This window comes from Glycine max, chromosome 8, assembly GCF_000004515.6.
Source record: "Glycine max cultivar Williams 82 chromosome 8, Glycine_max_v4.0, whole genome shotgun sequence".
Taxonomy (NCBI): domain Eukaryota; kingdom Viridiplantae; phylum Streptophyta; class Magnoliopsida; order Fabales; family Fabaceae; genus Glycine; species Glycine max.
Window position 1 is genome coordinate 11,042,734 of NC_038244.2, and position 288,358 is coordinate 11,331,091.

The window sequence follows — 288,358 nt, forward strand, 5'->3', positions numbered from 1 at the left end:
AATAATTATGTATAATTTAAAAAAAATTAAAAATCAACAAACTTTTATTATAATTTATAGTTTGATGTTATTACATATATTAATAGACATTCATATTTTATTATGAAAAATTTATTAAAAAATAATTAAATAAATAGTATTTGATTAAACAAAAACAACAATTTTCTTATTGTTTTACAGTATTTTTTTTGTTTTAATAACATTTATTCAACAGTTAATAATCAAAGGATTAATTTGTTTTGATAGTTGAAAAGTAAGGAAAATTCGCCAAAACAATAAAAGTTCACTTCCATTGATAATATTTTATACATGTATCAACCGTTGATGAAATTTAAAAATTATACAACGAAAACAGACACTTACCGATGTAATATAACTTTTCCAAAATTTTATCGCAATCATTATAAATTTTTCAAAATTATAATAATTAATCACAATCTATTATTAACGTCCAAATATATTTATCATACTTTTTACACTTTTGGGGACTAAATTTTCTATTTTCATATTTCAGGGACGCATTTATCAGCAAAGTGGAAAGACAAAAAGTCAAAAAAATATTATATAACAAATATGCTCATATCCTGACAATTAGAGATGATCACATTGACAATCATTTTAGTGATAAATTTGTTCTTCTATACCACGTAAGCTATTTATTAACCGTGACAGACAAAAGTTAACGATCGAATATATTTGTGGCACTTTTTACACTTTAGGAGACTCAATTTTGTATTTTCATCTTTTAAGGACGCATTTGTTAGTGAATTACATATTCAAGGATAAAAGTGACTATTTATCCTTGAATATTTAAAGTGCAGATGAGCCCAGACATAAGGCTAAACCCTATCCAACTCAATCTTGTGTTTGTCCAACTGATCTTTCAACTCTTTCTTCCACTCCTGAATTAAATTTTCTTGCTTTTTTATCAGCTCATTTTTTTTGTTAAGCTCCTCTTCCATGAGAGCAACCTCCTGCATAAATAAGACATACAGCATTAGTTTAGATGAATAACTGATGGAAAAAACACTTCATAGGGTACTGCCATACCTTTCTAAGCATTTCAAGTTTTGTTGGCTTATCCTCTCGTTGCAGGCTGATAAAATAAAGCTGAAGCTTCTTGGCAGCCTCCATAAAATCTCTTGCATACCTATCCACATCAACTGAAAAAAAAGAAATACCAAAGCGAGGAAAGTTCAGTTGGCATTTATTTACACCTTACTAAGGTTCCTATGGATGAGAAAAATGGACATAGATTAAAGTTGAACTTCATCCAAAGATCAGACAAGAGTTAATGGCATTTTCAGTTTTCACTCATTTCTAGGATTATCGAGCTCATTTCTAAGAAAATACTAAGATTGAATCAGCCAGTGATTATTGATGTAAACATAGTTCTTCACAAATTTACTTATCAACTGCAAAATCATCTATACGAACATTTTACCACCCTTCTTCGCTTCCCTCCCCAGTCCCCACCTTCCTGCCCTAGATAATCAATGTGCACATAGTTTCACATTGAATAATCTATCACAACTGAATTTCACAAGGGGGGAATTATTACAAGGATGTTCAGCCTCAAATGTCTAGTAAATTACTTGGACAGGTTAACCTAATACATGGCATATCATATTCATCCCCTCATCACATAAAAGGTCTCAAGTTAATAACATGTAGAGACTATACAGGAACAGAAATTATGATTCCTGCCAATTTGAGGGTATATGTATCATCATATGTACCAGTACCAATGCATGGAGCTTTAAAGTTCCATATAACCAAAAATCAACAACTACTTAACAATAAAATGACTTGAAAACATTTATGATAAGAGAATAAACATATAACGGACAAGACTATATATGTATGTAGAAAAAACTCTTAACTGTAATTCCTAAAAGCTTTGATTGATACAAGATCAGAATGTCAGATAATTAAATAAAGTTTCAAAGGCCTTCAGTGCTCATGGTTGATTCATAGTTATTGATCTCAAATAGCAGAGCATAGTGGCCAGTTTTGAAAACACAAAAATAAAAAACTTGAAATACTTGCAGTTACTCACTTTGATGTGAAGGGTGGGGGGAACGGTCTATTGCTTGAAGTTCTCTGGCTGGCAAACAGGGAAGCAAAGCAGCCTCCAAAGCCATAACACACGAAACCATATCATCTTTTGAGGGAGGAGAAGATGGAAGTTGTGCATCACCCGTGTGCTGTTGGTCAACTACTAGCCTATCACCCATAATATATTCCTTTTCAGCCTGTCAGGGGAGAATGATAGGATTAACAAAAATTCTCCAGTAGCCTATTATACACTAAATTGCATGAAATAGCATAAAATAAAATGAGCACTTGATAAGGCTTCATTTCCCATGCCAAAAAATTTTTGAAAAAAAAAAAGTTTCATCAAGAAAATCTGTGTTTTTCATCTTAAAAAATTCTTGTGTTTAGTCTGTGGAATTTTTTCATTGGTTATATAAATACATGAGATTAACACATAATTAATAAATAAATAATTTACTGGGTAAAATTCAGTTAGCCCATTGTGGTTCGTGGCATAAAATTTGATACACTTCCCCTCCCTGTGTTTTTCTGAGATTTTTTATTGGCAAATGTCAGTTGTTAATTTGTTAGTGGGAGAGATTCGAATCCACGACCTCTTCCTCCCCCTTCTTCCTTTCAACCACGAAGTGAACCTTATAACTTGTGTTTTCTTTTTTTTGCGTAACACTATTTTCAATTTCCATCCATTTTTTAATAAAGAGATATAAAAACATATTAAAAAACTAAAAGAAAAATCTCCCTGTGGCAGTATGACTCGTGATTCTCTTTTTCTTTCTCTTTCACTCCCACAAGCCAGGTGAGAATAATCATGTTTCTGAAAAAGCTCAACATCGAATGAACATGAAGAATGCTACTCTCAACAAGCATCAATGGTGGAAAAAAAAAGTCCAATTAACTAATTCAGTGACAAAACAAGGAAATGAAAATCGTGGCACTAAATAAACCAAAGTTAGACCCATAGCAACAAAACCTATATTAGTTGAAATTTGAAAACGTAATTTCAGGCGGATCTAAGAGTAACAAAAGCAACATAACAGATTAAACATATTCGAGAGGAATGAGATTGGGAAACTCACCTGGGCGACAGAGAAGATGGCGCGCGTGAGTGAAGAGGAGCGAAGAGACGATAGATTTGGGTTTTCTGATTTGTTTTTGAAAACCTAATTTGACTTTGAAAAAACGTTACAACATTCATCACTTTAAATTAATAAATTGAAATAAAAAGGAATTTTAATACATTTTCGGAAAGTTGGCAATCAGGAAATTAAAATTGAAAAGTTTTTATTGAAAAACATAATGTTTAATGATATTATATTCTTTTTGAAAAAAATTATTGTTTTTTAATCATCATCTTACGAATAATAAATAACAAAATTCATTTTTATGAACGGTTTATTTTTTTATCCGTAACTAACAGTTTATTTTAGATTTGTCTATCAATTTTTAGTTAACTTTTTGTTATAAAAATTAAGCAAAACAAGGGGATTCAAATTTAATTGTTAACCATATTTATTTTAAATTCGCAATCTCAAGATTAAAATATTTATGCTAAAAATAAATTAAAATAGAAATGATTTTCTCCATCCATGAGTAATTGGTAAAATATTAAAATAATTTACCTACACTAAAAATATACTTTGAAATTAGTTAAAATTCACTTCATCTTCTAAATTTAATGGTTAAGCAAACTAATATTTGATTCTCTAACTTTTATTCAGTTGTGATCTTTTTATCCAATATTTCAAAAATTAGATCGACCCGGTCGGTAGGATCACAACTTGGTGGCCGGATCGAGTGGAATCAAGTCATACACGTTTGATCGATTATGCTTTTGACCCGACCCGACCGATTTGCGATCAAACTTGTAACCTATGGACCCTTAATTTTTTATTTTTTTTTCTTGTCCTTGCATCTTGAAACAGCGTCATTTCAAGCCATTTTAGAAACCTCGTGAGTCCCGGCCTCTCCTGAGTCTCCTTCCTCCAACAATCTCGCGGCGCCTCTGTCTCTCTCTCGGTCCCTCCAAGTCCAATGAGTCTGCGCCTCCGCTCGCCACCTCTATGTCGTTGTGCTACGCCATCGAGGTCACCCTCACAACCTCACCTTCTACCTCTGCCTCAGTGAGTCTTCCCCGCCGCTGCGCCATCGTTCCTCAGCAACTTCGGGTCGTCCTTGCACAACGCCGTCGAGGTTGCCCTCACGGCCTCAGCTTCTACTTCTGCTTTAGCGAGTCTTCCCCTCCGCTACCGCTGCGCCGTCGTGCCACACCAACGTCGGGTCATCTTTGCACGACACCGTCGAGGTCGCCCTCACCCTCACCCTCACCCTCTACCTCTCCATTCTCGAACAAGGTATGAATGACCGTGTGATGCTATTTTATTCTTAGTAATTTCTTAATTAGTGATCTATGTAATCATGTATTGATTTGTTTCGAAATTGTATTGATTGGTTAGATTGCATTGTTAATTTGATACTTCTGTATTGATCCTTGTGACTGGTAGACTACATTCAGTGCATTGGTATTTGCCTATTTGGTACTTTGGTATTGATTTGTTTTGATGGATCATGAGGGTCAATTAGTGATCTACTGGTTCGACCACTGATCTAGTGACCCAGTGCCATGATCGGATCAGTCACCGGACCGGTTTTTAAAGCTATGCTTTTATCTCTTTTTCAAATAAAGAAATGAGAACCGGTACTATAATATCATTCTACTCATATTCAGAAAAAAAAAAAAAATCATTCTACTCATTGTCATTCGTATTTGAAAGTGAGTTTATTATATGCACGACTCAGTGTTGGCAAACTTGATTTTTAATGAGGAAATTGGTTTTGATTAAACTAATGTGATTTATATACCTTTTATGCAAATTCTTTGAAGGACTACAAATTAATTTTCATTTTCCATTGCGTAGGACACACAAATTTTCAGTTTTGTAAACCCTGTAAGCAGAGAGAGAGAAGGAGAGGGTGTGTGGAAAAATCCAAATTCTTTTCTTTTTTATCTTTAACGGGAGTTGAAACCATTGGATGTATCCTCCCTCAACTCAGTAACACAAAGCACAGATATATGACCATGTATCTATCAGTAATTGGGAAATTCCTTCTACTTTTTAAGAAAATGAATCAGCTGTCCTAGAGGGCACCTGATTTTCCTGTGCAATTCACCATAGAAGTTTCACCACTTTATTTACATCAACTTCTATATTTCTTGATCCATTTCAGAGGATACTGGTAGTACATTATACTCTTGTGTCTTGGGGGTATGGTTAAGGGGTAAGCTAAGACGTTCCTTCCCTCCTGGCTTAGAAGATGCATTGCCATACCATATCATTCCCGCTATTGCAATGGTCATGCCCAGAATCACTTGTAAATTGACACCTTCTTTTCTGAAGAAAACGAAACCTAAGGCCAGTACCAGAATAGTCTTCATGTGTCCAAGGACTTGGAAAGATACAGCTGTGAACCTGCCAATGCAGATGAACTGGCTGAGGTTTGTCCCTACTGCGATGGTGCAGGAGATAATGATGAACAACTGCAAACAGAATAAGAAGATTAGTTTAATAATACTATTGACAAGTCAACATTAGGCAAATGCCAATGCTTATGGAATTCAAAATAAAAAAAATTCATTAAAAAATGTCATTAATACACTTCTATTATGATTTTCAATGCATTTCCAACATAAATTCCAATAAAAACTTTCAATTTTGAATACTTTAATCAGTGCCCTTAGGACACTAGTTAGCAAGACCCTTAACATAAATGCCTCTCTTTTTTCCCTAGGAAAATATCACTGTCTTTTTTGAGATAGAATGTAGGATTTGGCAAACGTAGTCCTCAACAAATAATTTGTGGGTAAAATATAATTCTAGTCTTTCTAAATATAGTTAAATTTGATTTAAATCCTATAGCAAAAAAGTCAAGCTACCACAAAGTTTATGAATATGAATACAAAGAAGAGCTGAATTTAGGTCCCAAAAATAAAAAGAGTTGTATGCAACTATGCATGCATGTTACCGGTATGCAGATGAAGAGTAGAATTACGTCATGGATAATTATGCATCTGTCAATGTGTCTTTTACAACATTGTGTAGATAGACACATTGACAATTATATTTTGATTATCTAGATTTGTCTCATTAATAAATCAAAGAGACTATCATTTCATGTTCTTAAATTTTTTTGAGGATTAGGGAATGTTTCAAGCAGTGCAAGGTTAGCACAAAATAAGAGAATTATACGTAACTTTTCAGGATCTTGATTTTCTACTCTAAACATTCTGGAAGAATAGGAACAGATATGTGCACAAGATTTATGGAACCAAATGACTGGATCTTTATGTAATCATTGTACCTCTGGTACTTGGTTATATATATATATATATATATATATATATATTTATCTGTGCTGACCAAAAAAAAAATATACTAATAGTACTGGAAAATTATGGTTGAACTAAACATATGCTACAGTGATTAGAAACTCAGAAAGACATGAAGGAATTGTAGTATTTGGCACTGGTGTTTGGCAGAGCAAATGACACCCAGTCATGTAACAACACAGACATAAAATCCACGGTATTTGGCAAAATTAAATAAAGCATGTAATTCCACAAAAGAGAAACTTACAGTGGATGTGAAACCATAGTTGTAGGCGTCAACTCGTTTTTTTGTCAGCCAATAGTCCAAAAAGGGACCTACTAGTAGTAAACTTGCTGCCTGTACTGGTGCAGTGTGGCCCAACAAGTTAAACGATCCAAGAGAATACTTCCTCTGAAGAAAATGCACATACTGCACAAAATAGAAGTATGATATCATCTAAGAAAAATCTAGATCAAGACACCCAAATAAAACAGTAGGAATTACAATTGGAATGATCTGACATAAGTTACAAAATTCCACCCAAAATATGTATCTAAAATCAATGATCAAAACCCAACTTTACCAAGAAAAATTGCTGCAGCCTGCAGGATTCCCATTTTGGCTGTTTTAGATATATAATAAGATGAGATGAATAAATTCTAATCTGCATGAATGTTAACAAGAAGCATTTTTGCATCTGAAAGTGCACATTCATCCATTCTAGAACTACCTTTATGACAATAAATTCAATTTTGATCTACTGCAATCTCCCAATTAAGATTGAGAGTGGATATGGATGGTGTTAGTAGTAAGGTACTTACATACTGCTGTAGTGAGGTGCTCCAAACTGCCACTGCAGCAGCTATAAAACCCTTAGCATTGACACTCACATCAGTGACTGTACATACAGCAACGCCAAGGAGAACTAGAGAAATGCTAAGTTTTGTGTCCCTTGAATATCGCACATTGTCCAAGATAACTTCCAGGAAACAAGATACTGGAATCATACTCAGCTTAGCAATCTGAAGTTTTCATTTCAAAGGAAGGAAACAGTATAAATACCTATCTTTGTCACTGGCAGTGTTAAAACTTGATACTTTCAAAGATAAAAAAAAAAAATATAGTTGTTACCTGATAGAAACCGACAGAGTTCCACATCAAACTCACATTCATGCCGACAATAGAGAAATTTGCAAATAAGACAAATTTGATAAGATCAGGTAAGGGAAGGTGGGAGGTTTGGATATATCCCAGCCACTTAAGAAAGACTGTCAGCAAGGTTGTTGTGGCAAAATGCAGACCAGTTAACGTTGTAGCTGCATAATGGTATATGATTTACGATGTTAGAACTCGGGAGTAGTGCAGAAGCTCAAAACTAATCTATTACCTGGAATCAGAGAAACCATAAAATTACATTCTTCTTTGATTAACTAGTTATACAAGAGACTCAAATCAATTATCGAGAGTTATTCTCAGCACTTGCCGATTGTAACTCCGGGATATATATAACCAACAATACTCATCAATCTGAATACTAAAATCTTGCAAATAAGATGTTTAAAATAGTTTTCCGGGTGAAAACTTTGAATGCCTATCTTAAACACAACAATAAATACTTTTGGCTACAAGTGTCTTCTTCCCGTGCCCTCTGAAGTTTAGAAAACTGGTAGCTTTTTTAATACCGCATCAATTTAAGTGAATATTGTAATTGGTCCAGTTTGGATTAGCTTTTTCAGCTTATAAGTACTTGTTGATAAATTTATCCAAACTAGTTCTAGTTATGCTTTATCTATGAGTCGCAAATACAAAATGTTTGTGAGGACTGTACAGCCTCCGCATCTCATCTTAAATCATAACATAAATCATTACCCTTCCTCATTTTTTTCATTGTATCCCTCTTTCTATCATAGGTAGTATTGTTGTCTATAAACAACATCGCTGATACCATGCTCGACCCCAAGTCAACTACCACCCTTATTCCCTTATATATTAAATAATTGTTTCAAATCCTAGGAACAAGTTTATGCTGCACACGAGCACTAAAAGACGAACTAAACGAATGCATTGCAACTCAAAGCAGTGAACATTGCACATTGAAAATAAAATGAAAGTGGAGTAAATTATCAAGGATGAGAAAGGGTCAAGAAACTCTATACCAAAGCTGAAACCATATGTAGCCATGAGGGCTTTATTCACAAGGATTATTCCGACAGATGTGACTATATTGAACATCCATGATGCCACATCAAGTGCAGTCTTCCTATCGCCCTTGGTTGCTGAAGACATGTTCAATGTATCACTAATTTCGAAATCCAATGGCTTTATCTGCATGCAAAGACATGTCATCAAAAGCAGCAAAGATTCCAATGAAAGAAGTTAAACTCCCATACTGATACTATTTTAAAAAAATAAGAAAAAGAATATATATATATATATATATATATATATATATATATGTGTGTGTGTGTGTGTGTGTGTGTGTGTGTGTGTGTGTGTGTGTGTGTGTGTGTGTGTGTGTGTGTGAGAGAGAGAGAGAGAGAGAGAGAGAGAGAGAGAAAGGAGAAACCCTGTCTAAATTTAGGCTGGCTTTGTTTATTATTTTCAAAAACAGTTATCTATTTTCTAAAATTTTGTTTGTTTCCTTGTCATATTTGAACTTGTTTGTTTCATGAGCACATTTGTGTTTTCTAAAAATTTGTCTCTTGTGCACACTTGAACAGAACACTCAGAGAAGATTATGAGAAAATATTTCCCAGTTGCTTCTGTTTTTTTGGTTCTTAAAACACATATTTCGGAAATAATCTTAAAAAATTCAAAGAATTAGAACGAGAAATTGATTTTTGAGTAGTGTCAGAGCAAGTCTATGAACAAAAACAATTGATATTAGGTATAAAACATACAGGGAGAGAGTGAGAAAGAAAGAGAAATCTTATGTAGATTACAAGGACCGGGAATGAACCTTGAAGCTGAGTTTGCCATAAAATCCAACATTCTCAAACTAAAAACACAGAATAAAAGTAACTTAAAACAAAGAAACCAAATAATGGTAGTAAGAAAATGAAATCAAAGCCGAATAGCAAAATCCTCATTAGATTCATTACTCCTTTCTATTCATAGCAAATCACAATTGTAGTTCAATTCCGAGGAACAGAATCATGAAACTGCAATAATTCCCAACGCAAGATAATATCAACGGCAATTAAGACCAAAACTGAAATAATAATAATAATAACAACAACAACGGTAGTAATAATTAACTTGAAGAAAAAGTCACACTAAACCGAATTCAATGAAGAAACTATAGGAATCACTGAACACAAGAAGGAGAAGCTGGTACTCACCGGAAACGACGTGGTAGGTGGTGAGAGAAGAAGAGGAAGAAAAAGTGAGGAGAGGTTGTGAGAGAAGACAAGTTTATAGAGAGAGAAAAAACAAAGACCAGAGTTCGGTGGTTTTGTTCTTTGCTTCTTCTTTTTCTCTGTTTGTTTGACTCGTTGCGCTTGAATTTAGGGCACTCTGTTTGGCTTTTGTAACGTCCTGCTTCTTCTCTTCAATTAGGGAGAGAAGCAGGAATAGCAGCGTAAACGCAATGTCATGAAGAACAATGGTCAATTTTGTGTATACCACTAACGTTGCATTGCATTTGTACGTGGCAGCAGCAACACAAAGTTTAATATGTTAATCATTCCTGTTCCTGACAATGAAATGAAAAATACTATGTATGTGCATGTTATATGTCCATTGCTGGTGGTGATAGTTTATTGTTACCTTAAATTTAAGGTTAGTTTATGGGGGAATTTTTATGGCATTGTGCTTGTGCTTGCTGGATTGAGCTTTTTATTTTAAGAGTTATTATTATCAGTCTATTTTCATCATTTACTTTTGGCTTAATTGTAAAATTTGTTTTCCTATTTTATCTATTTCATTAAATTGGTCTTTTTTTTTTTTTAATTCACTATGTTAGTCCAAGAGTACTGTTAAATTTGATCAATATTTTCTTAAAAAATAAAAACTTTAAAAATATTTGAGGAAGAACTAAAATCATAGTCTTTGAAGTAAGAAATAAATTCTTTTATCACTATACTTAAGTGTTCATTTAAATGTTTAGTGTAAAATATAATATTAATATAAGTTTTATATAAAAATAGTTCAAAATTCAATTTTTATTCTTTTTTAATTTATTATATTTATATAATTTTATATATTATCTTTTAAAATATAATATAAGATTAATGTCTGCTTTCACATAAATTAGAATATACATATTTATATAAGTTTTATTTTTATTTTATATATTATGTTTATCTTTTAAAATAATGCTTGTGATTTAGTGATAACATTTTTATCTATATTAAAATATTCATGTTATTTGTTGTAATATAGATTAAAAAAATAATGTCAATAAATCACATACATACATAAATATTTTTAAAAATAAAAAATATTATCATTTTATTTAATTATGTATCTTTACTATATAATTTAATTCTTTAAAAAAATTACATACCTAATTGAATGGAGTTAAACATAAATAAAAAGTATTATTATAATAAATACCAATGATATCTTAATGTAGGTAAAAAAAATATAGTTATTAAATTACATAATAAATATTTTAAAAGATAATAAAATACTATTGTTTTATAAAATTATAATTTATATATATATATATATATATATATATATATATATATATTAAAGATAAAATTTATATTATATCTTTACCATATAAAATAAGTTTTAAATAATATGATAAAAACAGATAAGATTATAAAAATATGATATATAAAATAAAAATAAGCCTTATATAATTATACATATTTTAATTTATGTGAAAATAAAATTTAATCTTATATATAATATTTTAAAAAATAATATATAAGATTATAAAAATATAATAAATTAAAAAAGAATAAAATTAAAAGTTTGAATTATTTTTTTATAAAACTTATATTAATATTATATTTTACATCAAATATTCAAATAGTTGCATGAGTGTAATAGTAAAGGAATGTGTCATTCACCCCAAAGATCATAATCCTAATCTTTTCTCAATTAAAATCAGTTCTAAGGACTAAGATAGTAAATATAAGAAGATTCAGATAATAAATTAAAAAATAAGGAGAGAAATTTTGTAATTAATTATTTCTTTTTATGCAAGTTTAGGAGAGACATCACTCGTGGGATAATGCGGGGAGAAAGAAAGATAAAAAAAAATAAAATAATAATGTAGTGTAAAAGAAAAAGGAGGAAGTGTTTTAAAAATTACATTTTTTAAAATTAAATTAGAGATATCATGAGGTTATATTCTTCCTACATAATTGGTGACACACTTGAGCTAAAAACTCAATTTACTTTGATACAAAAGAGTATTTTAATGCAATTTCTCATTGTATTCAAAATTCTTTATTAATGGATAGAATCTGATTTTGTTGTTGTTAAACAAAAAATGGTTCATCATTTTTTTTTCCTTTTTGGGTCTGGCTAATTATCTCTACAATCATATTTCCTCGAGACTCCAAATATAAGCAGCAACAACAAAGATATCCAAATTTAATGGACTGAAAGATAAATATATTTTAACTAATTTAATCTTATTAAATGTCAGTATTCTAAAAATATCATCAAGTTAGTTCAAAATGTAAAAATCATCTCCAAAAATTATGATTTAACTATAATTTAGGAAACATAGATCTTTTAATATGAAATAAAAAGTTTAAATAAATTTAATTAGCATTCTTAATTGGTGTGAAATTAACTATCTTTCTTATATTTTAGTCTGAAAAAAATATATGTGAAATTAAATCAGTGAGTATGTGAATTAATTTATATAAATTGTTCCAACTTCTAACTTAACAAGTAATCAATTATGTCAAATTAAAATTTTAGATTTATAATTGTGTTAGATAATATTTGGAGAGAACTTTATTGTCAACAATAATTCGCCTTCTGACAAAAATATACATGAAATTAATTTTTTTTAGGAGAAAATTAAACTTGGGACTCAAAGAGGGATTAATAAAGTCTTCTTTCGTTACGAACAAACCAAAGAATATTAATCGTATCAGAAACGCAAATAAGTATTTAAATTAACCAGTTTCAATTAAAAACTTCTTTCTGTTATTTTTGGTGTGAGGTTGGGGCCTTGGGAAGTGCACATATAAGGAGTAAGGACAGCTTTTATGTCATTTTCTTTCGATGCCTTTTGAATTTGTCCATGATGTGTTTATTAGCGTCGATGAATTCTTCTGTCATTTTATTTCTTTTTTCTCAAATCAAAGTGGGTTTTCTAATGGTTGTAGAGAATTTTTCAGACAGGTTAAAAAGAAAAGTTACAATGTATCAATCATGCGATCATCTTGATTTTTTATTTATTTTTTATTGCATCAGGCAATGCATGAGTTAAACCCTAGAGAAGATGAAAAATGCCTATTATAAACTATATTTTGATTCAGTTTATTTTATGTGTAAAATTGAAAGAACATCTTCGTATTTTCTCAATTAAATATAGATACGTAAGATAAAATATTAAAGTTTGAAGCATTGAAGTGTTATTTAAAAACTATATTACTCTAGGATAAAATATATCATTTTGAACTGCTGATTTGTTGTCGTTTTGAAGTTTTTTATTTTACATTATATTTTACATTTAACTAAATTTTAACAATTTAATTTTTTAATACCATAACTATAAATTTTAAAATAATAGATTTGATTAAAAAAAATGAGCAAAACCAATCTTATTAAAAATTTAATAGATTTACTAAAACTTGGATATTTATTTAATAAACGAATTCACAACTTCATTTCTACACTTCATCAAACAACAATACAAAAATACAAGATACTTTTTTTTTATCCATACAATTGTAAAAAAAAAATATTTTTTGTCATTTATCGAGACTAATCTCCTTTAAAGATCTAAAACACTCAAATGTGAATTGTCTTCCTCCAATCAAATTTTCTCCACACATATATTATCAAGATTCAAATCTCTCAGTATTGGCTTAAGAGACTCAAATATTTCATGACTGATCAATCACTTGTTGGTACAAAATAGTTATTTAATTCAATGAGGTTAATATTATTTTTAACTTCCTAAACAAAATATAGATTTAAGTATTCTGGATGAAAAAATAACATGATAAGAAAAGAAGATTCAAAGCAAAAATTGGACATTAACAAAGTTAGTGACACTTTATCTCAATGTTATAGTGATTAAAAAAAAATCATTTGTAAGTAATAACAAAATAGGAAAATTAGTGAAACTATTTAGCATCAACCTAAACTAGCTAATTTTGAATTAGCTTTACTCTTGCATCACCGAAGCAAAAACTAACAACAATATATACGATAATGCTTGTCTAGTCGTTGCTACACATGGTAACATGATAATTAATGTTATTAGTGATTTTTACATTTCAAATTGTTACAAAACAACATCAGTCAAATCAAAACCTATAATAGATATTTTGCTCAGTGTCACTAAGACTAACACTAAGTTAGGAATTAATTCAAAAAGGTGAAATAAATTGATGATTAATTAAACATACAAGTAGAGTATACGGGCCACCCACAAATGGTATATGAGCCTTAATATTTTGAGTATGTTTAAATTATGGATTTTTAACCCATCACACTTAACATACGGGTTAACTAAATTTTATTCACGGACTTTATGTGCCCGTGGGCTTTTTATATTCTAATATAAATATATATTATACTAATAAATAAAGCGCATAAATAAAGTAAAAAAAATAAAATCTGAGTATTTTTTATATGATTCAATAGTTGGTAAATGATTATATAATATTTTGATTTAGAATAAAATTATATACCAAGTAAATGTAATGTAAAAAATACTTAGATAGCTTAAGTGCAAATTATGTTACTATTTTGAGCAAATATTTTTTTATTAGACTATTCACAATTAGTTTTTAAAATATTTAAAATTGGTCAAATTTTATATTTTAAAATTTATTTTTCTTTTTCTTTTAATTTTTTTTTTTTTGTCAAATACGGAGTCCACAAACTATGCAGGTAGGTTCAGACTTAAAATAACTGAACCTGACAGGCTTTGCAGAATGGGCTTCACGGATTAGGAGCTTTGTGGGACTGGCTAATTCACCTGCCCAGCTCTACACACAAGGGTCCTACAAAACAGGTGGGTATGAAGGTGATTTGCTGTTGGCGGTGATATTTGGCAATTACTAGTTCGGCATATTGGAGCTTACTGTTCGATATTGATCGTCCAAGACATGATAGCTCAGTGACCAGGAGAGGGATCAAGTACTATGCATAAAGAGTAATCTGTAATAAAGTCTTGATACGCAATTTCTGTTCGAATTTCTTTCTCACATAAACTTCTACAAAAGAATCTAAACATGTCCAACAGGCAAGGAGAATACAGACTATATAAATGGTGATCACCTCCGCACTGGTGGTACACCCCTTCCAGGCGCAGCTCCACGCCCAGCAGCTTGAGCCTACACAAACAATATGTGGAGTTATACATGTCACATGGTAGGTCCTTCACTAGCAGGATATCAAATAAGCAATTTTTAAGGCTAAATCTATATTAATAAACTAATAATTAAGAATAAATAAAAAGAACATAAGTACCTTTGCTCGCATTGCAACTGCTCTGCCCCTACCAACACCAAGTGATGCACCCTTACCCTTCAAGAGATTCAGAAAGCATAAATTACAAAAGCACACATAAGACAAATATGGAGTACTTGATAACCCGAAAATAAGAAGTTACCTTGATTCTTGCATCCAAACGCTTAAACATAGGAGCATTCTTCAGCATGTCAGGGATGACCATAAACCTGTCAAATTCTTATCAAGTCAAAGCACTGTTCTTACAGAAAAATGCAATCTACAAATACAACCTTATTCAGAATATAAAATTTTAAAGTTACTAAACAACACATGATTGAGGTATACAATCTTACAAGATTGTATATGAAATAAAAAAGTCACTTCGAAACATATGATTCGTACCTGACTTTGCTGCCTCGAATAAACACATGCTCAAGTTGCGATGTTTTGCCATCCTGAAAAAGATTTCGCCAGTATCAGCAACTAATATGAATTACACTGTGTCAACAAATATACTTGAAACTGGAGATATTAAACATCTCTACAACATCTAAAAATTAGCAAAAGCACAATTTCATAAGCTTCTCCTGTATCCAGAGTAATTATATCCCACAAAATATGTAGTGCAAAATGTTAGAATTAATGTCTCATGTGAGAGACATGTGACATATGTAGAGACTAATAAATAAATAATTAATAAATAAAAACTAAATTGTAATTGGGTTATATAAGAAAAGTTTCTAGAGATAAACTGTTACTTGATGGGAGTAGTGGTTATAAATGAATTAATACCCGCTAACGTGAAAAAAAGGTTTTCTTCCTGACAGAAAAGTATTTTCTCTAACCCCTAGCCATCACGAACGTAGAGAGATAGAAAGAATAATCAAGAAAGTGAAATTTTGTTTTTCTCCTCTTCTAAAGAATCAAAGTGCACCATAGAGAAGCCTCCCTATGGAGAAAGATATGCATTGTTTATCTATTATTTGTGAGAATCATATATTTCAATATCTCATTGATTTCCTATAATTGTTAATCTATGAAACCTTCAAAATTTACACAAAACGGAACAGTAGAAAGTGTATCACTCCAAGGTTATCACTTGGACATTTCCCAAACTAATAACGCCTGAACCCTAAATCCAAGTAAAGTCCGTAACAGAGACCAAGGAACAGACATAGTACAAGATGTTGCCTCCCAAGGTCCAATGGATCTTGCATACACAAATGGTCTAAGCCCTAAATCCTTATATCTATTGTTATTCATTCCAAACATCCATGCCCCAACCTCCATTTGTGCATAGTCCTCTCTCAACTACAAAGAAATTCAGCAACAAAGGCATACGACTGCCAATACATTTTTTTTCCTGAAAAGTTGGAACTTCTTATTATTTCCCAAAAGCTTTCAAGTTTATAAAAGCTTCTTTTTTGTGTGTGTGTATCCAAGTGAAATTAATTATCTTAAACCTGCTTTTCAGTAAATTTACCCAAACAAAAAACTGATTCTGATTACAATCTATTCGAACAATATATTAATCTAGTTGTTGCAGGTGTCCCAAACACACCCTACCTTATCTCTAATTCCTGGCCTTAAAACCCAATTCAAAGTTGCATTTCCGAACTTCAAGTCCTCAATTAAATCCTGAACTAAATCATATTTGACGTAAAAAAAAAAAAAGTAGGGATAGAAAGAAGAGAAGGGAACCTTGGCAGTGTAGGTGATGCTCTCGAGTTGACAGTTCCAGTTGTCCTCGCACTCGATCATGCTTCCTCTGTAGAGTTCTCCGCTCTTGAGCTCCACCGTCACCACGTGCCCCGAAGCCTCGTGGAGCAGCTTCACCGGAATTCCCAAACTCCTGCTCATGCTTCTTCTCTCTCAAACGCAAAAACCCTACTACTCCACTATACCCAGATTTGTGTTTCTGACTTTGTGTTTGTATTGTACCCTATTTTCCCAAACCCCTCCACACTATTTTATAATTTATTTTACTCAAACGGCACCCATACGAAAATGGGTACCCGAATCCGACCCCGAGTTATCAAATTTTTTTTTTACTTTTCCAATTTTTTTATTTTTACTTTTCCAAGTTGTTAGTTTGGCTCTTTATTGTTGATTTCAAGATTGAAATAATAAGTAAAGATTTGATTAAAACGTGAGTTATTATAAATTTTTTCATATTTTCTTCAATTTTTACTAATAACTTTTTTTTTATAAATTATAAATATTTGTTGCATGTAACTCATAAGTCATAAATATGTTTGGGTCTTCAATAAAAGATTAAAAAATATTATTATATTTTTATTTTATAAATATTTTTTTGGTTTAATCTTTTACTATTAATTATTTAAAATCAACGGTACGTTAAAAATACTTTTTTATATAATTTATGAAATTAATCGTTATTGTGAAATATGGTTTTCACATGAATGCTTTTTAATATTTGTTAATAAACATTTAGTGAAAATTTGATTTCACAATAGCTAATAAGTTCATTGAATCATAAAATTTCATGTGTATAATAAAAATTTGTTAAAATTCATTTATTTTACTCCCGTTGTTAAACAACAAAAATAATTGTAACTCTTTTTACAAATGAACTCAAGAAAGTGAAAATCTTAATCAAACAATTTATTATATATATAGATGTTCATCGATTCAGATCAATCGATTAATCTGAAAATCTAAACTTAATAAAATAAATTGATTCAAAATTTTCAACTCAATTAAATGTAACCTAAACCTAATCAAACAAACCCAATTATAATAACTGATTTAGGTATTAGATTGGTGCTTTGCAAACTCAAACCAAAAACAAACATGTATCCTATTATTGTTATTTTATTATTTTCCTATCTTTTGACTTAGAGTTAATCAATCCATTACTTCATTTGTAACCTCTACTCCCTTCTTTTTTTACCCAAACTTACATTCACGGTCGCCCTCATTCTGTGACATAACCTCAACTTGCAATAGCTTCAATCATTTTAGGAAGCAAAACTTCACAAAGCTTGTCGTCATTCATATCGCGTGAAGAAGCTCATCATCATACACAAACTACATCATGAAAGTACTAATGTTCGCTATCTTTTCTTCAGTTCTTGTTCATCCCAATTGCTTCCTTATTTGATTATTTATTGCTAATCTGATCCTTATTCAAGTTTTTTTGTTTCTTATTTGATCTTCCTATAATTTGGATTAAGTGTAAAAATTCCTTATTTATTTAGTATTCATTTGTTTCCTGATGTTTGTTCTTGGTGTTGGTAATTGTTGCTTTTTTGAGTATGAAGCTTCCTTTAGGTGAGATTCAACACAAAGTTCCTATTCTATGTTGAGGATTAATGGTGCTTAAAATTAATGTATAAGAGCATCTCAAATATTAAATCTTATTTTCAAATCTTAATTATCTTTGTGGTGGATTCGACTAATTCACATCATTCTTAAAATGTCTTTTATTTTTCACTTTAATAATATATTTTATTTTATGATCTTCAATCATTTTTTTTAGAATATGCAAAAGATTCATCTTTTAATATTTTATATTACTAGTCATTGCTTCTTATGGATGTTGTGGTAAATGAGTAAAAAATAAACTTTTTTTATACGATTGTTGATCTTGATAATTCTTACAAAGAAATTGGATCTCAAAGGAAAAATCTAATAACATTCTCCAATCTTAATAAAATTAAAATCTAGTTGCTATAGATACTCTAAGTTTTCAGTTTCAGTTCATTTTTTCATCATGCACACTAATAAACAAGTAGTAAAAAAATCCAGTGGGTAGGGTATCATTTTTCACAAGGATTAAAGCAACACAATTTATTCAAGAAAAAAAAATACTTCAATTTAATTATTCAACTATCATATCGCATAAGACAGTAAGTTCACACAAATAACATTAATGTAGCTGTAAAAAAAACATTAATGTCGTGTTTATTGTTTTTCAAGGGTTTTAAACAAAAATGGTGAAAGTGATTAGCCATTTTAATACTTTTGGGTCCGTCATCTACATATCTCCTCAAATTCAACATAATCCAAACACGGTTTAGAAGTTCAAAGTTCACTAACGTATATTGAACCTAAATTTTTGACATAAAATCACTTTGATTTCAACTCAAAGTTTACTTTCATAACTCCATTGATGCCAAATCAAGCATTAATTAAAATCAAAATATATAATAACACATATTATGGTGTACTATTCCTAAACTAAGTTTAAGATATGTTAACCACACTCAAATAAGAACACATAAATAATTCCTCGTAAGACACACTTTCAAGATCAATCTCTAGAATAAGTAGGTGCAAGAAGCGTTAAAAACACAGTAATAAATTACTTTAAGCACAAGGAACTGTGTTATATAATGGTTTAAAATAGAAAGAAGTCCCACAAAGATCATCTAACCATAACTACAATGGGAGTTTACTAAATCAACTGGAAGAGCAAATGTACAAGAGATGAATGGTATTGAATGATGGATAAGGAGTATTTGTTTTACCAACTATTGTGTTATTTTTGGAAATACCTGGGGTTCGAATACACATCAATTCACCTGTTTCACTATTATTAGCTACATTTAAATGAGTTTGAGGTTGAATTATATCATTTTTTTGTCCAAAAAATAAAAGTAAAAATATTTTGTGTTAAAAAAATAAATAAAGGCAGTGTTTGTTTTCATCCTAAAGACTTCTTCCTTTTGGTTGTAGTTTATTACCCTAAAATAGTGAATTGAGTTTGTCGAGACATCTTGAATTATGCTATTGAAATAGTCTTTCTTGTTATGTTTTTTTTCCGTATCCCACCTATTTCATAAAATATTGACCTAAAAAATTATCTCACATCTGTTACAAGAGTATACAAAATAATACTAGGTATATTTAATTTCCAAAAAATACATAATCTTACATTTTACTAATATTTTAGTCATAGCAAAGGAGGCGAGGAAAAATTATTCTCATGGAATAGGAATACCTATCCACGAGTAAAATTCATATATATATATATATATATATATATATATATATATATATATATATATATATATATATATATATATATATATATATATACCATCCTATTAACCATCATCTCACTATTCTCTCATATTTCCTTCATGATCCATGCTTAAATTTTTCCAATCTTTCAAATTTTGTTCCTATCCAAATAATGTCTACGCAATTTGATTTATTGTCAATTTTATTCCTATATTTTACAATAATTTTTTCTTTCCTCTTATGCTTCTTTTTTACTAAGCAATTATTGTTTCTCTTTCACTCATCCTAATCGTCAAATACATGCGAAGGGAACGAGAGTTGTAACAAGAGTTTTTATAATAAGGATATTGTAGTATTTATAATGTATATTTTTTAAAAAAACTTAACCAAACACATGTTTTAATCATTCATGGGAAAATAAAAATAATTTCAACTAATTTTAATAATTAATCAAACACATTTTTAAATAATAACTAGAAATAACATTCCCATGTTATGTTATTAAAAAAATATTTTCAAAACTAAACAAATTATTTATCAAACAAACGGATCCATAGTGTTTTTTAGTACTATTAATGCAATATTTATACAAGCATATAAATATTTATTTCTTATACAATATTACACAATTTTGTTATTTAAATAAGGGTTAATAAAAATGAGTTTATAAAACATGTTTTTAAATAAGATTTTTTTTCTAATATAATGTGAGACATTTTTATTAATATATCAAGATTTTTGAAAGTTACATCATAATTTTTTTAAACAAGAAAAATCAAATATGCACTAATATAATATATAGGGATGTATATGATGACGACGACGATATATCTTTTAGTTTAAATCCTTGATTATTGTTTTAAACAACTCTTTACACTTTGTTTTTAAATTTTCTATAAATGTTTTAAAAAACCTCATTTTAATTATTACTTTTTAGAAAATATATCTTAAATTAACTAAAATAAATGCTTATTAATATCATTTTAAAATTATTTAAATGCTAAAAAATAATTAAATTTTTTATTTCATGTATATAATAGTATAATATGATGAGTTCATTTTTTTATTACTATAAATTAAACATAATATCAGGAGATTTTAAACACTCACAAATTCTGTTCAATCAATTATGTTTGAGTCAGACCCCTTGGTTAGTAAGTTGGATTTTATTTGTTAGATGAATTAAATTAATAAATATTAGTCATCTACACCAAAAAAAACTTTTGAAAACATAACATAAATGTTATTTCTACTGATATAAAATTCGTTTTTCATTCGAAAGTAAGAATATCGAAAAGAATCTAAAAAGTAATTGTGTGATATATTTTTAATTAATATTTTTAAAATATTCCACAAAACATATTTAAAAATAAAATGTATATTAATAAATAATTTTTTTTAATAGTTTTCTTTAATTATTAGAAAAAAAAGAGTTATGCACTGATGATATAACTTTTTTTACACTATCGTCTAATTATAATTTATCATGAATAATAAATTTTTTAACTTTAAAATAATTATTTAAATTATTTAAACGGCGATTTTTGATTTAACGATAGTATAAAATTATAATGAATTATCTTTATTTTTTATTTATTTAAAAAAAAATGTTTTCATCTATAAATATATTATCGTTTATTTCACTTTACTTTAAAAAATAGTTAATTATTTTAAATAAGTTATTATTTCTTCTAAAACAATATCAAGCAAATATTTCCTTAACCTGACAAATCCGTTTTTTATTTTACATAAGGATACTTATTCCAATTCATTCAAAATAGGAGAGAAGATACAAGTAGGAATATGATGGAAAGTAATAAAAAAAAATATGAAAAGTTTTATGCTTCATATCAAGACAAATCAGTTACTAATTTTAAAAATATACTACGAACGATTTTATACTTGGTATCAAGACAATGATTATCACAAAAGAAGATAATTTTTTTTGTTTATGGTGAAAAGTCAAATTCTTTTAATAATAATAATAGTATTTTAGTAAAAGAAAATTTTAATGTTCATATTTTTATACTCATTTTATCTTAATTATATTCATAAGCTAATATTTTATTCTTATAATTATCCTATAACTACCTTCACAAACCACTTACTATTTTATAAATATTAAATAATAATAATATACTTAATAAAAATTGACTAAATGCATATTTGAATAATTTACCAAATTTATTGTATAAAATTAATTTTAGAATAAAATATATTCATTTTGACTATTTGTATTCTAAAAATAAATTTACCATTTTTTTAATTAATTTTAGTCAAACTGAATTTAAATACAAAATAAATTTTGATTAACAGCAAACAAATATCTTTATCTTTAGTAAAATCAGCTTTCACATTTGAAATTAGGCAAAAATTCCATAGCAAACAGTCCCGTAACGGCGTAACGTTTCAATATTTATTTGCAGCAGGGTGCAATTATAGTTTAGATATTCATTTCAGAGTGAAAAAAGCGGCAAGAGGCGCCACGTGGACGCCACTTGTTGTATGGTATATGTACATACACCGTAAGTGAATTCCTTGATTCGTCGTTTGTTCATTCGTAGCAGTAGATCATCTCAAATCATATTCATATCGCGTTTGGTTTTGTTTTGTTTTTCTATTTTAACACAACACAAGCACCAACTTTCTTTTTCTCTTTCTTTTAGGGTCCTTCCTCACTCTGAATCCGCCATTGGGCTGCGATGGCGAAGAAGCGAAAGTCGGTGGCAACGCGCCTTGACGAAGTGGATCGAACGATGTACTCCACTTTCTGCAGCACCGCCAACTCCCTCTCTCATCTCTACACCCACGCCATGAACCAACAAAAACTCTCATTTCAGGCCGGTGAACGACACGCTCTTGTAAGCTCTTCCCTCGTTTCCTTTTTCCCTTTTTTTTAATCATTAAACTGCAAGTATGCACGCACCCACCTTGAACGAAAGCACGCTCCTTCTTTCTTTTTTTTTTTATTCATGTTTACATTTTTAGGGTTATTGTGAACAATTGAATTTCAGATTTTGTGTTCCGTCAGTCCGTGGTTTTAGTAATTCATATTTCATAATTTGTTTCTCAAGTGACTCGAGCACTGTTTAAATGTCCCAATTTGATGTGTTTCAACTTTGCTCTTTGTTGAGGATTTTTTTTTATGTGAATTTTCATTTCTTCACAGGAGAAATTGTATCAATGGATTCTCAGGCAACAGCAAGAAGGATCTAGGGTGGCCACCATTGATATTGTTACCCATTTGCAGGTTTTATTTTGTTGTCTCTGATATCATTTTTTTTGTATTACTTATTCAATTATTCAGTAGATTTTTTTTTTAAATCGGCAAAAGTATCATCTATCGATCTATATAAATGATAGTCGGTACCAAAGATACCAAATTACGTGATGGACAGCATACCATTTGTATTTTTGAAGCAGCACAGGTTATACCATATTTTACGACAACTGAGTAAATCTAGCATAACCCCGCTGCAACCAAACAACAAAGAACAGGATCCCAATACATGATCCAACACCCTCCCTTCATTTCTGTTAAGGTATTGGCCCCCTACCAAAAGCTATCAACCCCATCTAAGATCATTTTAATTTCGATGGGTTTTAGCATTGCACAAAAGGCACAAGGAATCAGATTTACGCAACACCTCCATACAAAGAAGCTGCAGGGTCGTAATACCACTGCACAAAGGAGGATTTGAACCATTTTGCTGAAGAATGGAGCCATGACCAGACCAGAAATTTAACCTCTTGAATCAGAACTGCATTGTCTGGCCTTGCTTGCTTAAAAATAAAAGCATTTTGAAACTTCCAAATAGAGAAAATGACTGCGTTCCAAATCACCCTCCAAGCTTGGGATTCAGACTTTGATCTTCCTAAGTCCATATGTTGCCAGCAATGTCCCTTTAAGTTGTTTGAATCCACTGTCACAAAGTCAGAGGATAGCCAAGTAGCATGCCGACCTAGCTTTCCGAGCCACCTTGCATGATATGAAAAGATGATCCTGGGTCTCATATTGCTGCCGGCAAAATGGACATAATAAATTATCTTAATTGACAATGATATTTCTCCTTCCAAGGTTGTCTCTTGTTGGCAATCTATATCTCATTGCTCTCCAAATTAAGAATTTGACTTTATTTGGAATATTGATGTTCCTTAGATGCAGAAAAATACTCCCTTCTTCATCCTCCACATGCTCTTGTAATCTCCATTTACAAGCCGAGAATGTTGAGTAAATCCCCGAAGAGCATCCCGACCAAGCCATAAATCCATATCCTCTCTACAGACCTGCACATTAGCCAAAAAACCATTTAACTGTATAATGAGTTGATTTTCCCACTCAAACAACACCCTTTGCCATTTTAAATCCCAATGCCATGTTTCTTCCCTCCATATACCCATATGACCAATTAAATGCTCTTTTTGCTCCGAGAGTATGTATAGCCTTGGAAATAAAACTTCCAAACTTTGCCCCTCCATCCACTCATCCTTCCAAAAGCTTATCTTATCTCCACTCCCAACTTTCCAAGATACACCACTATCAAACCATTTTTCCTCATTCCTTATGCCACAAGTTTTTCTCAAATGTCTCCACCGTAGAGATTCCCATGGAAGATCATCATCTGTCATTAAGCTCCTCCAACCTCCATATTTAGATTGAACTACTTCCCTCCACACCCCACTCTCTTTATGGTACAAGTTCCATCTCTATTTTCCCAACAACACATCATTGAATATGGCTAAATCCTTCACTCCATGTCCCCCATTCTTCTTACTTTTACACGCATCCTCCCAAAGTATCTTATTATTATCATTATCTTTATTAGAGTATGTAATTGTACAATTGTGAAAACAATTTTGTAGAATGATTGTAAGGGCTGTTAGCTTTTGCTAACAGCACCTCTCTAGTGTTAGACAACAGATTATGTGTTTGTAAGGGCTGCTAGCTTTGCTAACTGTACCTCACTGGTATTAAGAAGTCAGTCTGTTAGTGTTAGTTTAGAAGAGTCTGAGGTCTATATATATCTCTGTTGTAACAAACTCTAACTAACTTTTCAGATCTCAATAATATCAGTTACCTTTTTCTCTGGTTTTCTCTTTCTTTCTCTCAGTTTCTTGAATAATCTCCACCCCACAAGAACCTTCTTTGTATCCCCACAATTATAGAGATCACCTCCTTTGTTATTTTAAAAAATGAAAGGTAGAGTATTGGGAGTGATTACAATACCAAATTCATCAAGCATCGAAAGACAATTTGCTTGTGTTTCCAAGTAGCCAACCTCTTTTTGAACTTGTCAATTATAGGATTCCATGTAGCCACCTTCATAGGATTATCCCCCAAGGGTAGGCCAAGGTAAGTGCATGGAAAAGATAAGACCCTACAATTAAGCAAGTTGGCAAATCTCTCCACCTCTTCACTTCCTACACCAATTGCCCTAAAGCTACTCTTGAAGAAGTATACTTTCAAATCGGATGCCAATTTGAACATTCTCAAGATGACTTTAATAGTGAATACATTTCTAGCATTTGCTTCTCCCACAAAGATTGTATCATCAACATATTGTAGTAAGGATATCACACACTTTTCACGCCCCACCTCATATCCCCTCAATGAATTGGTTGCATTAGCCTCCCTCATCAAACTGCTCAACCCTTTTGCCACCACTAAGAAAAGGAAGGGGGCTAAAAGATCCCCTTGACGTAGTCCCGTAGAGCATCTAACTTCTTGAGTTGGATTACCATTGACTAAGACAGAAGACCAAGAAGAATTTAAACATCCTTTTATCCAACTAACCCAAGTGTCATTGAAGTCCAACCTCTTCAACATGCATGTGAGAAACTCCCAAGAGACTGAGTTATATGATTTTCAAAGTCCACTTTGAAGAAAATACAACTTTTTTTCCTTCTCTTGGCTTCATCAATTACCTCATTAGTCACCATCATACTATGAAGCAATTGTCTCCCACAAAGAAAGACGTTTTGCCTATGATCAATAACCTTGTCCAAAACCTTCCTCAATCTATTGGCAAACAACTTGGCCAAGATTTTATGAAGGCAACCCACAAAAGATATAGGTCGAAATTCACCAAGGGATTAAGGATTCACATTTGGCAATCAAGGAAATGAATGATGAATTCGAGCCTCTAGGTAGCACACCATATCTATGGAATTCCTTAAAAAATCTCAACAATATCATCTTTCACCACCTCCCAAAACTCCCTAAAGAAGCAAAAGTTGAAGCCGTTCAGGCCGGTGCATTTTGAGTTATTACAACTCCAAATAGCTAACTTAATCTCTTGGACCTCAAACTCCAAAATAAGCATGTTATTGTCCTCCAAAGATTTTTTTGTTGGAATTGAACCCCATCAAGAATAGGTCTATCTCTTCCTTCTTCTAGAAATCTTTCAAAATACCTCCTCACTTCCTCTTTCACTTTGAGTGGGTCCTCCTCCCACACCCCCTCCTCCTCAAGCCCCTTGATCAAATTCTTCCTTCTTTTCCAATTAATAATTGAAGGGAAAATTTTTATATTACTATCACCTTCCTTTAACCATATAGCTTTAGACTTTTGGCTAAGAAAGGATTCATTATGCAAGGCAACCTTGCAAAATTCTTCTTGAAATTGCAATCTACTATTGAAATCATCCTAGCTAAGACCCCAATTCTTACATCAAGTGCATTAATTTCTTTTTCAATTCTTGCTTGCTTCTCATTCAAGATACCAAACTCCTCCTTGTTCCACTTTTTTAATGCCTCCTTCAATGCTTTAAGTTTCTCTTTGCACACAAAAAGCACCCTAACCCTCCACTTTATGATCACTCCACACCTTCTTCACCAACTCATGGAGCCTTTTGTCTTGAAACCAACAATTGAAGATCTTAAATGATCTAGGACCCCAATCAAAAGAGTTATTTTTAACAAGTATCAGGCAATGATCCCATGCATTCCTATTCAAGACATATTGAGTGCAACCTTGCCAAGAGTCCAGCCACTTCCTTGAGATAAGAACTCTATCAATTCTACTCTTGGCTTTTCCATTTGGCCTAAACCAAGTGAAACTTCTACCAACCAAAGGAATATCAACAAGTTCCATCTCTTATAAATTGATTGAACTTGTCATCCTCCCTCCCTCCATGTTGTTCACCATTGATACCAACCCTTTCACCCAATCTCCTTACACAATTGTAGTCTCCCATCACACACCATGTAGGATTGGTTGAGCTACCTTTTTTATCCTTTAGTTCCCTCCATAATCTTCTCTTCCCTTCCATATCACAAGGCAAGTATATATTGACCAAAGTAACATCTCGATTTTCTACCCTCCCCTCCCTCCATATGCCTTCTAACCCAAGAAAGCCATTTCCTCTAAAAGTATTATTTAGTTTAAATGCCTCCTTGCACCAAAGACACAAAAGACCACCTATTGCATTAATAGACAGAGTCATCTCCCATTGCACATCATTGTTCCCCCATAATGCACAACACAACTCCTTGTTAACCACCTCCTTCTTAGTTTCCTGTCGAAACATCATCTGGACATTCTCCTTTGCAATCAATTGTTTTACACACTTCACTTTAACCTTTCTCTCTAGCCCCCTTGTTATACGTCGTTAACATCATTGCCACTTCCCGTGCCCTCCTTTTTCGAAGCACATGGGCCTGGTTTCTGACTATAGTCTCTTTTTTGCAATAAAACCCGGTTTTGTATCATAGCTTCCTTGTTTCCTTGCAAACGCACACCCAATCCCTGGCCAGTCTCCCACACCTTATTTGCTTCCTCCTCTTCACTATGCACCCATAACGCTTTCTTGTTTTTGCTCCCAAGGCCAATCAAGCTTACACTCTTCTCTACTGACTCCAGGCTACTATGCTCCCTGTTCCTTCATTTTTGGTTAAAAAGAAATAGAGCACCTCTTGGAATCAATTTTGCGTCTTTCTTCCCGGCCCATATCCCTCTCAAAGACACATATATTCTTTTTTGCTGCCTAGCCCTTTCTCATTAGGATTGCAAAACAATTAGCAGTAGTAATTGGGCCTCCATCTAATGGCATTTAAGGTAGGCATTTTAACTTATCCATTTCCCCCTTAGGCCCATAAGAGCAGCCCACTATACAACACCCTCCTCCTTTATCTACACATGCATTGTGCTCTGTGGGCCCCTCATCTTTCATTTCAAAAATCTTCTCTTCAAAATTCAAACCTCTTTCCTCTCTGTCGTCATCCATATTTTCCACTGTACCTTCCTTGAGCCCTAAGCCCACCTCCATCACCTTCTTTCTGGCCTCCAAAAACCCCTTTACCAAACAACTTTCTAGATCCAGGTTTTTCTGATTACCACTTCCATGTATGTCCTGGGAAGCATGTTTTCTCTAAGGAACATCCTCTTTTCATGCAACAATTTCATGAGTGGTCAACTCTGACAGATGTTGACCCGTTAGGTGGATAGTTTGTACTGTCCTTAGTCTTTTTGCTATTGCCCACCGGTTTTTGTACCATCACCTCGTCGGAGCAAGGTCGCTGGCTGGCCCTCCAATCATCTTGTCCCTTTTCGTCCACCACTTCCCGTAGATGTTCCTCCTCTCAGTCATCACAATCGCACTCCGTTATTCGAAGATTTGATATCTAACCCCATCTCACTTCTATCAAAGTATACATCCCTGTCCTTACCACTATCTCGGCTACACCGGCACTGAACCACCTGCACCACATTCTCCTCCATCAAACAGATTCTGCAAATTTTATTCTTAATCCTGACCTGTGTATCTATTCTCATAGCCTGAATTGACAACACCATCACAAGAACCCACGCTGCATCAACCCTTGAAAGGGAGTGCGTTTCCACTTTCTACATGACAAGCCTGTCTCTCCTTTGGTATCTGGGCAGATTAGCAGACAATTTCTGTTTTCAAATAGATACAATCTAAATCTGTTTCCAGTCTTTTTGGATTCTCCACTCTGGCAAACCTCACAGAATTGTACCTCTTCTCTCCTCTATTTCTCCTTGCTGCCACAAATACCTCCTTCACAAGTCCATATCGACGAAAAATCTGGTATAATTCCTTCCAATCATAATCCGGGAAATTGGTAATGAAGAAGGAAACAATGTCCCTGTTTCTCCATTTCCTATTCCGAACAACCTTCCATCCTGCATCTTCTCCATTAGTCCTAGTCTTTTTGATGTCATCCTCCCCCACTTCTCTCTTGCACCATCTATCCCTTGTTTCTCCTTTCTCTTCTCCTTCCCAATTACCTTGTGAAAAACCTCACCTTGTTTCTCCCTCACACTCATCACAACCTTGCATTAATTAGTATTTCTGGACCGCATCTAATGCTGCATTTGCATTCTTCTGCACTCTATACTTCACCATACTTATTATTCAGTGGAAATACTTTCTTGTAATTTTTATTTTTTGCATTCAACATAGTTTAAGGATCTTTCATCAACTATATCGGTGCATACATATAGCTTATGGATCCCTTTGTCAAATGCTTTGAATGTGAAATTGCCATTTAATGGACACAATCCTTAAACCTTTGGTTTTAGAAGTAGGACAAAACCTAGACCTAATTTCTCAGGTGTTTTTTTATGATGCTTTCAATCAATAATCTATGCTAATCTTTAATGCAAATCTTTATTACACAAATTACTGAGATGAAACTCTAATTCTTATCCGAGAATTACACCAATAGCACCTAAGGATACCTTTTAACTTGTCTCTCTGATTTTTCTGGACACCGAATACAATGGCTGTCTGCCCTTTTTTATTTGCGTAAGAGGTCTTGTGCAACCTGCCAACCGGATTTTGCTTGTTGAATTACAGCCAGAGCATGAAGGAATTTTTTTTTCTCTTTTTCAGTTCACTTGGGCTGGAATTTCCTTTATCCATCAAAATGAATGTATCTGATTTCGGATTTATCTTAATAGCTTATTATAGATAAGCATATAACCTTGAGCTATGCGTGTGCATTTAGAATGAGCTTGAATATGGAGGAGAGGAGGCACCAGTGTCCCCAAGGCAGCCAATGCATCAACAGAATTCCCAGACTGCAATGCACAACACTAACTTTGGTGCGTCCATACCCTCTAATGCATTTGGAGCAACTGTGGCAGGACAGGGGATACGTGCTGGACAACCTGATCAACAACCAAAGAACTCAGTGTTCTCAAATGCACTCTCTAGTCCTATTCGACGCAGCCTTCAGCCATATCATTTGGCACAGGGGAGCTTTCCTTCATGTAATATCATGTCTTCAGGAAATGGAACCCGGAATAGTGACATGACTTATCCTAATGGCCAGAACAGGGACACAAATTCTTCCAACTCCAGTGATTGCATGGATATGCATTCAGATAGTCCTGGTCATGATTTTTCATACTGATGCTGTCATAGTTAGAACAAGGAACAAAAAAGAGGTCATTTATGAAATCTGTGGTCATAAATGCGTGGTGAAAAATGTCAAATTTATTGTGGATAAACTTCAATTTATTTGTGTAGCATTGTCGTCCAGTTTGAAAGCTTGAACATCAGCTTACATGTTAAACAGATAGTTCTTGAAAAATGTTGGCCATTTCCCAAGCGATATATAGTCATACTAGTGTGTGATGTTTGCATGAGATTTTGCGAAGTAAACTACTAGATAATTTTTTCTTGTTAATAAATCAATATGTGTTTATGATTGTGAATTTGTGCTGCTTTAAATTATGCATGAAAGGGTTTGAGATTAGCAGTGAAGCTTTGCATTTTGTAAGTTTAGGTGTTTGAATTCACAGGAGGATGCACTTCTGTTTTAATTTTTTAGAAGATGGGATTTAAATTCATTTCAGTATAAATTATATGGAAATGTTTCTGTTATTTACTTAGTTTTAAACTCTTGATTAACACAAATAATTAGATAGACAATAGTCTTCAAACTCACCAAGAAATGATGTTAATTTGGTGGCATAATCAATTGTTTGGACTTGAGCGTGCATATAAAATATGATTATTTTTGTCATATTAATTATTTTCTTGTTTTACTAATATTAATTATTCTGGACCCGCCAATTAGTATAGATTTGGGCCAGTGCTGTTGATTACACGTTGATTGCGACCTTTCTTTTGTTTTCAATTCGTCGTAGTTATGCAATTCATGGGAATCTGTTTTGTCCATTTAATTGTTTTTTATTTGTACAATATTATGAAATTTTGTTACGATAATTTTGGGGCATTGGTTGTTCGCCGGATCAGAAATTGTGACGGTAGTTTTGGGGGGTTTTGACAGAGGAAGAAAGATATATGGAGATGGAGATGGAGATGGAGGGGGAGGGGGAGGGTGATGAATAAGTAATGGATAATGGAAAGAGAGAAAAAGAAGTTTTGAGAGATGAAGTGTGACAGCATCATCACGATGGAGGGAACCGTTCTTGGCGAGAAACCAAAGGAGAAGATGGAGGGTCATTAAGGACAAACTGAAAAAAAAAAAGTTAAAAAAAGGAAAGAAAAAAATGATAAAAATAAAAAATAAATTCGCTGATATTTCAATCCAAAATATTGTGCAACGACATGTGACATGAACATTAACGAAACTGTAAATACTTGATGATTAGATCGATTCATCACAACATTTACACTTTTTTGTGAATTAAATGGATCATTTTAAAGATATAAAGATCAAATTGTCACAAAGTGAAGGGATCATAACAGTTATCTATCCTAAAATAATGCTATACATTGTAAGAGTAAAATGGTATTTTTAATCACAATTTTTTTCTTATTTATTTCGTTTCGAATAATCTCTTTATTTTTTTTCTCTCAATTTTTCTTTCATTTCTATTAAACCAAACAATCAATACTTTTTTTTTTTATCTATTTATGTTCTCCAATTTTATCATCTGGAACAAGAAAATTCATGTGTTGATTGATTGGCTCGATATGGAAATACTCATTGATGTGTTTATTAAAATCAATATACATGTACAATTTTGATACATGTTAGTTGTGTTTTTTAGATGTATCATCTTATTCATTCATGTTTTAATAAATATTTGCTTTAATAAATATTAGCTTGTGGGGGAATCAATCATGTTTGTTTGACATTATCAACAAACATTGAACATGGTGAACAAACAATTTTAAACTTTACAAGACAATCATCAAATTCTAGCTCAGAAGAACAATCCACCAATTCTCTCATGCTTCTATTATATAATCCCATTCATTTTTTCACCATAAGAGTTTTATATTTTGCCTTCACATTCGTATCAATGTGAAACCGATACAACAAGTTAGTTGCCTAGGGAAAACAATTTTAACTGTATTCATCAATGTTGAATTTCTATCAGTAACAATAACTACAGGGATTGTATCACGTCTTAAAAAATTAACTCAAACCGTTCCAGAGCACAAACAAAATTGTTTATACGTTCTTCCTCCAAATAGATAAATAGAGTTGAAAATGTCATCCCAATGCTGTCACATCAAGTAAAAATAACTTGTATCTGTTTGTTTTGTAAGTACTATCTATGAGAAATAACAAATTACAGACATTTAATTTCACTTATCTGGATGAGTCCAAAATATTTCACGTACAACATCTTCATCTCGTGTTCAAGAAGTTTTATTAATTGTTGTATTTCATTATTAATGTCTCTTATATAATAACAATATGCATATTTTGTATTGTATACTTATTTCGTTCTTGTACAGTTATTGGCATTATAGTCCATCAAGGTGAGAGTAATATTTTTTGGTTTGACCATTGACTTTGTCATATCACCCATAATAATCTTCTCATCGTGAGTCAGTCGACTAACATATGAATGTCCAACGAATGACTTAGCCAATGCATGATTAACTTCATCATCCACCATTTACCTTTCAACACTGATTTTGCACACTGCTTAAAAGGGACACCCACATTTTTTACTCTTTGTCATTATTCATATTAAACCTCTCTTGTATGCTTTGCATTTTTTAGTCCTTTCACAGCCAATTAAAACAAATGATGTCCTTCGTCTCTTGCTCGTATTTATATTCTTTTATTATTAATTAGCAGGACTCCGTTCATCTCCAAATTTCTTAAATAATAAAAATGTAGAAGTTAAATAAGTTAATATAAAAAATGATAGAATAAAAAAACCAATAATATAAAAATAGTGAGAAGTTATTAATGAATTTTAATTTTAAAAATATTTTTAAATGTAATGTTAAAGCAAACTGGTCTTATATAAATTGGTTTGCATTGATTGATTATTTGATTTTCTAAGAAATAAATTTTAATTTTTAAAATATTTTTAATTTACAAAGGGAATATAATAGTGATTTGAGTTTTAGTTTTTTGAGATGGTATTACTTAACAAAATTAAGACTACACATAATACTGACATTGATATGTGTCACCAAAATTATTTACAATTGAATTATTGATCCAGATACATTATTCAATTCAATTGTTATAAAAATATTTTATATAGGGAAATAATAAGTAGTAATAAGAAAAATGAATTATTTAGCCTAGAAATAATAATGTAATTTGAAATTATTTATACTAAAAAAATAAAATAAAATAAAAAATTTATTCTATTTAATTAAATAATGAAATATGAATAATATAATAATTTCAGCCTGAATAAAATAAAGAATCTCATCCTTTTACTAAAATAAAAGAAGAAAGAATCTTAGCACGAAACAGCGTCGTACTCTCTCCCACCAACCTTATTCTGTTTTGGGGTCATTCTGGAATCTGACTCATCAGTTTCTTGTCTTCTCTATTACAGTTGTATAAAGGGTTGGCAATTAGTTAAAATAGCCGTTAGATTAGCTGGCACTAAGTTAGGTACTGTTATCAGTTAAGTCTTCTATATAATCTTGTATCTCCTCATTATAATCTTGTATCAGCTTTTTGTTTCTTCTGTCAAACTCTCCCTCCCTCTTGGTCAAGAATCATCATAATGCGTTCCATTTCTTCCACAATTCCAGAGTTCGTTCTTCCGCATTTCTTCTCTGGCCATGTCAGTTTTATTTTCTTGCTTCTTCTAAACCGTTGAATGTATGATCTTTTACTTATTAGCTTCTTTGTGTTGTGTCAGGACCATCGATACTGATTTCTTGACCAAGAAGAAGAAGCAAGTTTCGGTGCAACTTCCGAGTTTGACATCACCTGTCTCCACTGTGAGGTTCTGCGATCTCAATTTTGGCCGCTTGCAACCTTCGGATGACGAATTGGATCCTCACAATAGATTTGAGTTTGGCAATTTCGTTGCACGACAAGCCCTGCTTCACGAAGAGTATTGGGTAAGTTTCGTTTCTTCTTTTCTTCTATGTACTTTTAATCTTCTCTATTCATTATATACATTATGCTATTTTCCCGCTATTTCTACGTTTACGCATTTCTTCTTATTGTGCAGACAGCAGCGTGGCTAAGGGCAGAAGAGTGGGCAAGTCGAACAGATAAACTGTATGACACGGTGCATTAGTTTAGTTCCTTTTTCTTTAATAGAGATCATTAATTAAAATAATTTGTTTCATTATAGTGATGAAGATTCAAGAAAATGAGAGTGAAACTATTTAGAAATATGGTTTAATTGGATCAACCGATTGTGTCATATATACTCCATCACTCGCCACCATCACATTCGTGCTTCCGTTTCTCACCACTCATCAAGTATGCAATTCTTTTTCTTTCTTTTATCTACATACTATTGACAAACTAATTCAACTAACATGTGATTCTTGTTATTCAAGATTGTACACTATGAGTCTTGATCACTGAATAAACGTGAGTCTTGTAGCCGAGGCTGAGAGTGCTTTGATATTGGTTCGTCATGGGGAGTCTTTGTGGAATGAGAAGAACTTGTTCTCGGGATGTTGCAGTGTACCTTTGACCAACAGAGGTGTAGAGGAAGCTATTGAAGCTGGTCAGAGGATTAGCTATATACCCATTGATATGATCTTTACGTCCGCACTCATTCGTGCACAGATGACCGCTCTGCTTGCAATGACTCGGCACTCCCAGAAGAAGGTAGTCCTGCCACTTATAATTGTGTTTGCTAGTTACTTGACTGAAAACGATTATGTTTGTACAAGTAGTGGCGGCTTTAGTCATTTGGTGCTTCCATTTGTATTTTGTTCATCTTCCCTCTGTTTTGGGTAATGGGGGGGGGGGGGGGGGGGGGGGGAAACAAACTTGTTTTCTTTGACCTGAATAGTTGGTATAGGTTTAATCAATTTATTCAATCTTTAAAAATACTTCTTTTCCCGAACTATTCAGAATGTATGCTATCCATGAAAGAAAAAAAAACAATATAAACTGGTGTTTTGTATGTCTGTCAATTGTTTTTAGAACCTGGAGTTTTTAACAAAATCTTTACTCTATAGGTTCCTATTATCATCCATGATGAGAGTGAACAGGCAACAACTTGGACTCAAGTTTACAGTGAAAAAACCACCAAGCAATCTATTCCAGTTATTACAGCTTGGCAGTTGAATGAAAGAATGTATGCAACTGTTAATTTGTCTGTTTCCTGTTTATAGGATATGTTCAATGAATTTTAGAACCATAGAGTTGTCCTTGTTTATTCTATTTCTTCAGGTATGGGGAGTTACAGGGTCTTAATAAGCAGGAGACTGCAGAAAGATACGGAAAGGAGAAGGTGCATGAATGGTGTCGGAGTTTTGACATTCCTCTTCCCAAGGGTGAGAGCCTGGAAGTGTGTTTTCAGAGAGCTGTTCCGTATTTTAAAGATTTTGTAAGGGTGTTAATTTTCTTATTCCTTAATGTCAGCTTTATATTGGATTTTCTATGACACTGATATCTTGCTGGGGATTGAAACATATGAAATTTCTACGGGAGTTGATACTGAAAAGCATGTGTTGTAGATTGAGCCCCAACTAAAATCAGGAAAGCACGTGATGGTTGCTTCTCATGGAAACTCATTGAGGTCTATTATAATGTATCGGGACTGATTAACTTCTCAAGAGGTAGCATTCTGTCGGTGTTATTATTGGTGAGCTGAAATAAACGCTTCTCAAATTAATGAAGGAGCAATGCTATGTGAGGGTTGGGGATATTTAGGAAACATGAAATGACTACCTGCCTCTATGCTTGCGATTGGGTCACGTGGCTTAGTTTTTTGCAGTTTTTGGTCTTTTTTCTTTTTCCTGTTGTTGGCTAATCATCACCTGTATTTATGATCTTCAAAATGGCTCAGATTTTGTAGTTTATTATCATTTTACTTGTTTTGTAGTTATGTGCTAAAGCAAACATCTGCCAATGAGCTTATAGCTTAGTTGCCATTGGCCAACCTAGCTCAACCTAGAGTAGTCTAGTGCTTAGTATGACGTCTTGATACCAGTGATCCTAAATTAGTTAGATGCCAACTGTAGGCAATGTAATGTACTACAGTTCCTCTTAAATTTTTCTGCTGTAAGTTCTATTTGTGCTAAATTTATTTAGGTTATTTCCAATTGCATGTCAGATTTACCCCGGATGCCTCTTGAGATGAGATATATAGCCATGGACTTAGTTGTTGAGTCTAACAGAGATTATAGCCTAATAGAAAACCATATAATCCATTTCCTTCGGGGTTCTGTGAGAATTTTTTTTGGTTTGGGTTCTTGTCCAAGTAAAAGCGTATAATTATAGTTTGCTTTGGAGTTCAGAGGATATAAGGAAGATAGTATTATCTTTTTTCTGAATTTGCTATCTCTTCTTATTCGATAGTATTTGTTGAACCTACCTCATAATATCCATGTTGTATGCTGCCGTTTGTGTCTACAGAGTTTAGCTGTTTACAGACAACAGTTGGATGACATGTCTAGTTGTTATTGATCCTGCATTTCAAAATCAAAATGGTATGCTCCGTGATGATTTATATTTTATGTTGGCATTAGTCAATATATGGAATCCTTCTATAAGATTGATTGGTAAATATTTATCTGCAGGTATAAATATGGATATTCATTTTTGGTGGGTGATTCTCTGAATGTTCATATGCTAAACATCAATTTAAAAATTACTGGAAGGAATTGACCAATCCGTGACACTTTTAAATCTGCAACCTGCATAGTGAGACGTAGATGCCCTGGAAAATTTCTGTACTGTAGCAAACAGAGTAGCACCAAAACAATTTTGGTTAAAGAGAGTGAAAAACGGGGTTAGTAAATTGCAATGTAAGTCTAGAACTTGTTTGTGCTTGAATGGAAGTGAACTTGTAGGTATAGCTTCCATGTTTAGAACTTATAGGGAATTGAATTTACGGTAAATGAATGAAAACACTATAAATGAATTGAAGTATTTTGCGGACCCTTGTGTTTTCTATCATCTATTTTTTTGTGAAAAGATAAATTGTGCTCACTTAATTGTTTTCTCAATGTTGTTGGATTTGTGGATGTGATGAACTAAAGATCATATTAAGGGCATGTTGCAAATACGAGTGAATGAATGTCTTCGTTTACGGGTGCACGTTCCAAAGCAAATGCTAAGTCTGAAATGATCAAAGCTAACGAGATTAACCTCTGCCCCATCAACACAAGTACCATTACATCAACCTCGCCAGATACAAGTGCCAAGAATGAGAAGAAAAAGAAGGTATTTATTTATTTATTGTTATTATTAATTGTTAATTTCTTTCATGCGTTGCATTTTTCTCGTGTTGTTTTTTACTCGTTTTTTTTTTGTCTGTGATCAAGTCTATCCTTCCAAAGATTTTCGGATCAAAGCGAAATGGGAGAGGTTCAGACGAAGAGACACTCAAATCATCAAGTGCAGAAGAAGGAGATGGAGTTACTCTTGGTATTGAATTCGTGACATTTTTTTTTGTCTACATAGAGAATCTAAATTTCCATGTTGTGAGGGTTTCCCTTTTCAATTTTATTTTAAAAATGTTTTGTGTGGAAAGATTTGGAGAATAAGATTGAGACGAGAAGAAAAGCATTTTTGGAAGCGGCCCCCATCATGAGAAAAAGTTTCTCAGGTACACAGATGCATACACTAAGTTGTGACACAAACACAATTTTCACATTCTCTGAAATTGAATCAACACACTTAATTGCTTTAATTACAAATTTTTTACAATATAATATTATTAATATCAATTCATATATCCAAAATTGCGGCTTTAGTTTACATTGAAAATATGGTGGGTCAACTCTAGATTTTGGATCCAACTTGTACAGTTACACATGCCTATCAAACAAGACGAAATCTTCTTCATGTTATCATGTATTATTTTGGTAGCTTACCTAACAACAATGAAATTTTGGTAATTGGTAAGATGTTTTCTAATCAGGGGAAGAGCGTAACGAAGAAAATCAAATTTTGTTGTTTGATGTGGACCTTAAACTCAAACTCTTTGTCTCATCTAACATATTGTACACCCATTGCAATCATAGTTTTGTCAGGACGTGATAAGATGATAAAGTAAACCATAATTTTAATTTTTTATCTTACTCACAGAAAGGGAGACTAGTCCTGGGATCGAAGGCCTAAATTTGTCCAATTTTGAACGGCCTATGATGACTATGGAAACTGAACTTCTCAGGTATGTGGGATTTCATTTTCAGTTCAAGGCTTCATGCACATTATTGTTGTTGCTCACATGCAATCTTCTTTTTCATGGCATGCCATTTGGTAACGTGGATTGCAGGATCTTTGTTGCAGCGTGGAATGTGGGAGTCACCAAGTTATGACCTCAACCTCCAAGATTTCTTGCTAGTGGAAGGCTCCGCAGATATATATGTTTTGGGGTACGAACATCCATGCAACAAAGTGAAGAAGAAAAAAATAACGAACGAAAGAAGAAGAAGAAGAAGTATCCCTCCCCTTCACCTTAAAATTTAGTTTTCCCTTCTCACAAGTTTGGCATGTTCGATGATTGTGTGAATTTAGGGCGGAAAGTGAAATACGGGAAAAATGGTTGCTTATGGTAAATTTTGTTTGGAATTGAGATTTTATACATGGACGTCTCGAATGCTCACTTATGTTGTATATTTTGTTAGTTGGTTGTTTTGTGTTTGTATCTCTTGATGGCTACAACATCTCACCCTTTGTGACTCCTCTTTTATAAAAATATCATCCCAATTTTTTCTATGAATTTGAATAAAATTCATACAATAATAGCATCAAATCCCTTAATAATTCCATCCAAATTTTATAGAGTAAAAATTGTCAATTCTCAAAGTATATCATCTCAATTTTATAGTATGAATCAAATTCATACAAGAATTGTGTCAAAATCGTGGAGGGTTCCACAGATATATATGTGTTGGGGTACAAACATCCATGCAACAAAGTGAAGGAAAAAAAAACAACGAACTGAAAGAAGAAGAAGTAAACAGGGGTAAGGTTGGAATTTTAATAATTATATTGGGTGTAGAAAAAGATGTGTTGGTGTAGGAAGAAAAATCCAACGGAACGTGACTGTGGGCCCGCCTTGGCATTGAAAATTTTTGGTGGTTCTTTTCTTCTTTAGTTCCCTCCGTTTACAAACTTTTCAACATTATTTCATTCCCGCGCACACTGTTTCTGTTTCTGTTCCTTCCTTCTCTCTCTCTGCGATTCCGTTCAGTTATTCCTGCCTCCGTCGGAGCTTCTCGAAGGTTCTTAACTCAACCCTTCCTAACCTATTGAATTTAACTTCGCTATACTCAATTCACCATTTCCCGCCGTAAACACATACTTTCAATGTTCACGGAAATTCGTCTCTGTATCCCTCCCTCCCCTTCGCCTTATTTTTTTTTCCGCTCAATTACTTTTTGTGACACTTTTTTCTGTAGCACAATCCTCTAATTTGATTTTTTTTAATCCGAGTCGCGTAATAATCGAATTAGGGTTTTCAGTGCGCGTGGATGTATGATGCTAGTGTTAGGGCTGTTTGATTGACTCTTGGATCTTCCTTGAAATTTAGTTTTCCCTTCTCACAAGTTTGGCATGTTCGATGATTGTGTGAATTTAGGACGGAAAGTGAAATACGGGAAAAATAGTTGCTTATGGTAAATTTCGTTTGGAATTGAGATTTTAGAGTTTGTGCAAATTTTGGATTTGTTTTGCCTAATTGAATCTGATAGTGCCTGCATAGTTATTCTTATTAGCTTTTACGGACTCAGGACCCGTTTACCAGTATCTAATTTTATCTGTTTGGTTTGTGATGTCAGAACAGTAGGTACTGAAAGCAAGTTTGGATGATTTTTGTTTCATGAATTTTCTAACTTAAATTGCTCCTTAGTTATTGAATCTGTTTCTCTAAATAGTTGTTTTGGCACCTTCTATTTTTTTTTTTGTCATTCTTTAGTGCTTTCTCAAGAAGGATAACAACAAGGATTATTTTATGATCATTTTCAGGAAGGGTGAACTATCATGACAACAGGTAGATCACTAGACAGGAAAGTTGTGAAGGCTTCTGGAAAGTGCAATCCAAAGACAGGATTCATTGGAGTGAGAAATTCGCCCAAAAGAACAAATAAATTGGATCAAAAAGCAAGAGGTGATGCATTTTTGTCAAACTACCATTTATATTGATTTAATAGTATTTTGGTTTCAAATTGTCCTCCCCCTTGATGCACTGAATTTGCCATGTCTTAGAAAAAAAAAATGAATCTTTTATTTTCTTGAATGAGGCAGCACTAGTTTTGAAATTCGCACAAATTTTCAGTTGCCACTATCTTGTACATTTTGCTTAATACAGTTAAATCTTTTTCTGTAGGATGCGGTCAGGAGTTGACTGATAAAGAGAATCAGTATTTTCCATTTAAGGAACATATGAGAAAGTGCCCAGAACTTCCCAACAAGTGTACTTTTCTTACAGAAAAGAGAGAGGCTATTGAACTTCATCCTGGACAAATGCTCACTTCCGCAAAAATCAAGTTACAACTTTTTCCAATTAATGAAGGAACTCGGATAGGACTTGAAAAGGTCAGATGGTGATTTGTGTTGCATTTGGCAAATTTGGTGTGCTAGTCTGCATGCAGTAGGTCTTGATGCTTAGACTATTTTCATTTTCAGGATGGGCATAATCCTTATTTAGAACTCACACTTAGAGGTCGAAAGAAAATATGTTCAATACTAAAACACCTTGGAAAGAAGTGGGGAAGTTCAAGTATAGCCAAAGGGGAGCTTATGCTTTTTCCATATAATATAATGGAAAATCTATCTGGCTGCAGAAGGTGGACAATTAATGATAGTGACACAACAGCCTCTGCTGTTTATACTGCTGTTGGAAGCCCTGCACTCTTCCGGTTGAAGTATTATAGCTGATCATCTATTTTATTTATCCTTTTCTATGTGGAACTTAGGTAGTTTATATTTATATAGTGTTGTAACTTGTTTTCCCTTTTAAGGTATGGCTGGTTCTACATGCTTGAACCCGGGTCTTTTGGTATACCTTCCACACCAACTCCCGATAAGCCTGATGTAGCTGGAAGCGGCAATGCTAATTTAGAGGAGACTTTATGTGGTGAGCGGGACAAGGTTAGGATAAGCAAAGAATACAAAGCAACTGAAGTGGGCAATGCAGCAAGTGAAACTGTGTCTCAGAAAGTAGAAAACGCAACTGTTGATCCTATGGTAAACTTATAGTTAGATATTTTGTTGTGCATTATAATAATTAGCCAATAGTTGCATAAATTGCGTATCAATGCGTGAATCAAAGATCAAAATGATTTGTATGATGGTTTGCTTTAGTGACTGAAATAGTGATATAATTATGGGAAAAGTTTTTGGAACGTCGTATAAAAATTTGTATGGAAAGTTAAAATATCATTAATTAATCTTATTTGTGATACCATGAGCATAAACACTTGGGCATTTTTCGTGCATATATAATTCTTACTTTTGGATCTTATTGGATGTTTGAGAAATCTATTGTTGGTTGGTCATGAATTCTTAATTGAATTTTGAATGCCAATCCTCTTACAGTTTATATATGTTCCTTATGTTCTAATAAAAGACTTTTTTCCAATACATTCCATCATAGATATGTGTTTTCTAAGATATGCATGCTTGTTCTAACTAGGATAATGAGCCAAGAATAAGTAGTAGCCTTCAACAGCCATCATCTCCATGGATTGATAGTCTAAGCAATATAAGCATTGGGGGCCTCCTGTCTGAAGCGTCATTATTTGGCGGGCTTGATCCAAAATCATTTGCTGGCATACAGCCATGTGATATAACTTCTGATTCATTGGATGCTTTTATTGCTGCTGCTCAAATTAATAATCGCCCAGTTCCAAGACTGCCTGCTGATGACTTGCGCACATCTATTTTAGATGCTGAAGAAACATGCCATGCATTTCCTCTTCGAAAGTTATCTTCCCCAACAGATGTGCAGGCAGCTTGTGGCAAGGATTATTCTGCAGTGCGCAGTCAGGATGTTTCTTCAAACTTATTAAAGTTTTCAAATGCAGACAAGGTTAGTTGCTCAGTCTTATATGAGAATCCATTATTGAAATGTGAAATAGTTTAATGTAGCTGGTGTGTGTCTGATGGAAAATCTGTCTAGTTCTTTTTGTATGATATCTCTCAAAACAAGTTATTTAATGCATTTTTTAATCTCTATCATGAGATAGCTCACAAGTTACACTTTTTTTTAGTCTTTTGTCCAATTTGAATAATTGACTTTGAAATAAAGGGACCTGGACCCCTGGTTTTGATTTGTGTAACTTTTTGGAAAAAAGATAGATGCTTATAAGAAGGCAATGTATAATTGGATATTATTGTCATCATCAGCTTTATAAATACATTGTATTAACAGGGATTCTATGAATTGAACGTAGTATTTGTAGTTTCAAATGAACCTAAGGCTTCACAAAAATGTCTTTCTAATAAAATAACTTCAAGTGTTGCACTGGGACAGAAAGTGAGCTTCAAATTGATGTGGCAATGAATGAGATTATTCTTCTATTAGTAGACTATGGAGTTGTTTGTAAGCTTCGTTATCCATCATTACTTGCCCTTTATTGACTCTTGTGGCGTTTTAAAGGTCAATGATCAAGATGGAGCTTCACAAAATCCTCCATCCGGGAAGACTCAGACAGACTTGTTACTTTCTTCACGCCCATATGATGATGATAGAAGTCTTGGGTTAACAGGCATCAATTGGGTATTTAATTTTCTCATCGAAGCATTTGTGTTTCTTATGTTTAATATCTTGATTTCTGATTTAATTAATTTACTATCTGAATGCAGAATGATTCTATGGGACCTTTTGATCTTGGCATGCCGGCTCAGAAGCTTAATGGTGGAGACAGTCTTAGTATTGGTGGATTTGTTAAATAACAGCTCTTAGATGCATAATTTGTTGACCGAATGACTCCATTTCGAAGATTCGTTCTTAGGAAAAAGAAGAAAAAGAAAATTGTACATAATAGAAATACTTGCCGAAGATACGAGCCTGACAGAATACTGATTACTTAGCTGTGTCCGGTTTAAACTTTAAACCATAGCCTGTGAGGGGACTAATATTTAGCTGTTTTGCATTGTTTTCGCTTTGGTCCTATAATAGTTTGTCAACAATGTACCTATTTGGTTCGGCTTAAATGTAATTATAATGATCATGCTATACTTTTGAACCTTTCATCTTACTCTGGAATAGACTATCTTATTTGGTGCGAATGGGAAGACATATAAGTGAAAGAAAATGATTGCTATTCAATTGGTTTCTTGCATTTGTAAGTTTAGGCACAACAATTTGATGCCTGATATTTTCGATTAGCTTGTATCAAGTTTTAGGTAATACATGCAGGATATCAAGTATGGTTTATTTTATTGTTTTATGTATTTTTATTTTTTGAAATTGAATTTGTCTTATATAGTTAATATTGTTTTTTTTTAATATAATTGATATAGGAGGTTGAGAATTAGAATAAAACAGTGAAGTGATTTACAGTAGCAGTGAAAAGATAAGGTGATATTTGATTTGAGTGTTTATTTTTTGTTTTTATTTTTTATTTGTATTTTCTGAAAATAATTTTATTTTCAATTTTTCAAGATTCATAAAACATGTATCTAAAAGAAAGTATTTTAAGTGAAATGAGATAAAATTTCTTGATGGAATTTATTTTATTTTACACTTTTAGGATTTAAGTGAAATGAGATAAAATTTCTTCTTTAATGATAGAATTACTTTTATATCTTTAACCTAAAATACATTTCTTATTCTTTATATTTGAAAGAAGGGTCATCTTAGAAAATAAAGTCATAACTCATATGATTAAGTCTACTTTAGAAAGAATAAAATGAAAATTGTATTCATTCCATTATATTGTTACCAAAAGTTGCATAAGTGGTGAGGTTAATCTCCAGCTTGGGCATGAAGTAGTAATTAGCGATATTATTGTATTTTAAAATGGATTGACTCAGTAGAAAAAAATTAATTATATGTCAAATAAGAAGGCTCAAATATTTCTGATTAGACAAAAAAAATTATTATTATAGTGTTGGTTAAATTTATAGTTATATACATATAGTATAGTATAGTATATGCCGTGGTTGTGACCGAAACAGAGATATTTGCAGTTTCGAGTCGCCACATGGGATGCGTTAACACCAAATACACTCCTCCTCGGAACCGCAAGTCTTGAGAGGTTGAAACGAAACAAGGAGCAGCATGCACCCAAACCAATCACTACACATTCATCTAACAAGCACGTTTATGACGTGTTGGAAGAGAAAGAAGAAATTGGAGATAATATCAGTAGCAAGGACAAGGTAGATCTAGAGGATGTTGCTGCTATAAACGATGACAAGAGTCATGAGAAGAAGAAGAACATTGCACGCTGAGTTCGTGGAAGACTGGCCAAAAGGGCTCGTTGATAATATCTCTCCAAACGTTTTGGCTACTTTGGTTCCTAAGAGTGCTGATTCCTATGACAAACTTGGGAAGATAAAGAATAACTAAACACTCTTTAATTATTCAATCTTATCTTAAATTTCTCTCTTCTCTTTCAATTTTTTTGTTGCATAAAACCATGTTGTACAAAAACAATCATTGCATAAAAAGTTAGATATTTTAGAAACAAAAATTCAGTAATAAATATAAAGTTTGTCATTAATTATTCATTAACTTATGACTAACTTTTTTTTTATCAATAACAATATTCATAATAGTTACCCGATTAAAATCACCACTATAACTTCATTAATAGTGATGAAAAAATGTAACAATATAATTTATCACTTATATAAAATATAACATTTTAATTTCTAATAAAATATAAAATCAATTAAACATCAAAAAGGTTGTCACCCTTGCATATTCACATTTAGACACCCTTTCTTAAACACAGTTTACATACAAGGACAGAGTTCTTTGTGATTGACGTTCACAGAAATCAGCACCATTCTCGACATCATCTTTTCTAATGCATCCGCTTTGCACCATTGTAATTCTATATACTCTCTTTGAACAAACCTCACCTAGCCTTCTGTCACCACCAAGCAAAACTTCTGTCATCAAGTAAAAATTCCTTCTCATGCTCCTGTGGCAATAAAAGCAGAGTCTTATTTTTTATATTGCACCTTCCATCATTAAGAAAGATAATACAAACTTCTGGCCATCCTTTCTTTTATCACCAATTATTTGTAACTAAAGAAACTAAAAGATGTCAAACAGATTACATTTCTTAGTGTTCAAATTTACTGCAATATGCAGTCAATCAGGAAGGTCAAAGCAAAAAGAGTAAATCTTAACAACACATACCGATTTACTTGGATCCATATAAACACTTAACAGGGACTTCATGGTTGGGTATTTCTTCCCAATAGCAATAGCAAATCGTGGTTGTACCTTGGGCATAGCAACCAAAGCTTTTAACCTAGTCATGGAAGTCAAGGTGAGGAACACAAGTTGAAAAGAAAAAAAAGAGTGAAGTACACGAGTAGATAAATACAAAATAAATCAAAAAACAAGGTAAACAACAACTGGTAATGGGTAATAAAAATAGAGGCCAGGTGTTTGTTTCAAAGAGTTTATGCAATAGAAAAATTACTAATCCATCAAACGATTCAGCTTATCAATTCTCCTAATTACCAAAAGAAAAAAGTATTCAATGCCTTTTGTGTTGGCAAGAACTTAAATGCTTAAGCATTTTCGTCTTTTTGTTTTAAGTAATTAAGAGGATGCATTTCTCTATGCAATATAATAATGTCAAAATCACTCACCACAAAGATTTCTTCATCAAATTCCGGCCAACATAGTCCTTTGGAATAAGGGCTCCATCTGCATTTACAGATAATCGGGATAACTTCTTTCTGCAGTTTAAATTTTTTTTTTTTTTTTCTTTCTGCAGTTTAAATAAAAAAAAAATTAGTGTAATATTCAAAGAAAAAAAGATAAACTACACGAGTATGGAACATATTTAATGTTAAAAAGCAGGTATTGTGTGTTCCAAATAAGTGAAAGAACGCCAATTCTAGGACCAAAGTTGTTCTTGCAAACTGAGAATTAATGCTTCAGTTCTACATGTAAAATAATTTTTTTTTTCATAACACGGATATAGCAAAGAATCAGTAGACATGTCAAATTCGGTCTTCATCAATGTACCCTTTAATGGATTTTGCACAACTGGTTTTACATGTAAAATTTTTGCATATAAAACCTTTTTCCTTCCAAGATTGACTGGACTCTAATTAAAAATACAAGCATCAAGTACCTAAACTGACAAGATGCTAGGCTACATGTCAAACTGACAACATGTTCAGCCAGCTCAGCCTCGTCTAAACACTGCCTGGAGTGTACTTTGTTGAAATTAGTTGTTAGTTTTGCCAGAACCTACAAGGCAATTTAAAACAAAAATGATAGACATGTTTGAACAAGTTAAAAATTTAAAACATGACCTATTCCTTGTAATTTGAAAACGAAAAGGCCAGTTATTCAACCTCCTCTACAGGTGGACGTCTCCAACAACTACTGTTCTCGGGGTTCTTATATTTTTCCTGTTCCCTAACAGATCATAAAAAACAAAGATTCAACAAAATAATGTCATGAAATCAAAAAAGAAATTGTAGGTTATCAATAAACTGGCCAAAACAAAAGTATCAGAAATCACTGACAGCTATTAAAATAAAGTTATATACAGGAGGGAAATACTAGTATGTGTGAATTGTGTGTAAAGAAGGTTGTATGCAGTATGCAGCATCCTTTTGGCAATTTTTCATTGCATTTGGAAACCAGGTGCAGAATGCATTTGTACCTTGCACAGCATGAAACTTACAGTCTGTCTGGACTAAGTTTTCTTACTTTTGGCTGAAAGGAATTGCATTTTGGCAAATGTTGCATATGATTTTCTAAAATTCGTCATTTATTTCAATAATATTTAAAAGGAATTTCTATTCAAAAGTAATTTTATAAAAATATCCAGATAACCTTTACTTCTTAAAAAATAAAGAATATAAGTTTTACCGCATGCAACTCAAGTAAATCTTGTATTTATAAAAGTATATTTAAAATAAATGTTTAGAATAGAAAAGGTGCATGTTTGAGCTTCATAATTCTCATACGAGAAAGGTCCAGCAAAACAATATTCCAAATTCCAACCACACAATATTTTACATTCATACAATTTTCAACAATAGATATGGAATGGTTTATATGGTTGTAATTTATTTATAAAAAAAGTTCACGGGGGTGTAAATGAATACAGATGGGTACCTTATCATTACTTAATTAGGGTCCTATCAAATGGGTGATGATTGATGAATCCGACTTTTTTTAAAGAGATTTAGGGGTAATAAATATGAGCATGAGTAAGGAAAATTAAAGTCAACTCAAATGCATGTATACTGTAAAAAAGTTAGAGTAGTTCTAACTTTTTTATTATATTATATTTAATTTGTTTTGGGAGTTTGATTGAAACCCAATATTAAGTCATCTGGTGCTGTGGATGAATTAGCAAATATATGCACACACCATATCAACATAGCACAATACGCTAAAACATAAATGCGACTAATTGCTGGTAGGATTGAAGTATTGAGAAAATTGTAATATATCACTCACTTTTTATTAATATAAGCCAATAACCTATTGGTGAGGTAACAAACTGTATATGCTGGATAAAGACTTTGAATGCTAGAGAGTTGATCAAAAAGAGAATCATTCATGACAAGGTTACAAAATTTGCCAGCCTCATAAATGAGCAAGACATATGGAATCTCAATTCTTTCAGTAGAAAGCTGCATATATAAATGAAATTGATATCAGTGGAAAAGAAGAATCTGCACAATTATTCATCTAATTTGGAATGTAAAGAAAAAAGTTTTCATTAGATATATAAATATAATTGTACACTGGGCAGGCCTAAAAGTTTATCGCAATTCAGGTGTATGATTGATTACTTGTCATTACTAAAACATGATATTTATGTTTAGGCGTCCCTCTCTAAATACATCCATAAATACACGTTTGTGTGATTGAAACTTAAAACTTCCATTTCAACTCTTTGAATGAAGAATGCAGATGAGGAAACATACAAGACTACTCCTGAGTCATGAGGCCAAAAAACAGTTATGCACAGACAACCAGTCATCAGATTATAACCAGCTTAGAATTCATGTAACTAATTGCTCTCCTCCCTGAATTTAGCTACAGGAAGTGCTTAATGATTTGATGCTTAAAGATGAACTGCAGGCATTTCTTACCTGTGAAATATGTTCTGGAACTTTCATAGACCACAAAATTGACCCTGCGACTAGATTTGATGTAATATGGTATGTAAGCCCTTTTTCAGCAAACCTAGTAAGCAGATGCCCTGCAACAAGGGAATAGTAGTTTTGTATGAAAACAATCACAATTAAGAAATTGCATTAAAAATTATTTTGTAGTTATGAGCAAGAGAAAACAATCATAATAAAAAAAACAATGTAGAAATTTATCATGTACTTATGGATTCAGATATCCATAACCTACCTCCAATTGAACCTGATTCAACCGCCTTTGCATCAATTTCTGCCACAATAGATTTCATTGCAAACTTCCCTTGTGAAGAGGTTGGATTTGAAAGGTCATCCCCAGGCATTTCAGTTTGAGTAGCATTTCCCCCTGAAATATGCCTCTCTGAAATTTTCAATTACATAAACAAAGCATTTCAGGTGGTGAAGAACAAATGTAACTTGTCAACAAGCATATACCAGTAGAACTTCCAAACCCCATTGAGTTTGAAGTCCATCTTGAATCTCTTGGTGCATTCTCATCCCGCTCACCCATTCCACAATTTTCTAACTCGTTATCTGATTCCAAACAAATACGAGGAGAACTTCCAGACCCCATCAAATTTGAAGTCCATCTTGCATCTCTTGGTTCATTCTCAACCGGTTTGTCCATTCCACAATTTTCTAACTCGTTATCTGATTCCAAGCATATACCAGGAGACCTTCCAGACCCCCCTGAATTCGAAATCCATCTAGAATCTCTTGCTTCATTTTCGTTCCGTGTGCTTATTCCACAATTTTCCGACTCGTTATCCGATTCCAAACATATCATTTGACTAATCCCTGAAGGGGCTGAACAACAAACAATATACATGCTGTTCAGATAAAGTTCACTTCTCATAGAATATTGACATTTCAAAAGGAGGAATCACTTTTAAACGAAAACAATCAATAAAAAAATAAATTACACAGAGAACAAACAACAATCATAAAGCATGACAGATTCAATTCCACTAGAAAACCCAAAGCTGCATATTAGCACGGAAACAAACAAATACCTAATAATGCAATGCCATTTTTTTTCTAGATAGCAAATTAATTTGGCATAATAAAACAAGTAACTGCAGAATGCAGCAGACTTATGTTTACTTATAATCACTGAAAATGAGTAATGGCGGAAAAAAAATAAGAAAGGAGAGATAGAGCTAAAGTGAAGTGATAGCAGTGAGGGAAAAAGAATTTGACCGGAGAATTTTTTAGGGGAAACCATAACGGCGGGATCGGAAAGCATTGTGCATTTAACGATTGCAATCTCGGAATCGAAAAGCGCGGACATTGGAGTCTCGGGAACGATAGAAGGTGTGGCGGATTTGTGAGGGGTTGGGTCATCGTCGATGACGAAGACGGTGCGGTTTGGGTTTGGGTTTGGGTCCGGTTCGGTTCGGCGTTTCTTGGGACGGAGCGGGAACGGCGTTGAGGGGTCTTCTTCGTCGGAGAGGACGATGGGGTCCATCGTCACCGTGCTCTACTGTGGTGTTTGCTTGGTTCCGTCTTCGAATAAGCGTGGGATCACTCTCGGCGGGTGTGTTTGGTCACTTGGATATCATATTCTCATTAATTAGGATGTGTTTGTTTAGTGGTTTCAACATGCAGTTTTTCATATTCTAAGAAACTTACAAAGTGTTTGATATAATGGAATGAAATTAAAAGGGTAAATCTCATCTTATTTTACTATTTATTTTTAATTCTATTTCACTACAGATAAAAAGAAAATTAATGTGTTTGAATTTCAATAAAAAACACACAAAAAATTGACAAATTAACGTCTAACATCCAAACATTGAAAAGGGAGGAAAGTGACCTTCAGCACAAAAGAAAATAAACATAAATAAAAAACAACTCTCCATAAGCTTTTAATCAGAATTGGTTCACCACAACTTAAAAATTTAAATTAATCAACTTAACCTAGCTTACCTACCTAATGTTGAGCTAAAAAATTCCAACCTAGCTAAAGTCACCACATGTTGGTGGGTTAGCTCAGTAATCCTAAATTATCATTGTGAGAAGTGAGATTTATAAATATAAATCATTAAGTCCTATACTCATATTTACAACAACAACAACAACAACAACAACGCCTTATCCCACTAGGTGGGGTCGGCTACATGGATCAACTTCCGCCATAATGTTTTATCAAGTACCATACTTCTATCCAAACCATTAATTTCGAGATCCTTTTTTATAACCTCTCTTATAGTCTTTTTGGGTCTTCCTCTGCCTCGAATTGTTTGTCTTCTCTCCATCTGGTCTACTCTCCTCACTACAGAGTCTACCGGTCTTCTCTCTACATGTCCAAACCACCTAAGTCTATTTTCCACCATCTTCTCTACAATAGGCGCTACTCCAACCCTCTCTCTAATAGCTTCGTTTCTAATTTTATCCTGTCGAGTCTTACCACACATCCACCGCAACATCCTCATCTCCGCTACACCGACTTTATTCTCATGTTGGCTCTTGACCGCCCAACATTCTGTTCCGTACAAAATCGCCGGTCTTACCGCAGTCCGATAAAACTTTCCCTTTAGCTTGATCGGTACCTTTGCATCACATAACACCCCCGATGCTTTTCTCCATTTCATCCATCCTGCTTGAATGCGATGATTCACATCCCCTTCAATTCCCCCATCATCCTGTATTACAGACCCAAGATATTTAAACCGTGTGACTTGAGGGATAATATGGTCTCCTATTTTCACCTCTGAGTTAGAAACCCTCCTTCTTTTGTTGAACTTACATTCCATATACTCCGATTTGCTTCTGCTTAGGCGAAAGCCATGTGTTTCTAGAGCTCGTCTCCAAGTTTCCAACCTCTCATTCAATTCCTCCCTCGACTCTCCAAGGAGGACTATGTCATCTGCAAAAAGCATGCATCTCGGCGCTATCTCTTGGATTTGTTCCGTGAGGACATCCAAAATTAAGGTAAAAAGGTAGGGGCTAAGGGTTGACCCTTGATGTAAACCAATTGTGATGGGAAAATCGTCTGACTCTCCACCCTGTGTCCTAACACTAGTCGATACCCTATCATACATATCTTGGATAGCTCGAATATATGCAACCCTAACCCCTTTCTTCTCTAGAGCTTTCCACAAAATCTCTCTAGGCACTCTATCATACGCTTTCTCCAAGTCAATAAAAATCAAGTGCAAGTCTTGTTGGGCCATGCGATATTGCTCCATCACCCGCCGTAATAAATAAATCGCTTCCATGGTCGACCTTCCCGGCATGAAACCAAATTGATTCTCAGTAACTTGAGTCTCCTTTCTTAATCTCCGTTCGATCACTCTTTCCCATAATTTCATGGTATGACTCATGAGCTTGATTCCCCTATAATTTGCACAATTTTGTATATCCCCCTTGGTCTTATAGATTGGCACTAACGTGCTTCTCCTCCATTCCTCCGGCATGCGTTTTGACCTCATAATTTCGTTAAAGAGTTCGGTGAGCCACTCAAGACCTCTATCTCCAAGAGTTTTCCACACTTCAATAGGTATGTTGTCTGGCCCCACCGCCTTACCATTACTCATTCTTTTCAACGCTTCCTTTACTTCCTGTTTCTGAATCCGACGATAGTACTTATAGTTCCGGTCCTCTTCTCTTGTGTCTAGACTGCTAGAGTCATATCCATATCCATCATTAAATAAGTTGTGGAAATACGCCTTCCACCTTTCCTTGATATCTTTTTCATGCACTAAGACTTTGCCTTCTTCATCCTTAACACACTTTACTTGATCCAAATCTCTAGTCTTCCTCTCTCTACCCTTAGCAAGCCTATATATAGATCTTTCTCCGTCCCTGGTTCCTAGAGCTTGGTATAGTCCGTCAAAAGCTTGGGCTCTTGCCTCACTCACCGCCTTCTTGGTTTCATTTCTAGCTATCTTATACTTATCCCAAGTTTCAGAATTTCTACACCTAGACCACTCCTTGAAACACTCCTTTTTTACTCTAACTTTGCTCTGAACATTTTCATTCCACCACCACGATTCTTTACCCCTAGGTCCAAAACCTCTAGATTCACCCAACGTCTCTTTAGCCACTTTAATAATCTCTTGGGACATCTTGTTCCACATATCATTTGCACTTCCTTGTGATTGTCCACACCAACCCTCCCATATCTTTTGTTGGAAGATTCCTTGTTTCTCACCCTTCAAGTGCCACCATTTGATTCTTGGTGCTACCAGAGGACTTCTTCTCTTTGCCCTATCTCTAATTCTTACATCCATAACCAAAACTCTATGTTGGGTAGTCAAGCTCTCTCCCGGGATAACTTTACAGTTCAAGCAATACTTCCTATCAGACTTCCTGATAAGGAAGAAATCTATCTGAGAACATGTCCCTCCACTTTTGTAAGTGATAAGATGTTCCTCTCTTTTCTTAAACCATGTATTGGCTATAGAAAGATCCAAAGCCTCCGAAAACTCCAAGATGGATTTACCCTCCCCATTCATCTCCCCTAGGCCAAAACCCCCATGCACCCCCTCAAAACCTCTAGCCACGCTACCTACATGTCCATTGAGATCCCCTCCTAGGAAAACTTTCTCTCCTTGGGGTATATCCTGAAGTACCCCTTCTAGATCCTCCCAAAATTTTACCTTAAAGTGTTCTGCTAACCCAACCTGAGGTGCGTACCCACTAATAACATTAAAGGTGTCCTGTCCCACTACCAATTTTAAGACTATGATACGATCTCCTACTCTTCTTACATCCACGACATCCTTCTTCCACTCCTTGTCCACAATAATCCCTACCCCATTTCTTGATCTGATTTTTCCCGTATACCACAGCTTAAATCCCGAGTTGTCTAATTCTTTCGCTTTTTCACCTGTCCACTTAGTTTCTTGTAGGCACATAAAATTGATCTTCCTCCTTACCATAACATCCACTATTTCCATAGATTTTCCAGTAAGTGTGCCTATATTCCATGTACCAAAGCGAATCCTCCTGTCATGAACTAGCTTCTTTACCCACACCCGTTCACGAAAATGTGGGAACCCTTGCTTACTTTTCACTACATCCGGGCGGCGATGCAGCGACTCTTGCTCTTTTGACACTGTACTCGAGCCATACAGCGCGTTGTTTCCGGGCAACGACCTAGCATTCACATTATTACGTAATTGATCCATGTCATAGAGATTCGACAAAGTTTAACGTTGGCTGTCGAAAGCCTAACACAACCCTCTCCTTTTATCCGGGCTTGGGACCGGCTAAGAATAGCAAAGCTACCCTAGGCAGGATTTCCTATACTCATATTTAAATGATAAAAAAATGCATATGAATATTTTAATGATCAAGATTAAAAGAATTTATTCATAAACGATCAATATTAAGATATAAGTGGATACCAATTTTTTAAGTAGTCATACAATCAATGATTGATTGTTAATCTCGATTTTTTTTTTTACAATTATTCATACATTATTTTATAATTCATTGTTGATAATAAGCAAAAATTCTTGCTTGATACGTCTTCATTAAAACACAAAATTGTGTGTGTAAATCATGGATATTTAAGAATTAAGATTAAAATTATTTAATAATTGCATGTTACTTTAAAAAGTTATATGAATTTTTGATTTAATTTAACCTTTTGCGAGTTTATTTTATCACTAAGATTTTTATTTAAGATGAAATTATAATCAAGAAAAAGAGTTATGCATTGATTAGGTAAAAAATTTACAATTATAATTTATCATGTATGATAAAATTATTGATTTTTAAAATAATTATCTTAAAATAATTTAAATAATGATTTATGATTGAACTACGATGTAAAATTATTTTATATTATTAGTGATAAACATTAAACTTATTATGATTTAGTTAAAAAAAATAACAAAATATTTAAGATATTATAACTAAATTATACGTGACTAAATTGTGTGAAAGCAAATATGCACTCTCATTGATTCATCATTGAAGAGGCAAAATCAAAATAATCAATCCAAAACAAGACGTGATTAACTTTTCCTAATCGTGTAAACCACACACTAATCAATGATATTAAGCATGGCAAAGCAATATCACGCGAAAGCCGCTGCGGAAGCACGTGACGGCCCAGAGGGTCCAAAACCAAAACTAGGGTTCATGCCGGGCCACAGCAAGGTTCATTTGGGACCACTCACTTTTTCCAATAATGGGGCCTTTTGTTTTGTTTTTGTATGCATCCACGCGTTTCGATTAGAAGAAGGAAATGTGACCCACTGGCCCCTACCCTAAAACCCGGGTCTGGAACATGGTCACACTCGTTCTAGTGATTCTAATTTCTAACCTCAACAATTTTGTTACTCATTTGGTTCATTTTCACTTTTCAGGGGTAACAAGAGTTCATTTCCTTTGCTTGGATTTTTTTGGCTTCGAGATTGTCATTTTGTGCCTGACAGCAACTGAAGTATATTGTTACTAGCTACAAACTATATTATAGTAAAGCTTACATTGAACGGTACGTTTCCGTCGTAGAACGAACTATACGGTAAAACGCATGGAGTTATGATGAAAGTTTTAAATTCTAGTCACGATTACGCTTGTGATTTCATTGTTATATTTGATATTGCAGAAAATTGTGAGGAAATGTAGATAATGCAACCACTATTATGGATGTGATGTGTAAAAAAAAAACAATACTTAATATTGCAGTTAAAATTGTTGTCGCGCAACATTTTTGAAAAGCTTAGGCCTGTTTATTTTGAAAAGCTATTTTCATTTTAATTACTGAGAGTGAAGATGTTTATTAATACTTTAATTATAAATTTTGAATTTACTAAAATATAAATAAAAATTCATAAATGTAGGCAATTCCGAGTAAATATTTCTAAATCATTTTCCCGTCCAGGTAGAGGTGGGTATGCACTATGAAGTGGTGTTTTATGAGGATAGGATTACTAGAGGTGCAAGTTTAAAAGTATTATTGCATGCACGATACGTTTCTTTTTGTTTTCGATCTTCTTTTTTGAATTTGGTTCTCATTGAAGTGATTGTATGATATATAGTTTCATTGTTATATTTGATATTGCAGAAAATTGTGAGAAAATTGCTTGCGTACGTATATTTCTTAATTTATTTATTAATATATTCCTAATCTTTCTTTTCCACCGGTGATATCTCTAATCTTAATCATCAGCGGGAAAATTAGATCAGTATTTAATTTTATGTATGAGCAATAAAGGGACAGTGCAGCCCCACAATTAGATATTGATCACAGACAACAGTGTTCAACGGATGATTGAGGCCCCATCAATGTCGGTCATCTATTTTCATTCACTAATGCATGATTAAGAAGAATAATACATATGAAGATAGAATAGTTAAATATGAGGTGCACAAACTGAATGTAACGTACGTACTCTTCCTAAGGTATTGCTAGCTGCTACTCACGGACGCATGTCGACCACTCTATATAGTAGTAGCCTTCTTGGGGAAGACCCATGTGCATGAAAGGTAGAGCGTTATTTAGGGCAAAACGTTGTTTGCAGTTGATTATGTTCTAAATTGTAACGCACATGTCTTTTAATAGAAATTCTAACAGATAAAAATAAAATAAATATAAAAATAAGGATCTTGATTCATTGATAAAATTACATTTACTTCAAACATATATATGTTTTTTTCAACTACAAATCAAACATGTTTTAAATAATATCAGGTTTTATTGTTTGAGTCATGAGAATTGTGTAGAGACAATGTTGGAGAGATAATATAATGACATCTATATCTTCGTAAAGTGTGAATATATGATCTAAATGTTTGTTAAGAAAAATATTAAGGCCGGCAAAATGACTTTAATTATTTCTACATCGATCTAGCTAGGTCGAACAAAAGGTCCAATTGAAGACTAATTAAAGACAAGGGAGGAGATCGATTATAAATAATCATAAACTTAATTAATTAGTATCCTCAGAGTATGACTCTGTCTCTTACCTCTTTACTAATTTGACTCACATTGACTTTAACAAATCATTATAATTAAGTGAAACCTCTACTATTGCGGGAGCTTGGATGAGGCAACCATTGGAATTTGGAAAACCAGCATACATGTTGATGGATTGGAATTCCTCTCAAAGTAGTAAAATTAAAATGGAAGTTTAAGTGTTAAATTTATAAGAGATTTATTTGTACTTAGGTAGATGAATATTTGATTAATAAAAAAAGTTAAAAAAATTATTTGCAAAGGTTATAAGAAAAATAATAATTTAAATTGACAGAAAATTAAATCAAACAAGAGAAAAATTAATAAACAAGAATTTAAATTAAAAGTCAGAAAAGATGAGAAAATCCAATATTATTGTACGTAGAAGGAAATTCAAAAAATGAGAATGTTAAAAACTTAGCTTACCATAGTTACTTTGATGTAATGTTAATTATTTTTCTATTTATAATTAGTCCAATTTACACATACATATACTAGTATACTCTAAATAACTTTGGTCTCACACATGAAAGAAACTAATTTATTTATTTTCTATCCCAAATCCTAAAATAACAAATTGCATTAAGAATAGAGATGTATAACAGACTAAACAAATATCAACCTATCTCTAGTAATGACAGTTAAATATCATTTTTCAGTTATATTAGAAAATAATATTTTCCAATACTACCCTTAAAACTTACAATGCAAATGAGTGATCAGGCCACAAGCAATAATATTAAGCATAGGAAAAAATAATGCAAATGTAATATTCATAAATAGATAGAAAGAGAAATTACATCAAGAGTAGTTGGCTGTAAGTTTACAACAAAGGGGATTTAGCCTCTTATGGTCATGGAGGTTTTACAATCGCAAAAATATTTACTAAAGGAAAAAAAAAATAAGAAAGGAAATGGAGGGAAGGAATGACTCTCAAAGTTTGTTTCTCCTTCTTTTAGCCTTTACTTTCTATAAGGAATTGTATTCTCTTAGAATTTCTATTTGTTTTTTTTTTCTTCTCTCTTCTTCTTCTAGCCTTAGTGGGACCCTTGATTAGTTCTCATTTCCATAATTAGTCTATTTTCTTTAATTAGTTCCACTTTTCTTAATTAATCTCATTTCCTTAATTAGTCATGTTTTCCTTAATTATCCTTACTTTCTTGGACTTTATTTTACTCACTAAATCTCATAAGTTCATCACTTTTAATATTCTTTACACAAAAACTTAAATGATGTTAATTTAACAATTACTTGTTCAAAAAGAAAGAATTATGAGAGAAAAATTATAAATTTTTATATAATTTGATCCCAAAATATATTCATAATTAACGGTTATCAATACATTAAGGTTAAGGTTGTGAGATATGTGAGATAAGTTTCTCAAAAATTTTAAATGTAAATAACTAGTCTAATGTTAACCTATGAATAAAATATATATGCTAAGATACTACTTTGCAGCTAGTTTTGTACACTAGTACACAAAATAATAGAAATATATCATATATGTAGCATGTCATTGTATATATATTAAATGAAAGAATGAGATGTTTCATGAATTGCATGTGTTAGCATTCATGTCTGTCAGTTTATGTGTAAGGAATATTGAAATTCACCCTATCCCTTGAGATAGGGGCCAAATGCTCGATTTTCAGTCCTTGTTTCATAACCATACAATACCCTCAAAAGTCTCGTGCACGTAGTGTATTCCACAAAAAGAAGAATGGGGTCCCTCCTAAAAAGAAGGAAAGGGGTTATTTTTCTTTGTGAATCATCTTTGGTTAATTCACACACATTCACAATGCCAAGAGTTAAGGGACACAATGCCAACTTAGTGGCATTGAAGGAATGGAACCATTTTTGCTCTTAACTTAGATCCTGTTTTCGAAGCAAAAGTCTTGTCACTTTCAAGGAAGACAAAGCAGGAGACATCGATTAGAACCTAAATCGCAACAATATTTTTCCTTGTCGTGAATTTCTGTACCCTCTTATTGGCAAGTACTTAATTTCCATGACTACAAAAAGAGGGCAACTAGGCCATATCTTGTGCAAGTGCATAGTTATACACACAACACATTCATACCAGACACTCTCCTAGAGTTAAGTAAAAATAAAGGCTATGTCACCAAACAAGCGCTTACTTCTTGTTGCTTTTCTGTTGCTTTGCTTCATCACCATGACAGCTAGTGGTAAGTTTAGGTTTATATATATATATGTGTGTGTGTGTGTTTAATTTTACATTGTTGAAAATGTTACCAAATTAAGATTAATATAGTGTATATATATGATATTTAAAGTCCATCATCATTTATGTGATGCTTCTTTTGGTTAATATCTTACAGCCAGAAGTTTGAGAGATATTAAGGATGATGCAGTCAAGAAGAGTACTCAAACTAGTTTCTTTAAGCCAAACCATGAAGGGGTACAAGACAGCAATGATGAGTTGGATACAATGGATTACACACCTGCAAAAAGGAATCCTCCAATCCATAATTGAAGTTCCATTATTTTTTTCTTTTGTTAAAAAGGCACCAATATTATTTCACAGTGCTTAACCACTCTGCAGTTGATCTATCAAGGACGTTCATGTATAGATATTGTTTGAAGCTAGGAAATCCACACTCAAATTATCGACTTGTGTTGAGAAAACACCAATCTATCTGTTGCCAAATCATATATTCAGAACTCACGTGTAAATGATTTTTGAAGCTAAAAGAATATGAGGGGAGCATACTGAGAAGAGTTTTCAAAATTTGAAGTTTTAAGCAGGCACCAGAATACTTAATGTTGTTTTTGATATGCTAATAATAATAATAGTAAAAAAAAAAAGCATAAGCTTAACTTTCATACCCTTACCTCTATGCTAACCTTATACATTTTTGCTAGAATAATTTATGCAATCACTTTATTGGTGGGGTACATCTTAAGAGACTGGAGTTTATTTAATGTAAAGAAGGTAAAAAGTTTGTGACATCTCAGTTGCTATTGTGAAACTATTCAGCATTCACATATCCATATAATCAATCATGTTTTCTTGTAGCATCTGGCAATATTTGAAGCCAATTTACATATTATAAGCCGTGAAAATGCACGATATGGTATATGAAATAATGATACATATATTAATATACATAGATACAACTGAGTGGCCCTTCAATCTTCAGCCACATCATAAAGAACAAATTGGGCTACTCAGTAGGACATGTGAAGACAAGAAATTAAACGTCAAAAAGTTCAATAATGTATCTGAAGAAGAAGATTTTTTTATTCCATATGGCATTGACACATGTTAATAAGTTATCACATATAGGCTACACCATGTTTTCCTGCTACTGTACCGAGTGTTCTTCTTCTTCCCGAATAAATTAAAAAAAGGTCTTCAATCAGTCGCTTAATCAAAGATAACTTGATTTTGCAGAGGAGCAAAAGAACAACCCATTCATTAAGAAATTACCTGCAGGGCAACTAATGATAATAAATGGTACGATTGGTAATTAAGAGTAAAAATTAGACTATGAAGTCTAATTTTTTTTCTCCAATAAGTATAATAATAATAAAAATCACATGCAGTTAGAGCTGTAAAATGAGTTTTTCCTTCCTGCACTCTTTCTGAAATGTTTTTTTACCTTTCGGATTAATCATTTTAGAAGCTAAAAAAAAAAGTATACTTCGAAATGTAATTGACCATTCCGGAAGAAAAAAAGAAAGTGCAGGAAGCAACTGAAAAGTGAGGAAACAATAGCCTGTCAAATGATCGGGCATGAATATCTCATAGGGCAAGTTTTTCATGGTCTGGTTCGGCCATTCTTTTTATTCATTCTTTCACTTTTCCAAACAAACTAAACATAATATTTTTTCCTTTTTGTTTCTGTTATACAATTCAAATAATACATTTTTTTCATCTTCTCTTCTTTCGAGTTTTTCTTTTCTTATTTCTTTTATATCTAGTTTTTTCATCAGCATAAGATATGAAATTCTTCTTTATTGGATTAGGACGTCAGCTACGTAGTTAACAAGACCAATATAATAGGTGGTTATAGTCTATCTTTCAAGAGATTGAATCCCCATATGTGATCCTAAAAGCCACAAAAAAAGATGTTGGCCTTGTGTATAAATTTTATTACGAGTTAATTATTGGAAGAAATAATGTAATCGTCTTGAATTGATTGAGTAATGATTATGTCAAGTCTATGTGTAAAAAAAAGTTAAGTCGTTCATCAGAGGTTTACAATTTAACTTCACGTCAAGTCCAAGCTAAACGTATCTTCAGAATGAATTAAGTCAGAGTTTCCTTTTAAATGTCATTTTAATGAAAAAAATTGAGCTTTGAATCCTAATAAAACCTTTCAAGGCTTTGTTTATTAATAATAATAATAATAAAAAAAAGAATACTCCATTTTGGTATATCCACAAATTTTAACAATTTTATCTTTTATTAATTTTTAAACTTATAATACTCTTTTCAATAACTACTCACTACTCTCATATTGTTAATTACTTTTTTTAACTTTTTTTTATTTAGAATATGTAAGGAGGCGGCGCCTCTTTCTCCCTAGTAATAATAATTTATGACAATTATAAAAGAAATAATCTCATTTGCATTTGATGTCTACTTTTCTAATGAACTTTTTTTACTCCAAAAATTATAAATTTTCAATTTTATTTTAATTTTTAATTTTAATTACATCTTTTCCAACAAGTAACAAGATCTACATATACATTTGGCATTTTCAAATCATTACATTTGCATGATCACACTAGTTAAATTTGAAATTAAAGAATGACACTAATTCCAAATATTAGAAATTCTAAGATTGAAAATCTCTTCAAATTTGCAAAAGTTGTTTAATTTCTGACTTTCTAATAATAGTTTTGGTCCCACCATATAATGCTACCTATATAGACATATAAATATGCTATGTAGCTTTGCCTTAGCCAACTTGGTTGCTTATAATTCTATTCTCCCTATCAAGACTGTGTCCATCATAGCCTTTAATAGCCCTCCAAATCAGATTTTGGTTCATGTTCAATATGCAAGGGACAAAGTTGGCCTACCTAGTAGATAGCCAATGGACTCTTCCCATGTGATCCAAGCAAACACTTGTCCATTGTCTTAATCCTCTCTCCAAACATGAAAAACATTGTCCATTGTCTTATCTGAAAATGATCGTAGTCTCACCAGTGTCGGGTATTCTCCCTCCATTCATTAAATCCTGCCATCCTCCATGATTAATTAATCAAATCTCCTATTATATGCAATCTAACTAGCTAGGAGAATAATATAATCGGAACAAACAAAAAACTGTTATGTGTGACAAAGTATAGTACAGTGCTACACAGTAAATCGGGCTTGGCATCATCTTGAACACCAAGGTAATTGAATGATTGCTACTAGCTAGCTATCAAATAATGCAGATTGAAGGTTTTGTTTGTTAATTAAGAAGCCCTACAATGAAAATTACATATGTAAAATATGTAGTGCGCGTTTTCTCATTTTAAAGTCATAATCAAGGGTCAGTGTGAGCATGATAAGTGAAAATAACTAATTAGTGTTTATACTCATGTAATGGATAGAATCATTAAAGAATATTATATTATTAAAATTATCTTAAATATTATTATTTCTTAAAATACCAAACTAAATTCTCTTGGATGAAAATTTATGATAATTTTTAAATAGAATAATGATATAATATTATATTTTTATTTTGAAAACAACAGAAAAAATATAGATGATACCAAAAGCAGCATAGTTGATTGTAACCGTAAAATTTGAAGTTAATTTGGTTATAAAATAGAGTTTAATAGTGATTTTTAATATATTGTTTTCAATAAAACCCCAAGCACTACTGACCTCAGGAAAATAGATTAATCACTCAAATAATCTGGATAGACCAACTCTAACCCTGGACGGGGAAGCGTCTACTAGAACAATATTATATCGATCATGATTTATATTTTGTTCAATAACTAATTAGATCACTTCATAAAAAGATGAAATAAAAATTAATATCCAAAACAAAGTAAGAACGGATCCCCACAATTTCGGTTATGTTATATATCATGCAAGTTATACGGTTTTAAAGTTAAGAAATAAATTCTTAAAAAAACATAAAGAGTAAAGAGTTAACAGTATAAACCAAAAAAAAAAGTAAAGAGTTTTTTTTAGTAAAAAAAAAGAACTAAAGAGTTAATAAAAATACCTATTTAAATTTTTTAAGAGAATTTAGGAGGGTTGATATATAATATTAAATTATTAATGTCAGCAAAAAGAATATAAATTTTCTCTTTTATGCAATTATGAAGCCTAATCAATATTTTTAAGGAGCACTATCAATATCCAAAATCTAAGTATTACTGAAGTTATCTTTTCGATTAATCTCTTTAAGAATTCAATTCTAAAGCATTATATGTCAAAAATATTTTGTAAAAATTAAATATGAACTAATAATTTAATGTTTTTTTTTTTTGCGCAAAGTGTATATTCTCGATAAACCAAAACATTTGTTAAGTTAATCATAAAGAAAAATTAAGAGATCATTACGTAATATAAAATAGTAAAATAGTTAGTGTAGTATGAACCATGGCATCATTATAATTTGTTTTTATTGTCAGTTGTCATTATTTAAAACTCAGTGAATAGAAAAGATAGAACAAAAATATTTGCTTCGTTGTACACAGTATAATTCTACAGAGCTTCAAAGTTTTTCATATTTAATTAATATTAGAGCTTAATTTCTATAAATTGACAATGGATTTTTACATTGTCAATCAATAAAATAATATGATGTATAAGTTTATTTTTAATTTTTTTATGAAAGCTAATAAGTCTATAATAATAATAATTAGAGAAAATATAATTTTTAATATTAATAATGTCTAGACTATTTTTCCATATTTTTATAGGTTAAAGAATGATCTTAATTATTTCCACTAGGTTTCCTGATAAGCAGGAGGTTGATGGGTATTAGAGAAAAAATGTAAATAAAGAAAATGTTTGAGGGCAAATTTTTTTATATTAATTTGAAGTCCAAAAACAATGTATGTGGTTGGTGGGAGTTTATATGTGAAGGGACGGACAAGGTGATGTAGGGAAATGTTTTATTAATTTCAAAATTAAATTATAAAACATTGTCTTTTTTAGTTTTAGACTGTCAAGATTAAGTGTGTCAAGATTAGAGACCTTGTATTCTATATTTTTTAATATTTATTTATTTTGCAACAAAAATATTAACAATTGGGTGGGATAATTTGCTTAGCTTCTACTTTTTTGTAAGAAAAAAAAAATGTGAAATATATATATATATATATATATATATATACGAAATCAACAGTTCATAAAGATCAGCTCCATATTTGGTATAGCACTAGCATAAAACATACGATTAAAAAAATGGAAAAAGAGATCAACAATCGTGAAGTAGGGATATGAAGACATGAAATATGCATGAATGATTCAACTCAGTTCTCAATTACAATATAGAGAACAAAATTGCCGACTATTCGTGTTGCATTGTGGCTAGCTAGAGATAGGGTACCCATTAGGAGCAGGTTGGAAAGCCTATTTCCTATTCGCATCATATCATCATGAAGATGTGGATTACAAGAATTCGTGAATTGTTGCATCCATCGTGACCTAAGTCCTAAGATAGAGGGTGCCCAGCAGGTCCAAGGTTGTGGAACGACTTGTCTCCTTCTCGCATATAATATAGTATAGATGGTTGATGTTCGATCACTATATGGCTGCAAATTTCAAACCTCAGATCAACAACAAAATACAAGCCAAATCCTCTCTAATTCTCCCTAAATAATAAATAAATAAATAAAAATCAAAATATATTTTCCCAAAAAATTCTCTCAAATTTCAAAATACTCTCCCACACCATGCAGTCATGCTTGACAAAATCTATATATGTATGTCTTACTCTTTTTCCTTGGTCCCCTCCTTTTTTTTCAGTGCTATGTTCGGTTTACCCTTTATAAATCAATTCAAGGGTGTTGACATTGAGATACAGAAGTTTTTTGCGCGTTACAATGCTTGAGTCAGCCTTGGACTTTCCATTTTTGTTCTTCACTTCAACTCTTTCTTCAATCTCAGCTAAATCTTGTTCAATTTTAATTTGGTTCTGCCTTTGACCCTTGCGTGCATCCTGCAGCGGCTGTAGCTCCGTGCTCCATCGGGGACATGGAAATTTGTGGGTCATAATACATCACAAAGGAGATATATTTTGTAATACGTATTTCAAAATAAATAAAATATAAATATAATATCATAAAAACATTTTGCATAACATGATTGTTTTTAGCAATCAGGGGCATGTGTATTTCTTTTCCATGAGGCAATGCGCATTTAATGTGTTTTAGGTACGTGTCAAAGAGAGATGTAGTGGAGGGTAGGGTTTCTTTTGTCATAAAAAGAAAAGGTAATAATATTTAGACACCCACAAATACCTTATCAACGCATGCATCCCATGATATGAATCATGGATTAATTAGTTTAATAATTTGGATAAGAAAATGAATTATATATATGTTATTAGGATGCAGTTAAATTGGATCGATCGACCTCAAGTGAAAAAGAAAAAAAACTCTTGAATGCTAAAAAGATATCCATTTTTTTCTCATCTCTTTTTATTCTACTTTTCTGATTATTCTATTTTTCATTTATTATTGCAAGGATAATGAAATTACAAATATTGGAATAAATTTGAGTATTCAGAATTATTTTGTCCGTTTACCCAAACACAATTTAATGGGTAAGATCAACATGACAGACAGTATTTCCTCAATCAAATTTCTGTTAGATATTGATTATTTGACACGAATCACTGAGGCCGTATTATGGATCTGGTACTTAAGAGGTGGGTGGCTTTCTCAACTTGCAACTAGATATTCAGTTCGTTAGCGTAACTCAAAATCTTAAGGACTCGTTCACATACGGAAAGTAGATGAGCTTGAGAAATCAAAGACTCGCACTCGATCTGTAGCTGGAGTTTGATCTTCTAAAAATACTACTACTATTTAATAATTAAGCTATATGCATACATGGAAATGTTTTGTATGCGGCTTCTTAGAGATAAAGGATTATAAGTGTATGTTGGATACCGTAAAGAATCGATTCTAGCAGCGAAAATCACGGTCCATAATTGAAAAATCAGAAGTAACAAAGAGTAGTTTCACTACAATCTTGAAAAAAAAATCGGCCGGTTATAAACCACCGCATCCAAACATACACTAAAATCTGTTCATTAGATATATTTGCTTATTGATATGATGCCAAAGACGAGACACACACGTAACTTGAAAAAATGAATCCCTTGTTCTAATTAAATCCTCGGGGAAAAATTACCACTAAGTAACTGACATATGGAAGTGGATCAGTTGGGAAGCAATATTAATATAGTGTACAGGAAGCAGTTGACAATTTATTATTATAAAGAAAACTGATATGGCCCAAATACACGTACGGTATATATGGTAGAGGTTGACATTTATGGATGTCATCTTTTTTACTTTTATGACTTTCCCCAAAAACACTTACCCATCTTATCAATCCAGACAGCAGCAGACAATGATGTGACCCTCGTAGACCATTTCTATAATCTACAAACTACCACCATGATGCATACTAAATTATAATCTTCTTGGCAACTTCCTACAACTTCAAGCAAGCTAAATCTATATGTCTATATAAGTAAGGCTCACAAATGAAGTTGTGTATTGTGTATATATTCAGATCATCGAAATCTTGTCATAGATATCGAGCACAATTAATCTAATTAATTATTTAAGATGATTGTGGTAAACAAACGCATTCTAGCTACTTGTGTCTTTCTTCCTTCTCTGCTTCATCTCTATCCATGCTAGAGGTATATATTAATTATTGTATTTTGTCATATAGTGATATAGATCATACATCATCATATATATATTGGATTTGAGATCTGTCTTGTTATTCCATTTTCTAATTTTTGTTATATAAAATTAATTTGTTTTATGTTATTATTTGTACGTGCAGCACAAATACTGAAAGAAAAAAGCAATATGGATAGCACTAGTGATGCTAGGACATATTATCAAAGTGAAACGCATGATGATCACGTATTTAAGCCAAAAGAAGATAAAGATAATGCAAACGAAGTGTTCTCAATGGATTACACTCCAGCCAGAAGGAAGCCACCGATCCACAATTTGAATTGATCGATCGATGGATAAATTTAGTGCCACAACTTATTTTATATACTAGGAAATATTTTACCATGTATTATCCAATGTCTTGCAATTTTATAGCGTTGTAATTATCTAGAATACACGGTAAGAAAATATGCATGTGTACAGTACTCTGCGAGATCTCTATTGAAATTTCAGAATAGTGATACACTGATACTTATATATAAACTTATATATTTACACAGGTATACTCCATTACAACCTATTGCAAAACATCCTAGTTATAAAGGAAATTTTAAATTATTCATATATATATATATATATATATATATATCACCAAATTAACCAAATATATTCTCTTAACATTTTGTTTATTATGAATTTTTATCTCAAAAGAATGTAATATAATCCTTTTATAACAATTTAAAATCTATTTAATTCATTTTTCTTATAATTATTTTGTATATTAATTTATTATTTAATATATTATATATAGAATTAAAATTATATTTAACTTTTACTAATTTTATCTCAGTTCTACTATGAGTAAACTAATGAAATATGAATCAATATTATCCATTAAGAAGTAATTCAAATTATAATGTTTTTTAAATTAACAAAAAATGTGGTTACAGAGCAAATTTAATGAAACATATATATATATATTGAATTGTTTTGAAATTAAATATAAGAATATTATCAATTACAACACAAAATTAGTAAAAAAAATTATAATTATTGACTACTTTAGAATTATCTTTCATACCATGTTTTCACATGAAGCTTGTAGTATAATATTTATTCTCCTTAAATAAAATTCAAAAGGCATAAGTAAGAAAGAAAATGGAATCTTGTTTTAAATATGAATCGCAAGTAAATGTATTTATTAAAGTACTATCCATCATAATATTATGTGAACTCTCTATTTAATAATAAATTAGAATGAATACATTTCAATATCTTTTATATTAATATTTTCTTTGGATCATTTGTTATTTTCATATATTTAAGTTGATTTGATATGACATAACAAAAATTTTAAACATGACAAAAAAATAAAAGACTTAAATATGTTTTTCATATATATAATATTTTTTTTTTCATATTGTTATCTATTTTTGTTTTCCACCTAATCTTTACAGAATTTTGTCTTTGATACATGCTGTTAATATTTATCTATTAAGTAATAACGTGATATCACATTATTACTGTTACATCATTGTAATATTAGCCTCAAATAAACTTTATTTAATTTTTTTATTGTTGTTGTTAGAGTTGGATAACCCAATGCTAACCTTAAATTTGATATTGACATTGTTAGGGAGGGTAACAATATGTAGAAAAAAAATATTACGTATATCAAAAATATATTTGAGTCAAAATAAAATTTAATTGGATTGTTTGAAAATGAAAGCAGAACAAATTATTAAACTCGGTATATTAACTGATAAAAGGATTTGTAAAGAAAAAACAATCTTAGGAAATCTCCTAATATATTATATATTATTTAAAAAATCATAAAATTATAGACATCTGAACATTTTAATTTAAGTTGTAAGTATTTAAATAATATGATGTTATATTTGTACATTGATTTTATGTAATATCAAGTTTCACATCATAACATTATAAGTGTTACTATGATATATAATATTTAAACATGAGATTTTTATGTTTGAAAATCTAAAGTTTTTGTTAAAAATTTAAAGTATTGAAATATAATAAACTTACATTATCACTATTAATATTGTCATGTTAAAATGAATAGAAAAATAATATACTAAGATTAAAATATTTAAAAAAAAACCAGTAACTACAATTAATGTGGAATGATTGTCTTTAATTAGTGGTAAAATGATTTCTTAACAACCTCTGACCAGTAACTTCGTCATTTGAAATTTACAGTTAGTGCCTCACAACAGGTTGGCGGTTATTACTTTAGTGTCTGATATGATACTAGGTACACTACATAGTTTTATTGCACTTGATACTCAATGCCTTTATCATTCATAAGTAACTTTTAATAATTTCAGTGAAAGCTGAGATATGTTTGGATAGCAGTTAAGAAAATACTTTTATGAATTCCAATACATAAAATAAAGAAAGAAAATGATTGCTTTTGAGAATAAAAATAAAAATAAAATAAAATTAGCTCTCCCAGCTGAAATCCAAACATGTACTTAATGGCTATGCAGTTATGTAGTAATTGGTCAGAGGTTGTTTATCATTGAAATTTCCTTTGAAGTATGATCAACGTATTCTCAGTAACTCCCATACTGAAAACTATTAACATAAGTTAGTGTTTTTTGCTGCAACTGTAGCTGTTGAAAACTTGAGATAATCGGTTTTTTGGATACCTAAACAGCATTCGACGGGCGTAACCACAAAAAGGGAACAAAATTGATTAGCTGAGTATACAAAAACAACCGAATATCCATTCCAGCTAGTTAATTATTCCTTCATTATAATTAGCCTCCGCAAAAGCTTGTTTAGCAATCTGGAACAACCTTAGCATGTCCTTATACCACTCGTGGTGAGTTAAAACGCCACACCATAGACTCCTGTGATTCAGAACATTGATGCCAATGCATCTTGTGTGAACCCAGAACTTCCCAAAACAAAATAAAGGAATTTTTTCAGTTCCTTGGAATTCTCTCATAGAAAAGCAAGCTGGCCTCACTGGAAAGAACATCTTCCACTGAAACAGCATGCACTTGAGAATCTGAAATACAAAACCAACGCATTGGAGTTTGATTGAGGTAATCATCAGAGACGTCTTCTGAAAACTCCACTCTTACAGATCTGTAAACAGTGTAATGCCCACTTCCAGCTTTTCCAAAGTGTTCCACAACAGAAACAAGTTGATACGAACATGTTTCTTGAGGTACTAAATTACAAGAAACATCTACCTGCATAAAGCACAACATAGTGAGAATATAAAAAGAACCTCCACCACTAAGTCAATATCATATTGATCATCTATTCCACCAGAAAATATCATTTAATTCATTTCAGGTCCACAAGCATCACAACAAGTATTGGGCATAGCCACAGAGAAGTAGAAGGGATATATCAAGGGTCCAATCTATAAAAAAATGCATCAATATTAGTAGTATTATCCTCATAAATCATAATTAATTAGTAGAATGCTTTTGAGTTTGATTTTAGCACAATGTAAAAAAATGGTTTGTGGTGAAAAATCTGGTTTTGGATCCATGACATGAAAGAAATTACCTACAACCTAGAGGAAAGAAAATTCTAGTTTATACTTGACAAACAATATTTATGGATGGACAGATACATGACGCTGCTTTAAAGAGGGCATATTATGGACAGAGACACAAGATGCAAGGATGGGATTTCAAAGTTCAGTGTAAACTAAATGCACCAATATGAAGAAGAAGAAAAAATTAAACCAACCTGGTCAATCGATTGCATATGTGTATCTGAGTGAATGCTTTCTGAAGAGCCAGAGCAGGGAAATACAGTGTCATTATGAAGTGCCTGTCCATTTGTAGAGGAGACAAGTCCATCATCAATAACACCATCTGACTTGATCTGCTCTTTTTTTGCTCCATGAAGGCCACTAAATTTCAATGTACTTATCTCAGATTGCAGGTCAGAATGATTTGGAAAAAAAATTCTTTTGTTATACTTCAAATTTAATGGCACACTTTGTACATCTATGTCGTGTTTCTTCACTCCCAGTCTAGTTGTCATGAATGACAACACATCCAAAATCAATGGAAAAGAAATATGGCCCTGCATTACCATCATCACAACAAAATTCCACCATGAAATTCAATGAATATTCATATGCTACTGAATCATAATAATAGTCAAGTTTACATCCAAATTAAAAGCACAATCAATTTAGCATTAGGTATGGGGAACTTTTCTTTTTCATTTGGGAGGGGGTGGGACAAAAATTGAGACAGATAAAATACGTCAGAGATTCAAGTACCTGCAGTTTGACTAGCTCTCCAAAGACATTCATATAAACTCTTTTCAACTGGATGCATAAAATCTGCAACCAGACAATCATGTTTCAGTTGTTCAGACATTGAACTACAAAAGAAAAGCTAGTTGAGGAAATGATAAATGTCAGATCAGTAAACACAGTATGCATACCCTTGGACACCTAGCCATACTTAGCTGCTTCAAAGTGTGTGAAAACCTGTTTGACCAGGGTAGTTTATCAAGATTATACATTTTTCGGCAATCGCAGATTTCTGGGTCAGAGCATCTCCTTAGCTTTTCTAGTTCTACCTGAGTAAAACACAGAAATCATATTGGACAACATAAAGAATAATTGCTAGATTTGGCAACCACCAACTATGTATCTCTGAGCTGCCTTTATCTATCTCTAAATGAATGAAATATTCACACAGGGATGACCTCATTTCCTTCCATTATAGAAAGATACTTGATTGCGGCATTATGCCAACATTGGCTGCAGTGATAATTTTCAACATGTTCAGCAACAATGAACTGCTTCAGGCAATCCACCAGGGTACAACCAACTCTCTGAAACATGCCCGTGTCACATTTAGTAATCAGGGAGCTACAGGAGGAGTGCAGCACTTCTATAATAAAAGAAATAACACTGAAGCTACAGTATGAGTGACATTAATTTTAAAACTTACTATTGTGGAAGTATCACTAAGCACAGGTGAAAGAGGCAAACAATCAAAATGTTCAAAGTTAATCGAGATCTGCACTAAATAAATATAAAGTTAAAAAATATAATAAAGACTGTTACAGAGGGATATTATCACAGTTACATTGAGAATAATGATAGAAGAAAGTTATTATAAAAAACAAAACAAAAAATATCTATGTTAAGCTAAATTGTAATTAACAGCTAAATCTGCAGCCAAAAAGTACACTATCAGATCATCAGTAACTTGGATTGCAAGTTTGGAGTAATTCAATTGGCTTAAGTAATTTCAGTAACCTGCTAATAAGTCTTGTCAAAGTAGCTTAAGAATGTGAACTACTGAGCTGAGTCAGGCAACATGACCTCAAAATTTATCCTTTATATTATTAGCATCATTAAATTTATCAACATGTGAACACTAAAATGTATGAAAATCAAAAGTCACATAGAACAGAACTAAAATTTACTTTTTTCTCTTAGCTTCTAAATCCCAAACCACACCATCCTATAACCTCAATTCCTATATTTTCCTTCATTGCTGACCATTTTGAAATTACTAAATTATTTCTTCCTAGAAGTTTTACCAAGTGACCGTATGCTACCCTACACTCTTTTTCCCTCCAGATGCAACAGCTTCAAATCAAAACTGCAAATCAACAAAAACATGTCTCTGAACCATAGCCTGGCTCCTAGTAGCCACTAGCCAGCTATAGAATGATTTCAAACATAATGCACCACAGACAGAGATGCATAACTGATAAGTCATAGTTTTTAACAAAGCCAGTCTAAAATTACAAATACAAACAATGACAATGGAGTGTATGTGCAATTAATGGGGAAAAGTGTATCATAAGGCATTGAGAAAAGACCCATGTACCTGAGATGAACAACTTTGACATGTCAAGCTGCTGCCAAGAATCCCATCAAAAGGTCCAAGGAAGAGTTGCTGCCATCTCTCCTGCTCACTTTGGCAGTCACTCTGTATTGGAGTAAGAATTCTATTATTAGAAGCAAAAATTTCTGCTAAAGAACTCATCTTTGGAGCATAACAACCTCCAAATTCTTCTCTCAGTAAGCATAACAGATGGAGAAATGCTTCAGCTGCATCCTACAAAAACAAAAACCAAGCATGAACAAGACACACAACTAAAACATAAGTCAGCCACTAAATCAATCCTTAAGCACACACACAACTCTACCTGCTGGCTAGTTAGATTAAAATTTGGAATGTAGTTGGACATGGCAAGCATCATCTTTCGAGGACTCAGTGTAACCCTTTCTGAACTAAATGAACTCAGCTCTGCGCATGCATACAGAACATTCCATTAATGGTTTGAAACATAAAACACGAATTGATTCGCAATCACAGAAACATACTCAGGCCCTGTTTGGATAACTTTCAAAAAGCACTTTTAGGAGAGAAAAAAACAAGAAACTGAACTGAATTAAACGTCTCCCTTGAGCAAACATTGGCTAATGCATAAAAGTTAAAAGCAGCTTTTGGAGAGGCTAAATGAGAGCATCTAAAATTAGCTCATGTATAAGCTAATTTTGACTTAAGCTTATTTCCTTTTACTTTATGTTAACTTAATTTATTCCCTCAATAAGGTTTTACTTCAGCTACCTTCTAGCAAAGTAGCCAAAGCAAGCGCAAGAGGCATGTTTTCATCCAGGTCCTTACTCCCGCACTCTCCAATCACACTGTGAAGAAAACTCTGAAAGCAAAAACAGCTGGCTAGAGCCTGCAACAAAGAAATACACATAAATATTCATTTGGCAATTGAAGAAAGAGGAGAAGCAACAGTGAAGCTTTATTATTACCTGCAAAACAACGTTGAGGAAGCAATTGTTTTGGAGGTTTTGCAAGCCGGGAACAAAGAGCGATTTCTCGAAGCTACTATTGTCTGTGGCGAAGGACCAGGGCAAGGTAAATGGAATCGCCACTTTGGCATCTTTTAGTGCCAATATTGCACCCACTATGCCCACGAGGCCACCAACCGTGACGCCAATCCAATTCATGGAGTTCTCTTTAAACCCCATTTCTTTATTTGAAATTCGAGGTTTCGTTGGCCTCGCCAGCGTAGCGTTGGGGAAACGGAAAGTGACTAGTGAGGGCAGAGAGGGAGACAGACGGAAACTAGTACTACAAAGTATGACAACCTTCTTTTATTTTTATTTTTTTTTCTACAAGAAACATCTATTTATAATTTATGAATATTCACTAATCTTTTGGATTCATAAATATCCACTAATCTATTATTGAATATCTATTATTTGTCTGTCATGTCTATCTATAATTATATATAAAAGTTATAAAAATTATCTATTTATATTTATTTTTAAAAATGCTACATCATATGCAACATTTTTTTTTTGTTGAATTATGCAACATAGCATCATCATATTAATTTTTTTTTTTCTAAATTGTAAATATTTTTTTATTCGTAGAAACACATTAAAATTTAGTTTGTAAAAGCTCAATAAAGATTCCAAACTTAATTATAAATATTTCTTATTTTTGGTTGATGTTGAACATTTATCGTTGCCTACAAGAATATTTTGTTAATGAATGATTTACTTTCATGATCAAGACCACAAGCTACTAGTTCACATATGATCAACTTTGTTCAAATAATTTCTTTTGCTTTTATACCAGATAAATATTCGGATAGGGTATCAAATACCTACTTGGCTCCACAAAGAAAGCAAATGACATATCATGTAGGTAGTCATCAAGGATAATCAAATACTCACTCAACTTTACAAAAAGCCAATAATTACAATTAATAATAATCATTGAACTGAACCACCTAAACCTAGTGTAGGAGGCATATTACTTAAATGATAATCAACACCTTCAAGCCTAAGGTCCAAGACTCAACAAGGTTAGTATAAAGAGGAAAGAACTCACATGTAAAGACCATTATTCATTTAATATGCATTTATTACCATGTTTATGACTTTGAGTCAAATCCTTACTTAAGCTTAAAGTATCTTTTGTAATAGGAACATCTTGTGAGCCTAGTTCAACACTAAGGGATGACATAGCAGAATATCCTTTGACATAAGGGATGACATTCAATATCTTGTGATAGGAACATCTTTAAAGAGCAATCATGATCACTTGTCCACCAATTTTAGAACATGGATCATGAGCCTAGTTCAACACTAAAAATCATAAGAGATCCAGGATCTCCAACACATCCCTCACACATGAGAGCTAAACATCTTTAGCGTGAAGTTTGCAAAATTGAACATTTGTGGTTGGTTCGATAATGGATAACATAATAAACACAACAAGTTGTCATGATAGATTCTAATATCATATTAGAATGTGGGCTACAGATTTAATCCAATCCTACAAATCCAACTTGAAAGGTGAGATTTTTTCACACTTATATATACTATTTTGGTCTCATCACTAGACAACTTAGGATCTCCAACATAAGATGAGCTTGATTCAAAGAAGTTGACATGTTAGAGTTTCTTAAGTTCACAAAGAGGTGAAGCAGGCAACAAATTAGTTTGCAAATTGGTCACATTTTGTATCGAGAATTACATTTTGCTTTTCTAATATGCTTGCGGTGTCGGTGAACTTACTTTGACAAGATTTATAGGATTTTATTTTCTCATTTTATTTTTGTGTAATGAATTGTTGTCACTTTTAATATAAAAAATTGAAGAAGTATTAGTCCATCCATACCAACAAGAGGCATTGGCTTTAAACCTACCAACTTTCTCAACTAAAAAGTGCTTTTATTCCCAACTTAGCCACTTTGTTTTCTAAAAATGCATTTGAATCTATATTCTTCTTTTTGTCAAGTACACATTTTATTTCTTCTGAAAAAATATTCAAGTATGTTTGAGAGTCCAGACTCCGGAGCTTTGTTAAGAGGCGGATCGGGCCAGGCTATTAAGAACGTTGTTGGGCCTAAGTGGGTCTGAGGAGTATAAAAAGAGTGTCTATGAAAAACTCTCCGTCCTTCTCTTCTCACCTCTTTTACCTTTCCTTCCTTCCACTTCCAATTTTCAATAATTCACGACTCCTTCCGAGATCTCTCTCTCTCGCCCACAATCCAACCATGGTACTCTCTCTTCTCTTTTTGCTCCTTCCCCTTTCACTTTCACTCAATTCATCCATGGATCGAATCCATTCCAGATCCCTCTTTTTACTTTATTGCCGCTTGCGTCTTCTACTTTTATTTCCTCACTTCCACCGTTAATTTTCCCTACTACTAGTTGCTTTATTTTTTTTTTGGCTTCAACGACTCTGGGGTTGTTTATTTTTTTGTTCTGAACTGAAATTCGACGATTGTGGTAACTGAAATTGACGTTTCCTGTGAATTTTTTGTAGGCGAATACGGGGAATTTAGACGCGGCGATAGAGCAATTGCTGAACGTGGAGAAGCAGATGAGGCTCGCCGGTGACGTGGCGGGTACCAGAAAAGCAGCCACCGATATTTTGCAGCTCTGCTTCGATGCACGAGCCTGGAAAACACTCAATGACCAGATTGTCGTTTTGTCAAAACGACGTGGCCAGCTCAAGCAGGTGCTCGCAGCGTTCCGATTATTATTATTATTATTTTATTTTATTTCATGTGTGGAAAAACCTCTTAGGTTACGTGAATTGCTCTGTGGTGTTTTGTGTGAGGAGGTTTAGGGTTTTAGTTCTCTTTGAAAAAATTGGTAGTTGTACTTATTTGTTCATTTAGAATGGAAAAAATAGTTTATTAATTGACTCAAATTTTGCTTAGACAACAAAATTAGCATGTTAGGGCCGTGAGAATGTTGATTCCCTACCATGTAGAGTTACATGCGAGTAGGCTATCTAAGTTAGTGTCGCTAAATAGCCGCTAAAGCGGCAATAGTGCCTCTGCATTGCCGAGATCCTCAGATCTGCTATCGCGACTCTGTCTGCTAATGCGGCCGTTATGGTTGTGGGCATGTGTCCTGCATCCTCTTGTCATCTCCGGCGAGTCTCCAGTCAATTGAACTGAGTTAGTATTATGCCGACTTTTATGCATTTTATTTTTATTTGCATACAACTTAACTGTATACACACACAAACACACACACTAAAAGACACTTGTATATCTCCTTTATTGATAGGAGTTTAGTTCAGATGTTATGTAATTGTATCTGTAAAAGGTGCACCAAAGGTGGTGTTGTCTGTTATTAATAATGAGCTGATTATATGTTTGCAGGCTGTAACAGCTATGGTGCAACAGGCTATGCAATATATTGACGAGACACCAGATATCGAAACTCGCATAGAACTCATCAAAACGTTGAACAGTGTGTCTGCAGGGAAGGTCGGTGTGCTATGTTTGAACTTTTGTTTGTTTTTTAATTTTTCATTATTGGATTATGTATGATTTATATGTTTTTATCATTTATTAGATATACGTGGAAATTGAGAGAGCTCGATTGATCAAAAAACTTGCAAAGATTAAGGAAGAACAAGGGCTTATAGCTGAAGCTGCTGATTTGATGCAAGAAATTGCGGTCAGTGTGAATGTGTCACATGTTTTGTTGGCTTGTATACTTTGTTTTTTGGATGTAACTAATTAGTATTCAGTTTACTTATGGAATGGGTAATCTGAACAGGTGGAAACATTCGGTGCCATGGCCAAGACTGAGAAAATTGCGTTCATTCTTGAACAAGTATGAGATATTTTTGTGTTACTGTGATGACAGCAATAGCAGGTCACTAATTTCTTGTGTTGCAATTCAGTTGCTGATATCAGAATCTTCCATGTCAAATTGTATAGGTTCGTTTGTGTCTAGACCGCCAGGATTATGTTCGTGCACAAATACTCTCAAGAAAGATTAGCCCAAGAGTATTTGATGCTGATTTATCTAAGGAAAAGAAAAAGCCTAAAGAAGGTGATAATGTTGTAGAAGAGGCCCCTGCAGATATACCATCTTTGCTGGAGTTGAAGCAAATCTATTACGAACTAATGATTCGGTAATTGAATATGTACTTCATGTTGCTTTTTTTCTTTTTCTTGTTCCATCATGATGTAGTTGCAAATATTGTGCCTTAACCTTGTATATTTGGTATCTCTTTTCATTTTATTTGAGATAAGTCAACGTCAAGTAAATGGTGAAAATTATTGTGGCTTTTTGGGCTTCTAAACGTAGCTATTTGTTCCAATTTGTGCATTTGAAATGCCCAAGAATAAGGCACATTGCCAATGACTGTCTTCCTGCAATGTGTTCACTCTCTTCACTCTCTGTTAATCTCTCTTGCTTGCATTTGTTCTGGTTTTAAAAGATAGGCAAATGGTAACTAGTCAGTGCCCTTAGTGCCCTTAGGGCACTGGTTAAGGGAGGGGCACTGGTTAAGGGAGTAAAATGGGAAATGTTTGTACTGAGATGCGGAAAAATGCACTCCCCTGTGAGTTTTAAATGTGCTCCCATATGATTTCCAATAAAACATTTCCTCCTTTAATTCCTTAACTAGTGCCCAGCAAGACCCTAAAAGATATAATGCAGTTTGAAGTACATGGTGTTCTCTACTATTGCCAAGTATTCATTTTTTATTCTCTGTTTGATGGTTTGGAAAGAAAAATAATTTGTTAGAAGGGTTAAATCAGCCTGTTACTAAATATCTAAGTATAAATAGAAGAGACTTCATGCAAAGCACATCTGCACATGACTTTCCATGGGTATATTAATTTGCAATGAATTTATAATTCGATAGACTTGTAGATTACCTAAATTCCAATTGCTACTTTTGTTTACCCATATTATTTGATTATTTCAAATACAAAATATCCAAACATTAAACTTGTTTTTGTAAAGGATTATTAGAATAATCTATTGTAGTTAAAACATGCATGGGGAAAGCACTAAAACAATCTTTTGGAGAGATTACATAATTATTATATATTTTTTGAATCATCCTTCAATTAAAAAACATCTTCAAATAAAGCTGAAATAAATGATTCCTAAATATAGGAATTAGACGTTTTAGACTGGACAGTTCTTTTAAAAACTTGATGAATAGAATTGTGACTATTCTTAACTGTTATTAAATATTGTGCAAACATAACTTGCCTATTTTTAGTAGAACATCTTGTACTGAATTAATTGATTTTAAATGATAATGATAGGCCATTTTCAGTTACTAACCAATACGTTCAATTCTCTGATAATTAATCTATTTTTATCTCATTTTCTTTTCAACGTAACCAAAATTACTGTTTTTATGTGTCTGTTTTCTTTTATAACTACTACATATCATTCCTTTACCATCTTGAATCAATCATGTTGTCATGCATATTTGTTAGTTCAAATATTCTGACTTGATGCAAACTGTGAATGCTACTTAGGATTGTATGAAAGGGGACTGTTAAAATCATGTAAAATAGCTGGCATTAGGAATATAAGATGAGTTTGAAGTAACAAACGTCCTGGTTATATATTTTGAAAGTGGCAAATATGTCACTACTTGAAAATATCTTATACGGCAAGGTGAAGACCTTATTTTGTTAACTTTGTAATTCCCACGTAGGTTCATATCTATTGTGTGTTTGTCATGCTGTGAGTGTCCATGTTTGGTATATCATTGAGTTTTATGTTTGACTGTCACCGGCTTAACTCAACCTTCCTCATTTACCTGGGCTTGGGACCGGCTATGATACCACAGGCAGAGTTATTGTGTGTGATATGTTCAGTGCTTTATTTATCAATTGTCATTTGTGCTGTTTATTTTATTTTTGTTTAATCCTAGTTCATTTTGAAATATTTTATTTGAATGTGTTTGAGGAATGACTTATAAAATTTGACAGTAATAAAGTGTATGGAAATTGTCATAGCTTATTAGATTGTACCAGCAAATTGCCCACAGCTTTCCAAATTTGGTGCAAAGATTCTATATCACTTTCAGACTTCAGTGATGTGAAGTGATGTAGATGAGTGTTTGTGTTTTGTACTTTCATGCTACATATTTTTTAACTACTTATTTTATGCTGCTGCTTGCTGCTGATTTTAAAATCTTTGTTGTCTTATGCTGGTTTCTGTTTATGTTTCAAGATATTATTCCCATAACAACGATTATCTTGAAATTTGCCGTTGCTACAAGGCAATATATGAGATTCCATCTGTCAAAGAAGACCCTGCCAAGTGGATTCCAGTAAGCCTTTTTTTTTTCCTTTTTCTTTTTTGCCTTTTCTGTTATTGTGAGATTCTGTTATATGATATTGTGTTTTTCTGCATATTGTCTTTTACATGTAGATCCTAAGGAAAATATGTTGGTACTTGGTTCTAGCGCCCTATGATCCAATGCAATCAAGCTTTCTCAATTCCACCTTGGCGGATAAGAATCTATCTGAGATTCCAAACTTCAAGTATGTTCTCCTAACTTTTATCCCATGTTTTCCAAGTCACGTTCATTTGTTTAGGATTTCCTTGTCATTTGGTGTACCTGTTATATGTGTGCCTAGGCTACTCTTGAAACAGCTGGTTACCATGGAGGTTATCCAATGGACAACTCTATGGGATACATATAAGAGTGATTTTGAGAATGAGAAGGCCTCTGGGAAATCTTTGGGAGAAAAAGCAGCAGAAGATCTAAGGCAAAGAATAATTGAACATGTAAATAACTGATGACATTATATTTCTTCTCACCCCATCAATTTTGTTGGTTGATATTGTATGATATGCTTTATGCTTTATGTTTTATACTTCTTTTTGTGAACATTAATATCGAGCATTTTTTCCTACCTTTTTCAGAATATTCTTGTTGTATCAAAATACTATGCAAGAATTACATTGAAGAGACTTGCAGAGCTTTTGTGCCTCAGTGTACAGGTTTGTGATTGATTCTGGTTGTGGTTGTCTGCTTTTAAGTCTCTATAAGTGTTACAGAGGTAACATTTTTAAATGGTGCATGGGCACACCTAGTCTGCCAGTGGATACTAGTATTACAAAGAAAATTTATGATCTTGGGGGTTGGCAGGGTCTTTTTATGCTGGTGTGCTGCTGGAGTTCACTTACCACTTCAAGTGGTTTATTTTGTTTATTGTTGAGCTGCATGTGGATATGGATATTGCAACAGAATTTATTTCATTTTCTTAAAATGTTATTTCTTTGTGTGATCATCCTAATTAATACTTGTATAAAATTCAGGATGCTGAGAAGCATCTCTCAGATATGGTTGTGTCTAAGGCGCTGGTGGCAAAGATTGATAGACCATTGGGAATAGTCTGTTTCCAAACAGCAAAGGATAGCAATGACATTCTTAACTCATGGGCAGCAAACTTGGAGAAATTACTTGATCTTGTGGAGAAAAGTTGTCATCAGATACACAAGGAAACCATGGTCCACAAAGCTGCTTTGAAGGTTTAAGAAGGTTCGAATCAGCAGTTACTGTCACAGGTAAAGTATTTGTCCCTTTTCCCTCTGTTGCTCCTCTCACATTTTCTTATTGCCGCCATTTTAAGAGGGAGTTGGGGACACGGAAGGGAAGTCTGGTTTATGAAAAATGGTAGAATTGTGACTCTTCACATCTCAAGTAATGCTTGTTTCTGGTAAATGCAGGGGCATCTCAATGATGTGATTTTGTACTGAAGTTGCCTTTTCAGGAAAATGTTCTTTTGAACTGTCACCGACTGAGTTGGTGAGGAATTTCGTTAAACGATTATGCCTTTTTCACTTTTATATTCTGTCACTCATGCTTTCAGGGTAGAGCTGGATATATGCATCATAGTACTGAAAGTAGCATTGTTGTATACTACCGGTACATACCTTACCACTGACTTATGACAGGATCGTAAAAGATCTTGATTGAAGCAGTGGCTGGAAATTGAGTGTTTGCTCATTTATATTCTTTTGCCTGGTTGATTTTTTTCCCCTCTTGTACCTCTTCTTTCTTCTCTATATTACATTTTCTTGTGAAATTTGGACGTTTCGTGCTATTTTCCCTGATGACAAGCAAAACACCTATTTATTTGAGTGCAATGATTTGGGGTTCACCTGAAGTGAACATTCGCCTTATTTGAGAATTTCTTAAATTGTGATATTATCCAAGTTTCTAACCTCCTCTTAATTCTTGTAGACATCTTATTATTTTCCCTACTGAACTGAGATTCTTTTTTCCAAAATATTGGAGGCGTAACCTTAATCTTTTCAGCTATGTCTGTGTCTCGCTAAACGATTGGTGTTGTGACCTTCGTGTTTACCATCATGCATCCATTTAGTCGTTGAGTACCACTGGGGTTAAAGATGGTTTATTGAAATAAAATATAACGTAAATATTTTATGAAAAAGGATCTCTCTAAAATTTATTATCGAAGATCAAAATGAGATCTTCCTTAAGGTAAAAGTAATTATCAAATTATCATGGAAACATATTCTAGTCTCGTTTTTTTATAGACCACATTCTAGCCTTTTGATTGTCGGTCCTAAGTAGCAAATTTATAGCATAACTACCATAAGTTGCGTACAAAATTATATTTCTATGGTGTTTTGCACGTCACTGATATAAATTTTTGTGAACGCGTGGTGAGTTTGCCTCAATGCCTAGCTTGAAGGATACTTCAAAGTCAAACATTGAAATTGCTTTGCTCAGACGCAAGTCACAATTAAATAGAAAGGCATTTATAGAACTGAACTTCAGACTTCAGAGTATATCATTTGCTTCTTTTCTAGAAACATGCGGATCTAAGGGGCGTTTACTTGTGATCTTTCTTTTTTTAAAAAAAAAAAAATTATAAGACTGTTAATTGTTTTGAATGTTTCATGTTTTTAATTTGAATATAAAGATTTTTTTTTTTGTTTCTTGTACAAATCATTAAAAATAAAAAACAAATTAAAAATATTACTGTTTTGGTTTAAAGTGTAAATAAGAAATAAAAAAGGAAATAAAAATACTGACTGATTAGATTAAAGTTTGTAAATATATGTTTGAATTATAAATATGTTGGTTCTCCAGTTTGATTAAAATTACTTTAACTAAATGTTACTGTTGGATAAAATACTTTCAACGAAAAATGAATTTTTAGAAGCAATTCATATGTTGCTTCCAAGTAAAACTCAGTTTAGTGTCAAACATAGGTAGATATAATGACAAACTAAGTTGTGTGAGATAAAAGTATAGCCTATGTCGACTCGAAATAAAAAGCAATTTACATCAGGCAGAAGAAGAGGAGCTATTATAAGCATAACCAGAAGACCATGCCGGTAGTAGATGCGTAGGATAAATCGAAGGTGGTGCCTGGGGAGAAGTCATAGATATAGTTGATGAAGAAGCCATGGTAGTCTGATCGTAGAGGCTCACGGGTAAATCATGAACATGCGAATAAGAGTTGTCATAAAAATTGCTTGAAGCACGTGAACCCTGAAGAGTCTCAGTGTGTCTGAGCCTAACGTTTTCAGGGAAGTTGAGTTTGGCTTTGTTGCCTCTGAAACGCAAGGAAGCTTGATCGTACGCTCTGGCTGCGTCCTCAGCGGTTTCAAATGTTCCTAACCACACCCTTCTGGCTTTCAAAGGGTCTCTTATTTCCGCAGCCCATTTCCCCCACGGCCTCTGTCTCACTCCTCTGTATTTCCTCCTCGCTTCTTCTTCCTCCTCCACTTTCACCTTCTCTCTTCTGTATTCGTAATCGTATACCGTATTCGCTCTTCTTCTTCTTATCGTGCTTGAACCTTCCGCAGCTAATCATATCCAACATTAAGAAAGAAAAACAAATAAGTGTTCTAAAAAGGTTTTTTTTTCCACTTTTATATGATGTAACATGTTATGTTATGTGTCTCCCCTGCCGGAATCTTCAATCATTATAAACATGTTTAATATAAATATTCTATTAAGATGTGGGTATTTTGTGGGATCCTATTCCAACCTAACCTTCAGTTCTTGTGTTATTTTTATTATTGTTATTATTATTATGAGTTCGTTGTTCTAGTTATTATTATGTCAAGCATTAGTAGAAAAGCATGTTAAAATAATAAATTATTTGTATACTCTTTGTGAACATGCCCGGACCCATCAACATATATCCTAGACCAGAAAATAAAAAGAAAAAATATTTTATCATTTTAGAATTTAGAGTATGATTATCAATTATGGTGCTTACTTGTTAAAATAGCAGGGAATGAACCTCCACGTAAGAAATCACTTGTATTATCATCTTCCCTTCTTCTCTTGAGAACAGAGTTGCCACCATGAGATAAAGAAGTAGACGAAGGTGGCATAGAACCAGAAGCCATATTTGAAACATCATCACCACCACCACCACCAACAATTGCACTATTAGTATTATCAATATTGTGATGAACAAGAGAATAATCTCCACAAACCACACGTGTCAAAGCAGTGATCATGGCTGACATCTCCTTCTCTCTGTTAAAACCCGAAAACATCATTGGCATTGACAACGAGTGGTGCTGCTGTATGTAACTCTGGTCAACCTCGTTACCCTTTTCTCTATCGTTCTTCATCATTCATATACACAAATAACTTCACCATGCACGCCCTTCAAAAAGCCAACTCCAACACAAAACCTTTTCACACAAAGGGAAGAAAATTAAAGTTCAAATTGGGTATAGCCGCCACGGAGAGACGTCGGTGTTTAAACTAAAGAACAAACTTGTACCCAAATACTAAATATCTGAAATAAATGCAACAGTGATAATAAAAAGTTTAAGGAGTTTGAAATATTTGGTTTGTTCCCTCTGCATGCCCTGCTTTAACTTGTTTCCAAAAGCTTTGATGATACCAACAAGTTGACCAAACAATTGCATACAAAACATGGAGCTAGCTTATGGATTAATAGTGATGATGGGTCAAAGGGTTTTAGGTGTGAACCAACTTGGCAGTTCTCAGTAGGTCGGTGCTGAGAAAAAGGTTACAACAGTGAAGCCGACATAAAAATACAACATTTTTTTAAGATCTATCTTAATTTGTATCTTTAGTTACAAGCATTAGAAGTTGAGTATTGGTTGCATTAAATATTTTGAATTTTTTTCATCATAATAATCCAACCTGAGTAAACCCAGATTTATTCAGTTTAGTATGTGTTTTGTTTAATGTTAAATAGTTGATTCGGATTCAAACTCATAAAAGAAAAAACATTTTAGATCTATAATTAATTTTTGATCAATTTTAACTTTAATTTTACTTTAGAGAAGAGTTCAGAATTATTTTTTTTCTAAAATTGATTATAACTTAAAACAATTTCAAGTAATTTTTAAGTTAGACCTAAAAAATTTTATATTAAATTTTGTTCTAACTTAATTTAATAATAAAAATATACAAACATATTGCACCACTTTAAAATTAATCCTGACCAAAATCAATTTTAATGATTGAAAAATGTAATTGCCTTGAATGATTGAAAAATGAGTTTTAACTTTTGTCATCATAATAATTCTTTCTTATTCAAATAAGATGAACTCCAATTAAATATACTCGTGTCTCTACAATAAAGTATTATAAGCTTAATTAAATTAATTAACCGACTTGAAACGCAAATGGCAGATGGATAATTACGTCTAGTGGTGTTATTCTCTGTAGTATCTAAATATATTGGTGTCATTAAGCTGGATTGCATTTATCACCCAATTTGGTTCAGTAAGGATTGGATGAATCTGCAAATTGCTTACGCTAAAGTTAGTACTTGTCTACTTGATATATCAAATTGGTTCAATTTTTTTAAAATTTATTCATTATCTCTTATTAATAAACATGTTTCTATAGCCATCACACATCCATTAATTTTAAAAAAATGTTTTGGTTAAGTAAATCTAGAAGATGAAAAAGAAAAGGAGGTGCATTTGAACTTTCATTTTTATGTCAAGTGTTCAAATCAAACTCGTCTATTAATATATAGTTATACATCCTCCAATTTACGTATTTGTAAAATAGTGGTTTTTGCTTTTAGTTATACATGACCGTTATATTGTTTGTAGAGATTAAAAGAATCACTATGTTTATAACATGGATTAAAAAACCCGTTACATTTTTGCAGGGATATACAAAAAAAAAAAAAAAAAAAAACTAGCAACAGATAATAAGGATGGTCCAGGCTGTAAATCAAACAAAGTTTTTAAAATCTGCTATATTTGCAGAGCCTTCGAAGTTTCCTTTTTCTCTTTTTTCCAAGTAGCTTTTTTTTTTGTCAGTCAGAATTTTAAATTCAAATTCTTAAGAATGCAATTCCATTAATAATTTGGAGAAAATATGGTTGCCCGTTATAACTTTACCCTAAATTAGTAGAATATGATCGGACATAATGTTAGGATACAAGTGATAATTGAGCAAGGAAAAATCTTTATAATTTTATTATTAATCAAAATTCATATAAAGTCAATTAAATGAAGAGCAAGGATCACAGGATAAGAAATAATATTTATCTTATTAAATAAATTTTTGTCACAAATATTTCAATCTATTCGATCAGAGATTAATGTTGTTTAAAATATTATGATCGTCGCGAAAAGGAATTTTCATATAACCAAAATTCAACATGAGATTTTCAGCTAAATAAATTGTCCCAATAAAATAACAGCATGCAATGTTTAACCATTGCGTCAACATGATGATTCTTATTTAATGATTTTCAAATAATTTTTAATCCAGAATGAAAATATTTTATTAAAGTAAAAATGTTACTGTTCCTAAAAAGTATAATGAAAGGGGATAAGGATTAAGAATTAATCAAATAAATAAATTTGCCGACTTAGTGTGGAATTTTAATAGTGCTATCAAGTAACACTTTACACTTATATTAGTAGTATTTTAATAACTTGGAGTCTTATACCATCGTTTTCTATAATTGTATTTATTGTTAGCGGACTCTTCCAAGCTAGGAGAAGCTAGAGTAGAGGCAACAAAAGGCTTGCTTTGGGTCAAACGGCCCACGTAACATAACGCGGTTTGAGGTGTACAATCAATTGTCGTGTTGTGAAATGTGAATGGATAAAAAACTGAGAGCAGTATTAATTATCAATTTTTTTTTATCCGTAAACTCACAGATCTTAATTAATTATCAATTTGTGAAAGAAATAAGAAGTCAAGAAGACACTGGAATAAAAGTAAAAGATGTTACAGGTGACAAAGATATTTGAGGATATTTTTCGGTTAACTGCTAGTTCATTTTTTTATTAGTTTTTTTTAAACGGTTCAGTTTATTATTTAAAAAGTTTAAGTGAAATAAATATTTAAAAAAGTAATTTATTTTATTAATTTGCAGTGTTTATATAATTATTGTTTTAAGTAGTGTTCTAGTTTTTTAACTCAGTGCTAAAAGTATTTCTTAATATTAGTGATTATAAATATACATTCAATTAGTTAACAATTCAATCAGAGCAAAAAATTGAGCAGAAAATTCCCCAATAAGAGACCTAGTTTCTAATAATATAAAGTCCACCAAGTAGTGTATCCAGAATTAAAAGGCAATGCGAGCTAGTGTATAGATATCTTATTTCAAATGTTCCTCTCTGAAATTCATTATCACTAAAAGATCCAACCGTGAAAGCAAACTTACATCCCACAAAACACACAAAATCCTTTATTAGAGACAACATGAACACATCCAATGAAAAATGACATTAACTAGACCCAAGGAAAAAGGTTGATGCCTTTGACCATGCATAGAAATGCAAAGAAGTCAACTTTCCAAAGTTGGGTTGATCCATGTGAATATTCAAGCTCTGACTCTGGTCTATGTAGCATCCTCTATCAACAGCCATATCAACCAATGTCTTTTGCTTAATCTCCCAAACAGTCCTGACAATTTCAAACTGAGTTTAGCATAAAACATCTTAGAGCCAAGTTTGGGTAAGTAAAAAAATCACAAATCTCATACTTGTATATGATTTTCAGGTCATCAGGTATTTCTGGGATTTTCTGAACTGAACCATCCTCAGAGATAATATTATTCTTGATTGTGTCAAGTCATGAAGTAAATGCTTGTTCACCACAACAAATTCACCACTGAAAGACAAACAGTTAACAATCAAAATAGATCAATAAGATATCAAAAAATAATAAGATGGTACGGCAATGAGCCTTAAAACTCTACGACTGTAGATATTAGAAGTATATGGCTCAAAACACTCATTATTGCCAAGAATCTGGCTAGTTGATGCAGTTGGCATAGGGGCAACAAGAAGTGAGTTTCTCACACCCGTCTTTGATATCATCTTCCAAAGTGCACCCCTATCCCAACGACTCGAGGCCATCACACCCATCATGTCTGGCTGAAGAATTCCCTGCACAAGACGAATATCACCTAAGCCACTACATACAAACATCGTGGATGTTTACATTTCTAGTCGTAAGCCTAAAAAATTAAGTTGAATATACATGTGCACGTGTAACATGGGCGAGCCCTGGTGCAGCGGTAAAGTTGTGTCTTGATGACTTGTTGGTCATGGGTTCGAATCCGGAAACGGCCTCTTTGCATATGCAAGGGTAAGGCTGCGTACAACATCCCTCCCCCATACCTTCGCATAGCGAAGAGCCTCTGGGCAATGGGGTACGAAGTTTTTTTTTTTTATACATGTGCACGTGTGTTCCACTGCGTTATGAATATAGCTCAAGACACTGAATAAGGCACATGTAGATAAGTCTTTCACGAGAATATACCTTGCTTATAGGACTACCACTAAATGTTTCATAGGGACCTTCTTTTGCAGCCAATTCAGATGAAGTTTTTAGTGCATGATAGTATATAGTCTGAAATATATCCTTGTTCAACTGCTGAGCCTGCACCTCATGTCAATGTAAAGTATCAAATTGATGAACATCTAGCTTAAATTGTAGATCAAAAAGCAGTTCCACAAATGCAGTATCAACTGGGTAGTAATTAACATCAATTATTTTATTGAGGTTTGTTGTCACCATTGCAGTAACCTACAATTATCAGTCATATAATGATAATGTCAATACATATTGAAACACGTAAAGAACATCTAGTATAGTGTGTAGTTCAATAATAACTAGAAATCGTACCTCTTCCAGTTTATCAAAGTCAAAATATCGATTTTTTGAGCCTCTGCTCCCAACAAGCTTAGTTGGATGAAATTCCATGATCACACCTTATAGTAAGTAGATAAACATCCTAAATCAGGAAGAACAAGTTGATCTAGCTACCTAGAAATCAAATGTGTAATCCTAACCTATGAAGTATGCCAGGGATGTCCTACCTTCTCTCTTACATATTGCGGCAGAGCAATTGATGCCAAGTTGCACACAGCCGTTTCTGTTGGACTTGTATACTCAATTATCTCAGTGCACAAGTTTCATGACTTGATTGTGCCCAAATTCTGTTGGTTGCTTTTCCTATTGCAAGTGTCCTAGGATATAGAAAAATGAAGAGGTTTCAATGAAAATAAATACAAAATGCACTGACAGAAACTTAGCAAAAGTCAAACAAGCATTTGTAAACCACCTTAAAAAATATGTAAGGAGTTCCAGTTTCTATCTGGGACTTCAAAATTTCAAACCAGAGAGATTCTGTGCCTGAACAACCTTCTTTGCTTTTCCCCATGTGCACATTAATTTTTTTAGAAAAACAAGGCAATAATAAGCAAAAGGCATATTCAAAACATGCAAAACAAGCCAACATATATAGACCAAACTTACTTCTCTTTCATACTGAGTGTAGAGTTTCTCAAATTCTTCACCCCACCCTAGCAATCAGCCAAACCTGGCACTTCATTGGGGCAAAACAAAGACCATTGCCCATTGCTCTGAACTCTTTCCATAAAGATATCAGACACCCAAAGAGCATAGAAAAAAATCTCGAGCACGTTGCTCTTCCTGCACAAATAACATTAACATTTGGCTATATCAATAAAATAGAACTATTCTTCAACTAGCATGAACTAATTTTTTTAAAGGCCCGGCGTCAATCATACCTTTCTATGGTTTTTCATTAAATCCAAGAATTCAAATATATCAGCATGTCATGGCTCCAGGTACACAACAAATGCACCTACAAGATGCACAAAATAAGAGTAAGTAAAAACAATTTGTAAGCATTCATTAGAATTACACTGTAGGAATTATCAATACAGTATAAAGGATTATTTACCTTTCCTCTTACCTCCCCCCTGATCAACATAGCGAGCAGTATCATTGAACACACGCAGCATTGGAACAATACCATTTGATGTCCCAGGTGTGGCACAAATGTAACTGCCTGTGGCATGAATGTTGTGAATACTAACACCAATTCCTCCTGCTGATTTGCTAATGACAACACACTCCTTCAAAGTGTCATATATTCCCTCTATACTATAATCTTTCATGCACACAAGGAAGCAACTACTCAACTGCCAATGCACATAAACAGATCCAACTACATAAGGTCGCCATATTAATCTTACACAATAAGGACAAAAAGCATACCAAATGTTCACAAAAAAGGGAGAGATGGAGGGAAAGAGCATTAACAGAAACTATACCTGAGGCCTAGGTGTTCTGTATTGAAAAGTGTTGGAGATGCATGAGTAAACCATCTCTGAGACATCATGTGGTAAGTTCTGACAGCAGAATCAATGTCATCCTTATGAATTCCAACAACAACCCTCATCAACATGTGCTGAGGCCTTTCCACAACCTTTCCTTGAACCTTCAGGATGTATGACCTCTCAAGGGTTTTGAAACCAAAGTAATCATAGTCAAAGTCTCTATCATAGATTATCTCACTGTCCAATCGAGCAACATTCTAAAACAAAACAGAAAACAAAACAAACGTGAATTTCAAATCATACCAAAACAACAGTCAAACAAAATCACACAACCAACAAATACACCACACACACACACACATAGTATAACGGTCAATAATCAGTCACTATACTAAAATCACTCAAAGGCATGTATCTTCCTATTTCGAAACATAAACCAACTACAATCAGATACTCAAACCTATACAATACCAGATCCATCACACATAAGAAACATTCACAAATGAAATCCATGCTTAACTGGGTAATCCAATAGAACATAAACAACACATTCCGAATTTCAAAGAGCAACAAATAGAATTACCTTGATGATAATTTCATAGATGTCATCAACAATCAGAGGAGCCTTCATCGCATACCTCTCATTAAAATGGTAATACATAACCTTAATCACGAAACAGTCACAATTTAACCATTGTAAACGACAATTCAACCACATCAAAATGCAGGAGAAGAGAAGAATCTCACAGAAGCATAGTCAGGGTGGTTGGCGGTCAGAGCGGGCTAGTGGTGACGCCTTTGTAGACGCCAGAACGGGGTCATAGTGTTGGGCGCTTAAACCGTAACTAAGTTTCTTGAGACGCGCGGTGATTTTATCAAAATGCACCGTCTCTTGTCTCCTATCTCTCTTCACCACATACATCTTGGCGCAAGCAATGAAGTGTTTGGGTACTGAGGGTATGTGCCCACTGAATAGTGGGACTTCCCTCGCAAAATATGTGCAATTTCGAGAGTGTTGGATTGGAATTCAGAACTATCTTTCTTGGCGCGACTTCGATATGCTTCTTGATTTCGATTCTTTTATGTGAATAGAACAATATGGAATAACTACCCTGTTACAAGATAATATTTTTGTCCTCTCCAAAAAGTCGTTGACTAATCCAGATTAACTCAGATTTATTTAAGAGATTCACTCTTACTAACGTCAGCATATAATTTTTCACACCCATTTTGTTTGATAATATGTACTGTAAATTAAGTTTTTAGTTTCTTATTTTTTTCCGATTCAAATTTTTAATCATTCAACATATCTTTTTAATAAATTTTAGTTTTTCATTAATTTTTTATTAATATTTTTAGTCCCTCAATTACTTTTTCCTCATTAGTCTCTTATTTATTTTTATTGCTTAAGATTAATTTTTATTTTGTCTAATTTTAGAATCTTGTTTTTTTATATATTTTGAATTAATTTTGCGTAATAAAAAATAAAAAACTAAAAATAGCCAAAAAAAAAATTAAGAAGCTAAAAATGCTCACAAAAAATTAATAGAGAACTAAAAATTATCAAATTTTTGAGGAATTAAAAATTGGCATTTGAAGCAGTTGAAAAACTAAAAATTTAATTAATTCTATTATATACTTTTAATTAACTCCCGTATTAGATAAAAACTTATTTTATTGTTTAATAAATTAGTTTTTTTTAATAGTGTGTAGTATTTTTGAGGTGTTATTTGAAGTTATATTTTTAAAACGTATTTTTAATAAATAAATATTTATAATTTAATAGCTTCAGTTATGGTTTCAAGTTTCGAGCTCCCTTTAAAGTTAGTTTTGTCAAAATATTTTTATAAGAGGAACATTATAATTTTTAATCATAATATAATTGAAAATATTTATTTTATATAGGGATATGAATTAAAGCTTCTATAATACTGTTACGAATACGGGAAGAAGCAACAACTATACTCTCATTGAAAGACTGAGAGAGTAAAGAAAACCCTAAAACCCTAGAAATTCAGAATTCAGCTGAAGAAGAAGGAGGAACCAATGGACTTCGACGAGTACGAATACCTGGAGAAGACAGTGGAGGAAGACATAGATTCCTCCAAGAAGAAGAAGGACGTCACCGACAAGAGCGAGAGGAGTTACCGAAAGCCCCGCGACGTCGACGACGATCTCGACGCCGATGACAGAAAGAGCAAGAGGTCTAGGGTCGACGACGAGAACGGCGGTTCCAAGAGAGATCGCGACAGAGACAGAGAGAGAGACCGTGACCGCGAACGTTCCTCTGGTCGTCACAGGAGCGAGAGGGAGAGAGACGGAGAGAGGAAAGACAGGGATAAGGATAGAGAGAGGAGGGATAAGGATAAGGATAAGGATAGGAGAGACCGTGATAGGGACAGGGATAGGGATAGGGATAGGGAAAAGGAGCGCGAGAGAAGAGAGAAGGATAGGGAGCGAGAGAGGGAAAGAGCGGAGAGGGAGAGATCCACAAGGAGCAGGAGTCGCTCCGAGAGGGACAGAGATAGGGAGCGAGATTTTGATATGCGCGATGGCCGGTAATTGGTCTTTTCTTTGTGTTTTGTGCAATTTGTTTGTGAACTAGGGTTAATTTTTTAGTTTAGCGTTGGTTCAATTCATCAATTGTCCTTGCAAATGGTTTGAATGGATGGTCATGAGTATGGTGAAATAAAAACAAAAAAGAAAACAGAAATAAGTGTGCATTGGCGATGAGATCTGCATTTATTCATTTGTGCTGCGTTGGTGTTTTTCTTATTATGTGCTATGTAGTTGTTACTTGTCAGTACTCACTAGTCAGCTACTAGTTTACTTGAAATCCGTTTCCAGATCCAGAATTCTTTTTAAAGAGTTGTCTATGGCGGTAAGGCTAATGGTGTGGCTATAATTCTATGCAAGGACTGAACTTATATACAGTGTTGTAGGCACTTTCGATTCTGTAATCAGAATTGAAGTTTTATGTTGGTAATCTTTGTCAACCTTTAATGGAAACCTTTACGATGTGGATTAATGCAGTGAAAGTGTGAAACACCAATTTTGATTGGAGAACAATCCCAAAAGCACCTGAAGAACTTTAACTAATCACAATTGGAGTTTTGTCCTTTTTTTCTGGTGAAAGGGGGGACTGAGTTGGGAATATAGCTTTATTTGGTTTAATAAAATGTGACTGGATTTGTATTATTTGAGGGTAGATTTTATGCATTTTAGCTTCTTCGTGTTATATATTTCTTATATGATTTTGTTTTGCAATTTGCATACCATTAGTGACCTTGAGGTGGCCTGAGAATGTATATCAATCATATCATTGCTATGTTGCCACAAGGCATTAACATAACTCTGTTTTCTTTACTAAGGTGTATACTTTTATGTTTTAAGCGCCTATCGCCTCAAGGCATTGAAATCCCTTTGTGTCTTAAGGGAACTTTTCACTTTTGACTACTTTGCTTGAGATATGTTACATTAATTCTAAAAATAAAAGATTATGATGTGTGCAACTCACTGTATGCTAAGTTCCTTGCTGCTAAGAGTCCCAAAAAATAGTTATTCTTTTAATATGATAACTATTATACACCCTTTAGTATCTCAGTGTAAAGTTAGTTGGCTAGGCTTTTTCTAATGTTATGATTTATGAATAAGATATAAAGGTATTTCTATTTCTCTTTTGAACCAGAAAGATACTCCTATGGTCCCAATAGGCGGTGACACCTCTTCAGACACCTTACCTTGGGGCCTTAGGCATTCATTTGGCTACTCTGACTCTTAGATTTAGCCGGATTCATGATGTAGGTATTATGTTATTATATATTTCCAGGTATTAGTATTTTATATCATTGATTTATTTAATGGATCCTGCTAGGTTGGTTTATGATAGGTTCCTGGTGCAATTTTGGCTTTATTAATTCAAAGAATAATAAAGTAAGGAAATCCTGACCATAGGTCCTGAAGTATATGCATAATATTGTAAGGATTATTAAGTGATGATTTGGTGGATGATATGCTAACAAAATATACTTTGGATTATACTGATAGAATGAGACATCACTCCCTCTCAAATTAGGTGCAATTTTGGACTGTAATGTTAATGGTGTATATTTGGAATTATGCTATAAATTATACCTTCTGATCATCAAAATTAATTAGTATGAACTTCTTTTATTATTTTTTTAATAACTTCATTTTAATTTGAGTTGCAGGAGATTTAGGGATAAAAAAGAGGCTGCAGAACCTGAGGCAGACCCAGAAAGGGATCAGAGAACTGTTTTTGCCTACCAGGTTTATTGGAAGTTCCTATTTTTGTTTGTTTTAAATTATATGAATTCATAAGTTCTACATATTTGGATATTTGGTGTCTTGTTCTGATGATTGGCTATTTGTCCGGTGATGATCTCAGATGCCGCTAAAAGCAACAGAGAGAGATGTGTATGAGTTCTTTTCAAAAGCTGGCAAGGTCAGTTGCTTTTAAATTTGATATACTTTTGGCATTGGAACTGGGATGACTTGCCTATTGAACTATTTTTTCTCCATTGGAACTTTATTGACTTATGTTGTCATTTAAACTATTATTTTATGTTTTGTATTTAGTATATTGTTGCTTCTCGTTCTCGATGGTAAGTTGGTAACAGTTATGTACAATGTACAAGTTCTTACAAGCATACTGAATGTTTTTTATTCCGAGACATTTGGTTGCTGTTGAGGTATATTGTCCTCTGCCTTCAGTTTTAAGTAGGACATGGACTTTATTATTTCTCAACATTTGTTTTTGCGATGAATGAATATGAGGTTACATTACATGATGTTTGGTTTTTGGTTCAACACCACAAATTTGGTGTTTGGTTTGCATGCTTAGGGTGAATGTCATATATTTGCTTCTGTATGGGATACTTCAAAGTTTAATGTTCTTTCCTTCCATTTCAGGTGAGAGATGTCCGTCTGATCATGGATAGGAACTCAAGACGATCTAAAGGAGTTGGGTATGTGTTTTATTGTCAAATAATCTCTTGTTCTTATGTATGTGCTATTGTGGTATTAGGATATCAACATCCAAGAATCATGTTTAACTGTATCTTTAAATGGACTAGCAATGCGATAATGATGAGGGATGGTGGGAATACCTTGCACTCATGTTTAATCAATTCATGCTGCACACTCAAGGTAGATGACATAATCCTAGTTTTCTGTTTGGTCCTATTCCCAATTTTCTTCCTCTGCATGTCATACAATGAGGATTTCATTTGTATGCTGATACCCTTGTTAGTTTATTTTCCTCCATTTATTAATTGGAAGCCCCTTGTATTGGTTGTGGGGCTTGGTAAGGTTGATATGGAGGAAATTTTACTCTCCTTTTCTATATCTCTACCCTTTTTTTTAGAATAATGGCTATAAGTAGCTACTAGATGAGATGCTCATGGATTTGGTTCTTTTTGACTTTACTATTATCTGACAAGTGAGTTATTGAGCAAGGCCAGCTGCCAGTTTTTGGTTTGGTTTCTTTTCCTAGGGTTGGATTTTCCCATGTATACATATATCTCCAAAGTACGTGTTACCGTCTCTAATCCTGTCTCTTCCAGTCTCAATCACTGTTCTGAAAACTGGGCAGACCAGAAAAATGGTTTACAATGGGTCAATGAAAAATGCTTAATATAATGTTAATTTTGATTTGTTTCCCTTAAAAACATGGAAAAATGAACCTAAACTTGTTATGGTTAATGAACCTTGTTGTGTATTGTTGAAACTTAGACTTTGGTTTGAACTTTGAATCCATATCATTATGTTTCATTTTTAGTTTTATAAAATTATATTATGTTTTCATATTATTTTATGTATTATCAAATTTTATTATTTTATTAATACCAGTTCGATCACAGTTTAACCATGGTTGAACATTGAACCTTGAATTAGTGCCTTAGTTCAGTGACTGGTCCAGTTTTAAAAACATTGGTCTCAGATGGTTTCCTTCCTATCATTTTCTCTTATTCTCTCTTGATTGAATTGTCAATTTAATGATTAATACATGCTTTAGCTTTTAATGTTTATTATGACAGGCTAACATTTACTTTACAAGTCAGATACATCAAATGAAACTCAGCCTGATCTGTCTGCACTATAGTTTTTGTTTCCTTACATCTCTTTGCTGTATGCTTCGTAAGTTTTGATTGCATCTTTGTTTATTAGTTCTGAAAACTTGATGCAAGTTCTTGATGAGGATGCAGGTATATTGAATTTTATGATGCGATGTCAGTGCCAATGGCTATTGCTCTCTCTGGCCAACTTCTTCTTGGACAACCTGTAATGGTGAAACCTTCTGAAGCTGAAAAGAACCTTGTTCAATCTAATGCTTCTGGTGGAGCAGCCGGTGTAACTGGCCCCTATGGAGCTGTGGACCGAAAATTGTATGTGGGGAATCTTCACTTCAACATGACTGAGAGTCAGCTTCGGGAGGTATTTTACTTTTGTTGCTGTCCTATTGGCTGCTGTGGTGAGGATGCAGAGTTTTGGCATGTTTCTTGGTCTTTGCTACATTTATTAGGAATATGAATGCACATGATTATATTGAATACCAATAACTTGACAAATCATATCTCCTTAGAAATATTCAATTAAGTTTCTCTTATCCGGATCTAGTATAGTGGTAGGTTGTCACCAATTTGAATCTTATTGCGACAGTTTTATCATCATTTGATATACTTTGTTTTGGGTGTTTTAGATTTTTGAGCCATTTGGTCCGGTTGAGATTGTGCAACTGCCTCTTGACTTGGAAACAGGACACTGCAAGGGTTTTGGGTTTGTTCAAGTTCGTTTCTAACACTTAACTTTGAGAAATTTGGATTCAGGTAGCATTGCTATTTATCTCTTTAATTTGCATTCATTGGACAGTTTACTCATCTAGAACATGCCAAGGCTGCTCAGAGTTTAAATGGAAAATTAGAGATTGCTGGCAGAACTATCAAGGTAGAAATGTGTTGTTCATTTTGTTTTTCACTTGTTTGTTTTCAGTTTTGTTGATGATAATTCTGTCAGTTCTTTTGTTTGTGACTGATATTGTGCATCAAATTCAGGTTTCATGTGTCACAGATCATGTTGCAAGCCAAGATACAACCGCAAAATCTGCAGACTTGGATGACGATGAAGGTGGATTGGTAAGTTTGCTCTCGTTATATAAAATATTCAAAGACTAGTGATGTGTCATTTAAAATTTTAAATCTATACCTCATCATGCAACATTACAAATTTACTAAAGTTGTTTGTGCTTTAAAGAAAAAGGCCCTTTTTCAGTTAAAAAAATATGTTTACAAAATTATAATTATCAATGCAAACTCTTCAAAAAAGTTTTTTGTGTTTACGGATTGGTTGTCACCTGCATTGAAGTTTAGTGCTGAGAGGATTTGCACATAATAACTCATAAGTTAATTCTGAACATAGGTTAGAAGCAGGTGCTTTCAGGTTTCCCTCTTCTCAAATAAGATTAAGATTTTTTTTCTTTTCTGCATCTTTCACTCTCATTTTGCACTCAGAAACATTTATTTCTAGGCTGGGATTGGCCTTAGGGTGTTTAGGAAGCTTCTCTGTTCCTACATCTTTGTTTTGTTGATTTTTCTCCCTGGTAAACTAACAATGTTATTTATTCAAAATGAAGACCTTGCTTATGTACTGTGCTTTGCTATGCAGACTTTAAATGCTCACTCAAGAGCATTGCTTATGCAGAGGCTGGCTGGTGCTGACCCTGCAAGGTATGTCAATAATAATATTTCTCAATTTTTTGTAAATCGGTTCATTTTCTTCACAGTTTTCAACTTTGCAGCCTAGGTTTGCCTGTTGTGAATGGCTCAGTTCCTGCTCAGCAGACTATTAGCTTGCCTATTGGCGCACCAGTTCTACCAACGCAAGTTATGCCTAATCCAGCAGTAGAACCTGTAGGAAACCCCAGCGACTGTTTACTTTTAAAGAATATGTTCGACCCGAGCACTGAGGTCCGTGGTTAACTGATTATATACTTCCATCATATGATTTTTAATTTAACAAATTAGTGATAGCAAACATTGCAATGCAGACGGAACCTGATTTTGATATAGACATTAAAGAGGATGTAGAGGAAGAGTGTTCTAAATATGGCCGGGTGAAGCATATTTTTGTTGACAAGTAAGCTTACAAATGTGCAGCACACTTCAATAATCAAGAATAATTTTACTGCATGCTTTTACTTTATTTTTAAAATTAGTTTCCACATTTCATGTGAGTAACAATTAATTGGTTTGGCACATATACAGAAAAAGTTCAGGTTTTGTGTATTTGCGGTTTGATACAGTGGAAGCGGCAAGTGGTGCTCAACGTGCAATGCACATGAGATGGTTTGCACGCAGGTTAATTTCAGCTGTCTTCATGGTAATCTTTTGATTCATGAGTTCCACCTTTCCTGCTTTTGGACTTGAAAATGTGATTTATAATAAAATTAGGTGTTCGGTCTATTTTCTGTTTTTATTTTTTGTTAATACGTTTTTAATAATATTTGCAAAAATCTTGAGAACAAGATGGCATTTCTGTACTGAAGGGTTGATAAATGCTTCATAGCAGAAATAAAAACTAACTTACCCAAGTACTCGGAGTTTCCTCACTAAGCAGAGGTATTGGGGGGAGGGTGTCATTGTATGCAGTCTTACCCTCGCATACATAGTCTTACCCATGACCAACCAGTCATCAGCGACATAAAGGGATCTATAAATAGGAATTTTCATATACTTTTTCATCAGATTTGTGAAATAGTCGGAGTTGAACTTATTTATCTTACTTGAGGTATTTCTTTTCTAGGATTATATTATCTTTTTCAAATGTCTAAGTAGGTGTCCTATTATTTCAATATCACCCTACCCGTTATCCTTGTGCATTAATATGTTACAGTTCAGACCCCTGGGCTACGTGAGGCTTAGTATCAGCAGGTTTTTTAGTCGTCTCTCCTGCAATGTTTTCATGTCTATAGTTGTGTGTATGTTTTTGAATAATTTTCTTCATTTAATGTATTTTTATTTATAAAAGATTGAGGTTCAGCAGGTTAGAATATGAGAATTCCTGTAGTCTTTGGTTAGAGTGTTTATATCATGTCCGATAATCACATTACCATGATATCGTGCGGCCTGAATGTCTCTGTTCTCTCTTTCCTTTTTCTTTCTCCCCCGCTTAAAATTTAAAATTCCTAATGTTATACAGTGAAACTTTTCTTCTATATTATTTCAAGAGATTGTTTGTTTTGCAGCAACCAGAGTTGTATGAAGCCAAGTTTAAAGGGGAAGTTTGAGGAAGTTCATACATGGCTCGAGGCTCCTGAAGATACAATATGCATAATTTTTTGTGGTCTTAGTTTTCATACATTAAGTTCTAGTTTATAGATTGATTCATGAATTGTATTAGATGTATGATTACAAAAATGATAATGTCCTGATATTGGCGATTTTTATGATCAGGTTACCGTTGCGCATCCCAATGCACATTTTAACAATCTTGCCATGTCGTTTCATCATGTGTAATGTAGAATATTTTCTATTTTTGCCTTTATGTAACTTTCAAAGTTTTTGGGTTTATGGAACTTCAATTTTTTTTCCTACGAGGATAAAATGTGAGTTTTTTTTTAGTTAACTTAAATTGTGAAAAAGTGTTTTTCTTTTACATCAAAAGTGCTGTTTTAAGCAGATAATTTTTTTTTCTAATCAGTTTTATTTTTAGAAAATAAAAAATAGTTTAAACAAAAACACTAAAAAATAAATAAAAAATTATTTATTTTATTTTAAAGTATTTCTTTTAACAAATAAGTTTAAACAAATTGGTCCTAAATGAGGGAATGCTTTCCTTTCCAGGTTTACATACAATTTTGTGTGAAAAATGAGGCGCATATATATATATATATATATATATTGAATTGCTCTCCTTTTTCCCCGTTTGCAATTTACAAGATATAAATATTTACTAATATGATCATTTGTAACCACCTTGTTGGCATTAGTGGAAGATGAGCTACTTTTACCTTTGAAGAGTCAGAGATTAGTTAGTTAGACATTTTGTTATATGGTTTTCAACAGTGATGACTTATGACCAGAATTTTGCATGAAATCGAGGTAAGCGACAACCGCGTGAAGGTTGGAGGGGGAAGAATCTCCCAGCGGGGGGTCACTGGGCAGCATTTTATTCTCTTCCTATTAATGATTCGTGTAACTGTGTAACATTTTACTTTTAAAAAAGAATATCGGTAATTTTTATATAATTATCATTCGCACTGCAGATTCATAAGTTAGCTCAAAGATGATATGGTGTTGAAGCAATTTTTTGTAAGAATTATAATCAGCACAACTTTATTAGAGGACGAAAAAGAGTGGTATATAAAATGAATTTGAAAAAAAAATCCCATACCCTTAAATTTAGATTAAAAAAAATTAACATGTTGGATGAAATGGAATATATAACATCATCAAATACTTTTATGCATCTTATGTTTTAAATAATCAGATCTAGTAATATTTCATCCCTTTCCATTTTTTTTTATCAATCCATGAATAGTTCATTAAAGTCATGATGACTCCCTATTTATAATCGATAAAGTTTTTTAGTTTTATGGTGCTGGTACCATAATTATGTAATAGTGCGGGGAGGGGGAGTTGGCAGTGGCTTGCGAGAGCCAGAGAGGGAGAGAGAAAAGGCTATAATGGGAGATTTAGTACTCCTTTATGTTTTTTTTAACAGAGTAGTCCTTTATGTTAAACATTTAGTTATTGACTTAATTTGTTGTTATTAAATAAAAAAAATCAGTGACTAATTTTTAAAAGAGATCATAAGTATTTTTTATAAGTCAATTTGGATAATTTTGTGGCAGTTAATATAGCGTTCAATAGTAATTACTGACCAATGTAAATTGATAAAAGAAAAGTCAATATCTGACTGTTAAAATCATTTAATTCGATAATTTAAATTTATCAATCTACCGAAAATGAATTAAATTACTGACATTTTGTGTCCGTACAGTAATTGTTGTGAGAGGTTAGTTGAAATAAAATTAAGGTTTAAATATATTTTTTATCTTTATAATTTTTTAATTTTTGTTATCATTGTAATTTTTTTTTGTTTTAGTCTTATAAAATGTGATTGTTTTGTTTTTGTGTTTTAGATAATATTTTTTATTTTTTAAAACGTTATTTAAAACATCTTAAGAACAGAAAATAAAATAAACATATTTTATAATAATTAAAATGAGAAAAAATTAAAGGAATGAAAATAAATAAATAAAAAAACACTAAATTACGGAGAACAAAATTGTATATATGCCTAAAATTAAACTATTTTGACAATTGTATATACGTTTGTGACCAATTTAACGAATGAATGTAATGTTTTCTTTTTGCCATTGACATTTCGTTCAGTAATTTAGTCACTAAATTGATCCATAGACTATAACTTAGTTTTCTCTGTTGATCACAAAAGATTGCTAATATAGACAATTTACTTTCGTTTAATAAAGGCAATCAATAATCCATTTTTTAGAAACGTGAGTCATGTCAAACATATATAATTTTCCTTCTAAAATTTATGGAGTACACCTAGCCCTAAAGGGTATATTAGATTAAGTAGTTTTTTTCCCTATAATCGTAGAACATATCTTATAGCTGTTTTCTTTTTTCTTTTTTGACAGCATCTTATAACTTTTTTTTATGTATTCGAAAAACATATTTTTATAACTTTTTCTCTCTCTCTTTGTTATATTTCTCTCTCCACTTGTTATCAGTTATATCTCCTAGTTATAGAGAAAATTGTTGAAAACATGAACAATAGAATTTCTCGATCAATTTTTGGCCAATGTTGAAGATAGATGTGTTGAAAATTCTAGAAGTTAAATAGACGTTGAATCCCCTCTACAAAAAAAATAGATGTTGAATCCTTATAATATTGTCTAATTCATGTTCATTTAATTAAGGCGATATTGTTATTATTTGTAGAAATTAAATTCATATATAAAAAGATTTAAACAATTTATGCGCATGCATTATTCAAACAACCAATCTAGACCCCTTATTACAACATATTTAACAAATGATAAAGATATATAGAAAGAACATAGACAGAAATATGAATTGCATTGTCCTTATATAAATATAGTGTGTATCAAAGAAAAACAATTCTTATTTTAAAGATGTGAGAAATTAACTCTAAATTATATATTCATACATAAATTATTATAGATGATTTAATATATAATCAGATAATTATGGAACATAATATTTTGGTGCTCTCGGTTAGCTTTCTATGTTTAGCTAGCACTGGCTGATTAATATAGTATACTAATTAGGTATATTTTGAAAATGAAGGTCTTTAGAATTTGGAGGACGAAGAGTGTGAAAGCTTAAATATAAATGAGCAATGAAAATAACAAAATAAGAGTTCTTAGCATGACCAAGTGTCGATGGATCTCCGTCAACTTTCATTACTATATATCCAACACAAGTACTCTTGATTAATTGATTTCTGAATTAAGGCCAGACAGAAAAGACTGAGTGGAAAATTCAAAATTGTGTGCAGCAAAACCCAAACTTCTGAACCTTTTCATTTTGCAATAAAGTCAACAAACTAAGTATTAGCATGTGTTGCACATTCAATCCTTTATAGCTAGCTAGCTTCTCCATATATCAAACACCACATTGTATGCATTTGTATATGTGGATCACTGTACGTACACCTGAGAAATTTATCTCATAGGTAATAGGTAGCTCTTACACAAGTATACACACGTACACACAAAAAAAAAATTAAAAACAGTTAATTACTCAGAAGAATTGAAGCTACACAATTACATTAAACATTCATTCGTTGATGACAACCCAAAGCAATTCCCCTCACCATAGAATGATAAGAGAAAATGAAAAGCGTTAATTGGAAAACTATAGGTCGATGAATTAAAACAAACTGCAAAATAAGCAATTAAGATACATACTTTGCATCATCCTTCATCAACGCATCCATAATTAAATCAACATGCACCATCTAAGAGATTAATAACGACAAAAGGCAACACTACTACTGAGACATTTCTCTATAGAAAGAGTACAAGTAAAGTTGCGATCCAGAAAAACATTTTCTGCACACAAAAACCTGGACTGACCCAGTTAACAATTATTAAAGCTAAAGCTACCTACTTTCAAGTTTAAGGTTTAATATATATTAATTACCCTTACTTTTTATCACTTGTCATGCCTTCAGCCTTAATCTATCGTTTCCAGCATTAACCGGGCTTGTGACCAGGTAAATACTCACAAGAGATCGATATCTCCTTTGCTTCTTCGTTGGAAAAACCTCAATGACGTCATTCCCAAAAATCTCTTGTATTTTCGCCATTATAATACCACTTAGCCTCTGATCAACCTCGCTTCTGCTCCTCTTGTTGCTCTCGTCTTCACCACTAAGCTGCATAAGGTTCTCCGCCGCGTCCACCTCAGATTCAGTTATCATCAAGCAATGATCCTTCACGACCTTACTCTTACCCTTACGCAAAGAAGAACGTGGAGAAGGTGCTTCTGCCATTAGAGATTTTTGTTAACACACTTCGAACCCACTCTTAATGATAATAATATGCGTGTGTTTTTCTGCAGCTCAACAAATCATCATCATATTATTATTATGTACCTAGCGTTTAGCGTGTTTTCTGGGTACGTGTTGTGTGAGTTTTAATTTAGAAAAAAAAAAAAAAAAAACCAGACCAGCTAGATAGAAACTACTAGGTTGGTTCTATGAAGCTGACAATGTTTTTTATTTAAATGCATGAATCAGAATCATCCAATTAATGCTAATTTCCGTACTTTTCAAAAACGACTCGTGACCGTTGGATTGATCTTTATGATCTCATCTTTGACTTCTTGGTCGGCAATCCAACGGGTACTATAATTAGAAAAACCTTCTTTTTAAAGGGTCTCGTATGAATAATGCACCAAAAGTCCTAAACGGCTTGGATCAGCTATATATGGTTAATTCGTTGCCCGTGTAGAAATTGGAACACACCTTGATAGAGATATGTGGAATTTACCATTCAAATGAAGATTTTCTTTTTCTAAACAAGATTGTTTTTGTTTTTCTCAGGATAGAGTCCACTTCAAATTTGTAGTTCAAGTTGTTTTGACCAATAATAAGAGCCTGAATATGTTTGGCTGCTTTCTCTTTATCCAAACTCCTAATTAAATACTTCAATGATTTTTCCCCTTATATATAATTTAGACTCTTTCATTTTATATTAGTTAATAAAATAAATATTTAGTAATATAACATAAACTATTCTAATAAACGAACTTTATAAGAATGATTACCAAGAATTCTTCTATCCGCGTCATTCATTTCATTTTTCTATCTTTTCTTAAGTTTCTGAAAGAGTACGTTACTTGCCGAAAAAACTTTTTCCAGAGTATTTTTTGTTTTTGGAGAAGGAGAGAAAAAGGGGAAAAAAGTGGAAGAGTAGATTCAAGGACTCAATTTGCAAGGTTTTGGTTGTCTCAACCTTTGTTGGACTAAGTAAACTTGTTTTCTTAATATAAAATTAATCAAACATTAATTATCAACCAGACTCTCTCATTTTTTTTATTTATATCACTTTTTAAGTCGAATATACTTAGGACGAGACTTCTGATTAAACTAAAATAATTCTGCATTCGATTCACATTATCTCTCTCAATTTTTGTGTTTTTTCTTTCTTTCTCTCACGCGCTTTCCTTGAAATTAAAGCATATAGTTAACTTATGCAAGTCAGGAAGCTTGGAACGTGGAAGCAAAGCAATTTGTGCAAATTATCACGTCATGATTTCTCAACTCTTTCAATTACCATTTAAGAAGTGCTATGCAACACCAAAAAAAATAAAATAATAACAGATTGTGTACGCGTCATAGAACAGAACATACAACACACACACATAGCTCACACGTAAATTAAATATTGTTTGCAAGGGAACGATATCATCATGAGCATTCAACAAAGGCCATTATTTTTGTTCGCGAACAATTTTTGCCAAAAAAAAACATAACACTCATCATTTCCCATTGCAATTCGTTCCAGAGCTAACTAAAAGTGAGCATGTTTGGTTAAATTGACAGAGAAAAAATAATTGAATAAATTTTTTAAATGATCGATCTTATAACTATATTAGTTTTTAGCAGATACCAAAACTGCTTACCATAGTACCATCCCAATTAGATTTAGTGAAACAACCGATAACTATCCGATGCTCATACTCTGCCCTGGCTCTCACACACACCTCCTTTTTTTTTTTCTTTTCAGAGAAAGACTCACCTTCTCCTTGGCCATTGAGACAGCTAACAAAAAATCAATCAGGAAATGTTAGTCTCATACTCTCAAATCACTATTTTGAACATACTATCTTGATTGAAATTGATTAAAAATTATAGATCTCGCGTCTTATTAAATTATCCTCTCTCATGATTTTATAATTTTCAATAAATTTTAACAAATAATAAGCTAGCACTCCTCAATCAATAATTGATGTAAAATTAGTGATTGGATCAAAATTAATTAACTAGTAAGTAGCTTGATATCATCTCCACAAGAAGAATTTGAAATTTATTTTGCATTTAATGTAAATTATGGTGTATTATATGAAGAATAGTTTCAACAAAGAAAAAATGTGAATATTCTAAAAAGTGAAAGTCTCACATTACTTGATTTCACTTGTAAATGCTTTCAAGTCTTTATATATATACATATGTCATTCTTTGTTTTATACTTATAAAGAAGGTAATAGTGGCATGGACTTATGCAAATGAGATTGGATCACGTGGGCTTGGTATAGGGAAAATGAGACTTGATCAAGTGACTTATTAAAATATTAAAATAATTCATATATATTTTAATATTATAAAAAATATGAAATAAAATTTTAACCATAATAGCAGAGCAGGTTTAATGACGGAGGGCTACATCCTCTAATTCAACTTCGATCCTGCTTTTACGTGTCAAAGAAGACTCAAACTTGAATTTGGTTGAAGCAATTTTTTCCTGTCATACTCATTACTCGGGTCGAGATCAAACATTTACTCACATATTTGAATTTAATTATCATGTCTACCAATAACAGCAACATCCACATATGATAAAAAGAAGAAAAAAAACATAATACAGACAACTTTTTCAGTAACTAGTCATTCTTATTTTCTGACTTCACATTTTGGACATTAAATCAACACTTTAAGCTTAAATAGTTAGAGCAAAATAAAAATGGGCCTAAGGGTTGACCTGGCCTATTACAGACCAAACTATAAGTTGGGAAAATATTTCAAAAACCAACCTATATTTTGCCTATTGTGCTTTCCCATTTTGACAACTCTTGCGGTTGTGTTTTTGTTGAAGGGGTCGATTAAACAGTACGAATGCTCCCTGATTTAAATCAGAATCCTGCTTTAGCCATTTTAGCTCTTTTTGTTTTTTTATTCATAATAATTGAATATGATATTAGGAATTTACAACACTCATACACCATATTCAACTAATTAAACACTTTCTTTACTCTTCCTTTATTTTTTTATCCGGCACAAGTTATCCGATAAATGAGTATTCGACGAAACAGTATTCAGAGTTGAGTTCAGGTACATTTCTCTCCTATAAAAAAAAATAAGAGGAAAACAATCACTGAAACTTGGCACTAAATGGATGGTGACATCTGAATTCCAATGCTAATATAAGAGAAAATAGGGTAAGGTTCTTTTTTTTTTTGGTGAATAGAAAATAGGGTAAGGTTCTTTTTTTTTTGGTGAATAGAAAATAGGGTATGTCATGTCACTGTAAAACAACCTTACAGTTGCTCTAATCATCAAGCATCACATGTATAATAAAATTGCTAATTTTTTCAATAATTACCTTTAAAATACAGTTATTTTTTATTAATTAATGATATAAAACTATTTTAAACTATTAATATAAATATATTAAAAGTGAGCAGCCAGTACATTTAATCACTAATAGAATAGCTTTCTCGCAGTGAAGAATATTGCTAACCTTTTCGTGACTTTCATGGAGTTTCAGTAAATCCTTAATTTTTTGTTTACATGTTTAGTGTTATACAAGGACCTTGATCTTCCTTAGAGTTAGAAGTTATTAGCAAACCTAATAACTGTGCCAGTGGGGATGACCAGATCTTGAATGTGAAATAGGGCAATATAACGTTACTATTTTTAGTGGTGGGGTTGAGCAGGAAAATTACAAATCACGAAAGTCCAAAATAAATTTGAAAAAGCAAGTTGCAGGAACAAACTCGTCAACACGTTACTTTCTAGTGCCATCCAAACATTGAATAATTGAATCAAACCAAAAGGTTCCTGAGTGTTAAATAATAAAACACAAAAACACATCTGAGGAACAAGAATATCCATAGTTTTGACGGTATTACAAATGGTTTTAAACAGAACAAGACCCATACCTAAAAATATGACCAAGTAATTTCTTGAGACTGAGGATCCCCCATTTTGAAGAGGGAATAATTTATCATTCAATGCCTCTTTCTTATAATACATGAAACTGGAAAGAGAATAACACTAAAACCCACAGAAAATATAATCAAAGAATAAATGAAAAAACCCTATTACAAGGTAACAATGTGTCAGCCCCCTCCCCTTCCTCTCTTTAATCTCTACACACCCGAAAAATAAAACTTCCATCCGAAAATTCGTGCAACTTTGTGAAGCATGTGCTGGCTGCATTCTTCAACATGACTGCAGTGTAGCTGAAAAATAACTAACCCTTCTTCTTCAGCTTTTCTTTATTCACGACTCGTCGCAATTCAATCCACAAATTTCTAACACGGGGCCGTCTCTTGACACAAACGGGTTAATTCTGACCCACATGAGAGTCAAGATGGAGGCCAGAAGGATTGACCAAACCAATATAATGGTTGGCATTCTATCTTGTTTTCCAAGCAACCCCTTCAAGAAGGGGTAGAGATGGAGGATCACCCACAATGCAAAGAACAATCTACCAAAGAGAGGTCCCCATGAGTCATAACCATTGTTGATGGCATCTGAGATCCCGACAACCACCCCGACAATATTCATGATAAGTAAAGTCATTGGAGGGATCAAGAGTGATGTCCACTTGAATATGTAGAGTTCTGAGAATTCTCCATCATCTGCTGCTTTTGAGGTCACAGTGAAGTTTGTGTTCACACCAGCCAAGACCTTCAGTAAACCCTGAAATAGGGCAAATAGATGGGAAGAAACACCTCCGATCACCCAAAACTGTTCGTTCCTCCACCAGTCGTCTATGCTAACACCGCCCCATTGCATCTCAAGGATGCCAGTTGCTGCAATGGATATGAAGAGGGCCATGAACACAAGACTGGCATAGTTGCTAATCTGCATTTTGAGTTGAGACACAAATTTGGATATTAGTAACCCAACAAGTCTATACTTTTCGCTTCAAGTAAAATCCAACTGTTTAAAAATAAAGGGACACAAATGACGTGGTAACATGCAATGCCAATAACCTCCAAAATAGTTTCAAGATGGCAAAGCCACAGATATGAGTATTTAGATGCTCCAAAATCATTTTCATTCTAGTTTTCCCACATATAGCATTATGAATTTAGCTCCTGTATGATGAGTGCACTTCAACAGGGAAAATCCAGTTTTATAACCATTGGTTATAAAATCAAAGGCTTAAATTTTGATCAAATATATGCATATTCATAACAATTTATGAAGTTAAAATCTACTCTAGATTTTCCAACAAACAGTTATAACCCCTCACTATTCCCTCTAAAGTTCACATACACTTCAGAGGAGCCAGATCCTAGCCTTAATCTCAACAGCCCAAATATTAAATTTTTTTAAATCCTTAGTTGAGGAAGGGAAAATATGAAAGGGATTCCTTCACTGACAGACAAATAGATACAAGCATACCTCGGGTACGATAAATTTTCCAGTCAGAAGGCATATGGCTGGTAGAGTACAGTAGACAAGCAATGGGAGGGAAGTCCAGGGATATACGACCGAGTTAATGTAGGAAAATCGTTCCAACAATTTCAATCCACCACCATAGCCATACCAGATTGGACAATGTCTGCTGAAAAAAATCTCAACAGACCCAAGAGCCCACCGAAGAACTTGGTGCAGACGATCTGAAAGGTTGATAGGCGCAGACCCCTTAAATGCAGGCCGCTTAGGAATGCAATACACAGACCGCCAACCATGGCAATGCATTTTAAATCCAGTCAAGATATCCTCTGTCACAGAACCATATATCCACCCAACCTGGTAAAACGCCAACGGTTTATGAGCAAGAGAATAAATATAAGAATGAGAAGACTAATTTTTCAAAAAGAATTAACAAAACAATTTTTTTCTATGATACTTACTTCTTTTCCCCATTCTGTTTTGTCTTCATAACCACAACTGATGACCTGGATGGCTTCTTTTAAAAGTGATGCAGGACTCACGCCATGTGGAACTCCACCATCATCCAAAAGTGTGGAGGCTACAAATACTGGAGACTGTCCAAACCTCTTCTCCAACTTTGTTTGAGTCAGATTGGATGTCTTCTCATTGTTGGTTCCTGGAAAAGAATTTATTTAGTATTATTGAGGAAATTTCTCAAAGTATGTATTTTGACTAGTAAGAACAGCCACATGGTCCAAAATTCTAACCTTCATTCCCCGCCTCAATATTTTCAAGTGCATGTATCTGCTTTGATGCTTCACTGTGCTTCACCTTCCTCTTTTTCTCCTTCTTACTATTGGCATTCTTTTTCTTTCTAGAGCCACAACATAGGCAGCACCACTTTGGCCAACAGTTACAAGTTTTGCTCGGTGGTTTCTTCTTGGCAGGTGCATCATATCCATAAAGTGCGTACCTTCTGAAAACACATCCAGTTCCGACATATATTGGACCTTGTATCCCATCCAATCCTTTCATGTTAATCTGTTTTCAATTGGGGAGTTAGTAGTTGCCATATTAAAGGACTGAAAGAAAAGCAGTCAAACAAGCAAAAAAAGAGGAAGAGAAAACTTACATCGAAAAATACAACATTTCTGTTTGAATATCTATCATGTCTATCAATTCCATCAAATCGCTGAGGAAATTGCACATAGCAAACCTTTTTCCCTAGTTGAGGATCCATCATAAAACACATAGCTTCTCTAAGTGCCTTGCTATTGTTAATGTAGTGATCACAATCAACATTCAGAAGATAGGGTGCATTAGTGATAATTGCTGAAGCCCGTACCTTCACATATTTAATATCATTACAAAAACAAGTTATTTAAGGTCAATGGAAAATCAGCTGAACCTGAACCAAAATAATAAAGTGAATTGATGCTTACCAGAGCATTCATTGCACCAGCCTTTTTGTGGTGATCAAACCCTGGCCTCTTTTCTCTAGAAACGTAGACCAAGCGGGGTAGCTCATTTCCTTCAACATCACGAACACCATCCTGCCCAAGGAAGACCTATAAAATACAAAAAGAATTTTAGCATTTGTAACTCAGAAGTCAGTGAAATGGACTAGGATCCAAATCCTCTAGCCAAAGCAGAAAGGTGGCATAAGCAAGTCTACTTGCAATGCATGGTTGCTTACATTCTATGATGCAAATTAGTTTGAACGTCAGGCAGAGGAATGTATTTATACAGGGGGAACACATCAACCAGAGTTTTCAAAAGTTTAAAAAAAAATCTTGTTGATTTAACAGAAAAAAATTAAAGGGGGAAAAATGTTTTCAAAATCATCTCATGAGAAGCCTGACAACATCATATGCAAACACTATTTTTGGTGTCTGTTAAACTGATATGCCTTCTTACCTGAATCATGCCAGGATGATCCCTCACATTATTTCCAGGCCAAGGAGTCCCATCTTGCATGGTCCATCCATCCTCAGGAACCTTTTGTGCTGTTGCCACCAAACTGTTAATCCTCACCTTAAATTCTTCATAATCCCTCTGTAACAGCCAAAATCAAAAAGACCATTAGCAGAGTCAAATGGTGGCATCTTTTGGCGCAAGAAGCAAATTACATAAAAAGAAAAAGTTGACACCTTCATTGCTCTCCTTTCCCTGACAAATGCTGGGTGTACTTTATTTTTCAGATAGTCCATCTTCTGACCAAAGTACCATTCTGGTGCCCGGGGCTCAATATTGTATTTCTTACAAAATGGAACCCATCTCCTAGCAAATTCAGATGTCTCAGACAGTGCTTCAAAAGTAAGCATAGCAGCACCATCATCTGAGACATAGCATGCAACTTTATCAACTGGATAATCAACAGCAAGGATAGATAGAACAGTGTTTGCTGTAATCAGTGGAGGTTCCTTCATGGGATCAACAGTACTGACAAAGACGTCTACACTGGACAACTCAGATGGCTTCCCTTCTTTTTCATACCTGCCGCAATGTAAAAAGCCAATCTTGAGCAAGAAAGTAGGACTTTTAAGCGTGAAAATTAGAATGAGATATACTTGGGTACAGAATAAATGCAAATCAAGAAATAAAAATCACCAGATATGGTAGGTAGGCTCAATTACCTGAGTGACAGACGATCAAGGTATGTTTCTCGCTGTATTGGGTACCATTTTGGAAACTGATCCATTATCCATGATACAGCAAACCATATTTCACAGATGACTGATGTCAACCACAAGCCATATGCATCATTAACTGGGTGGAGAATTCTATAATGGAAAAAGAGCCCAAGCACAACAAGGCGGAGTATTATAATCATTCTGTAAGGATTTATCTTGCTTGAAGGGATAGGTAGCTTCCGAGAAAGTGGCTGCCTGCCTTCATCCATCCTGTTATAATATATTGATAAAAATGTCAATACTCAAAGAAACAGTATAGGGTAGAAAATTAGAGAAATGTAATTGTTCCATTCTAGTTAAACTTGCATCCTCCAGCCCCAAGTGCACATGCATACACTGCAACACCTAACTAACAAAACAATAACAGATTAAAGACTAAGATGTATGCATGTATCCAACAACCACCTATTGCAATTACATTGATTTGGAGTCTTAAATGTCTTCCTAATGCAAAATGATATGGCTTTGATGTTGTAAAGAGGTGCACTAGTACCCACTCTAATTATGGAGCATAACTAGGAACTTAAATGAAGCAATATAGAATGTTGAATTGGAGACTTACATAGGTAAATCGGGGTCCTCAAAATCATCACCAAAATTTCCATCATTGCTCCCTTCATGCTTCACCACCTGAAGTTTGTCACTCTGTCTTTTTTTCCAATCTTCCATGCGGTCTTTCCAAGCCACACTTCCATACCCATACACAGCAATGTCTTTCTTGGGGACCATGGGTCTGGGTTGCACTATAACAAAAGAAGGAACATGATGAGAATATATACAGACAACATAAAATTTAACAATGCAGAACTAGACAATTGTACAGCACTTACATGGAATAGACGGATCGGTATAAGGCATTGGATGGACTCTGCTCCCATGATTCACATAAGGCGGAACAATTAGCGCGTGTCTATCAGAAGATATCTCAGGATCCTAAAAATAGCAAAAATGGTAGTTTGTTAGAATCAGTTGCCAGTGTGAAGTGATCCCCACACAGAACGACAATCAGACACGCCAAAAGAGAAATTCAACAATATAGTACCTCCTCCCCATAAGTCAGGAGCGGTATGTCAGAATTGAGAGCAGACGAGCCATGTTCCAAGTTTGTCGCCAAGCCAGATCCATTATTAGCACCTCGCCCAGTGTTAGGGCGTCCAGAATACAAGGATTCCGACATTGGTTGTGGGCCCAAAGCATCAATATCCCCATAATCAAACTCATTGTCCAAGTCATCAGTATCATCTTCCTCTTCATCGCCTTCAACCCTGGGACTACCTGCAATTCATTCATCATTAACGCTGTAAGAAATTTTTCCACAACAGTAACAAGATACCAGAGTCAAAGAAAGGAAATACAAAGCCAATCTCACCTTTGATACGTTTGTATCTGGTCTTGCACTGAGGACAAGCCTGGTTCCCCTCGCGCCTTTCATACTCATAGCAAGGCCGGCAAACCGGGAAAGCACACTCATTGCAGGCAACAAATGGCTCCCCATCCACAGTAATCTCTATCTCATCCCCACAAATCTGACATATCTGTCCACTCAGCTCTCGGACAGACTTAATCTGAGCAGAACCAAACCAACAAAACAAGAGAACAACAGTGTCATTAGCACCTGATTTACAATCCTTGGAGAAACTAAACAATCCAACCACCCAATAACATTCCTCGCTAGCAAAATCCTACCCAACTTAAAGGTTGTACAAATCCAAGTCACATAGGCAGGGAAGATAGACAAATTTATTCACACACTCCTCTCAAAGCTAATTAGGTCACATATCAACATCAAATCTTCCAATATCTGATAAAACAATTGGCAATTGTTCCACCCTCACCAGTCTAACTAATTCCTCAGCTAATCTCACGAGCGAAATCTGATACAATGTTCACACATTGTAGACACACTCCAGAAGGGTCAAACCCTCAAACCGAACCACGATCAATTAAATCTGAAGCTTATCTCCCGAAAACGAAAAATCCAATTTTTAACTCACAACCCATATTGTTCACAACAAAACGCCCCCCACCCCACAAGCTAATAACTCAAAATAAGAACAGGATAACCACAGAAGCCGCGTCAGACCGCTTCAAGAGACCACCGACAGTGCAAAAAACAATAAAGATGGACACTTTTTGGCGTAGAAAAAGAGATCGGAAGAGAAATAAAACACAAATTTACTAGGACATAAAAGTCCCAAAAACCCTATAAAGTTCAGAAGAGAGAGAGAGGTTACCCTTCCATTCTCATCGGCATTGATGAGCACAAACTCGTTCCTGTTGTGGGAACCAGCAACGAGTCTTCCACCGGTGTGCATCACTGTCTCTTGAACTGACAAAGTCTTCTTCTTCTTCTACTACAAATCGAGAACCCCTCTTTGTTTCAGAAGAAAAAGATTCACGCTTGCATTGCTCAACATCACCACATCACACCCACTTCCCCAACACAAAACCAAAAGATCCAAAATCACTCTTTTTTTTTCTTCCCCACCCCCACAAACGCAATTCCCAATTGCGGGCAAAAACAATAAAAACACCAAATTTCCCTTCTTTAAAGAGAGAGAAAGTGAAAGAGGAGAAGACAGTGTTGGGGGGTTGTGCGTGCAGTGTGTGTGCACTTTGATTCCTTCAGAAGGCAGCCACCGTCGGCTGGTCCTAATCTTTTAGAGAGAGAAAGTGCTGAGAACGCCAACAATATAGATAGAGAGAGTGTATTTGTGTTTTTGTGTGTGTGAGTGGAAATGAAGACGCGTAAGAGAGAAGGAGATACAACACAAGAGCAAGAAGAGAGAGGGGGGGACAAAGAGATCGAGAGAAAAAGTAATCAAAGCTAAGATTATTAAAAAGGAAGAAAACACACACCGAACTTATAATAAAAACGAAAATAAATAAATTATATATATAAATGAGAAATGAGGGAGTTAGGACTATGACTGCGAGTTAGTAAGGTGTGAGGTGGTAGGTGGGGCCCAGCTGGAGTTTGGTGATGAAAAACACTAAAGCAAAATTGATTTATTTCTTTTTTGGGTTTATTACATTAATGACTAATTCGGAGAAAGAAAGAAAAAAGGGTTAAAATTTCGTCGGTGAAGGAAGCAGGTTATGCTTTTGTTTTAGGAATGTGCTGTTGTATTAAAGTAAAATTGGAAAACCATGCATCCCTTTCTTTTTAGTTTTCCGAATTATTATATTCTATATAAATTGATTTGGAGTGATTGGGGGTCAGATCAGGATTCACTGGCACTTGTTAGATTGGGAAGAGAAAGAAAGTGTGAGGAAAGAGAAAGAAAAGGGTTGACAAGTAGGATCAACTCACGCGGCGTGCGTAGATTATGTCTTTCCCTATACTCATCAATTTCACCATAACATAACTGCATAGTTTTTCACCATAAGTATCACACGGAGTATATCTCTTTTTCTATTTACTAACAATTAAGAGTATCTTTAGATGAAAATTAATTCATTAAATGCGTATTAAATGCTTTTTTTGTTAAATAGAAAATATTCATAAATTCAATCGTACAATTTATTTGTATCTAATTTTTTTTCATTAACTTATTAAAATAATTATGAAGTTACTTTTATAAATTTAAACAATATCTTCCAAATGTCCGTAAGTTTTTTCTGTTATCTTTGTCCTAGACTCTCTAGTGTTTTTGTCTATGTTGTAAATGTAACGACCTCTTCTGAGTCCTTTCATTTCTGCTCTTGCTTGGATCCTCTTTTCGGTTTTTTATGCTTGGTTTATGAGAACCTTTTTCGTAGTCATAACACATTCGTATATATGTGCACATTATTGTTAAGATGGAAATATAAAATATTGTAGCTTCTTGGGATTTATGATACATTTTATTATTGGCATTTTCTGCTAATTAATAATTTTAATTTGCTTTACTTTGATCATCTAATCTAATAATTAAAAAAGACAAAATAAGAAAATACAGGAACCAATTACATGGCTTAAATTCAAGTATTGAACTATTTCGGTGCAACATTCAGTGTACTTTGAAAAATCTGAGGACGATGAAGAACAACAATTCAACTGCGTTACAAGTTCAAGCCTGCATTGGATGTACTTCTAAATTACAGCATCGAACTAAATCTACGAGAACCACAACCGTCCAAATAAATAATATTGGTCATATGTTTTCTTTTTCCACTATGAATAAAATAGCATCAGGTCATCAACTATGCATCTACAAAAAAAAAATGTAGAAAATATTTTTCATAGCAAACACCGTGAATAAAAATATGTTTTAAATATATGGCCAGAACTTCTTACACGTCATTTTTTTACTTCAATTATTGACTAATTCTTTCTGAGTACTACTATTTATTTATTTTTCTTTCATAAACGATGAATCATGCTTCATCTACTTCTTATTTATTTTATCAAATCGGCAAACATACATTTACTACTAATATGTTTGGGATGATAGCATGAGATGCACACATAAAGTATAAATCATTGACTCAGAATAAATAAAATATATTACATTACATCAAATCATAGAATGCCGGAAATTAATAAAATGTAGCATGTCAATAGTTTATTGACCCTAACATACCATCAAGACAAGAAGAACATGTTTACCTTTTAATTTACTGCAACTTGACACACTAACACCCAAGAACAAAAAGGCCGTTACGTGCGATTAACACAAACTAATTTGAGAATGTAACCGTTTAAAGTTGACATTCACATTTTACTGAAATCAAATGCCCACTTAAATTATATTAAATTAAGATACTGATTTTTTTTTCACATAACACATTGTTGTTTCTCAACCCAAAATTAATTTTATTAATTTTATTTGTAGTATGTGTCAGTTAAATATATCGTTCTTATTTGTATGAGTATTGCACGACATTACACTACTACCTTAACCCTTTTAATTAGATTAAGATATTGAATTTGAAACAATATTAAGAAACCTATTTAAAAAATAAAAAACATATACAAATGTGCTTTAATTTAATTGGTTAGTTTTTCTTAAAATATAATTCCTTCACATGTAGTCAAAGCTAACCCATGAAGCAAGTAAACACTTACTTTAGCTTTCCAAAAAAAATAAGGTTAAGATGTATTTGTAATTAACATTATTTAATTTTCTCACAAAATAATAATAAAAATATGAATTAGTTAATTGACAATTTTAAAATAAATATTTTTCCTTAAAAATAAGTTTTTCATGTTATCTTTTTCTTTCTTAATTAACAAGTATTTTATTGATTTCTTTGGTTAAATTTTCAATACATATTAATCTTAATTAAAATGTACAATTTCTATTATTTAATATTTTAAGAATTTAAGTATAATACATTGATAGTATAAATGTTTTTTATTCGATCAATCATTTATAAATTGACATGTATAATATAATTATTATTGTTTATAATAATTATTTGAAAGTTATACCTAATATATTTTCTATTAACATTATAAATGCTCCAAAATTATTATTAAAATAATAACGGAACGGTTTCCCCTAATCCCTTTTTTTTCTCTTGACATTCTATTACATGTGGAAATAAGTGGGGAGCATAAATTTATTTTCAAAATTAAATTTAAAAAAATTCTAAGGATCTAAAGGATAAATGTCAAGTAAAATTATACTAATCTAATAAATTGTTTTATGAAAAACCAAATCTTAACTTTTTTTTCAGCCTGCGAAAATGTTAGGTCGACTCTGCATTTTGTCTACAATATTTCATCGTACAAATTTATTTAAAACAAGCAAAACAAAACAAATGGAAAAACTCCAATGACCAACTTGAGTATTCCACTAGGTAATTAAACAATAGGTTCTTATTTAGAGTTTGTGAAACATATAATAATGTATACATTATATAGTTTTCATATATATTCTATGTGCAAAAAGGGTTCGGGTGGTTAGATCTATATTTGATTGACTTTGGGTCCACTGGCTTAATTCTTAACCTTTTAGTTAGTAGTTGTTTTAAGTTTTAACCTGTAACGTGGGTTAGCCAACCCATCCATAATTGTCCCTCGCATTCTCTATATTCAACTATTCTCATCTCTTTTTTTTATGCATTCAACTATTCTCATCTGACTTCAAGTCAATAAGAATTTATACGTAATTTCCAGCTGTGCTTGCTGACCAAATTAACACACCATTTATCATTATAAAATGTGCCTTAGGAAATATAAGTTGAGGAATTAAAATAAAAACATAATATATATATATATAGAGAGAGAGAGAGAGAGAGAACTATATGTATTTAGTATTTTTAAATTTAAAAGAATAATACTGTTTTAAATAATTATGCGAGATAATATACATTGTTAAAGTCTTTAATTATATTATAAATAAATTTAATCACTTCGAAAGTAAATGAAAATAAGTATCAGAGTAAAACATTGATTGAATTTTAGTATAAAACATGTCCTGCTAGTTAGCCTAAAAGAATAAGATAATGCGATGCTTCATTACTTATTTTTTTCATTTTTGGCATTTTTATTGGAATAATTATTACGACTTTTATGCCACATGGGCAGCGTCCGCTGTCGGTGGTGATATTTCGATAGAATAATAAATAAATAAAATGTCGTTTTCGACGATTTATGAAAGCTAGTCCACGTCACGTTAAAACAACTGTGATCGTGATTTGCGTATGATTACCTTCGTAGTAGTGCCATGCATTAGTATTATCTATGCTTTTATTTTATTAATTAGGCCCTTTATGCTTATTTCCCAAGAAATAAAAAATGTTAATTAATACCTGAATTTAATTTTATTTCTACTAATCCCGTAACGTAAAGGCGTAAAGTCTTACCCGCTTTAAACTGAATGTCACGGTTATGCATTTAACTTAAGTCTTTTTAGTTTTGAGTAAACCATCAAAATTATCTTTAAAAGTGTGAGATGTTGGTAAGTTGATTGTTGAAAGATAAAAAAGTGTATGACTATTTAAGTGTTTAGTCTTTTAGTATTTTTAGATTTTAATTTTTAGTGCTTTAAAGATTTTTTTATTACAATACTGCATTATATAAAAGAAAATTACTTTTGTTAGTAGTCATTAATAACTCTAAGTGAATAAAAAATACTACTATAAGCTAACCGGGGTTGCAATCTGGAATTGATTATCCAGTATAGGTGTATTTTGATTTTGGGTACTTCTAGTACCATTTAATATATTTAGCTTTTGTCGATTAAAAAAAAAAACTCTAGAAATTGTCAAATGTCATATTTTTGTTAGTAATTTATTTAGTCATCCTCTTAGGTGGTCTTTCACGTGGCATCTAATATTTATATTAGCAACAACTAAATTCAAAGTTCCAGAGTAAGTCGAATGAAGAAATCTTGCACAGTATTTCATAGATGAGAATCAGTGCTTATTGGTGAATAAGGGCTGGAGAAGTATTGTATCACTCTTAAACAAGCACGCAGTCCCTAAATAAGAATCAATATCTATATTTGAAATAGTGGGCCATTTTCTTACTTTTTCATTAAAATGTAAAAAAAAAAAAAATCAGTGTAGAGCTATTGGTGGGATCCATGTAGTTACTTTTGTAGCTGTGTTGAATAGGAGATTTTTTTTTTTTCTGTGGATAGAAGATGTTTAAATTGAAAAGAAAAACATGATTGATATTTACAAACAAGACTCGGATAATAACTCAAAGAAAGGTCTTGCATTGGAGATAGCCTCATAGACCAAAATGATAGTAAAAAAGAAAAATCTTTTTGCATGGACGTCAGCAAAAACTAAAATGATACATTAACGAACCAAATAGAAAAATTTAGGGACTTTGTTGAAAAAAAGAAGAAGAAACGTTTAGGGACTAATATAGAATACTTAGAGAGCAAAATGAATTTTTTTTTTCTTGCGCCCAAATCAATACTCAATAGGGATCAAAATGAAAATTAAATTATTTTTCTAAAAGTTTCTTCAAGACTCTGTAATATCTCAAATTCGAACAATTTCCTTTTTGAATTGTTTGGAATTTAATTTAAAAATATAAATGGAGTCAAGGAACTCTAACACACACCATTGTCTTCAAATTATTGAGTAATATCGGAATGTGATTCTTATTTTTTTTTAGACTGGAGTCTACAAAATTACTAAAATATCCCTAATGTCATCAAATTAACTGGGATTTAATTTTTAGCCAAAATATATTGTAAAAAATATAGAAACTTCGTTTTACACTTGGAATATTAACTACAATATCAAAAAAATCATAAAATTTCTACGAATGTCTAGATTTTTTTTAAAATTACCAAAATACCCATGACCATTGGGGCTCATTTTCAGTGAGAAAATTGTTTTAAATTGTTAAGAATATTAATTTGATGCTTAAACATTAAATATATTCCATAAATAATATTTCAATAAATTTGGAAAATATTTTAAGTACCAATTACATTAAAATCAAAATAATTATAGACTGACAACATATGTGCAGTTAGTATGTCCTAATTCCGAAATTATCAAATTCCCCTTTAGAATTTTAAAGATGATCAATGAGAAGTATTCTTAACCATTAAAGATAACTTTTTATCAACTTAGGGAAAACTTACAAACGAAAAAAGTATTCGAGTACCTTATATTTGAGCTATAAAATACATGTATGAGGAGGTAATTACTAGTATCAGAACACCAAAAAGCAACATTGAGGATTTTTCTATAGAAATATGATAATATCAAGGCTCAACTTAAATTTTTACCTATGTTAAACAAAATTTATCCCTTATTAAATAATTAATTATTTTAAAATTTTACTCCATATTTTGAGAGAGTAATATTTTAACATAAAAGAAATTCTCAAAATTAATTAATGGTTTACTTTTTGAAAAAAAAACTATAAAAATAATCATTAAGTAACAATGAAGTCATCATGTGAAAAAAAAAATAAGAAGGCTCAATGAGAGACATTTCCACGTTTAAAAAATAAATACTTTCACAAAAAATAATAATTTGGGAGTGCTTCTTCATTCTTCCGCCTTATTTTAAAAAAAAAAAGTTAAATTTATAGTATAAGATTTTTTTTCATCTCTAATATAAGTTTCTCATACTTTCAAATCAATTCTTTTAGTGTTTTAAAATTTAATCTTTTTCAGCATTATTTATATTATTTATTTAAATTAATTACATATATATATTTTTTATGTATTTCCAAACCTTTTTTATGCTTTATATTATTTTAAATTTAAGTAAATTGAAAGATAAATTTGCATTACACTACATATTTGCTACTACACTCTTAATTTAAAGTTGAAGTGAATGCTATTATAATCCTCCAAACATATACTATAAAATAATGCTAAATTGATCCATAAAGTAGAACACGTGACATTGGTTATTTTATTTTCATACAAATAAACGATTAATGTAACTTCATCACATGTTACATGTTTGAATGACTAAAATAAGACACTTGTTCTATATTAAGTTTCATCAAAGTATTGTACAAAATCATAAAATAAAGACAAGGGAGCCAACCTTGTGGATTTTTTTTATAAGTTATACATATATTTCATTCCTACTCGAGTCATATATGACTATTACGACGTTAAAATAATTTTTAATGTAATTATATATTTAAGACTTTAATTTAAAATTATTAATTTAACTAGAATAACATTGTGATAATTGATTTATACACTTGATGATAACCCCACTGATTTATATTAGCTTATCACAAATTATTTAACTCAACTTAAATTTTTTTATTTATTTTGAAGTAACAAAACATTTAACTTAGTTTAACCCACCATGAGTTGATAGGTTAAGAGAGTTGATTTACATACCGACTCATCTAATTAAAAAAAGAATTGTAAAAAATAAGAAAAATAGAAAAAACCAAATACAAAAAGTCTAATCAAGTACTATCTCTTAATAAAAAAAATCAGAAATGTGCAAATAAAGTACAAAATTCTGAAGGAAATTTATAATAGAAAAGGAAAATAAACAAGACAATGGCTCGGTTAAATAATTTAATAGTTATTAATAGAGGCAAAGGAAATATCTAAATTATTAACAGATACACACAGATATATAATGTATTTTTCAAAATAAATAAATGAAAAAAAATCAATTGAAATACACTAATGCTATAAATATTATTTTTAGAAGGTCTTTCAATCATAAATAGTTATATAATTACAGATCATTAACTTTTATAATAATTAATTTAGAGTCACATCTATATTATTTTTAATTAATGAAGAATATAAAGGTCTTTAAGCAAAGGGATGGCACCAGGAAGAACAGAGATTTAGGTTCATAAAATGGACTCGATCGAGACCTTCATCCCACCTTAATTAATGTGTTATATTGGTTTGTCGATGCAAAATTTCAATTAATGAAATGCTAATTTTAACGTTTGCCTATCTCCAACGTGAATGGTCATGGTAACGCAAAAGGATCTACAACGGAAGGTAATGGTCACGAGGTCATTTTCCTACGGAAAGAAAAGAGAAGAAAAGAAAATCTTAAAGCTAGTACGGCCTTCCCTTTTCAGTAAAACAACCAAAAGAAAGAATTAATGAAAAAGAAGACGAAGAAGCATTGTTTAATAATTATTGAATTTTAATTTGATTTGTGGTTTGAGGCATCATATATGATGATATATATTTATTTTTTTACTTCAATCAAACTTTTAATCATTTGGCATAACATACGGATAATATTAAAACAAGTCAATCCTCAATGTAAAATAACAAAAAGTTAAGACTAAGCAATTTCTTTTTTCCTATAGCACAATTATTAATCTTCCATCCTCCATATTTGACATCACCTGAAAAATAAAGTGTGCATTATGGAAAAAAGGCAAGTTCTGCTAATTACAAAACTCATTTATAATAATTATTGGGTTAGTCGATGATCTTGTATTTGTAATAACAACAAGCCACGTTAAAAAAGCATGTGAAGGAGGTGGGGCCAGGGACAACCGAGCAAGTCATATCATAATTTAGTGTGGGCCCCATGAAGAACAAGAGGTAACAGCTGGCAATGTGTTCGCTTGTGTTGGGTGGAAAGTGAACTGTGAACCACGCGATGCCCTAAACACAAATTTCACTATACACATAACACATAACACATTACACACCAAATCTAAAAGAGTTTTATAGAGAGAAAAAAATGGGTTGGGACACATTGTCGGGCAAAGATATTTGACTTGTAGAATCGATGGCTCCAGCCTAGCAATTTCATTACAACCTCTCTTTTGTACGAACTTAGCATCAATGCCATGGGTTCAATGCTTTCTTTCCTGCAACTGCAACCTGCTACTACTAGCTACTACTCAATTAAGAGTTAAGGCACAACAAAACTGAAAAATGGGGCTTCTTTATTTATAAAGAAAAAATAAATATAATAAAATTGAGTCATTACATTCCATAATCATAATGGACCAGTCATTTCAGATATATAGATCATTTGTTGGACGTTGGCTACCTAGCAAAAGTGTCGGTGCTCCTCCCCCTGTCCTTTGTTATTTTATAAATAAATAAAAATATCTCTTTCTTTCTTTCTTTCTTTAAATAAAAATACAAAGGTTCTACACCACAACAAGTAAAGGGCCTTCATTATTATAATTGGACAACGCCATATACAACTCTTTCTTTCTACCTTGTTCATTGAAATGTAAAATTAGACAGACCACCTACTTTTTAGAGTATATCAATATCAATACTCTATTCAATATGCATAAGCTAGATTCGTATAACATGTCCATCGAACAATATTTTATCTGTGTTGACCACGAGGAATATAACATGCATCGAAATCAAGATCCTAAAGCCTTTGCATTTCACTTACGTCATTACTAATTAATTTCTAAAATTTATGAGAAACTTCTAACTTTTTTTCTTAACTCTTCAGTTTATTAAAAAAATAAATTTTAATTAATTTAAAGATCGATCAAAAAATAAATAAAATAAATAAAAAAATATTTTTGTCAATAATCAGACTTAAATAATATCAATGATTCTAAGGCATCAAACAGCTATCAAACATATCATCGCGAGATACGGAAATTATACGCATTACATAATTCTATCAAACTGTACGGTGTCTCTCAAGCATCAGAATATAACTAGCCAAATTTAGTTAAAGTTGCCAATATGTACCAGAGCGACAAGTTGTGACTAACTCTTTTTTCTTAACTAATTACGTTCCTGAGAAAGAAAAACTTTACCCGGATAAATTGATGTTTAAACCGTGTTCGTTTGACATGTTTATTCTGAAATAGTAGTTTTCTATTCAATATAAAAATCGGTAAATATTTATTTACAAGATGCAATCATGACTATGATAAAGACAATAACTGTCACTATTATAATTATTGTTATAATTGCAAGCCACATGTACAAGAGAATCCTTCTTGCCAGGAAAGTGCGACAGCTAGACTAAAAAAATAATAAAAAACAAGAGCAATATATGTTTATAACTTGTTTGGCTACTGAAATTTGGCTCACGTTTAGCCAGATGCAAGATCAACTATGAGTTGTTGAGTTACTTTGCTTCCAAACAGAAACACAAAGCACACGTGGTGGCTCATCGCCGACGTGTCGGTTGATTTATACATAAATTATTAACAGACGAAGTTTGATCAAAATTTTCGTGCTAGGGTCTATAGTAAAGTGGTTCTAGAAGTTTACACATCTATTGTGACTATGATTATAAAGTGGGTAACGTTTTATATTGTCAAAAGTGTTAATATAACAAAAAAGTCTATATACTTGTCTAAGTAAATTGACAAGCGGAAAAGACAACTAGGTTGAACATGTCCTATTTCAATCGTCTGTTACTAATCGTTCACTCCGATAACATTTATTTAACAACAAAAAAAATCTGAGCATTAAAAAAAAATAAAACCTATACAATTAACTAAAACGAAAAATGTCAATAAACCGTAAAAAAATTATTAAGTCTACATCAATAACAAAAGAGTCTTTTTTCCCAAATGATTTTGCCCACAAATTAGAAAAACTGGCTGCAAGAGTTTCACCGTTTGAGCTGTGGATTAGATCACTGGAAAAACACCAGCCATGGATTGAATCACAGCATAGATTTGTAACTACATAAGAGCATCGCAGCCACTAGTTTTCCAACTATACCAGTAAAAAAAACCCAAGATCAAAAACTCCAAAACGGATACAATACAACCTCATTTTCACAAAATAACGGATAGTATACAAATCATTTTCCTTTTATGGACACAAGTGAATAATACAATACCCTATCCCTTTTGGAGACAAAAAGTCAAAAAATGTGTGAGATTTGACCGTATAGATGCTGCAACCAACTAACTCACCTTGCGTTTACCATCTTCCACATGAAAAGCACATATTATAGGTCAAAATCTGCCGAAGAATTATAAATAACTTGGAAGTAACATCGTGTCCGTGAACTCCAAACGCAATCGGACATGTAATCATCATTATCCTAATTGGTATTGCTATGGACCGCGTGGACACACCATAGAAGCTTAGTGTTTGCATTTCGTTCTTATGTCTTCCATACTCTAATGGTGCCATCCACAGAAGAAGTTACCATGCAGTTTTCCTTTGGATGATAACTAACACTTGTTACCTGACAAAAAACCCACATGCATTATATTCATTCTCACATCCTTCAAAAGGCTGTTAAATAAAAGAAACCTATGCACAAGCCTTAGCATCTCTACAGGTAAAACGACAATCATATTATAAAACCCAAAATGCCATCAGTCCCAGCTGCAACATGCAGGCATTTCCGGAACAAAATAAAGCATCTCACCCCATAGTGTAAGGTAGTGTAAGGTAATGATGATGAAATTATCATCAGACTTGAAACTGACAATAATAAAATATAGCATAAGGAACATAACTTAAAGAAATAACAAAGTTCCTCTAAACATAATCAGCAACAGACCAAAGTACCATCAAGAATAACTGCTCCGGAAGTTGAGAGAGAATCTTTGATTTGGAAGAAAGTTACCATATTATTTCAACTATCAAGTGTTTGTGATAACAATTTTCATGCGGGGTTTTCAAAACAATGCCAAAAAAATTGTGAGAAATCAATTAAATCATAATGAACGAGTGTGATAAATCATATATGGTTTAAATGAAAATTCATAATTATTAAACAGCAATTTTTATAAAAGGGCATCAAGCCATCAGTTTTCCTTTGTTGAGGCTTAAGGAGGAATTGAAAATTTGAAGCAGCCATATTCATGATTCAAGACAAATTATTAATGAAGAAAAGGTCTATAATGTCCTTTTAGTATCACCCTTGCAAAGCTTCATTCCAGAAAGAATAAACTAGTGAAAATAAATTACCACTGAGGTATGAGCCTTGAATCTTGAAACAACAGATGCATCTACAAGATCCCAGAAATAAATGAAGCCATCCTCAGAGACACCAGTTACATGAGCATCCGTATTGGTAAGGCAGCAATCCAATTTGTAAGACTGAGGGTAGTTAAATAGAAAGGGTCAAATATTCAAAAAAAAAAGATGAATAATTAAAAAGTTTGTAACATGTAAAGTTACTTAAAAGTTAAATCACACAAGAAAATGCTTTAAGAATGAACAATTGCATGAACCAATAAATAATAGTCCAGAAATGCAGGTATATAAATGATAGTGAATCTCAACTTGTATCCCAAGCTCTTTGGGAGCTTGCACCTGGTCCTGTATCTTTAAACAAAGCTACATGCAGAACATTAAAAAATAGGAAGTGCTAAAATGAGTTTTAGGCATCTGCAGGACTAACCTTATTAGTGTGTCCTTTATATTCTTGTAACAGTTCACCTGTCGACCTGTACAAGAAAGGACTATGAAAATTGCAGGGATACAGACACATAGTAATTTTTCCAAAAATGCAATAAAAATACCTGTCCAAAAGACGCAATGTAGAGTCTAAGCAACCGGCTAGAATGCAGTTACCATCATTTGACATTGATACACAGTTGACAGGTTGCCCTAAATTATCAGATGTTTCTCTGATGAATAGAAAATAGAACATCAGTAAAAATTTCACAATGCAAACAAATTTTATGGCTACAACAAAAGTGTCCAACAGCACTGTACTGCGTTACTTGATAGACTGTTTTAAACATGAATTACAAAAGAAGAGCAAATGATGGTCTCAAAGTTATGTTTGCAAGAAACCTGCCAATACGAATGTCAAATGTTCGAACAGTTCCATCAACACTTCCTCCAATAATTTCAGTTTTTGTTAAACAAACAGACATCACACTATCCGCAAATGTGTCAATAATCTGCATGTCAATTGAAACTCTTGATTAGTACTATTTCATGTAATTGATAACTGTTAGAAGAAAAAAATACATAAGAGAGTAATTTGATGAAACCATCCCACCTGAATTGGCTCTGTGCTGTGGGATCTGCAGTCCCAAGCACGCAATGATTGATCATAGCCAGCAGAGACTACAACAGATGAATACTCATTGAATTTGACACCATTTACCTGCAGAAGAAGAAATTATTTATCAATCAGAAACTATAAATCTATACCCTACTTTGGATTCAAGGTTGGGTCTACATATATCACAATAACAATCATCAACAGCTCCAAACCACTTTAACTCACAATGATCTCAAGTCTATATTTTTAATTTTATCATTGTATAATGGATGGTGTTTTTTGAGAAAATAAAAAAAAATTAGTGGTGATTTTGTCGAAGGTGTTAGCATTAGGTCAGGAACCAGTACGTATGAGGCCATGTTTGGATAAAACACTTATATGAGAAGAAAAAATGAAATAAGTTTTTTCCATAAGCTAAAAGTAGCTAATTTTATTCTGGCTATTTTCTTCTCCTCTAACTACTAATGAAGTTGTTGTTTTTTTTTTAATCTGAACAGAGGCTAGCTAGCGCTATATGTCAGAAGAGTAAAATGGCATTCAGGCAGCAGGAGCAAATAAATGACTGAAGTTAGTAATAGCTCACCTCACCATCATGGCCACGAAATTTCCTAATTACACGTCCAGTTGCAACGTCCCAATAAAATATTTGTCGATCTCCACCACAGGAACATAGCTTGGAGTTGTCCCTAATAATAACATGCAAATAATGTATTATGAGTTCAACTAGTCTAGTGTTGACCCTAAAGAAACCAATGCAGTTACATTCCATGACAGTTCAAAGTACAAAACCCTAAGAATTGAAGCATTCCGAATATGCATGCATGATTCTGAGAGAGAGAGAGTACTGTGTGACGTGGACATCGCGGACTTCGCGAGCGTGGGATTTATAGGTCTTGATATGGATGCCACGGTGAGGATTCCAAAGGCGTATGGTACGGTCTTTGCCGCAACTCAGAACATAATTGCCATCGCCGTTGAACCTCGCGGCTAACACGCCACCCTCGTGACCCTTCAGCACGTTTACCTCTTTCCCAGGAAGATCTTCCACGCTCATCTCTTCTTCTTCTTCTTCTTCTTCTTCTTCTTCTTCTTCACTGCGCTCGGGGAAATGAAACCCCATGTTCTCTGCAAGCCCTTTTACTGGGCCAGTTTTTTAATGGATTGGGCCAAATATCCAAGTCACTACTAAGGGAATTACTTCCTGCACTTCCAAAATAATAGGTGAAGGACAAAATTACCCTTCTTTCTGTAATGGTCAGCACCCCCTTCCCTCACTGCACAACCCTATCCGTCAAGCTTCCAAAATTATGAAATGAAGAAGGCATCAGACCTGAAAGCTGCCAAAGCTAATTAGTTGACGGCAACCAATCCAAAAAGACCAGACTTACTGCTGGAAAGCAATGTGTAAATCTGTTACTAACAAAATTGGGTTATTATCATGTTGTTATTGATAATTCATGTACAATTATCATTCTGATGTGATTTGAATTCAAGACTAAAAGCTTGATTTGTCATGTTATTGAAAGTACCAGAAAGAATTCTCAATCGATTGTATGACTTGCTGGAGCGGAGCTTTTTAAGCTTATATAATAACCATAGCCTCCCAAACTGTTTGCCAATGATTATATATATATATATATATATATATGGGTGGCCTCGACCATTAAGGTAGAACCGTAGAAGCACGAAAGGAGATTGCATGGTTTTTAGTTTTATGAAAAGGAAAAGAAAGCGATTTCATTGTGATTTTTCTTCAGACACACAAAGCGATTCCATTGTGTCATTTAAAAATAAATAAAAAATACACAACAAAAAATGTGATCCAGTTGTAGACTTAAATCACAATTCCGTTGAACACAAAATAAATAAAAAAAAGAAAATTACCAATGCATTGGGGCACTAAAGGGGGGAAACAAAAGGGAAAGGAGATGGAAGGATTGGGAAGGGGGAAGGGCACAGAGAAGGGGGTGCCAGGAAAGATTGAAGACATAGTAGAGGGAAGAAAGGAAGAAGAGGGAGGGGTCAAGAATTTTGAATTGAAAGTCAAAAGTGTCTTCTTACCTTCAAGTAGGGGCCAATAGCAACACCCTACTAATAACTCCACTTGAAACCATCCATACAAAATCTAGCCTTCTTTCTTGTTGTATTACTATCCAAGTTAATTTTATTTGTATTAATTATTAATTATATGGAAATAAAATCAAGAAGAGAGGAAGTCCCGAAATAAAGCTGGAATTAATTAAGTTTTCTAACTTAGGATGATAACGGACGAGTCAACGATTTCGTCTTCCCTGTTCCCATCCTCACAAAGGACGAGATAAGAACAAGTGTAAGTATAAAAGATGTAGATTTATAATTTAAATACTCATCCTCATACCCATCAAATTTTATTGGATTTGGATATATTCGCAAGTAACTCATTACACTCTTTTTTATAATTTTAATTTACTTATATATTTTTAAATAATATAAGTTTCTAATCATATTTTAATTCAAACGATATGCAAATATAATGAATAACAAATAAATTAAAGTTAAAAAAATAAGAATTTAATTATATTTTTAGTTAAATGATTATTTTGATTTATATTTTTAAAAATTATAACAATAAAATCATATATATATATATATATATATATATATATATGTTGTGATAAAAAAATTAAAAAAAATATAATATGACGGGTATATGGATATAATTTGATACTCATCTTTATTCTCACTTAAATGGTGTGAATAATACATATATTCGTATTCATATTTGATCAAAACAGATATTTCTCATTTGAAATGATACCGATAAGTATAGATTTATTTGTCATGACTACCCTAACTATTGGTGGAAGTAAGTGAAATGGTAAGGTCGTGCAAAATGAAGGCAGATTGCAATTATGCTCTTTTCATATCCCCCACAGTTACAGTTCTATAATCCCCCTTTGATCAAATAAATTAATGATGTATTAATAGAGAAATGAAATACTAATAGTATAAGTAGTTGGAGAAACAAGAGTTTTTTTTCTGTCATCTTGAAAAGTCGCCACAAAAGTATCAATTTCCAGTTTATGGCTCTGAAACATAGAGTATTCTTGTTGGCCCTTGCATGCTTTCTTGCATATGGAACAGCAACAAGGGACTTGGCTATGAAGAGCCCAAAAGAGAACCACGTGGAGTGCTGGAGCAACCTCATTGTTCTAAAATCATGTTCCAATGAGATTATGCATTTCTTCATCAACGGTCAAGCTGATATTGGCCCCAACTGTTGCTGTGCCATTAGGGTCATAACCCATGATTGCTGGCCGGAAATGCTAACTTCCTTGGGTTACAGTTACCATGAAGCTCTCTCTATACGTGGCTATTGTGATGCTGCTGCTTCAAGCCCAGCTTTGGCCCCTACTACTGATGGACCCGCCAATCCAATCTATTAAATAATTATTTAGTGTCTTATTGGAGAAGCCCTTTTTGCTTTGATAATTAGACTGAATCATGGCTTTCCCATGTAGGATGAATGGTTTTATCTTATGTATCTATGGAATAAATTCAGTTTCTTCCAATTTGAATCTTAAAAGCATGTTAGCTTAAATTCGACCGGAGAATAAGTATGATGATTTCTCAACAATACATATGCAGGTTACATTTTGTGATCGTTAGTTTAAAAATAATTAGGTTCATCAATTTCCAATGGCGATAGAAATGGTTTCATTGCTGCTAAGTTTAGACAATAATTTCCCCTTTCTTTCGTAATAGCTAGTTACACCTTTTTTACTCACCAAAATTCGTTAGGTAAATACACAAGAAATCATAAGGGCTGTTTAATGATAAAAAAAATGATGTTATCCAGATCAGATTCCGATTTTCGTTGGAAATAGGCACTTAGAACACTACTTATGTTTGATCCATATAACAAAATTCTTCTGTTGATCAGGGAAATTTTTTATTGTAATTATGTGAATCATGGATAGTGCGTGCTTCGCCTACCAACCTACGGGAATGAAATGTGTTGTTTGATTCTTATCATTTTGTGTAACTAAAGATAGAATAGAATTCATTTATTATGTCATTTTCCTATATATAGTGTTTTAAGACCTCATCTGGAAATGTGCATTGCCCATTTTTCATTAAGCTATGAAATATGAAATGATCTAGCTTAGAATTAAAGTCGTTTTTCTCCTAGGGTGTGTGAAATTTATATAATTACATATATTTGCCAAGCAAGCATAACTAAAATGAGCCATGTTTGTAGTTAGAGGTCAAAACTTTTATTTCAATAATCGAATATATTAAAAACCCGCGATCAAATTCGTGGATACAAGGAAATTAATATAGATCCAAAGCGCACAAGCACAATCATGAAGACTTGCTTAGAACTCTAATTCCTTTCCACCTAGCTCCATATCACTAGAAGGATTATCTTGTGTGTAGACGCCAAATTTGAAAAAATGGGAACTTCCCCCTGACCCAGGGCTTCATAAACCTGAACCCCATCAACATAAATCTTCACAGTGGAGGCCTCCACATCATGGATCACCATTTAACTGGAACCATCTGTCCCTTATGTTTGGAACCAGAGCAGAATTATTATAATACACAAGTGAATTGTTATAAACATAAGTATAACAGTGGTGTGGTGGCACGTTTAGAGTGTGCCCCGAACACTTTGCATAATGCACACCCCGGAAGTAACATTAGGCACAAAACCTGCCACAACCCACATGAATAATCATAGCCCTGCAAGGTATATAAATAATGAATATATTAGGAGCCACATAATTTATTAGTATAGTGTGTAAATTTAATTTAAGCAAATGAATTAACGAGATTTTTCAGTTTAATTACCTCAATGCGGATTTCTGCTCAAGATAAAGTTGTTAGAATTTGGTGATTCAGTTATACGCAGAGAGGGGAATATATATATATATATATATATATATATATATAGTACTAGGTATAGCCTGCAGAATCATTATAAGTTGAAGAATATTCTAATGACCACATCTAACGAAGTTTTACGTGCTCGGAGCCAAATTCCATTGTCATCATTTTGAGACCGTGACTTCCTGAGAGTTTAATTTGTATCAAACGAGGTGGCATGTTTCTCTTGGGACAAACCATGGTTCACAAAATATAATTTATTATGTTTACTTTGTAATTCATCGGGGTTACTCTTCAGTGGATTAAGATCACCTTTGGATGTTCATATCTCTCGATAATCAGCTGTTTACTTTTTTTTTTTTTATGGACGCATTAAGGTTAGAAGTATGCCTTATTATCTCTTCATCAAGGATGATAAACAATTTACTTTGATTATGAGCAGTTCTTTCCTACAATTATTATTATTTCTGATTTTTTTAAATGTCATTTTTTAATAAAAAAAAAGTATTTGTTGTTTTAAAAACTATCAACCAATTAAAAATCATGATAAGTATGACTTACAATTTATAATTAGACAATAATCTAAAATTATTAACTTTCATATTATCTGTGCATAGATTTATTTCTTTAATATAAATTTATTTTATGATAATTACTTCAAAAATTATATTTAAAATTATTTCTATTTGGTTAAGAGTGTAAAAATCTGCATTTTCATAATATATCTAAATTAAACTAATTAATTAATATTTTGATAGTCAAAATACTCTTACCATCATATTTTTTTTTACATATTTACTAAGAAATAAAGCGAGAAAATAAAGAATATTATATGGCATAATTTTATTTTTTTTGCTCATTTACTATTCAGTTCTAATTGACTAATTCTAATTGCTGTTTTGGAGATTGTTGATGGATTTCCATTTTCCACTAACTTCAATTGACTACGATGTGAACCAAAATGGGAATATCGCAAGCAATATGCGTGCCGGCTAGTGGTACCGTTTTATTTTAACCTAAAAAAACATATTTCAATCATAATTTCAATTAACTTTGGACAATTGAGCATCACTGTTCCATCATCTAGTTAAGTTCTTTCATGCAAAAAAAGTTTTAGTTCTCTTAACCGGTTGATTTTCGAAGTATCCGTTATCCCGTTTGGTTAAGTTCTTGTTGCAAAGGCAGATATCATGATGTTAGTTGTTTCTTTAAACAAAACATCATTTTCACTTATTTTTATTTGCCTAAGAATGTACAAACAAAAAAAAATAAAAATCTAAAAGAATGTACAAATCAAAGTTCTTTATAAAATATCATGTAAGAAACAATATACTTTAACCTTACACGCATTTCATAGAATAATTCTAAATCTTTCTATAATATTCTTCATTTACAATCATTCTAATTTTTCTATAATATTTCTTTAATTTTTTTCTTTTATACTATAAACATTGAATATTTTTTTTATTTTTTTTTATCAAATAATAAGAATACTGATCTGAGATATTCTTCATTCAGAAACACAAAATCCAGTGTCGTATAAAATCCGACCATAACCGGTTGGATTGAGATGGATACCACCACTATTCCGCGTGGCGTGAAACAAAAAGAAAGAATAATAGCAAAATAGTGGACAAAATGAATTAATTCTTAAATAAACTTATAACTATTAAAATGCTAACCTGAATAAAATTTTCAAAAAGAAAAATCACCAAATTAGTCTCTCATAAATACAAAGTAATAATTAAATATATTCTTTTATGTTACTACCATAATCCTCTAGAAGACCAAATATAACGACATTTTAAATATTTTAGAAAATAAATTGGTGGCAAAACAAGATTAGAGGCTAATGTGATACTCCCTCTCGACTTAAATACAACGAAAAGAACCTAATTTCATCCTAATTAAAAATGTTAGTTGAATTTATTTAATTTTTTAAAAGAATATCATTAACATTCCTCATATTGTAAACTTCAAATGACCAATTTAGATTTATTCCCAAAAAATGAAACGCTTAATCTACGACTTCATGAAGATGAAGGAACATAATGTAAATTCAAAACCCAAAGTATTATTAATTGAAGAGCGGATGCTCTCATCTTTAAAGTTCAACATCTTATAGACTAGTTAATACCACCAATCTTAACTACTTCAAAAATACTGACACATGATGCAAAGAGTTGGAGAATCACAGTGGATTCTAAAAACTTGAGAAAGAGCTCGCCACATCAATCACAAAGCGATATTTCACATCAGCTCTGCTAAGCCTTTCCATGGCTGTGTTGATCTGATCCATCTTAATCAGCTCAATATCTGCAGTTATGTTGTGCTTTCCGCAGAAATCAAGCATTTCCTGAGTTTCTTTCAGCCCTCCAAAGTTGCTCCCCCCTATAAGCTTTCGTCCTGTGTATGTCACATAACAAAACATTTCATTTGCCAAAAATCCATGCACCATTATTTTTTACTGTGAAAATAGGTAGTCCTGCTCCAAGTTTTAAGTATAGAACATAAGCTACAACAATAAATCTTTCATTCCAGATGTGCAGGCTGGAGACTCATTCTTGGTTTGAATTACAATGTATGATGACATTTTTTTTAAAGAGGTGCAAGATGAGGCTTTCCCAGGAGATCATCCATCCTAGTACTACTTTCGTCCAAGCACACTTAACTGTAGAGTTTTGTTGGGATCTGATGCATTAATACTGGTATGATTGCACTTACATTGTATGACATTCAATACTAAATAAACTGAGGAAAGACACGAGCAACTATTAATTAAATTTGAATACATGTCATCTACACAAGCAACTATTGTGAGGAACAACTTGTGCTAAAATCAGGTTCTATTCACCTTCTGTTAGTACTTCAAATAACATATGAAACTACATTGTACCATATTGCAGATGAATATGATTGATGGCTTACCTGCAACTAAAGGAAAGATAGGAAGCTCAAGGGGTTTGTTAGGCAACCCTACAGTAACTAGCTTCCCATTCAGCTTCAGCAGACCAAGCAGTGGAATCAAGGAATGAACAGCAGAAATTGTGTCTATGATATAGTCCATGGTTCCCAAAGCAGCCTGCATAGAATACAAACAAAATTTACAAAGACATCGTCATCAGCAATTACAATCAATAGTAAAATAATCAATTATTTTACTATTGGTTATCATGGAGATGCAAACCAAGGTTCGTTTTTTATATTCTAATAAAGTGCTCGAATAGTGTATATCCCATCCCATTGATCAGCTGGGGTGAGGTTTTCTCGTGTTGAGACACACTTCATGGCTAACATTAACTACAGCTGCAAAGTCACTCAGAACATTTTGTATACTATTTTTTCTATTCAACAGGGTAATGGTAGGTAGTCTCAAATAACTCTATTCTACTACCTTTTTTCACTTCTCTACGGTAGTTAGCCTTAGCTCTTGCTAGTAACTCTACTATTTGATGATAGCTTTTGAAATATGGCAATAAGTAAAAGACTACCATTGCAAAATAGTAAATCATAACAAGCAAAGCACAAAATAGTAACATACGAATACCATTATCCTTACAAAACTCATATAGAACTGCATTATGAAGCAAATGAAACAAGTTCTTTCAAACTCTTTATATCTTGTATCTCACTTACCTTCATTTTTGCAGGGTCTGATGAAACAAGGAAAAAATCAGCCCCGAGTCGGTCAATGGCCTCAGCTTGCTTGTTTGGAGAACTACTAATGACAGTAACTTTGAGCCCAAAAGCCTTAGCAAGTTTGATTGCAACATGGCCTAACCCACCAAGCCCTGCCACTCCCAAATGTTTGCCTGGCTCTGTCATCCCATAATATTTCATTGGGCTATACACAGTTATCCCAGCACACAGCAGAGGAGCACCAGCATCAAGGGGCAAGTTCTCAGGAAACCGGAGCACATAACGCTGGTGCACGACCACAATGTTAGAATAACCACCTTGGGTTCGTGTCCCATCATAATAAGGAGAGTTATAGGTAAACACAGGGCGGGGACAGTAATTCTCCAGATCCTGTTGGCAATTTTCACATTCCTTGCAAGACTCCACTATCACACCAACTCCAACTTTATCACCCACTTTGAAGTTTTTCACATTGTTTCCAACTTCTGTCACAACACCAACAATTTCATGCCTGGAAAAACACAAAAACAAAAGTAAATATGCATGGTAAACTCAAAGACATCCTGATTTTTACCTTCAAAAACAAGTATTACTATCTCCAGGGTTCACAATTGCACAAACACGTGCAAGCCCTTCAACTATTACCTATAAATCACGGATGACAAACTCAAAAAAGAATAAAGTCAATTAATTTACTTGAATTAGTTTAACAAACGAATATTGCATCATTACCAGCGTAAACTGGATTCGTGTTGAAACATCCAAAATCACATTGAAATATCAACGGACCTAATCATAGGTTTAGTTTCATGTTAAAGAATTGATTTTGAGTTGAGGTTATATATAAATAGCTTTTGTATCAGTTCAAAAAATTGTATATGAATAACTTGTTTTTAGAATTAAAACATCAAAATATAAATTACATAATTTCAAAATAAATTCTGCAAATGTTTTGCTTTGCATAGTTACCACACAAGAAATATAAATAAAATTTGTATATAAATTACCTTTTACTCCGACCACACCTAAGTTGTGTAACAGTAACACATGCCTAATGTAATGTGAGATCAATATAAAATATAAAATATAGACACACACCGTCCATGTGAGGTGATGTGTAAAACACAATGTGCGCTTAGAATTAGGTGTTTATTTTATGAAGGGTTCGGCGATCCCTATAATTTTTTTCCCCGTTACCGTTAAAACACCCAAATCCAAAGATAAAAGATGATAATTAACAATTAAGATAGAAATTACAAATCACAACTGTTGTGGGATCAAGGATGAAGAAGAGCGTGGTGTTTGTTGGATGTGTCCCACCACATTCAAACTCAATGATGTAAGATAGCATATAATAATTTATATTACTACCCCCAAATCTATGATTGAGGGAAGAAGAAAAAAGTCAAAAAATGAAAAGGAACAGGTCGTAACCTTTAAAACGATATTCTTGTAATAAAAGACAAAAGAGAGAAGGATACCCAGGAACGACAGGGTAGGTGGTGAAACCCCAGTCGTTTTTGAGAGTGTGGAGATCAGAGTGGCAAACCCCGCAGAAGAGAATCTTGAGAGTGACGTCATCGACGCCATTTTCCCTGCACGTGAGATGAGATCAATAATAAAATGGACAAAGAATGAGATCAAAATGATAAATAAAAACCTTCTGGAGAAATGAAAAGGGGCAAGGGTGCCAGAAGTGTCTGAAGCAGCCCAACCAAAAGCTTTGACGGGTAGTTCATTTGCCATCTCTTCTTCTTCTTCTTCCTTCTTTTCTCACTCTCTTTGCTCTTCTATTTGCTAATGATGTCCCAGTATGCAATGGCACAGTCTCTATATACACACACTCCGAGAATTTTCACTTTCAGGAAACTCATTTTCTTATTGTTTTTTTATTCATTTCATTAATAGTTTTAATTAATGTGTATTTTTTTATATAAAAAAAACGGTTTCTCATTAATAACTTACAGCATTATTATTTAATACTCCATATACATTTTAATCTCTTACTTATTCTGCCTCCATCTCATAATAATAATTGTAAGAAGAAAAAAATATTACAAAATAATCATTATTTTAATTTTTTAATATATATTAATAAAAAAATTACTCATATGTCATAATATTAATGATATAAGTTAAAAAAATATCTTTCTTTTATTTTCTATTGACCGCTTTACTACTACCTATCTGTTCATTAATATCTTGTTATTTATTTAATTATTGAATATAAGAAATAGTTTTATCAGTGTCTTATTATTTACTACTGGTTCATAAGATATATCTTTATTGTTGTCATATATATTTTTTCTTCTATTTATTATTTTACTTTTATTTTCTATTGACTGTTTTAATAACGGAATGCTAATAAAAATATACGCGTTATAATTTTATTTTTCTTTCTAAAAAACAAGGTATTCCCATAATATAAAAAAAATACTATAAGACTAACTCTATACAGTATTTTTTTTAGTGGGCTAATTCTCTACAGTACAGAGCTAACGTTTTATCTTTTTTAACATTTTTATTTTTATACACGTTATTTTTTTTTTTTTGTTGGAAATTTTCATACACTTTATAATTTAAAGTAACGGAATCCTAATAAATAACAGTACTAATATCTCATATCTGTCTCTAGTGCCCTTTAGGTTCACCGTCCAAATTCAATAAAATATGGATTCTACGTTCTTAATCACAAATGAATATTACTGTTTTTGGATTATTTAGTGATCTCCGACAAAAATTTAACGAATATCAAATATTCAAATGTAGCATCACATCAAATCGAATATTTTCAAAGTTTCTAACTATTAATGTTTTAACGTAACTTAGCAAAAATACGACAGAATAAACTTTTGTATAACACTTATTAATATAAAACTGATAGTGACCCTTGCAAAAACTAATAATATAAAACTGTTTTTTTTATTACATTTTGTTTAAATATTTCTTATTTTATTTAAAATTGTATTAAAAATATGTTTAAATTTTTTAATAGATTTAAATTATGTGAAATTTAAATATATTTTCAATTTTAAAATATAAAATGATAAAATAATTCAATTATTTTACAATTATATTATAAATAAAATTAGATTTTTTCAATTTTATAATGTTTAGAGTTTATAAACAACATTTGAATAATTTAAAATAATAATTAAATAAACTATTTCCAAACTATTAGAATCAAATAATACATACCATAAATTATTATTTTAATATCTAGTAGATCATTTATATTTCATTAATACTTATACAAAATGAGTTATATAAAAGATGAGTGGTATTTTTGTTAAATATTTCAATCAATTTTCCATTAAGAAAAATAATAATATTATTTGATATTATACGTCGTACATTTATTAAAATTAACTTAATATAAATTGAATTAAATGTAAAAATAGAATGTTATAATTTTATAAATTATATATTTTAAAAGGCATAATAAAATATAAATATAATATGTGTAGTTGTAGTGGTACAAGATTTAATTATACAGATTTTAGTTTCTAAAAAATAATATAAAATAAATATTTTTTTTATTTTTGTCGTGATATTTAATTTAATTGATTGAGTAATATATATATGAATTATTATAAATTTTTTGAATTTATTTTTATAGATAAAAAGTTGATCCAGGCATTTGGAAAGTATCCGCAATCACAAGCAACGTACTCCTAAATATTTCAATTGTTGGACGAATTGACGTGGAGACTGGAAAGAGTGTCAAATGCATTTTAATAAATCTATGTTATACATTCCACTTAATTATAGAAAAGTATAGGTTTGACTGCACAATCTGCTCCTTCATTTTTTTTCACACAATAAATATAGGGCCCATTGTATTGTAATAAAATATTATTCACAATAAATTACTATTCTAATATTTAATATTTAATATTTAATAAATAATTTATATTTTATTAGCACTCATGTAAGATGAATTATTATAAATGTTTAGTATTATATTCCGTCTGTGAGGAAACCTGTACTGTGTACAAATTATTATTTATCTAATGCGGAAATTTTCTCTTCCTAAGATAATAGTGCAATTCTGTAAAAAAAAAAATAATACCACAATGTGCAGTAAAAAAATAATAGTCCAATATTAGCAAATCATAGAAAAGTATATTAGTCAATAAATAATTAAAAGATTGGTATTTTTATCTTTAAATTCCAATTACTTTTTCATTAATAGTTTATAATTATATTATTTGATGTTATATGTCATAAGTATATTAAATTTAATATAATATAAATTAAAGTTAAATGGATTTTTTAATTTACGGTAAAATTATACAATTAACTCCAGAACATAATTGTGAATATAATTTTTTTCATATAACAATTTAAGTTTCAAGCTTAATAAAACTTTAAATTTAAATATCTTCAAATAATATAAACTTTAAATAGTAATTTTCCGTTTACTGTTAAATGTTAAAAATTTATTAAATATATTATATTACATTTTATTTTACACTTGAGTTTAAAGTTTATTGTAAAAATAAATGCGGGTAAAGTTAGTTTTATTTATGGAATAATTTAATTAGAAGTCTAAAAGTATAAAATACTGTTATGCTTTTACGATTGTTATTGATGATTGATGTTTGCAATAAATATTTTAAAAAATTGTTTTTAATTTTTATTTCATACTTGAAACAAGTAAAGCTCATTTTAAAAAGTCCAAATCACACGTAATATTTTTTTCGTGTTTAATTATAAGATCTTTTTAATTCATTCATATCGTTTAAGAAAAATAAAGTTTAACTAATCACATTAAATAGGTTTATTATTTGTAATATAATTTTAAAATTATAATTATTTATATTTTTCTGTCTATTTAATTATTTTTAGCGAATATTTGAGAAAAAAACAATCAAATAAGAGTTTGTAGGAGAAAAAAAATTATTAATGTATTTAAAAAATAAAAAATCTTATAAAAATAAACAAATAAATATCTAAAAATGATCTTATAATGGAGGAAATAGATAATTTCTTATCGGAAAAGAAAAATATCTACTGATGAAAGCATTGAAATATCCGACAAATCTTGAAAAATAGAAACTGGTGGAGTGGTGGCAGTTGAGATTATAAATGTTGCTTTGAATAACTGACCACCGAATGGCGAATCCCATCTATTCACCGCTGCTCGAGTGTTTGCAAAGTCTGGTGAGTCATTAAATTCAATCCCATCTATTTCTTCCTCCATATTGAATGATTAAACTGTTTTAAAAACCTGCTTTTTTTTTTTTACATGATGGCATTGGTATGAAATAATTTTGCTGTTTTGGTTAATTTTTTTCATAGATTTAAAAATAAGTCATGTAAAAAAAATATCATTTTTTAACTAATTCATATCTTTTCAAAAAAATATCAATATTATTAATAATTTTAAATTTGTCGAAATTCATCATATCACTTTTTTTTACTTATTTATTTTTTACCTAATTATAATTAATGTGTTAGTCATCTTCTTAAGAAATAAAATAAAATTATCTTCGTATGGGAGTAATTAAGAATATTTTTTCTTAAAAAAATTATATGGTTAAAAATGAAGGTAGCATTTTTTTACCTTAACATCAGTTATAAGGAGGGGTGTTGATAAAATTGTAAAGTTGGAGGAATATATGATATAAATTGTTATTTCCAAAGCATTAACTAATAAATTAAATTGTAATATTTATTTATAATGTGTATTATATCGAGAGTATCAACTTATTTAATATTTATATTTCAGATAACTAAAAAATCTTTTATAGTATATTGAATACTTTTTAATCAACATTTTAAATTAATAATATCCTACAATTTAAACCTTTTACAATACTCATTCCGTGCTTTAATATTTATCCTTTTGGCAGATTTTTTTATTCTTATTTATTTGTTATTTAAAAGTTTAAGACTTTATTAATTATTGTTTTACTAGATATACTTTTTTTAAGGAAATTCTTTAACAGGCATATATCTTTGTACTTAATAATAAACAGACAAAAAAAGGCCTAGAGAATGTTAGATCAATTAAGCATGATAATAATAATATATTAATTATTTCTATTTATTGAATAAACAGTTAAGCTTAAACTTGCCTTTAGATTAAATTATTTGAACAATGCAAGAATAAGTTCTATAGCCTAAAGCTTGTGTGTTAGGATAAATAATACAAAAACATAATTTTATATAAAAAAATAATAAATCATAATTTTTTTTAAAAAACATCTTTAAATAATTTTTTTGTTTAAATAATAGTTTATTCTTCTCACTTTTATCGTAAAAAACATATTAAATACTAAATTTATAAAACATAAAAAATACTTTGAAAATACTTTTTTATGGGTGAAAGGAACATAATTAATAAGTAAACTAAAAATGGAAATTTAAATTTCATATTCTTTTCAACAAGAAAAATCGAAAATTTTAATTTGATCATCGTAACAAAATATTTTGACTAACTCTAAATTATTTCAATTGATTGTTATTAATTTGATCACTGCAACAAAATATCTCATTAATAATTTTTGTTTGAAGCATGATCAGACATTAAATATAAGTATTTTTTCAAAAAAAAAATATAAATTATAATTTGTCACGTTGTAGAAAATTAATTTTTTTCCACTAAAAGAATCGATCTTGTTAAGAGTACCTTAGAATGTGTTTGGTTTGCATTTTCATTTTCTGTTTTCATTTCCTATTTTCATTTTGAAAACTGTTTTTATTTTCAAAAGATTAGAATTCTGAAAATATGTTTTGTTTGACTTCTTGTTTTCTGTTTTCATGAAATAAAAATAATGAAAATGTATGATATATTGACTTCTTGTCTTTTGGTATTTTTAAATTTGCTTAAAACTATATTCGCAATTTCATTTTAACCGAAATGAGGTTTCTGTTTTCAACTGAAAACGAGAATTTATTGTTTTCATTTTCTAAATGTTTTCAGAAATCCAATCAAACACATTTTCATCACCATTTTATGTTTCCAGTGAAAATGAAAACAGAAAACAATTGCAAATGATTACCTTGTTCATTATAGATATTTGTTGCATATAGCTCATAAGTATGCTTGGGTTGCTCCCATGTTTGGGTTGCTGTTTAAAAAGCTTTTGAACATAAGTTTGCACATTCCAGAACAGTTATGTGATTAAATGGGTTTAGGGTGGGAAAGCTTCTCATGTTTTTCACCGTGGGAAAAAATATATATTTGTCGGACGTGCTGGTTTTATATATCGAAAATAATATGTAAGTTGAAATCATAATATTTTATCTGAGTTTCAATGATCTTTTACTTATTTTTCTTATAATAAAAGATATTTTCTGGTATTAAGATTATATTTTATCTCATGAGTAAGAAATAAAATTTTTCTCTTATCTTATTTAAATAGTCTAGATATTGAGAATCTGAATAGCCCATTCGACCGATCAACCAGATATGATTGTTATGGAGTCCAAGTCAATAATTAAATTTATTAATTAGTGTTTTTTTTATTAGTATTATAAGTAGTTTATATTATTGTTATTATATATATATATATATATATATATATATATATATATATATATATATATATATATATATATATATATATATATATATATATATAGCTAAAACTTTTTTTGGGGGGACGGGGCTAAAGCCCGTGCTAGCCCCCCTTAAATTGGTCGCTGCCCACATTTATGCCCTCTTTTGACATCGGTGGCAACCTAGGTATGCATATACAAGCACATGCATTATAACTACTAATTATACCACTATTGAAGATCATAAAAAGGTTTGCTTTACTAATCTTCACTTGGCCACACAATGATCCGTGGGAAGCTTAAACACCACGACGAGGGAATTTAAGTCATGAAATCCTAACTATGATGCTCAAACAATGACGTTTTTATATTTTGAGCTTTGTTTCTTCTATGTAACTTCCACAGGCACAATTGTCTCCTCTTCCAACATTGTCGCTCCTTTAGATCTTTGTTTTCTCACGATCAAAAACATGTTAACTTTTCCCACCCCAAAACTCGTCCTAAATAATGTTAATGTGAGTTACATTCAACGTAATTGTTTTTCAATCACACTCTAATTTTCGGCCTTTTTGAAGAAAAATCACAAAGGAAGACAGGGTTATTCTTCTACACCATTCAAAATTCTTCTACACCTAGTATATTTAAAAAAATTTAAACTTTATCTTTTTTTATTTCGCTCATGCAGGTTTCAAATCTGTGACTTTATTAGTGGAACACTTTAACCAATTAAGTTAATATGTCAATTATGTTAAATAACTAACGATATATATAATATTAAAATTTCTAATGTGTATTTAATACATATATAAATTTACATAATAAATTTTATAACAGTTAATTTTGATCTAATAATGTATTTTTTACATATATAATTGAGCTTACGGATCCATATGAAACTTATGGATTAACATATGGATTACCAATATGTATGAGATTATATGTAAGAATGTTTTTGGTTTTTCCCTTTTACTATTGGATGTATTGGAAAAATAATGGGTGCAGAAAGAAAATCTCAAGAACGCGGGGGCAGCAATGGCCCAAGTTGAGGGTTAACGCGAGAAGCATGGACCATAAGAAAGACTCAGAGGCATTGTGTTTTTAGCTCTCCGCAGGTGCAATACAAACTGTCATTATTTTGATATTTTCCTTTTATCCTTTTTTATAATTTTTTATGTATATTGCCGGTTACTTAAATGTCATTCTCCATTACTCATTGGACAAAACAAATTCACTTGAATTGAATATGCCTGAAAACAACACTCTTATTATTAAATCCAACATCTTACATTATATTTTTAAAAAAATTATTCTGAAATATAACTTTATATTTTGAAATGAATTTTTCAAAATATAATAAAAGATGCATGATATGTGAGTGTATAAAATAAATGTCCAACACTACACTTAGGTTGGGTAAACAAGCTCAGGTTCATGGATTGTCTGCGCGGGTTACGGATAAATTTTTTTAAACGGTCTATGATTATGTTATATTTTTGGGCCCACCCTGCTTAATTCGCGGACTATGCGGATTTGGCTCATGGGGTCCGCGAGTTATCCGCAACCCGCATTAGATTTGATTTGTGTGACCAAGACCCAATTATATTAGGTTTGATTTTCTCTTTTTCACTTTAAACTTTTCTTTTAAAATAACATATAAAAAAATATATTAGATAAGATAAATATTTAAATTAAAACATGATAAAGATAAAGAAGGATAGGATAAAAAAATAAAAGATAACAGAAATAAAAGAAGATTAAGATAAAAAAAGATAAGTGATAACATGCTAAAAATCTTTATTTTTAATATTTTCTCGATCTTTTTTTTTCTTTTAATCTATCTTTTTCATATGTGTAAGCCATAAATAATAAAAATATCAATTCTTATCATTTAAGCTAAAAATAATTATTAAATAAATATTTATAAAGATATTTTAATTATAAAAAATAGGCTAATAACACTTTTTCTCTACCACGCAGTCACGCACACGCGCAAGACTGTTTCCCTTACAAGGAAAATAAAACTTGACTCACACTCACACAGTCACGTCACGCGACATACAATAGCGGCACAGCCTTGGCCCACCACCGCGCCACCACGCAAAGTACATCTCTTCTCTCCCTAGAATTTGTTTTTATCCTGTTTTTTTGGCCTCATTCATTTTTGTTGTATTCTTAAATGTGGAGATGGAAAAGACTGAAGCTACTTCAAATATGAAATCATTTGTTGTTTGAGATGTTCAAATTTCATATTTTAGATTTATTGCTTAAATTTTCTTTTGTTAAGACATTATTTATTTTATTGATGTAATTGATTAATTATTGAAATTTTATTTACATCTGTATTGAACTTAATTTGATTGTATTGTATTTTTATTAAAATTGAAATTCTTTTAAAACTAGACCCGCAGACTGGCCTGTTTGACCCGCGGGGTCCACGGGACGGGAGCGGACCAATTTAGTTAGTTCGTGTAAGAAACGGGACAGACTAGACCAATTTGCTGGCAATGCGGGCAGGCCTTACACGGAACGGACCGACCCGCTTACCCACCCCTAACTACAATACACATATCTCAATATTGCTTGCTATCATGTAGACCTGCCCAACCTAAACGGATTTATAAGAAAAAAAAGTTTAATTATTTTAGAATTTTAATTAGATCTCTGATTTATTATTACATCCTTAAATTTGTATTTATTTTTTTAATTAGATCCCTAATGTAGAGATTTAATTAAAAATAAATAAAAATTTACAATCTTGATTAAAAATATTGATAGATATAATTAAAAATTTAGTAAATATTCAGCCCGCAGAATAATTAAAAGTAAAAAGAAATAGTTATGACTTGAGGCGATTTTATTCTCATCTCACTTGTGAAATTCTCTTCACCTTTTGTCCGTTCATCTCCTTCCTTTTCTCCTACAGCAAACAAAACAAACAACACACGCATGAAAATAATAATTAATACTACTACTAATTAATATCCTCAACATAAAAAAAAAAAAGTTTCGCGGAATATACTTTTGCTTTCCTTCTGTTATGTGCTGGTGAGTTTCCCTCATTCAAAAGTTTTCCCAAAAAAAAAAAAAGACCGAAAAAGAGAATAGATATTTGGTTTTGTTTGTTTCTGTGGTGGATCCGCGTTCTCACACCAGTTCGGCATTGGTTAGGTCGATTTCGTTTTTCCGGTTTGGATATGGATTCGGAGGATTTCCGATCCATTCTGGAGAGCGCGGGCGTGGACGTTTGGGCCCTCATGGACGCGGCCATCGCGGTGGCCTCCGCCGACCACGCTCACGAGTTGAAGCGCCGGAGAGATGGAATCGTTGAGCGCCTTTACGCGGCCAGTTCACCGCCGCCGCTGTGTCGGAACTGCGACGCCGGCGACGGGGGAGAAATCAGGACGCAGAGCAGTCCCTCCGCGGAGGAGGAAAAGGATCCCTACGGAGGCTTGTTCGACGACGAGCAACGGAAGATTCTCGACATTAAAGAGCAACTCGAAGACCCTCACCAGGTCTTATTTCTCTTAATTTCACAATTTACGAGTTTTTTCTTAGCTTAATCGTGTTTCTGATTTTGTGTTTTTTTTCTTTTTAATTATCATTTATCAGTCCGAAGATTCGTTGGTGGAGTTGTTGCAGAATCTAGCAGACATGGATATTACATTTCAAGCGTTAGAAGTATAACTTCTTTTATTTCATTCAATTTGCTAATTGTTTTTTGTTTTCGGTTTACTGTTTTTAATTTCGTGTTAATTTAATTCCCTAGGAGACTGACATTGGGAGGCATGTGAATCGGTTGCGGAAGCATTCGTCTAATGATGTTAAGAGATTGGTCAAGTTACTCGTCAGGTTTTGGAACGAGCTACTGTTTTTTTTTTTTTTTTAAATACGAAGAATGAATGTTGATTGATACTGTATTTGTGTGCATTGCATTGCAACAGTTCAGTGGATGAATTTTGCTGGAGATGTTGCGTTTTTTATCGTTGACTCTTAGGTTTTGTGTGTGTGTGTGTGCAGGAAGTGGAAGGAAATTGTAGATGAATGGGTGAAGTTGAAGGCCCCGGGAGAACCGGGTACTGCTGTCATGGGTAATCTTAATCTTCGTTTGGGAAAAATTATTAGGTTTTAAAGTGGAAATTTGAATGTAGGGTTTTGGTTTTTGCTGAATTGAAAATGTTGATGATTCATTTGTTGTTGACATGGCAGCTGATGAGGACTCGCCTCAGCAGAGAATCCTACAAAATGGGCATCGTCAGGTTAAAGAAATCTTATTGACCATATGGAAAGAAGAGGTTTTGCTTGGCAATTTGGGTTTCTAATATTCTATTCCTTTTGCAGATTCCTGATTTTGCATACTCACCAAATCCACACTGTGAGTATAGTATCTCATTCCAAGCTTCTTTTGGTTTTTATTTTGTTGATGTAATAACATGTTTGCTGCTCACACAGATGGGAGTTTTGGGTCAGAGCGCAACAATATTGAAGCAGAACGAAAACCAAAAGCAATTCCTCGCAAAGAAGCTCCTTCAAAACCATCGCCATCAGTCACTACTCCTGCTCCTCCTACTCAAAACGTATGGATATGAATTTATAACCTTTCTGGAGTCTCTGACTTCTAAATGTGGCTCTACTAAAATTTGGAGGTTGTTGCTTCATAATCACCAATAAGTTTGAAACCAATGTACAATAAATGTGGAGCTTAGCTCCATTTTGTAGTGCTTATGCAGGATCATCAGTGTGTGTGAGTGAGTAGTCCTGACTCGTTTTTGAATGATTGCAGAGACAGAGAGAAAGCAATTTTGACCCGGATAGATTTGCTTCAGCCAGAAAACGGCTTCAAGAGAACTACAAAGATGCTGCAAATGGTAAAGTTTTTACTAAATTTAATTTTCATTCTCGTACATAGTATTAGTAGTACTTTGTTCCATGTACTGACTGCTATTTTGTCTGTGCTGTGGTGGGGGGTGTCTAGCCAAAAAGCAAAGAACGATTCAAGTGATGGATCTCCATGAGTTACCAAAACCCAAGAATGCCTTCCTTGGAAAAAACAAAGGCGGCACTGGTCAGGGAAGGCACTGGTGAGTGGTGACCCGTAATGTTCGTGCCAAAGTTCCTTGTAAAAAGGCTTTTTTGTGGGAGAGTGATGCCGCATAGTCCTAAAAACCCGGTTGATTCCTTTACAATTTTACTCCCCAACATAAAAATCCGTATGGTTTTATGTTTACTTATTTAATACTATCAACAACCCCCTCCCCCCCCCCCCACACACACACACACACAAAAAAGCATAATATTTTATGTGCCAAACTATGATTTTTATGAAATGTGGGTTAGTTGCGGAGCACGCGTGATGATTTCAGCATCTGAATGAGGATGGAAGGGAGGGGAGATGATTTTTTGGAGATTTAAACCATTGATTTTTTGGGTTGGAACCTGAGGGCATGCTAATGTTTGATTTGGTGCTCCAATAAGGATTGTTTAGCTTGATGTTTGTCTTTGTTCTTATCTTAATGCCACATCCAACAATTCTAGCCAGCCAAGTCAAGAGTTGACTACTTTCTAGCACTATTAATTTGCACGGGTCAGGGTCGTGGGGTAGTTTAATTGGTGCTATAATCAATAATTATTGTTCGGCCTGGGACCCTAGTACTGTAGAAAGTAAACTGATCTCAACAAATGAGTAGAAGAGGAGCGTATTTCAATTAATAATTCATGTGAACATCATGTTCCCTTGCGTCAAAGTGTACGTTTTGGAGGTTTTATTGTTTCGGTTGCTAACGTCACCTGAGTGTGCAACTATTTCTTTTCCTTTAGGAGGAGCATTAGGTTAGGTTGGCATAAATTGGGTAGTTGAGGCCCTATTTTTACTTTTGTGTGATCTCAGAATTTTTTTAAATTTCATTTTCTAAAAAATTAGTAATTTAAAGTCGATACTAAATTAAGAATACTTTTATAAAAATGTATTATTAATTTTCAAATAATATATATTTTAGAAATTAACTGTAATTTACAGCATTAATGATTAATTATTTTATTTAATGAGTATTTTTTAAACAATTTGATTTTATAAATTTAATAGTTGATTTTGCATTATAAAGTACAAGATTACCAATTTTTTTAATTCAAAAACATATTTTATATATTGCAAAGCTTTTAATATAATTTTTGTTCAAGACTTTAGACTTAAAATAATTCTTAAGCATGTCTTGATCGTGTGGAACTGGGAAAGGAAGTTGTAATTAACATGTATAACCTCTAAAGGGGAAAGTTGTGAAGATGACATTTATGTTCAGTGATAGAAAATGAAGTTGTATGGTTTTGTAAGGTCATTTTATCTTATGATACCCCCAATTATAAACAATTTAGGACGAATCAATTGAACCCGTTAGCTGCAGATTAAAAGTTTCTGCTTGATAAAAATGATGTCACTAATAATTTTCAAATTATTTTATTTTATGTTTTGATTCAAACATTCTTTTTCAGACAGTTCACTCTTGCTATCAAATACACTGAAGAGCTTGATTAAAACATTCCAAATTATTATTATCTGTATGGATTATTGTTACCCACAAAATGAAGAGTTGTGGTAAAAGAAAAAACAAGGTTGCTGCTTGCTGTACTTTCAAGTTGCTTCCTCCATTCATTTCGAAATACTTTTTATCTTTTAGATTGCTTATTCCGAAAATCAAAAAAAGGAGGTGCGGGAAACAACTTGAATGTACAGTAACAACCAAAAAACAATTGGGTCCATATGCTAGAAATTTAAAGCAATTTGCATTTGTAAATATTATAACTCAAAGTCAAAATATGTGTAAATTCCTAGGATGTTACCTCGGAATTTTGCCACTTTATATAGGCATTCGTATTGACGAAAATATAAGCAATATATATACGGCTGCTTTATAGTTGCTTATCAATTTCAGTTTAATAATAAATTTATATATTTTAAAATATTTATTACTATGAATTTTAATTATAATATAATTTATAAATTTAAAAATAATTATCTATTAAAGCATATAATTATATACAGAAAATATTTATTCAGCGTATTACACAACTAAAATACTAGTTTTTAAATATATCATCATACATTGGACTTTTTTTGTTGTTGTAATTTGGTTGGTTATCGCCATTTTTATCAAAAGAATGATGGAAGAAATAGGCCACCACAATAATAAATTCTATAACAGAGTAATAAGTATCGAAAATAAATTCCTCCAAATTTGCAAGAATCGGTGAGGAACACCAATGAAATATAGAGTGTAAAATAGAAATTAAGGAAAAAATAGAGACACAATTTGTTTAAAGTGAAAACCCCCTCAATGCAAGGGTAAAAATCACGGGTTGTCCATACCAAAGAAATTACTCCACTGTAATCAATGAAGATATAACAGAACTCTCAACAAGTGCACTAAAACGTGTTACAAACAGTCAAATCAAAACAAACACCCAATTGGTACAATAGAGACTAGAAGATAAAACCCAAAAATATAGAGCAAATAATGCGAAACACTTATCTCTCCCTATAGATATATTTTTCCCGATCCAATCGAAAAATTTAAAGTATCACGTGTATAGAACCTGTAGTCCAAAAATTAGTCTGATCCAACGGTGAACGAATCCGTAGTTGCAATCTAAAAAATATTCTTTAGTGGGTATGCGAAAATCAGAATGATTTTCCTTCTCCTTCGATTTGTAATTGTTTTTCCTCTCAAATAAGTCTCTCTCACTGTATCTCACTCTCTAATTTGACCCCTCTCCACTTACATAAGTGAGGCATACAAGTCTTCTCACCCAACAAATCTCGCTCCCCCCCCTCCCCCCAAACCATGTGGAGGTGACCGCCAAACCGACGATATGAGAGTAAGCTTCAAACTTTCCTCTTAGTAATGCTTCAGTCATCATATCAGCACCACTAAAGGATTTCACCTTCAAAGGGCCACAAAAATCTGAATGCACCAATTCAAGCAACTCAGATTTTCTGGAGGGAGGATGCTTCTTGAAGGATACTCTGGTTTGCTTACCAACCATGCAATGAGAACATTTCTCCAAATCTGCATTCTTCAATCCTAGAAGCATATCCTTCTTGGCTAAACAATTCAGCCCCTTCTCACTGATATGACTAAGCCTTCGGTGCCACAAAGATACCTCCATATCCATAGCATTCACACGATCTCTAGCAACCAAAGCTTTTGTCCAATACAACTTTAAAATTTTCTCCCCCTTGGCCACAACCAGGTTACCCTTGGTAAGTTTCCGCTTTTTAGAACCAAAGTGGTTATCATAACCGACATCATCAAGTACATACACAGAAATCAAATTGAAGCTAACATCTGGAGCATGTTTCACTCCTCTAAGTAGCAACTGTATTCCCATGTTGGTTTGCAAGCAAACATCACCAACACCAGTCACCTTGGACACGCCATCATTACCCATCTTCAAGACTCCAAAATCACCTGGAGTGTAAGAAGTGAAGAACTCCTTCCTGACTGTAACATGCAGTGTAACACCACTATCAATTATCCACATGCTCTCATCAGATACAAGATTAAGCGAATCAAGGTCATGGAGAATGACAAGATCATCACTGGTAGCAGTAGTCACACGGTCATCATCATGATCCTTCTCTTTTTGCTTACCCTTCTTGTCTTTATTCTCCTTCTTCCATAGAAAACAATACCTCTGAATATGCCATGTTCTGTTACAATAATGGCACTCAACATTCTTGTACCGAGACCTGGACTTGCTTTTTGCTTTTGTCTCTATCATCCTTCATATGTGCCTCCATCGTTTAAGCAAGTAGAAAAACAACCCCTTAATCAGGCTCTCATACCACTTTGATGGGGAAAATAGACCAACACAATAAAAAACTCTATAACAGAGTAAGAAGTAGCGGAAATAAATTCTTCCAAACTTGCAAGAACATGTGAGGAGGACTAATGAAATATAGAGCGTAAAATAGAAATTAAGGAAAAAACAGAGACACAATTTGTTTAATGTGGAAAATCCATCAATGCAAGGGTAAAAATCACGAATTGTCCAGACCAAAAAAGTAACTTCACTATAATCAATGAAAATACAAGAAAACCTTCAACAAGTACACTAAAATGTGATACAAACAGTCAAATCAAAACAAATCCTCAATTAATACAATAGAGACAAAAATATAAAATCCCAAAATATAGAGCAGATATTGTGAAACATTTATCTCTCTCTACAAATATATTTTTCCCAATCCAACCAGACAATTTGAAGTATCACACGCGTAAAACTTGATGTCCAAAAAACAATCTAATCCAACAATGAACGAATCTGTGGTTACACGTTCTCTAATGGGTATGCGAAAATGAGTCACTCTCTCTCACTGATATTTTACTCTCTAAACCTCTCTCCACTTAAACAAATAAGTGAGATATACAGACTTTGGGTCTTTACTCCACATAGGAAGAGAGTTCAAAAAGACAACAACTAATACATGTACATGTATAATAAAGTTAAAAAAAGTCTTAAAAAAAAAAATTTGTATTCTATTACATTCCTCCAAAATTGGATAAAAATAAAAATGATTGTAGATAATGAAAAAAAATGAATTCAATTACATCCTTTTCCGATGAACTTCATGTTAAATTGTAAAATTCAAATAATACTATCACTTATCATTTCCTTTCATTCTCCCCTATTTTATCTTCTTATCACCTATACAAATATTTCCGTAAAAAAAAAGTCACCTATACAAACATAACCTAAGGTAAGTGAAATGAGAAGTGATTTAAAGCTAGATTCTAAATTTGAGCTATGGTCTTCATTAAAAATAGCATTTATTAGTGTATTAAATTTTACACGGAATAAACACGAAAGCGTTACGTCATTGATGCAGTTAAGATTATTCTATTTGTTAATAATGGGCTAAATTAATGTTTATATACTTTTGAAGAATTAAATTGATGTCAACCTTTTTCAGGACCAAATCAATATCACACAAAGGTTATTCGAGGCTGAAATTAATGTTTATTTTTCTTACTATGTTTATTGTGAATTAGTGGAACATCACATGATAACAACGTTTCGATTTCACAAATTCACAAAAAATCAAATAAATTTGTACGTTACTTATTTATTGTAAAGTTTTAGATTCGTATAGTACAATATTTTCCTTATCAAAATATTTTTTTTTTAAAAATACTAGTTTTATTTTAGTTTTTTTTAAATAATTAGTTTTATTTTAGACGTGGATTATAAATTTATTCCAATTCGGGACATAAGCAAATTAAGATTTAATACACAAATAAATATTATGAAATTAATTAATAAATGTCTCAAGGATGTTAAATTAAGGAATATTGTAATACAACAATTTTATAGTTTGGTTATTTTTAACTCAACATGTTTTTAATTGTTAAATTTGGGTTAAAATAAAAAATGTTAAATTTATTATCTTAATTTAATTTAGTTATGATTTTACTTGCACTTACTAAATACAATTTTAAATTTTTTTATAATATTTTTAATTTTAATCTAAATTTTAGAAGCATTTAATGAAAAGAAATTAAAAGTATATAGAATAATTTAGGAAAATATAAAATAACTTGTATTTTAGCCTATGCATTGCATAAGATAAGTGTTTTCTACTTTTCTTTATATGCTAAGATTTATAATTTAAAATAAGTAAATATTTCTAAATATATAAATTATATTATATTATAATTAAAATCTACAATAGATAATTTTTAACATATAAATAATATTTTAGATTTATGATACATAATTTATGTTGTTATTTTTAATTATTGATAATTTTGTTTAAAAAATATTTAAATTCATGCTATAACTAAAGATGTTAAAAATGATAGTTTAAAAGATAACATATAAGATATATGTTATGAGTATATTTGAATTTTAAAGATAAATAAATATTGAAAATCATATTTTTTTAAAACCGTTTAATTGATATTAAAATTTATAAATATAAGAAAATATATCATATATATGTTAGAAAAGTGAGATTCATGACTTTTTTTTTATAGGTAAATATTCATTTTTTTTTAGTAGAGATGATTAATTTCACATTTTTTTTCTTTAACTATCCAACCAAGAGGATATTTAAATAAAAGGGAACGAGGGAAAGTAAAGAGAGAGTGAAAGCCTATACAGAGATACTAAAATATAGTTTAGCATGTGAATGAAGAGACTGAGTTTCCATGTTGGAAGTATTAGTCTTAGACTCTTAATTAGTATATTCCGGGCGTTGGTCGGCAGAGATTATGTTTGTAGTCTTTTGGACCACAAATTGTCAATTGCTTATAGGAGAGTGTCCATTAGTACCATACCATCTCTGGTCAAATTCAAAAACAAAAGAAAGGATGTTATGTTCAAAAAGTTTTGAAAGCTTGGCCAAGAAGAGACTACCATATATCCATCCATGCATGGTCATGGGTGGTATTGACAGTTGAATTGCCCAATTCATAAATTATACACACCCTACTTTAATTTCTATGTAACGGCTGTAATTGCAAATTCAATACATGTGTCTTTTTACTTTCCAAGACTGAGCTTTTCATGGTATCTTTCTGCATTGAAAATTATTATTTTTATTTTTTTTTACAGTTTTATAATTCATAAACTAATTCGGTGTACTTAACACCGGAATTCAGTATAATTATTTTAACGAATTGAAATGATTATGGCTAAATTAAGAAAAAACAGAAATGAAGATAAAAAAATAACGTGAGGATGGAGATGGTCATGAATAAAAATTAAAATGAGTCATCATTCATATTAATTTGTTTTTAAAATATCAGTTAAAATATCTCCATTCAAATTAATCGATCAATTTCATTGTGAGACTGAGAGTATAAGATTCACTCTCGACTCTCAAACCATTATGTGGTAAACTAACAAAATGCCTAACTTAGTCACATAAAATGACACTTTTTTAAGAAATCAAAATAAAGTTTTTTAAACTTAGAGATCCAATCGAAATTAAAAATAAATAACATCAAAGAACAAAAATATAATTTATCGAACAGAACATTGTGAGAAGATGTAACTAGCTACAAAAAATCAAATACAACTGGATACTTGTTTTTTGCCCTTGCGTTATTTTTGCCCTTGCATTATTGACGGTTGCCTTCAATCAATGACAATATCAATTTGTCTTGTTTCACCAATTGGGTATGCTTCACAATCTTAATTTGGAATATGGGTTTATTTTCATATCCTACATATATCAATAATTAAATGCATGAAAGAGACCCTCTTATGTCGATGGACTATCTACTATGTAGAGAATGGAGGAAAAGCATATACCATATCCTATAGTTAGGGAGCAAGGATAAAGGACAATGGAGCAATCTAACCTAGAAACCTACTATGTCAAGCACATTGATAATTAATTAATTTGAAAAGGACGAATAGTGTCGGAAGTGCGCAAACTTTGCCTTAAACAATTGGTTAGTGGCCATAATTTGTCGAGTGAAATTATGCATGTTCGTTGAAGCTAGTTGCTATCATCGAGAAACTTTTATATTTTGATGTTAACACCCTACTTAATAATTGAACTCCTCTTTGTTGCATGTGGCTTTGCTTCCATTTTTTTAAATGTGTGTTGAGATGGATTTATAGTTGGACCAAGAAAAATAAACAGGCTACATAAGCAGTTTAGAGATGCCACTTGCGTAGAAGAGAAGAAATGGTGCATGTGGTATAATTCATATATATGGACTATGGACTATGAATATCTTTCGTAGAAAAGGGGTTCTCGATCAACTATGTTCCTATGTAACTACACCATCATTGGTCATGTGCTCAATGTGCTATTTATATATATATGTCACTTTATTCTTTTTTAACAACTCGAATAAATGGCTTGTAATTAACAACGGGTCTTGATGGCTCTTGACTAATTGGCTTTAACCGCGCAGTTTTTAAGTTTGTTTCACACTGGAAAAGCTTTTCAATAAAGCCTTTTATATATATAAAAGATTTTTCATATGTATCATAACTCATAATTCGCTTAAAGCGGGCGTGATACGAGTGAAGGGACGTATCAGGAATCCTAAGTTTCTTTTTCTGGTTATAACTTCTAATCAATTCTCATCAAAGAGACATAATTAAAGGGGAATGAAACAAGGTTCTTTGATTTAGTTTTTTGAGGGAGAGGGAACTCCATCTACTTTATGTTCAACTAAAAGAATATTATCTTCGTCATAAAACTGATTAGAATTTAAGGGTATAGTAGTCGATATCTCAGCCATTTTTTATGTTGTTTTCTAATTAAAACTAGAGATTTATCTTGTTAAACATTTTTAATTTATTTTTTTATTGCATATATATAGTTGATTTTTAATTTATAAAAAAACATTTTAAAGGCAGTTGCAACCGAAAATATATTTGATTTTTTTTTTTAGTTTCTTATACAGATAACCTTTATAGGAACTAATTTCATTCCATACATGAATATGGATGCTAAATATGGGTGGTGAATATTGAATATATCAAATTTGAGTATATAAAACTACAAAATACACGCACAAAATATATCTGCTAGCTTCAGTGCTTAATTCATTATTGATTTAATTTGGTTGGTAGTACTTAATTAAGAGTATATGACATTAGATGTAACCATATTTTTAAAATGCGACATGGTAGCTAGGTATGATTGATAAATGTAGCCTCCAAATTAAGTATTGCCAAAATATGGATTTAGCCATTTTGGGAATATCCGGTGCTCTATGAAGCGCGTTGCAGCTTTTTCTCCGTTTAATTTTTTCATCAAATCCCATCTGTATCTGCATGGAAAGCAACTAGGCACTTATGACGTATCAGCGTCTCTATGCTTTTTTTCATCTACGTCCAAAAGCTACTTCACAAACGCGTGAAAAAGACTCAAGCACTATAATTTAGACCTCGTTGCCGAATTTGCAAGAAAGTAGCTTCCGTCTTTTTTCCTTTCCTTTTTTTCTCGTGTTAGCAAATGTTACACGAGGAAGTAAGGGCCAGTGCCTTTGTGGGGGCTATTAATAAACTACGAGTTAGTTTTTTTTTTTACCCTGATGATTGAAGACAAACATAAAAAAATTTATAATTATTTATACATTACATATGATATTTAATTAATTAAGTTAGACTCTCTTTGTTTTGAATTAAACTGAATTAAGATTATCTCACAAATTTTTCATTGAACACTTGAAGGAAAAGAAAATAAAACAAAATAAGTTTTTATTATAAACTAAAAGTAACTTATGCATAATAAGTTAATTTATATAATATTTTCCAATTATTTTTTTTTCAAAATTTGTTTTAATTTATACATTAACTAATTTATAAAAATTAATTAATTTTTATTATTTCCTTTTTCAATAAGTACATACTAAAACATTTATCTAAAATAGCGGGATTCAAATTTAACGTCATGTTATCAAATCGAGAAATGATATTAGTTACTGCAATAACTTCATCTTTTCTTATGTCATGCTTCTAGAAGCAGATTAAAAAGAAGCAGTTTACTTACCCTAATTAGGAGGCAAGGGCTTAACAAGACAAACTTTGCATGTTAGTGCAAGACCTTGGTCAATATATAGTCATACTTAGAGCCATGCCAAACTTTCGTACTTTAAGATTGAGTATTGTTTGTCTGTTAGGTAGGGAATGTGATTTAAATTGTGTAGGCAAAAAATAAAGTAGGTAATGACTAATTTTACATACAAGAATATGAAAAATATACGAATTTTAGTTAATTATCACTTTGACCGATGTGGAGTTATAAACAGCAGATCGAACCTTCAGTTGTATATCATTGTATTATTTTATTTTGACAGACATTATGCTAGCTATATATATATATATATATATACATATATTACGACTCAGTGAGAATATTATATTACATTGAAAAGAACTAATAATAATCATTGAATCTAAATTAAAAATAATAATCATTTAAGATTAAAATATTTAAAATTTTAAACTAAAATATAATACATCATCAAATTTTTAAAAAATTAATCAAACAACAAATAAAATTATAAAAATATTAATTATTAATTTCTAAAATATCTTAATTAATCTATCATTATCATGATTATCACATATATCATCCCATAATCACTATTACAATCATTATTATAATCGTCATCACTATTATCAATTGTCATTACCATCATTATCACTATTATAATTTTATATTATAAAAAAAATTATTAAAAACTTATTAAGTTGTATAAGTACAAAGATATACTTGAAACCAAATGTCAATTGATCCTATTTTTTTTAATCAGCAAAAGTATTATGTACTGGCACCAGTAGTGCCTCAATCAAATCCAATATGTTGAATTCAAAGTTAACAATTATTTAGACTCAAAAGGGGAGACTAAATAAACACTAACTCGAAATCACAATAAAGTACTTCCTACAAAATGAAACCACCCCCTAATAAAGTCCCTGCAATAAAGATACATGCTGGTTTCTCTATCCTATAAGATAAAAATAAGGCGCAAGGTATCAACTGATCCTATTTTTATGAGAATATTACACAATTAACAATTTTTATATAACTTATGAATTTTATTGATTCAACTATTTGATTACATTTTATAATTATACAGTATTATTTTGATTATTTGTGTTGAAATTTATTAAAATTGAATAATAATAAAAAAGTAATTATTTTTTTTGTGTTTTTATATATTTAAAAAACACATATTATGTTAATTATGATATATATGAATGTGATATTAAATAATTTTAAATTAATATAAACTAATAATATATTTAAAAATTAATATAAAATGTGGGTGATTAATTAAACTAAAATATAAAAAATATATACAGAAAGAGAAAAAAGGTATTTTAAATTGTAAAAATCTTAAACTTAATTAATTCAAACAAATTTAAATTTTAAAAAATAAGTTAAAAATGTCACCTGTCTTATTTTAATAAATGTAATTTGGTATTAAACCTAAGACTTTTTTAGACAAATTAAACCTAATACTTTTTTTAGAGGAATTAAACCTAAGACGTTATTTATATAGAGGATTTGACTGTCTGAATTAAGTCCCAACCAGACTAACGACATGTTAGATATGTATTAATTAAGCACTCAAAAGTTATTATAAGAAAAGGTGTTGAAAAAAGACATAATTGTATCTATTTTTGTCATTCCACTTTTTTTTTTTGTCATTCGACTAAAGCTAATAACTTGATTAAGAAATACGACCAAAGTTTAAATGTAAACACTAACATTAAAATAAATCAATACTTACCCGTAAAAGATAAATTTTAAGTTGTGACTGATCACTATTAGCAATTACTATCATTTCTTCAAAAACAATTGCTATCATTCTAGGCGACGTACATGTTTATAATTAAAGTGAAAGCCTATCTGTTTTAAAGTTAAAGTTGCATCTAGTTCAATGATTGAACTCATTATGAGTAAAAGTAACAAGATATACTACACTTAATTTCATTCAGAAGAAATCACAAACTCAACATAATTCGTGATAATCTCACTGATCAGTAATATCTAATTTAATATATAAGAAATTAAAGGCCCGTCTTTTGATATATTTCATAATGAAAAACATTTTTTAGTTAATACACAATATTAATTTAATTATGATTTTGGCATATTTTAACTAATTCTTCATTAGCATTTGTCTTTATTTAACTATTATATTTATTTATAATTTTTAGATCTTAATTTTTATAATTCTGTATTATTTTCTTACTTAAAGTATTGGACCTTTTATAAGCAAAAACTGGAAAGGCACACGTGACTATAAAACAAGCAGTTAACGTGACAGTGCGACGCCAATTTTTTATATCAAAATATACTTAATTAACTAAAATTGTTTAATTAAAAGAGTTTATTCAAAGATAATTTATGAAAATATAATTAAAACTTGTTAAATAATTAAAGAGTATAGATGAATCGAAACGTTAATATATTTAATTAAATTTTAGTAAACCAATTTATAAATAATAATAATAACAAATGTAACTATTAGAAAGGAATGTGAATAGGAAAATGTGAGTACAAATATCTCCCCACCCCCACTTTTAATTAGGGTATTAAGCAAGAGCGAATTAGGAAAAATGATGTATGTATACTCCAACATACACCAACGTACATGCACCTTCATAGAAAGATGAATTAAAGAGTGAGTTGGTGTTATGAATGATGTGGAAGGAAAAAAATGAGTTAGAGAAAGTGGAGATAATTTTGAAGTACATAAATACTATAGTTCAAAACAAACATAGTAGTGAACTTTAGACAAACATAATAACCAATACACTATTATAGGCTTATTAGTTATATGGATAATATATTAGATGACAGGTTAATAAAATTAAAATAAAATTTAATATTGTTTTAAAAGTTGGATTTAAGTTAGGTAAATGAAATTGTACAAAATTGGTTGATATATACATTATTTTTAACTTATTTTTTGTTGGATGTTATATTGACCAAATTCGAACTCAGTCCTTTATAAAATTGTTTTAAGACAATACTAATACGGACCAAGAATAATGTCGTTACAATATTTTAAACTTATTACTAATTGACATGAGTTTTTTTTTCCAATAATATTTATATTTTTTTCTGTCTCTTATTAAAGTGTTGAATAGTAGTATTTGAGGTGTAGATAAATCATTTTGGAAAGAAAAATGGCACGTGAGTGAAAAACAAAACAAAGCGACAATAACTTTGTTGATACAAGGTCTATAAGAGTACGCAGTGCACTATACGAAATTAAATGCATGAAAGCTTGGCATCGTCTAAGACGTAGTAGTAGTAGTAGTAGAGATCATAGGAGTGGTCCCCGAACATGTAAAAGCAGCTTATCATCCTCACCACACACGTCCCCATAATACAAAGACAAGAGCCAATGACAATGTGCTCCTCAGTCCTCACACTACTTTCACCAATATCTCCATTGCCCATAAAAAGGTGGAACTTAATTGTGTGTCATCAACTACTGTGAACCATCTTTCACAATTCATTAACTTTGGAGCCTAAATTAGGTCATTAATCAAAGCCATGAAAGGAAGCAAGAAGCCTTATCTAGTTGTGATCCTCATAGAAGCCATCTATGCTGCCATGTTTCTGCTCTCAAAAGCTGCATTTGACCATGGCATGAACAATTTCATCTTTGTCTTCTATAGACAGACAACAGCCACCATATTCCTTATCCCTTTTGCTTTCTTCTTTGAATGGTATGCACATCTACAACACAACTTATAGCATCGATCAACATGTATATGCAATATATATATGTACCTAACTAGCAAGCTAACGATATGAATTTTGATTATTAAAAGCAGGAAAACTGCACCTCCTTTGACCTTGGTGACCTTCTGCAAGATCTTTTTCCTTTCTTTCCTGGGGTATGTCCACACGCACACACATATATATTCAATTGCTGCTATTATGAAATTAGATCCTAATATATATACCAAAGTTGGAGAGTACTGCTATAAATATAAAGCTAGGTTTAAACTTTACGTTATATGTTCAATTAAAATGTGATTCACATGATGCTATTGTTTATTTATTTTTTTTTTAAATTCATAAAAACTGTCGGTGGTTGTTATTATAAATTTAATTCAGGATCAGTGCGAGCTTGGACATATATGGTATTGGACTTATTTACACTTCTGCTACTTTAGCTGCTGCTACCACAAACTGCCTTCCAGTCATCACCTTCTTCTTGGCGCTCATACTCAGGTAGAATATTTGCTCATAAATAATTTATTGCTTCTATTTTATTCAATTCAATTATAGTTAATTAGTTTTCCCTCCCTAGCTCAACCTTAAATTGGACTTTAATTATCCATCTGAAAGCCGCAATTTATCAAAAAGGGTTCGTTTAATTTCTTTTATTGTCATATACTAAAATAAAATATTGCTCGATCACAGTGGAGATTAATGGCTGGTGATTAAGATTCACGGATTCTTAATGAACAATACACTTGAAGCACCTAAAAGCGATTCATAAATCATTACTTTAGTGTAAGCGTCCTCTTATTTTTTCTTTTCGTTTGGATATTAATTAAAGCATAAGATTTAACGGTTGTAGTTGTACTAGACAGGTATATATATATATATAGAGAGAGAGAGCAAAGTATCTTGTGTTACCAAAAATTAAAATGGACGAAAATGTAACCCTTACCTAAAAGGAAGAGATAATTGAAAGATTAATAATATATCAACATCTTTTTATATCAAATACTCTATTAAGACCTATCACTACTCACTTATTATATATTATTACATTTTTTTCCACTTCTCTCTTTCATTCTTTAAATGTTGAATAGAGTTTGATGTCTATCAAATTTTCCCCTGATTGGAATAGAGTTTCCATTCAATTATCTCTCTTAAAGTTTACATGTGATTAAAAACAGACGTGAGATATAGGTGTAGCAAGCGATTAAAATATTCTGGGTGAGAAGGATAATTTTAAAAAATATATGTCAGGAAGAACACTTGTACTTGTACTCTATTAAATTAAAACATCTTCTTTGTCTACTAAAAAAGAAAGTCGCCCATGTTTTACAGAGGAGATTTTTCCTAGCAAAACTCATTATTATGTGGTCACTTCTGTTCTCAGTACTACAAAGCAAAGACTTGAATCCATTAGCCAAAAAAGAAGAAGCAAAGACTTAAATTAATTCAGGTAAATACTAAAGGGAAGACAGGTAGGGGTTAGGAGTTAGACACAGATATAAATTAGACTTTTTGATGGTATCTTCATGTCGGGTGACGAAACTTTCAACTTTCAAGGACAAACGACCCTCGAAATTGAACTACATTTTTCATTGAATGGGTAGGACTTTCTTTGTTTCTTAATTAATATAAAGTTTGGACTTTGGAGTCACGAGGCTAAAATTCAATTTCATGCTAATTTTGTGACAACATTTATTAGTTTAGTACAATATAATTGTGGGCTGCTCTGACTAGGTCTTGGCGTTTCTAACTCTGAAAGTGAATACACTAATTTTCATTGTTCAGCTTTCGGAATGTATTGTGCATGTAGCGGGTAACTTTCAGATTGGACCAGTTAGTAGCAGCTAACAAGCTAGGTCCATGTTTGTGCTCAGGTTTTGCAGCCACAGTATCCTACGATGCATAGTTCTCCAATTATCTGCCTTGTTTTTGTTATCAAGGGAAACGATAAAAAGGTCCATGTTGTGCGTCGACACGTGCGGTTAATTTACATATCTATGTCCATGCAGTACCGAATATATGATAAATAGCCTATTTGGTTTCACATTTTAGATGTAATTTATAGAAGTTAATAATTGTAATTTCTACATCCTAAACATGATTCTTCTATTCTTAAAGCGTTTCCAAACATGCTAAAAGTGGTTAAGTGTCAACCACGTACAGCAAATATGGATCAATTTAAACCGAGGCATTTTATGATTAGGTGTTTCAACCTTCACTAAATCCGTTATTAATTATACCTCACTTAAGAATTTGGTTTATTTCAGGATAGAAAATTTGAAAGTAACGAGTACCTCGGGGGTTGCTAAGTTGGTTGGTGTAGTGGCATGCTTGACGGGATCAGCAATTCTTGCTTTCTATAAAGGTCCTCATTTAGAAGTTTTAAGCCATTATCACGTTTTAGGGTACCATAAAAACCAACAACATCTGGGTCGTGTTGCATCTGGGACATGGATTAAGGGTTGCTTCCTCTTGCTACTCTCCAACACCTTTTGGGGAATGTGGCTTGTGCTACAGGTAATTATTTTTATTTTCTTCTTGCACCTTGTGACTAAATTCATGATTCATATCCTAATTAATATGATTCATATCATTAATTAATATTCTTCTTGTTAATTAATTGACCAGACTTATGTCATAAAAGGATACCCTTCAAAGCTGCTCCTCACAACTCTTCAGTGTTTCTTAAGCTCGATTCAGTCTTTGGGCATTGCCTTGGCCGTAGAAAGAGATATTGAGCAATGGAAGTTGGGATGGAATGTCAGACTCCTTGCCGTAGTATATTGTGTAATCCTCTAATTCTCCATAATTAAATTGATGCTGATATTTTATTTCTAAGTAAATATTTTTTTTATCAAAACAAAAATCTATATATAAATTTAATTACTTAATGGTTAGGCACTTAGGCCAGCTTAATTAGTTTGTAATTTCTGAACTCATGGCTAATGGGAACTAATAATTTATTGTGCTAGGGAATCATGGTGACCGGTGTAACATATTACTTACAAACATGGGTTATAGAGAAGAAAGGACCGGTGTTTCTAGCCATGGCAACACCACTTGCTTTGATCATGACCATCTTCTCCTCCGCAGTTCTCTTGGGCGAGATCATAACTTTGGGAAGGTTATTCATCAATTACAACGCTGATCCCAATGCTCACTAACTAGCTCCCTTTTTATTTTTTATTTTCCTTTCCCATGCATGTCACCAATCGCATTTAGTAAAAAGATAGTTTAACACTCCTTTTGAGTGCATATACTCCATTAACGAAGAAAAAGACAGGAATGAAAGATAAAGAAACGAGAAATGTGAATAAAAAAAAGGACTGAAGAGTGTTGGGGGTGTAAGGACAACTTCCTCCAAGGTATTTTCAATAATTGCAAAAAATCATTTTACCCTTTCCAGTGATACTTTTTTCACTTTATTATACTTTAAACAACTTTATCCATCAATTTTTCACCTCAACACAACAACTTAAATAAGTTTTTAAAGGAATATGTCTACCTAAGATTTGGTGAGACAACATCACAAAACACATAGGTTAAATGTGTGACTCACAAAAAGTTGTAAAAGTTAAAGTCATCATAGGTAAAAGCCCTCCAATGGTAACTAATTGCTTCTAAAGTTATCTGTACATGTTGTTCACTAATTAAGAGCACATGTATTAATAGTCGGTAGTATTATCCTTTAATTAGTTATGAATAGGAACTTAAAATTTGTTTATTCTATAATTGCATATTGTAAAGTACTACTAGTAATTATGCATGTGGTTGCTTTTGATGTTTGACCAGCCTTTTAGGTGGCATCGCTTTGGTCATTGGACTGTACTGCGTGCTGTGGGGAAAGAGCAGAGAGCAAATGCCAAAAGCCTCGTTAGACTTGGAGGAGGCATCATCGGGTTAGAGTGGAGCTAGTGATTCACAAATCACAATTGTCATGACACGACACCTGATATATAAAGGAACATTAACTGTATGTAGTTTGGAATAGTGCCAAAATTATGTTAATAATATATATAATATATAAGCCTGTGGAGATGTTCGAAAACCCAAAGGCAGAATCTCTGAAGTCCACCTCTTCTCAAATTATGTCCTTCCGATAATGTTAGGCTTCATATTGTAGGAACTAACTAGGGAGGCTTTTAAATTTTCTCTCTTTTGTACTGGGTTGGTTTCGAAAACAACTTGATATTATAGGGACTAAAGTATATTTAAGATCAACTTATAAAAAATATAGGCTTGTTTACTTTTATTTTTGTTTTTTGTTTTTACTTAAACTATCACCTTTATTTTTTTTATGTTTTTAAAATTATGTACAGAAAAGAGTGGAAATAACTTTTCGTTTGTTTTCACTGTTTCCTGTACAAATTTTTGAAAGCAAAAAATAGATTGAATATAAGGTGATAATTTTGTAATTAAAAATAAAAATAAATTAAGATAAATGGGCTTTAAAATTTCAAATGCTGCAAATGTATCGATGCGGAGTTAAAAAAATAAATCTACAGCGAATGTGGGTGTGCGTGTGTGTCTTGAGCCAGTTCTTTGGTCCATTTTTTTTGTAATTTATAACATCATAAATGATAAATTAAATATTGCACATGTTGTTAATGCCTAGTTTAAAGTTAATATTTTGTATACATTGAGTTTTGTTTTTAATTTTAACAGTTGTTTATTGTTATTAAAATATAAGTGCTAGTAATATACTTTTCTCATATTAATTAAAATTGATTGAAAACTATAAAATCATGAGTGAGATTTAATAAATAAAAAATGAGACTCATACAATTTTATAATTTTCAACTGATTTTAATTAATAATGAAGAGTATGTTAAAAATATTTTACTAGCATTTCATAATTCACTCCTTCTATTTCATTTTTATTATTATGTGCTGCATCATGTTTTTATATTTTATAATATAAACAACAACCTATATTTTTTTATTTAATTTACATTGATTAAAATATATTTTATTAACTTGTTATATAAAAATTATCTTACATGGTTAATATTTTATATTTTTTATATATAAAAAATCTGACCCAATTAGCTAGATGTAATAATTAGATTGGACAAATAATATTTCAGCCTACTGTTAAATCAGTCCAGCCGAAAACAAAAATGTGTTAGTGTGTGATAACTGATAAGCTAATCCCACTTAGCCTAACTAACTAGCTGAGCTGACAGCACTAATTCCATGGTGCCAATTGGTTAACACCTGTCTCCGAAATGGTGCACTAATGGCCGGAAGACTTAGGCTTTTCTTTTTCCAATGATATGACATGAATCCTAATTCTTAGGAGTAATGAGTATAACAACTAGGAGTAGAAAGATAATTGAACCACCACCCAAGGAAAAGAGGGACACGATGGAATTGGAAGTTAAAAAGTTGTTTGTTGCTCCAAAGAAGGCGAAACTACTCTTATATGTCATTAAGTTATCATTCTTCAGAATGAAGAAGTAGCAAAATGGTAAGCATATTGGGAAATGTTTAAGAAGTTGCAGATAAATACCCTTTTTTCAAGACAGTTGAACAAATACTTGTGTGTACCAAATTCATGGAAGAGCTTCTGGTCAACAGGAGGAGGCTTAATAGTGCACAATTATCATAAAGGATTTTGTCTCCAAAATTGAAGGACCTTTGAACGAAGTTTATACTTCCCTGTATGCTAATGAACAATGGTAACAGATAATATTTCCAAAATTTTTAAAATTTATAAGGATCAAAACCAACAATTTTAGGACAGGAATCTATATTACTATATTACATATGTTTCTCTATCTTATTCTCATCTAAAAGAGATTAATCTTTTGTTTTAAATTTAAAAAAATTAAAATATTCAAAATAAATATTTACTAAACATCTTATTTCCCAGTAAGAACATTCCTACAAATATTATTCTAGGAAATACAATAAGTCCGTCAAACAAACCTCCTGTAAAGATTGAGATAGGAATTCCTTGTATTTGTAAACCAAAAATAACTAGTTTGATTCATGTACACCATTCGTACACTACTTGTTTTGCACAAAAGATTGAGGTCCTTGGAATTTCCCACTCGCAGACCAGAGATCACAACAAAATTACAATTTACATTGGTGAATTAGACCTACCAATACAGATAACTAGCAATGATAGGATAGAAAAATAAGTGACTTGACAAGAACAAAAATTCGGTTCTTCAAACTAAATATACATATATATATAAAAAAATAACACGACGAAAATGTAGTTGGGAAATATCACACAATGATTCGGATGGGATGAACCGAAGAACAATCTGAAACTCTGCAATGTTTCAAATTGTTGATGGTTCTCATTCAGATTTGAGGTCTTAGTGAATCTCAGTTCCAGCATCAACAACCTTAGGTGCATTCTCCACCCCATTATGGCTTGTCTCTTCTGTGCTTGATGCAGCTTCCTTTGTTACCTTCTCTACAGACTTTGCATCAGTTGGAATTTCTTCAATTACTCTCTCCTCAGGCATAGGAACCACCTCAGTCACAATGGAAGTTTCAGGTTTTTCAGTTTCTGAAGCATTCCTCTCTGATTCCCCACTTGGCTTACCTTCTTCTGATGGTTCAATAGGCACTTCTTTGAGTTTGATGAGTCCATTGCTTTGTGTTTCCTCTGAAAGTATCTCCATGGCCTGTACAAATTCTTCGTTCAGTGGCTTGCTGCTTTCATTGTTTACCTCTGAAGGTTTCTCAGCTTCTGAATCTGGTTTCACTGTTTTCTTAGCTGGTTCATTGATATGAGTTTCCTCTAAAGGTTTCTGAGCTTCTGACTCTACTATCACTGTTTCCTTAGCTGGTTCATTGATAAGAGTTTCCTCTGAAGGTTTCCTAGCTTCTGACTCTACTATCACTGTTTCCTTGGCTGGTTCATTGATAAGAGTTTCCTCTGAAGGTTTCCTAGCTTCTGACTCTACTATCACCGTTTCCTTAGCTGGTTCAACGATAAGAGTTTCCTCTGAAGGTTTCTTAGTTTCTGACTCTATTATCAATGTTTCCTTAGCTGGTTCAATGGCAAGAGTTTCCTCTGAAGGTTTCTGAGCCTCTGGCTCTAGTTTCACTGTTTCCTTAGCTGGTTCATTGACATGAGTTTCCTCAGCATGTGATGTTTCTGTCTTCAAAGTCTCGTTTTCTTGCTTTGATGATTCATTGTTTCTACTCTCCTCAGACAGCTTCTCATCTGGCCTTGGAGATTCTTGCTTAACTATTGGCTCATTGCTTTTAGCATCTTCCGCAGGTTTCTTGACCTCTAACACTTCTTCTTTCACAGATTCCTCAACTGTATTTTTCTCATTTTCTGTGGAACCCTTTTTATCTTCATTCTGCAACACACACACACCAAGTGATAAACCAGAAAAGATCAGAAAGTGCTAAGAAAGGCTTTAATGGATAAGCTTCGAGCTAGAAGAGTTGTTGCCACTAAATAGTCTCTTTAGTTTGGTTGATACAATCAAGTAGGAAAAGATGCAGAAATATTTGATATTCCTTCTTTGCTTCCGCGGCAAGCAGTAATCACATTCTGTTTACTTCCCCTTTTTTTATCTTTTACAAATCAAAATAGATTCTGGGTGTATATGAATAAGTTAAGCACTTAATTCATAAAAAGGTTATGAAATAAAATTTGTGTATGATCTTAAATGTGAAATTTACTGAATTAAATTCAAAAGTTCTGATGTTCTGTATTTATTTTGTTTTCAATGGTTATTATATTACTATGCAGTTTTAGAGCATCTCTGGCTGCAGTGTTTACATGAGTTGTTTAATTTTAAGTATTTATATAAAATTAATAGTATCTTTTCTATTTTTGGAATTATTATTTCTTATATAAACATTTAAATATAGAAAAAGTAAAAACCATACCATTTTTTATGATTAAAAAACAAAATATTTTCTCAAAACTATTTCTTTTAATTTCTCTTGCAATCAAATACCCTCGTAATCAACGTGTAGTACAAAACTCTATCATAAACTTTTGTTTGAAATCATTGATGTTTCTGCTGAATGGACACACTGATTAATTATAATGAAAGCATGAGAACGATGATAGCGGTAAACGTGATCAATTGGATCCAAATGCAATATTTATATGATAATCTAATCGGTGTACACAGACAGAAGTGAAAAAGAAAAAGTACCAAAACAGAAAGGAGAGAAAAAGTCTATTTGGGATTTGAAGTAAATCCGTTGAATAGAGTGAAAAAAAATGATACGAAAGTTTTAAATTAAAATAAAATTTAAAAGTGTGAGTATCACCTCAATTTATTCTTCATTTCTTCAAATAAATGAGGATCAGAAAAAAAAAATCTGTTAAAAGCATTACATAAAAAATTAATAATACAGTTTTTATTAAAAGTCATATTGTAAAAAGATTAAAAATCAAAGAAGTGCACTGATAACATTTTTTAAGTAATAATTACTTTTAAAATAAATAATATATGTACAGACGTCTAATATGTATACTACATATTGTCATACGATAAATTTGTTGTTATTTTCACAAGTACCTTGAAAATTATATTTATCATGACTTTTTATTTCTGGTTCATTATTTAATTATTTTTTACGCAAACAGTGCATAAATATTAAAGTTTTAAACTCTTGCTTCTAATTCCTCACTTCTGTTATAGGAAAAAAAAAAACACCATTGGAGCCAAGTGATGAAAAATATAGAAATGTTATTTCCAAATTAAATAGTTTGGAATATATTGTTGTATCCTTTTGCATGCGCATGATTGGGGATACCTACCAGTTTTACCCCTAAAAATTTGGCCATTAAACCGGGACGACGGTGATTTTGTTGGGTAAAGTCGTGAAGTGGACCAAGAATCAGTACCATAAAGTAGTCAATTCAATAAGTTAAAATGTAAGGATTTCCTTTTCTTTTTTGGATGTAACGGAATGGCACAAGAAAATCTGTTCATCCATCCAGCAAGCCAGAAAAGAAAAGTAGCAAATAACAAAATCCAATAATTGTAGCACTATTCTCCATTTTATCAATTTTTTTTTAAAAAAAAGAGAGAGAAAGAAAAGTTTAGAACAGGGAGTATTGGAAATGTCTCCATGGAAGGACTCAGAATCATTTTGGGGAAATTTGACTAGCACTTTCTTTTATGCATAAGATGAAGATGATGAGATATACTTTGAAAAATGTTACAACTAAAAGAAAAAGTTAACTTTCTATGGCAGCAGAAAATATTACTTCCAACACAAAAACACTAAAGGTAAAGAGAGAAAGAATGTGTTTTAGTCCTATATTTCTGGTTAAACATGATTAATATTCTTTTTCCAAGTTGAAGAATTTAAAATTCAAATTTAAAAAAAAATGTGAAAAATCAATCATGTTTATTAACGGTAGAGACCTTAACAACGTTGACCAAATTATAAAAACTAAAAACGCATTTCTTCAATAAATAAACAAAACAAAAGATTGAAAAAGAAAAGGAAAAGTGTTGAGATTGTGGAATTTGAGAGCGTACCTCCTTGAACAAGAAGCTGAGAGAGCGTCGTTTGTTGGCTTGGTCGTCGTCAACAATTTCGTTGACATTAAGGTTGTTGTTGTGAGCAGCAGCAGCTTGTTCCACTTGGGCGGCGGGTGCTTTGGTTTTAAGGGTGTCCTTGTTGGGTTGGAGTTCAGGTTGGGGTTCTGGTTGGGGTGCCTTGGGCATTCCATCGGGATCGTCCTTGGAGACCTTCGGCTTCGTTGCACATCCTCCCATTGGTTTCGTTTTGTTCCTAAAACAAAATTTCTCTCCGTACGCTTCTTTCTAGTTTTCACCCCAAAAGAACAAGAGTAGCAAAAAAGGAGAGGAACGTGCGGGGAAATCAATGGTAGTGAGAGAGAGAGAGAGAGAGAGAGAGAGAGAGAGAGAGAGGAGCATGCGGTGTCTGTCTGGGCCTTGGCTTAAAAAGGTAAATCAATTTAAAACGACAATTTGTATGTTGTAGTTCCCTTTCTCTCTTCTGCCCCAAGAAACCAACCACATAACCAAACCCTCAATTATATATTTTCATGCTCTTTTTTAGACCATAGGTTGAAAAAAAAACTATAATAAATGAAACTAATTTTTTAGAGCAATGATATTTTTTGCTATATTCACATGTCACACATGTCTTTCAAATCGTTGAATCAGAAATTAATTTTATTTGTAATGCATATTTATTGTTATACTAAGAAAATTTTACATATAAAAAAAATCATTTGAGTTGATAATCTTCAAGCCGGATAAAACTATAATTGACAATATTGTTACCAGAAAAATTATGAAGGATAATATTCAGGTTAAAATATTATTCACTAAAAACTCAATATTAAAGTCTTAATATTAATAGTATTTTAACTTTTATTTTATTTACAAGTATGGTAAAATAGCTCATTAGTGCATAAAAAAATATAAAAAATAGTAATAATACTAAGAGTTTAGCTGAATGCATTGTTAACATAATAATTTATAATGATTACTTTACATTAATTGAATAATTATTGAAAAATATAGTTATTTTTCCTTGTGTGGTACTAATTCAAGATTATGGAATAATTATTTAGAAAATTCATTATATTATAATATTGACATTCCCATAAAACACGTATTGGTGAGTAGAAAGTGAGGATGCCATTGGCCGTAGAACAAATTTTGTAAGTTTTCTACACATAGAAGTGGGCATTCCAGCTGGATGGGAGTTGTAAGCATGGATGGACAGTATGTAGGACAGCCATGTAGCGGGCCCTTCGGTAGATGTTTGGTATTTTCGATAGACAATAAAATAGTAGTCATTAGTTGGTCTCACGTATTGGTTGCTACTCGACAACCTCAAATGCGGACATTCTTATGAATATATACTTACCCTAGCATTGTAACAAAATCAATATAGCATCTCTCTCTCTCATACACACAAACAAAGCAGGTCTTTGCAATGTGTTGATGAAAAGATTTAATCATTGACTATATTATAACTATGTATCCGAAATGCATGTGGATGGTGTGTTTGAAGTGAATTATATTGTTGTGTGTTTGACATAGATTGTAGGCTTAGGGTTGATCTCTTCAGGAATATTGACTATTGTGCTTCAATGCACCAAGATTCAATTTCTCTTAAGGTCAATTGTTGCTCCAATAATTGATCAGCAACAAGGGGACAATGAGAGAGAGAGTGAGAGGCTTCAGGGTAGACCAAGAAGGGGAAGGATGGAAACCACTCGACGATAAGAGAAGTACGACTAGGTTGGAAGGGGACAACTAAGGTTACCTCATTCTACTTTTCGCATTTTCCTGAAGAATACAAAGAAAGATCTTCAGAAAGAGGGGGAAGGTATGTGACATTTTCATATGAACACGCTAAGCAATTAATTAAAGAGGATGAAGAATGGCCTTTGTCCATGTTTGAAGCTGTTTAGCAGTGGCATCCCTCTATTACAACTAAAAAAGACTGGCTTGGATCCATTGTTGTGGGCTTCCTCTAAATTACTGGGGATATCACTCATTCAAACAGTTGGCGAGCACCTTGGGCACACTGATTTCAGAACTAACTTGATCTTCATCAACTTTTTGCTTCTTGTTCCATAATTTAGTGTTTTTCTCTTTTACTGAAAAAGCAATTTACTCCTCCTCCAATGGATTTAAAGCAAAGCTTTTTTCTTTCATTTTTACTTTGAGAATGTATTTGTCATCGACATCTTTAATCAAACATTTTTTGTTCTCAAACAATACTTTGTAACCTTTCTTAATTAGTTGTCCAACACTCCACAAATTCTAATCAAATTCAAGAAAATACAACACATCAGAAATAAGCTTTGTACCTTTGTTGGTTGAGATTGTTATAGTTCTTTTTTCACTCACAGTAATGCACTTGTCATCTCCAACTCCAACCTTCAATGTGCATGATATATTTGGGTCCTTGAATAGATCTTTGTTGTTTGTCATGTGGTTAGTACAACCATTGTCGATAAGTCAATTTTGACTTTATTCAATGCTAGAAAAACATATAACAACAAACTAGTACTCTTCCTCTTCTTGATCAATAGCCCTTGTAGCTTCACCATGTGGTTGATTCTTATTTTTGCAAATAACAGCTTCATGCACCATTTGATTACACTCATTGCACTTAGCATCAGGTCTTCTCCAACATTTAAATGGAGGATGACCTTTCTTTGTGCAGTGCTTGCTAGTGGATAAGATTTCTTCCAATTTCCTTTTGCATTGGTTGATTTTGAATTTGATCATGATCCATCAAAGTTCTTGTATTTGGTCACATTTTGTTGCTTGGCTGCTAAAGCTCATCTGACTATTGATTCTTCTCTCATCAATCTCCTTTGTTCTTGGCTTGCAAGGCTTGTATCACTTCTGCCAAAGAGATCTTGGATAGATCCTTTGTATTCTCGAAAGTGGTTATTGGTGCTACATATCTCTTAGGCATTGTAACAAAAAAAATTTCAATAATTTTGGAATCTGCAAATGTAGTACCCAACAATTTAACCTTGTTAGTGATGTCAAACAATATGTTCGAGTAACCTTTAATTATCTCTGACTCTTTCATTCTTTGCAATTCAAATTCCCTCATCAAGTTTAACACTTTGTCTCAAATTCTCTCATCCCCTTCATATTCTTCCTTCAAATAGTCCCAAATTTCTTTGGATGTCTTGAGAGTCATGATTTTGGTGAGAATCATTTGTGAAACACCAATAAACAAATATGACCTCGTCTTTGCCTTCTTCATTTTTCTTTTCCTTTGATATCTTCCATAACTTCCCATAAATTCAGCCCCTCTAGATAAAGTTGCATTCGTATTGTCCATAGATCATAACCTTCACCGAAGAAAAACATGTGAAAAAATTGTTTCACTTTCCATTCTCCCGATCCCATAAGAAAAGGGCTTTGATACCAATTGTAGATTTTTGTTTTAAGAGAAAGAAAACATAAAAAAGTAATAGATAAAGAAACCATAAGAGTGTATTTTAGAATTGTAAGAGTATTTTTATTGAATGAAACTCATATTTAACTAATTGAGATAACCAAATAAAAGATAATGCCACTTAATTTTAAGAGATGCTACTGATAAAATTTGAATATAAAATCAGATACTAACTTATCCCTAACAACAAACTAACAATTGTGACTTATTCAAGCTAAAATTACTTTGGCAGCATCTCAAGCCCAGGATCGGAACAACAATATACAGATTTAATACAAAGAAAACAACTAGCAAAATCTAAGACACAACCGCACTATTATTTCCCTGCTAAATATTCTATCCCCTTCAAGAAAATACAGAAAAAGACAGAGGGAATAAAAAAAATGTTCCATCTGACATAACCGCACTACGACCCCCAATCTTCATAAGCTCTACAATACCGTAATAGCATAAAAACCATTGCAGCATATACTTCCTCTTTCATCCTAGAGATGTTAACAAAGCCTTCATGTTGCGTGCTAGCTGGAGTCTTTGTGAACAAAATCCTCCTATTTGGGCTTCTATTATTCATAACAAATATGATTGTGGAAATGAGACTTCTATTATTACTACACTGGTGCTCCGTAGAACATTTATTGGGGGAGCCATCATCCACCGTTGAAGACTGATGTATAACACCATGGTTGCCTTGCTATGCTATATGGTTTGGAATAAGGTTAGACTGACAGTGATGCAGAAATTAATTAATGATTTTAATTTGTTACATATGTAATTGTTTTATATTTAGTAAACCTAACTACATATAGGTACAAGGTTAGATAAAACCTATTACAAAAGGGGGAGATTGAAACAAGTTTAAATTGAAAGACCTTTTATACGGTAAAAATTGAACAAGGACAAATTAAGTTCACTACCGGCCATTTGACAGGAAAGAAGACCTTATTATAAAGTAGATAATCTCGTTTTTTTATAGAAATATAATCTCGATCGATTATTAATAACAAAATCAGTGATCAACATTATATGTATATATACAAAATAAATCATATGTTTGTTTAAATATCAATCATTAATCTTCCCATGTATCAGTGGATCACTGAAATATGTTATATAAAAAAAAGTGGATCGCTGAAATAACTAATCGCAGTTATATTTTTAAAATATTCTGCTATCTCTTTTTTCAAATTTTACTAATTTCTATTCCTATTTCAAAATTATAATTTCTGTTATTTTACTTTTTAAAAAAATCGAATTTTATCTTTAAAAGATTATGATATGATAAACTTAGAGAGAGAGAGAGCATCTGTGGCAGGAGCACCCCTATCCTATTTAGGCTACTAAGAAGCAACATTGATCATAATGAAGATGATGACTTCCCAGTGAAGATAAAGTACGACGTTACTGGGGTATCCAATGGTTTGATCTGTTTGAGTTTGAGAACTGAGACTGTTAAAGATGGATTTGAATTAACCTGGGTCCGGTTTTGCAACCCTCCTAGCTACAAGGTAAATATCCCAAAAAATCAGCATGCATACAGATTACAGTCGCAACGTGTTAATACCATCATTTTTCAATTGTATAAAAAATTGGTTTTTAGATGATTATCGAAAAAATAATATCAGACATTAAAGGTAAAAATTTGAAGACAAAGTTATCAGGAATGGATATAAAAACCAAAAGCCACCGATGATGGAGATTGAAGACTAAAATAATTAATGGTGAAAATTTACTGAGAATTTGTAACAATTACATGTAGTTAGGATTTCTACTCTACTCTATAAATATCAAACTAGTATTCTATAATAAGGATTAAAATTTAGAGTAAACTCTTTTAATGGCATTTTCTCCTTTCCATATCTCATTCTTCTTCCTAATTTTTTATTTAATTCATATTATTATTTTGTTTGATTATACTTACAATCATATATATTTTTATCAAACTAAATATTAAAAATTTAACATATTGATCATGATAAATGAATTATCAAGAATAGAGGACCTCTAAAGAAAACATTATCTTCTACCTCAAATTTCTAATAGATTATGTTTACAAAATTTAGGGTCAACACAATGGTGTGGTGAGAAGATGGTGGGCTATGGTTATGACGATTCAAGAGACACTTAGAAGGCGTTGATGCATCTGAGGGTGAGCGAATGACACCTAGAAGATGAGGTAGGAGAGGGAGAGGAGGGTAATGGGGATCCAGCAATGGCAGCATTGAAGATGGTGAGAGAGGGACATGAACACAAGGGAGAGGAATATGAAGAAAAACACAGAGAGAGCTTGTGGAGCTCCTTCTTTTGGAGGTCTATGGCACGCTTCTTCTCAAGGGTCTTCTCGAAATGGAGATGGATCAACGCTTCCAAACCTTCTATCTTTTGGTTCTGCTTCCATGGTTTCATTTTCATAGTCAGCCATTGATGAATACACAGAATGAGTGTGTAGTGTTTGCTTCTCTTTTTGCAAAAGATGAATAACGTTGGGCCAGGTTATTAATTGTTGCCAACAATAATGTTATTGCCATACTTGTTTGTTTTTTGTTCAACGAGCGCTACCTCATCCCAAGGAGACGAGTGGGAGCTCAAACCTCTGACCTGTGAGACCTGTCTTGCTACACTCGACCAACTCAGTGGGGTTTAAAACCAAAATTCTTTTCTCCTGTCTTTTTACTGTAAAAAATATCAGTTACAATTTAAAAAACAAACAAACAAGCACTTGCTGCAGTTGTCGTTAAATCTGAAGTCCGGATCAATATTTTTTTGTGAATAATGGGATAACAAATTTAATGTTGGAATTGTTTGGACCATTATAGAAAAATTATAATGAGATAAATGTATTATCTAATAACTTACTAAGTCATGCCCAGTATAGAATCATGGTCACAGAAGTATGTTAAGTGTTAACTAACTACTACTACTGTACTAAATTTTCACTATGATGCCGTGGGAGAATGTTTCGGCACTAAATGAGGAAATTCTAAGCCCTAGTCCGAAGTAAGAGGGAACATGTTGGAATTAATGGCAGTGAACGGAGACACTCGAATATCGACACATTTAATAATCCAATTAAAAAACCCAACTGTTTCCGCGGAGAAAACAGTACTATGGGGACACATTTTCGAGGGTGGAAGTTCTAACATTCATTTTTTTATTTTTTTTTATCAAACATTGAATGTGATTTCATTTATGAGGTAATGAAACTTTGTTTTGTTGGTTGTCCCTACTGAAAATGTTCTGTTTCTCTGATTTCTTTGTGAGAGTTCTTCTAGGCATTAGCTTGCTTCACACCATGAAAAATAGGCATTTGTTTCAAGCAAGATTTAGATATTAACCCTGTATCTCGTTTGTGATTTCGGTTTGCAGTACATGTCAGTCTCAATACTAATCATATTAGTTTATTTATTTTTTAAAATTACAAATTTCTTTATTAAGACATTAGTCTCTGTCTTTGAAAAACTAAAACTTATGAATAAAAATAAATAAATATTAACATTTAAATAAATACAAAAAAACTCCAATAAGTAAAAATAGAAGAACCAAAACCTTATCTTAACCTAAGAATTTCAAGATACAATACTCTAGGGTACAAACTACTAGTGGCCACTTATGAGAGTAGGAATACAACAGTGATCAGTAATTAATAGCTTCTCATAAGCAACATAGCTTGCTTATTTCTGCCAATAGTAATTTGTATAATAAGAAATTTCTGACATATTTACTAAATGAATCTTGGCCAACAAAATTTTCAAAACAAAAGCATCTGTAAGGATAAAAAATGTCTCGCGTACTAATTAATTTTGAAGATTAAAGTGGAAGGAAAGTGGCTACATGTTATTATTATCATCAAATCTTTCCAGTACAAAGATATTGCTTTTGTCGTCCCTTCCTATTCTCATAGTTTCATCAACATATCTATGGCATAATGGAGTTTAGGAACAACAACAAATTTCATCAATATTAATAGCATGAAAATACAAAGAAAGATATGATTTGGGCTGGTCAAAAAGGGTAGATATGGGTTGGACCTTAAAACTAAACCAATAAAAGAAAAGGAAAAAAAATCTTCAAAGAATTAGGATACGTGATTTCCAGCCATCCCTCTGGATTGAAGACGCCCAACAAAAGATCATAATTTTTCCGAAATACATTCATCAACTGTGCATGCAAGGAGGAAAAACAAATTAACTCTAGGTAAAAAATCTGATTGGCATAGAAAAATAGTCTTAATTACATTTTTAGTTCTTATAATTTAGCCAATGTGATTTTGTTTCTCTTAATTCCAATTGTTCGTTTCTAATCTTAATAACTTTTTAATTATTAAAATCAAGTCTCACACCCCAAATATCGATCAGTAATTAAGATAAATATAACGAATGTGTGACGTGATATTGATTTATAGAAATTGGCAATGGAAATATATATATATATATATATATATATATATATATATATATATATATATATATATATATATATATATATATAATATTTGCATAAAAATAAAATGTATAAAATATAATGAAATCCCTTTTTATTCAAAATACATTATTTTCATTGCCAAATCAATGTCATGTCACGCCTTCATTGTATTCCCATTGTATATTAGAATTTGGAGCATGAAATTTAATTTTAACAATTGGAACACTATGAGTAAATGCGAATAATTAGAAAAAGGAAGATAAGAAAAACACTCATAAGTTAATATATAAGAATTAAAATCAAAATTAAGCCAAAAATGTAATACAGTATATGGCTAACATACCCGGTCAGGAGTGATCGTTGAGTTTTCGAAATTAATGTCAACCCTCTGTCAATTTCAAGCAGTAACCAATTAGGTAGTTATTGGGCAGCCATATTAATGCTTTACAGAGAAATAAGTGACCAAACAAGAAGTGGAGTTTTAACTGTTGAGGAAGAAATCCTGAAAGAGGCCTCAATACTAAGTTGTCCAGACAACAAACTCAATCCCCTTGCACTGAACTTTATCACATTAACTGCTTTGCTCTCCATTTTCAAATCACATTACCAAAAGTTAAAAGTCAGTAGATAAAGAAAAAAAAAACTTGAAATAGTGGAAACGGTGCATAGCTGTGCATCTTCTGAGGTCCAATGCTACTCAAATAAAGTCTCAATTCAAAGAAAAATAGTCTATATCATACAAAATTGAGAACTACATTGTTTTTGTACCTTGGATATATCAATCGACTGAAAAAAATCATCCAATGAGATAAAATCTCTGAGGCCTAACTTGGTCCTCTTTGATCCCAAAATGGAGATTGTACTGTAAACAAGCCTCCAGCACCCAGCCACCTACCATAATAACAACATATTATAACAAGAGTTTAATGATTATGTACTGAGTTTAACACTGTCATCTAATCAGTAATCACAAATCATCATTGGTATCATTTACAAGGTAGTTATTGTAAAAATCAATAAACTTACTACACATGTGATTTCCCTGGTTTGTGATGGGATGAATGTGTAAAACTAATTCAGTGCATAACCTTTTTTTTCCTCTTATAACAAAAGCTCCTAAATGCCAATGAGGAAGGCTTGATGTTACCTTCTCCAGTTCTAGAGTTGGGAATGGAGTAGGATTCAGAGATTCTAGCTGCTTCACCAAACTTTCAATTTCAGATTTCTTGGTAGATGGGATTCCGAAAATTCCCCTATTGATTCCTTCAAAACATGTTTTTTTGCAACCCTTTTTCAATCATATTACTCTTTTCAATCATAATAATAAAAGGGAGATGAAAATAACTGGAGAGTGTGTACCTTCCACCGCCTGGTAAAGCTCTCTTTTCTTCTGAGCAAGTGCTTCAAGCTCAACTAAGCCTGAGCCAGAATTGTGTTCTGCAACTTTAATGATTGTAATGGGTCTAAACCATAATGGTCTCTCACCAAATCTTGAGGTGTTTATTCTTGGATGATTTCTAGCTGGGACAAAATTTTGGAGCTTCATGACATTCATGGTTCTATAAATGAGAGGACTCACATGGGAATCTGTCATTGGTGGCTGAACTAGCTTAGTGACCATTGAACCTTCACATGGGATGAGAGACAGAAGGATGAAGCATAGGAGAGGGTCGCTGCAATGCTCTATCTATTTTGCTGATTAGGCTGAAATTTTCGGGCAAAGGGAAACCGTGACACGTTTTGGTTTTTATAACAAAGGTTGTGTGGATAGGTCTATCGAGACATGTGGTTTAGAAGTTCCCATTTGAAGGACACGGGATCCAGTTGATAGATACCTTATGCGTTGCTCTTCTACGTGCCAACCTCAGAAGGCCCATGTTCCAATAGGGAAAGAGAAGACCATTATTTTTTGAAGTTTTGATATAAAAAATGAGAAAAAGAGTTATACACTTCACACAAGTATGATACTGTCATTTAATTTATAATTGAATGAAAATATTTTAGACCGTCAGGTACATAGATATTAAATTCAAAAAAATTACCGTGCAGCTGAGTCTTCATTTCAATAGGGAGGGCGCTCAACACTAGGGTCATGTTCAGAACATTTATGAATTGATCAAGTTCGCATGTGAATCGGATAAGATTAGATAGGATACAAAGAAAAAATGTTCTCAAATATGAAACATGGATAATTGCAACGCAAAAGACGTCCAATTAAATTCCCAAGTGTCTCTAATGAAGTTTAAGATCTGGCAACAATCTCTAAAAACTTAAATAAAACTAATCTGGTAACTGTTAAGTCCTTCAATTGAACTAGATTTTTCAAGTAAACCATTTTCATAGAAAGAGTGCAGTTGGTAAGAAATTAAATCATATAAGAGAGAAAAAAATGAATGTATCTAGACTCGGAAAAAGAAATCCTAGATTCATATTTTACTTCTTTAAAAAAAAGAAGTTAAAGTCGCTATATCTAGTGGCACGAGACGTGGGTGATTTATATTATAAGACCATAAGTTCAAACTCGTGGTGACGTAAAGAAAAGAAAAAGAGAAAAAAGGTCCTACAAGGTATACATGACAAATTATTTGGAAGTTCCTACCTAAAGAGGGTCACATCTTAAACCAGAAATTTTGTAAACAAAATTTAGTAGTACAATTATAAATTGAGTATGATAAAACTACATAGAACTAGAATCCACAAAGAATATCAACAGTCAGCAATACACTGCATGGATTTCTTATTTTATAACCGAAACATATGCTTTAGGCAGCAGGATTTGATTGGTTGGATTCTTGCTGTTGTTTCCACTGGTCTGGGGTAACAGCTTTCTTAATAGAGAGAGCATGGATTTGTTTCATTTCCTCCTCTAAGGCAGCATTCACCATTCGATGCCTCTCAAGTAGCCTTTTGCCTTCAAATTGTTCTGATACAATCTCCACCACAAAACTTGCACCGCACCTAATAGCCACATCATAAGATTGTAAGATAAAAATAAAAAAAAGAGGAAGTAAACAGTGCTACAAAGTAGAGAACACAAGGTCTGTTAGTGGGGAAAAAAAACACTTACCCTCCAGATGTATCAACCACTTCCTGAAACACAAATACAATCAAATCAGAACACGGAATTTGAAGAACGGGAGGGGAGTGTCAAATACAGGGTAAACCCATTTCATGTTTGGTGCATAAAATTTGTTTTGTTATGTGTAACTCCCATAACAGAGGGTTATAATTAACAGACAATGTCTAAACCATTATAAAAAAAAATCCCCTTTAAGTTTTAACAAATTTTCATATTTAATACACATAACACTCCATATTTAACATATTACACACCCCATGTGACATGCAAGTGGAAAGCTCTCCATTAACAATACTGAAATTTTTGTGATGAAGCAAACCACAACTTTGGCAAAAATAAAAAATTTGTAAATGTTTGCAACATTGGACACGTGTGAAAAAATTCAAGAGCCAACACTTAATTCAACGTCACTGCATAATTCACTCAGACTGCCCAGTGTCAAAGGAAATTCCAAAATTGTTATATGGATTTCTGATAGTCATAGATAATAACAGGTACCATATAGCACATGAGAATTTTAGATTGAGTAAAATTCCAATGTATTAACTAAACAACCAAGATCCAATGGATAACTAGAAGCACCATAACCCATGTATTCTCACACAATTAAACAAATAAGAAAGTCAATAATCCATGAAGGAGAAGACAGTTTATGCCAGCAACTCTTTGATATCTACAAATGGTTGCAGTCAGATATGGAAATAACCAACCCACTAAGGTCGGCCAAGTGGTGAGGGCTTGAATATTTTGCACAAGGTATCAAAACTTGTTGCCGCAGATACACCAAAGAAAGAAGATAAGGAAATAACTTGAAACAAAAAAAACTTCAAGCTCATTAAGAGGAGCAAAGCAGTATAACCCAGTCAAACGAAACCAGACAGCCAAAGAGATCAATTCTGGGGGCTTAAGAATTCGCAATACTATCCAGTACATGTTACAGATATGGATATGCCCTGTGCCATCTTTCCAAGTATACAGTACAATGGGATAAGTCAGTATGCAGTGGGTTTGTGGTATGCTTTTGTACTTGCCTTGGGATGCAAGGGTTTCTTTCTCATAGATTCCCACACCCATAAAAAAGAAATACACAAAGCTACTAAGAAATTGAAGATCTATTAGATACACAGACATCACCATCCACAATCATCATCATTTTCAGAGTGCAAATGGGGTTCTTGAGCATTCCCATGCTCACTCTCTTCCTCACAAAAGTGCTGCTACATCTCCACTTCTTATTCCGTTGTCTATCTCATCTTGATGCTACCTTCATAGCCCTGCCTGTCTATCTCGCCTCCTACTGTCATTTTCATGAATTGAAACAAGAATAGGAGTTACCTAACTCACAACTCAACCATGAATTGCTACCCACAAACCAATTCATGGTTCTCTAGATAAACCAACGAATTATGCTTCACTCCTTGTGGAAGCTTAATTTCAACCAAAAGCTATTTCTCATTTAGAAGCTGAAACTTTAGGTTCTATACATGCACTTGCCCAAAAGCTAAAACTAACTTATGATAAAGCTAATACGTAGAAATTCTCTAATTAACTTGTTCAAAAGCTGGTTTTAATTTATGAATAAGCTAATTTTAACTTAGGGAGAAACTTCATTTTTCCTTCCTTCTTGTTTTCTTTTCTTATAAGTGGTTACTGAGAAAAGCAGTTTTAATATACGGAAATCACTTTTGGTAAGTAAGAAGGAGAACTCAATCGAATTTGGACAACTCCGAACACGGAATTAATTAGAAGTAATGGACACACTGGAGGTAAAATTGAAAAATAAATACCTAATAGTTATCACAAAGCACACTAAAACTTTAGGAAAGAAAGTAGAAAACGAAACACATAGCAAAGTGAAAGAGAGAGAAAAAAAAAAAGCTTACAAGATGAGAAGGGTTCAGTTTGGCCTTCAAGGATGATTCAACTTCTTCCTTCGTCACGCCCATCTCTCTTCTCTCAGTCTTCTTTTTCGCCCTTCAATCTCCTGCTCTAGCGGCTACCGCTTTTTCATTAACGGAATATATTCGCGTTGTCGAGACGCTGATAAAAAGAAATAATTCTTGAGTGCAAAAAAGAAATGGATACTCATGAAAAAGTTATTTACCCAAATACTTATCCTCCAAAATATTTATCCGAATGCTTATATTTTTTTTAGAAAAAGGAAAATCGGCATTTGGAAAATTGAATTCCCCACGCCATTTCTTTTTTTATTTTTATTTTTAAATTTAAACAGTTGATTTAGTATGTGGCTTATTTAAATAAATACATTCCATTAATATAAAAATAGGGTTAAGATATATAAAATCTTATAAGAATCATGCCGCCATTGTGGCACCGGACCAAATACTGTAAGCCCTGAGATCTACTACAATAATTAGCAGGTTAACGATCAAGTAATCAGATTAAAATCCATAACGCTATAACAGAATTATTAGCAACATGCTGTACTTGCAAGCACAACTATATAAATTGTGTGGTTAATTTGGTTAAGTCACTGGTTTTCTATAAGGTAAAGCGACTTGTGGATTTAAGTTATATAATTGACATGACATCAAGAAGGTAGAATTCACAATCAGTAGATATGTAATCAAGAGAGTTTTACACTCATTTTCAGGTTTTCTCATAACTGATTGAAAAAGGTTTATTGTTTTAAGATAAAATTAACGCATTTGCTCTGGAGAAAGTGCAAAGAGCTATTAATCGACTAGTCTGTGAAACAGTAATTTATTGGCTGCGTTTATATCGTGTAACTATGATTATGCATTTGAGTTTTTTTTTTTTTTAATTTATTTACGTCTTTGTTCGAACTCACATGAACTTGTGGTAAATTTTAAAGCTTAAAATATTGTTATTTTTATTTTATTATTAATAATAAATCTACCCCCAAAGAAAAGGAGAGTATTTTTCTAAAATAACTAAGAATTATTCACTAATAGTTTTTATTTGAATAATTATTATTTATTCGTAAAATATTTAACGGGAAAAAAACTTGCTACTTTTATCCTATTGTAATAGAATAAAATAAATAATAATACTAACAAAATGATATAACATGGATATATATTATGGATGTTTAATTTGCTTATTTATTAATATCTGTTAACTGTAGGTATCAAGAAATTCTATCTGTGGTGCCATCTACGTGGCCGGCATCAGAAACCTTGAAGATGGAGGAAATCATCCTGTTCGTAACCTTCGAACTGGCCAGGTTTAAATTAGTGCCCAGGTATGTGATTAAATGGACTTTTCTTCTTCTACACTAATTCTTTGATCCAATTGCAATTTAGAACATTGTTTCTGTTTATGGGATTCACATTTTATTTCTTAAATAAATTTTCTAGTGTTCCTTCTCCAGCATATCTTGTGTAATATCCATGAATCTTATAGGTATGCTAGAGAGGAGAAATAAACATTGGTTTTAGATGAATCTTACCCAGAGGCATCCCCAGGACCCCATGATCCTGATTACGATAGATGGCTAAAAGGTCAAACATATAAATAAATAAATAAAATATATTAGTTTGGGAAGATTGAAAGAAAAAAAAATAGTCAGTTACAAATAGTATGTGAAATAGTAATACACATTCAAGAGAGAAAAGAGAGTTAGCATTAAAAGTATATAAGTAGAAGAAATGACGTCCCTTTCAATTAAAAAAAATAAAATCGATTGAATGTTTAGAAATGAACAATCAAGTAATGAAGTTCCTTCAAAAGGTGATTTGGGAGCGGGAGCCAGTGTCACTGTCCAAGCAAAAGAAGACAATCAAGTGCAGATGGTACATGCAAAGAAAAGATAGATTTTTAAGAAGAATGATGTTCAATTTAAGGCAAGATTAGTAGATTTTTTCAATTGCTCTTATCCATTCATTAAAACTTCGTCGTCCCTGGTAGCACAATTGGACGTAGAGTTTGTTCAACTTGTTGCAAAAATGGCATTTATACATGAGAATTTGTAAGAGGAAAACTATATACCCAACCACAAGGATTCAAGATTATTGGACAACAGAAGATTGAGTTTGCAAACTGAAGAGATCACTTTATGGAATTAAGCAATATACAAGTGATTTGATCAATCAATGAGAAGTAAGAATTACACACAATAAGTATGGTGATTGTGTTTATGTTTGTAAGCTGAGATGGTACTTAAATTCATTTTGTACGTGGATGATATGTTGAATATTGATTGTATCCAAGAGTCAAAGAAATTTATAAATTTAAGGCTCAAATTGTTAAAAAATATCCAAATTTTACATGGATTGTCTCAGTCTTCCGAGGATAATTTATATATCTGTTGAAGAACTTTATTTAATGTCAATTAATTTTAAGATAGGAAGCTTTTGATAAGAAAAGAAGCTCCCTGCTCTTCTGCTACTTTATGAGATGTCACGCGGATTCTTCCTTTTCATTTTAGTTTTGCTTTGGCGCCATCCTAAATTCTAAAGCTTTTCGGTTTCCCGGCTTGTGTCGTTGTTTGAAAATATTATATGTAAGAAGGATTTTACTAGTTTCTGAAATTATTTAAGGTGGTGGATTCAAAGGACTCCAAATTAATTTTGTACTTAAATTGATATTTAAATCAACCGACTGCAGGACTTTTTTTTATGCTACAGAATGTAGGATTTCTTTATTGTTTGAGTTTTTCAAATAAATAAATAAAAAGATGTTTAAAAGATTTATGCTGTAAGAAAATTAAAAACTGTGTTCTTTCTCTAATCAGTCGTAACTACTGGAGTATTACTATTCTATTGTAAATATTGCTTTAATTAGTTATAAGTATGTCAAACTGTTCTATAGATAGTTAGTTATTCTTTTTTTATTTTTATTGAATCCTTTGCGTATAAATCATTTCTTGTAACACGTTCATCAATTAGTTTAATATGTTTTCATTCTTTATTTTGATATTTGATATGGTATCAGAAATTACTCCTCCCGTGTTTATTGTTTTCTCTTAAAGTTTCTCTCTTTGTATTATCTTTTTCTTTATGATTGTTTTCTTCTAAATTGTTTCTTTCTTTTTCTCCTTGATCATGGTTGTCATTGATAATTCTAACCTCTTAATTATTTATTCATCCAATAATTCTGACATTGCTCTAGTTTGGCATCGCAATGATAGTATTATCTTATCTTGACTCTTAATTCGTCTGATGCGGAGAGAAAAAAAACTGTAATTAAAAGAAATAGTTCATTTTTCAAAAGCTTCCCAAAGTTGTTTTAAAAATATTTGTTTAAAATTAAGTTAAAAAAATATGTACCACAAAAATAAAAAAAAAGTAAAAGTAAACTAAATCTAATTTAGTATGAAATTACTTTATTGTTTGATTTCCGTGCACTTCATAAATATTTTTAAATGATCAATGAATTAAAAATAAATTAAAATATTATAATTTCAAGACATTAAGGGCATCCCAATCGGGACTTAAGCCATTCATGTTGAATTTCTTAAGCACATAAAAAGTTATATGACTTGTACCCATATTTATACTGATTATTATCCTAACAGTATTTTTTTTTTCTCTTTCTCATGAAGGCATTAAGACATGACAATTGATAGATAGAAGTTGTACATTTTTATCAGATTTCAAACAGTAACATTTTCATTTGATAGGAAACGGTAAAAAATAATTTTGTCAACAAAATTCAACTTAAGATACGGTTTCTTCAACTTAAGCAATCCGAATACACCATCATGGGAGATAACCAATATTTTGGTATTTAGTTTCAACACAAACCAATCCAATAATATGTTTTAGAATAATTGTACAGTGATCTATGCATTCTTCAAATGGACTTAATGCCGCCTCCCAGCATAAGCGCACCCTCAATTTCTCCGAAGCCAGCAATTCAACATACATAAAAACTGCATAATGAATTTACGAGCAAGAACGGGTAATAACAATAATATAAGATTTCTTGATACATATGACTATTAACATCAATGATTCAATGTTCCAAGGGGAAAAAATCCTTCAAATATAAACTTTAAAAATACAAAAAGAAAATGGAGGAAAAAGAGATCATCACAATCACTCCCTTGCTACAAACAACCTACTAAGAAGATATAGATGAACCACGGATAGCCAAACGCAAGAAATGCCTTTCTAACTGTCTGGCCCCCACACAAAATATGATGCATCAAGCTAAGAATAGACCCTCTCCTTTAATGATGCTTCCTCACCTCTTTATCCATGGCAATATTGTTAACATGACACGACACAGACCCATAAAAACACCCGGAGCGAAAATAATTCACCATTGAAGCATATTTTGTACTTAGAAGTTAGAAGCACTTCCTGTGGACAATGGATGGGCCAGACTCATCATATTCACCTTTAGAAATCCACATCTGCAAAACCACAACATTTTTTTTAGCATTCAATGAAAATGGCACACACGAAAGAGCTAATTCATGATAAAATAATCACCTGCTGGAAGGTGCTGAGGGATGCAAGGATTGATCCTCCAATCCAGACACTATATTTTCTTTCTGGTGGAGCTACAACCTTAATCTTCATGCTGCTAGGAGCAAGAGCAGTGATCTCCTTGCTCATACGGTCTGCAATACCAGGAAACATAGTTGAGCCACCACTAAGAACAATGTTGCCATATAGATCCTTTCTGATATCCACATCACACTTCATGATAGAATTGTAGGTGGTCTCATGAATTCCAGCAGCTTCCATTCCAATCATAGATGGCTGGAAAAGAACTTCTGGGCAACGGAATCTCTCTGCCCCAATTGTGATAACTTGTCCATCAGGAAGCTCATAGCTTTTCTCAACTGATGAACTGCTTTTTGCAGTCTCGAGTTCTTGCTCATAATCTAGGGCAACATATGCAAGTTTTTCCTTCATGTCACGGACAATTTCTCGCTCAGCAGAGGTGGTGAACATGTATCCTCTCTCAGTGAGGATCTTCATCAAATGATCAGTTAGATCACGACCAGCGAGATCCAAACGAAGGATGGCATGGGGGAGTGCATACCCCTCATAGATTGGTACAGTGTGACTCACACCATCACCAGAGTCCAATACAATACCTGTTTTAAAAGGAATTGATTCAGGGAAAGAACAATGTGATTATAAAAGAATGAATCAAGACAGATGGTGATATACAAACCAGTTGTGCGACCACTTGCATACAAGGAGAGAACAGCCTGGATGGCCACATACATGGCAGGCACATTGAAGGTCTCAAACATGATTTGGGTCATCTTTTCTCTGTTGGCCTTTGGGTTGAGGGGGGCCTCAGTGAGAAGCACTGGGTGCTCCTCGGGAGCAACACGAAGTTCATTATAAAATGTGTGATGCCAGATCTTTTCCATGTCATCCCAGTTGCTGACTATACCATGCTCAATGGGATACTTGAGAGTAAGAATACCTCTTTTGGATTGGGCTTCATCACCAACATAGGCATCCTTTTGACCCATCCCAACCATAACACCAGTATGTCGAGGTCGGCCAACAATACTGGGAAAGACAGCCCTAGGAGCATCGTCACCAGCAAATCCTGCCTGTTCCATATTAAAATAAATTATTCACTTATGAACTCAAGACTTGCATATGCACATGCAACAAAACAAAAATCCACGAAGTACTAACCTTGACCATTCCAGTTCCATTGTCGCAAACAAGGGGTTGAATATCCTCGGCATCTGCCATCTTTTACAAACCTACAGAAAGCATAGGGTGCCATGAAGTAAAGTGTCAGTAAGTAACAAAATTGTATTGTATGGACAACCCGTGAAACCAGGACATTTACAGCCAACGAAGACTAGGATTCACTTAAAAGACTATATCAGTTTTGAACCAGAAATAGCAAAAGTACATGGCACAAAACACACACACACACACAAGATCAAAGAGGGGAAATCAAACAATTTAGTGCTTGCAAGTTGAAAAATATTTAATTAATAACTAGAAAAGGTGGTGTTGTTTTAAATGGAAAAAGAGAACGGCAGGGTGTACATAAAATTAATAAACAAAAGAGACCATCCTTAACATTATTTATGTTGAACTGCCAACATTTATAAATTAACAGACATTATTCACAATATCATAGAATAAAGGTTCCACACTGCATACACATGATTAGAGCACACGAGACTTATAATCTAAGCTTCACAATAAGGAATAAGCAACAATCACATGTTACCAACTGACTCAGAAATATCACTATCAATTGTCAACACCTTAATTACCTAACGATTTTCCATAATAATAAATAAATAAAATCAGAGATTCTCCCATAAAATCCAGATCAGACCATAAAGTCAGTTAATAAACCAGAAGAATTAAGCAATTGCGGCCATACATACACAACAGATACATAAAAAAAACAAATGGTCTAGCTGTCGCAAGATCCAAGATCTCGCTTCTAGCAGATCAGAACCAGATAGAGTGAGTAGAATGCAAAATAAATCACCAAACCACAGATCAACTACATATAACCATTAATCTAACTTTCATTTCAGCAATAAAGACATTTCCAAGCAATAAAATAAAATGAAGACAAGGTTCTGCTATCGGAGGCAATCTCACGCAGAAAGAAACACTAATAAACAAATCCGAGCTCTAGTGGCTACATTTTCCCAATCGGAGAACCTCGTTCAGAGAATCGGTAAAAGGAAACATAAGTAGCACCGTTTTATGACTTGGAACCAAAATGCGAGAAAAATATTTGACTAAAAATTGAAAATAAAGTGCGATCTAAGGCGGTTTAGACAGAGAAATACCTTGGAATTAGAGAAACGAGAGGAGAGAGAATCGATAAGCAAAGCCAAGCTCCGAGAAGAGAAGACGATTGCTTAGCACTCTCCGTCTCACTCACACCGCGAAGTTGAAAAAGGAAATGGATTAATGGAAGGTGCTAGAACAGAAGTGAGGGGTATATATACAGAGTGAGAGAGAGAGAGTAGAGGGTATATGCGTGTGTTCGTGAGAGCTTAACAACAACGGTTTTCTCTCGCTGTGTACAAAGGCTCATCAAACTTTGTAAACTGAGGGGTCAATGGTAATTAGCAAGGGTCAGTTTGTATTATCCTTTTATTTTTTTGTCTAGCTGGGCACAAGGCTCTTCAAACTTGGTAAAACTGAGCGGTAAATGGTAATTATAAAGGTCAATTTTTCTTCCTTTTAACTCTCAAGAAATGGTAAGAAGTTAAGAAGCTTTATTTCTCGAGTCTTCTTTATGTAAATGAAAAAATAAGTGTTATAAAAATTTTATTTCTTTAAATAAATTCACATCACTTGATTAAGATTTATAGACGTCTAACATGACTTTAGTTAATCACTTTAATGTTTTAAAAAATAAAAGAGAAATTGGATTAGTTGGTACAAATTGACTGAATCTTTATCATATAATTTCACATTTTAAGATATATTTTTTGTTTTCACGTATATCCTTCTTCAAAATTCAGATCTAATTTTATGCGAGACACAGTGAAATACTAAACAAATATTTTTCTTAGTGTAGAAATTTAAATTTTGATTCATAACATTATGGAGGCCAAGTTTTTTCCGTTAAGTCCAAACCAACAATTTTAAGGCATATTAACTAGTCATTAGTTTTTACCAAAAAGATTGATTGTGACAAATAACTATTTTTTTATCATTAGATATATTGACGCATGCTCAGAGATCACAAGATATATACATATTAAGATATTGCGGGGCATTCTCATGTCTTCATCGATGTATTACAGTTATTCTTTTGCATGTCCCCATCATTGTAAGATACTACAGTCGTTCCTTTATTCTCTGAATATTTTTGGCCAAACTGTGACAGCAAAATGAATTGTACGTTAATAAATTATAATTAATGTCCGGGAATTAATCACTTATATCCGTGTTATGTATGCTTGTGCAAATGAATAATATGAATAAAACGGTTTTTTTTAGCTTCTTAAAAGGAATCTCAACTATAATTTGCAGTATTCAAGTTTCAGAAATATAACTTTTCAGCTCAAAATATTGATCCTCTTATTCACGTGGTACCTTTTCCCCATCTTTTTAAAAGCTTGCATGTGCTTACACGTGCTAGGTACAGCCAATCGGTTGATGCTCCAACTATGTGCACATTCAAAAGGTAGCTCGTTTTGTTGACACATTAATATTTGGGAATGAAGGCGCACATATAAAACTACAAAAAATAATCCAAGTTCAGACAGCATGCTTGTATAAAGTTGCATTTTTTATTTATGCAACTCTTTTAAAGAACACGGTGTAATCTTTTCAATTTAAGAAAAATTATTGAAATATATAAAGGATGTTGGTTTAATATTTCTTAAATAATTAGGAGTGTCTATATATAATGCATGATTACAGATGATTTATTTTGCATTTGTAAAGCCTGTAATTAATGCATATAAATTTACAATTGATAGAATTAATGAGTGCTTAACACATGAGTAACATTAAATTTTGTGGAAAAAAATATTTTTTTTATTAGAATGAATTAATTAAGAACCAAATATCTTATTTAAACAACTCACTTAAGCAATTTACAAGAATATATGTGGATTCGTCCCCATGGGTTAGGACTTGGGCGATGAGGTGGTGGTTAGAACCAGTGGGGTGTCGGTAGTTGAATTAGGAGAGAGCCTAGCGATGAAAATAAGGGAAGAAAAGGTTAAATGAATTTTTTTTTCTTTCCCTCTATTTCTTTTTTCGCATTATTGAGGAGATTTTTCCGTGTTTTCTTCTATGTCTATGTCCATGCTGTAAAGAAATATATATTTTCTTTCTTTTTTGTTTCTTTCATTGTATTTTTCGTATGACCAACCCAAACTAAATGCTAATAATGTATGCATGGATATCGAGACAAGTTATTTTTGGCCATGAGTAGAATTTTATTCACTCATGTAGTACTAATTAATGCTAATTAACTTTTTGCATGCATATACTGATTGAAGAATTTGTTTGTTTTTTTTTTTTTTTGCGTTACGTTTGATTTGATTAAAATTTGAGGCTTTACAATGGAAGAAGACAAGGGGCTCTGTTCTGTTTGAATCAATCTATCAATATGTATTTATAGGAAAAAATAAAAAAATAAAATAAATTAAACATTTTCCATAAGTTTAAATTTATCTACGTACTTTAACTTTTATTTAGGTTCTTTCATCTAATTTCTTTAAAAGTTAAGGTGTCTAATTGATTTTAGATAATGAAATGAATTTGATTTATAAGTGTTTATTGAGATTTATCTAAACATGACCAAATTCATTTTATTTTATATTAATGATATTTAATATCATTTTTATATATCTCACTCACTATAATTAATTAACTGTATTTTATATTTTGTTAAGAATTTATTTCTGTATGATTATATCTTTTTCAAAAATATATTTACAAATATTTGTAAACAATCACTAGATTTTTAGCACGTTGTTTTAATACTATATAAACGAGTTGAAAATTATTCATTATTTAATTAGAAGCTTTATTCTTTTATAATCCGTGAACCGTATAATTTTTTTAACCGTGAATCGTATTATTTTTTTAACCTTTCCTTTTGACGGTATTTATTAATAATTAGTGATAACCTGGAATTTTACATTAAGACCCTTCCTAAACTAGCACCTCAAGTACCGTTCGGCTTAACACATCATTTAATCATTTTCAAAGAATAGAATTATGGTAGAGTTGAAAATGCAAATTACATTTTTTACATTGATGCATTTTAATTCGAAGACGATCAAGAACCGTACGTTTGAGGGGAAAACAAGTGAATTACACGCAAAGATTTAATTATTACTACTCCTCGCTTGAATATAACTCATCGCATACATACACAGTATATCCTACATGTTAGGTGAAGTTTTAATTGGAGTATGATATTGGGTTTGGGTGGTAACTAGTGTGGTACCTGTTGGGTATATCTGGTCGTTTTATCAATCATTAATTCAACATTAGTAGCTTTTAAAAGCACTTATTAACAGCTAGATAAGTAGCTAGGATATGGTGCACACCAAACTTTTGCATCTGTATTTTATCTCAAATCCATGGTCAAAATAGAAACATTCTCAGTAGTCTTACGTTGTTTGATGGGGAAATCACGATCAACACCAAATGAACAAATACGCAGTTGCTGCATGAAGTGGTGGTTGGTGATTCTCTTCACCTATATAACTTAGCGTCTAAGCGCCAATTAATGAGTGGGATACTGATCCATCTCCTCAATTCATCATGAATATCTTTCTATATTGGATTTATATATGTAATATGTAGTGCTACTTATGATAACAAAAAGGTTAAGATCAAGGTGCTTAACTATTATCATATTGTCATCACTTAAAAAAAAAAAAAAACTCTTATACCAATAGTTAAGTCTAGAAATTAATTAACATCACTGCAACACAAGTTTCCATATAGCTTGGTAGTAATTAACAAGAACACATGAGAATCCAACAACCTGTGGATCCAATCACTCTGTAATGTAAATGAACAGGACGATGGATGAGTGAAGGGCAGAGTGAGGAATTTTAGGCATGGATGGGACCATTAGCCAGGGGAATCCCCATTCCCCCCACTACATTTCAAAACGCCATTAATATTGTTGTATTCCATGTCAGGATTCTGCAGGTGCACAGAGCTTATTATAGATTCTCGCTGCATTCCATGTTAGGGTACCTCGTCTCACTATCAAACAAGCATTTTAATTTAGAGGTTTACATTTAAAATTACCTAATGTTCTTACACTATCCAGAACAAATTAGCTAAATAACTAAAATGCTTTATATCGTTAAATTGGTCGTTATTCAATTCACTGTAATTTAAAATACTTTTTTTTTTCTAACTAGACAAACATGTGTGTTTAGTATAGGTTTTGTTTAATGAAAATTAAACAAATAGTAATATACACGTTCTGAGTCTACATGAATAAATAATATACTCGTATTAACATTTATGCTTTGATAATCTATTCTTATATCGTAAATTAAAATATACAATTTAGAGAATGAAACTCTCATTTTCTCCATTATCTTAATTAGATATTTTAATATATTTTCTCTTGTCTCATTTAAACAAGCATTTCAAATGTTATTCCTCATAATTAGTAAAACCATTCTCAAATAATTTTCTGTTTTTAATTAAATTTTAATATTTAGTCTTACTAATTTGCGTGCATTTTATTATTTGCATATTTATGCATGTCACTTAAATCTCAAATGTATAATAAGAGACTAAAATGGTCAAAAGGTCCAAAACATGTGGTCAACCCAACTTACGGGGGATTTGGGTTGCCCTAGGTTAAAAAAAAATTAAGTCATTAAAATTATTCAAAAAATTTAACTCGATTTATTGGATTAAACTGATGGTAGCCAAGTTGACCCATAAATTGTCCACCTATTATACTATCTTTCTTTTTGTATTTTTCATTCTAATCAATTGAGATGTCATCTTTCATGATTAGTATTTACATTTTGGTTTTGTTCACACTATTCGAATGGAATTAATTATAACTTGTATTGTAGTTCTAATCCTATTGCTTTATCCCAATGTTTAGTTTGAAATGAAGATTAGCATGAATATAAGTAGAATTATTTTAATTAATTTTTTATTCTTGACAATTGTATGTGACGTTGAGTTATTACTTGCAAGTTATGATATAAAAGCCAATAATCATGATTACTAGAACAATATTTTTTTTCAAAAAAATGATTTTATTTATTTATTTTAAGCGGATCAACCCACCAATCCTATGAGTCGAACCAAGACAATAATTTTAAGACTAACCAAGAGGAGAATCCGATTGAATTGATCCACTTATTAAATGAGCCAAAGTATAAAACTGACATGTTTTGACAGCTATAGGAGACTATCACAAAGGCAAGAACTATTAAATGCAAGTGAGTCCAATTACTCTAAAGAATAAAGATGGATCCAACATAAGCGATTTCTGAATCTAGTTTTGGGCTTTTAGTCCTGCTGTACATTTTTTATTTTTCAGCTGATCTATCAGGGACTTTGCTAGTCTCAACCCTTCTTGTTTTTTTCACCCCCATATTTTGTTTGTTAAATTCTTTCCCAACAATATCCTTAACGGAAACACATTTCCGTTGATGCCATTACAAAAAGGAAAAGGTTTCCGAATCCACAACTATAAATTTCAAAAAACAGAACAACAACACAGACAAGAATTGGAACTGCTGGAACAGATGTAATTGGGGTAGGGTTGTATGTTTTGCTGCAACAGATGTTATCAGATTTTATAAAAGCTGTGATGCAGGAGTTTGCCAAGTTTTCAAGGCCAATAAATAGATTACTCGTTGTGCTGAAACTTTCATTTATAAATTATTATTGTTAGCCTTGAAAAAAATTAGGCTATAAATACATATAAAACACTAGGCTATAAATAAAATATTTTCACCCCTAATGTCTAGGATTTCTCGTATAACGTGAAATAAAACAACCTAAAAACGGAAACATAATCCTAAACTATATTTATTTCAAAAGGCAAAAAGTTAAAGCATGTTCACATCCTTTTATTTAATTTAAATTAAATGCACTGTGATCTTAACTAATTAATTTGATCTATCCCTGATTACTTTACCGTTTACACAATCTCACTTAGAACCAAGTTGGATACATAAAAAAAGTTATTTAAAAAATCATGTGGAGGTTTGGACGAGTAATTATTATCAAATATAGATGCTTCAGTTTTTTTAGGGGCTGTCTTTAGGTTAAGAAATTATGAATTTATTTGGATAAATTTTTATATAAACACTAATAGAATAAGAAAATAAGTAAAAAAATCAAATAAATTTCTTCATAAACTAACTATTGGAAGTTCCTATATATTATTCCCTTTGAACCCAAACTAAAAGAAAAAATGTTCAAGTTTGATGAACTGAAATACAAAGTATTTTTAACTAATTCAACCCCAATTAAGGCCATTATTTTAAAAAATCTCTTAAGTTAATTTAATTGTAAGCATCATCTCTAATTAATAGTATGATTAAGGGTAGTTTAGAAAATATATTTATTTAATATGAAATCAAGAAATTAAATGAACTTAACTAACATCCTTTAGGGTAAAATTAAGAATCCTTACTTATGTTTGGATTCAGATAATTTTTTTAACTTACACATAAATCAATTTTATTTTATAGAAAAAATCATTTCATCTTTTCTTCTTAATTTATTTTCTTAAAAGAGTTCATGTGTTATCCAAACATGCCCAAATTAACCTTTAACCCAGAACTCAATTAATTGCATACGGATCTATTGTTTGTAACGGGAGAAAATCATTTCAGGTGTGAATTATTGGCATATTTAATCTTGGAATTGCTTTTTCCCCGTCTCTCTCTTCTATTATGCGTGAATTTAGGTAGTGTATCATCAATGGCTTACCCTGTTTTCTGTTTTTGTTTTAGTCTCTTATTTGTTCTTAAAATGTGTTTGGATAGAAAATTTTAATTGAAAAAAGTAATTTATCAGAGAATTTGAATTTCTGTAATTTAGAATTCATTGTTTGGATATTATTTATGAAAAATTTAAAATTTTGGAATTTTAAAACAGAATTTTAAACAACTACAAATCTGGAATTTCAATTTCTTTGTAAGAGGTGAGGAATTGAAATTTTCGTCTTACAGTCTTCTTCAAGAAACACCGTCTGAGCTCTTAAAATATCGATCGGGTGTGAACAAGAACACATATAACTAGCTCACCAACCATATCTTTTCTTTTTTTTTCATTCATTTTTTTCATCCTCATAATTTTAATTTTTTTTTATCCAAACACAAAATTTTGAAAATAAAAGAATTTCAATTGAAGTATGTGAAATTCTTACAATTTAAAATTTCTCAGAATTTTAAATTTCTCCGTCCAAACACACATTTAGTATAATTCCTAACATAACATCCAATAATACTATCCAGTTGCTTTAATTCATTAACGCCAAGATAAACTGCTTGGCCTAGCTTTCTGTGTCCCACGCATACATTTACCATATTATGCCGCAATCAAAGCTTATATAATGCGTTGAACTCTAGCAAAACAAAGTTCAGCCGCCTGGGATGTATGTGGTTGGTTAGTGTGGGGAATTATACACTATGTGTGAGTTCTATGTTACAACCTATAACATTTCCCTTTTAGTACATTTATTTGATTGGAAGTTGATTAGTGATTTCTGCCTCAGCTTCCATTTATTATATATATGCTCCATTGGCTGGATAAAGTACGCGACTTTGTAGTTTTTCTTTTCCTTTCTTTTTAAACTTGGAGTCTAGTTACTACAGCAAAACTAGGGGACGTTCATGACTAAATTATTATTCACTTGTGGCGTTTTTTTGCGATAAAATGTTTAATAATCTGAATCAAAGTGATTAATTGTGTATCTTATCGGATTGCTCTTTATCATATTAACTTCGTTGAAATATTCAATCACCAATTCCGCTAATTGAGAAGAATCGAACTTTTAAAGCATGATGTTAGCAGCAATGCCACAAGCCATAACTATTTTATAATGTTTGTGTGCACGAAGTTAATCTTAATTTGAATTCATTTTCCTACAACTTCTGTGAGCATACATATCCCGAAAAATTAAATGTGTTAATGTTCAAACATAAACTTCAAACCCTTTGATACACATGCACTAGAATTTCATTTTAATTTGTTTATTTTGGTTGGGGGGAGTAGGGTGTATTAATTTCATCTCTTACGCACAAGATAGATAAAACAGTATCCATATTGACGACTTTGTTTTCTCTCTTGAAAGACTGTAGGAGTACGTTATTATCAAACACAACTGACATTTACACATTAAAATACTATATTACTCTTTTCTAGTTTAAAAGAGAGAGTATAAGTGATGAAATGTTTATTTTTGTTATTTTATTAATATATATATATATATATATATAAATGAAGTAGTTAGTGGAGGAGTAATGCAAGTTTTTAAAATGTGCAAAATATTATTAAATTACTCTAATCAGGTAGGCGGCGTATCTTAACTTGGATTAAGCAAATTCTTAGTGAACTTTGGAGTAAGAAAGAGTGCTTAGTTTGTTTTATTCAAAGTGGTCACCTTAGTTATAACATTAAAAATATTAGTTAAGTGGAAATAATAATGATATACACAAGTTGGTGACCACCAAAAAATACACTGATAGTTTGCTTGCTTTGCCCTTATCTTGTTCCGAAATAATTCACTCGCATCTCCATCCATAGATATCTTTATATTAAATTTGACGAATACACAACAAATTAAAAGCCCTGGTAATTCAATCAATAACTTTAGACTATTATTGAAAAGAATAATATTGCAGTTACAAAAATTGAACTAGTTTATCTTACATCTGAGGTCAAAACAAAAAGCAAGTGAAAATCCCCCAATAACCACCGCATTGTTGATGGTTGATTGGTTTGTCTTACATTCTAGTACTAATTAAAGTAATTAATTAGCTAACATACTTCTCTATAGTTACGCTCCAGACCTTCAGGTTCTAGTGGTTGGATCCTTATAATGGTACTTTCTGGCACAGGTGGCACTGGTTGTATTTGGGATCCAACAATTTTCTTACATGTCTCAATGAGGCACTGTCTGCACTTGGGGCATGATGAGTGTGAACTTAGCCACTTGTCAATGCAGCGAACGTGGAAACCATGGTTGCACTTTGGCAAAATGCGCACTTTATCACCATTGGCAAACTCCGAGAGGCAAATCACACACTCTGTGTCCAAACCGGGAAGTTTCATCTCTGTTGAGTAGCTCACAGTAGGAAAAGTCTTGAGGGCTTTCTTCTTGATTCCTGTGTTGGCCAATCTCGGTGAAGGGTTGTTGTAGCTCACACTTGAAGAAGAAGGGTCATTGTTATTGATGACTATGTTTGAACATCTTAGGACACACTTTATGATGGAGTTCAACCCGAGTGAGCAAATAACAGCACATAACAGGACCGAGAGTATCATGACAACATTTGCATCGAAGTCGCGACCTTTGAAGTATGAGTCTGTTGTGTTGTAACTCATGGCATCTGGGGAGTTGGCTGAGTTCATTGATTGGTGAAGAAGTGGATCTTGAAGGAGTAACTTTCTTGAGTTTGTGTCCATGAGAAGGTCATGGACCATTTGTGAAGTAAAGGAAGTTGAAGCATACATGTTTGATGATGATGGGGGTCTTGAAGAAGAGTTAGTTATAGAACTTGAGGTTGGTTATCTTAGGCCTTAGGCCAATATATGTATATATATAGGGGAAGTTATTAACATATTAGGGTATGATATGATATCTAGCCAGCTAGCTTTGATTAGAATATGAAACTATTATTGTTGTTTGGTGATTGGTTGGTTTGTTAGAATATTCCCAAGGGAGTTTTGGCAAGGATTGAAAATTTAACTTTTTATCTGGTTGTTAGAGATAAATTAGAAAGAAAGCATATGATATGATATGGAACATCCACTGACAAAGCCTTTTGTATATTAATTCGGCTATCTATGATGGGTCCATTTTATTTCCACTTTACACGAAGCAGGACTCACCATGTGTCAACGTGGCAGCTGTTACTCCTTGGGCCTGTGAAGGAATTGTGCAGCTTCCTGAAGGATATGTATAGTATATATGAGTTGAAATATATATGGTTTCAAGGTTGATTCGATTAATGTCCCTTCTTTTGGGTCCCTATGATAAAAAGTTGAACTAAGTGGCCTAATCCGTATTGGCTCACATGAAAATTAAAAGTTCAGGAAATGCTTTTTGTTTTTATTGCCGCCAAATTCCTTTTGGTGAACAAGACGCAACATGCTTCCAATGCGACACGTTGTTTTGAGGTTCAGAATTTGATACAAAAAATTAGAGTTTAATTTCATATATTATTATTATTGTTATGTTATTAACTAATTACAAAGTTTTATATATATATATATATATATATATATATATATATATATATGATTTTCAATAATTAAAATAAGATTAAGATAACCAATAAATTAAAAGTACAAAATTAAAATATGATTCTTTTTAGATATGATTGGGATACACAACGTTTATATATACATCCCTCCACTGTTTAGGACAAAAGTTAATGTCGGGTTATTGTGTAGTGTCGATACTATACTCACACAATGAGATGAAGCCATCAATGCGTGAAGGGGATTGAAAGAGGAAATTTAACCCAACTCCTTCACCAATGTTTGAGGAACCAACAAATTAATTGATTGATTTTTATTTGTCACATGAAAAGCATGTTTAGGTGACTATAAACTCTTATAACTTTTGAATGAGAATCAATTTTACATTCAAAAAGTGGATAAACACTCAGTAATATAATTGTGAAAGAATTTATAACTTATCATATAGAACATAAGGAGGTATTTTAATATTTTTGAATTAGTTAAACAATATAAAGAAATACATTTTAAAGTGTAACTATATAGAGATATTTAAAAAATAATAATCATGAATTATAGTACTGAGAGGCAAGAATATTTTTTTAAAGAAAAAAATCGCATGGCCCACTTGAAATTTTTTTTATCTAAAAAACTTAAACTAAACAAAATAAAATTATAATTGAATTATTATAACCTTTTTCCTTCAAAAGGAATTCTATTTGGTACAGAATTTAAACGGTTTATGAAAGTTGATGCTGTTATATATTGTTTTCTAACACCTCTTTACACTCTGTAAAAAAACACACACACCTCTTTACACGACAGATAGTGATGTTACAAGTGGCATTTAAATTTTATCAAAGAATAATGTTACTTTCCCCCAACATTTTGAATCATAATATTAGCCGGTTAGATAGCTTATATATATGCTTGTGTTTGAATGCGACCGGTTTCAAATAAAACATCTTTACTGTATTTAGCCATTAAATAATCCATCTGTGATTGAAAATTGTTACATTTAATTCTACTTCTGAATATACATTCACTATTTTGGTTTCAATTAAATAAATAGGTAAATATCAAGCCCATATGTTTGATGAGTCAAGTAAAATTCACTTAGCAAAAGCTGGCTTTTCTTTTTTGACATGAGAAGTGGTAAGTGACTTTTCACCAAAGACGCAAAAAATCGGGATTTAACTGTCTAAAGACCCAAAAAGAAGGATAATCATTCATCTAGGTTTTAAAAATGTTATAGCAAGACAAACATTACAGGACAAGGGAGATGAACCGGCAACTGGCTTGCTGAAAGTTTATTTTGTTGGTTATTAAAAATCCAAAAATTATTCCACCTGTAGGGCACAATGAACTTTTTTGTATAGCTCTTATCTCATATGTATGATGTGTCATACCTTGTACACAATTATACGATGTTTGCAATATGTTAATTATTCGCCTGTCGAATCATAATATATGTTTGGATAGAACATGGTCCCAAATCTTTTCCGCCATATGTGAATTTGTTTTCCAATCTTCACGCGATGCAAGTAGATAGATCGCAATCTCATGGATTTAACGAGTTGTGGCTCCTAATTAAAGCAGCGTTGTTAATGATAAAAAAATGATCAAATTGGCAAAATGTTTAAGCTAAATTTGATCTCCAATCCGATTTTATGTACTTTTTACGCGGAAAGTGCTTGATTAAGGGGTGGGGTATGAAGTAATGTACGAGGAGACAAGTGGAGAGGGCTTCTTTTTCACTTTATAATTAACTTAGCTTTGTATAATAATAATTGAAGTGATTAACAAATTAGAGTCGTGTAGAGTAATTAGCGACGGAAGAGAAGCTATTTTAAAGGCAATGGCAGTACTAGAAGTACCACTACTTGGATCCGTATCTTGGTGGGTTGGATCTCACTACTCTCAGATAAGAGAATTACCGACAGAGACACTGCTCTTTCCAGCACATAACAACTACGCTAATTCAAGAGCTGTGGGTTATAATGTTAAAATTAATTCATTATATATATACATATGTTGTTTTTTTGTAACCATTTTTAAGAGTATATTCATCTAACTAAATATATTGAGACACTTAATACAAATAATAATATAGGAAGAGTCTTATTTATTATTTTTTTAATTGAAATAGTATTTAACCCAATTCTTTTGGATTTCCATTCTATTTAGAAGAAGAAGTCAAGCCAAGAACATTTCAAAATACATAAAAAATTAAAAGTAATTGTTTTTATGAACAAAAATTGAAAAGATGGACGATCTTTCATGATTTTTTTTTATTTTAAAGTGAAAAAACTTTAAAATATCAAGTAAATATTGCCTAATCATATGAACACGTGGAATAAATAGAAAATAAGACATTACTATCAAAAGATAAAGGCTAAAATGTATCTTTTTTCCTATTTTTTTAAATTTATGGTTTTAGTCTTTTATTTTTTTAATCGAAATATTTCATTCTCACTTTTAAAAAAATTTTAATTTTAATTTGTGTGATCAATTCAAACATTGATTTATATATTCTATAAGATTGATTGACATGTGTTTATTTATTATTCTCACAAAAAATGTTTTTTAAAAAATTAATTGTTAACAAGCTTAATTTATTAAAATAGTATTGTCAAGTTTGAAATTAAAAATGAGGACTAAAATCACAATTTTTTTAACAAGTGAGAGATAAAACATCTCAATTAAAAAATATGAGAATTAAAATTATAAATTTTAAAAAAGTGAAGGATAAAATATATCAATTAAAAAATAAGAAAGCTAAAATTACGAATTTAGAAAAATAGGGAGATGAAAATTACATTCTAGTCAAAGAGAAAAGATAAATAATTAAAAATTGAATTATGAAATGATTTTTTTTGTGTTATCCCCTATCATCAAGGGAAATAGACTCTTACTAATTTGAAATTCAGTCAAAAAAATAAATAAAATCTGACTAATAATTATTTTTATAAAAATCAAATTTAAATAATATACAAATGATTTAATTCTAATTTTAATATATTAATTACTTATATCAAATCACTTAATTATAAAATGACATGAATTGATGAGATGTAAAATTTTTGTTAAATATATATATAAAAAGAATAAATTGGTTGTTAGATCACGGTGAATTGATGCAAAAAAGAAATTCATACATGATGAAACGAAGTAATATATATATATAATTAATTAATTGTATTCAAATATTCATGTCTAGGCCGTGGTAACATTAAAATTGCAAAGTATGTGCGATGTTAACCGGACATGCCAAGGACAATATATAATATTCCTGCCAGTAGTAGTTAATGCAACCCGGATTAAATTATCTCGTCCCAAGATCGTATGTTTGATTTTTCCAGAGCTCTTTTTGAGTATTGAATTAGTATTTCAATTAGCTTTTTGGCTTTTGCTTGGTTGCTTTTCTTCTTTTTGTTTCTGTGGTTTGGTCATTGATGTTCGCCTTTATTAGGTCACCCCACTTGATGTATATATGTATATATATTTACTTTACCATGCGTAGATTAAGACCTACAAGGATAAAACTTTCACTTGTTTAATAATTTTTCTCATGAACAATAGTGAATTTGAAGATACATAGACGTACATGTCGATGCCGCATTCGCTATATCCATAAGGAACTTATCATTTTGCATTCTTATCTTAAAACTTAAAAGATACTCAGTTTATGTGAATCTACAATGTGTTCTCAAACCCTAATAGATGACATGAGCTACACATAATCATCGAGTTGTTAATTAAAGTATTATACAGTTAATACATTGCCGTACAATAGACACTAATATTATAAATGCAACTGATGGAAGTAGTAGGATATTTTTTTTTCCAGACAAAACTTGTAATCTCGTACACGGATTCCAATGCAAATCAATCTTCTCCGTAAGAATATCTCCATCAAATATTCTTATCAAGCACCACGTCTTAATAAGAATTTATGGTTGGAGGGGGTCTTGGAAAACACTTAAGTTTTAGTTATTTTTTTTTATCAAACACCATGTGAATTTATAATTGGAGAAGGTTATTGGAAAACACTAATTAAATTTTGTTCTTCTTCTTAGGAGACATTATGTCTCAAATAAGAATTTATAATTGGAAGAAGTTCTTGAAAAACACTAAATTTTGATCATTTACATATTATAAATTTAAAGTTTAGCGAGAAAAAATAACATATGTCCTAAAATAATGGAGCGATTTGAATACCCCTCCTTCACCCTAGATTTTGCATGTACACTCCTAACATACTTGATATGTATAATCAGTGGATTGTTTATTTGAATTATTATTATTTTGTTGTAATTTTTTTTTTGTTAACAAAGAGATTCAAACTTATGATTTCTCTTTCCTTCTCTTCTTCTTTTATCATCATATGTCAATCTTATATATCTTATGATTTGAATTATTGATGAGTATGTGTGATTTAGTAGAAGTTGATTTATTAATCATTCATATTCTTACTAAAATTAGAATATGTTCATGATCGTTGTATCATAATTACTAGGATTTTATTGAAATAAAATTCCTTAGGGGCATTAATGATGTTGTGAATGGGTTTGTAAATAGTTGCAGGAGAATGTGACATCTGGCAATCTGAAATAATTTCTTTACATAGTTGAGGCCTTGGTTGATTCTAGATCTGCAAAGTAAAGTGTTACTACACGGTTGTTTATGCAGAAAAAGAGAGCGGTGAGGTGGTCGGTCTTATTTTTTACTTTGGAATTCCTCTAAGCCAACAGCTTGTCCTCTAACATTGATTAAATACTTGGGGGTATACTAACATACAGAGATCAAAGGTTTAACTTTAGGATCCGGAAATTCATTTTCGGAAGTGTTAAACACATTCCAGAAAAGAGCATTTTTGAGGAAAAAATGCCAAAAATATGTAATGGAGTGTACTTAGCAATAAGAAAATGCACTTAGCAAAAGATTAACAAGAAAAGAGGAGGGGATCAAGCCCTTCACATTAAAAAAAAAAAACAGAGAGAGAAACACGGAAGGAAAAAGACAAATCAGCCAGGCCCAACGAGAAAAAAGAAAAAAAAACATTCAGAAAAAATAAAATGGACCAAACCTATCTAAAAGGAAATTAGCACCAGATTAAGAGCTAGGGGCTCAAAAGTAAGGCCTTACTATCTCATATATCAGATGGTACGCACACCTGGGGACAAGATGGTGTTAAGGAAAGGATCAAGGTTTTGTTTTGGCAAGCCACATCAATTATTAAGAGTAAAATGGAACTAAACTTAAAGACCGGATGTTATTAAGGTTTTCAGCTTACAACAAACAAAATTGTAATCAACAAAACTCACTCCAAACATCAGAGAACAAGACCTGCAATAGAGAATAACTAAACAACTGAAGTAGCAACTCCCAAAATAGTAACTTCCAAACAACATACATATATAATTGCAGATAAAATTCTCATGTGACATCTTTTGTCCATATATATATTATGTGGAATAATTTTAACCATTAAATTCAATGAAATTAAGGATGACATTTGGTATAAGTCTAGTGTCAACCCATTCTATCCCTACAAGCTACATACACGTAGATGTAAGAATAAAACGTGATTAAAGAAGTTTTTTTTTTTTTTTATCACAAAACTGCAAACTCTGCAGCTTGAAAATTTTGTAGATGTCTAGTTTGGGCCCAAATTACCGTCTCAGGCGCGGAGGTATTTTTTGCTTTTGCATAGTATCCAAATCCGATGTTTGTTTCATAATTCATAGTCTTTGGTCATATTAATTCTTTTTATTGAATTAGCGATTTGTTTTAATCAATTTGTGCTATCTGACTATACAGAATGATTTGATGTGAAAGGTCAAACAACAACTGTATGGAGTATGCAATTGGGTTGATAAATTGTAGTGTTTGTGAATTGTGACGTACTCCAATACTGTGTTCTGAAATACTATTTGTCTTGCACATAGAGATATGGCTGCACTGCACAAAGAACAAATGGGATACTGCATGGCAGGGAAATGTGAAGATTCTGAGACCGTTGATCCGCTGAGACGGTATTTCTATTATGCATTGGGTTTGGGGGAATGGAATCAGAGTACAAACCATTCACATTCGCACAAATTCATTTATTTATTTTTTTATAAGAAAAAGTGTACTGTTTATAATCATACAAAAAATACGTACGTTATTTATTATTTTTTTCCTGATTTTAAAAATAGAAACATAAAAAAATGATTTGGTAGGAGTAATATTTTTAAACTGTTTTCAAAAGTAATATACTTTTCAATTTTAATACTAAAAAATCAAAACATCTCTAAATGATATTCATTTTCTTTTCATGAAAACTATTTTACTTTTTTAGAAAGAAAAAAAAAATAAAGGCTCTAAAGATGTGGGGTCCATTCCCCTGGCTTATTGGAATCCTGTAGGACGGATAAACCTTTTTTGGCTGGCTTTAACGTTTTATGAACCCTAGACAAAATTATATAGATAAGATTCTCTTATATATATATATATATATATATATATATATTAAATATAAACACATATTTAGGAGTGTTTATAAATTGTTTTAATTCAAAAAATTGAAAAAATTAATCCAAAAAATCTATTTCTTCGAAGAATATTCAGAGATGAAACAAAATATATTTCTACTCAAAATTATTTATCATTTGCAAAAAAAAATAAAAAATATCATAAAATTTGATTTCTTTAAAGGTTCATTGATGAAAAATCATTAATGATAACATTATACTAGAAGATAGAAGGATACACCTTTTTGTAGTTGTTAATAAATGAATTTAGAACTAAAACAAGTGATTTCAATTTTTGGAATGATGATAATTAAACAAAAATATTTTACATGACCAAAACTAAAATTTACTTATTTTAAAGAAAATAATAATAATAATTTCAAATTTACATGGACTAAATCAAAAGTTACTCATTTAATGAAGACTAAAATCATATTTAAGTTTATATCTTTTTTAATAAATAATAATTTTATGTTAACAAAAATAATAGATTAAATTTACATTTTTTAATTGGTATAAAAATATTGTTTTGTTATCAAATTTATATTCAGTCTCTTTTTGCCCATCCAAACAAAAGGGGAGATATTTTTCCACTCCTTCTCTTATATATTTCTTTTCATTCAAGTAATATATTTTCCCTTTATTTCTAACCTTATTTTCTTTTTCTTAATTTCTCTCTTAATCCAAACAAAGAATTAAAAAACATTTTTAAAAAAAAATGGAGAGTAAATGGGGATAAAGATAATAGTATCAAACAGAACAGAAAAAAGTGAAGAAAAAAACCAGAGAGAATAGAAGCGAAAATGGGTTCCACATAAAAAATAGAAGATCATATCATAGGATTTTGATCTTTAAAATGATGTGGTGTTTCAATCGTGCTATGCATCCGGGTTTAGCCAACAACGGCCTCTGCCAAAGGGTCCCACTCTTCCACTCCTCAACCAGTCCTACTTTCTTTCTTTTGCTTTGCTTCTCTCAACACAACACTTCATTCATTCATTATATTTCGTGTAAACTCACAGAACAGAACATCAAGGTTCTTAGATAGATAAGACCCCCACATCAACCCTTTCAACCACTCCCCATCATCCAACCCTTTCTCACATGCACAGGTAATCTCTCTCTCTCTCTCCCCCACACAATTTCCCCACTTATGATGGTATCGGAGTCTTCAAATATAGAATTCCGTTCCTTTCACCAAAGACGCGCGTTTCTTCTTCAATTGTATAACGGTGCTGTGTTGTTTTTCAAGACAGATTTTTTAGTGAAGAATCGAACACCCTTTTACGTTGTTGTTGTTGTTGTTGTTGTTGTCGTGTTCTTTTTAAACAACCTAGTACTATTAGTAATATAGTTGATGGATCATTTGGTTGCATTTGAATCCTGAAGTTGTTGTGTGTGATGTTGATTTAGTGAAACGCACTGCAATAATTGGGGGTTGTGTTGTGTTGACACCTGAAAGTAATGGCATCGTCTCATGGTAATGCCCACTCGGATGCTGCAAAGATGGAACAAATAATCACCGAGTTCTTCGCCAAGAGCCTGCACATAATACTCGAATCAAGGGCACTCTATGTGTCCTCACGCAATTCCTATGGTGATCAAGCTGTTTCGTCTCCGTGTTCGTCGTCTTCATCTTCGTCGAGTGTGCGGCCGAGGGATAAGTGGTTCAATTTGGCTCTCCGGGAGTGCCCGGCGGCGCTGGAGAACATTGACCTCTGGCGCCAGAACAATCTTGAGTGCATAGTGATAGATGTGATTTTGGTGCAGAGGCCTCTGGATTGGGATCCTGTGACTGTGAGTTTTTCTCCAAAGAGGGTTCTTCCTAGGAGTTCTTCACTGAAGGAAAGATGCCCTTTTGGCTGGAACACTGATCAGGAAGAATTGGGGGTTGTGGGAAGGAGTGAAAAGATTGTGGAGAGGTGGCTTGTGCAGTATGAGAGTAGGAAGACAAGGGATTCTAATTCTGGCAGTAGGAGATCAAGCAATGTTTCTTTACATAACTTGTATAAGAAATCAACTTTGCTTCTGAGGTCTTTGTATGCCACTGTTAGACTTTTACCTGCCTATAAACTTTTCCGAGAGCTTAATTCGTCTGGACAGATTAGGGACTTTACCCTTGGTCACCGTGTGTCTTCTTTTGTTGAGCCCTTCACCCGGAAACAAGAGGCTGAAATGATGAAATTCGGGTTCACCCCTGTGGATACTTCTTCTGGTAGGCTGTGTCTCAGTGTGATGTATTGCCCCTCAGCATCAGATGTGAGTTCTGAACCTTCCACTCCGATGTCCCCACAAGTTATAACTGATTATGTTGGGAGTCCATTGGCTGATCCATTAAGGAGGTTTCCTTCTCTTCCTGTGGCAGGTTTGCCATCTTCAAGGCAGCGTAGTTGGAGTTTCGATCATTATAGAGCCTCACCTCCTTCTTATTTACCTTCGCCTACTCATTCAGAATCACTCTCGTCAGGGTATAATGCATGTTTGCGGCGTTTCCCCCCTGCAAGTTTGCCTCCTCATCCATCTGAGATGTCTTTGATTCAGAAGAAGAATACAAATTTTGATGATTATTATCCCTCTGCATCACCTTCAACCTCTAATTCTGGGCCGTTACCATGCAAACCCCTTTTACGATCTGAAAGTGCTCCAGTCAGCATACCTACTGCTGAAGTTGATAATTCCCCTGGATACTCCAATAGGCATAATTTGCCTCCATCTCCTCCCCTAAGAATTTCGAGGGGCATTGGTAAGATTGATAAAAACCCAATGCAAACAGGAGCAACAGCTGAGAAGGTATGCTGTGTTTGTGCTAACTTCAATGTACTTTTTTCCATAGTTTAAAGTGTATTTGATTTGTTAAGGGTGTCTTCTGCTTTCTGCAGTTGTTTTCTCTTGGAAAAGACGAGTCTCGAAAATATTCTGGAGTGAAGATATCAGCTAACAGCTCGCCCCAGATTTCAATTTCCAGAAGCTCAAGTAGGTCTTATCAGGATGATTTTGATGATACTGATTTTACTTGTCCATTTGATGTGGATGATGATGATATGACAGATCCAGGAAGCAGGTACTTCATAACTGAAATTCACTCGCGTTATTGTTTGCTTATATGCTAATCTTTTACATAAGAATACTATATAAGCTAGATATGCTAATAACAGAATATGGTCTTGTTGGAGAGAGAATAGCAATCTTTATGAATATGACTTGTTGATCCTACAATATATCATGGTGGGTCCTTGCATTAAAATGTGCCTTTCTCTTTGGCCATATTTTTTAATTCAGAAATAAGAGACAATCTAAATCCATAGTGGGGGTAAGCAGGTTGAACAGGTACAGGAACAAGAGTACTTCCATCCCACTGGGATTTCCTGTTTCTGGTCTGGGAAAGTCCAGGTTAATAATACACTTAGGGGTTCTGGGAGGATTGTGCTTCAAATCATGTGTAACAATTTATCTAGGAATGGAACAAAAAATTGACTAACAGGTTAAAAAATAGAAGCAAAATAAGAAATAAGCTCTAGTGTTTTAATTTCATTATTTCTGTCTTCAGCACAGTTTTTTACATGTAGTATCAAAACACACTGTTTATAAATTTTCCACTTTAGAGATTAGCATCTAGACATTAATTGGTAAACACACTTTTGATATGCATAAATATTTGGCTTCACCTATATCTTGGTGAAAGTTTTGTATATTTTTCTTTTCTTCAAAGTATTTTGGGCCTGTTAAATTGCTCCTCAAAATTGTATAAATGTTTATTAAGTGTATGTCAATGACTATACTATTGAAATGTTTTAGACTCACTATTATTTTCTAATTTTATTTTACCCCATCTTTGAAAGTGTATCTTATTGGTATTTAATGCTATACTTTCCAAAAATAAGTGATTGATGTGGCATATTTGGAGTGAATGAATCTGCTGGCCCTGCCTTTTTCTTCTTTAACCATATCTTATAGTATGGCACCTAAAACAATCAACATTAATCTATTTACTGTTGCACCCTCTCATCATGTTTCCCTTCTACAGTCCTATTGATTTTCTGGCTGGCAAAAGTTTGATCTAGTTCAGCTAGTTATGTCTAAAAACCCAGTCGGATGATAGAAGGCTAAATAGACAAAAAACCAGGATCACCAGGATCATATGTATCCTTACTGTTATTTGATTGTAATAAGGGATCCACAGTTCTTTGTCAATGGAGAGGGGGCGTGTGTTTTCTTTCAAGAACATCAGTGCTGTCATACCATTGATTCAAATATAAGATCAATCTATTATGTAAAATGACTAGAGATTTTCTATTGTATGGAGAGGGGGCATATTGGCTTCTAATCCAAGGATAATTCGACTGCCAGTTTGATAGTAGGGAGTCAGTCATTTTGGGAAGGGGCCAGGGGTGTGTGTATAGTTTGTGATTAGATTTCGTTACCAAATTAATAATATTTAGAAAGAAGAGGAATTTTTTTATTTGCATTTCCTATTTTCACTAATATTTTTGAAAGTGCCATCTTATTTTCATTTTAATTTCTGTTTTCAAAGACTTGTACTGGATATAGTGAAAACAATATTTGTTGTTTTCACTTTTCCTATATAAGTCTGTCTGAAAACAAGGTGACATTTTGGTAACTACTTGTGAAATTATGAAGTGAAAATAGAAAATGTTTTCTAAAACCAAACAAGCTATAAGAAATCCTCCAAGAAAGAAAAAGAAAATACACCAGAGTGAATATGAGAAATCCAAGAGTTCTGCTGTGGTCCCCAATCTCTTTGCATATTTGAAACTTCAAATAGAAATTCCTTTGAAACAGCCAGAAGGAGAATACCAAAGAGAGGTCAGTAGGTCACCAACACAACATGGTCCCTGACCTGTTAAGAGGTGGAGAGAAATCCTTGAAGATAGGAGCATTCTGCACTGGATTGGAGGCCATGCTTTTGAGGATCATCCTCATGTCATCCATGGAAGTAGAATGTTAGAACTGAGTTTATCAGTTCAATAGGAGAGTAGAGACAAAAGAAAGTGAAAGAATTAAAAAAGGCTTCTGTTATTATTGAATGCAGATTCAAGGAGTTAACCTCCTCCAAAGGGTCTCCCCTTTACATGAGCAGTTGCTCGGTATTCTAATCCTCCCAAAAAGTCCCCTTCCCTGTATACAATTTACTGTTATCCCTTTAACTGTCTAACTAGCATCTAATTATTCATGTTGTTCCTTTTAGTATACACTTTCCATATTCTCTCTTTTGGCTCATTATTTCCTTTCCTAACAATACCTCCGCATAAAATGTCAACCTTGTCCTCAAGGTTGAGGGTTGGAAAGTGCCGTTTGATTGCCTCCACATGTATGATGGTTTTATACCTGCTGGAGATATGCTTGGGTCCACTTCCAATTGTGTAGGTAGATTAACTTCGATCGAGTGTTTCCCAACTGTTTTTTTTAAGCTGGGAAACACAAAGCACTGGATGGATTTGGGCATGCTCTGGAAGTTGCAACTGAAAAGCAAAAGCCCCAATTTGCTTTAACACCAAATAGGGGTCATAGTATCTTGCAGCCGTGAGTGCATGGAAATCTTACGTTGCAATCTGATTTTGAGTGTGGTTTGAGAGATGACTGAAGGCAAAGACATCTTTGATTGCAGATTATATTGGTTTCATTTATTATTTATAAGAATTAGTTTGTATTTATGGCATCTAGTGTTGCATGCTTGAAAAAGAATTTGTTAGATAAATTAGGATGTTTGCATTTTTTGTGGAACATCCTTCCTGATTTGATGTAATTTAGTCCTGTAAATCTATCAATTGTTTCCTCTTGTGCTATATTTTATTTAATTGATTTGAATGGAAGAGACATATTTCTTCATCCTAATTTTAATTTTAAATAGCTGTTAACTTGTTATCCATCAAGATAGGGGCCTACTTTCAGGTTTGTGACTCAGTTCACAACTTCACCTAGATCCTGTTGCTAATTAATAATTCATGTATAGTTTCTCTATATTGAGTCAAACTTAAAAGAAAATATATAGTCTAGTTACTTTTCCTTTTCTTTAGATGACATAAAATTTGCTAGGCTGTTTTAATTTAGCAATTTTAACATGATTCCTTGTGCATATCCAGAGCTGAATCTCTGGATCACGGTCATATAGCTGAGACGCTTGAAGCTGGAGGATTCTTTCCCATTAGAAAGTCTCAAGATGCTGCTGTTGGTGCGCTTGTACATATGCTGAAGAAAGCGCCACCTCTGCATCAAGATTTCTCCACCTCACAACACCTCTCACAAGGTGCATACCCTGAAACCTGGAAAAATAACACTCAAGGGACCAATCAGATCCTAGAGGCATCATCAAGGCCAGTGAGCATAATGTCTTCTGGGATCATAGCTACTAGGAAAACAACAGCTGATGCATTGGAAGAGTTCCATGGTTACAAAGAGATGAAAAACTTGTTGCTTAGGCGAGGTAGTAGTAAGCACCAGAAATAATAGTACATAACATATAGTATAGTACACTTATGCTTCTGCCAAATGGCGTTTATACTGATGTTAAATCAGTAAAACACATGTACAGCTTTAAGTCTTTTTTTTTTCCTTGATAAATTGGTCCGTCCAGTTGAAGAATATGTTCTTAGTTTTAAAAAATACGTGTAAATATGATGATTAAGTCTTTATGACTGTTAAGTTTTGATCTATTATCAGGTTTGAGCTGGTTGCCATGGTAGAGCCTTATATTGTGAATAAATAAATACTTGAAACTGCTAATAGTCGCATATTGTATATAACAAGGCAGAAAGCTTCGTCTTCAGGCTGTAGATTCACTACCTTTTATTGTAGTTGTTATGTATATTGTAAAAGATCATCGTTTAGGTAACCATGTATACAACAGCGTTTGGGGGTTGTGGGTATTCTCATTGTATTCCTACAACTTGCAGTCTTTGGACACGCAACTATAGTCCAAGACTTGAACCTTTGTTTTGAAAATGCGCACAAAACATGCATTGAAAAAAAAATTAAGACAGTTAATTTTCTTCTCACCTTTTGGTTTTAAATTCTGCATCATAGTATCATGCTACTCAGTAATTAATTTATTATTTAAAATATATTACATTTTGAAATTTTATTTACAAAACAAGTGTTAAAACTAAAAAAAAACATTAAGAGATGTATTTTCATCCTCTTGTTTTGTGTTTCTATCTCAAGGGTGTAAATTTTCTGGAGCGGTGTTACATGTGGTGAAGCATGGAATCGGAGTATATATTTTCTTTTTCTTTTTTTTGAAAAAAAATAAAAATAGTTGTTAAAATAGATATTATAAAAGGGAATCTCACACACCTAGCATGCATATAGTATACCCTCTTGTGTTTATAAATTTTAATATCATTTGAATGAATTTTGTCATTAAATATCAAAAACCTATTTCAATTCTATATCTTATCTTCAAAAATCAAATATAGTCTTAACATATAGTATGATTTTTAGCATTGAGTGCTAGGCGAAATATTCGTAGGAACCAGTGCTTACGTCAAGTTCTTCCTTTACCCCCGTCAGCACTTAAAGGATAATAATATATCTTCTTGCAATAAATAAGTGGTTATAGCAATAATAATCATATTCGCAATCGCATAATCATCATAACAGGTCAAAAGCACTTTCATACACCAGCACGATGTGTCAAAATCCTTCTTGATAAAACTCACAAAATAAACTAAATATAATTACCAAGCATTTCTGTAATACAAACCACAAGAATGTTTGCTTGCAGTCAAGTGATGTGTTATACGGTACCAACAAGCATTGTATCACACACTCTGGCGTATTTATTCAAATTTCTTAATCAAAGACAAGTCATTTAACATTTTCTCGATTGCTTCATCATCTTGAGCCCGTCCTCTTGACTGCAGGTAAAAGAAATTATGCAATTAACGTAAAAGATTTAATAGCTGTTACGTTTATCATTCAGATATATCATGCAAAATATAAGTTGCTTAGCAGCTTCCCAGAACCCAATGGCCAATAGGGAATGAATAATATTTCAAAGTAGCTGGTTACCTCTCCAGCAAAACCAACGCGTGGCCAGAAGTCAATGAGCATAGTAATTTTAGTCAGAGAAAATTTTTAACCATGTTCAGTGTGTTAAACATAAGCTTGTGAGGGTACAGTAAATAACGAGAACTATATGCTACCAAAGTTTCATGCATTGGGGGAGGATACATAAGGGAATTGTTTCTGAGATGATTTTAAGGAGTGATACAAATAAGAGATCTCTCTAGTTAACAAAATCCTTCAATTATCTCCACTTCGAGGTGTTTTGCAAACTAAATTACTTTATACACTTTCTGGTGCTTGTCAAAATTGAATTTTAACAGTTATTTGATTAGAAGAGCAGAAATTTATAAAAAAAACATGTCATATTTGCTTTTGTTAAATCCTCTACTTCCTTCCTAGTTCATTTTAACAAGCATCAAAGAGAGAATGGAAATCATCCCCCAAAAAAACCAAACATACCTAATACAAAAAGAGGGAGAAGCAAATTATTTTTACCTCGATAGATGGAACCATAGCAATAGCTTCCTCCACAGTTTCTAGGCAAAGGTTGCCAAGGACACACAACTGCAACATATTCATTTAAACAAAGAATCATATATAGTAATGTGTGAACTGACCTCACTAAACTTTTTTTCAAAACAAAATGCGAACACTTGCTTCCTTAACTCAATTCATGAAGGAAATAGGTGTATTACCTCAAACTCAGCCAATTGATATCTTGCGAGAATTCTGTATGTCAGTTAAGATCACACAATTCTGAAGTATGGCAATAAAATTTCAAGTTTCTTAGCATTTCCTTCCAGGAAAAGAGGAATTAACATAGACAAATTTTTCTCAGAAGACCAAATGAGATACGACAGTCCTTTAATTGATCAAAAGACAGATATTACTTGAACTGAAGGAAAATCCAAAATTAATGTAGACAATAAAAAGCCAATAACAATATGAAAGGAACTTGGGTCAATTTTTCTAAAAGAACAGGACATTGACATTGACATTCAACATAATTAAACTGAAAGTAAAATGTATGGACAAAGAGAAATGACAAATGGGTTATTCAATTCAGTTTAGGATACTCTCAAACTTGTCTCTAACAGCATCGGGATTTTTATAGCGGCTGAAACGCTTTACATACTGCTGTGACTTTTCAAATACCCTGAGAGAGAAAAACAATCAGTGCTATAAGGTGGGAATCATACCCAACAACTTTGCTCCTCTTCCATCTCATTATCAATATCAAATATAATTCAGGCAAAAATGTCAATTGGGATCAGGAAGTTTGCACTTTGCAGACATGTGTTATAATATTAATATTATTACATTTAAAGGACACCAAACTGGAACACATTTTCAGCTGTGTAATAAAAGACAAGATCTTGGAGGAATTAAGTGCACGCCAATTGTAACAAAAACTAATTATTCCAACGGCATCAGAAAACATTATACCAGGATCTTTGCGTTAAATAACCATGAACTTGATAAGGCATCTAACTCACTGAGAAACTTGATTCATGGGATCATCAGATATCTGTTGAAGCTGTCATACTTGTGCTCAGGAATCAATGCAACTTCACAGTTCATTAAGCACTTTGCCTTCAAAAACTCTGGAAAAAAAAACTACTTCATTAGTGTGAAATCAAAAGGTGAAATATCAAACGTAAAAACATGTTCAAGCAATCAAACATGATGCAATACAATAAAACCATACATTGTAGAATCAAACAGATTTCTGATTATGTAAGACAGCTTTGTGCAAGGAGCATGATGCATCTTGCAGATATGGATTTATAAATAAAACACACAAATCATTTGGTTATTAAATTTAATAAATAGCACAGCTCAAACTTCAGAACCATATGAATTAAAGTACAAATTACTAAATTTTTCAGATAATCATATTTTACTTCCAGCATTATCTAAGATTCAAATCTCTACCCATAAATTCTTCCATAATTTTATTAGTGTCTTAAAACATTAATTTTATTTTGTCATATTCAATTCTTTTCTAGGTTGGTTTTTTCTTAATTTGGGATCCATGTCTGTGAAAATGGCACAGTCGAAGGGGAACACTGGCTTGCTACTATAATGGTTACTCCCTCTTTAGTTTTCTCGCCACTTCCAAACAACTAGACAAATTGTTAATAGTCACATTTCCATGATGTGAAAACCGAATCACCAACAAGATCTTGTATTTTGAAATTATTTTGGCATTAGCAAAGAAATATATAGCTCAAATCAGGGGAGACTCAGACTCTGAGACAAAACTTGTGCCAAATCGTACATATGGAACTGATCTTAAAACGACCGAAAAAATGCTCACCAATGACTTGGTTTTTAGCATATATACCTGCAGGTTTGTTCACTTTAGTTACAAAATGCCACTAATTCTATCATGATTTCTCCACATCGTTCTACACTATTGTGAATGCCGTATAGTAAAATTACCGACTAAAATGAGAATTTCATAAAGTTGTACAGTAAACATTAAATGACCGACGCTTACGATTTAGGGTTAGGGTTTCCTGAATTCAGATACATGATGTCAGTCCTCATGAAACAAAAACATTCCCTAATTCATGTTTAGAAATTACAATATGGGGCTTCAAAAGTTGCGTAATGGCATATGGTAAATTAATGTTGCGTATTTGAATTTCCTAGAAATTGGAGACGGTAATCAAATTTTGTTTGGATGGGGTGTCACAGATTCGACCAAAAGATTGGAGCAACTAGCCCTATTACCGTCTCCAATTTTGAGCTCTGCGGCGTTTTCTTCCTTTTCCACGTACATGTTTCAGAAGATCGCGATCTTCTACGAACTGCGTTGCGTATGCGTATATGCTCTCCAAATTTACACGTCAGTTCTTTCAAAGGACCATGAAGAATTGGGCCAACGGGCCCAAATCTTTTTGTTTGGACAAATAGATTATTTGATCTTTTATTTTATTTTTTCATTTTGGTTCTTTATTTTTTTAAAAGTTCATTTTGATCTTTTATGTTTTAAAAAATGATTCTTTTGTCGATGCAAATTTAACATCATTAATGAAACTAAGATAATGGCGATTAAAAACTGTCACAAAATATAATTTTTTTTCTCCTTCATCTTCCCTGCATCTTCATCTTCTCTCATCTTCATGTCCAACTCAACAACATACAACAAAAATCTTCAACTCCAAAATATCAATCACACCCACAATCCAAAAAATAAGAATGAATGGTCTCAAAATGGTGGGAAACTAACTCAAAACAAACCCCCTGATTTCCTTAATTAGGGTTAAATCTAATTTTCGACCTCCTCCTTCACCATGATCACCACATCGTCAATGAGATCCAGTTCCTGTTGCACCACTACATCCTTGCGCTCCCTGATGTCTACAAGGAGTTCCTCAAGTGTGTGATCTCGCATCCGAGTTTGTTGTCATGACAACCTTCGCAACACGACAACAATTGCAAGCACACGTGTGGCGAAGCTCTACAGTTTTGCTGTTATAGATCTACCTTGCCTCCCCAACCAAAGTCACTCATCAACATGACCATTGGTACAATTCTGTGTCATCACTCCATATTTGAACTTGTTGCGATGAGTGCATTTCAATTGCGTCAATGAACCACTACCAAGTCAAGTTACACAGTTTGTGAGATCTAGTTGTGTTGTTTAGAGACATGGATGGGAGGAGGGCAATTGTGAATGTGGGGAGTATAATTTTCTTTTTCTTTCAAATTTGTAAATGTTTGATAATGGCAGTTAAAAATCGTCACTATCTTAGCTTCCCAAACGGTATTAAGTGTGCATCGACGGAATGCTTATTTTGATCCTTTTTTAAAACATAAAAGACTAAAATAAATTTTTTTAAATACAAAGGATCAAAATGAATAAAAAATTAAGATAAATGACCAAATAGATGTGACATCTATCTACAAAATGGACATTTCTAGATGTCGCATTAAAAGATAAAAATACATGATTTTTTATTGTAAGAAATTAAAATTGTAAACATTAAACATTATATCATTTGTATGGTTATTATTAAAAGATAAATATACATGATTTTTTAGTGGTCATGTAACCTCTTATTAACATTTAATCTTGATTGTACTGATTGACCTAACTCAGTTAGTTGAACATAATGTGTGAATTGTTATAAATCATACTTAGTCAACCTTCAACTAAATTTTAGTCAAGTTAAACTCATTTAAAATTGAGTGAATTAATTTTGATTATTTTTTAAATTACATCAACCCACATATATGCCCTTTATAATAATAAAAAAAATGAAACTATAGTGATCATATAAAGAAAACCTTTAAGCAAAAAATATATATATATAAAAACCATATTTTTTTAGAGAAAAAAGGTTAACTTATAGGAACCACACTGACCATATTTTTTTTTCCAAGTTTCACAATATTCCTATTGTGCCTGCAAAAGGGTAATAAGGTAATTTCTATCCTCAGTAACTTCTTTTCCAGATTCTTTTGCTTCTGGTGACCAGTGCTCGTCGATAAAAGAAAGGGAGGGATACCCGTCAAAGGCATTCCAACGCTTAAGTTAGATTTCGAACAAGAGCAATAAACAAATATTTAATATAATGTGAACGGTCCTCTACCTCAATATTCCTGTAGCTATTTGTGTGTATATTTTAATGGGCCCTTGAACTTATGGGCATTGGTATGTTATTACCATTTTAGGTAATTTTGTGGTAAAAGTCATTAAGTTTTACATTTATAGCCTTAATGATAATTACTTAAATATCCCTAATGACTTTTACTTATGGTAATCATGCTTTATGGGTATTTGCATTCTTGACTAGGCTAAACACCAATCACTCTATCAAGCACCTAGTCGAGGGCCAAAGTGGTTTTCAGGGGATGTTCGGGTATTCAACCTTGACGACTATCATGGTGCCTTAAGCGAGGTTTTAATGAATAAGTTGGCATGTGCCTATGTACATGGTTACACAATTGATCACTAGTGAACGGTTGTGTTGAATACCAAAGTACTTGTATGGTTTGTGAATATTTCTTTGATGCGTATTTGAGTACTCAGCCTACCGAGTACTTGAATATTTTGAAGGGTGTCTCGTGCTGATGAATATATGAACACTTATGTGTTATAAAGATATTTCTTTGATGCATATTTGAATACTCAGCCTAATCGAATACCTAAATACTTTGAGGGGTGACTTGTGCTTCATTGTGTTAAAGGCCAAAGGATATATATAGGCATTTCGTTAATCCGAATACCCATACTATGTACACCTATAACTTTTAAAATTATAAGACATGCAAATTTGATTCATTAAGTGTGTGTTTGAGTGTGAAGAAATAAAAAAGAAAATGAAAGAAAATTTCAAAATTATTTATAAGTCTCACACATCTTTCTCTCTACTTTAATTCAAATATATATTCTCCATTCTCTTTCATTATTTTTCTTGGACACAACCAAACCCACCTTAATTTAAGAGTTCAAGATTATTTTAGAAAATAAAATAAAAATTACAACTATTAATTTTAAAAAAACTATTCCCTCATTACAAATGGAATAAATTTAAAAGCAGCACATATTATTATAAGACAAAAACTAATATTGACTGTTTAGTTTATAATCGTAGAACAAAGTGATCTAATTATCTTTATGTTATCTTCTATTCTTTAAAATAAAATAAAAAAACTTATAATTGTGGACCTATACAACAAAGATAAGATCCTCCTTTTCATATGTAGATTTCTTGCATGAATTTACTCTCAACTGTCATCCTTGATTTGGTTGTCAAGAAAAAAAATATCATTTAAGAAAAAAATTCAAAAAATAATGTAAATCCTATACTTTTAACATTATTTTAATTAAGATATTTGTTCTTAGTTTTTTTTTTAATTTCTTTTTATTCTAAACAACCAAGCTCCTTTTTGAAGGTTTCACCGGAAATAAAAGCCTTGAGCCTTCAGCAATTAAAAACAAGAATCTACTTTGCCCAAATATTAGGCAGGTGCACGATGTGACAATTGAGAACCCATTACTTTGGCTGGTATTATGATTTTTCATTTTCTATGTCAAGAAAGAACATTAGTGGAGGGTTGGGACCAATGGAGTGACCAACAACCAAAACGTCTCTGCTAATTTGTTCTTATTAGGCTACTAGTGCGTTAGTGATGTGACATGTTTACATCTTATTTCAGAAATGGCGCCATCATTGATGTATTATTGACCATAAAATAGAGTCCGTTTGTTTAATAGTGTGGAAAAAAATACGGTGAATGAAAATAACAAAAAATAAAAAAATAATAAAAAAATAAATAAGTAAAAATATGTGAAAATTATACCATTTTAAAAAACATTTTTACTCTTTTTCTCATACATTAAACAACATAATTAATTTCATCCCATCTCTCCCTTTCAATTTCCTCCTACCAGGGTTAAGAAGGCCTGAGAAATAAGAAAAGGTGACCCTGAAATTATAGTTCAACTTGCAAAATGTCACTTTTCATGCATATAATACTGAAAAATATAGCTGAATCACACACATTTTGTGTAGCTTAACGGCGCATATCTAGTCTCGTTTTGAGGGAGTCAAGGAATCGTATTTTAAATTAAATCTGTTAAATAATTTCGCAATTGAATATTATGCATAAAAGCTGTAATTATCATTGTGGATTTATTCCATATGTTTTGATGTTTCTTTTTTAGTAAGAGGGGAGCTTATTATTAAGCTTACCTTGAAAGTGTATACACTATACAATCTACACTTGTACAGGTTCCTCATCACATTCGCTTTTATGATTTTACATATAAATACAGTCTACAGGTTCTTCATACAATCATAATACATATAACACAATATTATATATATATATAACACATCCTTTTTAACACAATTTTACGTATCATCTAATGACTTCTACCCGAGTACAAAATACTTCCTCTATATGTTTAACATTAAATCTTATGCCACTTAGTCTAAAAGATGGTAGGATAAAGTATGACAATAGATAATTAAGCAAATAGCTAGGCAGATCGAATTGGACAAAATTAGACGTACTCACTTCGGAGTGTATTGGACTCAATTATTTTTGTGGGCACTATTTGGACACATTACTAACGCCAACTTAAGAGATTAACAAATACCTGAGCAGCTAATGTGCTAGTGATCAAATCAGTAATTGATGATAGAATGCTAGCTCATGCATGATTTATTAAATAGTTAAAACCTAGTGTATGTGGCAAGAAGCAAATAATAAATGTTATTGGTACAATCTATAGCTGAATCGCTGATTTATATATTAAATTATCACTTGATCAATTAGAATTTAAAGATCCATCACCCATTAAAGGAGGAGAATATTCGCACATGGGTCTGATTCCCCACCCAAGTAAACAAACACATATCATGGCAAATTGGCTTATATGGCTCAGGATGTTGTCTTGTCCTGTTACCAAAAGTTTGGGATGCATGGCCAATGTTGCATGAGAGGAAACGAACCGTAAGCAAGTTATTTCTCATCAAAGTTAGGCAGCAGTATGCTGCTGGCAAACTTTTATTTTTTAACTTTTATATAAGGTTTAATCTACTTTGAGTTCTTTTATCATGATTAATAACGTGTGATTTTATCCTTTTAATGACTATTTAAATTTAATTTATTATTCTTTATTGTTATGATGAAGTTTTTTGTTATCTATTTCTTTCTTTTATATAAAACACTAGTTTACTAATGCTGATTTTGAATTTTGTATAAGACACTAGTTCCTAAAAATGTGATGAATCAATGTTTAAATTTTTTATGAAGAGAATATGTCTTTTATAATTTATTTTCTTCTCATATATCTCTCAATTCACTTTGGATCATAAACTAATCTCATTCATCAGATAAAAATGTCACTCATGACTCAAATTTCTTTTGATATAATAAAAAATTAAACATAATTTTTTCGTTAAATAAATTATTCTTATTCATGTTAATATAACAAAACCTTATACAGTTTGAGTTACATGTCTTTTATATAAATATTTGTTTGAAATATTAAAAAAATGATTTATAAAAATCATTGAAGAGCCAAAATTACATATTGACCATAATAAACAAGCTAAAATTATAATAACACCCCATGATATGCAAACAAAGGTAGCCAACTACACTAACGACACTATTATGCTCACTTGTTTGCGTAAGTAACTATGTTTAATTAATAGGATCCACCAATCCAATTGTCTGAACTCTTGGCTGTAACTTTCACGTCCTGATCAACTTCAGTCTCAGTGGTTGTGGGTTTGTAATCATGGATTTGTAACTACGTACTTTTTGGTTTTGCGTAAGCTCAGTCAGAATCTAGTTTTGGACTCAGCAAACAAATTGGAGGAGACAACATCACACCAATAAACTAATCGTTAAAGTAATATGGTGCAAAGAATATACTGAAAATCTTCATTTGATATTTTGCAACTTTCCATTCAAAATTTCCGAAAACTCCAAAGAGTGAATTATTAAAAGCTTCGAAACCCTAATGATAAATTCATCATCTTTTTTTTTTTTTACTGAATAAATTCATCATCTTTTTTTATTTACTGAATAAATTCATCATCTTTTGTTGCCTTTCGATACGCCTAAAATTATTTGGTTTGTTTTGCGTTGTTTTGATTAGACTCACTCTGACCAACGTTCCTCATCCACGTGTCCTATTGTTATTTATCATATATTATTATTATTATTATTTCCAGACACTTATGATATACACAGAATAGTTGCATGTTTTTATACTTTTTTTTTTGGCTTAACATGTTTTTATACTTGATTATTGATTATATTGGTCCCACTTCCACTAACAATAAATTTAGTAAGTGTATCGTTTTTTATATATACTAACTAGCTGGTTGTGGATTCCTTGCAATTGTAAAAATACTGCAGGGGTGTGAGGGGTACAGTTTCGCATCTTAACATTCGAAATGATTTAGTCATATTTTTTTATTGCTGTTTTACTAAATTTAAAATAAATTTTAAGGGACGAGATCCTGCAGTAAACAAACTGCAGTTTGATCACTAATTTAGCTACACTTTGACAGTTGTCATCATACCTAAGAAAACTTATATATATATATATATATTGGTGGGGGTTATGTAATAGGATTCTTCAAATTACATGCATGTATAGCTAATTTTTTAAAATTTTAAAATAAATCTCAATTTTGTGAATGAGAGCTTTGTTTTTTTTTTTTTTTTTATCGGCAAAGTGAATGAGAACTTTGTTGCTCAAAGATAAACAATAATACAAATTTTATTTTTATTTAAGTAGGTTTTATTTACAATTTTATGATTTCTAATAAATATAAGTTAAAAATAAAATGTATGTAAAAAAGTGTGTTTAAGAATATATGATTAACATTCATTCTTTAATATCTGTAATTATTTTCAAAAAAATAAAAGTACATGATTCACTCAACAGAATCATTTTATTATTGAATTTCATGAATTAAATTTGAATTTATATTTTTAGGATTTAAATATCTTTTTAGCTCCTACAAATTACTCTTTATATTTTTTTTTAAAAGGACCAATCTTCATCTATTATACAAGTGTGACATGGTTACAATATGATTGTTATGTGCTCAAGTGTTTTTCACGTCAATTTAAAAATGTTTTTCATCCCAAGAAAATTCTCAAATTTTGATTTTAGTTCTAACAAAGTTCAAAATTTTGATTTTCAGTCTTTAATTATTTTTTTAACTCCCAGTTTCGTTTTCATCCCCTCTCACTTTTATCTTATTACCCTGATCATTCAATCCCATGTAAATTGATTCCCGCTCTCGTTAGTGATTGGACACAGAGACTTTAAAAGTACACTCCTAAACATCCTTCAATAGATAGCAATTTCCATTACTTACAAAGTATAATTCAAAAACATATGCAAGTATACTAATTTGACAAAACTAATATTAGGATAAGCCTGGAGTTTCTTTGCTATTGATACTCTCATATAAAGTAGTTTTTTCACCAGATAAATTTTCATACATACATACATTTTTCTCATATATTCCCGTATACATTATCCACACAAATATTTTGGGCTTTCAACTTTCTGATACTAACCTTACTCCATTCCTATCATTTAAGCTACTTCTCGAGGGCAGTTTTGTCAACCTCCAATACGAATCATAATTAAAGATTAGGTTGTCTATTTATAAGAGTGCTCGAATTAAGTTTCTACCCATGTGTGCCTTGTTTAAGCCACTTTATATTTTTATTTTTTTCACCATCTGCGATGAAAACGATGGATTTTGAGCAATTTTATTACTCATTTGGCCCTCCTTACATGAATCAACTCCATGAGTGTATCTCAGAAAATGCATTTCCATTTCAAACAGAAAATCTCTTATCTCCAAATACTTTCCTAGATGAAATGTTTGATCAAGAGTACTCCATGGAAGGATTGCTGCAGCAACATGCAAACAACCAGGAGGACTTTGGTTTCTTGAAGCATGATGATCCACTAGAGACTGAATTTTGTCATGGATTTAGCCCTAGTGCTGAGGAAAATATGCATGTTTCAATGGAAGAAGGGGATTCTTGTTTGAAGGGAATCCAAGCAGAGCTAATGGAAGAGACTAGTTTAGCTGATCTGTTGCTAACAGGAGCTGAAGCTGTTGAAGCACAAAACTGGCCCCTTGCTTCAGATATAATTGAGAAACTTAACAATGCCTCATCTTTAGAAAATGGTGATGGTTTATTGAACAGGTTGGCTCTTTTCTTTACTCAGAGTCTCTATTATAAAAGCACAAATGCCCCTGAATTGCTACAGTGTGGTGCTGTTTCTACGCACACAAATGCTTTCTGTGTGTTTCAGGTTCTCCAAGAACTCTCTCCCTATGTAAAATTTGCTCATTTCACTGCAAACCAAGCAATCTTAGAGGCCACAGAAGGTGCTGAAGATCTTCACATCATTGATTTTGATATCATGGAGGGGATTCAGTGGCCACCCTTGATGGTTGACCTTGCAATGAAGAAAAGTGTTAATTCCCTTAGAGTAACAGCCATCACAGTGAACCAAAGAGGTGCAGATTCTGTTCAACAAACAGGAAGAAGGCTCAAAGAGTTTGCAGCTTCTATCAACTTTCCATTCATGTTTGACCAGTTAATGATGGAAAGGGAAGAAGATTTTCAAGGAATTGAACTTGGTCAAACACTCATAGTCAACTGCATGATACACCAGTGGATGCCTAATAGGAGCTTCTCATTGGTCAAAACATTCTTGGATGGTGTGACCAAATTGTCCCCAAGGCTTGTTGTTTTAGTGGAAGAAGAACTATTTAATTTTCCTAGGCTCAAGTCCATGTCCTTTGTGGAGTTCTTCTGTGAGGCTTTGCATCACTACACTGCACTTTGTGATTCACTTGCTAGTAATCTATGGGGTAGCCACAAGATGGAGTTGAGCCTGATAGAAAAAGAGGTTATTGGGCTCAGAATATTGGACAGTGTGAGGCAGTTTCCTTGTGAGAGAAAGGAGAGAATGGTGTGGGAGGAAGGGTTTTATTCCTTGAAAGGGTTTAAACGTGTACCTATGAGTACATGTAACATTTCACAAGCCAAATTCTTGGTAAGCCTCTTTGGTGGAGGGTATTGGGTCCAATACGAGAAGGGTAGGTTGGCCTTGTGTTGGAAGTCAAGGCCTTTGACTGTGGCTTCAATCTGGGAACCAATGGCTTATCTGGATGACAAGGTCAAATAGCTAGATAGATTGGTTCTTTGTTTTTGTTTTTTTTTAATTGTCAATCTTATTTTTCATTTTTCTTTACTATTGAGCTGTTAATATAGGTTAAGTGGCTTTTGTGTTGTTTCTTCATTCATTATGGTGAATGGGATATCGATATGATATGACTATAGGAATTTCAATGTATTTTGTACAAATTTATTTGTTAAGGCTCTGTAAATTATTTTAATATGTTTATAATTCAATTATATATATGTATTTTGAAAAAAAATATAATTAAATTTAATCATTTATTAGTTGAGCTAAATAACCTTTTTCTTCCTTTCATCAGTGAGGCTGTTGATCCATTGTGTGTAAACTCTGTCAACATTACAAGAAGACGAGAGAATGCATTCCCATGTTGGGAATCCCAGCGGTCAAAATAAGACACATTTAAGTCAATCACGTAGCGTATTCTATATTACACTTTCAAAGTTTTACATGATAATGAGATGATGCTTGATAGTAGTATTGTATTGGTTTTACACCCAGAAACGGAATAATACGATTAAAACTTTTTTCGGCATTATTCATAGGATAGTAGAAAAAGATTAGGAACTTGGTTAACCTACATATACTTTTCCACCAGAGACTGTTCTCCGTTGCTGCAAAAAATTATGTACTCATGTAAAACGCAGTGCATGTGAAAGTTTCCATTCTTCATTAATTTTGCAATGTAAGATATCCTAATAAGGGAGTGCTAACGGTTGATAGCATAAGAGAACGAAAGAGTACCTTCTAACAAAACTTGCAAAGAAAGCTGAACATTATTAAATAGTCTTAACTATATTTTTTATTTCTAATAAATATTTGATTTTATATTTATTTTTTAATAATTTTTTTTTGGTGATGAGTTTTCAATAGAATAATGATTTTATTTTTGGTCCTTAACACCTATTTTTAGCTCTTAACAAATTAATAAATAAATTTTATATTTGTTCCATGGTAAATATTTTTCATTTGTTATTAATACATATACTAAAACAAAATTTATTAATTTATTAGGAAACAAATAAATTTTTTTAATTTATTCGAGACAAACAAAAATTTCAAAGATAAAAAATAAAAATATTAGTTTATTAGGGACACAAAATAAAAATTTATTAAGGAATAAAGTCAAATGAGATTAAATATATATTTAAGCCTATTAAATATGATTATAAACAACTGTTAAATATTGTTCGTATTATACACTAGGTAATTAATGAATATATTAAAACTCAATTTAATAAAATTTCTCCACACATACTTGTAAGAAAAGAAATATAAAGATAAAGACAAATCAAATTTCTTCCAAAAGTTAAAATTAAGTTATACATTTAAACCTAGATAAGAAAATTTTTAAAATGTTAAGATGTGTAAATTGATTTTAACTTAAGAAAGAAAATCCTGAACATAAACAAAAACTTAAGAAAGAAATTTAATTCATTTCACTTTCTTAATTTTATTTTATTACAAATGCTTGCTGAGAAGCTAACTAATAACAATAATTACAGTGTTTAACTTTTGGGACTGGCGTAATAACTAATAACTATAGAACCTTATTTCATATAACTAGTTTCTTAGTGCCTCAAATCTAGAAACAGTAACCATCTAATATAAGTTCTAACATTTAGGGCCTAAAAACAAAATTGGGATTCCAACATTCCTAACCCCAGTTATATGAGAAAAAGGGTTTAGTGTAACGAATGTCAATTCAAGATCTGAATTTGGATCGGCGAGAACAGGTCACAAAGAAATCATGCACCAAGGTTTGGTGTGATGAATGCCAATTCAAAGAAAGAATTTAGGTGCATAAAAACTAAAAATTACTGTCTTTAGAGTGAAAACTGTGAGTATTTGTCCTGCAATGCACTGTGCTTCTTTCCAATTCCCTTGTCTCCTAGTCCCCATCCTCTTTGTAAGATGTATTATGAGACTTCCCTTAGACCCAAAATTAAAAAAAGAATTCCGGATAAAACAAACTAATCGTTTTCTTAGCTTAAAAAAAAAGGTGTTTTTTCAATATGAAAAACCAAAGTTAAGTCAAACATTACAAGCTGTCAGTCAGAAGCACCATGCAAACTAAAGATGAGATGATGTTTATCTCCCTTTGCCCTAAGTGCCATTCAGTGTCCATGACAAGTAAAGTTCCAGGAGCCTAACGTAACCAACCTATCTAAGCAATCATGGACTACAACACTGTAAAGTAAAAGGATGCAACTTTTCAATAGCCAAATACACTGACCAAGTTTCAGAACTGTGGTTGACATATTACTATTAATTATATTATAGTAGTATATACTAAAATCAAAATTTTAAACCCAGTTGTACCAACACGCAACTGGTTCCAAGATAAGATCATCTGACATAAAGGATTAATAACATATACCTCCCTTAAGGTTAGCACTAAATACACTTGCACCTTGCTTGTTTGAACTTACCTCCCTTGTTTTATATATGATCCTTACACATCAACACTCATTATTTTTAAAAAATTACACACATCTACCTCACTTTTATTTACAGAGTATGGACTATGCACACAATCCCCTTAAAATAACAAAGCATGGGAGGTTAGTGCAATTTTCTAAATAAGCAGAGTGCAAGTGGAATAATCCCTAAATCCATAATGCAAGAACGAAAACAATGGACCCCTTCTTGTTGAAGACCAGGCAATTAGATGTGGAACACTTAACTGAAATTTAGCGACAGAAAAGAAGGCAATCCCCACATCCCACTTAAAGATTAGTAATGTTAGAAGGGTTAGTAATGCTAGCAACCAGCTGATAAAACACAACATGGCCAAACTTTTGTCTAACCCTAGCAAATCAACACAAATTACTCAGGAATTGGCCATGTTTGAAATAGTAGGCTCCTTGCACAAAACAAAAGTAATTGAAAGTCCAATTGCCCAATCTATCACTAGCCAATAGAGATGCATTTCATAAATCAGAACTTAACAGTTAATACAATAGGATGCTAAAATGAAAGGCTCTATGTAACGAACATGCTCAAAATCCAAAACCCCAAGACAGTAGGAAGAGTAAAATCAAAGTTCCACAAACTAAACTAGGGAAACGGTTGGCAGCAAGGTGAGCCTAAATAACAAAAACCTGGCACCTAGAATCTAAACCCATTCGGCATAAAAAGTACAAAAGTAAAGACTTGAGAGAATAGGCACAGCTTCACCAAGCTGAAAGCCTGAAAATGAAATCAACAAGCAAACCAGAAAAGTTTCAAGATTGAAGCCGAAATATTAAATATTTATGCTCACTGTAAGAGATTACGAATACACAATCTCGATCAGTTCAATGCATTATATAAAGTTACAGAACCAGAACTTCAACATAAATAATAACTGAAATAGCTAGAAACAAAAAAATGTGTTCAAAGTTACAAGTCGAAGAATCCATTTAGCTCAACAATTAAACAAAAAAAATGATCCTACTCGGCTGCAGCTTTTGCAGTCAGAAAGCCTTTCTTCAATTCGGCGAATCTCTTCATGCAAGCAGGCTTGGATCTCCCGGGAAAAGCAGCAGCAACCTTCTCCCACCTCATGGAAACTTCCTTAGGAAACGCTTTCAAAGCATTCAGCAATGCAATATCCTCAGCAGAACTCCAACCATTATCAACTGCTTTCCCCTCACTTTCACCCTCATTCTCCTCCACAACCCTCTTATCCAACGCCTTCCTCTTCTTCAAAAACTGCGCATACGATTCCGAATCATCCACTCTCTTCTCCCCCAATTCCTTCGCTTTTTTTATCACACTCTCCACCCTGTGCCTCCCCCCGAACGCCGCCGCTATCGCCTCCCACCTCCCCGGCTTCCCGACCGAACTCCATTCTCTCGCAAACACTTGAAAGGGAATCGCCAAGAAACTTAAAACGTCATCGTTTGTGTGTGAAATGTGAATGACTGAGAGATAAGAAAATGAGAAAATAAACAATGATTGAGATTCGTGAGAGTGGTGAATTCTGATTTTACTCTTTTAGAGAGTGTGGATAGAATCATTGTGACGTGGTTCATTCATTCCTGACATTCTGCATCTCTAATTTCAATTAGAGTTCTGTAACTTGACTAACTTCTTATTCCTTCTCACAAACCAAGTTCTCAAGGGCCTACTCATTAGATAAAAAGTGAAATTGAGCAGAATTCCTTTTTCTTCTTCTTGAAGTTTTAGGTAATTTTATGACTGGAACTAGATGCATTGTTGAAATTCATCTTTCTTCCTGGTGCTTTTGGATTTGACTTTCTTATATTTATTAATTAACATGTTTAATTATGCATGCCATTATTTGTTGAAATTTTGTTACCTAACGAACTGTCATTTATTATTGATTTTTTTATTCTAAAGGTAATTTCAAATTGAATGTTGATTTGGATTATGGTGCACTTTAGATGAGTTTGACGGCTAAAGAAAGCTCTAAAGAGGGTTCAAGATATTTGGAGCCCCCTGACCCTGATGTCCTTGAAAATGATCCAACTTATCGCTACATCAAAATAATATGATTGTTTCTTCTCTCTTTATTTTTTTCACTTTGGGACAAAATTCTCAATGCAGTAAACTAATTATGCTTTTTGCATTCGTGACAATACAAAAAAGTGATCGGCAAACGAGCCTTCAAAACTGTGTATCCATTGTTTTTGCTTTCTTAACATACATGTTTCTTTATTAATTTTGATTATTTGCCAGCATCATTGTTTACAAGATGATACTTTTACTTGATCATGAATTGTTTTTGCGATGCTGAAATTAAAACATTTTTTTTTACTGTCAAGCACCTATAGGATATAATGCAATGTGTTTTGTGGTTACATCGAAAAATAATTTTATGATTGGAGTTAACCTTGTTTGCTTCTAGCTATATATGTTTTTTCCATAATTCTTGATTAATCAGTTACAAAACATTTGATGAAGTCAATGGAATTGAAGTTGCCTGGAGCCAGGTTCAGATTGACGAGGTGTAACAATCAGCAGCTGACTTAGAGAGACGGTACTCAGAAGTGCATCTCCTGAGATCACTAAAGCACAATAACATAGTCAGGTTCTACAATTTCTGGATTGATGATAAGCACAATAACAGTTAATATGATTACAGAGTTGTTTACTTCGGGTAGCCTCAAACAGTATGTTGACCATCCCTTTTATACATATTGTTAATTTCTCTGTGTCATTTATTGTGAAAAACACAAGAATGCTAACTTGAAGACCATTAAAGGATGGGCAAGACACATTTTAATGGGTTTAAACTATCTCCACAGTCACAACCCACCCGTTATGCATAGGGACCTGAAATGTGATAATATATTTATTAATGGTCAACAAGGAGAAGTTAGAATTGGGGATTTGTGCCTGGTAACTTTCTTGGAGCGAAGTAATAATGCCAAGAGTGTAATTGGTATACCCTTTTGTTTCCCTGCACTTTTTATTTTTTATTTTTTATATATTCTGTGTTGAGAGGGCGAGCCCTGGTGCAGCAGTGAAGTTGTGCCTTGGTGACTTGTTGGTCATGGGTTCGAATCCGGAAATAGCCTCTTTGCATATGCAAGGGTAAAGCTGCGTACAATATCCCTCCCCCATACCTTCGCATAGCGAAGAGCCTCGGGATACGAAGTTTTTTTATATATTCTGTGTTGATCCTTTGAATGGTTAAAATGTTAACCAAATTTTTTTATCATTTTCTCATCTAATAGCTATAGGAATAGTAGAAGACCTTTATTCCCAATTATGTTTGATGTCCCTACTTGTTCTATTTACGCATTTATCCTGGTAGGAACCCGGAGTTTATGGCACCTGAGCTGTGTGATGAAAATTACAATGAATTAGTTGACATATATTCATTTGGTATGTGCTGGCTGGAGTTGGTGACTTCTGAATATCCTTATAGTGAATGCAGAAACTCAGCCCAAATATCCAAGAAAGTTTCATCTGTAAGTATTACATAATTAATAACTTCCTTTTTTCTGTAAGAGATTATTGGGTCCAACAATATTTGACTTTGCAGGGTATAAAACCTGTTGCTCGCTCTTTCTAAAGTAATAGATCCAGAAATCAAATTGAGAAATGTCTAGTCCCAGCATCCAAAAGATTGCCAGCCAAGGAGCTTCTGATGGACCCCTTTCTTCAAATGAATGGTTCTTTTCCCTTGTTAGATATTGTTCTAACCAAATTGGGAGTCTTTGAAAGTAATTGTATGCTTCCTGCAAGTGCATTTCAGTGGATCTTGGTGACACCAGTGAGCTTCCTGTGATCACTGTATTTGATAAATCTGCTGTTGATGCATCATGTTCTACATGTGTTGAGATACATGTGCAAAAGAGAGGTGATATATTCTTTCTAAAAGGGGAAGGACATGATGAGAATTATGTATCGTTAGTTCTGTGGATAGCTAATCACTGCGGTCAGTACAACTCATAGCTCATTTACACTATTGTTACAACCGTGTCTTAAATTTATTGATGGAAAGTTACATGTCTTGGCATTTATGTGCAGGACGAGCTAGAAATATCCATTTCATATTCTACCTTGAGAGTGATACTGCTGTCTTGGTATCAAGTGAAATGGTTGAGCAACTTGAACTTGCGTACATAATGTTAAATTCATAACTGAGTTAATAGATTTGTTATTCATGAATTTGGTTCCTGATTGGAAACCTTATGTTGCAATTGATCATTTGGTTTCTCCAAACAAAAAACGAACTCAGGTTAGAGCCAACAGAGAAAGTTGGAGTTGGCAAAAGTCTTGTTAAATCTTCTTATTTGTTTGTATAGTTTTCTTTTTCATTGTCTCACCTATTTAAATGATTTCCTTGTTTATTTACATAATTTTTCCTTTCTTTTTTGCTTATTTTTTGTTAATTTTTCTAGTCATGTGATTTTTTTATTAATTTTTCCATGGTCTGTTTTTTTATTGTTTCTTCTTGTGAATAAATATTTTTGCTAATAGTGTCAAAACAAATAATTTTTGCTAATTTTTATTATTTCACTAAAAAATTACATAAACAGTCAATGTATAAAACAAAGTTTATCCACAACAATAATAGTAAATTAGTAACAATAACGAACTACTATTAAACTAGTTTAAAAAAAATAACGAAAAAAAGGTACTAAAAAAGAAGAAGGAAAAAACAGAGAGAGAAAAACAAAAAGAAAGTGTTTTTGGCGGGATACAGCAAATTCATTCGAACCTTGAATAGACGTCGCGCGGGCATAGTTAACATCTGCCTTTGTCTTTGCAAATCGCACCCTACAAAGAAGAGAAGAGAAAAGAGTTTCAGAATTCAGATAGAACCCACGACGACATCTTTCGCCGTCGTTTCGAGATGGACGCGGATCTGAAGTCGGCGAAGGCGGCGTACCGGAACGCCAAGGCGGAGGGAAACCACCGAGAGGAGGCGCGGTGGGCCAACGTCATCGGCGACATACTCAAAAACCGAGGAGAGTACGTCCAAGCCCTCAAATGGCTCCGAATCGATTACGAAATTTCGCTCAAACACTTACCGGAAAAGCATTTGCTCCCAACTTGTCAATCCCTTGGCGAAATGTATCTCCGCCTCGAACACTTCTCCGATGCCCTAATTTATCAGGTCAGCGCTTCACTTCTTCCTCCCAAAACCCTAATTGACACTTTCCTTTTCAACACTGAGAGTTTTTTCGGTTACAGAAAAAGCATTTAGATCTTGCGAGGGACGCTGGCGACGTCGTTGAGCAACAGCGGGCGAGCACGCAACTCGGTCGCACTTACCACGAGCTCTTCTCGCGATCGGAGCACGACCACAACTCAATTCGCAACGCGAAGAAGTACTTCAAGTCCGCGATGGATCTCGCGGTGAAGCTCCAGGAGAATCCTCCAAACAGCAAGTCCTCTTTTCTCAAGGAGTACATCGACGCGCACAACAACATAGGCATGCTGGAGATGGATCTCGACAACTTGCATGAGGCGCGGAAGATTTTAACTAGAGGATTGGAGATTTGTAATGACGAGGAGGTCGCTGAATTCGATGATGGCCGCAGTAGACTCCACCACAACCTTGGGAATGTGTATATGGAACTTAGGGATTGGGATAAAGCTAGGAAACACATTAGAACGGATATTGTGATTTGTAACAGAATTGGACATGTTCAAGGGGAAGCCAAGGGGTATATTAATCTTGGTGAAGTGAATTACAGGACTCAGAAGTATGAAGATGCAAGTGCTTATTACGAGAAGGCGCTTGGTTTGGCAAAGAGCTTGGAGGATGAGGATGCTTTGGTAAGGCAAATCGAGCAGAATATTGAAACTGTGAGAGAAGCTGTTAAGGTAATGGCTGATATAAAGAAAGAGGAGCAGAGCCTTAAGAAGCTCAAAAGAGATATAGCCACTGCCAGAGGGACACCAAATGAGCGCAAATTCTTGCTGCAGCAGAATGCAGTTCTTGAGCGTTTGGTTGAGAAAGCAAGGATGATCTCTGCGTGGGAGAAGGTATTGGTTCTATCTTTGGGTTCGCTTATCATGATTCTGTTAACCAAATGATGTCTGTCTTGGAATGGCTATTTTGTCTGGAATTTTTTCAGATTTGATGAGGCAATTCATAATTTTTCCGATACACCGAGCGTGTTTCATTTCTTTAGTATGATCAATTTTTATTTACCATGTTTAGGACACAAATGCTTAACCTGCATGGCTTATGTTCTATCGTATTAATTTCTCCATTTGACCTTCTACTACTCCCTTTTGTTTCACTTGAAGAAGTCTTCTAGGTTTTGTCTATTAATGTTGCTTTAAGGAACAGATGTACACATGCTCACGGTTTGTTAGTTATGGATTAAGCATAGATTCATTGAAGTTGTTTCAAGCATGGTTTATTTCATTGCGCATTTTATTCAATTGAAAAGCCTTTCGTGATTTACTTTAAGGAAAATGTAAGACTTTGTTCAGTAATATATTGAAGTTTGAGATTCATGCACATGCACGTATTTCTCTCAAATCAGTAGGTATAATTATATGATGTTTTCCTCCCCATTTGATAATTTAATGACCTATATTATGTGGTGAATGCAGAGACTTTTTCAAGCTATGGTATGTTTAGTAATTCCTTAAGTGTGACCTTTCTTACTAAACAATGTTTTGTTTAGCATTGTGAATTTGCAAAGGAGAAGAAGAAAATAGCAAGTGAACTCTGTGATAGGCAGAGACTGGCTGATTCATATCTGGATGTTGCAGAATCATACCATAAACTCAGAAAATTCAACAAAGCAATCAAGTGGTACAAAAAGAGTTGGGAAATGTACAAAAATATTGGTAACTTAGAGGTAACCTTTTCATCATTCTATGACATTTTTAACACTTTCTTTTTTCCTCCTTTTCAACCTAACCTTATTCAATATATCACAAATCTGAATTTAGAAACATCCAAGATTATTTCAAATAATTGGTAATATGAATTCATGTTTGATTAATTGATTCTACTTATTTTTGGAGAAACAATCACTTGTTTCTTTTAGCTTCTTGAAAGAGCTTTTGAAAAATAAGCAATTATTTTTCTAGAATTAAGCTGAGCAAAATATGCTTTGAGTATATTGCAAAATGAGGGTTTAAAGACTCCAAGCCACTAATCATACATTCAATCTTCAAAATCTATATGATTCAGCCTATAATTTATATACAAAATCAAGAGAAAGTAACTTTGAATACATCCATTATCCATACACACAAAACATGAAAATTCTGAGATTTAGTTGCCTGCTATCAATGAAACATGGACACTTCAAAAGAGGAGCATTGTACATGTCAGGAGAAATTAAGTAATAGAGCAATCAAACTAAAACATAGCTTGTGACACTGAAATTAAGTCTATGCAGTAAGATTTATTTTGGAAATGCTTAATAATAAAATCGTGGTAAATGAATGTATTATACTCACTGTACATAAGAATTTCTTCCTTGTTATGTTAGTCTGACATGACATTTCAAATCCTGATAGAACACTTAAATTTTTGTATGCATGTCAATATCCTAGGTTACTTAGTATCCAAAGATAAATGTAGGTGAAATAGTTTGTTTCATTGTTTTGTGTGTGTGTTGTCACTTGGTTAATTCTTATGCTTTGCTAATAATGATTATAGGGGCAAGCAATGGTGAAAATTAATATTGGTAATGTTTATGATTCTACTGAAAGTTGGAGAAAAGCATTGGATGCATTTCAAGAGAGCTACAGGTAATAATAACCATATAACTTTACTGGATGATTTTATTTCTTGAAATTAGTGAACTTATGGAAGACGAAATAGTTTGTAATTATAACGGAATCTCCAAGTAGCTGAATTTATGTTGAACACAATAGTTTCCTCATGCTTGATGCAACCTGGTTGGGGGTACCGCTATTGTTTTGTGAATCATGAAAGAAAATTATTAGAACAAGATTTTTCTCATCATGTAATTTCCATTCATTCCTGTGTTGATGACCTAGTCATACTGGTTTCTTTACAATTTTCAGAAGTCATGTCTTTGATAAAATATGTTGGCTGTTATAATGTTATTATCAAAAGTCAATGCTGCTTGCAGTTGCAGTCAATACTAGAATGAAACTTGGCAACCTACTTGTCTAATACTTATATGACTTAACCTTGATGGGACTTTCTTAAAAAATACATCCATGTTGGCATCCTTTTGATGGCCTTATATGAACTGCATCATTGATTTGATTCCATCATATTGCAGTATCGCTGTTGAAGCAGACCTCCCTGATGTGCAACTCGCTGCCTTGGAAAATATGCATTATAGCAACATGATAAGATTTGATGATGAGGATGAGACAAGGTAACTGATCCATGGAAGTCTGTTTCCTTATATATACATTACTTGCAGTTTCATTGAATTATTCACGGATATCCATCTTGTATTCAAACCTCTGGTGGCCAAAATCTCATATCCTGCAAACTGAATCCATTATATTGTTTACATTATTCTTAGAATGTGGGCTTGACCCTAACTCCCTAAAAGCTAGCTCATAGGATAAGGGTTGTCCTCCACTTATATACTCTATCTTGACACTATTTCTAGCCGATGTAAGACTTGATTTTTTTCCAATACACCCCCTCACACCCAACACTTTTGGGCTTGATGCGTGGATAATATGGTGGGTGATCCTTTTAATGGATCTAGGATAGGCTCTGATACTATCTTAGAATGTGAATTTGTGTCTAACTCAAACTCAAAACTAGCTCATAGGGTGAAGTCGGTGAGGGTGGTCCTCTACTTATATACACTATCTTGACACTATTTATTGTCGATGTGAGACTTGGATTTTTTTTCAATAATTATCACGGGTTCTTTTGATGGACATGTAATATTAATGCTGATCAATTGTGATCTTTTATAGGAGGTTGAATCTTCTAATTGATAAGCTGAAGAAATTAGAAGAAAAAGAGGCAGAAGCTAAAAGTATGCCAGAGGATTTTTGCTCTGAAACTGATACTGAAGCAGATGAGTGTCTGTCAAACAGTGGGTCTGATGATTTTTGCTTTCCAAAGACAATTTCTCGATCAAAAACTCTGACTACTGGAGAAGAATTGAAAGAGGACGCACCTCTTATGTCACTCTATCAGTCCTTAAAAGGCTCATCCAAAAAGAAAGCAGGCCACAAAGAAAGTCTTGCCAACTCTACCAAGCAAGATGAGCATTCACCCAGTAGTCTGAAAAATCAAACCAGTGATCATCAGACAGTTGTTGGTCGTAAACGTGTCCGTGTAATTCTTTCTGATGATGATGATGATGAAGTCGAGTGTTCAAGCAGAAAGGATCATAATTGCCCGGTAGAGGACTTGCCCACTTATGATGCCAGTATGTTTTCTTTGTTATTTGCTTTGCTCTGTCCCAAAGATTCCCTTATAGTTATTATATATTGATTGATGCTTGCCTGATTGCAGTTAAGAGTAAAGCCAGTCCTTGTAAATTTCAGGTAAAGAAATCTCCACTTAGTTGTGTGTGTGTGAGCTCTGCTCAAATATCACCGTGTGAATGGCTAGCCTTTTTGGTTTTTGCGATGGCAGGTTATCTCAGAAAATGGATCCAAGACTGCAATTAATGTTGAAGAAAGTAGTAGTTCTTTCAAATGTTGGAGTCCACATAGAGCCACAAAATCTGGCAGACATTCCAGGTCTTTTAGCAATGATATAGTTGCTGAACCTGATTTTCCTGGTGGTTCTAAATGTGACACTGATGTCTCTGGCAAACAAAATGATATTACCCAGCCTATGTTGCATCATTCCCAAAATGACGTGAGTTCTACTGTTATGACGTGAACATGAATATATTTGGGGTTTGTGCTTTTGCCAAATTGTCATGATCATCTAATGGATATCATCCTAACTTGCTGCCTGTAAATTTTCTAGCTCCAGCAATATGTTACATGCCGGATTGGGAATGACCTAATACGTGTAGAAGCATCCTTGTGTACCACTGGTGACCAGTTGAACATTGACTCTTTGAAGGCTGTAGTTGCTTGCTTATATTATCTACAATTTCCAACTGAAAAGAGATCAGAGGGTATGCAGTTCCTACTTTTAAGTTTTTCGGTCAGTTAATAATATTAGCATAGGTCTCCAGTTGACTTGAAAATTAATTTGGTATGAATTGTATAAAAAATAAGAAGGAAGTTGGTTTGGGTTATTCTGGCTTTGCATATAAATGGTGACAGATGCTCCGTGTTGTAATAAATAAAAGAGCAGTGCTCCTCTGTTCAAAAATCTCAATTAGGGAAAAAAATAATCAAAGCCAGGATTTACGGTTAATTTCTTGTATGTTTTTCATTACGTATTCTTCAGGCATGGATTAAACTTTACTTTCAACATGGATTGGTTAATTCTTTCCTTAAGTGATAATTCTTGTTTTCTTTGATTGCATGTCTGAATTTTTTCTTAATTCGTATCTAGATGAAAAATTTAAATGTTTTTTTTTTAAATACAAATGCTTCTACCAGGATTTTGGATTAAATAGTTTTGGTAAAGCAATTGGTTGGCCAAACTCAGATATTGAGGTATAGTAGATAAGTACACAAGTGACAGCATAAGTTTGCCTATGTATTGACTGTAGTTGTTAGGGACCAAACAAACAGTAGACAACTTACACAGAACAAGAGAAGAAAATGTAACGAGTGAGAATTATTCTTGCTCAAAAGAAAAATGAGCACAGGAGGAATCATAATTCCCCTGCCCAGAGCTCAGCTCCTACAAAGAGGGAAATCCTCTCTGCCCCTAACAGAATGATGATTTCTCCCCATACCCTCTCTCTCCTCTCACCTCCCTCTAAATACTCAAAGTCCACTAACTATCACTCGAGCATTCTGTTACACCCAAAGCCACCTCAGCAGCACTCTTCACACCCCTATTCACACCTCGAGCCCTATCGGTTGTGTACTTATCTCTTTCATGATTTTAAGTTTCCTATGGATCAAATTTTGTGCTCTAGCAATTAGGCTTGGATGGAGGCACCAAACATGAGACACTGCTTGAGACTTGCATTGTCACACTGCAAGATCCAACATATAGATGTTTGAAAAATGTTGCTATATATAAACTGGTTGTGTCTTGTACTGCATAGGAGTTAACTTTTTCCAACACTAGCAGCGGGCACAGGAAGCATTTATATTGCATAGATTAGATACTGGTGTCCAACATGTGAAACAATATCAAACTATCAAGCAACTGATTCCATTCTTCAGTATTTGATTATTAAGTTGCAGTTTTATCAACTCCCTTGTTATATCAACTTTTTATTTATTTATTACAGTTTTCCTTCAGTTGATTTTTTTTCGTGCCAACTGTACTTACTGTAGAAGTGTCTACTGGAATTGTGTGTCATTCAGCACACACACACAACTCTTATTTATAATCAGAAATATTTACAAATAAGGGAAACTTATCTAATCTCTAATATTAAGGAAACTAATCTGATCTTGTAATCCCTAATGATTAGCTAAGATATGATTTGATTTAATCAACCTTAATAGATCTCCACAATATCTTTAACACTTACAAATTGATACATAGGTTTGTTGCCCATTATTGAGCATATAAAATGTGCTGGAAGAGATCTAGAATCCCTGGAAACTGTTGAACATCTTAAGGAAGTTTTGGGAAATGACATGGTTGAAGCTTCCGTTGATGGTATGTGATACTCATGCTTTATGTTAATTCAGTGGTATCGCCATTTAATTTTTTTATGCCATGTCCTTGATCTTTTTTTCTTATTGGCTTCTTTTCAAGGACTTTTATCTTCAATATAAAACTACTTGCACATATGTTGACATAAATATTTGAATCTCTAGACTAGTTGCAGCATGGTTGATGGTTGTTATCTATAGAGAAAAATTAAAATTAATTTGACTCATCACTTGATATTCATTGATCTTGCAAATTGCAATTTATGTAAGCAATAGGCATAGGAAGTTGACAGCTGAAGATGCATGAATCATTTGGAAAGGCAGTTATAGGCTTCTGCTGTATTGAAGCTGTATTCAACATCAATTTTTAGCTTTCCACTATCTATGTCCAAGTGAGACGCAAATGATTTTTATCCTTTACAGGATGGATTCACAAGGGCCTGATAAAAATGTATGTAGACCACTGCAAGGAGTTGTCAGAGGTACCGAACATCAAGGTATTGAAGAAGCTTTACAATTTAGAGGTAAGGGGGATCTTAGCTGTATCAATTCTTTCATAGCCACTGCACAGTCAGTGACAAATAAGCCTTCTCATTTTCAGATGTTGGACTGAATTTGTTTCTTAATTTTTTAATATACAACTGCTTTTGGCTTTTATTATTGTCAACAGGTTTCAGATGACGAAATTGTTGTGTCTGACTGCGACCTTCAAGACTTGTCTATTACACCATTGATAAATGCACTGCATTCTCAAAAGTCATTTGCAATGCTTGACCTCTCTCACAATTTGTTAGGTACATACATTTTTTTTATTCTTTTTTCTGGTTTGTGGTCTTTTTTGCTATAGATTCTGCTGTATTTGTCTTGTCAGAAAATCATCTAGTAGTTGCCTTTTCTTTTCTTATGCTTCCTCTAGAGGAACCGTTTTTTATGGTTCTCAAATTTCATCGACTACGTCTGTTAATCAGTACTTTTGTTGGTGATTAATGAAAGGTTTGAAAACTAAAACCATGAAAAGAATTAAAATAGATAAAAATATAATGTGGGAATCTATTGAATAGTTTTAGCCTTTTATTGAGTTGATAATATTTTAGGAAATGGAACAATCGAGAAACTGCAAAAGGTGTTCACAGCATCAGGACAATCTTATGGTGGCTTAACTCTGGATTTGCATTGCAATCGATTTGGCCCAACATCATTGTTTCAGGTATGATACTACTTGCAACCATTTTGATGTTTACTTGTTTCTCTTCCCCTTGTTTTATGTTTCTAACTTTGAGGTTTAAAATGATGGTTGCTCTATACCTTCTATTACCAAAAAATATCTCAAATATAAATTCATAAATATAATGGATGCATACATTTGATGTTAATTGTGATATTTTCTGAAAAAGAAAATGAATTATCAGGTCTTAAATCACCAAAATATCAGCTAAGTTCACCTGCCTTGTCCCAACCAAAGCATTTTTTCAATAACTTTCAAACTATAAACTATCTAGTATGTACACAAGGGTAATCTATTTATACAATTCTTGATTAATAGAATAAAAGAATGCTTATCTATTTTTGCACGATGAATCTCAAATTTGCTAATATATTAACTTGTTCCTGTCAGATTTGTGAATGTTCACTGCTATTTGATCGACTAGAAGTGCTTAACATTTCTGGAAACCGTCTTACTGATGCATGTGGATCTTATCTTTCAACAATATTAAAAAACTGTACAGGTAAGCTGCATGACATGAAGCTCTGCCAATTTGAATATTGTTTTTCTTATTTTCTGAAGAATGCTGATTTCCATGTCCTTCCCTTCTCTTCTTTCTATTACAATGTTGTTAAATGGTGATGCCATGGAGGAATGGTGTGGCGAAATTTTTGCCTACTGCCATAGGAAATTTGTGAAGGGTGACCTGCCATGGCGGTGCCATAGGCCACAATGGCTTGTTTATATGGCGGAATTTATGCTTTCTGCCATCCACCATTGACAACACTGTTCTAGTATAAATGGTCTCACTCTGAGCTATGAAAATGTTTATATGAAATTTATGCTATGATGCACTTATGGTCTCTCAAATGTGCTTGTATGTGGATTCCTGCTGTAGATATCTCCCTACTATTTACTTACTTTCTGTTGTGTAGCTCTTTGTAGCTTGAATATAGAGAACTGTTGTGTCACATCCAGAACTATTCAAAAAGTTGCGGATGCATTGGACTCTACATCTGTTCTTGCCCATCTATGTATAGGTATGATGAATCTATCATTCTCTTCAAATCCCTGATACAAGTAATCTTACAATTTATGGGTAATCTAATTTTGACAGGATACAACAGCCCTGTATCTGGAAATGCTATAGTTAATCTTGTGTCCAAGCTTTCTACTCTGAAAAGGTAAAATCAATTGTACCAACGTCACCATCCATCTCCATGTATCATCTTTACATAAATTGTATTTTCTTAGAGCATACATAAATTTAAATTGAATTTGCCCATTATAGGTTTTCTGAGTTGAATATGAGTGGTCTAAAACTAGGCAAACCAGTTGTCGATACCCTTTGCAAGCTTGCAGGGACCTTAAATTTGTCAGGACTAATACTTGGAGGCACGGGTGTTGGAACTGTGAGTAAAACCTATCTCCAACTGTGTTCACGTATTATGGTTTATTCTAGCATGCTTTGACTTCCTGGTCTTCTGATGAGAGGTAATATTCTGCAGGAAGGGGCAATTAAATTAGCAGAATCATTGCTCCAAGGGACTGAAGAGCTTGTGAAACTTGACCTATCATATTGTGGTCTAACATTTAACTTTGTTTTAAACACCAGTGTTAATTTTTTTTGTTCCATCCTAGAGCTGAACCTGGAAGGAAATCCTATCATGCCTGAGGTTTGTTGCCTCTAACTGGATTTCTATTGCTAATATTATTGTAATGCATGTTTCCTTGGCTGGTTTTATTTGAGTGTCACTATGTATTGCCGTAACACTCAGAATAGAATCTGGCTTCTCATACCATTTCTTTACCCTTAAAAACACTAGTTTGCAGTTTATAGATTTAGGTATAGCTGTGGTGTTTTAGTGAAAATTTTGAGCTTAACCAGTTTCTTATCCATGGTTTGTTTAAATTCTGTAATGAATGCAGGGCAGCAATACTTTATTTTCTCTTCTTGTAAACCCACAGTGCTGTCTCAAAGTTTTGGTCCTTAAAAAGTGTCAACTTGGGCTTGCAGGAATTCTTCACATAATCGAGGCTCTGGCAGGTAGGCATTAAATTATATTTGGTTGTTAGTTCATTTTTTACGACTACTATTGTTTGATGATGTTGTTTCTTTTATCAGAGAACAGCTGCCTTGAGGAACTTAATGTTGCTAATAATTCTATTCCGAAGGAAGTTTCTGCTCTACAATATGATTTATCGGTAAAAAGCTGCTCACAAAACCAGGAGCAGAAACTTGATACTATGAAAGTTGATGATAATCAAGAGGTCCTTGGCTCTCTAAACAGTGCCGACCATCTACTGGAAGTTGCTGATAGTGAAGATGTTCCAGTAGAAACAGCTGCTTCTGGATTTGACGACAGCTGTGCCAGTTCATGTCAAAGAAATTCATCTCCCGAGTGCCATTTCACGCAACAGTTTTCAATTGCTATTGGTAAGGCAAAGAACTTGCAATTACTAGACCTTAGCAATAACGGTTTTTCTGCACAAGCTGCGGAAGCATTCTATGGTTCGTGGGCGACTTTACGGCCCCTTTCAAGTCAAAACCACATTACTGAGCAGATAATTCACTTCTCAACGAGGGAAAATAAGTGCTGTAGAGTGAAACCTTGCTGCAAGAAAGTTTGATGTTCCCGATCAAAAAAATAAGAGGCAGTTCATCAATCAATGTTCGAGAGCATTTTTATGAATAATAAAAAGGCGATTGCTGCTTTATCTATAACTGTGATATCAACAGCTGAATTTATGCATGTCACACTTTGTAGTGATATAGCACAGGTCCTCCAGTGTCATTTATCATGTAAAGGCTAAAACAATATTCGTGTATATATTATCATGCAGATTGGACTGGCTGACTGTCTTCCCATTTTGATCTGTCATGTTTAATCCATCAAGAAAACAGGTTGTGATGGATAAATTTATCTATAAAATTAAATTTACTAAATTTTATTAGTAAGATTTGAAACTCTGGCCGCGTAGTTCATTTTAAAAGTATAGGATAGCCGAATTAACTATACCCTTAAAGGTAAAAATGATTCTCTCACCTCCGAACGGAAGGATTTGAGATAAATACCAAAGGAAGAGAGAAAACAAATCAGAAAGTTGATAAAAACAAAAGGAGATAAAAAAAAAATAGCGTTAAAAGAATATAAGAGAAATAAAATGTGAAAAAACTAAAACCTTTTTAAAAGTACAGAAAGATGAGTAAAAAAGTTTAGCTAAAATTAAAATTAAATTAATTATAATGTGCATGCTTGGTACCTTATGATAACTTATTCAGTGATCCGCGCGATGGTGGCACTGCAACCACAGTGATTATCCCAATGATATACAAGACCACACATAATGAACAATGATATTTGTTGTCCAAAAAATTAAGCAACGGTGGAAAATAAAATTAAAACATCTCAAATTAATGAAGTAGAGGAAGTAACAAAGGAGAAAATACATTCCCCTAATTACTGAATAGCTCCCCGTGTGGGCAGCAAAAAGAATTACTGAAGAATTAACGCATCTTGATGATGAAACTCATAAATACCAATCAATTATACTCTCTGATCATTCCATACGCTGAAATAATGCTGCACATTAAGCGTGGGTGGGTATCATTCAAAAGTTCCTTTCTAGTATTTACTTCTACCGAATAAGAATCACGAATATTTTGAGTATGAGAAATGATAAATCTCAAAATTAAAAATTAATGATTGGGAATATTCTAAAAATTAAATCTATGTGGAATTATACACATGAAATAATAACATAACAGTTTTTTTTTTTTACTGAATAGTAACAGTTATAACTCTCTTTTTTACATAACAGTTATAACATTCATTGTTATATAATAAATTAAAGAATTAATTGTGAATTTGGTTCCTATAATTTATCAAATGAGTAATTTTAGTTTTTTATTTCAATTGCTCAAATTAAGTTCTTATACTTTTAAAATTAAAGAAAGTTAGTGCATTACCGCATGCTTTGACATTAAACATAGGACTATGACTATATTTGATAAAATGTTTTTAATCAAGGTTAAAATAATATAAGAAAATACACTTAAGAAGATATTATACTTTTATTATGTTAATTAGTGTAATAGTTAAAATAAGTTATCTAATATAAAATTATTCAAAAAATAATAGACAAAATATATGTTGAAATAATAAAATAAATATTATAAATGGTACAATGGTTAAAATAAATATTGTAACATAAAAAATATAAAATATAATAACAAAAAATAAATAAACCTATCATTTATCATTATCAATGTCTTGATTTATAATGCTAAATTAATAAAATAAATAATATAATCATTAAATTAAGAAATATTCAAAATATAATATAAAAAATAAAATAAACTAAAGTAAACTTATCAAAGCATAGCCATAATTAAGCCAGTTTTTTTTTGTTTTTCTTTTTTAACTCATTCATATTGAGGAATTTCACAATCAAAATATTGTAAAGAGAACCTATCAAAAACATTATATGGAGAGTGAAAAAAAATTTAAAAATAACATTATCTGAAGAAAAAGGAAAAAGGTTAGTGTGCAGGTTGTGAAACAAAATAAGGGAGTTACTTAGGAGGAAAAAAGGAGGCATAAACATATGAATGAGTAAAAAAAAAACAATAAAATCCTCATTTATTTAAAAAAGGATACACAAAATTTAATAAATACATTAAAGATAAAAAGAAGAAAATATAAAAACTAGAAACTAGAAGTTCGTGTTTTAAAGAACACTATTTAAGTAACATTTTAAAAAATACTACTTTAAGTAGGGCTTAAAAAAATACTAGAAACTAATGAAAAATTACAAAAAAAATTTACTTATTAAACAATCAAATGAGTTTTAAGTTATAAATTAGCTAAAATACGTTATCCAACATAGTCATATATCACAATAAAATAGGACTATTACGACAGTAATTAGTTTGGTATATTTAGAAAATATATATTATATATAAGTTTAATGTGCAGGAAACTCAAAATGTTAATATATTTACTATTATGATTGATTAATATTATTTAATAAATATTAACCTGTACTTTTTAATATATTTTTATATTAATTATAGGTGAATTACTGCATATTAAATAATTTTATTTTATAAATTTTCAGTTTTATACTTTAGTGATTAAAATAAGATAGTATTCATGCAATAGTATTTTTTTTACATGTCACAAAAAATTAAAATATCCTTATTTTAACAATATCTTGAAAATTATGTTGCATTTCAATATTTTAATTAGATTAAAATAACCTTTTTAATATCTTGAAAATTAATAATGATCATTTTTTTTATATCACTAAAAAAAATTTACATGAATAATAGTACTTTATTTCAAATTTTAGTATAATATAGATTTTATACTATTAAATTAAAAAGATGGTTGCGGCTAATTGTTTATAGAAGTATAATTATATTTAGCATATTTTTTTATTGACATACAAATAAAAAAATATTTTTATTAACAATAATATCTTGTTTCAGTCACTAAAGTATCAAAATAAAAAAAATAGCACAACACAAGTTTATAAAAAAACAAAATTATTTAATATGCAGTGATAAATTATAATCAACAAATATTATGAAAAAGTATAAATTATTGTTTATTTGGTTTTATTATTTATTTAATAATATTAAATATATATGAATTTTTTAATTTTCAATACATTTAACTTATATAAGTATTATTTTCAATATATTTTCATCCAGTCAACAATTATTATATAACAATTGTTGACTGGATGACAATATAAAAAAAAATTACACTGTGAATTTATGTGTTGTTTACTAAAGTTCTACAATAATGTTTATTTACTACTACGTATCTTAAATCAAATTCTATAATATTATTTCTTTATTTCTTTGTATCTTAAATTCTGACTGCTTTAAGGATATATATTATAAGAGTGAGATAAATAAATATGAATTATATAACTATATATATGTAAAGAGTGAGATGATCGACTTTAAGGTTTATAATTAATAATATTTTAGGAAAGAAAATCTAATAAACGAATATAATTATGACCCATGACCCAAATAACAACATAGCTGATAGAAGTCATTGTATTCCTAAAGCAAATGTGTGTGAGTGTGTGTTTTTAAGTCTTGTTACCACAAGTATTAGTGATGTTTCAAACTTTGTTTCCAGTGGTTTTTTGTTTACATAACCTACGACAATCCACCTTTAGTTTTGTTACAACAAATTGAAAGTATTATTAAAATCTATTAGCTAGATGGAACAACACAATTGTTTAGCACCAATCCACCCAGAATGTTCATAGTTGAAAGTGTGAATTTCAGATGAAATTAAATCTATGAGAAACTTCTTGAGATGAACCACTTGGAAGAATTTTAACGTTAAAGTTAGTGATCGTAAAAATTGAAAATTAAATAACATAAAATATGTATTTTATATCTATATCTTTCATGTCTGTCTTTTATTGTTCACCCCTGATCATCTGGTTAGTGTTATTCTTCTGCGTGCAGGTATGTGCGATATGTTTACACAGATTCTCACAATTCTTATATATAATTTCAGCCTCAATTTTAAAACGAGTCATTCATGACTTTTTTAAAATATTTTTATTTAACTAAAAAAATGTTTGAATTCGAGCTCTGAAAACTCTATACATGTAATATTCCACTGCTAACATAAAATATTTAAAAATTAGAAGCCCTGCCTATCCTGATCTACGATATTCTTATTCGAACAACTTATCTTTTCCATTACTTACCAAAAAAATAAAACAAAAACGTAGTCATTACTTATAACTTGTTAGATCTACATAATTATGAGGATAAATTTTTTATCATCACTTCATATCCGGTGGAAAAGTATATTACACCATAATTTGGATGAATACTGTAGTCAAGATGCATAACAACCGGGTTGTCCATCAAATCAATAACTAAGACAATCATTTTTACTTATTAACTTCTATACGCATTTATGATACTCAGGTGTTTTAAGTTTATTAAGTAATAAAAATGTACGCAGACGCTCATGAATGAATAGTACAAAGTATATAATCCACCGAGTTACTGGAATTATTGGATTAATATCAGATACGCATTATATACTATGATTATCTGCTATTGCTTTAACCGTGGGGTCATGAATTCACTTACCATGAAGGTAATCATTTGCAATTATTTAATCCGTTTGATTAATATAGAAATATGGCTTGACAATAAATGTCCCTTCTCTCCATCATTCATGGGCCTACAATTACAGGGCACATGAATGAAGCCACAGAAACCTGATTAGAGATCCTAGCAAATGAGAGTTGAGTCAGAATGTTGCATTATGTCAAAAAAAAAAAAAAAAGATATTGCATCATCCTAATCCTAATCCTTAAATAAACAAAACTTTTTTGAAAACGATTAAAGCGACAATATTTTAGAAGTTGAATGTTCATTATTCTCTTCCTTTAAACGACAAACGTGGGAAAAGCATGCGGTCTTAGGTTTTTAAAACTATGATTAACAATATTTTTAAACCACAGTTAGAATCCAAAAATGAACCCCCGTTGAACTGTATTCTTAATTCCCTGATAAAGTGCCTGCGAAGCTTTTTTATTCTTATATTCTGTGTTTATTTATGGTATAATGGTACTTGTTGCCTTGAAATAGGGATCTTGGTACTCTTCAGCTGGTAGTCTAATTAACGATCAAGAAAATTAAATATCAAAGGGGCAAATTGAAGGGTCTATTCCTTAATAAATACCAATGTTAAGTGAAGTTTGACCGGGACAACATAACACTCGAAATTAGTATAGATATGAACAGCACACCGACACGGTACAAAAAATTAATGGTGCTAAGGTGAAGGGACCCCTAGACTAGTTGGATATTGGAAAGATGAAATCAGAACAAGTTTCAGACAAATCTTTTTCCAGAATTAGAATTCATATAATCCATTGACATTTCTATATCACATAGGATATTCGGGATAAGGGTTTGCCTGATCAGTCTTACAAATGGAAATGTACCCTCCAGCCTCATTGGTGATATTATTCTTAATTTCATTACCAATTTCTACGTGGGGACACAGAGTAATGACCTTGAAATAGGGATGCTGTTTACTATAATTAATAATATCTTCTTCTTTCCCCTAGTTTTAGCTACGGAACCAGGTTTTTTGTGGCATGTCATTAAAATGTGAGTCACAAAGACACAGTGTTTTGTTGAAATTAATGAAAATTGAATTATAGGTTGTTTTTTCAATCAATCAATAAATAAAGACTTTTAGCAAAAGGTCATTTAATTCTAAGATCATTGCGTCATAGTTAGGTAGTATGAGGTATGGGATGCGTATGGGATGAGATTCATGAGCTGTGTTTTTCTAATTTAGAAAAAATATTGTGAAAATGAACCTTTGAAGGATTCAATAATCTCGTATTTAGGACTTGGGCTATGCATTAATTTAAAACTTCAAAGGGGGCACAGAAGGAAGTACTTTATACTTTCCATTGATTTCTAATTATTTCAACTAAACCAAAGAGACAATGACAGACTCCCACATCACAACATAGTTCTTTATAATTGGTAATTTGTATCGTAAAGAAATGAAAAACCAGCAAGCAGATTGAAATGAGGAATCTAAACGATGATAATACTCCAGCATATTTATAACAGAGATAAAAGAAGAAAAAACTAATTTATCTCTCGTTTCCTCATGAATCATGATGTCTTTCCCTGTGGAAACCAATGGAACTTCATTTTTTGTAGACATTATCCAAAGTAAGGCATGCTGATAATACTTTTTTTTTTTTTTTTACTTAGGAGAGAAAGGGTACAACATTAAGATCTCTGAAAAAACAAATTAGAAAAAGAAAAATATAACTTTAAGAATTAAGATGGAATGCTAGCTCGCAACTATATATAAACTATTCAATATATTGATTGGATTCAGCTCATAAATTTTTGAACTCACCTTTAATTAAATGAAAAAATTCGAACGAAATTCAAAGTATTTTTAGTTCAACATAAGCAAATTTAATATTCAACGAATTTATCGAGCAAATTAAATTAGCGGTAAACATTTTGCTAGACCACAATCTGAACTTTGATTCGAGTTTGACTTTCGTATCTGTTCCATATATGAAAAAGAAAAGCTGCAAAATTAGAAGATTGGAATTCTATAATCCTTGAGCGAGAAAGTATTATAATTTTATAATTATCACTAAAATGATATTATTCCTCAAATAACATGCTTTAGGTCGAACTTCTTTTCTCCTTTTTTTCCAAAGATCGTAAGAAGTTATGATGACATGAAATAATAACCTATACCAAAGTTTTGGCGTTAATTGGGCATATTCACAAGTAACACCGCATAAAGCATTTTGCTTTTTATCATTACAGATATACCCGAAGATTCGGTGGTTTTATTTTTATTTTTATTTTCCTTTTATTTATATATTGAACTCGTGTATACTATATACACTGCCATTGTAGCACTCGTGTGTGATATACAGAGATAATAATAATCCTCGAAAATCTTGAATCAATTATTCAACAGTATAATGTATAGGTACAAACACATATGTTTATTTATGCATATCAAATCAAGAAAGCAACACACGCAACCGCACGCATCGCATGACACTGATATCACCTTACCCGAGTTCAATGCTGCTCGCACACGGGTAATTTCAACAGGGTAGGTTTCATGCCAGCCACAACTTGTTTGTACTACCAATGAAAAAGAAAGTGTTTATTCAATATTAAATATTAATCACTAAACTTATTCATAAACTTTAAAAAGAAATATCTTCATTATAATGTAAGGTTCAATTTAATTTGTAAAACACCTCGTGAATACTGGTTCTGTATGTTAATCACCGATTTCATTTGCTCCAAAAGAAAAATATTGCCGAATTTCCACTGTAATTTACCCCCTTTCTTCTTGAATAATAACTAGAAGAAACACAACACATGCATGTCTAATACTATAGCACTGTTTGAACATTGTCTAATGGAGACACTTGATGTCGTGTATACAGCAGCACAACATTTAAACTACGTATCTGAAAATTCTATGAAGCTGTTGATCATTTCATTGTTTATATTAATTGATTCTCACTCCAAAAAAAAACAAAAAAAAAAATTAGAAACTAAATTAAACAACCATGACTTCCTCCTTTTCAAGTAACAAGGAGAGAAATCCATATCCATCTAACAGATCATACCCATTACATCCCTTGAAACAAAATAACATCATCATCAAACGTAAAGACAATGAATATCTCACTAAGAAGCCCTGCCATGTACATTAGTTAATCACTTTTCCTTGTTCTTAATAAAGAAAGGTGGAGAAGAAGGAGGAGAAAATAAAATTAATATAAAAATAAGAACCCAGAGGATCACCTTAACCCAAAACAAAACTACTATATATTCTGCGTATGATCCTCAGGGTGATCTCCAACTTCTTAAGCCAATGTCATTGTGTTTCCTTGAAGGAGTTGAATACGGTATAGGCATCCTTTTAGGCAAGAACCCAGAGAAGTGGCCATGATGTTGTGATTTGGGCTTGAATTTGAAGACGGTTGTTGTGGCTCTAGAACCATGGCAGTGACCCAATAAGAAGAGAAACAAGAACAACCACATGATAACTAGAATCAGAGGTCTCCTATGAAAAACCATGTTGTATTGTATCACTAATAACTCACTTTGGCGAAGACGTGTACAAGATGGTGGCGAAGATGTGGTTGAAAGAGCCTATCTTTTTGATGGGCTAATATATGCCACAAAATTGCGTGTGTGTGATAACAAGTTGTGGTCGTGTTGGAGGGTTCATGTGGCGGGTGATTTGGTGAAGAGAAAGAGTGGAAACTGGGGATAAAGCGATATTGAGTCGAGTCAAAAGGAGAATTCAGATGGTTCTACAAGGAGTAGAGTATAGTGTTAGAAGAAGCAGAAAGTTGAAAAGGGTGTAGAGAACTTTTTGGAACGGGTCTTATGGGGTGGAGTGATAATTATAATAATGAAAACACATTTATTTATTTTTATTTTTATTTTAAATGAGGAGGGGGGAACAGTAGTACGTGAGGTACAAAGAGAAAAGCAAATAAAAATGGGATTTGTTGCCGAGAAAAGAAAGATATTGAATTTGAAGGGTTATGTCATCTTTTTTGTGGTTTGGTGAGTGTATGGACCCACTCCTTTATTAATGGCCGACTAAGGAACTGAGAACTGTTGTTTTAGACCCCTCCATTACTGGAAAAACTTGTCCATTTGCCATAGAACCTTTTTCTAGGCTCTGATTTTAAGTGCTTTCTCTGCTTCTCTCTGTCTTTAACCCATTCCCTTAATTAAAGGTGCCTTGTCATTGTGCACCAACAGTAACTGAATGAACTACCACTACTCACTCTCCTGCTCCTACATTCTCACTTTCAATTCGATTATACCTAGATTTTCACTTTCACAACAAAATATATATATATATATATATATATATATATATATATAGGGAGACCACACCGTAGACCCCCATCCATTTATCCACTTTGTCACTCTCAACTCACAACCCGACATACCCCATGCATTTTTTAATTAAGGAACAATATTAGTTTTAATACTCATGATTTCTTGATGTTTTTTTTACTATGTTCTTGTCTTTTTAATGCCTACAATGACTCCTTGCAGGATATACAACGTGTAATGTGTTTTCTTTTAGTAGGTGTACCCTCGTAGGTCTTAAAAGGATAAGACTCGTGTGAAATTTTAAAAATGACATGGCTGTGATTATAATTTCTCCCAAATTTGAGATTTTCCTTATGGAACAAAGTTTTTAAATTTTAAAATGATTATTTTCTCTTTATAAACCTAACTCTAAATAATGATAAGTATATTAAGGATGATACATTTAAAATACGAATAATATATTCATATGTTTCGTCTTTTTTAAAAAAAATAATAGATATTTTGTTTTGTTTAATTATAAAATATTCAGACAATTAAATGACCTTTTTTTATTTCTTTTCATTTCATTATCTGTCATCAATCAAAACATAGCTGAAATGATTCAAAGTAACCAACCCCATTTCCCTGTTTCAGGTATTAATCAATTAAAGAAATTAAAAACCCAAGAATTATTTAATTATGTTCTCTAATCTCAAACTCAGAGGCAAGCTCTATTGGTCAAATTTTTTTGAAATACTAACATTCTGTTTGAGAGGACTTCAAATTATATCTACTTGAATTGAATGCGAGGTCCAAGTGATTAGCAAATAGCAAGCATGTAAAGACAGAAAAGTGCACGCCCCAATTCCAAGCAGAAGAGAATTAAATGCGATGTCAGGGCTTTAGGGTGGACCCATTCTTCTTCCTTTCTAACTAAGCTGATCACTCAGTCAGCATAGTAGTTCATTAACCCTTTGTGTTGTAGCACCTGTGACAGAGGCAGTGCTCTTTCAATGCTCCCACTCAGTTCATAAACCCTTTAGGATGGGGCATGCCTTTGGGGCTCAGTGTCCCAGCAATGCATCATTCATGAAATGCATTTCCTATCTCTATGTCTCCACTTTACACTTTTGGCTGTATCGTGAAACTTTTTAATATGGCAAATGTAGGTTTCAATTTGTCTACTATATGACTATTTGATAATGTGATTATTTGATCAACCGCACCAACTTTTTTTTCTATGACGTCAAAGGGGTTGAAATTTATTGCCTTAGATGACCGAATTGAAGGTAGCCCATAAGTAAACAACAATTGAAGCGTTATGGCATTGGGGATCGTGCGAGCAAGCATATATTAGAGAATTTAGGATGTTATTAAATTAACCATTGGATCCTATGCGTCAACCTTAGTATATACGGTAACAAAGTATGAACAGAATTCTTTTAATGCATGTGGACAAGGAGAAGTATGCACCACCACAGTCCATGGACACGTATTGAACTTGCGATGCATCAACCGATCAAAAAGTCTCCTTTTACCAAGATCGTCCCACTGATTTGATGGCATACGAAGATGAGCTGTGATATTTGATCATTTATATTTTTAAACACATATTCAATACTCATTTTTTTATTTATCACAACATATTATTTATATTTTTATCTTTCTAGATGTCAATTAACATCCAATCGAGTGTTCAAGTATTAAGATTGGACCCCACTTTTTGGTTTTGTAAAGCTGCCAAAGAAAATTACAACCTGTTGCATCACATGTTATCCCTTTCCTTTATAGCTTTCATCATTCATGATATGGTACATTTTCTGAGAAATTTTTTCATCCCTCGTCTACCTGGTCATGCAGGACAACGGAATAATGCCAAGGATCGGCTTATCACGAAAGCGAGAAAATATAACCGTAAACAAGAAAAATCTATAGTGATATTTGCAACTTTTTCTTTTCTTTTCTCTTTTATAAACTAATTAAACTTTGTTTCTTTCATTTTTAGAGGGTACTCGGCTTTGGTTCTTTGTGTTGTGCTATGTGTGTCTATGTGATTACTGCTTTGCAAACTTACACACACTCGTGTTATATATAAGTAGTACTTAATAGGGTTGAACTTCTATATCCCATATATGACCAAACATTTGTGATTGTGAAGGAACTGTAACGTTTTGAGATTTTGTAGAGAAAAAGCAGCTAGTGGGAGCAAAACACCATATGTGCATGATTTAAATTTATTAAAGAGGTGCTATGTCTATGAGGTATAGGAGAAAAACAGACACATGCATGCTAGCTAGTTGCCTAGTTTCCTTTCTTGTAGGTCATTTTGTTGGATGCAAAAGCAACATGGACCCGTACATGGATACAGCTACAATACATGGGAACAATTTTTAATTGAGTACACACGCACACACATATAAACTAACAAAAGAAGGTTGTTGGTTGTCTTAAACTCCAAATTGATGAGAATTGTAGTTAGATAATTCATTATCCCGTGACTGTTTATGCCGGATTCTGGTTGGTAATTGTGAGCTGGAAAAAGGAAGAAAACATGCACAAACAAAACTCCCAAGACTTATCTGTACACGAAAACCATTGATCATGTTCATTGATTAACATAAAGGAATCATGTTTATACAAGTAATTGTCATTGTTACGCGAGATTATGAAATGTCCATGACTCAATATATGATCGTACGTACAGCTAGCATGGGAGTGGGTTTCAACTTTGTTACTGTCGCATAATTAAGTAGCCATGCCAGTGAGTCTGACGGAAGTATATGCAATTGGGTGTCCTTTTCAAGTTATGGGATATTGAGGGAACTTTTATCCGTGGATATAATGCACTCTAGCTTATGCTATATGTGTACGTATGGTACCACCACCCAAAAGCTATTGCATGTCCTGAACTCCTAGGCTTGTTCGATCGGTTATTTTCAACGCCACTTCAATAAATTCAAAAGCTGAGGTTTGTGTTACACACAAGGTGTGTGAGTTTTTATGAATGAGTTTGGTAAACAAAATTGACTAAGCATGATATATATATATATATATATATATTCCTAATTTTATTAAAAAAAATAGTACATTCCGAAAAAAAAGTTATTTTTATTTTGTAATTCGTGAACATTCACCAAAATACGAGAAATAAATTATATTATATATTTGTTCGTACAAAATTAAGTTTGTAATATTGAACCATATAAATTAGTAGTGGCATATTATTTTTATTGTATTTAATAGAGTATAAATGTCTTGATGCAATTCTCCGTACTGTAAATAACTCTTCTTATTGCCAAATCAACAAAGACCATTTAAGAATTAGTTCTCAAAATGTGATGTAATACTAAGAATAAGTAGGTATTGCATGCTTTAAGGATAGAATAATGGATGAAAAACGTCCTTTAATTTAATTTTTTTTTGAAAAACGTTAAATTAATAAATTCCAGTAGAATGGAAGTTCATTGCAAGACTTGCTAAAATAGACCTATCTAATGAATTAGTAACCCAAAAGTCACAAAAAATATATACAGAAATAATTAAAATTTATTTGATTAATTATAAAAAAAATGATGAAAATATGCTTTGTCCAATTAACTCGATAAGGATGTCCCTTAGTCTTGAGTATCTATGGGTGCAACGGAAAAATAAAAATTACATAGTTCATTACAAAAAAAATTATGGGTTGGTTAATTTTAATTAAATTTTTTTTATAAAAATACAAAAAAATCATGAATTTTTCTTTTGATAACCTAAGAATTATTTTTAACAAATGTACTCTAAAATATAAGGTCCCCCCTGTAACTAAGTGGAAAGTGGATTCAGAATTTTGTTGCTACACACAAAATTTATAAATGAATTGACGATAATAAGGTTAGTTTTATAAAATTATTTTTTTTTGTCTATTTATTAACTTTTTTGGTATGTTTAAAAAAAATAATTGACAACGATAAATATTAGCTTAATTTATTTAAACTTATTTGTTGAAATAAATGTTTATTTTAATAAAATAAGTAATTTTTTATTTTTTTAAAGATGTTTGTCTAAATTGTTTTTACTTAAAAATTAATTTTTTGTTTATTTTTAAATATAAATCTTATTTGTTTCTTAAAAAAATATTTATATAAGAATCACTTATTTTAAATTTATTTTTTTTAAGTTTAAACAAACTCATCCACAATAAGATTGAAAAAATATATATTTTCCTCTTAATTTGGGAAAGTTGAATTATTACATCCTTTTAAGAAAATAATTATGTAAGAAATATAAGCAAGAACATTTTGGATTGAGGTTCCTCCTCAAGAAGCCAAAGTCATCTAAATCTCATTTGATAGAGGTTTCTCCTCAACAAATCCCACGATCCTCAAAAACTAGTTGAGTAATTGAATGCCTAAAATTGCCGCTTGAATTTTAGGCACGTGCAGTGATAAGGCCTGTATTGATCTTCCTTACATGGTAGGTAATGCCCTGCATCTGCATGGTAGGATTGAGTCATCTTCTTCCTCCCAATTTAGACAAAAAAAAAATATATGGTATAATTATTTCTCAACGGAATAAAACTATTGAAGTTAGTGAAATGAGTGGATATTGTTGATAACTATAGAAGTTAATTAGTGGCTGGAAAAGGATCTGTTTGTAGGTATCAGAGTAATGAGCCTATTCAAAAAGTTATGGTAACTATTTCTCAACCTGATAAAACTGTTTCGACATCGTTTATTCTAAGGGGAAAAGGTGTTTATAGATTATGTTTACAGCTGCACATCTTTCGTTCTGAAATCATAAAGAATATCATTGCTTTGCGTAGAAGTAAAAATATATATATGCACAATGCACCCTCATGTCCAAACCGAACCCAACAACAGCGGCGATCAATTTCGCCAGATTCACCACATTTTGGTTTCTTTCTTTAGCCGTAGCCTTAGGAATTAATGCACAAATTCTTTGGTTTCTTTCATCGTCTTTACTCTTTCTTAAATTAGTTTCTGCATAATAAATAAACTGAGATTATATAGAAAGCAGACGAAAATTGTTTTTACTATCTTTATATATAGATTACTTGTTGAGAAAGAAATGCAAGTATGACTTTTTTACAAGTGATTTTATTCTTTGTTTTAGTATATTCTAAGAACTTCATGTTTTAAATATATACAGCACATAAAGATAAAGGTTTACACGTTTATCTCGGTTCTCAACAATCCCCTCCCCTTACTGTTAAAAAAATGGATTTTCCATTCCATTTTGTTTCGTCTAGGCCCAAATTCCCTGCATGTAATGGAACGGTATATATGTCGGCATTGCCTTATGGAGCACCATTCCAATGATGAAATTAAAATGGACGACAATATTTCAAAGTCTTGGACTTTATTATTTGATTTTTAGGCTTTCATATTCAACATAAAAGAAATGAAATTTGAAGTCTTCAATAGTGCTTAGAAATACCAACATTAAGAGTAGCTTTTATTAATTATTTTAGAATAAACCACACTTCTATAAATGGGGAGTCTTATGAAGGGTAGGTGTATCTCATCCAACAAGCAACTTAATCTTGAAGAGTGAGAAAGAAAGAAATCTGGTTATCCTTGACAAGGAGAGATATGCTTCCATCATAATCTATTGGTAAGAATTTAAAGATATTGTAAATAATCCTAATTAGATGGAATTGAGAGAATTCCTCTTATATCAATAGGGTCATTAATTAGTACATTACCATGTTTAATTAGTTGCTTGAATGAGAGTTTTTGGTGAGTTCTACACACCACATCACATTTAAGAATTATTAGTATTTTTTTTTTGTTATTGTTAAGAAATTACTAAGCACTGTTGGTTGAATAAACAACTCTGCTAAATTAAGCAGCATCAGCTATTGTTCCGAACTTGAAGACTTAGTGGGAGTTCGACCCTAGATTAATAAATGAAACAGTGTTATCGCAGAAATTAACGATGTCGCTGGTCGAAGATCTTCTAAACTACCCCCTGTCCCCATCAAGTAAGTGACAGAGCAAAACACGTTTTTGAATTTGAAATGATGACTACATACAGAACTTGGAAAATATAAAAAATTCTCCAACTGGATTAGTTGTGTCTAACACGACAACTACAGCCTGTGTTATGTCTCAAGTCAAACATTTTGTGACTTGCGCAATGTATTTCACTATTTCTGCATGATCTGCTGCTATTTTAATTTGGTTTTCTTGATCATAAATTCACGATTTGTTTCAAATTAGGCCAAATGACCAATAATGCTTAAAATAAAAATCATTTAAAATGTCCAACGTCTTGCACATTTATTCAAACTATATTAATTGAACAAAAGGATATGGATAATTTAAAGTGCTAACCAATTACTTTCTGAGTGTAGTGCGGAAAGTGGAAACTAGCTAGGAACACCTTACCGATTTTCTTATATCAAGTTTGGCACGGAAGTTGATTAAAGTTTCACTTCCTACAACTTTAAGTTTGTGATAACAATATGCGAGGAGCAAACTCACTTTCCATTTTAGCAAATATTCATTAACAGTTTAATTATAACACCGTCTAAGGAATTTTTGTAATAGTATATAGTTGGGATTCCATTCTTCCAAAGACTGGTTTAACGTTTTTTAAAGACCAAATCGATATTCAACATGAGATATTTTTAAATTAATAAAATAATTTATTAAACCCATAATTTTGTTTAAAATTTATCTTTTTTGTATATATTTTTAAATATATTATTTAAAATTTATCTTTACAGGTTAATTATAGACAAAATTTACGTTTAAAAGGTGTAAAATTTTAAGAATTTTCTAGATTAACAATTATAGAAAATCAATAGATATTGAAACATATGATATATGATTCTCACAAATAATAAATAAATAGTGCGTACTTTTTTCATGATGAGACTTAAATAGTGTGTACTTTTTTCATGATGAGACTTTTCTCTTTCTTAATTATTTTTTCTATCTCTCTAAGGGTATGACGATGAGGGATTAGAAATAACATTATTCTCTAAGATCCTTGTTTCACGTCAATGGGTATTAACTATCTTTATAATCACTATTTTTAAATAGTAATTATTTTTAAAAAAAATTCCTATTTAATCTAATTATAATTTAATTCTTAATTATTTATGTGTTAATCCCCTATATAAGTCACATAAATCGTTAATTCTAACAAAAGCATCCCAAACCCTCGATTTTTTTCATCAGATGTGTATTGCATGTCTGTTATATAGATTTGCGAACTATGTCACAATCTTCTTTCCCCTCTGATCACGTTATTGGCTTACAGGTTTCAGCCCAGTATCCGAGTTCATGGTAGAACTTAGGCTGATAAAGTATTAGAGATAATATAAAAAATAAGCGTACAAACTACACATATGCACCCTCGTATTTCAAAATAGTTGGCCATACATTTTCAATCTCGATGCTGGATTTAAAGCTGTAAATTTCACAAAGTCGAATTGGTAGTTGGCTTGTGATACGAATTTATAATATGACAAAGACTGGTGATCAGTCAATCGATCGAATTTTTGCGAATCGGAGGGGTTGATAAAAGGATGAATATTGAAAATTGGAAGTTTCCCAAGTTTGACTTGGCAGTGTTAGGCAGTGCCGTATGGTGCATCAACACCAAAATTGGACTTATGTTTATTCTTTGTGGGCTTTAATGTGGATGTGGATACCAAATTGGATTTTGGTTAAGACGAAGCAAAAGCTGGAAATACAACCGAACCGTGAGGTTTGGTCAAATATCACAATACCACTATGCCAGTACATGTCCCCTCCTCGTTGAATTTATTGCAACGTCCAAGCCACGCGCTCACACTCATGTTGTTTCCATACAAACCACACATACTTTGGGTTTTGGCGTATAAATATAGTACTAGATAATTATTATGGGCTTGTTTGGGTAATCTTTTTTAAAAGCACTTCTAAAAGAAGAAAATAAGAAGAAAAAAGATGAGATGAGCTTTTCCATAAGCAAAAATAAGCTCTTCATGAATTAATTTTTAGAAGCTCACAAATATAGCTTCTCTAAAAGATGAGATGACATCTACAAATTAGCTAATGGAAAATTCATTTTAGCTAATGGAGAATCTCATTTCATTTTTTTCTTTTTCTAGAAGTACTTCTAGAGAAGCTTACACCCAAACAGGCCCTATAACTGTTCCTACATATGCACGAGATTACTGTTACTGTTCCTACATTACACTACACTAGCTAGAACCTTTGACGTTTCATAACATTAATTGCACATGCTATGCTAGCTAGTTAGCTCACGGCTAATTTTTGTTTGCTTTCTACAGCCATATTTCTCACTTTATGTTTATACCCAGTTCACGAGTTCCATTTTCGAAAAAAATAATAATAATTAAAAGACTATTAGTCGAATATTGGAATAATACTAGTATGTAGTGGTGTGTACTATGGCTACAACTATAACAAAAAAAATTGTTTATGAATGTGATAAATAGGCATGCATGCATGCAGAACAGATCCACGTTTTCTCCAGTTTCTCTTGCGTGAAAAAAGGGCAGAAGCTTGCCATGTCCAAATTACCGAAGGAAATCAGATTGAAGAAGACGGGAAAAAAAAAAAAAGAAAGGAAAAATGATAGAGCCCTAGTCTCTGGATGAGGAATAGGAGCAAAGTCACCATTGTGCCGCTCCCCTGCATAAGGTTGCTTTCGGTGCCCTTATGACGCTGTAAGATATAATGAGTAATCATTTTTTATTTAAGGTAATATTTTTTTTCTTTTAATTTATAAGTTTGACGCGTAAGAGGACAGAGCTTTTTTTTTTTGGTGATCCTAAGAGGACACAGATATAGCCATATATGTATGCTTTTTTTTTCCTTTTAAGATATCAAATGTGTTCCTTTTTTAAGTTTATAATTGTTTCGGTAAGAGACCTTTTCCATGAACATAATTATTTTTAAAATTAAATAACATTCGTATTTTAAAATTATATTCATTACTAACTTAAAATTAATCAAATTATAGAATATTTAATTGTATCATAAGAATAATTAGTAATGTTTTTATGATAATTAATTATAATATGAATTTACACATTAAATTTAATCCATGGACCATTAATGTTTTCCTTTAATTTTATTTAAGATTGATTTTTTTTAATTTTTTAATATATTAGTTTATTTGATTTTATGTTTTTTATTTGTAGAAATAGTTTAAAATTTTTTATTTAATTAAAATAAACATAAAAAAATAATTTACTGAATAAAATTTTATTGAGTAATACTTTTAAGCACATGAAACAATTGATATTGCACGAAGTTGTTTCAATTTTTTTAGAGCATTTTGAATACGTGAAATTTAAGCAACCCATTTTAAGTTTTTTTCTTATATTAATTGATCTCTATAATGTCATATCATAGTTAAACAACTCACATATATTTTACTCCAATGATATAATTTTAAACAATTCTTAAATTATTCCCTTGAATGATTTTCAAATGACAAAAAAATATTTTTTTTACTCGTAAGCAATGATTACGTATATCAGCTGGAGACTTAATTTTAAGTAATCTAACGTAGATCATCTCCAATGATAAAAAAAACTTAAATAACAGTGTCTAACAATAAATCACTTGTTAAGCAAATAGCGTTGAAGATATTATTAATGATCTTAAATTTGAGTCTTAATTAAAATATAATACTGTGTTTAATATTTTAAGGAAGAAACCGTTCAAGATAATGTTATGTGACTCAAACAAAATTATTTCACATAGAAAGGTATTATATAAATTAGTTAAATATCTAATTCACTTAAATCTAAAAAAATTATTATCTAAATTTACACATGAGATAACATAATATCAAATTAGTTACGTTACAGCATAAAAAAATAGTTACGTTAAGTTGCATTCAAATTTTGGGATAAATATATAATGATATTTCTGAGGTTTAAAATTATTTAGGTAAATATATTATTACTATTTTTTAAATTTATTTTCATTTTTATCATTTTTTTCAAAAGTTTTAAAATTTTAGTAGATTTCTCTATAGCAATTTTTTTAATAAAAAATTTGTTTTATCTCCTATGCTCTATATTTTGGTTTTAAATAAACAATTATATATGCAAATCATTTTATACCATGTGTAGAGGAGAGCGTGACCCGTCTGAATGGACATTATATATATAAAATAATAATTACCAAAACTTTCAGCGATAATCTAAAATAATAATTTTGAATACTGATTCACATGAATGGTTCAAGATTTGAATTTTCAAATCCTGATTACTTTTTGATATGGAATATAATTGTGCTTGGCAGAAAAAATACTTACTTAAAAACGTTTATGATTTCTCACCAAGATTACTTATTACTCTCCAGTAGAAATACTTCATATTAATATTATGATTAAAAAATAATAATAATAATAATTTCTTATAAATTATCAAAATTATCAACGATAATCTAAAATAATAATTTTTCAATAAAAAATAAAGTGCAAATAAATTAAAAAGTTGAAAATTATTAGATTAGATGGAATTTTTAAACTAAATTAACATATATAAGTATAAAGTATATGACAAAACATGATCTCAAGTGAATTCCAATCCATTAAATAAAGTATCATCTTTGAGCTTTATTGATAATTTTTTTAAAAGGAATACTTTAATGTGATCAAATAAGTTCAACAATAAAGTATTATTGAAAAAGATAATAAATAATTCGTACCAATAAGGTAAACAAACAATATAGGTACATGATTCCAACATAAGCTTGTATCTATATACATAATATATATATATATATATATATATATATATATATATATATATATATATATATATATAATTAAATAATAAGTAATTAAAAGCATTATAGTAGTAATAAATCGAAATTGGATCTTCTAATAAATTCTTGAAGTGTGGAGTCAACTTCATGGTCATTTTGTAAGAATATTTAAGTCTTATATGCAGTAAAAAAAAACTAAGAAGTATTATATAGAAATTAAAAAGATTCTGTTGTGGCCCTTAAATATGTTAATTTTCATTTGTAATCAATAAAAAATCATTTTATTTCTCTAAATTTCTTTATTCTCAATCCAAATTAATCTGATTATCGATCTCGAGCTAGCAATCTAAATTTTTAATCTGATTATCAGATTATTACCAAAGTCCATCTAGAAAGTGGTGGGCTCTAATGTTTATGAATGCATTGGATAGGTTTTGATAGCTTATTTACTTTCATCCGTCATGAATACGAAGAGACGACTGCCAGGAAAGAAAGAAATAGGTAAAAAAAAATTAGAATGAATAAAAATACATGGGAAATTATGTCAAAAAGAAATATATGAAAAATAAAATAAAAATAAAGATATTTAGTTCAAGGGAAATAAAATGAAAAAATAATTAGGTGAATGAAAATAATTGAAAAAAAATAATGGGTCTCACTTCTTTTTTTTTTTTGGACAAATACACTTGCTTCCTTGAATTTTTCTCAAATTATAAATAACATTATTTTTTTTCTTTTCCTATGCTAACTTCTTTTTATATTTGAAAATATCTCACTGATACCCTTTTATATATTTGAAAATATTATACTAACTCAACTCTTCCTCGTATGCTACACTAACCTAATACCTCCTGGAAAATTAATATGTCACGGTAATGGTTAAAAATAATAAAATATTTATGTAATTTCATAAAATCTTTATTCTAAATAATGAAATAAAATAAATATAGTTCAAAATATATATTAATTAAAAACAAAAACTTATACACCATAAATACAAAATAATAATAGTAAACTACAACCATATCTCCTTACATCTTTTTATATGACAGTTATATTCTGTCTTGGTTTTAAATTGAGATTCACATTCCCTTACCCGTTTAATTTAATAAAGGGGCACATCTCATGTTTTATTTAACTAGTGATATGCATACCACTACAAGATAACCAGTGTTATTTTGTTAGCTAAAGCCACGAGACTTCTTTCGCAACACCTTAAAACACAATTTTTTATAGAAAAGAAAAGCTATTAGTAAAGTACTTGTTTTCTTTTATGTTGTTTTTTCATTTTTCTTTTCATCATTTTATACATTTTGAAGAGAGATTTGTAATAGAAAAATAAATAAATAAATAATAGCATAATATAAAAAATAATTTTCGATATTGTACCCTCCGGTCTTTTCTAGCTGAGTTGCACATATTTTTAGCCTTTTCTCGCGTCATAGCACTCAAAGCTATGGGAAATATGTATTCTTTGATCATCTTTAGGCTGAACACCTACTATAGTTCATGACTCAATGGTCGACTGACTTAAGTCATTGATAAGAATAATATATTCGAGAATAGTAACTATCTTATATTTTAACTTAGTCATATAGGTCATTGATAAGAATAATATATTCAAGTGTAAATAACTATCTTTTTATTTTTGAAGATTACGTAATATGATCAAAAACTTATCTTCAAAATGTATAAAACACAACCCTTGACCTACAGACTAGACAAATTATAACACTCCAATGTTCTGACCAGGTCTCACAAACCTAAGGAATACATATGCCAAAACAAAAAATTATTCTGATAACCAAGTCTTACCTTGTAAAGTGTAATATGTCCTCCTAAACCTCTCATTCGAGCTCTTATCCTTAATTACGACCTGCCCCCTCTACCTTGTAACAATAGTTCTGGCTTTTAACAACCCATTAATCATCATTATTGGTATCTTGCAATAGTAACTTTTGGGTGATTGTTATAGCTCCTGAGATGGCTATCGTTATGAATGGGAGGTCGGTCGGTATTTAAGCCTCAGCACTCGAGTGTCGCGTAGAGGATTAAAAGGTCGATTACCAAACAACTGGTCGTTGAGGTACACAGTTTGAGAGCCTCAATTACATAAAGATGAAGAAGCTTGAACTCATCAGTGGATCATCAAATTCATTGATTAGGTACACAGTTTATCAGTCTTGAGTACGAAAAAATTTGAAGTCGAATAGATCAGCAAACAATCTGTGGGATATAAAAATTATATAAGAAAAAAGTAGATATATTAAAAAATAAATTAAAAAAATTCTTTTTGGCACATAATGAGAGAAGAGAGAGAAACAGTTATAAGATAAATGATGTGATGTAATAAAGCAACTAAAAAAATTATTTTTTTCTTACGTATAGTCTTACATAATTATTTTTTAAAAGAATATAAATTAATTTTAAAAATCTTATATTTAAAGATAGATAAAATAAAAGATAGTAAAAATATGAGGACTGATAAAATAATTAGAAGAGAGTGTGAATGTGTGGAATTTTAGAAAGATTAATTTTGGAAAAATGCGCTGAACAGGCACTTGCAGCTGGTTGTCGTTGTCCACGGTTGGACTCCCCCAACTTAGGGATGATGTAATCACAGCCGACCGATGGAACCCTCCCGGGGCCCCACCACCCAATGCTATTTCAATTTCCCCTCCTTTTCCACCCCACGTTCATACGCAATTATTTCCATCCAACGGTCATCATCCCAGTAAATAACATAACCACTCTCCCTTTGACCGTAGACCAACCCCCAAAATAAGAAATATATTCAAAAACTCATAAAGGAAGAGCATCTGACGTCACCGTACCTTTGACTCTCTCTCTCTCTTCTTTAAACACCCCTTTCTTGTCCGCTCCATCGCCTCTTCACCACACTTTCTCTCTCAGTCACAGCACGGTGGTGACGACCATGGTTAGAGACGATCTATGCATCACCGTTCCCAGCTTCTTCCGCTGCCCTATCTCCCTCGACGTCATGAAATCCCCTGTCAGCCTCTGCACCGGCGTTACCTACGACCGTTCCAGCATCCAACGCTGGCTCGACAACGGCAACAACACCTGTCCCGCCACCATGCAGGTTCTCCAAACCACTGATTTCGTTCCCAACCGAACCTTACAGAGGCTCATCCAGATCTGGTCTGACTCGGTCACTCACCGAGTCGACTCGCCCGACTCACCTACCTCCACCGAGTCCCAATCACTCCTCTCCAAGGACCACATCCTCGTCGCCATCTCCGATTTGCACACTCGCAGCGACAATCGGTTCAACTCGCTCTCGAAAATTGCTCGTTTCGCACAAGATTCCGAGGAGAACCGCGATTTTCTCGTCAGAACGGAATGCTTCGTGCCGGTGCTGGTTGGCTTCCTCGACAATGTCAATGGCGGCGTCGAATTTCTCCAACAGGTTGTTACGGCGTTGGATTTGGTTATCAGCAAAATGGAAGATCGCGAGGGGATGAAAAACTTGATACTGAAGAGGCAAGGCGAGGGAGAAAAACAGAGCGTGGATTCTCTGCTTCTGGTTCTGCAACAAGGAAGCCATGCCTCAAAAATCGCATCGGCTAGGGTTTTGAAATCAGTCGCCGTAGACGCGGAATCGAAGCTGCTGTTAGCGGAGAAGGAAGGTTTAGTATCCGAATTGCTGAATCTAATCACGCCGGAGAAAGATCCTGATCTTATTGAGAACTGTTTATCGTGTCTGGTTTCAATTTCGACGCCGAGACGGAGCAAGATGAAGCTGGTGCGTCTCGGAGCGGTGAAGGTGTTCTCGAACCTTCTTTCGGCTCCGGGCCTGAGCGTGTCGGTGAAGGAGAAGGTGCTGAAGCTGGTGGAAACGGTGTCGTCTACGAAGGAAGGGAGGTCGGAGATTTGCGAGGATTCGGCGTGCGTTTCGGCGATAGTGGACAAGGTGCTGAAAGTGTCGAGCGTGGCGACGGAACACGCCGTTACGACGCTGTGGAGTGTGTGTTATCTGTTTAGGGATCAGAAGGCGCAAGAGGCCGTTACCAAGGCTAACGGATTGACCAAGATTCTGCTTCTGATGCAGAGCAATTGCTCACCGCAAGTGCGTCAAATGTCTTCGGATTTGCTTAAGATATTTCGGGTTAATTCTAAGTCGTGTCTTTCTTCTTATGACACCAAAACCACTCATATTATGCCCTTTTGATCCTCCTCCTCCTCCTCCTCCTGCCTTTGTAAATCAGAGAAATTTTTTGTTAGTGATTAGACAGAAAGCAAAGTGAAAACGAAAATGATAATTCATTTGGAGATTCTCTTTGCCTCTTTTTTATACATTAAGTTCTGGTGCGTGCAAATTTCGAAACATAACATGAATTCCTCAAGTAACGAGAAATTTGAGTGTGCAGTAACGTAACAGATTCAATTCTTGTTTTTGTTAAATTGTTATTAGTTGAGAGCCTTTCTGTAATGTGAATGTTAGGTTGTAAAATTGTTAAAACAAAAATGGCACTGCATCTGCTTTGTCATGTATGCTTTTATATGTTAAACAGCCACAGCGGAGAAGGCAACCAAACTTGAAGATGAATTAATTTGTGGGAATCATAGAAACACTTCTCACTGCATTCTATCACCTTAAGTACTAAGGCATAATATTTTGGTAGTATTATTAGTGTCCTAATTAAATAAAAAAAATTAAAACTATTTTGAGTCATAAATAAGATGAGAATGAAAAGATACTTTTCGGCTTTTTTACGAAATGGATGCAATTTTTTATGTTTTTTTACATAGGTTGTTGATTTTAAATTATGGAAAATAGGATAAGTTGTAAAAATATAAATTTTTTTTAATCGTATATATAAAAGTTATACATAAATAAATTAATTAAACTGAAGTCATAAATTTTTTTTATGAATTTATAGTTAAAAAATTTAATGAGTTTAGGCTAATAATTTAATTCTTGATATTTCATATCTTATCCTAATAATTTTACTAAGTGGCTGGTGCACTATACGAACCTAAGCAGAAAGTTGACCACTGAGTAATTTAATGAAATATTATTGTTCCAAACCGGATACACGTAAGTCTAGGCTAGATCACAAACCCAAAATTCTTAACACTTCCTTTAGATAAAGGGTGAAGTAGGGAGCATATAAGTAGAGTCAAAATTATCTCAAAGAAAAAAAAAGTAGAGTGAAAATAATTGGGAAATAAGAGATAATAAGTAAGAAGATTTTTAGACTGTTTAGATTTATTTTTAACAAATAGATAGAGAGAAAGAAAAGTTATTTTTTTCTTGTAAAAATATGTTTGCCCTTAATATATGTAGATCATATAAGGTGGAGAAGAGATAAAAATGTTATAAATGTAATTTTGCACAATATCATCTCTTCTCACCAAAGGGGAGAATTTTTTAGCTGAATCCCTCATTGGTTTTTATCTTTTCTTTATTCCTCTGTCTTTCTAAACAATATAAAAAATACTTTTTCTCTTCTTAATTTTTGTTGAACAATACTGTGCAACCTATGAGAACAAGTGGGCTAAAAGTCCATAGCAGAACCAATTTTAAGGTGAATTCAGTACACCTTAAAATAGACAAGCGCATCTCAATCAAGACTCGGGAGTAAATCAACAATGCATTACTCTCAAATGGGTCAAAAAATTTCAATTGTAACCTTTAGCCTTACACAATCCACTTTAGGATATTCTTATAAATAGATAATTGTAAACAGTGTTAGAGACGTATTTATGATACTTTTGTCAATGCTAGAAATCTTACAGCCTTAAGCATTGAAGTCCATACTGAAAACTCTTCAAAGTTAAATTCGGACATCTAGGACCAATTCAATTATATTAATATGATTAGAAGAGATAAAGAAAATGTAAATGTGCAGTGATTTTTATAAAATTTTTGTTATATGCATTATTATGTTTTTTTATTCAACTTCTACCGTGTAGTCTTTGAAAAAGCAATGTCAATTGTCATTTGTCAAGCAAGAGAGTGGCCCTTCTTTCTGAATAACTAATTAAAGAGAGTTGCAGTTATTGCTTTATCCGTACCATTTCTGAAGACAGTTTACTGAAGATCTTTTGAATGTCTGAATTTTACTAGGAGTAGGTTGGTAGACTTTTTAGAATGTCAAGATAGTAATTTTACTGGGAGTATTTACTAATTACTAGGGCATCTCACCGTTTTTCCTAGTTTTTTTTTTCTTTAATAAAAACAGCTGATGTCGAGAATTTTCATATTATTTTAGGTACAAGTCTTAAACGCCATTGATAAGGCTATTAACGTTTTTGACTAACAGTAACATATTTCTATAAGTGCGATGAAGTCTTTAATTTAAGCGAACTTATTGAAGATATGTTTTTAGGAATGAATTGAATAATGCCGAAATTGCGGAAGAATGCAATGCAAGCATGAAGTAAAAGGAAGAGAAGGGAAACGCATTGCAAGTGACTTGGTATTGGTTTTTATGCACATATAAAGGCAAAGCAAGCAATTTCTAATTTCTGAGAGAAAGTGAGTGCCGAAAAATGCTGAAATGGGCTTTTGCTTTGCTGACTGTAATCATGAGAGCTTTCTCTTTCATTAAGAATTGTTTGTTTGCAAAGAAAAAGGGACGAAAAGGATGGGAATCCCAATGGAAAAAGAAATATAGGTCAAAAGAGTGGAGCCAGATACATTATGGGTTTGACCACTTGTATCCCTATGGCATACTACAAGGGAATTGGAATGCTTTAAGGGCACTAAACAATGCCCACCTTCGATCACAAAACTTTTAATAATTCACCAAATTTAAATAAGTAATCCATAATCTTGAGAAAGGGACGGCGTCCATTACAATCCATTAGCTACATATAGTATTAGATTAATAAAATAAAATAAAAAATCAAACATACAAACATTATTCAAAATTTGTTTGTTCTATAATGGATTTTGGTGCGTGTGATGAGTGTGGATTGGCTACAAGTAGCAGCAATAACAGGGAAAAAGTTGGGAAAGCATGGTTCCCCAAGCACTATCTCTCTCTCTTTTCTTTTTCAATTCATGATCTTGGTGCTTTTTGATATAGTATATATTTTGTCCAATGTAGGGTGTGTTTGGAGTAGCTATCGGATGAAGCGCGCGTATTGGCGGTAACAAGAAGGGTAAATGGTGGGAAATGCAAATTGTGAGGAAGGACGTGTGATTATTCGATGGGGTAGCATGTTGGAGGAGCGTGGACAAATCACGTGAGAGATTTATAAGGTTTTTGAGAGTAACCCATCTTATGAATGGTTGGGTGTGGGGGCAGCAATGCATATATATCATGATGATCAACTTGACTCAATTCGCAAATTTGACAACTCAGTTTTCTGGAATTGACGTTTGATACATTCTTTGAGTTTGAGGTCTTCTTTCTTCCTATGCGATGTGTAACCTTTGGATTCAGGAGGATTGGGATTTGAGACCTCAGCCTCAGGGGAAGAAAACATGCCTCATCCATTTACTAATTTACTACACTATATGGAAAAGAAAAAGGTGCAATTCCTATCTTTTCAGTCTTGTCGTATATCTTTGTTTTCTTATTATCAAAATATGATTGATAATTTTTTTATTGATAAATATTAATTTGATTAAAAACTTGAAATGTTAATTTTGTTAATAGAAAATATTAAACCCGTGATGTTTTTACTTAACCACGTAATCCATTTGATATCTCTGGATAGTTTTTAAGTTATCAAATTAGTGTATTGTTTTTTTACCATAACATTCTATTTTCGACTTTAGAATGTGATAAACATTTCTTAGTATTTGAGTGGTATATTATATATTTGAAAATTGAGATATTTGATTTTCATGATTACATTAAATGCTTAAATGGGTATTTAGATATTTGTCTATTATTTATATTTATATTTAAAAAGACTAGTTTTATGAAAAAGTTGTGTGTGTGTTTTGGAGTAATATATAAATAAATTTATTTAACTAATTATGTAATTAAATTTTTTATTGACATTATTGAAATTTATTGATTTTAAATTATTTTCTTAATTATTATAATTTTTTATATTTCAGTTCAAACAGAGTATTACAGAAAAATAAATATAGCATAAAAAATATTAAAAAATTATTAAGAGACTAAAAGTGAATTTTGTTAAAAATTTACAGATCAGTAATACAATTAAAAAAAAACTTATCCTGCATTTTTGTTGGTGGTTGGGTTATTGGGTGTGGGGAAAAAATGAAATAAAAAAAAAGAAGAATAAGTATTTTTTTAGGTTTAATTATCTTTTGGTTTCTACAGTTGTAATAATCTTTTGTTTTTGTTAGTATCTTTTTATCATTTTGGTCTTCATCTTCAACATGGATTAGCATCTTCTGAAACATAACATGATTCATTTAATTTACGTTAATCTCAAATGACATTAGATGAATTTAGATGGTGATGACCAAAAGGATAAAAAAAATTAATAACTACAAGAATTAAAATAAAATGTTTTAAATGAATGATTAAACTTATTTTTTTTTATCTACATGTAAGTGTTAATATTTCAGCAATTGCATAACTTAATATCTAAGGCCGGATACTTCATTACCGTGTAATTACCATTATATGCTCTTTTTCAATTTCAAGCTTGATTCTCAAGAGTCGAAAAGAGTATACCAAACAGCAATCATTGTGGCTATTAATGACAAAAATAGTAAATTTGTATTTGATGATGATGAGTAATGCAAAATTCGTAGAGTGAATTGCAATGCCCATGCTTCAGTCACCCTAATTATTGAACTGAACAACTGCCACTCCACGTATCCCTTTTACTTGTAGACTTTTAGTAACCAAAACAGTGATTATAATTGTAACTTTGAAAATTATTGATATCTATTCTTATGAATGCCTATTGATTCTTCCCCCAAGATCTGCACGCATGTACTTAGCCAAAAATTCAGATCTAGATTTATGGGTTTTTATTTCTTCCTATACGGCTTTTCAATTTTCATTACATTACGACTATCTAATTCTTGAAAGCAATTTTCCTGTGTTGTGATGACTCGTTGCTCCAACAACAATGCAACTTCCATAATCCATAGCGTTGACACCCAAAGTAATTTAGAATAACAAAGATTACTAATTTTGGAATAATTTAGAATACTTGTTCGTAGCTATTCGAATAATCGATAAGCAATTCACGTGACTAATAATTTTTTTGTACTATTCACGAATTAATATGTAACAAAATTTAATGTTATACTTCTTATGTTTTGTTTGTTTTGCGCATTTTTTAGAGATTGGAAATTTAAAGGACTTTTTTTTCGGTTTTGTAATGTAGAAATAATAATCACCCCATTGGATAACAAAAATCCAATGCCTCCTATAAAAAAAAAAAAAAAATTCCAATGTCTGTACCATACTTTGAGGGGACTTTTACCGGGGTAAATTTTGTTCGATTTTTTTATTTGGGGACTAGAAGTCTTAAAATTTCTTACGACATTTTATTTTTTAATTAAAGTTGTAAAAAAATTATGATTTCAATTTAATTTTTTTATTTACAGTTTAAAGTTGTATATTTTTTTAACTTACTACTTTCTTAAGTTTTTTTTTTCTGTTTTTTTTCAACTTACGACTTGATAAGTTTTTTTTAGGATTTTTTATTTATTAGTATTTATTTTCAATTTTTTTTAAATTGTAAATAATTTTAGTTATTTAATTATTAAATAAATATTTTAAATTTGACTTGTTATTAGTTATATTTAATATATTTTGTATATAATTTTTATAAGGTTTTATTTAATATGCTATATATTTTTTAAAATCTAGATAATTTCATATTGTTTTAAAATTTAGATAATTTTTTAATAATGCTATTGAACTTGATTTATTTTGTAAATAAAATTAAAAAAAAACTAACATAATGATATTGAATATATTTTTTTGAAAATTTGTTTTATTTTAAATACTTAAACTTTTAAAAATTAAAATTTTAAAAAAATATTAAAATATTTTGTTATGAATATTAACTTATAATCTATGAAATAATATTATTTATTTTCTATAAAGGAATTTACTATTAACAACATCTATTAGTAATAAAAGTAATTATTAAATTAAAAACAACATAATACATTAATATAAAATAAACCATACAACTTAAAAATAAACATAAAAAATATAAACTATATTAATTGTTTACTTGTTTGTATAGATAGCTACTATGATTATGTTAAAAAAATATATAATTTTTATTTAAATGTATTGGATTTTTAAATTTACTTGTTTTAAAATTTTAATTTTTAAAATTTAATTATTTTATATTTAATATACAAAATATATTAAATAAAATATTATCACAAAATTATATAAAATATTTTAAATAAAAAATATTAAAAATATATAACATATTAAATAAAACCATATAAAAATTATATACAAAATATTAAATAAAACTAATAACAAGTAAAATTTAAAATATTTATTTAATAATTAAATAATTAAAATTATTTACATTTTTTTTCAAAAAGTTGAAAGCAAAAAGAATAGAAAATAAAAATAAATATAAAATCCTAAAAAAAACTTTAAACGAAAAAAAAAATTACAACTTCAAAGTCACAAGTTCAAAAAAAAATCTACAACTTTGAAGTCATGAGTTAAAAAAAAAAAGTTATACAACTTTGAAGTTGTAAATAAAAAAAATTATACTAAGTCATAAACTTTTTACGATTTCGGTTAAAAAAATAAAAAAAAAAGTCGTAATAAATGTTACAACTTCTGATTCACAAGTTAACAACTTTCCTGACTTATCTGATTTTCAGTAATAATTTAAAATTGACCCAAAATGAAAAAAAAATAAAAAAAATTACCCTTTTTGTTAAAAATCCCTACTTTGAGCTACTTTTTTTTTAAGTGCTTAGACTATTTCAGAATCTTACTCGTGTTGTACTACTCTTTATTTTCGGGTCCAGTTCAGTTTTTACGCTTAGCCATTTGGAACTCGGCTATTGTTTGATACACCCCATAAATTTTAATATTCCCAGATTACACTTGGTCACATTATAGAATCATTGATCCAGAATGATACAGGTATTCTGGAAATTTATTCCAAAATACCTATTTAGGAATAATGTTTGACATATTACGGAACAAGCAATCTAGAATACATTTCTGGATACCTGTGTATTAACAATTTATGATTTTGCGAAACGCCAAACTCAAATGGATGCTGGAAAAAAACATTGCACACAACCACTTACCTTCAACGGCGAAGAGGTTTCAATGGCAGCGATTGTGGTGCCTTCACCGGCAGTTATGGGGTGGCTAATGGCTATTGTAGTTGAACAACGTATGGCACAAGTGCAACAGGCTACTATTATGAACGAGCTGGGGTGCAACGCAAGATAAACAAAGTCCATTCAGGGTCATTATTATTTTCATTGCGGTGCAGCACACAAAAAATGGGGTGAATAAAGCAATTGTCTTCAAACTATTGCATTTTGGGAACCGAATAATTGGTGTAAAGGCCTGGCTATTTCAATATGCAATTAATAAAAAAGAGTATGTTTTTAATAATTTTTTCGTACTTAAATTGTGAATTGCGATTGGAAAATATAAGGGTTGCAAAAGGTTATTGGTGAATAAGGATGCCAAAGAATTCATATCCTCTGCAGTTGCCTTTCAAACTGCATGGATCTTTACCCATTAAGTTTATTTTATGCAAAAAATTATAAATAATGATGTATTACTAATGAAGGCCATTAGATCTTAATTGTATCGGGTGCAATTCATTTTTGAACTGTAATCAAAATACGCCAGTTCTGATGGGCTAACCTAGCCAGTCCAATTTCAAACATGAGTTGGGATAATAAAATTTAGGCTTGAAATCATTTTGACCTAAATTAGCTTGGCCAAAAATTTATTAGCTCGATACAGGACAACTCAAGGTGGGTGAGACTAAAATATTAATTTTTTATTTTTTTTAAGAAAAGAGTATAATATAATACACACATTACATCTCTACCTTTCCTAGTATTTTTCTTTTTTTTTTTCTTCTATAAGCACTTCCTTTTTTTTAGCTATCATCAGAAGTGTTTTAATTTTTGAAAGAATGAGAAATTGAGATAAAAATATTCTATAATGAGTTTATAAGGTTCTTTTTATTACTATCTTAAGTTCATCTTTTAGAACAACATGTCGTTGGTCTAAATTAAACTGTGATTTATCTCTTCCCTTAAATATATTTTGTATTCCATGATTATGAATAAAAAAAATATAATTAAAAAAGAAAAGTTCACTTAATATTTATCACACAGAGAAAATAAAAGGACGTTGTAGTATGATTTTTTTTATATAAAAATCACATATTCTTCGCATAAGATAATTTTGTTCAAATAAAATAAAATTATTATTATGAAAAATATAATTCTTCCTATAAATATTTAATATAGTTATATATTAATGTAAGACTACTGTAATAGTATTTAGAATTATTCAAAGAAAAATTCTTTCTATCACAAATACTCTTTTAAGTGACAATATTGTAAATCAAGTCGAGTCAAAGTATAATTTGTTTTATTAATTAATTTCATCCATCACTAATATTTCAATGACATTCACTATTCATATTATTGCGGTTCAATCATTGGTGAAAATGAGGCTGGATAGCGGTTCATGAAGAAAAAAGTCTTCGTTGAATCTTTGGCATTGAATAGGATTATACAAGGATAGCCGAAATACTTACATCACAATTCTCTATATCTAAATCACCTAATTTGTAAATCACTTGTTGTCGAAATTGAAAATTTTGACTATTCGACGATAATACGTAATTAAATCATTACTCTGTCCCTTAGATAATTACTATATGCTTTACACAAACCATTACTTACCGACAATTTTAGCTCCAGTTCATTCTGGATAAGAAATTTTACACTTTTTTATTAAAAATATATGCATTTTAATATAAATTTACAACTGAAATTAATTTAAAGACAATTTTTTATAGAGAAAGTAAGTCATGTCACTTCATTTAAAATAACATAATGGATACACAAAAAATATGATCAAAAGTATGAATGCTAACAAAAAAAAATTACACTATAGCTAACTTGTGAGTGGCATGATTAGTTTGCTTTTTTAGCAAAACTAACCGTTGAATTTGAACATTTACGGAGGTCTTTTTTAGAATTTAACCAAATAAGATCAACGTCCAAAAATCCCAAGACATAATTATTTTTTATTAAGCTTAAAAGCTATGCTAAATGCTTAAAATTAATGACATTGATGCGTAGTAGTCAATAGAAGCAAATTATGAACATGTTTGAGTTTGGGTTCATTATATAATAACACACTGATCCAACAACCAACGCAAATTCACTTTCTTGATCCTTATGAAACGCCCATTTTAAACTCTAGACAACACAGACACCCAAACATACACTTAGACAATACTCTTAAATGCATAATGATTTCCTACCCCTTCAATGTCGATCATAAAAGGAGACATGTTCAAGTATGTCTCATTTGAATTAACCTTTATTATTACTTAATTTACTAGAATTGCTTTGGCGATAGATTATTTTCTGCAAGTACCTTTCCACCTTGTACCCCCCAAATTGAAAGACTCACGTTTGGTGAAACGAACCGCACACCTTGTGGTTTCAAATGAGAGGAAACCGAGAGAAGATTGAGCGGAGATTTGTCTCTTAACAATTTGGATGCCACAACCTTGTCACTTGTCAGGCCTCGTGCCTTTCACATTTTCCTCTTAAGTTTACTTGCATCGTTCAATATTTTATTAGGTAAATAATATTGTTTTAATATATTCTCAATTTGTAGCAAAGTGACAAAAACGAACAAGCTAGCCTTGTTCACTTCCTCCTACACAAATATATAAAGACAGAGCATACTCACATCACAGGACACCAATTATGACACTGCTTCCACATATGTCTCGACTACAATTTTATAGGAATTTGGATCTCTTATGCCATTTTTTTTTATCATGTTATAAGATATAAGGGCATAAAACAATTACAGTGAGGGGATTTGATCTCCAAGTAATGGGACATTATCCCAATGTAGAGAAGAAAATACATGATAAAGAAATAAGATAATGAATTTTATGACCAGTCATGATGTAATCTATATTAGAGATAAATTATTTGATATAGGTCACGGAATCAAATAACACTACTTTCAGATATGGAAGTTAAGTCAAGGATAGACGCTACAAGGGTTCAATCTTGATAAGTCTAAAATTGATTCGACAAGAATCCCATGAAGAAGCTCTCACGAATACACAAGGTATTTTCTGAAAAAATACCAAAAAATTTCCTTCCTTCACATGAGTTATACATACAGTATAGTATTAAATTACTAAATTAACTCAAATTGGTGCAACCGAAAAGACATAGGATTCAACCACCAATTTATTTAATCATAATTACATATAAAAAATATTGGATATGGACCTTCAAATTAAACCCTTCAGCAAGATTCTTGGGAGTATCTTTATGATTTGGTCCTTCTCCACTTAAGTCTTGTCAAGTCATGATTGTCATCGTTAGATATCTTTGGGTGATAACTCTAATTATAGATCCCTATATTTGAATAGCTTTGAGATTCTCATCAAGTCATGATTCTCATCGTTATATATCTTTCTCTCCAATATCTTATCATAGGAGAAAATTTAATCATATAATAACATTTAGATTTAAATATGTTTTTAATTTTTTAAAGTTTTCATATATATATATATATATATATATATATATTATAAAAATTATTAATTTTGATAAATTAATTTTTTAAATAGTTTATATTATCATTCAATAAAAGATGGAACATGCTAAATATATCACATCATCGACAATTTTAAAATAATCTACGATATAGTATAAGTTTAGATATATTTTCTCTGTTTATGTTAATAAAGAGGAAAGGGAAAAACTCCACAGTAATGGAAGGGTGGGGGTCCTCTTTTTTTATTTCATCGACCGCGTCGTTATCGTTTTAGGTTTGGAGGTCACATATAACTAACTTGTATGTTTAATTTGTGTACATGATTAAACGAATGAATACACGTTTATAAAGCTTCTTCATTCAGTTCTTTATTAAAACGTTGTTTCGGTCCATTAATTTCACGTACCCGCAATGTGTCACCCTCCATCTCTTTGTTGAGCTGTTATCTGGGAACCGAAATCGCAGCCATACGATTTCAAGATATACGAGAAGCACTATGACAAGGCAGGATAATAGATCGAGTGCCACCCAAGACAAACAAGTAGGGAAAATCAAATGTCAAATTGCAATATCACAAACCTAACAATTGACTAATGAATTAAATTGGGAAAGTTTTTAATTATATCAATTATCTCACGTATCTTGGTATCGCTCTCCTATTTAATATTTTTTTAAATTTTTAAATCAAATTAATAATATATAAAAAGTTCATAATATCTATATATATCACTATACTATATATACAAAAATAAATAGATGATTGTTTAGTAAAGATTTGTTTTTTTGAAGATTTTAAATCATGTTTTTTTTACATAAATATATTATTTTTCTTCTTTTATTCATAGGAATACAAAATAAATATCATGTGTTTATAATAATTCATGCATCATGTTAAATTAATTGAATTACACTCTCTTTTGATAAATATCTTTTGCACATGTAGTTAAATATCATGATTATAAACTTTGTCCGCGTGGATTGTTAAATCTTAGTGGAAATGAGACCTAAAAATTGAACATATTTTTCAGTGCATTTGAATTTTATGCATCAATTCAGAGTTCAAAATAAGAACACACCTAAAAATTAAACATATTTTGGTTGTCAAACACAATTTAAAATTAAAATTTTGAAACCTCATATTATTCTTATTTTAAAACTTTAGGGACACAAATGAAAGGACTTAATTCTTTATTTGACATCTATCCTACATTGCTAACAAAGAAAATTAGAAGTATTTGTTTAATTACTTGGCTGCTACATAAATGTGTTACAAATGACTTGTTTCGTTTAATTTTCATGTGATATATATAGCCTAATTGTCTTGATTCATGGCCCTTTCTCATTTTAGACTCTTAATTTTAATATTTTTCTTTTGCATTGCAATATTGAAAAAGTAGCCGTTAAGATTTTTTCTATGGGTATAAACCTACTACAATACAAATATTCTTGGCAACTAAAACATCAAATCTTATATAAGATACCCTCCTCTCTATCACAGGAGCACAATATAAAGAGAAGAAATCTTTCTTGGATGCCAAATATTTTCTTATGATTTCTTTTCTTTTTTTTAAAAAAAAAATTGATATCATGATGTCTGGTAGGTATGCAGCATGCAAGAATCAAAGAAGAAAATGTCCTTCAGATTGCATTTTCTCTCCATATTTTCCTGCAAATGATCCTCAATGATTTGCTTGTGTTCACAGAATCTATGGTGGCAGGAATGTTGAAAGAATGCTTCAAGTGTTTAAAATAGATAATAATATTTGATATCAATGTGTTTATGTTAAAATAATATGGAATTTTTTTTATCAATATAAAGTTAGAATATGTCATGCAAAGTCAATAACATTATGTTACTAAATAATCTTTGTAAATTTTGATGTTGCAGCAAATTCCACCATACTTACGTGAACAACCTGCAAATACTTTATTTTGAAGCACATTGTAGGATTCAAGGCCCTATTTATGGATGTGCTGGGATTATCTTTAAATTATATGAACAAATCAACAGTGCCGAAATTGCACTTGCGTATATCGATATCCAAACTCAAACTGCTTGTCACAAGCTTCAAGCTGAATCAAACTTTGATGTCTTGCCAGCACAAAGTAGCATCACAGCAAAGTTTCAATGGAAAAGTAAGTTGTTTGGTTTAATTAAAATTACCATTTCCAATTGATACAAAGCATTTGATTTATATGTACTTTGATGGTGAGCCATTTTCAAAACCTCAGTTGCTTTAGGAGTTTTTTTTTTTCTTTCTTTTTTTGAAAAACATAGAATAATGCTGGAGGAGTTCAATGCTTCGAAGTGCTTACTAAATACAAAGTAATTCCTACAAAGAGTCTTTATCTGTCACATATCAACCAAGTACTACCTTTAGAATCTTCATCTTCCATATGTCAATTAATTAGCGCATTTCAGCCTACAAATCTAATGTGTCGTCTTCTCCATATTATTTGTTACTCCTTTAAATTATTGATTTTACATTTCTATTAAATTATTGATTGACATCAGTTTCTAACATTTAGTTGAAGATCAATTTAAAATGGATGATTATTTATGAAAATAATTTAATACGGAATTTATTTACAAAAAAAATTAATACTATTTTGGTGGACTAAAATTTAAAATGAACGTTTATTTACGAAGATAATTTAATATGATACTAATTTACCGAAATAAATTAATATTAAAATTATTAATATGATGATTATTAAAATATGACACTTATGTACACACTAAAGTAGCATAATATTAGTACGGGATTGAGGTTTAATTTCACTAAAATCATACATTAATTATAATAAAAGATTAAAAATAAAACTAAGCGTTTTATTTTGGTTTGCATGTATAGGACTGGATTTAGGATGAATACGTTTGTGACAAATATTTTCCATACTTATATAATTAAACAAAGCTTAATATTAATCATTTGTGCAGATTTTGAAAATATAAATATTTAATAATGATAAAAAAATATGTATGAGAATGATAACCAATTAATTATAATCAAGAAAAATGTATATAACGTTTTTTAAAAATAATTTTAATCAATCACTAAAGAATCGCAATTTAAATTAAACATTAAACAATTTTGATATGAATTGTAAATATATATTGCCTGTGGTCTTATTTATAAAAAATAAATTGGAGTGTAAAATATAGTATAATTTATTTCTTATAGGTTTAATTATTGATTTGATCCTTATAGTTTCATTATTGTACCTTTTAATTCTTATAGTTTTAAATTGGTTTTTTTAGTCTTGAAGTTTACATTTTAAGTCCTCTTTAGTCCGTGCAGTTTGAAAGTGGTTTTTTTAATCCTTATAATTTGTATTTTAATTCTCTTTTAGTCTCTATAGTTTGAAAGTGGTCTTTTTAGTTCTTATACTTGTATATTTTAATTTTTTTTTAGTCCTTACCATCAAAATATGAATAATATTATCAATTAAAATTAATTACAAAATATTAGCAAATAATTCATAACTAATTTATCACAAGATAATTTAATTAAAAAAATAGTTGGTAATTTATAACTAATTTGTAACTAATTATTTTATATATATTTTTGTAGTAAGGACTAAAAGGTAATTAAAATACAAATTATAGGGACTAAAAAGATCACTTTCAAACTATAGAAACTAAAAGAGAATTAAAATATAAACTATAAGGACTAAAAAGATCACTTTTAAACTATAAGGACTGAAAAGAATTAAAATATAAACTATAAGATTAAAAAAATCACCTTCAAGCTACAGGGACTAAAAGATACAAATTGTAAAATTATAGGCACTAAACGAGTAATTTAACCTTTCTTATAAATAAGATTGAAGGTAAGACTACAATTGCAAGACGGTTACGACGCTGCTTGCTAATACTTTGGCAATTTTTCAGGTGAATTGGAGTGATGGTTGTGTGGCCTTATAATGAGATCATGATGAGATAACAGAATCTATGTGCAATTATTATCTCGTATTATTATCTTGTGATCATGTAAATCAATTTGTTTAGTCTAGACATGATCTTAAGAGTTTTATTTGAAGAATCAATCTGTATAATTCAATCTTAGAAGATTTTGTTGTAACTCTCTTGTGTATATTTATGCCTTAGCAAAGCATGAAATACAAAACAAAATTATTCTGTCATAAAATCCTTTATGGCATCAGAGTCAACAGGTTTTGTTTGAAATTTAGTGGCAATGAGTCATTGTGAAGAGGAGACTCCTAAGAATGAGTCTCATAAGCAAGAAGAACATAAGATGGTGAAGAAGACTTCATCACTGCATGAATTGAATTCCAATGACAACCCGAGAAATTTGATTACTCAAGTGCGTGCAATAAGGAGACAGTTCAGGCTTGACTGGGCTTACTACAAAGCAGTGGCAGACGCTGATAGAATTACTAAATGCTTAGAAAACAAACTATAATAACAAGATGACATGTGAGCGTGATACCAATACATGGATAATTGACATAGGGGCTTCCAACCACATGACTGGAAACCTAAATCATATGCATGAACTGCAAAACATTCAAAGTTGTCCAGTTGGACTTCCTAATGGATAACATACGACAGTGATTAAAGAAGGAAGCGTGGTGCTAGATGGAGGCTTAAAACTTGTTAATGTTTTCTATGTGCCTAAATTGAATTGTAATTTGATATCTATTTCATAGATGATGGATGAACTGAAATGTGTTGTTCAATTTAGTGATAAGTTATGTGTTGTGCAGGACCGTATTTCAAGGACGCTGATTGGAGCAGGTGAACGAAGGGATGAGTTCTATTTCTTTAGAGGAGTTCAAAATGTGAGAGCTTACAAAACTGATGGTTTGCATTCCATGGACTTGTGGCACAAACGACTGGGACATCCTTCCTTGAAGATCACCTAGTTGATTCTTGAGGTTAGAAAACACAAAGATAGCAATGTAGTGAATAAAACATATGAAGTATGTTTTAGAGCCAAACAGATTAGAGAGAAGTTTCCTTTGAGTGAACATAAAGCCAGTAGTGCATTTGAATTAATTCGTTGTGATTTATGAGGATCATATAGAACTCCTTCTACATGTGGTGCTTTTTATTTTCTGACAATAGTTGATGATTATTCACGTGTTGTATGAGTATACCTATTAGCTGATAAACGAGAAGTATCGACAGTGCTTCACAATTTTTTTGCTCTACTTGAGAAGAAATTTCATAAACAAGTTAAAATATTCAGAAGTGATAATGGGACAGAATTTACATACATGAAAAGATATTTTCTTGATTGTGAAATAATTTTTCAAACATCTTGCACCGAAACACCCCAACAAAGTGGGAGAGTGGAACGAAAACATAAACATATTTTGAATGTGGCTCAAGCACTGCGATTTCAAGGTAATCTTCCTATTAAGTTCTGGGGGGGAATGTATTTTAACTACAACATATTTGATCAACCGAACTCCTTCCACTATTTTGAATGGAAAAACTCCATATGAGATGCTATATGGGCAGCAACCTGCATATGGACATTTGAGAATATTTGGCTCCTTATGTTACGCCCATAATCAAAGAAGGAATGGTGATATATTTGCAAGTAGGAGTAAGAAGTGCGTGTTTATTGGCTACCCATATGACAAGAAAGGGTGGAAGCTATTTGACTTAGAAACAAAAGAGATTTTTTGTCTCTTGAGATGTTGAATTTGTTGAGATCAAGTATCCTTTTTCTATTGATGTTATTATCAGAAAAGATGCTCCTCCTCCTAAAAATTGGAGCTATGAAGAAATTGTTGATGATGTGACTGGTGGTGTAGAAAAAATGGATCACATAGGAGGTATTGAAGAAAGTGGTGATATGACAATGGATGATAGAGAGGGCGAGCCAGATGTGAGGTTTGATGAACAAGGTGTTACTCTATAAAAATATGGACACACGAGATACAGTGCTTCCATATATATCACCAACCGAGCCATTATTGGGTAGAGGACATAAAATCAAACAACCTTCTTCTCGATTGCAAGATTATGTGACAAATACCACCAAAAGATTGAGCCCATCCAACTGTTCACCCTCTCCAAAGGAAGACTTAAGTGCACCCTATCCCATAAATGATTATATAAATTATGACTATTTTTCTCTTTCACATCATGCTTTTATTGCATCCATTTCATAGGAAAAGGAGTTTGTCACTTATACTGACGTGGTGAAAAACAGTCGGTGGAGAGATGCAATGAAAAATGAGATACATGCTCTTGAGACCAATGGAACTTGGATAGTCACACAATTGCCTCCAGGAAAGAAAACACTTGGTTGCCAGTGGGTGTACAAAATAAAGCATACATCTGATGGAAGTGTAGAACGATTCAAAGCACGGTTAGTAATTCTTGGCAATCATCAAAAGAAGGGGATTGATTACGCAAAGACTTTTGCACCCGTTGTAAAAATGGTAATGGTACACATAGTGTTAGTCGTAGCAGCCACACGAGCTTGGGAATTACATCAAATGAATATGCATAATGCATTTTTACACAGGGACCTTGAGGAGGTTGTGTACATGAAGCCACCTCCTGGCTTTCTTCCTCAGTAATATGGCATGGTGTGTAAACTTAACAAGTCATTATATGGACTAAAACAGGCGCCTCATTGTTGGTTTGCAAAAGTTGTTCGCTACACTAAAACACTACGGATTTCAACAATTTCTTTATGATTATTCTTTTTTCGTCTTGCAAAGACCGGGGGTACATATTTTAGTGTTGGTGTATGTTGATGACCTAATCATATCGGGTGATTATCATGAAGTTATCGTCGAATTTAAAGCCTATTTACACAATTGCTTTCACATGAAAGACTTAGGGATCCTCAAATATTTTTTGGGTGCTGAAGTGGCGCGATCTTTCGCGGGTATCTTTCTTTGTCAACGCAAATATGCTTTGAACATTATAGCCGAAGCTGGACTTCTAGGAGCTAAGCCATCAAATGTGCCAATTGAACATGATCATCATCTGGCACTTGCAATAGACTTGTTTTTTCCTCATCCTGATCAGTATAGGCGATTAGTAGGTCGTCTCATTTATCTCTGTTTTACCAAACCCGAGCTTTCATACTATGTGCATGTGTTGCCTCAATTTATGCAGGCACCTAAATAGGCCTATTGGGAGGCTGCTCTTCATTCGGAGGCCAAAATCTATGTGTAATTATTATCCCATATTATTATGCCTTAGCAAGGCATGAAATACATAACATAATTATTCTGCTATAAAATCATTTACCTTGAATATAAATGAGAGTGTTTTGTGTGATCAAATAATGTGTGTTAGGTTTCGAAAAGAGAAATAAAAAATATATTTTAAAATTAAAATAAAGTATAAAATGTGTGGATTTTATGAAATAAAAATAAATTACAATCCGGTTGAAATAAGACTATTATCTTTTTTTCTCTTAAATATTGATATCTACCAATATATATATTATGATAATTAGTTAAGGTAATTTTTTAGTATATTTATAATTTTTAATTAAGGTAATACAGGTTATTGTGTTATTAAAAACATTCAACTGTAAATCTGTAATTATTATAAAGTTTAATATTTATACATTTATAAGATAATTTTAAATGATAATTTATAATTGAATAATTGTATAAAAAATTATAGTGTAAAAATCATTTTTTACACCGTATATCTTTGTGTTTATACTCATATATTATGTGCTTTTCATTTTTTTACATCGACTATTTGAAGATAATATGTTTATTCTATGTTAATATCCAATGTTTTTCTTATTCAATCTGAAACTTTACACTTTCTTCAGGGATGATGTTTTCTTATGCAATCATTTTATTTTGTTGGGTAGCACATTTATATATAATTTTTTTATCATTTATTTATTATTTTTCATCTTTCTTTCTTATTTGTATTTATTCAAATATTTTTTTTTATTTCTCTATTATTTATTTTTGTTCTACTTTTTTTATGAATCTTATTTGAATAAACTTCATAATAAATACTTATAAAAGAAAAAAAATAAAAAGAATAAACTTTTCCTCTAGATTTAAAACAATTTATTCATTTTAATTTTTATTAAAGTTCCTGCTGCACAAATTAAACTTCTCTAAAAGATAAAATACATAAATTAGTTATAACGGTAAAATATGTTAGGAGTCTGTCTAAAATTTAAAAATATTAATTTTATCCTCATAATTTTTTTTTGTATTAATTTGGTTCATGTAAAAATAAAACATATTTTTCATAGTCGTTAATAGTTTGATTACACGATTCCATGCTGTGATTAACGAACTTAATTATTTATTTCTTTACTTTCTAAAGCACATTTAAAAGATATAGTACCCATTCGAGTCTCGTTTTCACTCCCCCAACTCTTGTTAGAAAGTGGGAGAAAATCACTTAGAAAGTAAACAAAAACTTGCAATATTTGAGGGTATTTAATTATCATAAATGATTTAATTCACATTGAAACTTTTAACTGTCACAAATGATTTAATTTATTTGTAATTAAAATTACACATAGAAATTCGTGAACCACTTCTGATTACCCTTTAATAAAATTATTAGTATGGACCAACAAAAATATATTTTAGTTTGATAGGACTAAATTAATTCAATTTTTTTATACAAATAAAATTAATATTTTTTAAATTTTATAGGAATTCAAATATATTTTATCCTAGTTTTAATTTATAAAAAATATATTTTATCTTTTAATTTTTTGTATGAATATTTATCCGCCAAAATTTATCCCAATAGGCCTTACTCTAAAAGTCTATCCAAATATCAAATCAGATTTATATTTTGATTTGAGTTGTCTATTTTCCCTTGCAGTGAGGATTTGAGTGGAAGTCACACTAAACTGTGAGAAGACATCACTTATGCAAGCGGGTACAAAACAAAGAAAGTCTCAATCCTTGATATAATTAATATATAACTTTAATCTGTGATCAAATATTCAATTTTAAATCTGTGCATATTTCAAAAGAAGAAACCTCTGCAATCTTATATTAAAAGAGGTTTAAGATATCTTATTGATACAAGTGATTCATATTTAAATGTCTTAACTAAAGTTTCTTGATGGCCAATAAAAAAAATTAAAATTTATGGTTTAATCTTCAACTTGAACATAAATCATAACTACAGGTATTATTTTTTCCCAAAATGAATCGATTTGGGAAAAATAATTAATTAGATGTTAAATAAAAAGGCTTATATCTCTTTTTTATTTTAAAAAAAAAAGGTTTAAGATGTAATACCAAAGAAAGAGACTCTAAATAAATTTCAACACTTACTTTTGAAAATTAATATTCTTTTTTTATAATAAAAAATTTAAGTGAATTAGATTTCGAATTCTCCTTAGGTGGCTTAAAATTGAATAAATATATAGAGATTATTTATTAACAAATATCTCACAATTGTAATGAGAATCGAAAATCAACGTTCTTTCTGAGATATGAGATATAAGTTGGTTCCTCATGGAATAGATGAGTCTTTATTGGCAGAAAAGTTAATCTATAAATATCGGCGAAGAGATATCATGTGATCCTCTGTTAAAAAAGAAAAACAACAACAATGGAAGTGTCGAATTAACCAGAGAAAAGTGAGGGGAAATGAAGAAATGTTTATGATAG

At 32.0% G+C, this 288,358-nt stretch overlaps 27 protein-coding genes, 1 long non-coding RNA gene and 4 pseudogenes across 55 annotated transcripts in view; 13 read left to right on the forward strand and 19 right to left on the reverse strand.

The window, feature by feature from the left end:
• Positions 1–549: 549 nt before the first annotated feature.
• Positions 550–3,259, reverse strand: LOC100789247 (mediator of RNA polymerase II transcription subunit 28). 2 transcript variants are annotated; one of them, XM_003531341.5, is made up of 4 exons: positions 3,135–3,259; positions 2,060–2,255; positions 1,051–1,163; positions 550–974 (listed from the first exon to the last, which is right to left on the reverse strand). In XM_003531341.5, the coding sequence occupies exons 2-4, from the start codon at positions 2,235–2,237 to the stop codon at positions 840–842; spliced, it is 426 nt and encodes a 141-aa protein (XP_003531389.1). In that variant the 5' UTR covers positions 2,238–2,255; positions 3,135–3,259; the 3' UTR covers positions 550–839. The 2 variants fall into 2 exon arrangements, with proteins under 2 accessions (XP_003531389.1, XP_040874104.1); XM_041018170.1 differs by having other exon boundaries at positions 2,060–2,872; positions 3,135–3,223.
• A 1,772-nt stretch (positions 3,260–5,031) lies between these two features.
• LOC100789780 (UDP-rhamnose/UDP-galactose transporter 4) lies at positions 5,032–10,363 on the reverse strand. Of its 2 annotated transcripts, none has more exons than XM_006585252.4 (6): positions 9,764–10,363; positions 8,579–8,747; positions 7,554–7,738; positions 7,244–7,444; positions 6,690–6,851; positions 5,032–5,593 (listed from the first exon to the last, which is right to left on the reverse strand). In XM_006585252.4, exons 2-6 carry the CDS (start codon positions 8,706–8,708, stop codon positions 5,261–5,263), a joined length of 1,011 nt encoding a protein of 336 aa, XP_006585315.1. In that variant the 5' UTR covers positions 8,709–8,747; positions 9,764–10,363; the 3' UTR covers positions 5,032–5,260. The 2 variants fall into 2 exon arrangements, with proteins under 2 accessions (XP_006585315.1, XP_040874105.1); XM_041018171.1 differs by lacking the exon at positions 9,764–10,363 and adding an exon at positions 9,382–9,404.
• A 4,352-nt stretch (positions 10,364–14,715) lies between these two features.
• On the reverse strand, positions 14,716–16,981 carry LOC100790315 (small nuclear ribonucleoprotein SmD3b). Its single transcript, XM_003531343.5, has 5 exons — positions 16,728–16,981; positions 15,429–15,481; positions 15,187–15,253; positions 15,045–15,101; positions 14,716–14,908 (listed from the first exon to the last, which is right to left on the reverse strand). Exons 1-5 carry the CDS (start codon positions 16,884–16,886, stop codon positions 14,849–14,851), a joined length of 396 nt encoding a protein of 131 aa, XP_003531391.1. The 5' UTR covers positions 16,887–16,981; the 3' UTR covers positions 14,716–14,848.
• Positions 16,982–22,555: 5,574 nt separating this feature from the next.
• On the forward strand, positions 22,556–30,697 carry LOC100527566 (uncharacterized). Its single transcript, NM_001251036.2, has 3 exons — positions 22,556–22,876; positions 23,185–23,265; positions 29,988–30,697. Exons 1-3 carry the CDS (start codon positions 22,718–22,720, stop codon positions 30,393–30,395), a joined length of 648 nt encoding a protein of 215 aa, NP_001237965.1. The 5' UTR covers positions 22,556–22,717; the 3' UTR covers positions 30,396–30,697.
• Positions 30,698–33,818: 3,121 nt separating this feature from the next.
• Positions 33,819–34,936, forward strand: LOC100790837 (uncharacterized). Of its 3 annotated transcripts, none has more exons than XM_026129621.2 (5): positions 33,819–33,974; positions 34,084–34,288; positions 34,402–34,451; positions 34,528–34,658; positions 34,739–34,936. In XM_026129621.2, the coding sequence occupies exons 1-4, from the start codon at positions 33,946–33,948 to the stop codon at positions 34,547–34,549; spliced, it is 306 nt and encodes a 101-aa protein (XP_025985406.1). In that variant the 5' UTR covers positions 33,819–33,945; the 3' UTR covers positions 34,550–34,658; positions 34,739–34,936. The 3 variants fall into 3 exon arrangements, with proteins under 3 accessions (XP_025985406.1, XP_025985407.1, XP_025985408.1); XM_026129622.2 differs by having other exon boundaries at positions 34,786–34,936; XM_026129623.2 differs by having other exon boundaries at positions 33,867–34,005.
• Positions 34,937–35,496: 560 nt separating this feature from the next.
• LOC100801436 (TSL-kinase interacting protein 1) lies at positions 35,497–43,597 on the forward strand. 10 transcript variants are annotated; one of them, XM_041018178.1, is made up of 15 exons: positions 35,497–35,974; positions 36,774–36,847; positions 36,938–37,165; positions 37,400–37,583; positions 37,685–37,787; positions 37,894–37,968; positions 38,451–38,535; positions 38,641–39,592; positions 40,335–40,476; positions 40,696–40,904; positions 40,995–41,233; positions 41,330–41,555; positions 42,004–42,399; positions 42,970–43,089; positions 43,176–43,597. In XM_041018178.1, the coding sequence occupies exons 9-15, from the start codon at positions 40,350–40,352 to the stop codon at positions 43,263–43,265; spliced, it is 1,407 nt and encodes a 468-aa protein (XP_040874112.1). In that variant the 5' UTR covers positions 35,497–35,974; positions 36,774–36,847; positions 36,938–37,165; positions 37,400–37,583; positions 37,685–37,787; positions 37,894–37,968; positions 38,451–38,535; positions 38,641–39,592; positions 40,335–40,349; the 3' UTR covers positions 43,266–43,597. The 10 variants fall into 10 exon arrangements, with proteins under 10 accessions (XP_040874112.1, XP_040874114.1, XP_040874117.1 ...); XM_041018180.1 differs by having other exon boundaries at positions 35,497–36,847; positions 36,938–37,149; XM_041018183.1 differs by having other exon boundaries at positions 35,497–35,742; positions 36,938–37,583.
• Positions 43,598–45,211: 1,614 nt separating this feature from the next.
• LOC100801969 (crossover junction endonuclease EME1B) lies at positions 45,212–50,275 on the reverse strand. 2 transcript variants are annotated; one of them, XM_006585255.4, is made up of 10 exons: positions 49,881–50,275; positions 49,116–49,487; positions 48,895–49,041; positions 48,627–48,736; positions 47,986–48,161; positions 46,866–46,929; positions 46,640–46,758; positions 46,149–46,270; positions 45,688–45,802; positions 45,212–45,466 (listed from the first exon to the last, which is right to left on the reverse strand). In XM_006585255.4, exons 1-8 carry the CDS (start codon positions 50,146–50,148, stop codon positions 46,246–46,248), a joined length of 1,281 nt encoding a protein of 426 aa, XP_006585318.1. In that variant the 5' UTR covers positions 50,149–50,275; the 3' UTR covers positions 45,212–45,466; positions 45,688–45,802; positions 46,149–46,245. The 2 variants fall into 2 exon arrangements, with proteins under 2 accessions (XP_006585318.1, XP_006585319.1); XM_006585256.4 differs by having other exon boundaries at positions 48,895–49,026; positions 49,881–50,273.
• A 13,767-nt stretch (positions 50,276–64,042) lies between these two features.
• On the reverse strand, positions 64,043–64,897 carry LOC121175299 (uncharacterized). The gene is made up of 2 exons (XR_005892560.1): positions 64,518–64,897; positions 64,043–64,335 (listed from the first exon to the last, which is right to left on the reverse strand). It is a non-coding gene; the product is annotated as an uncharacterized lncRNA (long non-coding RNA).
• A 4,309-nt stretch (positions 64,898–69,206) lies between these two features.
• LOC100802492 (ubiquitin carboxyl-terminal hydrolase 27) lies at positions 69,207–73,596 on the reverse strand. Its single transcript, XM_006585257.4, has 10 exons — positions 73,244–73,596; positions 73,047–73,164; positions 72,622–72,722; positions 72,300–72,530; positions 71,409–71,477; positions 71,161–71,289; positions 70,894–71,031; positions 70,727–70,789; positions 70,183–70,524; positions 69,207–69,671 (listed from the first exon to the last, which is right to left on the reverse strand). Exons 1-10 carry the CDS (start codon positions 73,460–73,462, stop codon positions 69,399–69,401), a joined length of 1,683 nt encoding a protein of 560 aa, XP_006585320.1. The 5' UTR covers positions 73,463–73,596; the 3' UTR covers positions 69,207–69,398.
• A 1,623-nt stretch (positions 73,597–75,219) lies between these two features.
• Positions 75,220–81,252, forward strand: LOC100791893 (26S proteasome non-ATPase regulatory subunit 12 homolog A). Of its 2 annotated transcripts, XM_003531346.4 has the most exons (12): positions 75,220–75,507; positions 75,777–75,971; positions 76,627–76,734; positions 76,823–76,927; positions 77,030–77,086; positions 77,194–77,390; positions 79,463–79,562; positions 79,664–79,776; positions 79,873–80,023; positions 80,162–80,239; positions 80,558–80,806; positions 80,969–81,252. In XM_003531346.4, exons 1-11 carry the CDS (start codon positions 75,388–75,390, stop codon positions 80,774–80,776), a joined length of 1,443 nt encoding a protein of 480 aa, XP_003531394.2. In that variant the 5' UTR covers positions 75,220–75,387; the 3' UTR covers positions 80,777–80,806; positions 80,969–81,252. The 2 variants fall into 2 exon arrangements, with proteins under 2 accessions (XP_003531394.2, XP_040874111.1); XM_041018177.1 differs by having other exon boundaries at positions 75,347–75,507; positions 79,664–80,023.
• A 1,214-nt stretch (positions 81,253–82,466) lies between these two features.
• Positions 82,467–84,213, reverse strand: LOC100792946 (ethylene-responsive transcription factor ERF112). Of its 2 annotated transcripts, XM_041018189.1 has the most exons (3): positions 84,022–84,213; positions 83,503–83,929; positions 82,467–83,083 (listed from the first exon to the last, which is right to left on the reverse strand). In XM_041018189.1, exons 2-3 carry the CDS (start codon positions 83,867–83,869, stop codon positions 82,560–82,562), a joined length of 891 nt encoding a protein of 296 aa, XP_040874123.1. In that variant the 5' UTR covers positions 83,870–83,929; positions 84,022–84,213; the 3' UTR covers positions 82,467–82,559. The 2 variants fall into 2 exon arrangements, with proteins under 2 accessions (XP_040874123.1, XP_014634447.1); XM_014778961.3 differs by having other exon boundaries at positions 83,503–84,213.
• Positions 84,214–86,865: 2,652 nt separating this feature from the next.
• LOC100803015 (ribonucleoside-diphosphate reductase large subunit-like) lies at positions 86,866–91,196 on the reverse strand (annotated as a pseudogene).
• Positions 91,197–91,729: 533 nt separating this feature from the next.
• On the forward strand, positions 91,730–99,350 carry LOC100793461 (RNA-binding protein 39). Of its 2 annotated transcripts, none has more exons than XM_003531347.5 (13): positions 91,730–92,403; positions 94,057–94,135; positions 94,254–94,310; positions 94,778–94,833; positions 96,073–96,301; positions 96,567–96,653; positions 96,737–96,811; positions 96,919–96,999; positions 97,529–97,590; positions 97,662–97,830; positions 97,911–97,999; positions 98,128–98,242; positions 99,108–99,350. In XM_003531347.5, the coding sequence occupies exons 1-13, from the start codon at positions 91,892–91,894 to the stop codon at positions 99,147–99,149; spliced, it is 1,653 nt and encodes a 550-aa protein (XP_003531395.1). In that variant the 5' UTR covers positions 91,730–91,891; the 3' UTR covers positions 99,150–99,350. The 2 variants fall into 2 exon arrangements, with proteins under 2 accessions (XP_003531395.1, XP_040874110.1); XM_041018176.1 differs by having other exon boundaries at positions 98,166–98,242.
• Positions 99,351–107,234: 7,884 nt separating this feature from the next.
• LOC100794515 (cellulose synthase A catalytic subunit 2 [UDP-forming]) lies at positions 107,235–114,308 on the reverse strand. Its single transcript, XM_003531348.5, has 14 exons — positions 113,682–114,308; positions 112,817–113,012; positions 112,490–112,722; positions 112,278–112,380; positions 112,010–112,190; positions 111,391–111,657; positions 110,905–111,250; positions 110,672–110,809; positions 110,197–110,322; positions 109,887–110,099; positions 109,522–109,795; positions 109,234–109,430; positions 108,779–109,129; positions 107,235–108,232 (listed from the first exon to the last, which is right to left on the reverse strand). The coding sequence occupies exons 1-14, from the start codon at positions 113,760–113,762 to the stop codon at positions 107,645–107,647; spliced, it is 3,294 nt and encodes a 1,097-aa protein (XP_003531396.1). The 5' UTR covers positions 113,763–114,308; the 3' UTR covers positions 107,235–107,644.
• Positions 114,309–124,295: 9,987 nt separating this feature from the next.
• LOC100795039 (WD repeat domain-containing protein 83) lies at positions 124,296–127,921 on the reverse strand. 2 transcript variants are annotated; one of them, XR_003267870.2, is made up of 9 exons: positions 127,632–127,921; positions 127,370–127,472; positions 126,781–126,888; positions 126,570–126,679; positions 126,293–126,400; positions 126,172–126,217; positions 125,736–125,867; positions 124,727–125,004; positions 124,296–124,523 (listed from the first exon to the last, which is right to left on the reverse strand). XR_003267870.2 is itself a non-coding variant. In XM_003531349.5 (8 exons), exons 1-8 carry the CDS (start codon positions 127,904–127,906, stop codon positions 124,921–124,923), a joined length of 966 nt encoding a protein of 321 aa, XP_003531397.4. In that variant the 5' UTR covers positions 127,907–127,921; the 3' UTR covers positions 124,296–124,920. The 2 variants fall into 2 exon arrangements, 1 of the variants encoding a protein (XP_003531397.4); XM_003531349.5 differs by having other exon boundaries at positions 124,296–125,004.
• Positions 127,922–133,709: 5,788 nt separating this feature from the next.
• On the reverse strand, positions 133,710–137,099 carry LOC100795575 (probable mannitol dehydrogenase-like). The gene is made up of 5 exons (NM_001254303.2): positions 136,955–137,099; positions 136,776–136,889; positions 135,292–135,805; positions 134,584–134,737; positions 133,710–134,061 (listed from the first exon to the last, which is right to left on the reverse strand). Exons 1-5 carry the CDS (start codon positions 137,038–137,040, stop codon positions 133,859–133,861), a joined length of 1,071 nt encoding a protein of 356 aa, NP_001241232.1. The 5' UTR covers positions 137,041–137,099; the 3' UTR covers positions 133,710–133,858.
• Positions 134,259–134,377, reverse strand: LOC113002422 (uncharacterized; annotated as a pseudogene).
• Positions 137,100–145,653: 8,554 nt separating the features above from the next.
• Positions 145,654–148,338, forward strand: LOC100796457 (probable mediator of RNA polymerase II transcription subunit 26c). Of its 2 annotated transcripts, XM_003531351.5 has the most exons (10): positions 145,654–145,848; positions 145,972–146,315; positions 146,413–146,481; positions 146,570–146,652; positions 146,821–146,891; positions 147,010–147,059; positions 147,142–147,175; positions 147,253–147,377; positions 147,584–147,668; positions 147,776–148,338. In XM_003531351.5, the coding sequence occupies exons 2-10, from the start codon at positions 145,998–146,000 to the stop codon at positions 147,883–147,885; spliced, it is 945 nt and encodes a 314-aa protein (XP_003531399.1). In that variant the 5' UTR covers positions 145,654–145,848; positions 145,972–145,997; the 3' UTR covers positions 147,886–148,338. The 2 variants fall into 2 exon arrangements, with proteins under 2 accessions (XP_003531399.1, XP_014634448.1); XM_014778962.2 differs by having other exon boundaries at positions 145,796–146,315.
• A 12,505-nt stretch (positions 148,339–160,843) lies between these two features.
• LOC100796986 (WAT1-related protein At5g64700) lies at positions 160,844–165,098 on the forward strand. 2 transcript variants are annotated; one of them, XM_014778963.3, is made up of 7 exons: positions 160,844–161,019; positions 161,125–161,190; positions 161,414–161,530; positions 163,297–163,546; positions 163,658–163,816; positions 164,002–164,153; positions 164,822–165,098. In XM_014778963.3, exons 1-7 carry the CDS (start codon positions 160,844–160,846, stop codon positions 164,931–164,933), a joined length of 1,032 nt encoding a protein of 343 aa, XP_014634449.1. In that variant the 3' UTR covers positions 164,934–165,098. The 2 variants fall into 2 exon arrangements, with proteins under 2 accessions (XP_014634449.1, XP_003531400.1); XM_003531352.5 differs by having other exon boundaries at positions 161,128–161,190.
• Positions 165,099–167,048: 1,950 nt separating this feature from the next.
• LOC100797523 (probable serine/threonine-protein kinase kinX) lies at positions 167,049–171,014 on the reverse strand. Its single transcript, XM_003531353.4, has 2 exons — positions 170,518–171,014; positions 167,049–168,363 (listed from the first exon to the last, which is right to left on the reverse strand). Exons 1-2 carry the CDS (start codon positions 170,755–170,757, stop codon positions 167,362–167,364), a joined length of 1,242 nt encoding a protein of 413 aa, XP_003531401.1. The 5' UTR covers positions 170,758–171,014; the 3' UTR covers positions 167,049–167,361.
• Positions 171,015–177,757: 6,743 nt separating this feature from the next.
• On the reverse strand, positions 177,758–180,230 carry LOC100804084 (fibrillin protein 5 homolog). Its single transcript, XM_003532808.5, has 7 exons — positions 179,726–180,230; positions 179,514–179,629; positions 179,135–179,257; positions 178,853–178,951; positions 178,710–178,754; positions 178,029–178,102; positions 177,758–177,859 (listed from the first exon to the last, which is right to left on the reverse strand). Exons 1-7 carry the CDS (start codon positions 179,985–179,987, stop codon positions 177,772–177,774), a joined length of 807 nt encoding a protein of 268 aa, XP_003532856.1. The 5' UTR covers positions 179,988–180,230; the 3' UTR covers positions 177,758–177,771.
• A 723-nt stretch (positions 180,231–180,953) lies between these two features.
• Positions 180,954–183,436, reverse strand: LOC100500634 (uncharacterized). Its single transcript, NM_001250196.2, is given in 3 exon segments — positions 180,954–181,324; positions 181,434–181,456; positions 183,329–183,436. Coding segments are annotated over 3 exon segments (282 nt in total). The 5' UTR covers positions 183,392–183,436; the 3' UTR covers positions 180,954–181,128.
• A 3,617-nt stretch (positions 183,437–187,053) lies between these two features.
• On the reverse strand, positions 187,054–190,377 carry LOC100798052 (actin-3). Of its 2 annotated transcripts, NM_001358090.1 has the most exons (5): positions 190,177–190,377; positions 189,044–189,114; positions 188,562–188,955; positions 187,868–188,481; positions 187,054–187,788 (listed from the first exon to the last, which is right to left on the reverse strand). In NM_001358090.1, the coding sequence occupies exons 2-5, from the start codon at positions 189,101–189,103 to the stop codon at positions 187,723–187,725; spliced, it is 1,134 nt and encodes a 377-aa protein (NP_001345019.1). In that variant the 5' UTR covers positions 189,104–189,114; positions 190,177–190,377; the 3' UTR covers positions 187,054–187,722. The 2 variants fall into 2 exon arrangements, with proteins under 2 accessions (NP_001345019.1, XP_025985166.1); XM_026129381.2 differs by lacking the exon at positions 190,177–190,377 and having other exon boundaries at positions 187,336–187,788; positions 189,044–189,118.
• Positions 190,378–198,742: 8,365 nt separating this feature from the next.
• On the reverse strand, positions 198,743–199,605 carry LOC100527126 (RING-H2 finger protein). The gene has a single exon (NM_001248365.2). It carries the CDS (start codon positions 199,544–199,546, stop codon positions 198,851–198,853), a length of 696 nt encoding a protein of 231 aa, NP_001235294.2. The 5' UTR covers positions 199,547–199,605; the 3' UTR covers positions 198,743–198,850.
• An 8,068-nt stretch (positions 199,606–207,673) lies between these two features.
• Positions 207,674–213,532, forward strand: LOC100798585 (autophagy-related protein 13b). 2 transcript variants are annotated; one of them, XM_003531355.5, is made up of 4 exons: positions 207,674–207,905; positions 208,207–209,583; positions 209,673–209,854; positions 212,895–213,532. In XM_003531355.5, exons 2-4 carry the CDS (start codon positions 208,258–208,260, stop codon positions 213,256–213,258), a joined length of 1,872 nt encoding a protein of 623 aa, XP_003531403.1. In that variant the 5' UTR covers positions 207,674–207,905; positions 208,207–208,257; the 3' UTR covers positions 213,259–213,532. The 2 variants fall into 2 exon arrangements, with proteins under 2 accessions (XP_003531403.1, XP_040874109.1); XM_041018175.1 differs by having other exon boundaries at positions 207,674–209,583.
• An 869-nt stretch (positions 213,533–214,401) lies between these two features.
• LOC100799107 (DNA-directed RNA polymerase II subunit 4-like) lies at positions 214,402–217,606 on the reverse strand (annotated as a pseudogene).
• Positions 217,607–225,035: 7,429 nt separating this feature from the next.
• On the forward strand, positions 225,036–226,900 carry LOC100804613 (protein NODULATION SIGNALING PATHWAY 2). The gene has a single exon (XM_003532809.5). The coding sequence runs from the start codon at positions 225,065–225,067 to the stop codon at positions 226,526–226,528; it is 1,464 nt and encodes a 487-aa protein (XP_003532857.2). The 5' UTR covers positions 225,036–225,064; the 3' UTR covers positions 226,529–226,900.
• A 2,865-nt stretch (positions 226,901–229,765) lies between these two features.
• On the reverse strand, positions 229,766–230,861 carry LOC102662652 (transcription factor MAMYB). The gene is made up of 2 exons (XM_014778964.2): positions 230,856–230,861; positions 229,766–230,518 (listed from the first exon to the last, which is right to left on the reverse strand). Exons 1-2 carry the CDS (start codon positions 230,859–230,861, stop codon positions 229,976–229,978), a joined length of 549 nt encoding a protein of 182 aa, XP_014634450.2. The 3' UTR covers positions 229,766–229,975.
• Positions 230,862–230,931: 70 nt separating this feature from the next.
• On the forward strand, positions 230,932–233,401 carry LOC113002307 (probable serine/threonine-protein kinase WNK6; annotated as a pseudogene).
• Positions 233,402–233,503: 102 nt separating this feature from the next.
• LOC100805682 (protein TONSOKU) lies at positions 233,504–244,824 on the forward strand. 3 transcript variants are annotated; one of them, XM_006585260.4, is made up of 20 exons: positions 233,512–234,119; positions 234,197–234,994; positions 235,648–235,824; positions 236,637–236,728; positions 237,232–237,330; positions 237,893–238,353; positions 238,440–238,471; positions 238,563–238,790; positions 238,911–239,058; positions 240,561–240,677; positions 241,097–241,197; positions 241,344–241,467; positions 241,768–241,880; positions 242,289–242,400; positions 242,813–242,917; positions 242,995–243,061; positions 243,169–243,289; positions 243,386–243,553; positions 243,807–243,924; positions 244,003–244,824. In XM_006585260.4, the coding sequence occupies exons 1-20, from the start codon at positions 233,856–233,858 to the stop codon at positions 244,506–244,508; spliced, it is 3,951 nt and encodes a 1,316-aa protein (XP_006585323.1). In that variant the 5' UTR covers positions 233,512–233,855; the 3' UTR covers positions 244,509–244,824. The 3 variants fall into 3 exon arrangements, with proteins under 3 accessions (XP_025985410.1, XP_006585323.1, XP_003532859.1); XM_003532811.5 differs by having other exon boundaries at positions 233,514–234,119; positions 238,905–239,058; XM_026129625.2 differs by lacking the exons at positions 243,807–243,924; positions 244,003–244,824 and having other exon boundaries at positions 233,504–234,119; positions 243,386–243,568.
• Positions 244,825–266,825: 22,001 nt separating this feature from the next.
• On the forward strand, positions 266,826–268,419 carry LOC100799627 (U-box domain-containing protein 27). Its single transcript, XM_003531357.5, has one exon. It carries the CDS (start codon positions 266,977–266,979, stop codon positions 268,231–268,233), a length of 1,257 nt encoding a protein of 418 aa, XP_003531405.1. The 5' UTR covers positions 266,826–266,976; the 3' UTR covers positions 268,234–268,419.
• A 19,831-nt stretch (positions 268,420–288,250) lies between these two features.
• Positions 288,251–288,358, forward strand: part of LOC100806747 (WD repeat-containing protein 44) — a 5,784-nt gene continuing 5,676 nt past the window's right edge. For 2 of the 4 annotated variants that reach the window (XM_041018173.1, XM_041018172.1), the window contains exon 1: positions 288,251–288,358. This exon is cut by the window's right edge. The gene's annotated coding sequence lies outside the window, so the exon portion shown is untranslated. The other 2 variants (XM_006585262.3, XM_041018174.1) reach the window with 2 other exon arrangements.

Excerpts from the sequence above, each read along its gene's own strand:
- LOC100789247 (XM_003531341.5), bottom strand. The coding sequence starts at position 2,237 with ATGGGTGATAGGCTAGTAGTTGACCAACAGCACACGGGTGATGCACAA. Across the intron at positions 1,164-2,059 it reads CCCCCACCCTTCACATCAAA|TTGATGTGGATAGGTATGCA; the intron begins GTGAGTAACTGC and ends CTTTTTTTTCAG. Across the intron at positions 975-1,050 it reads AACTTGAAATGCTTAGAAAG|GAGGTTGCTCTCATGGAAGA; the intron begins GTATGGCAGTAC and ends TTATTTATGCAG.
- LOC100789780 (XM_006585252.4), bottom strand. The coding sequence starts at position 8,708 with ATGTCTTCAGCAACCAAGGGCGATAGGAAGACTGCACTTGATGTGGCA. Across the intron at positions 7,739-8,578 it reads TACATATGGTTTCAGCTTTG|CTACAACGTTAACTGGTCTG; the intron begins GTATAGAGTTTC and ends ACCATTATGCAG. Across the intron at positions 6,852-7,243 it reads GCACCTCACTACAGCAGTAT|TATGTGCATTTTCTTCAGAG; the intron begins GTAAGTACCTTA and ends TATTTTGTGCAG.
- LOC100790315 (XM_003531343.5), bottom strand. The coding sequence starts at position 16,886 with ATGAGCAGGAGTTTGGGAATTCCGGTGAAGCTGCTCCACGAGGCTTCG. Across the intron at positions 15,482-16,727 it reads GCATCACCTACACTGCCAAG|GATGGCAAAACATCGCAACT; the intron begins GTTCCCTTCTCT and ends AATCTTTTTCAG. Across the intron at positions 14,909-15,044 it reads CAGTTGCAATGCGAGCAAAG|GCTCAAGCTGCTGGGCGTGG; the intron begins GTACTTATGTTC and ends TTGTTTGTGTAG.
- LOC100527566 (NM_001251036.2), top strand. The coding sequence starts at position 22,718 with ATGGCGAAGAAGCGAAAGTCGGTGGCAACGCGCCTTGACGAAGTGGAT. Across the intron at positions 22,877-23,184 it reads CCGGTGAACGACACGCTCTT|GAGAAATTGTATCAATGGAT; the intron begins GTAAGCTCTTCC and ends ATTTCTTCACAG. Across the intron at positions 23,266-29,987 it reads ATATTGTTACCCATTTGCAG|AATGAGCTTGAATATGGAGG; the intron begins GTTTTATTTTGT and ends GTGTGCATTTAG.
- LOC100790837 (XM_026129621.2), top strand. The coding sequence starts at position 33,946 with ATGCGTTCCATTTCTTCCACAATTCCAGA. Across the intron at positions 33,975-34,083 it reads ATTTCTTCCACAATTCCAGA|GACCATCGATACTGATTTCT; the intron begins GTTCGTTCTTCC and ends GTGTTGTGTCAG. Across the intron at positions 34,452-34,527 it reads GCAAGTCGAACAGATAAACT|TGATGAAGATTCAAGAAAAT; the intron begins GTATGACACGGT and ends GTTTCATTATAG.
- LOC100801436 (XM_003532806.5), top strand. The coding sequence starts at position 40,350 with ATGACAACAGGTAGATCACTAGACAGGAAAGTTGTGAAGGCTTCTGGA. Across the intron at positions 41,556-42,003 it reads ACGCAACTGTTGATCCTATG|GATAATGAGCCAAGAATAAG; the intron begins GTAAACTTATAG and ends TGTTCTAACTAG. Across the intron at positions 42,400-42,969 it reads AGTTTTCAAATGCAGACAAG|GTCAATGATCAAGATGGAGC; the intron begins GTTAGTTGCTCA and ends GGCGTTTTAAAG.
- LOC100801969 (XM_006585255.4), bottom strand. The coding sequence starts at position 50,148 with ATGGACCCCATCGTCCTCTCCGACGAAGAAGACCCCTCAACGCCGTTC. Across the intron at positions 49,042-49,115 it reads GGGGTTTGGAAGTTCTACTG|AGAGGCATATTTCAGGGGGA; the intron begins GTATATGCTTGT and ends TGAAAATTTCAG. Across the intron at positions 46,930-47,985 it reads TTGGCTTATATTAATAAAAA|GGAACAGGAAAAATATAAGA; the intron begins GTGAGTGATATA and ends ATGATCTGTTAG.
- LOC100802492 (XM_006585257.4), bottom strand. The coding sequence starts at position 73,462 with ATGGGGTTTAAAGAGAACTCCATGAATTGGATTGGCGTCACGGTTGGT. Across the intron at positions 73,165-73,243 it reads TCCTCAACGTTGTTTTGCAG|GCTCTAGCCAGCTGTTTTTG; the intron begins GTAATAATAAAG and ends TCTTTGTTGCAG. Across the intron at positions 70,525-70,726 it reads GAGAGCTAGTCAAACTGCAG|GGCCATATTTCTTTTCCATT; the intron begins GTACTTGAATCT and ends ATGGTAATGCAG.
- LOC100791893 (XM_041018177.1), top strand. The coding sequence starts at position 75,388 with ATGAAAAACTCTCCGTCCTTCTCTTCTCACCTCTTTTACCTTTCCTTC. Across the intron at positions 75,508-75,776 it reads TCGCCCACAATCCAACCATG|GCGAATACGGGGAATTTAGA; the intron begins GTACTCTCTCTT and ends AATTTTTTGTAG. Across the intron at positions 75,972-76,626 it reads GACGTGGCCAGCTCAAGCAG|GCTGTAACAGCTATGGTGCA; the intron begins GTGCTCGCAGCG and ends ATATGTTTGCAG.
- LOC100792946 (XM_041018189.1), bottom strand. The coding sequence starts at position 83,869 with ATGATGAAGAACGATAGAGAAAAGGGTAACGAGGTTGACCAGAGTTAC. Across the intron at positions 83,084-83,502 it reads ATTCCCTGCTATTTTAACAA|CTGCGGAAGGTTCAAGCACG; the intron begins GTAAGCACCATA and ends GGATATGATTAG.
- LOC100793461 (XM_003531347.5), top strand. The coding sequence starts at position 91,892 with ATGGACTTCGACGAGTACGAATACCTGGAGAAGACAGTGGAGGAAGAC. Across the intron at positions 96,302-96,566 it reads CTGAGAGTCAGCTTCGGGAG|ATTTTTGAGCCATTTGGTCC; the intron begins GTATTTTACTTT and ends TGGGTGTTTTAG. Across the intron at positions 98,243-99,107 it reads TAATTTCAGCTGTCTTCATG|CAACCAGAGTTGTATGAAGC; the intron begins GTAATCTTTTGA and ends TTTGTTTTGCAG.
- LOC100794515 (XM_003531348.5), bottom strand. The coding sequence starts at position 113,762 with ATGCACACCGGTGGAAGACTCGTTGCTGGTTCCCACAACAGGAACGAG. Across the intron at positions 111,658-112,009 it reads GAGGACCCCGATTTACCTAT|GATGGATGAAGGCAGGCAGC; the intron begins GTAAGTCTCCAA and ends ATATTATAACAG. Across the intron at positions 108,233-108,778 it reads GAAAATTTATCGTACCCGAG|ATTAGCAACTATGCCAGTCT; the intron begins GTATGCTTGTAT and ends CTCAAAATGCAG.
- LOC100795039 (XM_003531349.5), bottom strand. The coding sequence starts at position 127,906 with ATGGGGTTTCATTTCCCCGAGCGCAGTGAAGAAGAAGAAGAAGAAGAA. Across the intron at positions 126,401-126,569 it reads TTTGACATTCGTATTGGCAG|AGAAACATCTGATAATTTAG; the intron begins GTTTCTTGCAAA and ends TCTATTCATCAG. Across the intron at positions 125,868-126,171 it reads ATAAAGGACACACTAATAAG|TCTTACAAATTGGATTGCTG; the intron begins GTTAGTCCTGCA and ends AACTACCCTCAG.
- LOC100795575 (NM_001254303.2), bottom strand. The coding sequence starts at position 137,040 with ATGGCAAATGAACTACCCGTCAAAGCTTTTGGTTGGGCTGCTTCAGAC. Across the intron at positions 136,890-136,954 it reads CCTTTTCATTTCTCCAGAAG|GGAAAATGGCGTCGATGACG; the intron begins GTTTTTATTTAT and ends TCTCACGTGCAG. Across the intron at positions 134,062-134,583 it reads TATCTTTCCTTTAGTTGCAG|GACGAAAGCTTATAGGGGGG; the intron begins GTAAGCCATCAA and ends TGACATACACAG.
- LOC100796457 (XM_003531351.5), top strand. The coding sequence starts at position 145,998 with ATGGATTCGGAGGATTTCCGATCCATTCTGGAGAGCGCGGGCGTGGAC. Across the intron at positions 146,482-146,569 it reads TTACATTTCAAGCGTTAGAA|GAGACTGACATTGGGAGGCA; the intron begins GTATAACTTCTT and ends TTAATTCCCTAG. Across the intron at positions 146,892-147,009 it reads ACCGGGTACTGCTGTCATGG|CTGATGAGGACTCGCCTCAG; the intron begins GTAATCTTAATC and ends TTGACATGGCAG.
- LOC100796986 (XM_014778963.3), top strand. The coding sequence starts at position 160,844 with ATGAAAGGAAGCAAGAAGCCTTATCTAGTTGTGATCCTCATAGAAGCC. Across the intron at positions 161,531-163,296 it reads TTCTTGGCGCTCATACTCAG|GATAGAAAATTTGAAAGTAA; the intron begins GTAGAATATTTG and ends GGTTTATTTCAG. Across the intron at positions 163,817-164,001 it reads TCCTTGCCGTAGTATATTGT|GGAATCATGGTGACCGGTGT; the intron begins GTAATCCTCTAA and ends TTATTGTGCTAG.
- LOC100797523 (XM_003531353.4), bottom strand. The coding sequence starts at position 170,757 with ATGGGAGGATGTGCAACGAAGCCGAAGGTCTCCAAGGACGATCCCGAT. Across the intron at positions 168,364-170,517 it reads TCAGCTTCTTGTTCAAGGAG|AATGAAGATAAAAAGGGTTC; the intron begins GTACGCTCTCAA and ends TGTGTGTTGCAG.
- LOC100804084 (XM_003532808.5), bottom strand. The coding sequence starts at position 179,987 with ATGGTCACTAAGCTAGTTCAGCCACCAATGACAGATTCCCATGTGAGT. Across the intron at positions 178,952-179,134 it reads AGTCGATTGATATATCCAAG|AGCAAAGCAGTTAATGTGAT; the intron begins GTACAAAAACAA and ends TTGAAAATGGAG. Across the intron at positions 178,103-178,709 it reads CAACGATCACTCCTGACCGG|TTGATGAATGTATTTCGGAA; the intron begins GTATGTTAGCCA and ends TTGCATGCACAG.
- LOC100798052 (NM_001358090.1), bottom strand. The coding sequence starts at position 189,103 with ATGGCAGATGCCGAGGATATTCAACCCCTTGTTTGCGACAATGGAACT. Across the intron at positions 188,482-188,561 it reads TGCAAGTGGTCGCACAACTG|GTATTGTATTGGACTCTGGT; the intron begins GTTTGTATATCA and ends CTTTTAAAACAG. Across the intron at positions 187,789-187,867 it reads CCCTCAGCACCTTCCAGCAG|ATGTGGATTTCTAAAGGTGA; the intron begins GTGATTATTTTA and ends GTGGTTTTGCAG.
- LOC100527126 (NM_001248365.2), bottom strand. The coding sequence starts at position 199,546 with ATGTATGCTTCAACTTCCTTTACTTCACAAATGGTCCATGACCTTCTC.
- LOC100798585 (XM_041018175.1), top strand. The coding sequence starts at position 208,258 with ATGGCATCGTCTCATGGTAATGCCCACTCGGATGCTGCAAAGATGGAA. Across the intron at positions 209,584-209,672 it reads CAGGAGCAACAGCTGAGAAG|TTGTTTTCTCTTGGAAAAGA; the intron begins GTATGCTGTGTT and ends TGCTTTCTGCAG. Across the intron at positions 209,855-212,894 it reads ATGACAGATCCAGGAAGCAG|AGCTGAATCTCTGGATCACG; the intron begins GTACTTCATAAC and ends GTGCATATCCAG.
- LOC100804613 (XM_003532809.5), top strand. The coding sequence starts at position 225,065 with ATGAAAACGATGGATTTTGAGCAATTTTATTACTCATTTGGCCCTCCT.
- LOC100805682 (XM_003532811.5), top strand. The coding sequence starts at position 233,856 with ATGGACGCGGATCTGAAGTCGGCGAAGGCGGCGTACCGGAACGCCAAG. Across the intron at positions 238,791-238,904 it reads TGCATCATTCCCAAAATGAC|CTCCAGCAATATGTTACATG; the intron begins GTGAGTTCTACT and ends TAAATTTTCTAG. Across the intron at positions 241,881-242,288 it reads GCCCAACATCATTGTTTCAG|ATTTGTGAATGTTCACTGCT; the intron begins GTATGATACTAC and ends TGTTCCTGTCAG.
- LOC100799627 (XM_003531357.5), top strand. The coding sequence starts at position 266,977 with ATGGTTAGAGACGATCTATGCATCACCGTTCCCAGCTTCTTCCGCTGC.